Source organism: Natator depressus, chromosome 1, assembly GCF_965152275.1.
Source record: "Natator depressus isolate rNatDep1 chromosome 1, rNatDep2.hap1, whole genome shotgun sequence".
Lineage (NCBI taxonomy): Eukaryota > Metazoa > Chordata > Testudines > Cheloniidae > Natator > Natator depressus.
In genome coordinates, this window is record NC_134234.1 from 240,835,434 (window position 1) to 241,078,017 (window position 242,584).

The following is a 242,584-nucleotide window of genomic DNA, read 5'->3' on the forward strand; positions in this document are numbered from 1 at the left end:
GTGATAACATAAACCCCAAACTACACTAAACTATTTAACAGTTGTAACAGTGAACAGGGGGTTTATTAACATCTTGTCCGTGGTTGTACCAGAGACAACCCACACGTCAACACCACAGTGTGACACTGACACCTCCCCCACAGACTTGATGGAGTCAGAAAGTTGATTCAGTTTCCATCCTGGGCCATTTTCAGATTTCTAGTTCCTAATTGGGATGATTTAGTTGGGGATTGGTCCTGCTTTGAGCAGGGGGTTAGACTAGATGACCTCCTGAGGTCCCTTCCAACCCTGATATTCTAGGATTCTATGATTCTAATTCATTTCAGTCTGTGAGATTTACAACGCTGTTTCCTTATTTGAAAATCCCATCTTGTCACCCCTCTGGGTAACTGCAGATTAAAAATGCATTGCTTCGGCAGAGAGAGAGAGAATGCTAGAGCTGGCTTTGATTTGTGTTAAATAAATCAAGAGCAGGCATGGTTTGGATCTGGATCCCATCGTACCCAACCAACCCTTGGGAGAGTCTGGTAGTTAGTTCTACCAGGTCTACTCAGGACCTATTAGCTCAGGCTCTGAGTAAACTTTCCAGGCTATAGAAATACGGGCTGTATTTTATCTGCCCACGTCAGAACAATTATAGTTGCTAGACTAATAATCTCATGCCTTAAGCAACAGTGTATGTAGAAAGAAAATAATATATTGTGCAGGTGTGGTGAGTCAATTCTCTGTTTTGGATAATAGCTTCAGGGCAGCAACAAATAAGAGACCTAACTGCACAGTGCCCTGGGATTCAAATATTATCTGTCCACAGTTGTGCACAGTAAATCTAGAAATTAGTATAGGTTAGTCAGCATACAGGCACACGTGTAGCTCATTACCCAGAAATAACATGTGCCTCCCCGGCATTGGCTTACCCATCCTGGAAGCCTTTGGCTCCCCTAGTTTGTGTGCTGAGGCACCTTTACAAAGAGGAGTTGCAAAAACAGGGGGTTTTGAAATGCTCGTCTGTCTTACAATAAGTGTTTAAAGGACAAAGAAAATATACTCTACTCTAAATGGGCTGGATTCTGCTACCATTCTCACCCCTCCTGCTAAATAGTATCCTTGATTTCACTGGGGTACTTGCAGACTAAGGTACTACTTCAACATGAGTAAAGGGCGGGGCGGGGGGAGGAAGTGGGCTATTAGTTATGGCAGCAGTCACCAGGGAATGCTGTTATACATGCGTGCCTTAGCATGTGAGCAGTGTACAATTGTTGAGGAAATGTGTGAATTGTTAGTTTTGTCATGCAGTTTTTTCTTAGGTGGGCTATGGCAAGCAGCAAGGGAGTTTTGCTGTCTGCCTTAATCTCTAACTGGAGCCAATTTTGGGGAGAGAGTCCTTCTCTGGGAAGTGGGCATTCACATTTGGGCTGAGATTCTTGAAAGGAGAGTTTGTGTGCATACTGTCTGTGACCACCTATGTTCCAGGACCGATGTAGTTAGCATAAAATAAACTGCATTAAAAATATACCTAGACTCCGCGTCACTGATGTCTCCAACAGGAAGTCAAACTGCAAGGCCCCAACATCTGCTACCACTCAGCAGAGTAGGAATTATATATTTAGACTTGCACATGGAGCTTGAACATTCTGTGGAAAAATTCTCAGAAGTTACTCTTGTGGAGTTTTACCTGGAAGTGTCCCCTTTGGTGGGAGGAGTTAAGGGGGCTGTGGATTTTGGAGGCCATGTCCCTCAGCCCAGCAGATGTGTGTGAAGGGACAGGAGCAATCCTGACAAGATGGCTGTTGCTTTAGTGCTCCCCTGAAGCCCTTCCATCTGTGGTGGTATGACATCAGCAGAAGCAGCAACACCACTGGATGGGTTCATCAGTGGCTGTTCTGCAGTAGCCAAGAAGGGGGTACAAAGGGAAGTGAAACAGCTCTGTGCCCTGTTCAACATCCTCCCACTCTGGTTTTGTCATCTGCAGTCAATGGAGCCTCAGACCCCTGTCAGACAACAGAGGGAAGATGATCCTGTGCTAAAGGGGGAAAGCCACACATGGATCCACTTGGGAGGATCTGGACCATGTTTTATCAGAAGTTTAGTGCTGCACAGTGTGCCAGGAAGGTCTATAGGCACAATGTTGACCTCTTGAGTGGTTTCGCCAACAAGCTTCATTAATAAATATTTTGCCACCTAAGGACTGAAGAATGTTAAGGGGTACGTTCCAACTTCAGAATGCACATGCAAGTTCCCTAAAGGGGATTCACACACACAATGAGGGCAGAACACAGAATAGCTTGCGCACATGGCTTTAGATTTTCGGGCTGACTGGAAATAGGCTTTCAGCAAAGATGCCTATTATCACCTGTATTGTGATAGTGCCCAGAGGCGCTGGGGTCCCATAGTGCTAGGTGCTCTACAAACATATGCAATGGCATGGTCATTGCTCTGAAAAGCTGACAACCTCAGGCAAGAAGTTTAGATGAGATGAGATTCTATTTCCTGTTTTTCCCTCCTCCATCTCTTTTTCTTTCTATTCTGTAGCCCTAAGCCAATCGGATACATTTCCTCCAGGTATCTCCTAATACATATAACCTATCACTGTAGTAATGTGTTTATTAACAGATTAATTGTTGATGTTGCTTAAGTACATACCAGCTGTTGCCATTTTCCCACATGCAGCCTTTGATTGTTGTCCCATTTGCTATTTATTATGGACCAGATTCTGATACTTCGACTGAAGAGCACCCTCCTCTATAAGCAGTCCCATTGAAGTTAATAGCACTATTTGTGCTGTAAGGTGCTACTCAGCAGAGTGAGGGGGTAGAACGTGATCCTAAGTAAAAAAAATCCACTGGTGGTTTATCGAAGGACGTAGGCGAACCCCACACCTGATAGAACAAAACCAGACACAGTAATTTGTTTGCTCACTTTTATGTAAAATAGACATTTACATACATTTTCTTTTGGAAAGACTTCTCCGATCATAACTCCATTAGGCAAAAATGTATCCCACAGTGAAAAAGCAAAGGTTTTTCAAAATACTGTACTACTGACATACATCCAGCTGCTTAAAAGTGTGAATTTAATTTGTAAACATTTCTAATTAGTGGGCTTTTTAAAAATAAGATATGCATAACTGATACAAACATAGGAACAGAAATAAGAACAATATGAACAACAGTCAATGCAAATAACTCCCCCATGATAGAAGGAGAAAGCAGCATGGCAACCACTTCAGGCAAAGAGATTTCTATAGTAATACATTTGTAGAAGCTGTAACTTTCATAGAGGATGCTGCTGGGGCAAATTTCCCAGAAGAAAGAAGTTTTCAGCAAGTCGGTATAAACATGGCAAGGAAGTTTTCCACAAAGTTATAAAGATCACCTTATGCAGCTTTGCCACATTAAAACACTATTGTAGACCAAGCAATTTTTCTTTTTGCTGCTCCGTTTAAGTGTACATGAAAGAAAACTCCTACATTAGAAAGCTATTGCATGAGTCCCCATAAAGTAAAAATCCCTTAGGGCTAGATTTTCAAAAGGTTGTCATCTTCACATGTGAAAAGCAGGAATGGGGTGTTCAATAAAATGCACAGAAATTTCAAGCAGGTGCAAACACACATGTTGACTTCAACAGAATTTAAGCATGCACTATGTGTATATTGAGCATATACAAAACAGCTCGAAGTATGAGCTAGTAACTAAAACCTGTGTGTCTTAAATCACGAGAAAAATAGTTTACGCAATATTGGCCTGATTTTCAAAGGTGCTGAGCAGCTACAGTTCCTTTTCATTTTAGGTAGAGTTGTAGGTGCTCAATCTCTGAACGTTAGAATTTATATGCACGAGAGAGGGCACGACTTTGCGTGAGCATCTATGTGTTCCCTCGCTCTCTCATCTTTTATTTGTGGTCTATTTCAGTCTGAAATGAAGGCCATTTTCTCTGATGCACATACGTGTTGCTTGGCCAAAACGACTTGCCTGGACATTTTTATAAAAATCTAGCCCAAAATGTCCAAGTGAAGTATAAAAGTGTCCTTCCTAAATCCTTTCTTTTGAGAGATGGCAGTAGGGGAGGAGCAAAGAGTGTTGGATTTTAAATAAGCAGGATGTAATAAAAAAAAACCCCAAACTTCCAAAAGACTCATTAGTTTAGAACATTATTCTCGGTGAGAAAATACAACCAACCCCCCCCCCCAACAAAACAGAATGACAGCTTTTTAGTTTGCCATTTGAGATTGAAATGTATAGTTAGCACAAAAGTCCTGTCTTTCCAGCTCTGGGTTAATTCTCCACTTTGGATTAAGCTGATGTGCATCTGTAGACGTGTGTTTAGATAATGTCACTTCAAAAGGGAAAGAGCTAGCCACCACCTGTTAAGGTTTTCAGCAAAATATACATTCATAATTCGTACTAAGCATGCTGAATACTGCAGTAGGCAGAAACCAAAGTATTCATAGTTTATTTTATGAGCTACATAAAACCAAAGGGAGAGGATGTTTTCTACCATTACTTCGAATAAGATCCATTTAATCACAGGTTAGCTTGCTCTATTTGTCTTCACAGTAAAATTTCCTTTTGGCTGAGGTAACTTATTGCATATTACTGGGCCATTATTGTTCCTTATCTGCAGTAAGCCTTTCACAAGATAACTGCCTTGATCCAGCAAAGCACTTTACGGAAGTAGTCCCATTGAAGCCAACAGGATTACTCGTGAGCTTAGAGCTACGCACATGCTTAACTGCTTTGCAGCATCATGGCTTTAGTCAGTTCCCCAAGGACTCTGCCAGGATGCAGAATACACAGTTTCTACACTATTATTTGGCTGGGTTTGGGCCATAAAGTGCTGGTTAGGGAAAGAGGGATTATTTAAATGAGCTCCTCCTCTCCCAAAGATTGCCTTAAACCTGTTTCATGAGGGGCAATACACAGCCTTTCACAGCTGTGGAAAGGGTGGGATTAAACCGCTTTGCATATCAACATGTTGCCAGCCAAATTTACAAGAGCATTATTCTTGTGCCTTGGCAGGCAACTGAAACGTACAAGACCAAAGACAGGCAGAGATGACAATACAATGAGCACAAACATGCCCTCTAGCCAAACCAACCACACCTCATGCTGGGCTGGTTTCCCTGGGTTGCTCAACTGAGAAGCGAGCATTGGAACAGTACTGCGTGTCTCCTATTGGTCAGGGCCAATATCTTCTCCTGGATCTGGGAGGGACACGAGAAATCTATTCTACATTTGCACAAGTACAAGTTTTAACAGGATGGGATGGCCTTGATTGAATGCTATTGTGATAACCACACAGCCCTCCTATTAGGTCAGTCAGAAAGGACACACACAACTTTCAGTTAAACAAACTCCCTTCCCCTCTCAAAGTATTGTTTAAAAAAATACAACTTTTTTTTCATTTGAAAAATAATATAATTGGTCACATTTTAAAGCCATATGTGTGGGGCATGGAGAATATATCTTCTTTATTTCTGTCTTATTTTTCTGAGGTCCAGTGTCTACTTTATACAATTTTTAAAAACAAAAGATTCTCCCATCCACCCTGCCCCTAATACCTTCCCGCCTGCATTCTCAGCTGTCTTCGGCTAGATGTCAAAGTGCTATTGGGCTACAGGAAACTCATCTCAGAAAGCTTTGGCTCATGGGATAGCTTGTGGCATTGATACAAGCATCTTTATAAACAATAGCTCTGCCAACGTCCAGCACGTGATACTGTTCAATAGTATCCTTCTCACTCAGCATCCGAGCATGCCATGTGCAAAGGGCCCTTCCTGTGAGATGCTGAGCACCCACCTTAATCTCAGTGGAAGTTAATTTATGGCGCAAACACCTCACAAGATTGGGCACTAAGGCCCCAGTTCTACAAAGTTATCCACACAGCAACCCATTGCCCCCCATCCTGAGCCCCAGTGATCTCAATGAGTCTCTATGTGGGCATAAGAACAGCCATACTGGGTCAGACCAATGGTCCATCTAGCCCAGTATCCTGTCTTCTGACAGTGGCCAATGCCAGGTGCCCCAGAGGGAATGAACAGAACAGGTAATCATCAAGTGATCCATCCCCTGTCGCCTATTCACAGCTTCTGGCAAACAGAGGCAAAGGACACCATCCCTGTCCATCCTGGCAAATAGCCATAGATGGACCTATCCTCCATGAACTTATCTAGTTCTTTTTTGAACCCTGTTATAGTCTTGGCTTTAACAACATCCTCTGGCAAGGAGTTCTACAGGTTGACTATGCATTGTGTGAAAAAATACTTCCTTTTGTTTGTTCTAAACCTGCTATTACTTTCATTTGGTGACCCCTAGTTCTTGTGTTATGAGAAAGAGTAAATAACACTTCCTTATTTACTTTCCACACCAGTTGTGATTTTATAAACCTCTATCATTTCCCCCCTTAGCCGTTTGTTTTAAGGATCTGCCCTTTGCAGGATCAGGGTGTGATTGAGCTTAAAGGGGAGTTGAGTGGGTTAATCTCCATGCTCTGCTTTGACAAGTTACACTTCTAAGAGGAAACCTTGGTGCTGGTGCTAAGAAATTAGGTTCTGCAGGGCAAAAGGGAGAGAGCTTCACCTGTATGATGCCTCCTGTTCAACCCTTTCACATACTCCCACTATAATGGAGTCACTCCCTCCATGGTACATATTGATGGAAAACCTGTAGTTCTCACTATACGGTATTCTTCCAATGGTTTAAAGCGCTAGGGGCTTCTATGGATATATGCACATTGTTTGAGCTCTGAAACTTTGTTATGAACTAAAATTCTACTGTGGGAGAACTGGCAGGCCTCAAAAACCACTTTAGCACTCATTTTGCCCGCACAGCCTTCCATGGGCTTTGCCAGCCTGACTCCCAGGGAGGTCAATTCTGACTTGGTACCAAAAATTTTGGCTGCCCTATGGCAACTCTAAGACGGGGAGCCTGGCAATTCCTTCACTGTGTTAGGGAAAGGCCGACACTATGTAGCTACTTCATGCAAATAGCCTGCCTTGACATGAGTAACTGGACATGGGTGAGGCCTCATTTCTTGGGAAACAGGATTAGGGTGGTAAATGGATCAGCAGGATGGAAGCAGAATGTCCGTATTAGCTAAGATAAGGGGGAACACCCAGGGAACCATCTACAATGGGCAAAATAAGGCTGAAACATAAGATTAGTAAAGAGTCAGTCATGCATGGACAGTGCATGCAGAGTGCGTGGGCAGAGCTTGGTTGTACAGGGATTGGTTCCTACAAAGTGACCAAGCCAATCTCAAAATGTGTGATGCAATGTATAGTAAATGTATATAAAGAGGCTTACCGTGTAACTTATTGGATGTGTGCTATGTCCTATACCTACACCATCTGCTTGAGTCTGATCATCTCAGCATCGCTTTGCTGCCAAATAAAGAAACCTGAATGACGAGACTGGAGTCAGACTGAATTATTGGAGAACCGAGTGGAAGATGTCTCGGGGGAAACCCAGAAGTCACATGCTAAATGACCCAACAGCCATGACCAGGCTGGGGAGCAGAATCATCCAAGGATGAGTGACAAGAGAACTGCTGCTGATCTGTCCCTAAAAGACAAGTATGAGCAATAATGCAGGTAGGGGAGATAGAAGGGTAATAATATAATTTTGCCAGGTGTGAACGGGTCCCCAAATGCCAACCCAGACACACACTTGCAGTTTACTTGGCCCTGGTTTGAACTGTTCACTTTATAAAGTGAAGATGATCAGGAGGGAGAAGCACAGGAATGCGAAGTCTCCATTAGTCCCCATCCAGCTGTTAGAGGCATGCCCCTGGACATCTCCACAGTCCGATTGAGCTGGGGAAAAAATTCTTACTGACCTTCCGTAACTGTTGTTCTTTGAGATGTGTTACTCATGTCCATTCCACGTTAGCTGTGTGCGTGCACCACATGCACCGTTGCCAGCGATTTTTCCCTCAGTGCACTCTAGCACCATTTGGTGCTGGGGTAGGAGGGTGGTTTGTGGAATGGACGTGAGCAACACATCTTGAAGAACACCAGTTACAGAAGGTCAGTAGCTGTTTTTTCTTCTTCGAGTGCTTGCTCATGTCCATTCCACGTTAGATGACTCACAAGCAGTACCCAAGGAGGTGGGCTCAGAGTTCATGGACACGCATTCTGTAACATTGCTCTCCAGAACTTGATGTCATCTCGAGCCTGTTAGGTGATGGTATAGTGGAATCAAGCATCAGAGGGATAGCTGTGTTAGTCTGTATCCACAAAAACAGGGAGGAGTCTGGTGGCACCTTAAAGACTAACAGATTTATTTGGGCATAGGCTTTCGTGGGTAAAAAATCCACTTCTTCAGATGCATGGAAGAAGTGGGTTTTTTACCCATGAAAGCTTATGTCCAAATAAATCTTTTAGTCTTTAAGGTGCCACCAGACTCCTCGTTGTTGGCAGAGTGGGATGAAAAGGTATGCACTGACGACCAGGTTGCAACCCTGCAGATGTCTTGGATCGGAACCTGGGCCTGAAATGGGGTCTGAGCTCTCATGGAATGAGCTGTCAAAATGGCAAGCAATGGAACATTCGCCTGCTCGTAGCATGCCACAGGAGGATGAGATTCTCTGGGCTGAAACCGGTAGGCCTTTCATCCTCTCTGCTATTACCACACAGTTGTGTGGATCTATGAAACGGTTTAATCCTCTCGAAGTAGAAGGCGAGGGCATGCCTAACATCCAACGAGTGAAGCCATCATTCTTCTGAATTCTTGAGTGGCTTCGGGAAGACGACTAAGACTTGTTTGGTGTGGAACTGCGAGACCACCTTTGGCAGGAAGGCTGGTTGGGGGCGTAGTTGAACCATGTCCTTGAAGAACACAGTGTACGGTGGTTCTGACGTAAGGGCCCGGATTTCAGAGACCATTCTGGCTGAGATAATCGCTATCAGGAAGGCGACCTTCCAGGAGAGAAACAGCAGAGGACATGATGCTAGCGGCTCAAAGGGAGGGCCCGTGAGTTTTGATAGGACCAAGTTCAAATCCCATGGGGGAATCGGTTTGCGAACTTGAGGGTAAAGTCTCTCTAAACCCTTAAGAAAGTGGATTGTCATCTTGGGAGAGAAAAACGGCTTACTGCCCATTGGCGGGTGGTAGGCTGAAGTTGCTGTTAGGCGTACCTTGATAGATGCAAGGGCCAGAATTTGTTGTTTTAGGTGGAGCAAGTAGTCCAGAACAGACTGAAGGGAAGACTGAGTTAGAGAAAGGCCTCGTTATGATGACCATATTGAGAAACGCTTCTACTTGGTGAGGTAGGTAGCCCTAGTGGATGACTGTCGAACTTGTTCCAAACAGGCTTGCTCCTTTGGGTTCAGCCATGGAGCGTGTATGCAGCCAGGTGAAGGGACCTGAAGTTTGGGTGGAATCAATGGCTGTGGTCTTGCGAGATCAGGCCTGGGCGGAGTGGGAGCGATAGCAGGGGTGCTACTGATAAGTCTAGCAGCATGCCAAACAAGAGTTGGCATGGCCATGCCAGGGCTATAAGAGTAGCTCTCGCCTTGTCTCGCTTGATTTTTAGAAGGGTCTTGTGTACCAGAGGAACTGGAGGAAATGCATAGAATAGGAGCTCTGTCCATGGAGCAGGAAGGTGTGTGGGCTGTGCCGGCGCAGTGAGCAAAATTGATGGCATTTCCTGTTCTGCTTGGTCACGAACAAGTCTACCTGGGGAGATTCCCACCTTTGGAAGATGAACTGGTGACCTCTGGGTGAAGGGATCATTCGTGATGAGAGAAGAAAGATCTACGGAGGCGATCTGCCATGGTGTTCCACGCTCCTGGAAGATGGGAAGCCTTGAGGTGGATGTAGTGCTTCACGCAGAAGTCCCATAGATGGATGGCCTTCTGAGGGCTGGTCTACACTAACATTGTAAGTCGAATTAAGTTACGCTAGTTCAGTTACATAAGTTACAGAACTGAAGTTGACGTAACTTAGGTTGACTTACAGTGGTGTCTACACTGCGCTATGTTGATGGGAGATGCTCTCCCGTCGACATAGCTTCCACCTCTTGGGGAGGTGGAGTACAGATGTCAACAGGAGAACACTCTGCATCAACTTCGTATGTCTTCACCAGACCTGCTAAATTGACACCGCTGCATTGATTGCAGCGGTGTCCATTTAGCCGGGAGTGTAGACATGGCCTGACGTAGGGCAGAGGAGCCTGCTCCTCCCTGCTTGTTGATGTAGAACATGGCCGTGGTGTTGTCTGTCAGTACTTGAACTACCTTGCCTGTGATCTGGGGAAGAAACACTTGGTAAGCTAAGCAGACCACTCTGAGCTTCCTGACATTCATATGCAGGGAGAGCTCTTCCTGTAACCACAGGCCCCGTGTCCTGAGGGGATCGAGGTGGGCTCCCCAGCCTAGGTCTGACGCATCCAACACTAGGGACACTGATGGCTGGGAGAGCAACAAAGGGAACACCTGCCATTGCCAACCGGGGTCCTTCGACCAGTTGAGGACCCGGGTGGAACTGTAAGTACTGAGTCCAAGTGGCATCTTTTCAGTGAGTACACTGAAGCTAACCACGCCTGCAGGGGCCGGCGGCGCAGCCTTGCATGCCATACCACATAGGCGCTGACATTTTTCCCAGTGGGTGCTCCACCCCCACTCTGCCCCGAGGCCCCGCCCCACTTTGCCTCCTCCCTCAAGGCCCCACCCTCCCTCCACCTCTTTCTGTCCCTGCTCTGCCCCTTCCCTCAAGGTCTCATGCCAGCTGCCGAACAGCTGAATGGCAGCCCAGCTGAATGGCTGTGGTTGGTGGATGCTGATCATCCCAACTATTTTTTTCCATGGGTGCTTGGAGTCAGTGCCTCACTTGATTCTCTCCTCATTTGTAGCCGTGTAAATCAGGAGCGACCCCGATGAAAACAGCGGAGTTACACTGGTATAAAATTAATGAACTACAGGTGGTTCATCAGCCTGGGAAGCAGTCTTATGAGTGGTGCTGTGGTTCACCAGCAGGTGTAAACCCAATCTGACAAGCCAGAGAAGGCACGTCAGACTGGCAGTGCCAGTAAGAATCTGAAACGCACTTCTTGAATTGAAGAGGATACTAAGCAGGGGTGAGTCTAGCTGGCATAGCTATGCTGGCAAAGGCGCTGTAGTGTAAACAAGGCCTGCATTAACCACGTTTTTGGGCAGTTAATTTCCCTTGTTTCTTGAGGAAGAGGTGTTAGTGAGGGGGTATGATTGGAGGCCACCCGCGGGAGGGGAATGATCTGCCACTTTAGCTACCAGCTCTGCCCTCCTCCTGGTCCCACCATGCCCCCAGTAGGGCTGGAAGGGACATGGGAAGAAAGGAGGATGGTAACTGATGAGCTGTGAAGAGCACGTCTACCAGCTGGAGGCAGCAAGAAGAATAGCAGGGAGCCCCAGACTTTGTATCTACTTCAGGGAGCTAGTGTAAAGGAAGGGGCTCTGCAAAGCCCTCTGCAGTACAGGCATACTGTTCATGTGTGGAAGGGCCCATTCAGCTCAGTGGGGTATACTCAGATGAATTAGGATGCTCCAAAGAGATTAATAGTTTAACACAATGGCTCTGGGTGGTGTGAAATGACCCAGTCATCTCAATGGAAGTTCCCCTCTACCTCAGTTTCAGTTGTGGAATACCATTGTTCAAGGTAATCTCACTATGAACATCGGTTTTAGAGCAACTGGAATATTAAAATCTTCTTCTGGGGGGGGGGCAGGGGGAGAGAACAGTATCTGAGGAATGCCTGAACCAAATTACTCCGAACTTGCACCATTGCCCCTGTTGTGGTGTACCAATATCTTAGATAATCTCATTATGCATGTGGATTTTAGAGTACTATGAGAATTGAAAGAAGCTCATAATGCAGGGGAAGGACATATATTGGGAACCTCTTGATCAAATGGCCTAAATTTGTACCATAAATTCTACCCCAGTCCCTTAATAGCTTTTGAATCATTGCTTCCCCAAAAGGGAAATGGGTGGTGGAAATTATCCACAATTGATCCCAAGAGAATAATATCAACATCAGAGCCATACTTTGAGCCCCACGTATGTGTAAAAAAAAAAAAAGTTATAAGAAGTGTAAAATTTGGATGTTACATTATTTTTTTAGTGGGACTGTATCTCACTTAAACGACCTCAAAAATCTTGACTACTAAACCAACCCTGTGGCTATTTTCAAGACAAGGTTTTTTTGAGGTCCTCTTTCCCCAGTCAGCTTTCTCTTACCCTAACCTATTCTGTTGTGCTCCCAGCTCTCTGTTCTGTATGTACATGCAATGGTGGAAAGGGACAAATTTTCACACCCAGATCCAGTCTTTCAGCCCCATCAAGTCGGCAGTTACCCTGATTTGGAGAAATTAGGAATGTAAAGGATCATTTCATTTTTAAAGGTAATCTGTAAAGGGGCAATAACTGAGACTGTGCCTTTGTTTGATTTTCTTCTGATGTGTAAAGAAGGCATGACGATTTGGGGTCCTATGTGGGTTTTTTTTGTTTATATGTTTGTTTGTTTTGGGGAGGGAAGATACATTTATGTTGCCTCCTTTTATATTAAAAATCCAGGTCCTATCTAGCCTGGGGCTCATGCTTTGTCTAGACTAGAGCTGGTGGTCTTGTTATAATTGGAGCTAGTTGATCATAAATGCTAATTATGTTGATAACTGAGGCGCTCCACAAATGTTTGTTCTGGAGCGCACAGTTTTGTGGTTTGCCCGAGGCTGAGCCCCCATGTCCTGATACTCTGCAAATGTTCGTGTCTAGATTAGCATTGATAGTCAATTACTACAAGAGGACAAATGCTAGTCCAGACAAAGCCTACGATAACAGAACTAGTGAAATGATGACATCACAAGAGTCAAGAGACAGAAAACTGAGCAATGGAAAGGGGAAGAGATTTAAAATCACACTCGAAAAACTCTGTTTTGTCTGATTTTGTTAACACCTATTTAACTTCAGTGACAAATGAGTATTTTATATAAAGGATGCATGGGTGCAAGGGAGGGATGAGAGAGAGAAATTTTCCCCCAGATTTTTACTATCCTGGGGGGCCAGGACAGCTTCCCCTTCCCTGAAAGAACTGTATCAATGCACTTTAGTCCCCACCTGAACCACCCGCTATTAATTCCATGACCTGCGCTTCTCTTCAGCAAAGTTATGGCAATCAGGCTGAAACAAACTGTATGATGGTTTCCTGATGGGGGCTAAGATGAAAACAATAAACTTGTGAGATGAGCTCACATCACTACACTGCCCCAGCTAACCTTCTCAGCTACCTCTACTATTGACAACAGATCAAACGCTCATCTCAACTGAACTGGTGCAACCCTACAAATCAATGGTAATGAATGAATGAAAATTTGGTCCTACATCCAATTGCTTTAGAAATATCAGCAGGGAGAATTATTCAAACACAACCTTGTGGTGCTGTATTTTCTAACTTTATACAATAAAAGCAACAATCACAAGCCACATTGCCAGCTGTGAGGGATGTTGTCCAACTCTTATAAACAGAGTAAAATATATTAAACATTTTATTATAAGTTAAAAATAAATAACACTCAAAAATAAATGTCCATATTCTGAAGCAAACTTGCCTTTCCACTCAATATTTAAAAATATAGATTTGGGGGAGGTGGGGGACGGAGGGAGGTGGAGCCATTAAAGAATTCCATATTTCCATTGGACAGTTCCAATTTTTCATAGAAATTATAATTCTGATTGGGTGAAAAAAAGTCATGTGATTTCTGACAATTTTGTGATATCATGAATCTGAACAGTTACAAAAATGATTATCTTCAGAGTAAACCATTCAACTGAGGTTTTTCCTCAAAGGACTAGCAGCCCTAGTCATAGAATCACCACTTTCAGATACAGCCATGTCCAGACATCATTCTCCATTTCCTTGGGGTCATTTTCAAGTCATTGTTGGAGACCTAAAAATGGCCACCATTTCTCCCAGCTTTAACCCTGTAACGACCTTTGACGCTCTCTGCTGATCATTGTCACCATCGTCCTGGCTGAGGAGGACTTTATGGGGCATTCTTTAGAGACCATTAATAGTACTCCTTAAGCGGGCTAGATGGGTGAGTGTTGACTAACAAGAGGCACTGCTCCATCCCTTGCCACAGTGGATGAGAACTTTGCCTCTACAGCCCACCCAGCTTGGGAAGTGAGAGACCAGGACATCAAAGGTGCATCTCCCACTTACATCACTAATGGCAGTGATATGCATCCAACCCAAACATAAATCTTGATTAAAACAGGGTTTTCACTCATTTTTCAGCATACCCTATGGAAATGATGGGTCTCCAGCAACTTTGGTGATACACAAATGTGCACCCCAAATTTGCCCTCCTTAATTGTGAGTCACATCACAGCTCCTTCTGTGTCACTTCTGCCAATGGGCTTCCACTTCTCTTTCTTCTGCAAGGGGCACGACGGTCCTTCGACTAGCTACGTCTGATCTTTCTCCTGGACTTCCTGCAATCGTTTCTCTAAGCGATCCAGTTTAGCCAGATTCTCCTTCAGCAGCTTGCTGTTTGGAACCAGTTGTAAAGCTTTCTCGTAATAGCTACGTGCATTGACGTAGTCTCCCTATAAAAGGGGGAAAAAGTGTCATTCATATTCTCTGACATTGAAACATCATTGCCTGAGACCGGCAAGATCCATAATGGATGGAGAAAGCAATTTATAAAGTGTGTATGACATGTTTTGAAACAGCAACACTCCGCTCATTATTAAATTGGTCAACTGGTATTTCAGAATGACTCTCTCTGTGCCTAAATTAGGTCAATAGGGACATGGCAAGAAGCAGATTTAAACAATGCTATAATGTCCAAGTAGAAGATATGTATAATATGAGTTAAACTAATATCTTTAGGACATTCAGAATAATTATGCTACAGTAATCATAGAAGTATGAAATCACGTCTTGTCACGATATTTCCATCAACTGGTGTCAGTATTATGCATTAGACACTATCATCAAGACACTACTGCCTTCTTAGAACACTTTGAATCAGAGAGGTGAATGACTCCATGCTGGATATTGATTTGATTGGCTGCCATGATTATTGGATTATTTTATTTCTGTGGTTCTTCTCCTCCAACTATTATGCCCTCCTCCGTAGATGGAGAAATCACCTCCTAGGTTTAATTCATTTTACTCCAACTGACAACTATTTTTACACTGATTTTCTGTTTTTTCGGTATCACTTTCTGTTACAAGGCACACACTGTATAATCAATCAACTCCTCTGTAATTACATTGCAAAGACTATGTAAATACCTAATTATTTTCATGCAGATTACTTGATAATTACACTTCCAGTTACCAAGTAATTCAAGGAATAATTATCATGTAACTTACACTTTTTAGGTGATAGGATAAGGCTTTGTTTTAAAAGATATAGAGAAGCAGATAATTACTTTTGGGTTACATGGTACTTACATTGTCAACAGTCATGTATTTAGAGCATTATTACATGGTTATTTGTGCTTGGTAAAGGACAGTAGTCCCATAATTCTCAAATGTCTTTGCTCTTTTAAATAGGCATTAAATATTACTGATATTAATGCTTACACACACACACACTTTTAAATGTTAGATTCAAGACAATCTAGGTCTTTTATTAAAAAGTGTGCTGAGTGCTTTACAGGAGTCAGGGAAACAAATGGTTTCTGGAAAAGTTTTAAAATTTGAGATTTTTTTATGCAATTTTGTGTTGAGAATTTAAATTTGGACAAAAGGAATGGGATGAAATTTTCGTGAACATTTGGGTCCATTTTCTGCAAAGTTCTAATGGTTCCTGTCCCAAAGAGCTTAAAATGTATGATCCTGATACTGAAATCAGATCATATTGCAATGGTTTGAGCATTGGCCTGCTAAACCCTGGGTTGTGAGTTCAGTCCTTGAGGGGACCATTTAGGCATCTGGGGCAAAAATTGGGGATTGGTCCTGCTTTGAGCAGGGGGTTGGACTAGATGACCTTCTGAGGTCCCTTCCAACCATGATATTCTATGATTCTATGATCAAGTGGATTAGGTAAGGTGGAATTTAAAGGGCTGATTCTCAACTGCATAGACTGGAAATACTTATCCAACAGTTTAAAAAACACACATTGTAGATTATGGGCTAAGCACAGCTTTGCTAACGAAGGAGCACCCCTTTCAAAAGAAGGACTATGCTCCCAGCCTTTCCACCTCCGATATTTTCCTACCCACTTCTTGAATGATCAACCTTTCTCTGAAGGGAGACAGCCCTTCAGGGTTCCATATTGCTGCTATTTTCCCCTCTGATTTAGTGCTCAATCCAGGTGCCCTCCCCCACCATGTCATGCCAAGATCCACTGGATACCGGTGTGATGACAGCCATTTTGACCAACACACCAGGGACTGAACTAGGGCTTTCCAGAGCTAAAGGCACAAATCTCTACAACTTGAGTTAGAGCCAGTATCTCTAGCTGGTGCTGTAACAGACTCGCATCCTCTTTGGATCCAACTCAGCGGGGGACAAAAAAAGACACACTGAACATGCACTTCTTAGCTGCCTGAGGGCAAGTCCAGCAATGTATTCTGAAGAACAGAAATAGTCCCTTTGCTTGACAGCCAACAGAAAAGCAAGGGACTTTCCTACCTTGATATGCTCAATCCCTCCCATGTTCATCCATGCCTGAGCTTGATCTGGGTTCAGCTCCACAGCCACTTTATAGCTCTAAATAAATATGAAATGTCTTCAGGTTAAGATGCTTGTGTCCCTGACTAAAAGCCACATTAGGGGTGAAATAACTCCCCCCACCAATCTCTTTAAAATATGATTGTCTTCTTTCTTGATTTTTCTTACATACAAAATGTGCGTTGTTTCAGAGTCTTAAGTGGAGACAAATGAAGCGACCATTTCCCCAAAGGGCCTATCTGGGGGAATTTGCTTTGTCTGCAGAGTCCTGCAGGGAATCAAGGCAACTTCCAGGACAGTGCATTATCGTCTGCTGATCCTGACCTGCAGGGATGCTCTGCACTTTACAGCTACCTTCTGCACACGGTATTTACCTTATAAGAAAAGCATCTCCATAACTCTACATCAGCATGTATGTGTGCAGGGAGGGAGAGAACATTGGCAAGGTTTTAACATATGAATGGTTACAGCCTTTCTTACAACACAGATACCTGTGTGCAGATTTAATAAGGACCGTAGGTAGCTTCCCCCCTACCCCCTTATTTTGCTTCTACAAAGGTGGGGGGAAATCATTAAAAAAACTCTGGACTCTGATGATCACCTCTATTTTTGGGACATCATAACTGAGGAGGATTCAAAGAGCATCTGGACATTTATATGGATAACAAGTATACTCAGAGTTCTAATTAATTATAACAGAGAATTTGGACAGGGTGTTAAACCTTATGATTCAGGACTTAAATTTATGATCTCTAATAGCTAGAGAGCTATCCCTTGGCTTCACAAGTAATCTACCAAATTGGAGGGAGACTTTTTTTGTGTAGGAGTATTTCAAAAAGGAAAGGAGGCGGAGAGAACACTGTTGTAACTTTAACTATGGAATTGATACTACCCTTCCATAATCCCAGCTGTCCTATATGGTGACCAGATGAGCTATATAAGTGAATAAGCACCATGCATGCTCTCTGCTGAACATTAATTTCAGCTAGTGAGCTCAGTTCTTGAACTATAAACACGGCCATGTGCTTTAGAGTGGTTGCTTGTTATACCTCAAAAGCCTTGTCAAGAAGGTTTTGTTCTCTTAGCTGATTTCCTTTAGTAAAAAAGAGCTCCGATAGGACTTTTGGATCCTTTGGTTTTAGCTGCAGAGCTTTATCTATAGCTTCAAGGGCCTGCAGAAAGAGAGAGAGGACACAATATTCTATTCTATCCAGGTTCTTCTCCTGTGCCCATCACTATGGTATTGGAGCACATGAGCCACTGAGCAGTACACAGCATCATCACCCTGTGCCCCAGATTTCTGTTTATCTTGTGGACTGTTACCACATTCAGAAATTGAAACTCTAGTAGCTCACAGCCTGATTTTCCAAGGTGCTGACCAGTCCCCGTCAGCTGCAGTCAGTAGAAGCTGAGTACTCAACACCTCTGAAAAAAACTCAAGCTCTTGGCCTTCAATCCTATTTCTAGACCAGTGTTTCCCAACAACCAGTCCGTGGATTGGCGCCAGTCCCTGAGAGTTTCCTGACACAGTTCAGGAAGGCAGCAAGCTGGCCCCTTGTATCAAAAAGTTTGAGAAACACTGACCTAGGTGAACGGAAGCATCAGATAAAACATTCCAGCTTTACCCGCACAAAGTGTATCAGTCACTGATGTGGCTACACGCCCTTGCTATACACATCTCAGGACATGATCTAGCCTTTGGCTGTACAGAGATGAAAATTCATCCCAAGTCCTTTGATTGGGTGTATGGGGCAGCAGCACACGGAGTTCACTGTACCTTGCTGTAACGCTCCTGCTTGCTGTAGATGGCTGATAAAAGGCGGTAGCATTCTAGACACTTGGCCTCTTCTGTCACAATATGGTTAGTCATTTTTTCAGCTTCCTTTGTTTGTCCCATCATTGCTAAAACCTGTGCCTAGAGATCAATAGTAAACAAGAGTTTTCATCCCTTTTTATGACACTCCTCTTTTGTCACACACTGATGTCAAAAGAGCTGTGAAAACTTAGGCTAGCCTGCTTGGCTGGTAAGATCAGAGTCAATACAGTGGGCCCAGCTATCATGCACTGCTAAGCACGGGACCCAGAATCTAGTCCTGGCATCCTGCTTTCTGGCAAGGCAGAAGGTGGAAGTGTTAACAGGCAATGGTTCGGCACCACCTGGAGGACAGAAGGAATGACCGGGCTTTGCTCAATAATATGCCCTCAACAAGAAGCAGGCCTGGCTGGCTCTGGAGCAAGTCACTTCTGGTCCTCCTCAGCTAGAAGGGTGGTGGCTATAATATGGGACCTAACAGTGTGAGAAGACAAAAGAGTGGGAGGGCAATTTTCTGGGCTTCGACACAGATGAGGAAGACCCCTTCCTGCCTCAGGACAAAATTAAAACCAAGATTTGCTCAGTTGCCTGCTCTAGGGAAAGCTCACAGTAATTATCATCCATGTGGAAAGAGTGCCAGGCTGAGGCTGAACCCCCTCAAACCCCCACGCCTTAGATAATATTTCTAAATGCTAACGTAACCCTGTCACCAACTTTCTCGTCACACACTCACCAGTGCCAGTCGAATCTCCTTGTTTGAAGGCTGCAGTGCTGCGGCTTCCCTGTAAACCTGTAAAGCTTCTTCATACCGCCCCGTGTTGTAATAGAGAGCTCCCAGTGGCGACAGAATTTCTGCCTTCCGCGATACTTTCAACGCTCTACATGTTGGGAAGAACGAAATGTCTTCAGGTGATGCTGAGATCGGAGCGTAAGACAAGAGTGGGATTTGCTGTCGGATTTGCCTTGGAAAGGTTAGTGCTCTGCACTGCCAGATCGGAGCCCAAGGGTTGGTCCCATTCTGACCTTTTGCTCCAAGCCAGCCCAGAAGGGAAGAGCTGTAGAGGCAGCATTCATAGTCCCTGATGGGAGAAGGGAGTGCCCCCAACAGCAATCCAGCTGGCCTGCTAAGGAGCAGAAGGGACAGGTTCCGAAGGGAATGGAAATCTGCAGCTGTGGTGCTGGAACTAAGGGTGCTGCCAGAGCCCCTGGCTTGAAGTAGTGTTATCAACCCAAACACATGGTTTCCGCCTTCAGCACCCACACTGTAAAAATTGTTCCAGAACCACTGGCTGTGGGATGAGGGTGGCAACGCCGGTAAGAAAAGGGAGGTGTTCCAACCAGGAGGCAAAGGAAAGTCCATCCCCTCTTACCCATTGGGAGGAAAATCCCAAAGAAGCTGTTTGTTCAGCACACAGTGCAGTGCTGTATTGCAGAACAGAAGACTCCCTGAAGAGGGCCTGGGTTCTTGGAGGTGTAGGCCTTGGCTCAGGATTGCCTGGCAGTTACATACTCGAATACAGATGTGACAGTCCCTCCCTGGAATGCTTTTAGTCTCATGTGACCAGCATTAACAGTTTACTGATAACAAACCAGAAACCACTGAGCTCATGAACAGAACACCCCTGCAGCTGAGAGTGGCAGAGGATGTCCTGGGGCTGGGCTCAAGAGGACCATAGCAAGGCACTTACTGAACAGTCCAGGCCGGCTGATCGTCAACAGAATCACAGTGCTCTGTGCACCCTCAGAAACCAGCCAGACTCAGCAACAATGGTGAACATGTGTCACTCGGACGGACGGAGTGAATAAGAAACAACAATGCACTGAAAGATTAAAACGCTAACAAATCTTCGTAAGGTCTTGTAACAAAGACTGGATGTGGGTGGGGGCAAGTGAGGAGTCAGCCTCCCGTCCTGAATCACGGACTCAAAGGGTACATCTACACTGTGATAAAATACCCCTGGCACCAAGTCTCAGAGCCTGGGGTCAGCTGGCTCGGGCATGCGGGGTTTGGGCTGCGGGACTACAAATACAGTGTAGATGTTAGGGTTTGGGCTGGAGCCCAGGATCTGAGACCCTCCCCCTTCATGGCGTCTCAGAGCCCAGGCTCCAGCCTGATCTCAAACATCTACACTGCAATTTTATAGCTCTGCAGCCCAAGTCACTTGACTTGGGCCAGCTGCAGCCATGCTCCAGGTCTTTTATCACAGTGTAGATGTACCCATAGATTTTAAGGCCAGAAGGGGCCATTGTATTCATCTAGTCTGACCTCCTGCACATCACAGGCCACAGAACCTCACTCAGCCACTCCTGTACTAGGTAACTAACCTTTGGCTTAGTTACTGACAACCTCAAATCTTGATTTAAAGACTTCAAGATACAGAGAATCCACCATTTACTCTAGTTCAAACCAGAAAGTGACCCATGCCCCATGCTGCAGATGAAGGTGAAACCCCTGCAGGGTCTCTGCCAGTCTGACCTGGGGAAAATTCCTTCCTGACCCCAATTATGGTGATCAGTTAGAACCTAAGCATGTGGGTGAGACCCACCACCAGACACCAGGGAAAGAATTATCTGTAGTAACTCAGCCCTCCCACTCTAGTGTTCCATCTCCCATTGGAGACATTTGCTAATAGCTGTCATGGGTAAGTCATATGCCATTTTAGGCAACCTCATCATACCATCCCCTCCAATAACTTATCAAGCTCAGTCTTAAAACAAATTAGGTTTTTTGCCCCCACTGCTTCCCTTGGAAAGTTGCTCTAGAATTTCACTCCCCTGATGGTTAAAAACCTTCATCTAATTTTAAGCCTAAACTTATTGATGACCAATCTATACCCATTTGTACCTATGCCAACAATGGCCCTTAATTTAAAGAACTCCTCTCCCTTCCTAGTGTTTCCCCTTTGATGTTTATTTATAGAGAGCAGTCAGGTCTCCCCTCAGCCTTTGTTTGGTTAGGCTAAACAAGCCAAGCTCCTTAAGTCTCCTCTCATAAGGCAGGTTCTCCATTCCTCAGATCATCCTAGTAGCCCTTCTCTGCACCTGCTCCAGTTTGAACTCATCTTTTGTAAACATGGGAGACCAGAATTGCACACAGTATTCCAGAGGAGGTCTCCCCAGTGCCTTGTATTATGTCAATAACACTTCCCTGTCTCTACTGGAAATATCTCGCCTGATGCATCCTAGGACTGCATTAGCCTTTTTTTCATGGCCACATCACATTGGCAGCTCATAGTAATCCTGTGATCGCGCAGTACACCTAGGTCTTTCTCCTCCCCTGTTGCTTCCAACTGATACATCCCCAGCTTAGAGGGAAAATTCTTGTTGTTAGTCCCTAAGTGCACAACCACTTTGCACTATTAAGTTTCATCCTATTTCTATTACCTACCGTTTGTACCAAGCTTCAGCCTCTTTGTTCTGCCCCAGAGAGCGGTAGAGCCTGCCCAGGTTCACCATGGCCACATAATGGTTTGGGCTGAGCCAGATGGCCTGCTGGTAGTGGGACACTGCTCTCTCAGGAGCCCCTGCAAAGCAAAAGACTGTTAGGCTGGTGCCTTAAGGAAGTCTCAAAACGTTTCAGCACTAAATCAGGCTTCTGATTCTTTAGAATCATCATCATCAGTTGCAAAATACTCCTTTCATCAGCGTTCAGTGTACTTGGAAGGTGGGAACCATCATGAGAGAGAAATCCGGTCTCATCTCTTCTTGAAATTACACACAAAGGAAAATTGCCATTCAAATAAAAGAGTAAGGGGAAAATGAGATTTAGGAGCCTAACTTTAGGCGCAAATTTACCCAGCTGTAAAGGACAGAGGCTGAAAACAAATGTAGACAGGACAAACAGCTCCAGTTTTAAAATGATTTTGGCTACTGAGGGAAATAAGTTTTTTCTGATAGAAAGTGGGAGCAGCAAGTGGCTACTAGGTTACAAGCAGTAGTTGAAAGGACAGTTAGGCTCATAGAATGGGAACAGAGAGAAGTCGTCTCTCAAATCCAGGTAATCTGGAATAAGAAAAATAGTAACTAAAAACTAATTTGACAATAAATATAGTCAAAACTTAGAGAAAGGGTATTTCAATCCTACCCCTACAGTGTTATTGCTTCTTTCCACTCAGAATTACTGTTGTGAAGGCTACACGGGACAACCACACATTTTTAATATTTGGAAAAAAAGATTCAAATCCAGCAGCCATACACAAATAACAATAACCTACCCCGCAGTTTGCAACAATGGCAGGCTACTGATTCCCTTTTGGGTGGCTGAGGGCACACAGACTTTGCACTCAGGACTCAAAAGGCACCTGGGGCAGACTCCAACAGATCACTAATCCCCATGCTGGTGTAGTTATTTTCAGGGTTTAGAATGTATTGGTAGAAAATGCTTGTTTTGTAGAATATAATCAAGATGTCTATGCTTCACAGGAACCATTGGGTGGCACTGTGTCACTGCATTTTACCTATCTACACACAAAATAACAAATGCGATTCTGAAATCCACCAGATCAGACACAAATACAAAACAAAATATTGTGCAAGTTACTTGAAAAACTATAATCATTCTTCTGCACCTCACGTTTTAAAAAAATGCTGAAGTTCATTCTGTGCTGAAGAAAGGTGCCAGATTGCTAGTCCTGGGAGTGAATTTGTCTTTATAATAATTTTATGTACAGCATCTCATACTGAAGGATCTCACCATACTTTACGCATATACACACTGCATATTAACTACAAAATAAGCATAGGCATAGTTGCAATCACCAACATCCCAGCAATGCAAATATGAAAACTTCAGTAGATGTTAACTCAGCGATGTTGCATATCTTGGGCCAGTTTCTCAGCTGGTGTAAATCACCGTAGAGGGAACGGTCTATTTGCAGCTGCTGAAGATCTGTCCCTTCATATGTTTTATGACAAATCATTTCACAGCAAACAGCAATATATTAAACTACATTTTTAGCCAGAAAAAAAAAGTACACATGTGCAACAGGGCTAGAACCTAAACTTAGTCACAAAAAGGTAGGGAATACCTATCTGTACAACATAGAACATTACATTAACACTTTTTTCTATTCTATTTCCTTGAATTTTTAAAGGAAAGCAAGAGAGAAATCCATAATGAGAATCATAAGCACTTAAAATACCTCAAAGCCAGCAGAGGACATAACCCTTCAGGGTAGAATATTCAGTGATGGCCTAACACTGCCCCCATTGATGAGCAGATGAACAATGAATGCTTTAGAAGATCCCATCTTTGAAGTGCCTTAATATTTACAGTGGAGTAAGCACTTAACCCACAGCTAATGAGAGAACTTAAGTCTTTAAGGCCAACTAATGCCTACATATTAGGTGCACCTTTAATAGGTACACACTTATACAGGAGGGAGGAGTGCATCTCATTATCGGTGTGCCCACTGAGGGCTTCTCTTCACTACAGAGATAACATGAGTTTTAACTTTAGTGTTGTCCCTAACTTGAGCCCTATCTACACACAAAAAGCTGTAGCTTAAGGGCAGTGGTGCTTCTAATTTGAATTGGCTGGCCCGGGAAGGAGAATTCAAATTAGCGCATCTCATCAACTGCTAATCCAATCACGCTATGCAGCTTGCGTGTTATTTGAAGCATGGCCACTGTCACTCAAGGTAGGCTAACTGGAGAGGAGTAAACTTGAGGGTAGATTGCTCAAATTAACTGTCAGTGACTTAATATCTGTGACTTAACACAATTTTCCATTGCATAAGTGCAGTAGCCATTTTTCAAACATTCATAACTTTATTGTCCAGTTATCTTCAGACTTGGTCATATCCTCAAAAGGATTATTTACATTTCAAGTTTCAAAATTCAGCCTTTTTTTTTTTTTAAGTTATGTGTGGGGGAAACTGTATGGCAACAGAACAGGAACAAATTACCCTTTCCCTTTGCAGAATGAACAAGTGCAAAGAGAAATGGATTTGTGCTAAATTGAAATGGAACCTCAAGAATGGAATAGGGCATCTTGGCAGCTTCACACAACAGTTTAGGACTAGAAGGGAAGTTTGAACTTTGTCAAGACATAAGGGTAAAATCTCTACTTCTGCCCTTAACACACTGATTTCTTTCATGGCCCCACATACTCAGCGCTTTTGTTTTCTACTGGCAGCAGTACAGTGCCCACTAACATCAGACAAGAGTGAGGGATCTGAACCAACTCAGAAGGAAGAGTGCCACCTGCAGAATCACAAACACCACTTCTTCCTGATCCTGGCTTTCCGAGGACTCCCTTCCAAGTATTAACCGAGTCTGCCCCTCTTTAACTTTAGATGTGAAAACAGCATAGCCTGAAGCACAGAATGGGTATCGGCTATGTCTGCAGTACTTCATCAATGTCTCAACCCAGTTCTGCAGGGACCACCTCTAGTAGCGAGAGGGTAGTTTAGTTTCTGTGTCTGTCAAAACTTGGACTTGCTTCTAAAACTGCCAATAAAAGGTGCCAGTTGGGGTGGTGATTTTTATTATGTGGATGCCAGGAGCTGCCCGGGGCCATGGAAGCTGGATTTGAACCAATAGCATAGAAGTGAAAGGCTCTGTATCCCATTACCAATCCGCTGAGAAATCCATTCTCCCCACAAGAGTCGTAGGTTTTTGTTTTGCCAAATGATGGTAGTGTCAAAGCTTTGTTTATTTTAAAGCAGTGGCATTCAGCTTCTTTGTCACTGAGCAGAGTCACAAACAGCCACAAAAGTGACATGGGTGTGTCTGTCTGTCTCTCTGTGGCTTTGAGTGGTCATGCGTTCCTGGGGAAATTATCACACGATCGTCAGGCCACTGTGTGATGCATTGCTCATCCTTGAGAATATAGCTGCAGGCACTGGTATGGTGAGACAAATGTGGCAGGAAACACACTGAGAATCACTGCTGTACAGTGTTAGCATTTGTTACAAATCTCTTCAAACCTCAGGACTGTGGTCAGTCTCAAGAGAGCAGGGACAGTCTGTATTTATTAGGAGTTTTACAAGCTACAATGTAAGTGTGTCCATCCTCTGCTCTGGGAGCCCTTGACAATCTTTAAAAAATACACTACTAAATAAACCAGACCCACTCAAGACAGCAAATAAGCCAGCAACATAAATCTGCTAGCTGCATCTCACTTACCAGTATCAACTAAGAAAACACCATAGTTATTATGCAGATCAGAGCTCTCTGGACAATTCTCTATCCCAGCCTGATAAACCTCCTGGGCTTCTTTAAATTGTTCCTTAAACAAAGGAAGATTTGTTATTCGTGGTAACGCCAGCTTTGTTACTGCATACAAATATTTCATGGAAATGCCTTGTTATCATCACACACAACTTCAACAGTCCATGTCATTTCATCTCGGCATTCAGGGGCTGTGCACATAGGGTGAACTCTTGTTCCCTATTAAAATCAATGGAAGTTACTCCATTGACTTCAGTGGGGCTAGGATTTCACTCACAGAGTCAATGTTTGCCAATGTTACCTCACAGGGGTACTAGCAATGACCTCCACTTCCCCATACATTAACAACAGGAGATAGCTGTGGTAACTGTGTCACAGTTGCTGGTAAATGCTGCCAAACAGCAACTATTCACTCAGTTCCAGCCCTGAGTGGTTGTCCTGGTGTCAGGGACATGCACAAAGTGGGGGCGGGGCGGGGGGGAAGCAGGGGCACCACCCCTGTGTGTTCCTGCAGCCCCGGGGAGGGAGGAAGCAACAGGGCGTCTGGCTGCCAGCAGAGCTCCTCCTCCCCCGACAGCTGCAGCTTCTCCTTCCCTGCTGTTGGAGTCCCCAGTGTTGCCTCTGCCGCTAGCCCGACTCACCTCAGCAGACATCTGCAAAGCAGGCAGCAACACTGGGACTCCAGCAGCAGGGAAGGAGAAGCCGCAGGCTGCAGCTGTAGGGTTGTGGGGACGACCCTGCAGCCAGCCACCCTGTTGCTTCCTCCCTTCCCTGGGCTGCAGGGGGAGTGGCTGCCTCCTCGCAGCCAGAGGCCTCCAGAGAAATGGGGGTTGGGCATGTGAAACTTTCATTTGTGTGTGTTTAACATGCCCCTCCAAAAGTATTCTAATTTAAATTCCTGCACACGCCCTTGCAGTGCCTGGTGTGGACTGTTGAATAAAATGGGTTCCAAGGACTAAGGCAGCGATACTCAGACCCCAGTGGCTCGGGAGACAAATTAGCAATCAACATTACCCCAAAGAGCCACAATAGTGTGAATTCATTTACTACAGTACAATTCATATTTCAACAGCAGGGCAGGGGAAATATTTAGTTTTTATACATAGAATTCTCACAGCAAATAAGTGAATAATTTAGTGCAAGCTGATAACTTAATTGGTTAATAATATAGTAAAAGCACCCTGATTGGTTAATAACTTAGACCGGTTAATAATTAAATCACACAGTGTTTTAATATCATGTGCTGCAAAGAGCCACAGGAGACACATTAAAGAGCCACTTGTGGCTCGTGAGTAGAAGTCTGAGTATCACTGGTCTAAGGCATGGTCTATACCTAAAATGTAAGTCGCTCTAGCTACATTGCTCAGGGCTGTGAAACAATTCACACCCTGTGTGATGTAGTGAGGTTGACCTAACCCCCACTGTAGATGCAGCTAGATTGATGGAAGAATGTTTCCAATGACCTAGCTACTGCCTCGAGGAGAGTCAGACTACCTACATCAACTGAAAAACACCTTCCATCGACGCAGGGAGTGTCTGGACTATAGAGGCACAACTAGAGCACCGTAGCTGCGCGGCTGCAGCCTCTATTGTAGGTAGACACACCCTAAGGCTGCTCTAAGTTATTGTTGAATACATGCTGTTATTCTGTCTGCACACCCCTACACTACATTAACAGGATCAAATGAGCCCAAAGGAGCATTTGCAGCTCCCCATAGATTTCAATGGGATCTGTGGGTGTTCAGCACTTCCAGAAGATCAGGCTATAATTCTTTGTTTTGTAATGCACCTGGCGACACCCTGCGTACGAAAGGCACGCTGTTACCCACCTTCTAGCTAGTGTGAATTTCATGAGTATGCAGCCAGACACTATGAGGAGAATAAGGTCTTTAATTCTGATCGAATAGCAATTATAAGGTTTCCCACTTCCCACAGTCCAGCTGGTATGAGAAAACTACCTGCTTCCTCATACATAAGAGTGTTAAAGAATTACTGTTTTTTCTCTCCCCTCTCAGTTCATACATTTGCTGCGGGTGATATTATTTAATGCTTGTGAAAGGGAAGCATTTTAATGGTGAGAGCCAAACATGGCGCAGATAGATGTTGTGCAAATTTCTGCCACCCGCTCTGCTGCTGTTCCTGCACCTTAAAAATCTGGAACAACCCTGCAATGACGGACCAGGGCCTCTTCCTGAGACTCCCAAATGAGATCAGCTGTTTGATAATCTTGTGAGACCACCAAGAGGGATTTTCACAACCAGGATTTGAATCTAAGTTTAAAATAGCAAAAGGCTATTAACCCACTGCACCACTTTAGTCCCAATCAATTATATAATATATATTTGCAAATAACTGATTATGCTCTGTTACAAGGATCTTTAAACCAAGATACTCAAAAGTGACCAGCCTTTTTGGGTGCCCCAGTTGACACACTCCAAAAGGAGCCTGATGCTGGGTGCTCAGGACTTTTCAGAATGAGGCCGCTGTAGAGTGCCAAGTTGGGCACTGGAAAATGTTGGCTGTATTATCTTCTCACAGCGGAATTTCCTAATACCTGGAGTGGACCAGAATGTTTTTGCTTCTTGACACAGATTCAAATTCTCCTCTCAGTCGTTACACCAGTGAATCCCAGAGCTTATTCACTGGACTTACTCTGGATCTAGAGTGGTGTAACTGAGAGCAGAATATGGCCCACACGTTTTTTTTTAAATGCACCAGCTTGTCTCTTCATATTCATTTAAGAAATGGGAAGCTGAAATTAATGGCATTTGAAAAAATATGACTTGATGAAAGCAAATGGCTGTCATAGTTAAGTGCTTTCACATTTACCAGCAAAAAAGATAGGGTGTGATAACACACAGAAACACTCTTAAACATGTCCAGTTTGCATATCCCTATATGGAATTACCACCCCCTTGTATTCTACCAGGGAAAATAAGAAGTACAGTTAGCATCATGAATTCTTAACTAAAACAAAGGGCAGCTTTCGGAGAAAATCCTCTGTTAGGACTTGTCTACCCTTAAAATGCTACAGCAGCACAGCTGCACCGCTGCAGTGCTTCAGTATAGATACTCTGTACGCCGACGGATTGACAAATTCGTCAAGATTTTTATGAGATTTAAACAAAAAATTTCTGGGAGCTTTTAATTTGCCTTCTCAGCCTGTAGGGTGAGTTCAGGTCACATTTTCTGGCTTTTCTCTGCAACCACAAGGGCTAGAAATCTCCTTGTAAAAAAGAAAAAAGCGGAGATTCTCACAAAACAACTTGACTCCGGCAGCTGAAGTCTGAAGAAGAAACATCAAATATCATGAGTCGCAGGATAAAACCAGGAGAGTTGGCAATCCTGCGGAGACCGGAGTAAATCAGCACAAACTCCAGTGAAGGCAGTAGAGTTGCATCACTGTAAAACGGTGATATCACACTTTCTGAGATCACAACCGTTTCCATGGCAACATATTAGCATGGCACAAACAACCAGCTGCAACTGAGACCAAGCAGAGGGAGGAGTTGGGCTCTCAGTGAGAGAGGCATCTTTGCTTAATGGCGCAAATATCTTCATAAACAGCAAAGGGAACATAGGAAGCTTTGACCAAGTGAAACTGTGTGTTGTATAAGTGTTCTCCTGTTGAGTCTGCTCTGGTTTGAAAGTCACCTTGTAAGGGACTAGAAGACATTGAATTATGGCAGTCTGTACTAAATCCCTTGAGCATGAGACTTTCTTCTTAAGAGCATCTTTTACAACTCCAGGAGCAAAGTAACTTTCAGGCCTATTTCAAATTCACAGCTCTCAAATTACTGGGGAACATACTGTGTAGGACCAAGGCAATCAAGATGCCATCTCACTGTGTCACTCCCACCTGCTCTTGCCTTCTTTAGCCACCACGCACCACCTCAGAGACAGTAGTTTGTCAGAAGCATGGTCATTTCATGAGAGCTAATTAAGTGTGCAACTTCTAGTAACTCCAACCCCCTTTTCAGACATGTGCGAGATAAAATTCTTGTAATACTCCCTCCCCCACAGCTAGACACCGTTTTTTAAAAAAAAATTGTTACTGGGATAAGTTTTGCATATTGCGTGTTAAAAGTATCCAACAATGCAAAAATGTGTGTTCCAAACTATGCTCCAAATAGAAAGAACAAAGGCCATGAACTTAATTCCTTTTAAAAACTACAAATAATACATTTCTTTAAAAGGAAGAAATCAGACTGCAACTGAAAAATGAGATCTAATTTCTCCTTCCCAACACATATATCATCAGGCCAATGCTGGCAGAATTTCCTGTAATGTATTCCTCAAGGAGCTTTGCACGGTTAGGGTCTGACTCTGCAGCCCTTAATCATGTGGAATAGTACTTACTTGAATGAGCAGTCCCATGGAAGTCAACAGGTCTGTTTCTGTAAGTGGTACGCAGTACAAGGACTGCAGAGTCAACTATTAATCTTGTGTGGTTTGAAATGTGGAGGTGTTAAAAAGCTAAAGGAAGTTGTTACCATCTGGCGAAACAGTACAGACCATCTTTTTTTTCCTCCACTTAGTCAACAACCCACAAGAGGATGGACAAACTGTGTGTGGAGTAGATCCATTATTAGTGGACTTAGCATTTCTAAGTCAAGGGAACGACAGCTAAGGACATTTCCTTTGGACATACGGCCTTACAACACTATATTGTTTAACTGTCCTGACAATCTTATGACCAGTACTTCTAATTATTCGGCCTCCTTTTCTGTACGCATTATGGTACAGTCTTTAATTGCATGGTCACAAGCTACTTTTTCCACAGGACCCCTGCTTTATTCAGTGCACAGGATGGACCTGCCCTAGGGATGAATGAGGACTGTAGAGAGAAGGAAATTGTTGTCTGTTGGACCCTTGCCTTATTTGTTGCAGAAGTTGGAAGGTGTGTAGTGAATGAGGCAGGGGATTGTAGGAAGAGAAAGGACAGTCTCATGGTTAAGGCAGTTGAATGCTGCCTTGGGGATTATAGTCTAGTCCTGTCTCTGCCACAGAGTTCATATGTGATGCTAAAGTCACTGAAACCCAACTTTTCACAGGTGGACACTGATTGCGTGTTCTCATTTTCAGAGAGTCCAACTTAAGATCCTGGGATCTGATTTGCAGAACCGCTGAGCACTCTCAGTTGCAAGTGAAATCAATGAGAGCTGCATTTTGAACATATAAAGTGCTATGTGATGCTATGTTCTCTAAAAAATCAGGTCCTGAATGTCTCAAATTCGGCACCCAAAATTACTGGATACTTTTGACCTTAATCTCTTTGTGCCTCAGCTCCCCATCTGTAAAATGGGGATAAAACCCACTCATGTCACAGGAGTATTTTGAAAAAAAAAGTAAATATTTGTGAAACACTCAGATATTATAGTGATAAGCGCAGCAGAAAAGCCCAGGAGGAAATTAATAATTTCTGTCTTCAGAATGGGGTTTGAACAATGTGCAGTAAGCAGGCCTAGAACCACATATTGAGGAGAAAACAAAACACGGAACAACTGTGCATTAAGTGAAGACCATCCATCCTGCGCATTGAGTGAGGCAGTGGTCTTGTGTAAAAACAGTACGCGATCACATAATTAAAGACTGAATCATAATGCATATGAAGAAGGGGGACCGAATTAAGATTGCCCAAGCAAGCTTAATTCTGGCACTTCCTAATTTTTGAGTGCTTGACTATGCACCCTTAATAATGTTCTTTTAAACACTATGTTTTTTGTATGTAATGTATTGTATAGTTTGCCTATTATCACACTCTAGGTGCGCTATGTAATAGATCATGATTTCTCTATAGCTTCAATAACTTGAAAAGCTTTCTGATTACATTAAAAGAGTTCACATTGTACTAACATAACCTCAAATCAGCTCCATCAGATTACTATCTCAAAGTGGGTTTGCCATTCTGAAGCAATTTATTCTAGAATACACCAGCTGTCATACCCAGATATTCACAGAATTGCATTTTTAAAAATAGATATATGATAGGGATGGGACAGGTCAGGGATGCAACGCCATGCTTTGGATGTCCCTAAACCTTCAGCTGCCAGAATCTGGGACAGGATGACAGAGGATGGATCACTTGAAATTGCCCTGTTCTGTTCATTCCCTCTGAAGTATCTGGCATTGACCACAGTCAGAAGACAGGATGCTGGGCTGGATGGACCATCGGTCCGACCCAGAATGGCTGTTCTCATGTATTGGTGAGGGAGTTTTTATTGTATTCAGACAAAAATTAGGCATGTCAAAAGGTAACATCAATGCATCGTGCATAGAAGGAATGAGCTATCCACGTGTAAATGTTACTGGTTACCTGTTCAGCCAACAGGGAAGCAAGACTTGAGTAAGCATCGGCAAACTCTGGACCATATTTAATGGAATCTCTCAATAAGAACACAGCTTCCTCTTTCTTCCCTTGGGACCTGCAAGTCATAAAAGAAACAAAGTTCTTTTAACAACATGTTTAGGTCACCTATTGATTAAATACTTCAAAAAGACTTCAAAGTACCTGTCTTGTTCTTTTCAACAAAGACTAACTAATTAACTCTGGCCTTCTATCCACAGTCTAGGTAACCAGAATCTCCTGAGGCAGTATAAAATTCCATAGCCTTTCTGTCAGCGGGAGGAGGAAAAGTCAAGAACTGAAGTTATCGGATACATGGTAAGTTTGTACCTTGGCACCTGCAGATTCCTTGTATGGATTTCTAGAGCTTGCTGTGAAATATACAAGTTCAACACAAAGATTCTTCTCCGTCTACAGCACTTCTCTATATATATGGGGTGGGGGGAGGCAGGGGAGATGACCAATATGTGCCATTGGGGGGAGCAAGGGAAAGGGCAGAATGAGGGCAGTAACTTCACAAGACGTTACTGAGCATGCTCAGTCTGTGTGAGCAGCAAAAATGAAGGCACATGACCCCGCATGCCCTCCTCCCCTGCAACGCGTTGCCTATAGTGGGGCCTGTTTTCACAGTAATTGCTGACATCAACTGGACAAACCTACCAGGAAACTCTCAGAGTGATTTGAGAAGAGATAAGAGAATCCCTTTAAGAAATGTGGGGTCTCATCTCTGCAGCAGCCGTTCACTGGCAACTCTTGCAGCATTCCAGCTCTGGAGTTGGCAGGGAGGGGCATGAGAGCTGGCTGAGCTCCTCTGGTTATTCCTCATTTGACAGGTGTGGAGTAAACCAAAATACAGCATGATGCTTTGGTAATTTGTGCGGTTTCCCCTTCCATGTTATAAAGAGAGAAGGCGGTTTTAGGTGGAGTAGTCAGGGAAGGTTCTAGAACAAGCCATGATTGGGGAAGCCACGCGAAACACAACTTTGACTCTTCAGGAGTCAGCTCTATGAAGGCCAATAAGCCAATGAGGCCATGTGGTAGAGGAGAGGCAAGAGGCATCCACTCAAATATCCTTTACATCATGTGTATCTCTCAAGATCTTTAGGTTAAGGGAATCCAACCTCTGGTTTCTTCTGTGGGAGCAGAAAATCTGCCCACTACAGACAAAAATAATCATGGAACTTCTGAGAGTTTCAACTAAAAGCATGTCCTCTCCCTGATGCAGGTTATTCTCATATAAGGGAGTTTGGAGCCAACAGGATTTTCCTTAACGGATTAGACCTTTGGCTCCATTACTGTGATAGTCTGGCTACAGAGGTGGCCATTATCTGATGCTTCAGATGAAGGCAAAACAGATAAGTCGTAATGCATACAAGTGAACTCTGCAGTACTCTACATGGCATGAAAACATTTCACACTGTCTACATAGTAATCAGTACATGCCATATTCTCACCTTGCAAAAATACAAACATAATGGTTTATAAAATTATGGAACTCCAGCCACATTTGTCTTTAATTCTGGAGTCTATAAAGAGGACAAATCTATGAAACTCTGACTGGTCACGAGTTAGATATAAGTCAAAGGCAAGCTAATGAAAATTTCATCAGAGCACAATGCCCTACCCCTGACATGGAATTCTCCCACAGAAGCCATTAGGAAGTCACTTGCCTTATGGGAAGAAATGTCTAGGGTTTAGAACAGTGGGCTGCTAGTCAGGACGCTTGGGATCTATTCCCGTGTCTATCACTGACTCACCTGGAAAAGGTCACTTATGGGAAACCTCTCTCTGCTTCTGTTTCCCCCATCCACAAAATGGGGATAATAAAACTTACATACTCCATAAGGGCTTTACGAACCTTAAAGCTGTTTGTGCTTTGAGATCCTTTAGATAAAAATGTGTTATATAGGCATAGAATACATTTTAAGTGGAATATATTTTCATGTTTTTGACAGCCCAGTATCACTAACTCCATTCCCAAGCATCTTGACCATTGCTGGGCTGGGGAGAGTCCCTGACTCTGCTCCTAGGAAGGGCATGGCCAGAGATGGTTGTGGAAAGCCTAATGTGGTAAGCTCCCATTGCAGTGGAAGGGTTTAGTGTATTTCTCACCTTGGAAAAGGGAGCAGCTTCCCTGGGTGAGTGGCTATGGATGTTTATTTGGACTGAGCCAACAAGCTTTCTTTGTGTTGGGTGCACAAAGTAATATGAACATCGTAGCCTTTGAAAAGAAACAAAGGACTCTGAAGCATGGGATATATGTGAAAAGTTGCAGCTTTTGCCTTGGATTTCATCTGGGCGACAAGGCCAAGAAATCAGATCTTGTTTATAAGGTGAAAATTTCAGCTGATAGTATTTGTGGCTTTTCAGATTTTTTCTCCTTTCTAGTTATATAACTGAAAGAATATTTTCCCTGCGCTTTAAGTTAAGTAAAAACAGTTGGGCTAGTCTTTTCCTTCTTACAGTGGTACTCAATCTAAATTACCCAAATAAGCAAAAACAAATACAGAACCACTTTCCCCCTTACTAATTAAAGGCTAGGTAGTTTGTCAATTCAGAAAACTTTTGGATTCTTTGGCTGGAGTTTTGTGACACATTTATATAAACTGAAAACAGACGTCTGCTTTGTAAAGTTATCAACGGTTTGGCAGGAATGTAGGAAATGCCAGATACAGAAATAAAAGGATTAAGTGATCCACTCGACAGCAGTAAAAGTCCCCATTAACCGCAAGCATGCACTCTTAATGACTCTTTTTTTCTGAATAGCCGTTTTTGTTTGATCCCAGAACAATGTGTCTCCTTAAAGGGGAGGGGGAAAAGATTACGGAATCTTTTTGTTGTGACAGACCAAATTATATGAAAAGAACAGATACAACAACCTCTAACAGGGCTCAACCCTGCAAGATGCAGAGTACTTGGCCCCGATGTAGCCAAGCATTTACACATTCTTAACTTTAAGCACATGAGTAGAAAGTTAATGATGTGTTGAAATGCTTTTCTGGATCAGAGCCAAAGTGCTCAGCATCTTGCAGGATGGAGGCCGTATGGGTTTTTTTCATTTTAAAAACGATTTGTTTAATCTCACATTGTATGGTGCAAAGGGAGGATTTTTTGATATGCTTATTTTCTGTGCATTCGTTATCTATCATGGCAAAAGCCAGATGAATGGACACCTTCACTGCTATACAGAGAGGGTGAAATTCATCCGACACAGAGGCCGAGGTACCACTTAAACCCATAACATGGAGCTTAAGTGATTCATAGGGCCTTGTGAGGGGTCTCTGCAGTGGGATACATTTCACAGGCAGAGAAAAGAATAGCATAGGATTTGATTTTCTGTAGCATCTTTTACTTTCAAAATATCCCAAATGACTTCATAAAGTAAAGCATTAGATACTGGCAGAACAATGTCTGCACAAACACTGGGTCCACTGTGCACTCAGTAGTGGCTCACACACAACCCTAACAGAGTTTTCCTCAATAGAAAATATATCAGCCAAGCCACAGGAGTTATCCTCTTCTCACAAACAAAATGCCATGGAATCTTTTAACTTCTACTTGGATAGCTACCAAAAGCCAGGAGAAAAGATCTTGGTTTAGCATCATAAGCAAAAGACATCTACTGTCTCTAGCTACACTTATCTGTAAATAAACATTGAAACAAATTGGACGATGTGTGTTAAAATGAATACGGACAACTTACTCCTTTGGCATCCATCTACAATACAGAATCTTCCTGTTTCCAGTTTTAAAATAGCTACATTTTTCTGAAAGGGGTAAAACTATGTACGCAGTACTGTGGTCAACAAGTTATATATATGACTTGGTTCAAGAAGCATGCTTATACTGTCAGTACAATGTAGAGTTTCAAATCAAAGACTCTACCCAAACTCTGGACTGATGTCCCTAAGATGTAGCAGCATTCGGTTTGATCGTTCGGTGGGAAGGGGAAATGTTTTAATCTCCAAAAGCTATTAATCATGCAAAGTTTCTGATGAATTTAACTTATCCATGATACCCTCTGCCCCGTTCAGACAAACACACAAGGCTATTTCAGCACATTCACACCTATGGCCCACAGTCTGAATCTGAGAAGTTCAGAAGAGAGGGCAGACTGACCTCTCTCCCTCCTCAGGATAGGTGGTCTTGGCAAACCTGGGCTAAATCATTGCAATAACTGTACTAGACATCTTGTGTGCTCCTCTATGTACTGTGTAGTCTGACCTAGGAATAAGCTCTAGATTTCAGTTAACAGGCCTCGAGGCATTCAATCTTTTCTTTGAAAGTGTAGCCATAACATACTTACAGTGCACAGAGTATGGAAGTTTTTATTAGACAGAGGCGCCGTACTGCCTGTTATATATCCTTACATTTGAAGGGATACAGCAAAAAGGACATTCTCTCCTATTCTTCCTGCAGCAACAAACTCAAGGTTACATGTGCACATGTATGTGTGTTCATGCGTATTCACTTCTCCTATATATTTACAAACTGTTATCTTTTTTTAATGGAATTCTTCAAAAAATCTGTATGAGAAATTCTGGTATGAATACTCCATATTACTCTGTTTTTGCAAGTTAAATCTCACCAGTTCTGAATATATAGACACGAGTTAGATATCTCCATGATGCAGAGCTTTAAAAGAAATATTAAGCCCAAAGGGAGAGGCATTCTGAGCCATGACGATCATGGGCTACAAAAGGATAGGGATGTGATTTTTCATTGGAGGTGAGTCTATTAGTGATTGTTTTTTTACTGAGAAAGCTGTTTGCACGGTTTAGCTATCCTTTGTCTGATATTTATACAAGGCAAGAAAATGATGCCATTCAAGTTTCTTTTAGAGTATGTAAACAAAGCCATGGGTTCATTAACTCATTGTTATCATGTAGTGCTTCCTGTGAAAATTCATCTTCTGGCCCCTTGCTGTCAGTACTGTGGCCAAAACGGGAAATGGAAAGTTTTTTTAAAATGGGACTACTCTAAAAAACCAAAAGATTCCATCTTGTGGATTCCAAAACAAATTTACTCAAGCCCAGATCACTAGGAACAGCTGTCTGGATAGACAGGTTATTTCCAAAGGGGAAGGAGAGGCATATTCGTACATGTTAACAGCAAATTCATTTCTCCAAAATACTGAAGTTCCCTTTTCTCAAAACTCCAGCGGTAGTGCAATCTAATGAAGTGCACAGCAGGCTTCCTCCAAAATAAGTAGATATAAACATAAGAAATTCTGCAGAATTTGACTCTGACTTCCCCCAGAATAATTTTTCCAATGTCCTAGTGTAAATAATACTATTAACGGATATGTTTTAAATACTGCAGGCCTGGTTCTCCACTGATTTTCCCTGGTGTAGTCATTTATGCCTGTGCAAAGTGGGCAGAAAACGTTATCAAATCGGAGTTCTCCATTACACCAGTGGCAGAGTTTTGTACGCATTTTGCACAGGTTCAGAGGTCTATACTTCGTGCAAGGCAACAGAGAATCAGGCTGTGTATCTAAGTTCAGATACTTAAGTATACTTCAGATACTAAGTTCAGGCTGCAATATCTCTAAAGCTGTGGTCTTAGTAATAATTGTCTTTTTTTAGCGCTTCTTAACCTGAAGGATTCAAAAACACTTACAGAACTCACACAGCCACTGCTTTAAAGCAGCTGCCTTTGGGATGGAACACAGAACCTGTTTAACAGCCTCATTGTGCAATGGTTTTTAAGAGGGGACATGAACCACAACAGAAAGAATGTAATTACCCATGTTAGAACTTGGTCAGTATATAGGAGATAATGGGCTGACTTAGGGCATTTGAGGGTGGGGGGCAAATGTGGCTTTATGCACCCCCTTGATCTTAGAGGCTGATCTGCACTTCTCTATGTTAGGATGTTTCGGAATGGTCCCCACCAACTGGGGATCAGAGAAGTTCAGGAGCACTTCAGCCAACTGTAATGAATAATGCAAGAACTCTTTTTGCCTTTTGGATCAAATTTGTGTTTTCAATGGTTCTATACAATATTGACCTACTCTTTTATTTCTCAGGAATGACTTGTTCTCCACATATTAGTCCAAACCAGTAGTACTGACTGGTAAGGTCGGGGTGGCCAACCTGGGGCTCCGGAGCCACATGTGGCTCTTCAGAAGTTAATATGCGGCTCCTTGTATAGGCACCGACTCTGGGGCTGGAGCTACAGGCGCCAACTTTCCAATGTGCCGGGGGGTGCTCACTGCTCAACCCCTGGCTCTGATGCAGGCCCTGCCCCCACTCCACCCCTTCCCGCCCCCTCCCCTGAGCCTGCCGTGTCCTCGCTCCTCCCCTGCAAAGCTTCCTGCACGCCACAAAACAGCTGATCGGGAGGGGAAGGAAGGGAGGGGGAGGTGCTGATCAGCGGGACTGCCGGTGGGCAGGAGGCACTGAGACCTGGGCGCTGGGGGAGTGGATGCGGGGCTGCTGACGTATTACTGTGGCTCTTTGGCAATGTACATTGGTAAATTCTGGCTCCTTCTCAGACTCAGGTTGGCCCTCCCCCCTAGGGTAAGGTTATCATGGTGAATTCTCCGTTACCAATAATGTGTAGCCGGTACAAGGCAGAATTTAAGTACTGTAGCCTTTTGTTACCTTTGATACAGAGCCTTATTCGAAGCAACATTTAGAACAGTACAGCTAAAATACATTTTGGTAAGATAATGTTGTTTTGTAACCAACCCAATACTAAGCCCAGGTCTACACTAGAAAAGGGTTGCTGGCATAGCTATACAGGCAAACCCTCGTACTGCAGATGCAGCTTACGTGGGGGAAAAAACAATGCTTTATAATAGTTTATACTATTATACTAAATAATAGCTTATACCGGTTCCCCACATGCCACAAGCTATACTGACAAAAGCACTTTTCTACTAGCATAAACAACAGCTACACGAGAGCTTTTGCTGGCACAGAAATGCTGTTAGAAAGGAGTCGAACCATTAACTGATATTACTATATTAGCAAAAGATTTTTAGTGTTGTCCTCTTTGTTCCTAGCCTATGATCGAATGTAAAAAATAACAAGGGGCCAGACTCTGAGCTGAGGAGCATTTGGTGCAACTCAGCAGGTGGCCTTAAGCCAACTTCGCTCCCTTGATTTTGGATCCCCAGTTCCCTGGTGCAATTTAGAGCAGCCTAAGGGCTGTATTAAGTTGTACAAGCAGCTGATAGCCCTACTGAGCTGCCCCAGCAGCCGACGTCCTAACCATGCCCCTTCTCTCCAGTCATGAGCCCCACAACTTGCTGACCACAAGGATGGGAGTGGGGGGACTGAGTGACATACATATCACTACTGTCCCTCTGTGTCACCAGAGGATCCCTGCCTATGGATGGAGGCACTTGGTTTCGAGCACCTGTAGGCCAGCAGGCTGGTGGAAAGGCATCTTAATGGAGCTAAGGATCTGGCCTAATATTGCTAACTTTCTGTCTTTGGCTAGCTTCTTTGCAAGATTGTCTGAGCCAAAGTGGTGTGTCTTCCCAAAAAGTAAACTCACAGCTAGCAAAAAAGTAACAAATAGCACATCAGAACCAAAAAACAACCAGCACCTCTGCCCTAAAACCCAAAGAGGTCCTGGTGAGAACTTAACATCACTCTTCATTACCACTGAGTAGACAATCTGCTGCTGTAACAGGGCAGTAGGGCGAGGAGGGGGGAGTATTTTAATTTTATTGAAGCCGTTAGACCTCAATGTTAAACTTACTTGAGCAGATTTCCAAGATTGAAGAGAGCTCGATTATGCTGTGGGTTTAACTGAAGAGCTCTTCTGTAGTATTCCTTTGCTTCCACCAAGTCTTTGGTCAACGTGCCGAGGTTGTTCAGGGCACTCGCATGACGAGGATACAATCTGGGAAAGGGGACATTTCAAATCATAGTAATTCAGATACTGCCAAACAAAGCTATCAGCTTTAATACTCTCTCTTCCCAACACCAGACGAGGCTACTGCAGTTATTCTCCTTTCTGTGAGTGAAAATAAACCTCTGATCAATACTGATGTATTTCTCCTCCCCTGCAGCAGCTGAGAAAGAGTTGGGAGTCTTGGAGCAAAGACACCATGTGCAAGATAGTCGTTCTAAAGAAGGGATGGGGGGAAATGTGCTCAGCCTCCAGAGAAAAATGCAAATAAGACCTATTTTTACAGCTCTCCTGGCAGCTGGGGTGAAGGAGGATGTTTATTATATAGCTTGTCCTCCTAGCAAAAGACAGTGGTTATAGTTGGTCAAAATTTTTCATTTGCATTTTTTTTGACATTTTTTCCGTCAAAATGGAAATTTTCATGAGAAACATTCATTTCTGTTTTTTTTTTCCATTTGTTTCCACCGAAAACCAAAAAACCAAAAAAAACTCCTTTCTAACATTTTTCCATTTTCACCAATAAAAGCTGAAATAAAACTCAGGGACAATCTCAATTTCAAAACAAAACATTTCATTCAAGTCATTTCCCACTTACAAAATCAGCTGTAGAAGAACATTATCCAGATAAAACAAAATGATCAAACTTTGGAAATACACTTTTGCCTGTGAGTATGAATTCTCCTTAATGTCTAGTTAATATATAAATTGAATGGTAAAAAATTAGCAGTTCAAAATAGAGCCTTAACTGAGCCTTTCTGTGTTGCAATAACATTGCACAACATGCCAAATTCATCTGTTGTGAAATTTTACTGAATTCACAGCTTTTTGTGGTCCAACACCAATCTCAACTTTCAGTTGAAATTGGGCTCCTAAGTCAGTATTTTGGTTTGTTTCCCTAAAAAGTGAGAAATGAAATGCGGGTTCCTAGAGAGAGAAGATGGTGAAGGTGTACGTTTATTATTATTATTATGAAATAAACACATTACAGTAACACCCAGAGGCCCCAATCAACTTCAGGGCCCTATTGTGCTGGGCATGGTGCTCCCAGATAGTTTTTCCCCTCTCTCTTTAGCCTCTCATCTCTGACTGCTTTTTCTGCCTACCTCCTGTCAACTTCTTGCCTGAATTCATAAGAATCTGATTTGGGAGCTTTAATCCAGATAAACTGAAGTTTAGTTTAAACACTGCACAGCTGCTTCTCCAGCCCTGCTCTCTGTAGCTCTTTCAGAACTGATTTTGCTAGTGGGGTGTCTCTTATGAACCAGGGTTTTCATATTTCAAGTTCTGAAATAGAGAACGCTGCCAGAGGGAGGGTGAGTGGGAAAGGGGAAGGTACAGCAATACCATACCATGCCACCCTTACTTCTGCGCTGCTGCTGGCAGTGATGCTGCCTTCAGAGCTGTGTGGCCGGCCAGCAGACACGGCTCTCCAGCCCCCAGCTCAAAATCACGGACATTTGTTCATATTTCAAAAATCAGCCTGGATGGAGATCAGAGAACCAAAAAAGAGATCGTATCGGGGAAAACCCGGACATATGGTAACCCCGTTATGAACCCTAAGGAGGAAGGACGGTCCAATGGTGAGGATGCTGGTTTGGGACCCAGCTCAAATTCTAAGTTCCACCACAGACTTCCAACATGACCGTGGGCACTGTGGCTAGTCTCTTTGTGACTCAGTTCCCCATCTGTAAAATAGGGGTAATACTACTCTCCAACTTCACAGGAGTGCTGTGAAGATAAATACATTAAAGATGGAGGTGCTCAGATACCATAGTAATGGGGGCCATATAAATGTCTCCGTTAAACAGAACGCTAACTTAAAGTTTAAGACTCTATCTGGTAATTTCCCTATTTTTCACCCCATGTTTTCTCATGATGTCACGAATGACAGCCTGGGGATTTTCTTTTCTTAAGTACCAGGAAAATGTTTGTATTTTGTCACTGATTTTATATTCTAGTTTTACACCAGTCTCTTTCTGGATCTGTGGCATATGAACAATTCTGGCAAGAGGCCTGTTTGTGGGAGGACCTGGAAAGGTATGAGGGAACTCAGACAACTAGTGATGCAGTTCTGGTGGAAAACATAGGTAACTTTCTACAAATATGCATGATCAAATGTCTCAAAATCATTTTATTCCTCCACCACAATCCCTAAGGTACAGGTACTAATAGCTGTGTAACTGATCTCTAAGTATTTCCTGGATGCAACCATATACATTTTAAAAACATAGTCTGTTATTTAACTGCCACTGTACTACAACTGACGGCTAAATATTCTGTCAACATTCCTCATGTTCAGATCAGCATCTTGTGTTCATCCATGAGAGACTCTGGTTGCTGCAACTACTCAGTTTCGAAAGTTTACTTGACAGTTCGTGGATGTATAAGCCCTTATCTTGCACATCTAAATAGTCCATCGGCACCACCATTCACCAACTGTACAATTATTTACCTCTCATTCAGTGAGCTTTTTCCCTAATGGGTCTTCTAACATATAAACAATGAGTTACAAATGAAGGACCAAATTGTGGCTGACCCTAACATAGCTGCACTGGGGCACGGAAGCCCATCATCTCCCCGTACAACCAGCCTGGCGTCCCCCTTTAAGTGTGGGAGGAAGGGCAGGCTCCACCGAACTGCTACTACCATCCCATGAGCAGGTGGGCAGGGACTTGAGGCTGCGGGGGAAACGAGTGAAGCCCTGAGTCAATCCCCCAAATGCACTGGACAGCAGAACTGAATGGACACAAGATGGTACATGCTGTAGGAAACTCCTCATCCCAGGAACCATGGGGCAACAGGGATGAATCAAGTCTCAGCAGCTTTCTTGGGCTGCTTCAGGGATGGCACAGCTATGCTGCCACTCCATACATGGGGCTCTGGGATAAGGTTCAATGTAGCCACCAAACAGACAGACAGACAGACATCTTAGAGCTCAGTTTTGTTTCCATAGGTGTCCATGGGAATTTTGCCACTGATTTCATTGGAAAAAAGTTCAGGGACTTTCTAGGTCAATTTTTTTTTCTATTTCTGCTTCAAAACAAACCTGTGCATTACTTTATAGTCAGTGCTCACAAAGCAGGAGATGGTTTTAACACCTGACACCATGTTGTGTTTGAGTTATGAGTGGACCAAAGACTTAAGACACTTATTGGAAAAGTCTGAAATATATTAACATTTTACGGCCCTTTAACTAGTGTTTTTCCCTCAAACTTTCAGAAATAAATTCTCCTCTGGCCTAGGAGTGTTCACATGAAATTTTAGCCCCAAGGGAATTTTCTGGGCAAATTTAGAAGGGAATGAAAACTCAAGTTGAAAATACAGAGCTGGTTTCATCCTTCAACTGTGTAACTCCTACCAGCGGCTCCATAAATAAAGGACTTGAACTCGCATTAAAGCCTCTGCCATCAAATGAAGTAAATTACAGTATGCAGACACTTCTTCCAGCTGTACTAGGCTGTACTTCATGTGCTTTAGATTTACTTATGGTCATGTGGCCCTTTACAAAAAATAATATACCCTAAGGACCAGCTCCTGAGCCAGTGTGAATTGATTTAGCCCCATTAAAGTCAACGGAGCTTTACCAATTTATACCAGCTGAGGATTTGGTCCTAAATTTAGAGCACTTTTGTCGAAGCCATTTGTAATTTTACCAGCAATAGAAAACTAGAGCTGTCACACACACCACATCCAAACAAGCATTAGGAGAAGAGATAGCAGCAGAGAAAAACCAACGTGTAGTGAGATGACATGGTGTTCAATGGGTTCATGAGAAAGGGTCTGATCCTGTCACTCTTAGTTATGTTGAATACTGTATTCTGCAAGTAGTGCTATTGAAGTCAAGGAGTAAGATGCTACTCAATGCAATAAGGGGGCAGGAAGGGACACAATCCGGCCCTAAGGGGATCATGGTCTTATTCCATCTGCCTTCTGTGCACGAACTCCAATGTTTTCAGTATCAACGTCAGGGAGGTAAATGAGAGGTTAGAACATAGTCCTTGGCTAGACTGCGAGAACACCATAAGCTTGCACACAGGTTACACCTCATGGCTTAATCGATTCAAGGCCTCTAAAAACAGTCCCACAAAGTTTGTAGATCATTTGCATGTACAAAAGGGTTCTAGGTTTTTATTATTAATTATTATTATTATTATTAATTAAACTGAGACTCCTGCCAATTTTGCATATTTTTAAAAAGAAGATTTTCAAAATGTAGCCCAGTGTCCCCCTTTGTCTGTCTGTCTTGTTTAGAATGTAAAGTTCTTTATGGCAGGGGCTTTCTCATCCCATGTGTTTGTACAGCAATGGGGTCTCACTCTCAGTTGGGGCCTCTAAGCACTCCAGTAGTAGTAACAACAGTGCACAGAACACAGACTTTGTTTTATAAATAGCTGTGGCAGTTTGAGATGCAGAGAGTCAACTGTTCAAATTTACACGTTGTCCTATAGCTTCTTTTATGACACAGAGCTTTCCATCTGGATGGACCCCTCCACCTGCACGTACATCATCGGTAATGGTAACAGTCTGCAGGCAACATCCCTCTTGCTATGTATCTGATTAGGCAGAAATTCCTCTAGGCTTCACATAATCAAATGCAAGTGCTGCATTATTTATGAAAGAAAGCTGAATTTCATTAAACTTCTCCCTACAAAAAGCAGCTCATGTGAAAAATCAATTTTCCCCTTCTTCTAGAAATCCTAAGTATTTTCTTTAAGAATCTGCTTTCGTTGGCAATTACAGCAGAAGTCCTGACACAGCACAATTCACTTAAAACCTCCCCCATAAAAGTGTACTTTAAATAAGGTTGGGCATTGAGTTCTGAAGCAAAAACAAGTGGCATGTTTTCTTGTGGCAAAATGAATAATTCAGATAGCTCCTCCAGTGCTGCTGCTGCTGCTGCTGCAATTGTCAGAATAAATTTAAGCAGCCGTGTCTTTAACTATTACAGGTATACACTACATGAAACTCCTGTTAGTAATTATCCTCCAGTTCTTTTACGCTAGCAATATTCCCTCTAATACAGTCAAACAAAAGCCTCATTGACTGGCACAGACAAGAGATTTCTACTTTCACACAGAAGACACAGAGCATAAAACGCAAACAGATTTTCAGTCTTTAAATACCAATGACCTTTTACTTTTGATTTAATGTATTTATTACCTAGCATATTAGTAAAAACTGTTCAGTGGCTCACTTATTTCTGTGGTAAAAGACAGTTCTGAAAGGGAAGGGGGGAAAGGGAATTTCTTGTCATGGATACAATCTATAATCCACCAAGAATTTTAATTTAACTTTTAATTCGAATATTGGGAAACCACTTAAACAAATGACAAGTCCTGTTCATGGTACTGCATTTAAAGGGCTCTTGATCTGGCACCAAAGATATTACAGGGGGAAAGGGCATTATCTTGACAACTCCCTACCCGCTTCTACTGAGTTCTTTATATTTTTCCATGGCCATAAGCCTGAAAGTGCAGAAGGCAAAAGGGAATGTGACTATTCACACTTGCCCAAGGAAACAGACAATGAGTTTAGGGGAACAGTAAGGCGGAAGCACGAGGGTCTCAGGAATCTCACAGCTGCCAGTGGCCCCAGGTATGACAAAGGGACCTGTCATAGGAGATCAGAGTCTTAGGGCTTGTCTACATTACCCGCTGGAACGACGGGCAGCGATTGATCCAGCGATTGATCAATTTATCGCGTCTAGTCTAGGAGAGACTAGACTATCAACAGGAGAGCGTCAGCTGTCGAATTACCGCAGTGAAGACACCACAGTAAGTAGATGCAAGTACGTCGACTCAGCTACTTTATTCACGTAACTGAAGTTGCGTAACTTATATCAATCCCCCCCGGCCCCAGAGTAGACCAGGCCTAAGATAATTTCAGTCCCAAACAATGCCCTGGCCCTGCAAGGCTGTTGTAAGAAGGGACTGCTTTAGCACAGCTAAAAAAGAAAAAAAAAGAAAGTGCTGGCCGCCACTTCCCGCAACTCCAATTGGCTGGGAACGGCAAATCGCGACCACTGGGAGCTGCGGGTGGCCATGCCTGTGGACGGTCAATGTAAAGACTGTCTCGTGGCCTGCCAGTGGATTATCCTGACGGGCCACGTGCAGCCCACGGGCCGCAGGTTGCCCACCAGCGCTCTAGAACACTGGTGATTCTGTGAAGCCTGTTTGTGTTGTCACAAAAAAATATTTCAGTGGATTTCAGATTCAGCCATTTATCATGATAGCCAGTGGGAGAAATCAGTAACTAATTTCATTGGCTAATTCTAGGTTGCCCTGTTTTATATGCTCCTTTTGACTAAGGAACTTAGCAAAAACGTGAACTTTTCATCTTCAAAACAGCCATGATTAATGGATCACCACAACACTCTTGCGAGGTAACTAAGTATGATTACCCTTATTTTATGGATGGGGAAACTGAGGCAGAGTTTAAGGGACAGCCTGTGGCAGGTCATATCTTAGATTTGCAGGATGTCCCTTTGTATCTTCTCTCCCAGTTCACAGGACTGGGTTCTTCCAATCCACACATAACCTCCTTGAAGTCAACACTCAGCACAAGTAAGAATGAAGGGAGTACCACTGACTTCAACGTGCTTTAGTGTGGTAGAATCAGGCCCTGGTTAAATAAGCAAAAACTTTTGCTGGGAGGATGGCAAGTCTTTTTAGACATGCTTCCCGCACTCTCCCTATATGCACCTTAATATTTTATTGACATCATTGTGCCAACAAAAGTAAGAATGTTACATTAATATATCATTCAAGCCAAACATTTACATTACACATTTATATACACACCACTATATTATTTCAAACCAATTCTAATATTACATCACATTCACTTCCATGCACCTTATTAAAACTGTGTGACAGATTGATTTAAAACTATACTTAATAAAATCTGAGGAGCAAGGGTACTACATGGAACAATCCTGCTCTGGCAAGGAGACGCTCTATGACGAAGGCTAAGATTTTGTCACCGATATTTTTAGTAAAAGTCACGGACAGGTCATGGGTAAAAAAGAAAAATGAATGGAAGTCGTGACCTGTCCATCAGTTTTACTAAAAATATCTGTGACAAAATGGGGATTTGTGGGTCCCCACACAGCCTGCAGCAGGGCAGCTGCAGGGCGACTAGGAGCTCCAGGAGCCCCCACTGCAGGTTGGGTGTTGGAGCTCCAGGGTCCCCCACTGCCCACGGCTTGGAGCTGCGGGGGCCCCTGCTGCCCGAAGCTCTGGGAGTCTCCCACCAGCCGCAAGGGCTGGGAGCTGCTGGGTTCCCCCACGGTGCCTGGAAGCTGTGCGGTGCCCCCGCTGCCTGCAGGGGCCAGGAGCTGCGGGTCCACCAGAAGTGACGAGGGTACACGACAGCTCCCGACCTCTGCAGGCTGAAGTCACGGAGGTCACTGGAAGGCATGGATTCCATGACTTCCGTGACCTCCATGACTAAATCGTAGCCTTGTGTATGACCTAACACCAGTATGGTCTCGATCCAACAGACTGTGCCACATGGGCAAAGAGGTTTGCAACTCACAGGATCAGGGTCTTTTCCAAATTTGTCTCCTAGGAACATTTTAATATTTTTGTAAAGGACAAAGGCATATATTGAAATATTCAGAGGTATCTTCTGTCTCTTTAACCACAGTGCATTAATGGTTTTCCAAATTTAGTTCATTCCAGCCTTAAAAAAAATCACTGCAGACTGGTATTCTCAAAGGAGCCTAAGGGAGTTAGGCACACAAACCCCATTGATGATTATTGTTAGCTGGGTGTCTAACACACTTAGGCTCCTTTGGAAATTCCAGCCATAGTCCTTTTCAGTGGATGTATTAAATCTGTCAGATCCTTGGCTGCAGCCAAGCAGCACACAGCCCTGCCCAGCCCAGCAGCTGTGTGTGCAAAGGTGGCCTGTCTGTTCGCCTGATCCTAAGCCAGGCACTGGTCCATTCTCAGGTGTAAGTTACACCAGCCGATGGTAGTTGCAAGGGAAAATGGCTTTGTGGGTAAACTCAGGCACCGGAGATTTGTGTTCAATTGCCACAGATTTCCTGTGTGACCTTGGATAAGTCATTACTCTGTGCCTTGGCTCCTCATCTTTCTCCCACCTTTTCTCTATCTATGTAGAGTGCAAGCTCTTCAGGGCAGGGATTGTCTGTGTATTGTACAGTGTCCAATACAATGGGATTCTGATAGCAGTTGGGACTTCTATGTGCTATTGTGTTAAATTTAATAGAGTGCCAACATGGTAGCCAGGAGTCAGTGGGGTGTTGAATCATAGAATATCAGGGTTGGAAGGGACCTCAGGAGGTCATCTAGTCCAACCCCCTGCTCAAAGCAGGACCACTCCCCAATTTTTGCCCAAGATCCCTAAACTGCCCCCTCAAGGATTGAACTCACAACCCTGGGTTTAGCAGGCCAATGCTCAAACCACTGAGCTATCCCTCCCCCCTCAACCATCCTCTGCTATGCCAGCAGCAGGAAATGGGGGTGGTGTAGGAATCACTACACTGGTTCTATGCCACCAGAAAATTCTTCTTTTCCTGGCGTGATCCTTTCATGTCTGGCTATACCACATTTATTGGCAGAGCCTGCCAGCAGCCAGCACAGAACAGCCATACTGCATCCCAATATCCAGGGGAGTGTTTTCCCCAAAAGAAAGAAAAGAGAAGAAGAGAGAAGCAAAATATATCTAATCTAAAGTCGGCAGAAGCAGCATGATTCTTCAAGCTTGGCATCCATAAAAAGCATACCCAAGAGCATTAAATTACACAAACAAGTTTGTACTACACTAAACCCCATTTCACTTTATGAATTTTCATGACATTCTAAGAACCTGCTGGGGAAAAAGAACTTGCAGACTGAATACAGAGGAGATAAAAAAGAAGGATTTTATGTCAAACAGTACTGAGGCCAAAAATAAAAACTAATTTGCTAAACTCTACGTTCCCAGTGATGCAGAGCTATTAGGCACATGCTGTAATAAGAACAGTTCTTCAGGTCCTCTCCTTTGTAAATAAACGACAAGAATTCATACACATTACACTTTCCCACTGAAAATCCTCAGAGCATATCTAACTTTTTTCTAGCCCCTTTTTAAACAAAGTAATCCACTAGATGAATGAAAATGCATTTTTGATTGTTCCCAGCTCCTGAAGAATCCGTACAAAACTTCTAAAAAACTGAGCTCTAACAAAAGGCTATGCAGCCATGATATGCCTGACTAATACAAAGAGAGAACAGTTTAGATATCACTACATAATCCAAGAAAACTTTACAAGTATAACGAAGTGCAGGACATTATAGGCTCAGCTACACAGCCAAATTATTGGGGACTATATAACAAAACATAAGAATGGCCATACTGGGTCAGAACAATGGTCCATCTGGCCCAGTATCCTGTCTTCTGACAGTGGCCAATGCCAGGTGCCCCAGAGGGAATGAACAGAACAGGTAATCATCAAGTGATCCATCCCCTGTCGCCTATTCCCAGGTTCTGGCAAATAGAGGCTAGGGACACCATCCCTGCCCATCCTGGCTAATAGCCATTGGTGGACTTATCCTTCATGAATGTGTCTAGTTCTTTTCTGAACCCTGTTATAATCTTGGCCTTCACAACATCCTCTGGCAAAGAGTTTCACAGGTTGACTGTGTGTTGTGTGAAGAAATACTTCCTTTTGTTTGTTTTAAACCTGCTGCCTATTAATTTCATTGGGTGACCCCTAATTCTTGTGTTATGAGAAAGAGTAAATAACACTTCCTTATTTACTTTCTCCACACCCATCATGATTTTATAGACATCTATCATATCTTCTCTTAGTCATTTCTTTTCCAAGCTGAAAAGTCCTAGTCTTATTAATCTCTCCTCATATGGAAGCTGTTCCATACCCCTAATAATTTTTGTTGCCCTTCTCTGTACCTTTTCCCATTCCAACATACCTTTTTTGAGATGGGGCAACCACATCTGCACACAGTATTCAAGATGTGGGTGTATCATGGATTTATGTAGAGGCAATATGATATTTTCTGTCTTATTATCTCTTTCCTAATGATTCTCAACATTCTGTTCGCTTTTTTGATAGCTGCTGCACATTGAGTGGATGTTTTCAGAGAACTATTCACAATGACTCCAAGATCTCTTTCTTGAGTGGTAACAGCTAATGCATACCCGTTCATTTTGTATGTATAGTTGGGATTATGTTTTCCAATATGCATTTATCTACATTGAATTTCATCTGCCATTTTGTTGCCCAGTCACCTAGTTTTGTGAGATCCCTTTGTAACTCTTCGCAGTCTGCTTTGGACTTAACTATCTTGAGTAGTTTTGTATCATCTGCAACTTTTGCCACCTCACTTTTTTTCAGATCATTTATAAATATGTTGATTAGGACTGGTCTCAGTACAGACCCCTGGGGGACGCCACTATTTACCACCCTCCATTCTGAAAACTGACCATTTATTCCTACCCTTTGTTTCCTATCTTTTAACCAGTTACTGATCCATGAGAGGACCTTTCCTCTTATACCATCACAGCTTACTTTGCTTAAGAGCCTTTGGTGAGGGACCTTGTCAAAGGCTCTCTTAAAAACTAAGTACACTATACCCACTGGATCACCCTTATCCACATGCTTATTGACCCCCTCAAAGAATTCTAGTAGATTGGTGAGGCATGACTTCCCTTTGCAAAAATCATGTTAACTCTTCCCCAACAAATAATGTTCATCTATGTGTCTGACAATTCTGTTCTTTACTATATTTTCAACCAATTTGCCTGGTACTGAAGTTAGGTTTACCAGCCTGTAATGTCAGGATTGCCTCTGGAGCCTTTTTAAAAATTGGCTTTACATTAGCTATCCTCCAGTCATCTGGTAGAGAAGCTGATTTAAATGATAATTATACTAACTGTGGTATGTAACCTATCTTCTGTCTCTTTAATCACAGTGCATTAGTGGTTTTCCAAATCTAGCTCCTTGCATCTTGCCTGTGTAGACACAACCAAATCATGACTGTCATGTTATGAAATTCATGTGACTTCATGTGATGAAGTCCTGGGAAGACTTGGACTTTAGCAAAGTTTGGTAACTTTGGTTAGAACATAGTGTAGTCCCATCCACACTCCTATTCTGCCAGTTATTCTGCATCCACCTCTTCATCTCTGTGGCGTTAGTGTGGGCATCCAACCTATCCGGCACTGGTCCAGCTCTTACACCAAACAGACCCAATGGGGTAGGAATCCTATACACAGACAGAATCAGTTCAACTTGACAGACAAGAGGTCTGACAGTCAAGTGGTCCTGCCTATCTGTTCTGGCCAACCTACAGTCAGTGCTGGAACAGAAGAGGAAGAAAGAGGACAGAAAGGTAAGCCACTTATGCACCTTCCCATATTCTGGGGCTGACTGGGGTCCTCCCCAGCCTTTAGCATAATGCAGAATATGTTGGAGCAGCCGTGGGGATACTCTATGATACATACATCTCCATGAGACTGTAACCCTAACCTGGAAATAGCCAGGGTTCCTGATCGGGCCAAGTGTCCGCTCAATACTGCTAACAGTGTTCAGACAGTCCTAACCCCATGTCCTCACAAGACAAAAGCTGGACAGGAAGCAAGTCTTCCACTGTCCCTAGAGGAGCCTTGGCAAGATTGGAGAAAGCAAACATCTTCTATGATGATACAGTATGAAGCCATGGCCACCCAGTGACTCCTGAAGTGGTCCACTCAAAGACGTTACTAGGAGAGATCCAAAAAACTTCATAAGGTAAAGCACAGAAGTCTCATGGATTGTTGAGGAGAAAAATATGGTTGTGGGGAGCAGGGAAAACGCATGTGAACCCAAAATTACAAATGAACGTGAGTCTCTCCAAAATGATTGTTATCCATTGGCAATAATCTTCAGGAACTCATGGATAACAGGTGCAGTTTCAGAGGATTGGAGGAGGACAAGCAGGACCGGCTCTAGGCACCAGCAAAGCAAGCATGTGCTTGGGGTGGCACATTTCCAAGGGCGGCATTCCGGCCATCCTTTTTTTTCCCCCGGCCCTGCTCAGTCAACCAATGAGTCCCTGCCCTGGCCCCCCGCTGCCGGGGGAGCGGGGTAATGCGGCTCCTCTCCCCCTGCCCGCCCCTACCGCATGTGTCACAAATGGCAGAGGAGCTGGAGCTGAGCAGAGCAGAGCCTGAGATCGGGGCAGGACCCGCGGCCAGTAAGGGACCCGCTGCCCCAGGCAGCTCGGCGCTGGGCGTGTGCCCCTGACCCGCCCCCCTCCCCGCGGCTGACCCGCCCCCCAGCCACTCCGTCAGTTACTGTCCCTCTGCGGGGGTGGGGCCGGGTCTGAGATCGGGCTGGGGGCCCACAGGCGGGATATACAGCCCCGAACACCTCACTCCAAACACTGCTATAGCATTATGTATTCTTTTAACGTTACCAGTATCAGTGGCTTCTGGTGAGCGCAGTTTCTCAAAACTGAAATTATTAAAAAATTATTTGAGGTCCACCATGTCTCAAAATTGTTTGTCAGCACTTGCATTAATTTCAGCTGAAAGTACCAATGCAAAAAAATTAGATTTCACTGAATTATTAAAAGACTAGGCAAGTATAAAAGCCAGAAAAATTCAGTTCATATAAATTCTTTTAATTTATGAGAAACTGGGCGCATTGGAAGACATTAACGTTTTTCATTACAGTGTACAGTTGAACCCAAATTGTTTGTAATTGTGATTTTGTTAAAATTAAATGAGTACACTAGTAGGAAATTATATTTCACTAACTACAAATTCTCTGTTTTCATTTTTTTTATTTGAAACAGAGAAAAACAAACAAACAAAAAACCATTGCGAAGTGCAAACGTGTAAAAGCCAAAAAAGAGGGGAGGCGGCCGAAAAATATTTTGCTTGGGGCAGCAAAAAATCTAGAGCCAGCCCTGAGGACAAACATCCTACCTTTAAAAGAGGAACAAAGAGAATCCTGGGGATTATAAATCAGTCAGCCTAATTTCAATACATAGAAAGATACTGGAACAAATTATTAAACAATCCATCTCTAAGTACCTAGGGGATAATAGGGTGATAAGTAATAACCAACACAGATGTGTCAAAAACAAATCATGCCAAATCAACCTCATTTCTTTCTTTGACAGGGTTATTGGGCCTAGTGGATGGTGGGGAAGCTGTAAACATGATTTATCTTGATTTTAGTAAGGCTTTTGATATAGTCCCACATGACTCATAAGCAAACTAGGGAAATATGGTCCAGACGAAATTACTATATGTAATTCTGAAATAACTTACAACAGGTTAAAAGACTGTACTGAAATAGTAGTTATCAATGGTTTGTTGTCAAGATGGGAGGACATACCCAGCGGGGCCTGCAGGGGTCTATCTTGGGTCCAGCAGTATTTATCATTTTCATTAATGACTTGGATAATGGAGTGGAGAGTATGCTTACAAAAATCTGAACACCAACCTGGGAAGGGTTGCAAGCATTTTGGAGGACAGGATTAGAATTCAAAAGGACCTTAATACATTGGAGAATTGGTCTGAAATCAACAAGATGAAATTCAATAAAGACAAGTGCAAACTACTACATGTGGGAAGAAAAAAAAATCAAATGCACAAATACAAAATGGGTAATAACTGTCAAGGTGGTAGTACTGCTGAAAAGAATGTGGGGGCTACAGTGGATCAAAAATGGAATATGAGCCAACAACGTGATCCAGTTGCAAAAAAGGCTAATATCTTTCTAGGGTGCATTAACAGGAGTGTCTCATCTATGCCATGGGAGGTAACTGTCCCACTCTATTCAGCACTGATGAGGCCTCAGCTGGAGTACTTTCTCTAGTTCTGGGCACCACACTTTAAGAAAGATGTGGATAAATTGGAGACAGTCCGGAAGAGAGCAACAAAAACAATGAAAGGTTTAGAAAATCTGACCTATGAGGAAAGGTTAAAAAAACTGGACATTAGTCTTGAAAAACAATGACAGAAGGAGGACCCAATAACAGTCTTCTAATATGATAAGGGTTGTTATAAAGACAATGGGGTTCAATTGTTCTCTATAGCTAATTAGACAGGACAAGAAGCAATGGCTTAATCTGCAGAAAGGGAGATTTAGGAAAACACTTTCTAACCATAAGGACAGTTAAATACTGTAATAGGTTTCTAAGGGAGGTTGTGGAATCCACCATCACTGTCAGGGATGGTCTAGGTTTACTTGGTCATGCCTCACAGCATGGGGATGGACTAGATGACCTCTCTAGGTCCCTTTTAGCCCCACATTTCAATGATTCTCTTATTTCCCATTGCCTGCACCTCATATTTAAAATCAAATTATTGCACAGAGAGAGAGAGACTGTTTTATAATAAGATGCCAGGCGAATGGAATGGTCTTGAAGCACCGAGTGCTAATATGTAGAGATGTTTACTCCACTGAAAATAAAATCAATAGAGCAGTGACATTTTAGTTTTTATTGCACTGCCACAAGGCAACAGGCCATTCCTGTATCAGATGGGGCCTTGCCATAGCAGAGGTGTTTGGAATGCTACAGATCCTCTTACAGGACCCTGCAGAAGGATCTTTTGTATTGTTGTTCATGGTCCCATGTATATCCCTTTGTTTTGAATAAATAAAACTATGGCCTTGCTTGATACTTGGCCAGTATAAAGCAGAGCAAGAGTGTGGGGGTGGAATGTACTGTATTGCATGCTTTCCACAAAATAAATTTTAAAATAAACTCCCTTGGTTAAAGCAATGTGCCTAACACTCCATTGCACTTTATTGTGACAACTGTTAAGTCTATGGCTCAGGTTTTTACCAGGCATCCTTTTCAGCCAGCAAAGGTTATTATATCACTTAGCAATTATCTCAAGTTATCTACATTTACTAATGCAGTCTATTAGTTTATTCTTTCCAAATATGGCTTCATCAAACCCCAAACGACAGAGATCGCCGCAAATGCCCACTCTGGTGTCATAAGGACATTCAAAGCATCAGGAGTGAATGCAACCATGTCTATAACAGGGTAACAGCGCAAATTCTAACTCATTGTATAAACAGGCTAACAAATGGTGTTGGTATTGTAAATCTTTCCAGAAATAAAGCGCAGCTGGTGTTCCAGGCCACCTGCAGTTTGTGCTGAAAGGAGTTCTTCTATATACATATTATATATAAAATAAAAGGTCATGTGAACAAGATTTTGTTTTAATACACAGAGTGCGCAATTTACCACAGTTTAAACAACCCCAGATACTGTTGATTTAAAATACATAAAAAGTCAGTGGGTAAGTGTGTGGGAAAGCTTAGCAGAAAAACAGTCTCAGTAATATTCCCTAGGGTTTTATTTTTAAGTGGGGGAGGGAATAGAGTGGTGTGACTGGTTAATGTCCAACCCACCACAAATGATGTTATGGCACAGCTTTTTCTCAAAATGGGGCAGCAGGAAATATGGCTATGGCACATATACCTATGCCCCCTTCCTTTGAGCCTTTCTCCTGCAAGATCTCATGACATGTCATGGTACTGCAAGTCAGTATTTCCACTGAAATTTCCAGGTTCCATTATGTGAATGATGGACATAAGTGACTGCACTTGGGTTCTGCAAGGCCCAGATTCTTCCTCCCCTGCAATACTAGTATTTCCAACCAGTAAACCAGCCTGTTTGCCTCCTAGCTCTTCCTCCACCCGGAACTCTCCCCCCTGGGGCAGATGTTCTCCCTAAGGTCTATGGGACAACCACCTCAGGAGTCCTCTTTGCTGCCCGGATGTTCTCGAGGTGCTCCACTTGGTGGGAGGAGGTCAGAAAAGAAAGCCCAAAAGGGCTCTCTCTCTCTCTCTCTCTCACACACACAAAATACATATGCGTATGTCTGTATATTCCCCCTCATTTTACATTTATGTACACACACACACACACACACACACACACACACACACAGAACCTCAAAGATATGAACACCAGAGTTACAGACTCACCGGTCTACCAGACACCAAGAGAAACAGGAAGTAACCAATCAGACAGCAGCAGAGACCGCCAAAAAAGGCAAATACTGTACTGTGCCTGTACTGCACCTTAAAGGTAGGCACCTCTGGGCTGCCTCTCCCCAACCCCACCCTCACGCGCGGGGCAGCCACTTAAAGCAAGACGCTGGGGCTGCCAGCGCACGCACGCACACACACCCCTCTGCCGGGAGGGGGAAAAGCTTGCAGACTCATGCCAGGGCTGAGTAGGGAGCAGCTCAGCTGTTGCTGACACATGGCCTGGCATCTCAGCTGCTGGATCTGGAGTCCGAACTGTGCTTTATTCAGAGTTATGAACAACCTCCGTTCCCGAGGTGTCTGTAATTCTGCAGGTCTACTGTGTACATATTTGTTTTCAAATTAAGTTATAGACACAGGAGAGAGTTATCTCTGGATCAGAGATGATACAATGATCTGCAAATGGACAAAAAATATTATTTTATATACACACAATGTATATACATATGGATACTTTACATTGCAGGGGTGGCCAAACTGTGGCTCGCTAGCCACACGAGGCTCTTTTACCATTAAAATGCAGCTCGCGGAGTCCCCTCCGCCCCATTCTCCACCTATCAGACTGGAGTGGGAGGCTCAGGACCTCTGCCCTGCAGCAAGGTGGTGGGGTAAGGGCTTTTGCCTAGTGAAGAGGGGGGTTTCGGGGCTTCAGCAGGAGCTGGGCTAAAGCCCCAAGCCCTGTCAGGCACCTCCTGCGGGGCTGACGCTCTGAGCCCTGGCCCTTGGCAGGAATGCCCTGGCTCTCAAACTTCTGAAGATTGTCAGATGTGGCTTGGAGGGCTAGTAAGTTTGGTCACCCTTGTTATGTTGCATTATATAATATCAAATACCAAATATTTTATACACACACACACACACACATATATAAAATTAAAGTTCAGATTGGAAACAGGAACCAATTCACTTCTTTGTCCATGTTTCCCATGGGAGATAGCAGCACCTTGGAAAGTAGCTCTGGATTGCTTCAGGATGCCTAACTCCCTATGCCTGCTAATATCATCTCTGTCCCTCCCTCCCCTGCCTTCCCCATTTTCTTCCCCCATTTCATTTTTGTGAGTATTCACTCAGCAGCAAAGATCAGTTATAAATAATGTATTCAGTTATAAATAAATTATTTTTGTCCATTTCCAGATCATTTTATCATCTCTGACCCAAAGATAACTCTCTCCTGTGTCTATATCTTAATTTGAAAACAACAATATACTCTGCTAAAAAAGGGTAAGGACCAAATTCCAGAGACAGCCTCCAAATTTGAATGCCCAAAAATTTTGGGGTTCAATTTTGGGTGTCAAAATTTTTGCCTACCTCAAAACTTAGCTTGGGCTGCACAAAATGTAATTTGTGCAACCAAACTGAGCAAAGCCTCTAATTACATGACAATTCCTTAACACAAATGTGTTGATACACACAAACCGAAGATTCAGGGGAGGCAAAACTCAGCCAACAAAAACTTCATGTCTAAAAACGTGTGTCCACAATTTTAGCCCTGGAAATACAGAGGATGGGATGAGGCCACTTTGAAAACTTAGTTTTGAATTACCACAATTTTTCAAGTTTGCATTTTTTCCTTTGTTGCCAGAACACTTATTAAAGAGATAATACCACTTTCCTGGAATTGATTTTTAAAACTCTGCTATATTCACCCATGTGCATAAGCTTACATTCATTCCTGATGAATAATAAAAACGTCTCCTCAGCAACACAGAGTTTAGGAAGAACGGAAAAACACCAAAATTCAACAGCGATCAACAACAACAAGAAGTATTCATTAGCACATTGTAAATATTCATCACATCAGCATGAAATTGAGTGATCTGATATTCTCTCTCTCTCACGCAGGTGATCAGACAAGATTTATTTCATGTAAGACGAATATTTTTTTGATCTCTGTCAACAGGGGGTCTCAAGCAGAACTAGCAGAAGTAGAAAATCTGCAACAGCAGCAAGCCTTTAGACTAGCCTTAAGAGGTAATCTTCCTTACCCTATTACCATATCGAATTTTTATTACCTTAATTTTTTTTTATTTTGTGAAGCAACAAGTTTCTTCTGGGGCCACTACAGCATGATTGAGAAACTACCCAAGAGGTCGATTACAGTGATGTGCTTATTGTTCCATTGCAGGTTAGCTAAAAGGTTTATAACCCATTACTACAATTCCAGAATGCCAACTATTCATGAACTCTGGTTTATACACACGTTAGTTTGCATCCCCAAAGGGCTGTGCTTCCAGGTTAGATTTAATGTTCATTTCCGAACCTGACACAAAGGAGAGACTTTTGCACACTTATGCACATACAGAGTTAAGCTTTTCTTTAAAATGATCGTGTTCCTCTACATTTTTACATTTGGGCTCAGTTTTCATGTTCCCCAGCTACAGCACAGTATATAATTAGTATAGCACAGTATATAAATACACACTAATTCACAAAGCCAAGATAAACCAGAACATTTCATGATTGGGTCCTCCACTTTGAGTGTCTAATGAATTTTCTAAAGAGTGATCTGCCACCATTTTAAACAAACATTCATCTTAAGAGGTGGTCAATGGGACTTCTGTCCTTTAGAAATATATTGTCCTGCAGGTTTATCATCAGAAAATACATTCTTCTGGGTCATTGATTAGTTACATTGAAATCAATGGAGCAACACCAATTTATGCCAGCTGAGGATCTGGGAATAATAGGAATGTAAACAAATGGTTAAAACACTGAGAGTTAGGATTCCTGAGACCTAGTCCTGACTGCCATTGATTTACTGTGTGACCCAGGTGCCCTTCAATCTACTCATCTGTATAACAGTTATAATACTACTTACCTCACATGGGTGTTATGGTACTTAACTAAATGGTTGCACAGGAATTAAACATTGGCTGAAAGGTGTTGTAAGTGCCAAGTTTTATTATTATTAATAGTAATTTTGTGAGTAGTTAAGACATCCAAGTACTCTGTGACATCATGATAATTTTTGTTTAGCAAATTTTTATACTTAATCTCATATACATTAAAAATGCAACAAAAACTATGTCAATTGCAATTTGCCATAAAACTCTGAAAGCAAGCTAAAATGATCAAGGGGCCACCAACACTGCTCCTTACACAAAGGAGCTGCTGTACGGTGATGCAAGGCTCTCCTTTTCCCAACTCCAAGCAACTGCATACCTGACCTTTGCAGTGCTCCCCACCATCACTGACACAGGAGGAAGGGACCATGATTGCTGATCTCTCACTCTTTATATGGTAGCCTTCTGTGCTACCACTAGTTTCCTCTGTCATTTTGGGAGTGTCACTGAAGTCCTATGATAGCCTCTCTAATTCTCCCCCTTAAACCTCCTTCACCCCACTTTCACACACTCTGTGGTATAGCAATCTTTCCTCCTAGTGGAGGGTGGTGCAGTGAGGCTCCTTTCTGAACCCCTCAATGCTGCTCTTAAGGGAGATTATTTTAAAGTGGTGTAAATTACTCTCTCCTTCCCCAGGGCTGAGTACAGTGGTCCCACAGGGACCAAGATCAGTAGATAAATTTAGATCCATATGTGGCAGGACAGTGGATTACCACTAGACTGCCAAACATAACATTAATGGTCCAAATTCTCTGCCGATGTAAATTGTAACAAATTCATTGGCCTCCATGGGACTCCAATAACTTACACCAACAGAGAATTCGACCCAGTATCATTAGTATTATAGTCACATTGTGAGAAAGTGCTGGTGCAACAACTAGGATCAGCTTGGGTGCTGTTGCTGACATTCTCTACACTGGAACACTGGGGAGCAGGTTATACTCACTTCAGGAAGCCTGGCGCTGGAATTTGCTTGTATCTATGGCATGTATCTAGGATCCTATACTGCACCCATCATGATGTTATTTACTAACCTTTTCCATTGGTTCAACAGAGCTGGAATTTGCTGAATTTCAATGTATGATGCAAGACCTACCTACTGACTCAGGACTTTTCAAAACTGGGAGCAATTGTGCATAATTTATAGTACAGCATTCTTGGTGGAAGTCTATTTACAATTTTGTACCTACACTGCTTTATATTTTAGTATATAGGCCCCAACATTCTGTGACACACAGTCAGGGAGCGGGCGCAGGGGCAGAAAAGACAACATGGAAAAAAAAGAGAAAAAGAGACAGGAGAAGAGAGAAGATGGACAGAGAAGTGGAGTAGGAGTGGCACTACATAGATAAGTATTAATATCCCCATTCTACAGATGTGGAAAACTGAGGCATAGAGAGATTAAATGATTTGATCAAGGTAACACCTCTAGTCAATGGCAAAGTGAGAAGCAGAACCTATGAGAGACAACTCTTAGTTTAAGCTCCAAGCACTAGACAACATTTGTTTTCCTATGTATCTTATTTAACAGGATTAGAATGTTAACTCCTCAGGGTGCACACCTGCAGCTTGATTTTCTAAGGTGCCAAGCAACCCAGCTCCCACTGAAGTCAAAGGGAGCTGAAGCTACCGAGCTCCTTTGAAAATCCAGTCTTTTACATGACACAAGCACTGCAGATATCATCATCATGACAAGCTACATATCTAATAAAGTTGAATAAACATGGCCTGAAATCAATTCTATAATAGCCTCTTGTATAATTGAAATACTGCGGAGCAGAAGACAGCACCATAATTATGATAAATGGGTGCTGCTGAGCTAGAGGGACAGCTGAGCAAAATCTATTGTCAGCAAATACTATAAACTCTGAGTAACACACAAACAGATGCCTGCACGAGTGGCAGTGTCAACATGGGGAGGAGGGAGTGGCTAAGCAGCCATGGGTACTAGTAAGTTCACTTTCACAGATGGGTAGCATTTGCTAAAACTTTTTTAAAAAAAAAACCTGTGATGTCCTCAGTATCCCTGTCCAAAATTTTGTCCAATGCCTCTCACATCCATTTTCCAGACATGGTGGGTGGCAGCAAATACCATCCTTCCAGCTAATCATGACTGGGTGGGGCTCCGTTTCAGAGCCATCAATATTATTCCTCAGTTTGCCAGAGGGCATTAGCACAGACACAGTCTAATTGGACAGAGGTAATTTCTGTCCTTCCTCCACATTTAGGGACTAAGCAAGCTGCAGATCAATAAGAAAAGGTTCCCAGCCATTTTTCTGTCAGAACCCCTAGTTTGCAAGGGATGATACCCCTTATATGCACATGTTCCCTTGCACCAAGCTATGTCCTACATGCCTTTCTTCGGTCTCTTTTTTCTGCCCATCTTTTCTCTTCTTCTGTCTTTGTCTCTTTCCTCTCTGCTGTGATTTTTTTTTTTTGTATCTTTGGCTTTTGCTTTCTGTTTTTCTCTTGGTCTTTTATTGTTGTTCTTTTTCTTGTGTTTGCTCCTCTAGGAGGGGCTCCCCCTTCCCCATTTCCACAACTCAGAAGGAGGCTATATGCTGCAAGGGTGCCCGTTCATTGAGCTGTGGGGCCAGGCTGGACAAGGCAACAGAAGGAAATTATTTTTGGGAGTTCTGAAATGCAGGAACCCATTGATGAATTGACCCCCAAATTCGGATCATGAACACTGCCCCAGGCCTCCAGGGGGCACAACAAATTTCCAAGCAATCCAAGTAACCATTCAGATTTTAGCGCACTAACAATAGTCAAGCTTGACAAGCATGTAAAAACTGGTGGGAATGGAAGCCCTCTATCCATTTTTCTGGATTAGCGCACATGCACTGTAAAAACATACCTTTTCTTAAATACCATTCTTAGTTTGGGTCCCCAAAAGATTTAGCGGGCACCATGCACTATCTTTGGTAAAACTTGACAGATTGAGACTATTCTGGCCATCATCTTATCAATAGCCTGATCTCTAGTTCTGAGCACAAAAAAACCACACACACCTGAGAAACTTTTTGAAAATTGGCTATTTGGGGAAGGGGAGGCATATTTCCACAACCCCATGACCCCACATTTGGGTCAATAACCCTATCCTTCACCCTCCTGAGTGTCTTGACCCACAGGTCTCAAACCCAGGCCCATAGGGTTTATGGGAGCAGCCACCTGGCAACCTGCTGACTATAGCTTATCTGGGACCCACAAAGCCCAGCCCCAGTGTGAGGCTCCGCCCCCTGAGGTCCGATTGGTGAAATCCCAATTGGCCAGCTGCCCTTAATTAAGCCAACAGCAGGAACAGGAAGCTGTCTGAACAGCTGGGCTCCACTCTACTCTGTGTGCCTTCTGCTCCCTCCCCAAGTCCTGCTACCTGTTCCGGCTTCACCCCAGGCATCTGACTTGTTGTGGTCTCCAGTTTGTCTCCTACTTCTGACCTCCTGGTATCCTGACTCCCTGTCTCATGACTGCAGAGTCTGGTTCTGACTACTAGATCTGGACACCCATGACCCGGCCATGATGCTGAGGCACACCAAATTTCAAAGGAATCTGATCAAGCCTGCCAATTTTAGAGAGTTTAGAAAGATCAATCTTTAAACAGAACTCAGGATGCAACTTTAACTACAGTGGTGCTGCACTGCTGCACCCATACTGAGGGGCAGCGTGGTCTGTAGGAGTAAGTGTGGGATTGGGTATCATGAGGCCATGAGTTATAATCCTGGCTCTGGTACAAACTTACTATGTGGCTTTGGCCAAGTCAACTCATCTTGCTGTTTTAGTTTCTCCATCTGTAAAATGGAGATAATACTATTTACCCCCTACCAGGCTGGGATGTTCTGAGGATAAATTAATAGTCAGTGTTTATATGGTGCTTTGAAGATGTAAAGCTTTGTATAAGTGGTAAGTATTATCATTACTCTACCTTGCTGGTTACAGACTTGGTATTTTTCATACATGCCCCATTAATAATTTATTAATATAAATGGCCCGAGCACCTGCAAACAGCTATGGCAACTCCCTCCCATTTACCAGTGTACATTCAGCCAGGTAAATGACACCTCACTACTCAATGTGTAGCTATGGAAACTTTGGAATGCCACATAGTTAACTCTCTCTCACACGTGCACACACACAGTGGGAGAAAGCCAAAGAGCTTTCAAGTTAAGTCATAACTGCTACCAGGGAGGTGTCTATTGCTAGGAAAAGAGAAAACACAACACTTCATGTGCCACAAGAGGAAGTTTAAGTAAACAGTCTTAATAGTGGTTTCAAAGAACTTACTTGAGGGCGGTTTTGTAGTGATAGATGGCTTCGCTGTTACGACCCTGGTCTTTCAGAAAATTGGCATAGTTGTAGTGTACCTTGGCATTATGGGGCAGAGTCTGCACACCTGACCTACAAATGGGAACAAAAAATGGAAAGAGGTTAACTGTTAAGACAGGTGCCCACAGATTCAGAGCTTCAGGCTATACAAAACAGATACAGTTTTGTATAGACATCCATGTGTAGATGCAACATCCTCATCACAGGCTAGCACCAGGGATTAAGCATGGGGTTTCTAGCACCAAAGACCTCTGCCGCTGGAGCTGAAGGACTAACGCTTACATTTTCAAAAATGACTAGTGATTTTAGGTGCATCAATTTTTGGATGTCCAATTTATAGCATCTGAAGGGGCCTGATTTGTAGAGGGCAGGCACTTAGCAACTTTTGAAAATTGGGCCCTTTTAAGGCTTCTCAAGTTGGGCACCCAAAAACCGAGGCACCAAAATCACTAGTCACTTTTAAAAATCTTGACCTAAGTCCACTAGCTGGACGTGGCAGTAGGTAGCTAGTCTGTCTGAATCAGCCCCTAGAGGGGGATGCATGATGCACACTGCACAGTGGGTTAAACAGGTATTTATAAACAGCAGAAAAACTGAGCGGAGCGTACCTGGGGCTGAGAAGGAGCTGAACTATTGGCATTATCACTTAGAACACAGGAAGAAAAACACACACAAATGCCCACCCATTGCCAAATCAATAAAATGCATGACTCAGCAGCTGTTTGATGACTAGATTTACATAGGACTGCAAAACCGTGCGACTCTAAGGCTAGGTCTACACTACGGGATAAGGCAACCTAAGTTACGCAACTCTAGCTACGTGAATAATGTAGCTGGAGTCGACGTATCTTAGGTCGAGTTATGGCGGTGTCTACACCACACTGGGTCAACAGGAGAAACTCTCCTGTTGACTTACTTTATGCTTCTTGTTCCGTTGGAGTACTGGAGTCAACGGATGAGCGATTGGTGGTCGATTTAGCGGGTCTTTACTAGACCCGCTAAATTGATCCCTGGTGGATCAAACGCTGTGCGTCAATCCCCAGGTAAGTGGAGACATGCCCTAAGAGAAATGCTGTAATGATGCTGGACACTAAAAGAAATAACAGAAGACGCATCATAAATCATTTCTCCTACAAAGAGTTAGAAACTTAGGCACTCTCTTGTTGTTACATAAAGCAGAGAAATATAGCTTCCAGACATCCAGAGGATCTCTAAGGGTTATTAGGAATAGAGATGGGTGAATTGGTTCATGTCATAAAGAAAAAGAACTGGCTCAAACCTCAGCCCTATTCCTTTTCACACAATTTGGTTAAGGTACACTTGTTTTACTGCTGCTTCCTTCTTCCCATCCACCAGATCAGATCCTCCTAACTATAGTAAGCAATTGCAGAGATCAGCACATTTCCAGCCTTTTTTGCCAGGCTTTGGCTTGTTCCTCCTTTCCAATCTGAGAGTGCACTGACGTATTAGTTTCCAAAGAAGAAGCCAAGCCTTGGCCCACCTGAGAGACTAAAGAGCTACTTCTGAGACCCACACCACTGTAAAAGGTCATGGGATTAGGCCAGGATGGGACCGGGAGAGGAGCAGTTGTAGATGTCTCATAGGAGGCCTGGATAAGAAGGGGAAGAAAGCATATTGGACTTTGGTGGGAATGAGGATGGGGCAGTATGGCATCAGTGTGTGTGGAGATGAGAGAAGGAAAGGCAGACGAATAACTTAGTGTTCAGCACAACAGATCTATGCTTTGCCTATAAGAGTTAAAAATCACTACTTGTTTGGTTTCCTAACCATAAGGTGTTTCTAAATTATTTATCAGGAGGCACTAAGGCACAAGCCATTCTGTGACTAATTGTTGAAATAAATCGATGCTATTCTTAAGAGAATGATTCTCTATAGTTGTTTTTACAAAGATATTATACACCAGCAGCAAGTAACGTGTGAATGCTATGGCTGCATTAATTTCCATTGGCTTGGGAGCTATTAAGTACTCACAACATTCTGGGCATTACTGGAGTATTAATTCTTATATGGAAATTGTATCATTACATCAATGACTACGTTTTATGTGAAAACATAGGTAGTGGCTCAAAACTGTTACCATCTCAGAGCTATTCAGTGGCCTAACTCTAATGAGTGATTGAGCTCATTATAGTCCCGGCCCGAACACAGCAAAATGAATATGTGGTGAGAAGTACATTACGTATTTCAGTTCTAATGAACCACAGTTTTATTAGTGAGACAGGCATTTTTCAAATAGTATTTTTCTTTTGACAGTTTCTCTTTAAGTACAATTAATCAATCAGTATGGTTCCATTTATTAAGACCTCCCTAGATAAACATTCTCTCTCTGCCATATGTCTGCGTGTTAGATAGGAAGGAAGGATAATATTTGTATTGGTGCTCTTTTTTTGTTCTTTATTCCTCTGTGCTCAGCCAATAATTCTTGTTGACCTATTTATTCTTCTCATATACAAGCTGATGGGCTGACCCTGCAAATGCTTATGACACAGTATAAGCAGTTTCACTGAATGCCTCAAGAACAGACCCTACACCAGGTACATGTAGGATGAGTGCCTAGGTAAATAAATAACACTTCTGAAACGTGGTTCTTGATTAGAACAGGACACTGTTCTCTAACTGAAAGAGGAAACAATCATGTTCCTAACCAAAGCCAAGTGGGAAAGGGTGGAGTATAAACAACAAAGCAGCACACAATGTTTTTCCATTTCTGTTCCCAACAAGCCCTCCTCCCACCACTGCACACACATTTTTCCAATATGCATTTCCAATTTTTTCCCGTCTCAGAATTTATTGTAACCAAGCCAACTCCAGAAAGACACAGATCCGCTGAGCATGAAAGTCACTTCTCAGGAGGCTTTTCTTCCCTGCTGACTATCCTGCTACCTTTAACTGTCATAAATGAAAGATAAATGTATGCAAGCCATTTTGCACATATTTCCTCTCGGAGATAAAGCTACAAGTCATCCTCGTGGGATACAACACCCTGTTAACTACCAGTAGCACTCCCAACTTCAAATATCATCGTTAGCCAAATCCTACTTGGCCAATGCTTGGAAACAATCTTCTCTCAGTAGCCCCCATTCTGTCCTAAAACACAGGTTCTACTCTTACAAGTCAGTCTCTCTGGGGCACCATTTTAATGCTTTTCAGTGATGCCCACATGAATTGTGCTCAGTTTATAAGCAAAAAGATTTTCTATCATCAGTCCTGCACACCCAACCTGGCCTCTGGGAGGCAAGCTGCTTTGTGAATCATCGCCACTAATAAAGGATCTCCAGGCCAATTATTCCCTCAGTGACACATGCGCAGCCCTAGCCCGTTGATTTTCACAAGCGTAAAATGCTTGGAACTGAAAACATTCAGTTGATGATGCACAAATGGAATAGAAGCCAACTCACTCTTCGCAGAATTAACAGGAGTAAAAAGTAGGAATTACTTTGTCCTCTTCTTCTTTTTTACCTGACTAAAGTGATTTAAAGATTTAAATCAGTGATTCAGAAAACAGATTTGCTCGTAAACAAAAAGTACCATTTTTACATAAAGAAAAGGAGGACTTGTGGCACCTTAGAGACTAACAAATTTATTTGAGCATAAGCTTTTGTGAGCTACAACTCACTTCATCGGACATCTGATGAAGTGAGCTGTAGCTCACGAAAGCTCATGCTCAAATAAATTTGTTAGTCTGCATGCATCTGATGAAGTGAGCTGTAGCTCATGAAAGCTTATGCTCAAATAAATTGGTTAGTCTCTAAGGTGCCACAAGTCCTCCTTTTCTTTTTGTGGATACAGACTAACACGGCTGCTACTCTGAAACCATTTTTACATAGTTGCTTTTCAGAGCAGACCTGCAATTTAAAGCACTCTCCCAAGTTGGGGATGATGTGGAAACACTTTCTAGAGCAGGGGTTCTCAACCTTTTTCTCTCTGAGACCCCCCTCGACATGCTATAAAAACTCCAGGGGCCGCGGGGAGGGAGGGGAGAGAGAGACTTGGGTCAGAGGCCTTGGGTATAGGCATAGTTTGACTTCTATTTGTGGGGGGGTCTAGGGAGGGAGTGCCACCTCCACCCCATGACTCACCTCAACAGGCCACCCAGCCTGTCTGGGTTTCAGGGTGGGGGCACGCAACCAAAAATTATAACTCAAAGGTGGGGGGTTGGCTCAAAAAGTTTGAAAACAGCTTAGGATACAGGGAGGGGATAGCTAGGGGCTGTGTGCAGGCAGGGGAGTAGCTCACGGTGCAGATGGGGTAGCTAGGGGCTTTCTGCAGGCATGGGTGTAGCTCAGGGTGCCAGGAGGGGGGTAGCTAGGGGCTGTGTGCCAGGAGGGCTCTCCCTGTTCCCAGAGGGGTCTCCCCACCCAGGCAGCTCTTACCGGCTGCATAAGCAAAAGGGGCTGGAGCTGGGGAGCAGCTTCAACCCGGGGCACCAGCAGGAGACAAGGAAACGCTGTTGCTGCCCGCTCCATGGCACCAGCCAGATCAGCAGCTGTTCCACGCTGCCCAGCTCCAGCTTCCCACCTCTGACCTGGCTGGGGGGGTGAGGTGTGGAGCTGCCCCCAGACTGCCGTGCTCTTGTGCTGCAGTTTAGGGAGGGGCAATGCCTTCCATGTCTCCAACTCTGCCCATGGGCTCAGGGCTTCTGCCCCACAGGGACCACCAGAGCGTGGGGCTCCGGAATTCAGCCCCATGCCTCCCAGCTTCAGCCCCGTGGGGGGTGCCAGAAATCAGGGCTTCAGCCCCGCGCCTCCTGGCTTCAGCCTCCTGAGGGATGCTAGGGCTCAGGCTCTGGTTTTCAACTGCGGGGCCCCGCAGCCCCCTTGAAAGGGCTCGTAGACCCCGAGTTGAGAACTGCTGTTCTAAAGCTCAACAGAGTACTAGGTAGCTTGATTGAAGGGTAGTACAGCAAAGAGGAGCAGAGTCTAGACCCCTCTTGGCCCACTGAGCTCTGATGACCCTTATGGGGGTATCCATCAATCCTTGTTTTTTTGTGTGGAAGGCTGCAAACCACCAGGTTAATTAACGTCAGTGGTGACAGTGCATTTTTGTATGTGGCCACCACACCTTCAGATAGCATAGTGTCTCAGTTTCCTAACATTATAACATTGTGATTGAAGGAATGCTCTCAGTGGGTAAAATTAATCTGTGTGTAGAGACGGCCAGCACAAACGGTGCCTGAGCCTTGCATTGCTACATGCACCCGGGTGAATTTCACCCTGAGTATATGATAAAAATGAGTGTAATGTGATTAATTGGTACCATGTTTGTAACAGGCTGGCTTACACCCCTGGAGAATTGGGGCTAGGCAACCCTAATTACAGAATGAGCCACACCTGGAAGGGTATAAAGGTAGCAGCCAGTCAGGCAGTGGCACAGACAGCTGCAGCGGCACAGGAGCTAGCAAACAGAGCTGTAAACAGGGGAGTTTGTCTTGTGGTGCTTGTGTGGGGTTTGGTTTTGCTGTGGGGGGTGGTGTTTTGGTGTGGTTTGTGTTTCCCAGATTAACAGGATTTAGGTGGGAAGGCGATGACAGATACAGAGGTGGCAGTGGGAGTGACCCATGTAGCAGAAGACACAATGAAGATGACTGGATGTGGAAGCTGTGGTATGTACATGATCCTGGAGGGGGCACCTGGTAAGAGTTTTGTCTGCATGAAGTGCCGTCTGATAGAGCTGATGGAGGAAAAGATCCGAGGTTTGGAGATGCAGGTGGAAAGTTTGGTAGAGTTTAGGAAGGGGTTTGAGCAGATTATGGAGCAAAGACAAGAGGTATCTGAAGGGAAAAGCTCAGACTTGCAGATGGAAGCAGGACTGGGGAATTCTGAGGGGAGACTGGGTGAGGAAAGTGGTCAGTGGAAGCATGTGACTAAAAGAACTAGGCAGAGGAAAAGATGGGCTAGTGAGGGAGAAATAGAGCTTAGGAATAGGTTTGCAGAGTTGGAAAATGAAGAAGGGGCTCAGCAGGTAGTCACTGAAGGTGGAAGGGCAAGGAAGAAGAGAAGAGCGGCTAGTCCTATAGGAAAAGGGGAAGAGTTAATGGAGATTACACCAAATATGAGCCCCAGGAGGATACAGGATGGGTTGAAAAGGATTACAAGGGAGAATGGGAATGGAAAGAACTTGCAGCCAGAGGGAACAGGGGATAGACTGGAGAATAGCACCGTCACTAGGAAAAGGCAGGTCTATGTGATTGGGGACTCTTTACTGAGAAGAATAGACAGGCCTGTAACCAGAGCTGATCCAGAAAATAGGAGGGTGTGCTGTCTTCCAGGTGCTAAGATACGGGATGTAGACCTGAGGTTGAAAAGGATTCTAAAGGGAGCGGGAAAGAATCCCCTAATTATCCTTCATGTGGGAACAAATGATACGGCTAGATTCTCGCTGGAAAGTATTAAGGGAGACTATGCTAGGCTGGGGAGGACGCTTAAGGAAATTGAGGCTCAGGTGATCTTTAGTGGGATTCTGCCTGTTCCTAGAGAAGGGCAACAAAGGTGTGACAAGATTATGACTATCAATAGATGACTTAGGCAGTGGTGCTATAAGGAGGGCTTTGGGATGTATGGCCACTGGGAGGCGTTCATGGACAGAGGACAGTTCTCTCGGGATGGACTTCATCTGAGTAGGGAAGGAAATAGACTTCTAGGATGGAGGCTGGCACAACTGATTAAGAGAGCTTTAAACTAGGAATTTGGGGGAGATGGTTGGGAGATGTCCAGGTAATCTCCACGCCAGATTTTAGCATTGAGTGGAAAGAAAATGAAGTAAGAGAGGATACAGCCGTAGGTAGGAGGAAGGGCAGTGTAGATACAAGTCTAATAGGTTATACTGGTAGTAAAATAACCGTGCCTAATCGGGTACAGAATGTGAGTGAGGCCAAACAGCAAAAATTAAGATGTTTGTACACTAATGCGAGGAGCCTAGGTAACAAAATGGAGGAACTAGAGTTACTGGTGCAGGAAGTGAAACCAGATATTATAGGTATAACAGAAACCTGGTGGAATAGTAGTCATGACTGGGCTACAGGTATTGAAGGGTATGTGCTGTTTAGGAAAGACCGAAATAAAGGTAAAGGTGGTGGAGTAGCACTGTATATCGATGATGAGATAGAATGTAAAGAAATAAGAAGCGATGAAATGGATATGACTGAGTCCGTCTGGGCAAAAATTAAATTGGGGAAGAAAACTATTAGAGCCTCCCCTGGGATAGTGCTTGGGGTGTACTATAGACTGCCGGGATCTAATTTGGATATGGATAGAGCCCTTTTTAATGTTTTTAATAAAGTAAATACTAATGGAAACTGTGTGATCATGGGAGACTTTAACTTCCCAGATATAGACTGGAGGACGAGTACTAGTAATAATAATAGGGCTCAGATTTTCCTAGATGCGATAGCTGATGGATTCCTTCATCAAGTAGTTGCTGAACTGACTAGAGGGGATGCCATTTTAGATTTGGTCTTGGTGAGTAATGAGGACCTCACAGAAGAAATGGTTGTAGGGGATAATCTTGGCTCAAGTGATCATGAGCTAATTCAGTTCAAACTGAATGGAAGGATTAATAAAAATAAATCTGCAGCTAGGGTTTTTGATTTTAAAAGGGCTGACTTTCAAAAATTAAGAAAATTAGTTAGGGAAGTGGATTGGACTGAAGAATTTATGGATCTAAAGGTAGAGGAGGCCTGGGATTATTTTAAATCAAAGCTGCAGAAGCTATCGGAAGCCTGCATCCCAAGAAAGGGGAAAAAATTCATAGGCAGGAGTTGTAGACCAGGCTGGATGAGCAAGCATCTTAGAGAGGTAATTAAGAAAAAGCAGAAAGCATATAGGGAGTGGAAGAAGGGAGGATCAGCAAGGAAAGCTACCTTATTGAGGTCAGAACATGTAGGGATAAAGTGAGACAGGCTAAAAGTCAAGTAGAGTTGGACCTTGCAAAGGGGATTAAAACCAATAGTAAAAGGTTCTATAGTCATATAAATAGGAAGAAAACAAAGAAAGAAGAAGTGGGACCGCTAAAAACTGAGGATGGAGTGGAGGTCAAGGATAATCTAGGCATGGCCCAATATCTAAACAAATACTTTGCCTCAGTCTTTAATAAGACTAAAGAGGATCTTAGGGATAATGGTAGCATGACAAATGGGAATGAGGATATGGAGGTAGGCATTACCATATTTGAGGTAGAAGCGAAACTCAAACAGCTTAATGGGACTAAATCGGGGGGCCCAGATAATCTTCATCCAAGAATATTAAAAGAATTCGCACAAGAAATTGCAAGCCCATTAGCAAGAATTTTTAATGAATCTGTAAACTCAGGGGTTGTACCGTATGATTGGAGAATTGCTAACATAGTTCCTATTTTTAAGAAAGGGAAAAAAAGTGATCGACTAATTATAGGCCTGTTAGTTTGACATCTGTAGTATGCAAGGTCTTGGAAAAAATTTTGAAGGAGAAGGTAGTTAAGGACATTGAAGTCAATGCTAAATGGGACAAAATACAACATGGTTTTACAAAAGGTAGATCGTGCCAAACCAACCTGATCTCCTTCTTTGAGAAAGTAACAGATTTTTTAGACAAAGGAAACGCAGTGGATCTAATTTACCTAGATTTTAGTAAGGCGTTTGATACCGTGCCACATGGGGAATTATTAGTTAAATTGGATAAGATGGGCATCAATAGGAAAATTGAAAGATGGATAAGGAATTGGTTAAAGGGGAGACTACAACGGGTCCTACTGAAAGGTGAACTGTCAAGCTGGAGGGAGGTTACCAGTGGAGTTCCTCAAGGATCAGTTTTGGGACCAATCTTATTTAATCTTTTTATTACTGACCTGGGCACAAAAAGTGGGAGCGTGCTAATAAAGTTTGCGGATGATACAAAGCTGGGAAGTATTGCTAATTTAGAGAAGGATAGGGATACCCTACAGGAGGATCTGGATGACCTTGTAAACTGGAGTAATAGTAATAGGATGAAATTTAATAGTGAGAAGTGTAAGGTCATGCATTTAGGGATTAATAACAAGAATTTTAGTTATAAGCTGGGGACGCATCAATTAGAAGTAACGGAGGAGGAAAAGGACCTTGGAGTATTGGTTGATTATAGGATGACTATGAGCTGCCAATGTGATATGGCTGTGAAAAAAGCTAATGTGGTCTTGGGATGCATCAGGAGAGGTATTTCCAGTAGGGATAAGGAGGTTTTAGTACTGTTATACAAGGCACTGGTGAGACCTCACCTGGAATACCGTGTGCAGTTCTGGTCTCCCATGTTTCAGAAGGATGAATTCAAACCGGAACAGGTACAGAGAAGGGCTACTAGGATGATCCGAGGAATGGAAAACTTGTCTTATGAAAGGAGACTCAGGGAGCTTGGCTTGTTTAGCCTAACTAAAAGAAGGTTGAGGGGAGATATGATTGCTCTCTATAAATATATCGGAGGTATAAATACCAGAGAGGGAGAGGAATTATTTAAACTCGGTACCAATGTGGACACAAGAACAAATGGATATAAACTGGCCACTAGGAAATTTAGATTAGAAATTAGACGAAGGTTTCTAACAATCAGAGGAGTGAAGTTTTGGAATAGCCTTCCTAGGGAAGCAGTGGGGGCAAAAGATCTATCTGGCTTTAAGATTAAACTCGATAAGTTTATGGAGGAGATGGTATGATGGGATAACATGGTTTGGGTAATTAAATATTCATGGTAAATAGGCCCAATGGCCTGTGATGGGTTATTAGATGGGGTAAGATCCGAGTTACCCGGGAAAGAATTTTCTGTAATATCTGGCTGATGAATCTTGCCCATATGCTCAGGGTGTAGCCGATCGCCATATTTGGGGTCGGGAAGGAATTTTCCTCCAGGGCAGATTTGAAGGCCCTGGAGGTTTTTCGCCTTCCTCTGTAGCATGGGGCACGGGTCACTTGCTGGAGGATTCTCTGCTCCTTGAAGTCTTTAAACTACGATTTGAGGACTTCAATAGCACAGATATAGGTGAGAGGTTTTTTTTGTAGGAGTGGTGGGTGAAATTCTGTGGCCTGCGTTGTGCAGGAGGTCAGACTAGATGATCATAATGGTCCCTTCTGACCTAAATACCTATGAATCTATGGATCATGGTGATTGCCCTAGAAAGAGTCTACAGTGAAAAGTGGGAATGCTCATGTCTTAGAGACTGTTAGGAGTGAGCAGGCTCTAGCAGAGAGTCCTGGGAGTTAGGACTGAGACTCCAGCCAGGTAGGGCCCAGCTGTGGACTGCCAAAGCAGGAAGGGCCCCCAGGCAGGAAGGTGTGGAGGAAGAAAAACCTTTGTTTGTAAGGACTTTTGGATGTTTGTTATTTTAACAAAGCAGAACCTGAGAAAGGATGGGAATGGACAAAAGTTGCTTAAACAGTCCAAGAAGGGAAAGTGAAGCAGGCTGCCTGTAGCGTGACCCTATGCTATGAGGGGTGCATTGAAGGAGGCCAGCCCATTACAATGTTGTACATTCAAGTGCCTCTTGCCCAGGTTAGAGAAATCTGTATATAATAGAGGCAGTCTCACTCAATGGCCAAAACCACCAAAGAACCACAGTCCATTCAAGGATAAGACAGAGAGGAATTAAAAATAGATGTGACACACAAAATGAGACGACAAAAAGCAACAATTAATGAAAAGCTGAAATGGGAGACAGAAAGGAGAATGGAGAAAACAGGAATTATATGAAAGACTCTCCCCACAATGTGCAAGTGTGCCTATGCACAGAGACAAACACCATCTACCAAATCAGTTGATGTTTGTCTCTTTCCCACATGTAAGTTTGTATTGTGCTCGTCTCCTCCTCTCCTTGCTCCCCTTTTATTTTTCCTCTTTGCCCCTGTTGTTCCCCACTTTCTCCCCCTGCCTTCTCCCTCTTGGCTTATTGCTGTTCTCCCTGCATTCATCCTCTTTGCTTCCTTTCTCCCCTGTCTTCATTGACAGTCTCCCCTTCACCCACTCTAGTCAAAAGTCCTCTCCCCCACTTTCTCCTAGGACAGAATTTCCCTGTCAATGCACCTTTCTCACTTCCGTCCCAGCTCCTGCTCCCTAAAAGCCCAATCTGAACTCTTATCCCAGAGTTCTGTTCCCTATTAATGCTACTGCGTAGCCCTTCTCACCAAGCCTCAGCCCGAAGATCTCTCTCCAGCACCCTAGGACCAGGGAGCAGCTATCAAATACCTCCAGCCCCAGAGTAGCCCCCACATCCATAAGATGGCCACCCACAGCATGAAGTGAGATGACAGAGGAGTTCTGGCAAGCAGCAGGGAGGGAGCCTTTGTTGTCTCAAACCGGCTTGCTTAGGTCTCCTTGCTAGGTCCCTTCCAACCCTGATATTCTATGATTCATGCTGGCCTGCAGATTCAACAGGGAGGAAGAGGTACTGAGCCTGCTCCCTAGGCCGCTAAGAGCAAAGCAAAGAGGCAACATAAATCACAAGAGTTTAGGAGGCAGGAGACTTGATCTTCCACCATCTCAAACTACTAAAACAGCATTTTCTTTGAGAATAAAGTGGAAGGGGGCCAGGTCCCCATTATCTTAAGTTCTTGTGGTTTTCTTTGCCTCTTCCAAATGCTGCCAATGGTAGATCTGCTTTGGCAACCAAATCAAGGTTGGCAGTGTCTCTCCCGGCCCAGCCATCTCTGCACATATGGTCATACTCATGATCACAATGAAAGAAAAGCCAAAACTCGTGCTTGCATCTCTATTCAAAGGGGTGCAGATGCCAGGAGCATGTGGACCACCATCTACTCAGCAGATTAGAACAGTGCAGTTTTGAAGAGCCCACAAGTCATTGGGCTGCTGAAACCACAATGACAACATGGTTGCATGTGTTCTATGAGCAAATATTACAAATTGGAAGACTGTCAGGCAGGAATAGATGCCTCAATGCTAATGTAACCCCAATGAATTCAATCCAGTTAAACTAGGAACGAATTCAGCTTATTAATTCTGCACATGAAATAGTCCAGGAGTTCTTTGTTTCTCAGAAAGAGCAGGGAAAAACTGTCTATCCAGTCAACAATATCTCTTGAATCCATCTCAAGTGCAGTTGCTACCAGGTGATTTTATGACCACCAAACAAGCAATTACAGTCTCCTCCCCTTCAAAAGGAAGAGAGTCTGCCAAACTGCAAGGCCAGGGCTTTCTTTTGAATTGTTGGCATTAACCCTGGAAGGTTTGGACTGAAATCCAGTGCTTAAAATGAGTTGGCATCTGAGCCCAGGATCTCATCACCATGGTTTCCATTATTTAAGAGGTAAACGTGTTTTAGGAGATAGGCAATGAATTGTGTTATATGGAAGCAGCTCCTATTCCATATCTTTCAAAAATATCTCTCTAACAAAGCTCCATCTGCTTCTATAGCATGGCATATATAAAAAGGTTTAGCAGTAATGTCATCCCCATTAATAATGAGAAAATGAAACTTTGCTCTGGTGAATAGCTCTGAAAATCAAGTTAAACAATTGATATATAAATCACCTGCATTACCATGATGCCCTCACAACTAGACAATTGCTGAAAAAGCATCAGGAAGTAAATTTAATAAGTTTGCCAACAAAACTGAATACAAATATAAAGTGAGTGCTGTCTACTTTGTATACTGTGTTGTAATTGAAATCAATATATTTGAAAATGTAGAGAAAGATCCATAAATATTTAATAAATTTCAAATGGTATTCTATTGTTTAACAGTGCAATTAAAACTGTGATTAACCGCAATACATTTTTTTATCTTGATGAATTTTTTTGCATTAATTGCGTGAGTTAACTGCAATTAAACTGACAGCCCTACTTTCTACCATTATAAAAATGTTGCTAAAATACATTCTACATCTTTCCAGTGGTGTTACTACCATGTTTTGAACCATACCTACAGAAGATGACAGTATTTTTTAAATAAAGGCACAGCAATAATTATCACTGAGTCAAAGATTTTGCTGTTTTTTTTTTTAAACTAAAATGTCTAAAAAAATAGTCGTATTTGCAAAATCAAAGTTTGTTCATATGCAGATACAGTGTTGATATCAGTGTTTGCACAATGGTTTTAGATATTAGGTGAGAAAATTATTACCGGTAAGTCATTTTCTTCCTTTTATCCTTTATAAAACCTTTCAGTCTCCTAAGCAGTGTTCCATTTACTTTATTTGAGAAACAAAAACAAAACAATCCCACAAGGACATATTTCTTTCTCTGTGTTACTAATAAAAATGTAGCCTACTTAACCAGAAAGAATGTTAAAGGTCACATTTCCTTCTCAGTATTCCTTTTGATTACATTTTGCATTTCACTCAGCTTGAAGAGTTCATGTCACTTTTATTTCCAGGCAGTTTCACCTTCTGGTTCTCACACCATAGCACAGTGTTTCTCAATATCTTCTGGACTGCAACCTCATAACTGAAAAAAGTTTCAGGACACACACCTCCCAGACCTGGTTGAGACCCCTGCTTTAGCATAATCCAGTTTGGGGCATGGTGCTGCAGGGGAATGTTCAAATCTGCCCACAAAAACTGCTTTGACTTTTTTTGTTGGTAATAATTTCATTTTAAAATATTGCTCTTTATGTTAGTTTTATGTAAAATTCCTCTACCCACCCCTCTCTTTTAGAGCACATATTATTATATTTAAAATGTATAATCTGAACTACTAGATCCTCAGGGCAGGAACCCTGTCTTCCTTCTCTCTATTAAAAAACTTGCACTTTTTGGCACTATATAAAAATGGCAAGCCACAACATAATAATACAATAATAGTAGAATTATTCCTTTAACTTAATAAAAATGATTTGTTCCATGCAACAATAACATGCCATGTATTTCTTGATTCTTTACAAATAAATTTAAAGATAGAGAGATAGCAAATGTTTTCCTGTGGCTGATCATACCTGAAGAGGGATTCTCTTGACAACCAGATTTCATTCTGTTTCACAGTTTTCCAAGAGAACAGCAGCAGCAGCAGCAAAGCAGAGAGCGTCAGGGCAGTAGTTCCCCATCTATTTAACCAGGCACGGAGCTTTTTCAAACCATGGACAAAAAGGATACAGTACCCCATACTGGAAAAACAAACAGGAGGGGGGGAAGTTGCTATTTCCAGTATTATACTTCATGTACAAGATCTCAGCATTTTTATCTCTTGCCCAATAATAGTTTTTAAGCTAACTTCATTTTTCAGGGAAACAAATTCAAACTCTTCCCCCCCCCCCCCAAAATCAATTTACAACTTCTATGAATTGACAAGCTCTAAATTATACACCCATCAACTTATAAATACAGTAGTAAACATAGTACCACATAGCACAACAGTACTTATGTGTACATGGCACTATATGTGAAAGACAGGTTATTTTTCTTAACCAAAAATCTAAGAAAGCATAACACAATCCTTAGCAAGAATACAGAAGATTACAACTGAAAAGTGCTTCACAAACTAATGAATTCTCAAAACACCTCTGCCAGGTAGCTTTTCTCATGCCCATTTTACAGATGGGGAAATTGAACAAAAGAGAGTTTGAGTAATTTATCCAAGGCCACTGCAGGAGTCAGGAGTTCACGGTTTTTAGGTCCTGTGCACAGATTATTCTCTTACATGTAGGAATTTAAATGTAATTATTATTTTAGAAGCTTACATAAATTACAGACGTATAATGTGAGTGATACCGTAAGAGTGCTGTAACATTAATGATACCAGACTATGGTTGACATTGAGAACAATGACATATATAAAGCCCATTCTGCCACCTTCACTCTCACTAACCTCCACGCTACACTTACCCGGGATCGAGGCTGCTGCGATTGACGCAGCGGAGGTCGATTTAGCAGGTCTAGTGAAGACCCACTAAATTGACCGCAGAGCGCTCTCCAGTCGACTCCAGTATTCCACCGGAATTAGAAGAGTAAGGTAAATCAATGGGACAGCATCTCCCATCAAAGAAGCGTGGTGTAGACACTGCAGTAAATCTACCTAAGCTATGTCGACTCCAGCTATGTTATTCACGTAGCTGGAGTAGCGTAATTTAGGTCGACTTATCCCCGTAGTGTAGACAAGGCCTTAAATAGTATCTTACTCTGTAAGAATCAGACTAACTAAGGGCTAGTCTACACCGACAATGCTAAAGCTCTGCCCTGGCAGAACTTTAACATGCCTTGTGTGATCGCGGCGCAGCACTAGGAGAGACCTCTCCCAGCGCTCTAAAAAAACCCACCTCCACGAGGGGCGCGGCTCCCAGCGCTGGTGCACTGTCTACACTGGTGCTTTACAGCGCTGAAACTTGCTTCACTCGGGGTGTTTTTTCACACCCAAGTGAGGAAGCTGCAGCGCTGTTAATTGCCAGTGTAGACAAGCCCTAAGTAAGGTGCTATTCAACCTGAAGGTGGTAGAATCTGGAGGAAAAGACTGTCTCTTACTATGTGTTTGTATTGCACCTAGTACAATAGTGCCCCAGTCTTGACTGCAGCCTCTTCATGCTACCATAGCACAAATAATGATAATAACTGGGCCCATAATGTTTAGAATTGCTAAAAAAGAAGTGCTAATGGCAAAAGTAGAGATGTGAGATACTCTTCATCATGCATATATATTAACTACAGTGTGGTTACTCTGTATTTACAGTACAGTTCTTATTTGTTACATGTAATTACCACTAATATTTTTTAAAGAATCCTGGTACACAAACGCCATGGTAACACCAATGTAACAACTACGAGGATATACTTTTTGATACACATATTTACTATAAAATCCAAGACTCTGAAGTTTAATTACATAGTTTATACTATAATATATTTGAATTGCCTGACCTCTGCTATCGCATGGAATTTTCAGATTCACTTTCCTGTGTGCTTACATGGGTTTGTATACACAATGGTCAAACAGCTCCCATGTTTTCAAGTGAACCCTTATTCCTGTGTACTACCAAACTGATTCAAGTACTTAAGTATGCAATTAGACTCTATTATGCTATATATGTCTGAGCTGGGAATGGAGCATCTTTAATTGCTTTCTTAACATTCTGGTAATTACATGGAATTTTCAGGAAAACATTCCATTTCCTACATACATTCACGGACCTGCACATCTAATGACACATGAAAAGAAATAATTTAATAATGAAGACCTATACTCTGTCCAAGTCCATGTAGCTTCTCAGAAGAGAAAACAAAGTAGAGCATTCTGGAACTAAAGTTAGGGCTAGTCTACACTGGAAACGTTAAAGTGCTGCCATGGCAGGGCTTCAACGTAGCTTGTGTGGTTGCAGCAGAGCGCTGGGAGAGAGCTCTCCCTGCACTCTAAAGAAACCACCTCCATGAGGAGCACAGCTCCCAGTGCCGGTGCACTGCCTACACTTGTGCTTTACAGCGCTGAAACTTGCTGCACTCAGGGGGGTGTTGCAGTGCTGAACGTCGCAGCGCTGTGTAGTCTATCCATAAAGGAAAGTAAAGCTGTTCCCAGTAACTTCCACATCCTCATTCTCACCCATCACAATTAAGTATGTTTACCTGGAAACATAGGAAATCTACAGCTCTGAGAACTCTCCCCTTGTTTTCCAGCCAGCACAGAGAGCAAGTTCACATACCCACATGGATTGTGCCTAAAATGCCTAAGAGGAAAGGATCGTCCCTTTTAAACTGCTTTGTGGTGAGGGAAATCATGTAAAAAAAATTCTCCCCTTGTCATCCCAGTGGGAGAAATAGTATGGGAAACATCAATATATAAATCAGAATGGAACATGCAGGTTTCTGAGGAGTTCCTAATGTGTTTAATTTCAGATTTCTCAAGCTCTGCCCTCTTGAGATGCCAGGCACCATACACTGTGCAGATGTCCTAAATATGACTATGTGTGATCTGCTGAGCTCTGTGGACTTGGTTCCCTTTCTATGGGATTTAGATACATGTAAGAGCTCTGCTCTTTGACTTAGTTCCCTTTTAGTGACGCTTCAATGCCCAGGAGGCTGTGCTATCTGAATTCTGCTTTTTACAGGACATGTATGGCCCTCTCTGCTCTTCTCTGGGTTTTCTGGCATCTCCAGTGGGTGAAGCAAGTTTGCCTCATCAGCACTCAGAAGATACAAGTGTTTTCCTCTCTCCTGCTTCCCCCTGCCAATGTATCCCTGGATCATTGTTACGAAACAGTGCTGTGGGCTATGGGTACAATCGAAAAACCATCTGGAAACAGACACTCCTCACTATGCCAACTTACGCTGGTAGGGCTTTTAGTATAGATGTGCCCATATCATATGACTAACGCTTACTCATGTGAGTAGACCCATTAACATGACTGTGGGCTTGTCTATACTACACGCATAACTGTGGCAGGGGATGCAATAACGTGATTGTTCCAATTTACCTTAGTGCTACCAACACCTAGATACATGCTTAAACTGAAGTTTGGCTTCAGTGGGATTACTTCTATACTTAAAATTAAGCGTGTGTACACTGTCTGCAGAATTCAAGCCTTATTGCACAGATATGAACTTCCCACATTCCTGAATGGAGACTTTAGCATGGTTTGTAAACATGGTTAAGGTCCTTTCTATATAACAAACTGGAAAGATGCTTTACCTGTGTCTCAGGATGGACAAATGCACTGTAGCCAGATCTCCAGATACAATTTAACCTGTAGCATTGAGAGTCATAAAATCTTCAGGGTCAGATTGTTAGCAACTACAACCATCTTTTTTTCAAAAATTCACTTCTGAAATAAAACTACACAGAAGTCATCTAAAATAGCTTTCTAAATGTCAAACATTTCCTTAAAAAGTGAAAAACCCTGGAAAAGAACTTAGGAAACAGAATATTTAGCATTGAAATTCACACTGCTACTTTTTTCAGAAACGGGGTGGGGGAAGCACCTCCCAAAAGCACAAAATATAAGCACTGCAATAGCTCTGTGCAACCACTGCAAAACAAATAACAACAACAAAAAATACCAGCTGCAATATCAGCATTCAAGTATACCCTGGATACGATATTTTTGTAATACCTACCCTTTTCAGAGGTGGATTTGAATGCTTATTTTATGCTTCTAATTTGTTGCAATACATTACTGTTACTTTTCTTAGCTGCATTTTCCATAAACTTTTTGCACTATGTTTATTGAATTGACACTATTTCTGTTTGCATTAATTGCAAAAAGACATTTGCAGATACAAATTGAATATCTGGTGCTTCTATTGAGCTAAAACATCCAGTCCATATGGTGACTGAACTGCATTTTCAAGTCTCTGAAAAGTTAATCTCAATAATCAGGCCAAAAAGAAACTCCTCAAAAAACCTGCAGACGGTTTCCACTCTGATTGATATATTGTCTTTCAGCAGTTTAATCCTGCCCAGGGAATTACCTATTTAATGTGAACATTATTTAGTGGAATTTCTTTATCACAAAGTATCAAAAGGAAGATCCTTTCACCTTTGCAGTTTTAGGCACACACCTTCTCCAAACAGCCTACTGCACGTGCCCAGAGAACAAGTGGAAACATCTGGGAAATATTCAGACAGTTTCATTAGCTCATATTACAGGAGGGGAGAAGCAGGACGGACCCAGTTCCCAGCTACTGGGAATTGCTGATATACTCTTGTTCTCACCAGCAGTCTTCAGTATGCTTGTGCTGAATACAGATACAGCTGTATGACAGTTTATACAGCTGCTGGGAAGAGGCTTTTTTATATACTTTTGATTAAGCTTTGTGGTAGTTACATGGATATATGTGGTATTACACAGAAATAAGGGTTCATTTCAAAATACGGTGGGAACTATAAAGTGGGAACGATAAGGTGGGAACTATAGTTACATTATAACACCTCCTAGTAGTTCTTACGTAGTGCTTTTCATTCACAGATCTCAAAGTGCATTACAAGCGAGGTCAGCATCATTATTTTCATTTTACAGATGGGGAGACTGAGGCACTGGGAAAGGAAGTGACTTGCCCAAGGTCATCTAGCAGGCCAGTGGCAGAACTGGGACTAGAAACCAAGTCTCCTGAGTCCCAGCCAGGTGCCCTAATCACTACATAGAGAGTTCCAGAGACATACATTGAACTTGCATCAGGACTTTGAATTATCTACCCAAAAATTCCTTGTACCTCCATGAGAATGCAGTGGGAAGGTAATTCAAAGCTACACTATAAATCAAGTGCACCCATATAATTTAACTTCTGACTGTAGCTTTTTGTAACAAATACATACATCACAAAGTATAACTTCATAGTAATTACACTATAACAGCAATGTGGCTGTGTACCAGAGTTCTACAAAATAATACATGTATTAAGTATGAGACTAAAAGGGGAAATACTAAGTAATGTAGGCTTTAAATATAGCTTCCAGTTAAATGAATTAGTGGCAACTGTAACAAACTAGGACTGTTCTGTAATTACACTGTAATGAATGTATCTGTATTAGGAAGTGCATCCAAAACAAACAAAAAACAATTTGAAACAGAGCATTTGAGGCTTTTATATTTAAAAAAATTATAAGAGCTTGACATAAAACTACAGACAACAATGTTCTATCTCTGTTCACCAAACAACAACAAAAATGGCTGGAGAAAGATGAGCTCCCATTATCTTGTCACAGACTTTTCATTGGAGCGGTCTGCTACAGTCACATCTCATCACACAGCTTTTCTTAGTGGTTACTTCATACCCAGTATTGCTTATTTCAGGGGTTTGGATTTAAAGTTTCTAACTCCAGGTTCTTTTACAGAGCAAGCAGTATGAAATACCTTTGAACACTAACAAATCCACTGTTGCCATAAGCACTTATATGTTTTCTCCCATGCCACCCTTTATTTGTGGAACATTCCTTCCCACTAATCCTTAACCCCACTACCTTTAGCCTTTTGCACATCCCTCCTTAAGATTAATTTCCACCGTGATGCCTACAGCACCCTGCCAGAAGTTAATAGGGAAGCAGGTGGGTGGTTGAGACTACTATTAGTAATCTGGTTATTTGTATCCATTAAAAACAAACAAACTTCTACAAACTGTGCACACAGCTATCCTATCAAAAGCAATGCTTATACTACTGTTAACCATTCTCCTCCCCTGCCACCACATTTCTCACAAACACTTGTTTGTTCCACCAGTTATGTTTTATCTTAAATTAAACTGAAAGCTCCTGGTGCTGGGGTTTGTTTTCATATGTTTGTACAGCGCTAGCACAATGAATTCCCAACCGGGTAACTGTAATGGAAATATAGAAACAAGGTGAGTGAGGTAATAACTTCTGTTGGACCAACTTCTTGAAATGTGTCTTTCGCTAACAGCTTATAGAGAGCTCTTCTTCAGGCCACCTAAAATATATTACCTCACCCACCTTGCCTCTGTAATAGCCTGGGACCAACATGGCTACAATAACAGCATGCTGTAATGGAAATGAGCACTGATTGCTCATCACGAGATATCAAACCTTAAACCTGTTACTAGTCCTTGATTGAATATTCCCTGTCCTGTACTTCAGGACAGTGGAACCTGGGGAGGGTAGAGTGGGAATTTCACAGTTAGTGAGGACAGAAAGAAACATTTTTCAGATTTTTTTTTAAATGTATTGGAGTTTGACCGTGCTCAGAGTTTTGGAATGTTAGAAACTGTCCAGGCAGAGATGAATTGCTAAGCAGAGTACAGGTGAAGCAGCTTAAGGTTCCTGATGAATATAATTTATCAAGGGGCTCTGTAATTTATTATGAGGGTTGCACCACCATGAGCAGGTATGCTCCTACACCCACACAGACCCAAGCTCTGGAAAAATACTTCAAACTTAGGTGCACACAGAAAATCAATGAGACTTCGGCTCCTGTTTCACTTAAGTGCTTCTGAAAATTTTGCCCTTAAATCCAAAATTAGGCTCCTGATACTGCTTAAAAGAGATGCTGAGCATTCCCAGCTCACATTATCTTCAACTGGAGCTGAGAAAACATCAGGCTACTAATTCAGGCAACTGACTTTATACTTTCAAGTTGGAAAATTTTGCCCCTATGTGCAAGTCAGCATATATGGCTATAACTTGCAGCTGTGCCTTAAGCACTATGGAGGAGTTCTGCCCTAATTCTGGCATGGGGATGGGTGGTGAGGGGACAGTGAGAGGGTAAGTTAGTGGTTCCCTGTGCTCTTTCCCCCTCACATATACTAACTTGGCTACCAACTCTGGCAGAGGGGATAATTTTGCCCTTAACATTAAAGCGGGTTGGGAATTTTTTCCCCCCTCCCTCACAAAATATTTTGAGGGGAAAATGGACTTTTTGCAAAAAAAACTCTGTTTCATCAAAAAGCCATTTTCCAGCAAAAAAATTTTTGGCAGTATTTCTACTTCTGAAGAAAAAAAAATCTCTCTCTTGCTCTCTTGCCATGCACACACACAGATAGGATCCACCCCGCCACCATTCTAACGTTTTTTTGCCAGGTTTTGTCTTTATCTTAATGGATCTTTGTGCTGACCATAATCATTTGGATTGAACAGTGGTTTTCCAAAACAGTTATTTAAGAGAAAACCACCAGCTGTTTTTATTTTGAAGTTAATATCCCTTCTCCCACCCAGCCCTAGTTTCCAATCAGATTATTTAAAAACCAAACCAAAACAGATTTTGCTTTCTCTTTGGGGTAAGATACAGCCAACTGCAGTAATGAAACAGTGACCATTTCCAACTGTGAAAGCCCCACCACAATCCTGCACACAGACTCAGATCTGAAGCAGCTCTCTAAGTAGGAACACAATTTAATGTTTAATAGCTTTTCCACAGGTTCAGGATGAGAACACTCATTATGGGAGAACCAGCAGCTACACAAATTCCTCAACCCCTGCAGGGGGGTATACATAGGAGCTTCCTATTTGGCACATGCATCAACATGTTGACAGTTTCCTGACTCCTGGCATTGTGGTCTCTTGCTGTACAAAAGTGGTATCTTAGGAATGTCCTCAGTTATAACGAAGTCAGGGCTACACTTAGGAGGCAACCGTTGTGCACCATTCACATGTGCATTTTGGCAGAATTCACTCAGAGGGTTGTGGGATGAATGATTTTCTTCTATAATTTCTGCAATTTGTTAACAGCACTTCCCTTGTGAGCATGTGCACTGCAGCGAGGCACAAACAAGAGAGGAATGAGATGACAGGAATGCCACATTTCCCAGGGTGTAAAAGACAAATTGCAGGGTTTAAATAAGAGCCAGAGTGCAGATATGTAAGAGTTGCAGCCTACTCATTCAGTGTTCAGTAATTATATCTAATAACTCACAGTCTTTTCTTTAACCACTGTGTCTAATTTCAGAAGCCAGAGCTTTAAACATTTTCCCTCTATCTCTGGCATCACCCTGCACCAGTTTACATCAAACATTAGGAGTGGTTTTGTTGCACTTGTTTCTTGATTACGTTGCTTCCTTTGAGACAGGGTAGCTATTGCCGCACCCCAACGGTAGATTGTCATTACATTCTGTTATAGCAAGCTGCACATTTGCGAGTACCCTGTAAGAGTTACCTCCTTTGTAAAGCACGTTGAGGTCTACTGATCTAAAGAGCTAGGTATTTAATAAATAATAAGTTTTAATATACTTCTATTAGCCTTGGCACACTGGTCAAAGGTGGTTCCATTAATATTAGAACTATTTGGGCCACAAAATAAAAAATTTGGGGCAGGGGTAAGCAAGTCCCAGCCTCTAGCAGTGAGCAGACAACTTGTGTTGCTTTGCAGTGACCTTTCTGGACCATCTAGGAGAAGTACTGATATGTTTAACCAGTGGAGGCTGGGTTGTAAAACTTAGTGGAAGAAACTATCTGTGAAAGATGACCGCTCGCCCGCCAAAAAAAAAAAAAAAAATTAAAAGAATTTTCAGGATCTTAAAATCTTTGTGTTTCTTTTCCAGTGGATTCTAATCCAGATTATATAAGTGTAAATCTGGAGAAAATCCACTGATTTTCAATGGAGTTACTCCAGATGTAAACCAGTGGAACTGAGATAAGAATTTTGACCCCTACATATCAATTAGGAAAAGATCCATCTAAAAACAGTATGTCAGGACATGTGAGGGCTACTGGATCAGTATAGTGTCTATAAGCAGAACAAAAGGATTATTTTAAAAACATATGGAGAACAGAAACTGCAGTTAACTTTGACAATTCACCCAGGAGGATTTCTCTATGGCTACTAACCTTGTTGATTTTCAGCACTTACTTTAGATGACTCCATTTTGTTCTATTAAACCTTGCTTTGAAGCTACTCCAAATTAAGTTTAACCACTTTGTGCATCACACCAATTAACTACACATTTTTATTTTGCTACCCTTCAGAGAGTACTGAGAATAGCATTGTGAGAGGATGGAGTCTGAGGTCAGTACTGACTGATAACATGAACATGTGCAATTTTCTGCTTTTAAAAACTTATTACAAGTTTCCAAGTCTCAGCTGCACATATTCGTTGCTAGGCAACATATGTTTTCAGATTTCCTCATTGTTTGAGATTATTGCAGTTTTATTGGATTTTTATTAAGCACCTGTAACATGCATCCAGGTGCTGTACATATACATTATATTTTATTTTAAATACACAGGATGGACACATCAGTCCTCCAAAAAATCCCCCAAACCTCAAGCACTCACATGGCCTGCCCAGGCTACAGAATAAGGCCCAAAACCCAATAAAGCACTTTAGTGTGTGCTTAACCTAAAGCCTTTAGGATGCTTACACCGCAAAGAAAAAACGGTGACACAAAAATCACAGAACCCAGGCTGCAGGGCTAAAAAACAGCAGTGCAGATGTTCCTGCTCTGGCTGGAGCCTAGGCTCTCAAATCCAGCGAAGAAGGAGGATCATGGAGCACTGCTCATTTTAGACTGCAACCTCAGAACCTGAGTCAATTGACCCAGGCTCTGAGACTCGGTGCTGCAGGTTTGTCTTTGCAATGTAGATGTACCTGTTGAGTGGTGCCACTTAAATCAAGGAGACCAGTCAAAGACTTAAAGTGCTTTGCTGGACCAGGGCCTAACAGACTTAAGCATGGACAGCAATTCTACACTGAGCCACCAACCCCGCCCTTGAAAAAACCTCTTTGCTATTTCAAATACAACATAGACAAACTCCTCTCCTAGTTCTAGAGCCTGAACTGACACTCTATGTAACACACACTGACACGAAGAACCAAAATGATTTAAAACACACTGCTCACAGGCACAGCTGCTGTGTGTGTGTGGGAAGGGACCTTTAAAGTCACTTCATCCCTATTAACATAAATGGCTGTACTATCACTTTTCTAATGGAAAGCAACTGATTGTAGAAAGAGGGCTTGGCATGTCTTTTGAACTACTCCTCCTTCAGTAAGCACTACTTCAGACACAGAAGGTGGAAGAACTGGTAAACAGAAGCACATCAAGGCATGGTCTACACTAGGATTGTAGGTTTCAGAGTAACAGCTGTGTTAGTCTGTATCCGCAAAAAGAACAGGAGTACTTGTGGCACCTTAGAGACTAACAAATTTATCTGAGCATAAGCTTTTGTGGGCTACAGCTCACTTCATCGGATGCATAGAATGGAACATATAGTAAGAAGATATATATATACATACATACAGAGAACATGAAAAGGTGGAGTAAGAGGCTAGTTAATTAAGATGAGCTATTATCAGCAGGAGAAAAAAACTTTTGTAGTGATAATCACGATGGCCCATTTAGACAGTTGACAAGAAGGTGTGAGGATACTTAACATGGGGAAATAGAATCTATATCTATATATATCTTCTTACTATGTGTTCCATTCTATGCATCCGATGAAGTGGGCTGCAGCCCACGAAAGCTTATGCTCTAATAAATTTGTTAGTCTCTAAGGTGCCACAAGTACTCCTGTTCTTTTTACTAGGATTTTACATCGGTATAGCTAAAAATCCACAACCCTAGAAGGCACAGCTATACTGATCTAACCCCCAGTGCAGACACGACTAGGTGAATGGAGGAATTCTTCCGTCAACCTAGCTACCGCCTCTCGGGGAGGTGGATTACCTATGCCAACAGGAGAACCCCGCTCATCAGCATAGGTAGTGTCTACAGTGTAGCGCTACAGCGATGCAGCTGTCGCATTTTAAGTGTAGACGAGCCCTAAGAATGGATTCACTCTGCTAGAGAGGTTTTTGAAAACACCTGACTGGGAGCATGTCTGTACTGCAGGGGCTACAGCAGCATGCTGTGGCACTGTAGCTATGCAATTGTAACTCCATAGCGTAGACACATCTTAAGGTGATGGGAAGGGTTTTTCCACCACTGTAGGAACTCCACCTCCCTGAGCAGTGGTCGCTAGGTTGACAGAAGCATTCTTCCATCAACTTAGCTGCGTCTACATTGGGGTTAGTATGGCACAGCTAGGGCACTCTGGGGTCTGAAATTTCAACACCCTTGAGCAATGTAGTTATATCGATCTAAATGTTTAGTGTAGACCAGGCCTGGGTTGCTGAATTGTCCTGAGCAGAAGGGCCGGCTGGAAAAGCTTGAGTTCGATTTTGTGAAAAATATTGAGGTTTTAAAACTTGTTTTCATTTCACATCAGACCAAAACTTGACTTCTTGAATTTTTTCCACAAACAACGTGTGAGAAAGAGACCCACCCCAAAAGAGCCAATAGCTTGGTAGTTAGGGCACTCACCTGGGACGTAGAACAGCCAGGTTCAAGTCCCTGCTCTGAATCAGGCAGAGCAGGGACTTGAACTTGTGTCTCCTACATCCCAGCTTGTCCTAACCACTTGGCACGCGTACGTGCGTCACTCTCTCTCATGTTGACCAGAAATCCCATCCTGGATATGAGAATCCTTCCCGACTGATTAAACTTCAAAGCCAGTATGTTTCCACAAAGAGTTTTGCCTTTCAAGTCAACAGGAGCAGTCCCTGAGTAAGAACTGCAGGGAGTAGTACAAAGAGAATCCCAAACTCCAGCAGGACAGACCTAATTTGAAAAGGGACCTTCTGAGCAGATGATTGATGACATAATTGGTCTTTATTTCCAAATGAAAAGCTGGTTTCTTATTTCAGGCTACATTAAGGGCACTAGGTCAGGTTTTTGAGCTAAACCAATTTACATCAGCTAAGCATCTGGTTCTCTATTCACAATAAGAGACAACTAGATAAAATTTAATGAGCTCAAAAACTATTTTCTTTGACAGAAAATGTGTTAACTTTTAAATAAATTATTCAGCTAATCATTGAATGATTGGTTAACATTTGGGTCCATTTTCCTTCTCTCCCTTGCTGTCACCATAAAAAAATAATGTACTGTACAGATTCACTTCATTACACTTTTTGATTCCAAGACTTCATTTTGAGCAGACTCCTATCTGAAGTGTTTCCAGATAACATGGACTTTTGTATGCCTTTATTACAGCTATTTTGGAAAGGAAACAGTTATGTGTTTATTATTTAGCATTGTAAAGAAAAAACCCTATAGAATTTAATAGGGATTAAATCAGCAAGATTTCATAGAAATTACTCTAAAATATTACATAATTTGGCAGGTAATTATTATTTTCTATAGGGGTTTTTTTATAACCACTTCGTAGAATTCTATAGTAAGGATATAATTTTACATTAAATGTTATAAGGAGGTTTAAAAAGAAACAAAACGGAGATCATTCTATATTACATATGATATTCCTTTACAAATAAAAATTACAATTACAATCCATTTGACTGAGGTTATGTCTACACTACAGCCTATGTCACTTAGAGGTGTAAAGAAATCACCCCCAAAGCGAAATAAGTTACACCAACATACATGCTGGTGTGGACAGCGCTATATTGGTGAGAGAGCTTTTCCTGCTGATATAGCTACCGCCTCTCGCAGAGATGGTTTTATTACACCGCTTGGAGAGCTCTCTCGCATCGGCATAGAGCAGGGGTGGGAAAACTACAGCCCATGGGCCAAATCCGGCCCATGAACCATTTTAAGCTGGCCCGTGAGCCAAACCACATGGCTCGGCCCCACTCCGGCCGGGGGCCGGACCATGCAGCTCCCGGAAGCCGCGGCATGGTCCCCTCTGGCTCCTACGTGCTCCAATGGGAGCTGCAGGGGCGGTGCCTGCGGATGGGGCAGCATGCAGAGCACCTGGCCACGCCTCTGCATAGGAGCTGGAGAGGGGACATGTCATTGCTTCTGGGAGCCGCTTGAAGTAAGTGCTGCTCGGAACCTGCATCCCCATGCCCCGACCCCCTGCCCCAGCCCTGATCCCCCTTTCCCGCTCTCCATACCCCTCGATCCCAGCCCAGAGCACCCTCTTGCACCCCAAACCTCTCATTCGCAGCCCCATCCCAGAGCCCACATCCCCACCTGGAACCTGCACCCCTTCCCACACCCCTGCCCCAGCCCTGATCCCCCTCCCGCCCTCCAAACCCCTCGGTCCCAGCTCAGAGCATCCTTCTACACCCCAAACTCCTCATCCCCAGCTGCACTCTAACCCCAATTTTGTGAGCATTCATGGCCCGCCATACAATTTCTATTCCCCGGTGTGGCCCTTGGGCCAAAAAGTTTGCCCACCCCTGGCAAAGAGTGTCTTCACCAGAAGTGCTGCAGCAGCACTACAGGTGTAGACAAGCCCGAGTGGATTATTTCTATTAAATGACACTTTTTTTTTAATTTCTGATTTTTTTTCCACCTCAGCTAAGACTTCCATACATATTTTGGACCTCCAGATTATTTTATTTCATCTTTGATCACAAGAAATGTTTTTTTAAGATTTGTTTCTTTAACCTAATTTATCACAATAACAATAAAACAAAGCTTTTTAGCTTTCCCATTAAAGCTAACATGCAAGTGGTAGTAATCATAGTAAATTCAGCCTTTCCCTGAAACCATTTGTGTGTGGCCAAAGTGCAATGTATTTTTCAAAGGCATGTTTCATATTCAGTTAAAGCAGCTAAGACTAGTCTAGACCAAAAGCACCATGAGCTAATTTTTTTCATCTTTGCAGAATTACTTGGCTCTTATTCCTACATGTTTATTGGCTTTCACCAAAATATCTGGCACTAGCATCTCATCATTTCTTGCTTGTGTTATTTTTATTTCTCTTCAGCGTGTTTAATAGTAATGGGCAAAGCAACAAAAGTTAGAAGTCCATGTTTGGATACACATCTGAAAGGCTGAATACTTACAACGGTTATCATTTTATAGCACCTTATTCACCCAAAGCACTGTACAGACGTGAACTAATTAACTAGATGGATAAATATTATCGACATCTGACAGATGGGGCAAATGAGAAAGAAAGCTGGTGTGACTTGCCCACGGCTACATACAGAGTCACTGGCAGAATCAGGATTAGAATTCAAGACCACCAAAATCCCAACCCTGTGCTTATTCCTCCAGATCACAGCCTCCGCTGAAATCCTGGAGCGGTTAGCATTGCTCCATTAAAGTCAATGGAGATACACCAATTGAGACTAGTTTCAGAGTAGCAGCCATGTTGGTCTGTATTCGCAAAAAGAAAAGGAGTACTAGTGGCACCTTAGAGACTAACCAATAAATTGGTTAGTCTCTAAGGTGCCACTAGTACTCCTTTTCAATTGAGACTAGCTGAGGATCTGGCCCATTTTCAGATTACTTGCTGTCAGTGACACCTGTGCAATGCCACTGCCTTCACAGGGTATAGAGAGGTATATCTGAATGGCCCTTGTAATCATGCTGATTGATGACTCACAAGGAATAGAATCCCGCTCACTCCCTCTTAACTTTATCAGCTCTGTACAGCTAACAGGAGCATAAGAGCACTAAAAATGTTTTTTTTAGTAAGTAAATTAAACAGATACAGTTGGGAATACACACACAGACTCTGGCCAGGCCTACACTACTGCGGTAAATTGATCTAAGCTATGCTACTCCAGTTACATGAACAACATAGCTGAAGTCAGCATAGCTATATCCACTTACCGCAGTCTACACTGCCCTGTGTCGACGGGAGATGCTTTCCTGCTGACTTACCTTACGCTTCTCAGGGAGGTGGAGTACAGAAATCAACGGATGAGCGCTCTCCACATCTTCACCAGACCACCGCATCGACTGCAGAAGCACTGATTTAGCTCCATAGTGAAGACATGCCCTCTGACTCAGCAAAGCAGCCAGGCATTTGCTTCACTTCATGCACTGAAATGCTTAACTGCTTTGTTGAATAAGTTGGGTGAAATTCTTGCCCCACTGAAGTTAATGGGAATTTTGCCACTGATTTCATTGAGGCCAGGATTTGACTCTAATTGGGGTGGGGTGGGGGAGGATCTTCTATTAGCAGAAGTTATATCAACACTCAGTATCTGATCTAATATTAAAGGAATGCGAGACAAGTGGGAATTCAGATCCTCAAGCTTGACTGACATATGGGTTTTAAAAAAGTGAAAAAGTGTAGCAGGGGGAGTGAAAATGCATAACATTACATCCAGTGAAAAATGAATCAAGGAAGAGAATAATGCCAAAGGCAGGCATATTATAAAACCCTATCTTCAAATTATTGCTTTGCGGGGGAAGGTAAGTTCTCTTCAGAATCATTCAGGGTCACAATCTCATGAAAATTGCAAAATTGCACAGACTTCATTACCATAATATGGATCAGTTTCTAGTGTTTAATTAGTATATTGCAAATGTTAATGGATGGGATTATACCAGGGGTCGGCAACCTTTCAGAAGTGGTGTGCCGAGTCTTCATTTCTTCATTCTAATTTAAGGTTTTGTGGGCCAGTAATACATTTTAACATTTTTAGAAGGTCTCTTTCTATAAGTCTATAATATATAACTGAACTATTGTTGCATGTAAAGTAAATAAGATTTTTAAGATGTTTAAGAAGCTTCATTTAAAATTAAATTAAAATGCAGAGCCCCCCGGTCCGGTGGCCAGGACCCGGGCAGTGTGAGTACTGCTGAAAATCAGCTGGCGTGCCGCCTTTGGCACACATGCCATAGGCTGCCTATCCCTGGGTTATATTAAGTGAAGTGGACACATTAGCAAGGATAGGCAGCAATTTGCTATATTGTTGTTTAAAGTACAGCATGTAAAAACAAAAGCTTCACGGGGCACTTGGTCTTGTATGAATTTTTAAGAGGCTGATACAAAGAGATTGATCCTTTTGAGAAACCTAGACCATTTTGTCTAGATACTGACTTTCTGGTAAGGTGGCAGAGACATTTACAAGTATTGATCTTACAACTTACCATGGTGTACTTCTGATTCAGTAAATAAACATGGCTAAAAGGCATGCATAGACTCTGGCAGAACCATGCAACCTGCAAGGCAGAGAGTGCTCCTCTTTAACAGCTCCTGACTCTGTAAGTGCTCCTCAGTGGAACAATTGGACACACAAAGTGTGACGGTGAACACCTCTGATGCCTATTGATTCACCGCTGCAGGGATAACGGGATACAGTTTACTCTCAGCTGGGCCTAAGGTGGTAGTTGCAATGGACGAAGGGATGCTTAGAGGGATGCATAGTCAGATGGCAGAAATTCTGCCACTGTGCTGCTGGGGTTCAACCACTGGAGAGCAGCTTTTATTTTCATCTTGGGCTCCCTAGGACCCCAAAGCACAGGACTCCACTATCAAACGCTGCCTGAGAACGTACTGAATCAGTGATGTAATCAAAATCTGCAAGCAGGACACTTGTTATTGTAATTGATGCATCAGGTCACAGGACTTCTCCTTTTGATGTAAAAGGTCAGTTTCCTGTCCTATCATCTGCATTCCTCCTGACTGGCTATATAGTTTACTTCTAACAGAACTTTCATCACTTACATTTCTGCAAATATATGTCTGAAAGCAAAGCACATACACAGGAACTAGTGGTGACCTGACTGATCCTTAGTTGATCATATCACACTTTCTTCAATAAATATGTGCAACTTTCAACACTTTCATTTAATTTCATCTTTGTTTTTGTCATTCATGATTCAAAATCCATGGACTGCTAAACTGGGAAGGTTCTCATGGCTGGTAAAAATAGTCAGTGACATAACTATTAGCCAGGAAGAATAAGTGATTGCTTCTGGTGTTTAAACTTTGTAATATTTAGCACACAGGCACTTGATCTGGAAACTGTGCACACACTTAGCAGGCTCAGGTGGTTGGCTATTTTTAGCAGGGCAGTTTTCTAAAAATCTGGAAGCAAATTAGAAAACAAATGTGTTTGTAAATAAACAAACAAACAAACAAAAACCCACAGCCAGGAGCCACTGAAATGGGAGTTGTGCAAAAAGTTGAGCAAATCAGAGAAATTGCTCCTACAGTAAGGGTCCAGTCCTGAGAGGTCCAGAGAACCCACAACTCCCATTACAGTAAATGGGAGGTCAGAGTGTTTAGCATCACATCAGAGGTGTTCACCGTCACACTTTGTGTGTCCAATTGTTCCACTGAGGAGCACTTGCAGAGTCAGCGCTAAAGATCCAGGTTATGTTCAGTTAGATTCTTCATGACTAGGAACAATAAGATTAACTGTTCCTTTCATTTTAAATGCAATTGTGATGTTTTGCACTAAGTGGACCAGATTTTCAAAGTGACCAGCACTAGCAATTAGAGCCAGATTTCCAGAAGAGGTCAGCATTCAGTGTCCTAAATCTTCTGAGAATCTGGTCACTTATTTTGGTGCCTAAATGGGAACGGAACTTTTTTGAAAATCTGTCCTATGAATTCTATCCTGCCCCAATCTACACTAATGTTTACAGCTGGTTGGGAAACTATTATCCTGTGAAAACTTTTAACAAAAAATTTAAAAAATCTTTTTGATTTTTTTCAGGCTTTTGAAGATGTACACAAAGCCCTGGAAGGCAGGGTCAAGCTCTACAACTAGTGCATGATCAAAAGGTTGTACAATTCCCTGTTTTTCTAAGTCAAATTAAATTAATGTGGGGGTAAAAATCCTAAAACATTTCCTTTTTGGTTTACAAACCTTTTACCTAAATCCTCAGGTCTTTATTCACTACACTTGAAATTTTGCCCGTGTAAGGACTGAATAAAACTGCGTAAAGAGTTCAGGATGTGATCCATGGATTGCAATATGCACAACTGTGACACGCACGCAAATATTTATAAAAGGCTTTCATTTCAAAAGGGGGTGGAAGAGCACTTTTAAATATAACCAAGAATGATACAATCATCAATGTGTTTTCCACACACTGAGTCAGCTTTCTCGCCTCAAAAAAATCTTTCAAATGGGGTGAAATATTTCAATTTAGTAATTGATGTTAGAGCAAAAATAGAACAAAACTCAAGAAAAGTATATTGCATTTGGCAAAATGCAAGCAATGAAACAGTTGCTAAAGAATGTTTCAAATAAAGAACACCGCCCCTCTTTCTCTTATATCCTCAATATTATGTGCCAAGTTCCTCGGGGTGGGGGAGAGGGGGTAAATAAAGAGATGTCATTGTGGTTTCACAATAGTTTTGAATGCTCATGGAAGGCTAACACTCCCCCATCCAATCTGTTTATAGAGAGAGACAGAAAGAGTGCTCACTGGTATTCAATAACTTTGCAAGCAGTAAATTTAGTTCTCAACACCCTCGTGTATATAATTTTTTGAGCATCCTTCCTTCTCCTACAAAGAATCTGGTGACAGAGAGCGAGAGCTGTCCACACACTTTCTTTGAGGTGACAATTAACGGCCATGTTAGTTCTTCATTTTAAATTTCAGTTCAGTGGCCTGCCACCTGGGGTGAAAAAATGTTGTAAATGAGGAAATGAATGGTCTCTAGTGGTCTGAAAACAGAACAGGACCCAGGGACTCTGACACATACTCACTCTTAGTGTTTACCATTTAACCCCTCTGCCTCAGTATCTCCTCCTAAAAAAGGGAGTCACTTTAATTACCTACTTCACAGGTTGTATGTTTGTAAAACCCATAGAAGGATGAAAAACATTATATAAGCAGCATTCCTATGCACATATTAAATATGCTCATATTCCTTCCACAAAGTCCTCCTGGAGCATTGCCTATTTGTCCTCCTTCATTACCACAAACTTCAAAAGGCATGTTGTGATATCAATAATCTCATCTGGAGAAGAGCTAGATGCTGGCGTCTGCAGAACTTCAAGCCCTTGCTCTTTCCACAGCCAGAAAAGTGAGAGAACAACACGGCAGTGTGTTAGAAGCAAGCTGGTCTGCTTGTTTCTCAATATCTATTTTAACAGCTTTGATGTGTTTCTCCATTTAAAATAATGGACAGTAACAAGAATCACGAGTTGTGGTGATGATTCCCAGAATAACTCAGAGGGCCAAATCTCACTCACCTTACTCATGTGAACAGTCTCATCGAACTCAAGGGGGTTACTTCTGTGAATAAGGTAAACAGGATTTGGCCCATAAAACAAACTGATATAATAGGAGGCAGGAATACATCTCAGCTATGTAAAACTATAGACTCTGGCCCCAGTCTATCAAAGACCAGAGAGTAGGCCTACTGAAGTCCATGGGACTACTGATAGGCATAAAATTAAGTAGAAACACGAGCCTTTGCAGGATCAGGACTACAGAAAATATTTTTCCGGGTTTTCTGTTTTTATTTGCTTTTTCAGCAATCCAATTTTAAAAAGTAGGGGGAAATAAAGCAGTTATTTCAGCGTAAAGCAATCTGGGGTGAAGCTTAGGGCCATCAGCTCTGTAAGTTCAATCACCATGAAAGATAATGGAAACTGAGTATGCACCTGATGGTAAAACTGAGCTTTTAGAATGTAAACATATGGCTACAATGCTATGAAAATGTAATTCTATTTATGGCTGGATCAAGCAGGCAATCACCAGTTGCATCTTGGATGGCTGGCCTTTCCTACTGCTTCAGCCTTAGATCTGGATATGATGGAGATACAAGGAGTAATTCAAAACTATGCTGCTTGCAAGAGCAGCAAGAAGCACCAGAACCCCCTAGCAGCTAGTCAGTCTAGACTGTAAATGGTATCTAGGTGGAAACTAGGGTGAACTCAAATTTAGAGTTACAGTTGAGGAAGGTATGGGAGTCTTCCCCTACCCCCACCCACTAGACTATAAACTCTTTCATAGGCCTTGATCCTGCAATTGATAGTGCATGGGCAATGGGACTGTGTGGGTGAAACAGTCCACCTGCAGCAGCAGAGACTTAAATTACCAAACTTTTTAGGAGATGGACCTTGTCTTCCTTTGTGATTATACTGAATCTAGCACAATGAATCCCCTTGGCTATTAGTAATATATAAATAGTAATAATAATGGTTAACCCTATAAATACTGTGCTTACATTAGAGAACATGGACAATTTAAGTTGACAATATTGCTTAGGGAAACAGCACAATTCATGCAAACACAAAAGGACAACGTACAAGAAACAACATGCTGCTTCCCTTTATACAGATACTTTCAACCACATTCAAAAAAATTTGTAACAGTGGAATGGAAATAGCTTTGATTCTGCCAAGTAGCCTGCCTTGACAGGCTACATATTTCCTGTGTTGCTGCTCAAAAATTCAAATGTATATTGTGCTTGGACAAAAAATAAATAAAATATAATGTCTGAATCACAATAATAGGCAAAAAATAAAAAAAAACCTTACCTGCTTTTACAAAATGGGTGAGAGGGTCTCATTATAAAGGAATTCAATTGCAATAATTACCTTGGCATGTAAAGGACTCGCTCTGCCACCACAAACCCCACCCTGAAGAAGAGGTTGCTGGCTGGGATAAATGGGAAAACCAGGAACAACAAGCCAACTAAAACTTCTCTATGTTCCAGTTTCTGCAACAACACAATAGTGAAATGCATGTGAATGAAAAAGAAATCCAACTTCCAATCAACATTAAGTTGCCCCTCTTCCATTTTCAGATTCTTATTAATAAAATAAATTAATCAGATTAATGATTGATCAATGTACTGCATTGAAAACAGGAATTATTCCACACTGCAGTTCCTCTGCATTTACATATTGTTTGTGTATTGTACAGTTGACATACCCATAACACATGTTTACTGTTTGAATTACACAAACATCAGATACAACACAGTCTGTATTACTCTTGGCAACATTTCTGAGGTCAGTTTTACTGTACATCGATACTTAAGATTGTAACTTTCTGAGGTAATTTACAGGCAATGTGCAACTGAAGTATTATATATGAAAAATAGTGGGGGTGTACACATAGACACACATGTCTGTGTTCAGTCTCAAGTCTTTACAATTAAGAAGTGGCAGCTATATCTGTAATGTTCTGTATGAAGAAAATTAACCCAAAACTGCACATTAATATAGTCTTTTTATCCCTTTGGAGAAAATATCTAAAATTTTAATTATACTTTATCATACAAGATACTTATGTCCAATACAGTGTTCAACATTTGAGGCATTCTGTACATTAATATTAATGTCTTTGGTCCATACTGCTGTTTTTAATGTTTGCTTGCTATGAGTGGAGAAATGAAATTGTCACATGTGATTTTGTCAAAACTATTGTGATTTGCACAGCTGCTCCAAATACTTCCAGACTACAAAGGCCTCAGTCCTGATCTGGAGGGACCACAGCCTTTAGAGATGAAGGCTAATTCCATTTCTCTACTAGCTCCAGTCCATTTGGATGAATCAGTTTGTAATGTCTGCTGTTGCTCACTAAAGATCAAACTAAGGTAAACAAACTCACTATTTAAAAGCTGAGAATTTAGGTTTCTTTAGATGAAAGAACAGAATTTAGTTAGTTAAATCACCCAGTCTAGACATTTGTGCTTTCTTGTGCTGGCCAATAATACCCTAGTTTAATCAGTCGTTGTTGTACCATGCCTAAATGATGGGGAATTCATTCTGAGAGGTCTAGCTTTGTAACATTTAAAAGGCAGATGCAAATTGACTCACTTAGTCTTTTCAGCTTTTCTAATCATTTTGGTCTATTTCTCAGTGCTGGAGAGCCTATTTGCCTTACAAAGCTTTACATGAAGGGATCTAAAAATGGAAATATCAAACAAGGCCTATGTAGCAGTATGCAGCCCAGCAAAAGACCTAAGGCCAAATTCTGCTCTCACTTACACCAGTACAATCTGCTTTGGCACTGCACTGATGTAACAGACATTGACCCATGGCTTAACAATAATTGCTAGATTTCATCACATATGCACTGTAAGTATGTTTATTGAGTATATAACACTTGCAGTGCTACAAACAAATTGACTGCAACGGTTCCTTATGTTAAGTGCCTAAGCTCCCATATACAACAATATTAGCAAGTAGAAGTAAACACCACATCAAGCTCAATACTGATTACTCTTCCCACAGACTCTACTAGACTGACCAGACAGCAAGTGTCAAAACTGAGACAGGAAGTGGGGGGTAACAGGTGCCTATGTGAGAAAAAAGACCCAAAAATCGGGACTGCCCCTATAAAATCAGGACATCTGGTCACCCGAGACTCTACCTTTTACAAAAAATTTAGATTCATGAAATTTGCAGTTACCACACTTCGCAAAACTCGTGAGAAATCTCTGAAGAAAGAACCACCACAGCACTAGCATGAATTGTGCAATGCAGGAGGAAGACACTTTTTAATGGAGGGGGGAAAAAAACACTGTCTAAATAAGTAACCAAGAGGAAGATGAGGAGTCTGAATTATAGAATTTTCCTTGTCACAGATGCAAGAGAAAGCAGTACGATATCACTACATTTTTTTAAAAAAAGGATCAAGTTGTTTTGTAAAATTTTTCACATTAGAAAAAAGTCCATTTATCAACAATAAAACTTCGTCTGAAAATGCCAACCAGCACCAGTTGCCACAAGGATGTTGTACAATCACAAATGGGAGGGGAAGTGATCCGTGCAGCTGTCCACAGGATCGAAGGTGGTCCATGAGAACCTCTCCATCAAGATTTTTCAATTATGAAAAATGTTTGAGACCCACTGAACTAAGGTTCACAACTTCATTATAGGGAAGGGAAATCTTGTTATCCTCATTGAACAGATAGGGCACAGAGAGGTGAAGTGACTTGCCCAGGTTCAGAAAGGATGCCAAAGGCAAATTTCGGCATACAACTCATATCCCTGGCCTCAGCTGTAAAAATACTCTCTAAAAACTAAAATGCACACTCATCTTACCCTCTTTTTAATACACTTAAACAGACACCACCATCCTGCAAGAATTTTGCATAGGGCCCGCAATAAAACATTATGAATTTGCTTTGTAGCCACAGCAGCAAAGTTAGATACACTGTTCACAGAGCTGAGACTGAGATCAGTCCATTAAGTTGATGAACAAAGAGATGTATTGTAAGGACATGGAATTACAAGAACAATCAAATTCCATTCAAACCACAGGAAGTAGAAAACAAATAAATTAAACGTACGTTGAATGGAAAAGGGTAAGATACATATATCAGTTAGGCTGAAGTGGGCGATCTGATCTCCTCACTTCTCTGTATAAAGTATCGCAGCGCTATCCGGATGCCAGGGAGCCTTGGTTATTCAATCCCTCTGGCGGGGTTCACAAAGAGTGGCAGAACAAGCATCTACCATCACAGAGGGGCACAGCACATGTGCAAAAGAGCCCAGTGACACTATCATCAATATTGTGAAAACACCATGCTGCTAGTTACTTCTAAAATAAATAACATTACTTGACAGCTAACAGTGCCCTTTTTAAGGAAGTCAGCTCAGGCTGAAGAGTTCATTGAGAGGCTGGTTCCTGAAGGCCTTTAGGTCTGAAAGTATTAAAGTCAATGTTATTTGACTCCATGTGAACTCTCGCTTTACAAGGCAAAACTTAGGGTCAAAATTCTTTTAAACTCCTTTAAATTCTTCTACTCACTTGTTTTACCCTCGTGTTGTGGAATAACATCCCAAAGGCAGTAATGAATCAGTCTACTTTTCTGCAGAGGAACCGAAGAACATTTTTACCTCTCTGTCAGCATGGCAACAACAAGGAGCCTGGTGGCACCTTAAAGACTAACAGATTTATTTGGGCATAAGCTTTCATGGGTAAAACATCACTTCTTCAGATGCATGGAGTGAAAATTACAGATGCAGGCATTATATAATGACACATGAAGAGAAGGGAGTTACCTCACAAGTGGAGAACCAGTGTTGACAGGGCCAATTCGATCAGGGTGGATATAGTCCATTCCCAATAACATATGAGAAGGTGTCAATTCCAGGAGAGGCAAAGCTGCTTTTGTAATGAGCCAGCCACTCCCAATCCCTATTCAAGCCCAAATTAATGGTGTTAAATTTGCAAATGAATTTTAGTTCTGCTGTTTGAAGTCTGTTTCTGAAGTTTTTTTGTTCAAGTATAGCTACTTTCAAATCTGTTATAGAATGTCCAGGAAGACTGAAATGTTCTCCTACTGGCTTTTGTATGTTACCATTCCTGATGTCCAATTTGTGTCCATTTATTCTTTTATGTAGGGACTGTCCGGTTTGGCCAATGTACATGGCAGAGGGGCATGCAGGCACATGATGGCATATATAACATTAGTAGATGTGCAGGTGATTGAGCCTCTGATGGTTTTGCTAGAGTAGATATGGGGACAGAGCAGGCAACAAGCTTTGCTACAGGGATTGGTTCCTGGGTTAGTGTTTCTGTGGTGTGGTGTGAAGTTGCTGGTGAGTATTTGCTTCAGGTTCGGGGGGGAGGGAGGCTGTCTGTAAGCAAGGACTGGCCTACCACCCAAGGTCTGTGAGAGTGAGGGATCGTTTTCCAGAATAGGTTGCAGATCATTGATAATGTGCTGGAGAGGTTTTAACTGGGGGCTGTGCGTGATAACCAGTTGTGTTCTGTTATTTTCCTTGTGGGACCTGTCCTGTAGTAGGTAATTTCTGGGTACCCATCTCACTCTGTCAATCTGTTTCCTCACTTCCCCAGGTGGGTATTGTAGTTTTAAGAATGCTTGATAAAGATCTTGTAGGTGTTTGTCTCTATCTGAGGGATTGGAGCAAATTCAGTTGTATCTTAGGGCTTGGCTGTAGACAATGGATCATGTGACATGTCCTGGATGGAAGCTGGAGGCATGCAGGTAAGTATAGCAGTCAGTAGGTTTCCAGTATAGAATGGTGTTTATGTGATCATCACATATTTGCACTGTAGTGTCCAGAAAGTGGATCTCTTGGGAGGACTGGTCCACGCTGAGGTTGATGGTGGGGTGGAAATTGTTGAAATCGCGGTGGAATTCTTCAAGGGCCTCCTTCCCATGGGTCCGTATGATGAAGATGTCATCAATGTAGCGGAGTAGAGCAGAGGAGGGGCGCTAGGGGACGAGAGCTGATGAAGCATTGTTCTAAGTCAGCCATAAAAATGTTGGCATACTGTGGGGCCATGCGGGTACCCATAGCAGTGCCACTGACTTGAAGGTCGTACCCAAATCTGAAATGGTTGTGGGTGAGGACAAAGTCACAAAACTCAGCCAACAGGTGTGCCATGGCCTCATCAGGGATACTGTTCTTGAGAGCTTGTAGTCCATCCTCATGTGGAATACTGGTGCAAAGAGCTGCTACATCCATGATAGCCAGGATGGTGTTTTCAGGAACATCACCAATGAACTGTAGTTTCCTCAGAAAGTTGGAGGTGTCTCAAAGATAGCTAGGAGTTCTGGTAGCGTAGGGTCTAAGGAGAGAGTCCAAATAGCCAGATAATCTTGCTGTAAGAGTGCTGATGCCTGAGATAATGGGGCATCCAGGGTTTCCAGGTTTATGGATCTTGGGTAGCAGGTAGAATACCCCTGGTCGGGGCTCTGGGGGTGTGTTCATGTAGATTTGTTCCCGTGCTGTAGCAGGGAGTTTCTTGAGCAAATGCTGTAGTTTCTTTTGGTAACCATCAGTGGGATCAGAGGATAGGAGCCTGTAGAATGTAGTGTTGGAGAGTTGCCTGGCAGCCTCCTGTTCATAATCCAACCTGTTTATTATGACTACAGCACCTCCTTTCTAGCCTGGCACTAATTTAAAAAAAACAAACAAAAACCATATAAGAGGGATAAGTCACAGTGGACTTGAGCTGGTCTAATGGGTTACAGCACTGGCTTTTCACTTTTGGAAATTTTGGTTCAAATCCTGAATCAGGATCCAAAGTTTGATGTGATGGTCCTGTCTAGAACAGAGATTGCCAAATATTGGAATAGTTGGTGCGGCGGCAAGTCATTTGACAATCATTAGCTTTTTGTGGGCTAAGAACAGGACTAATTGCCTGGCTGTACTTGGTCTATCTTAAAGCAAACTCACTATTTAAAAGCTGAGAATTTAGGTTTCTTTAGATGACTTTAATGAGCACTAAAATTCTCTTACAGACTCAAGGAAAAATAAAAGAGGAAAGAGAGGGAACACAATAAATAGCTAAAGGACTTGAAAGGACCTTATGTACTATGGGTGATATTCTTGGCCCTAATGAAAATTGGAAAACTCTCACTGATTTCAACAGGGCCAGAATTTCAGCCTCTCTCTCTTTTCCAAGCAAGTTTATTTAGTATGCCCAACTGTTATCCTTTCTTCCTCAGGAGAGGCTGCCATATTTATTGGTGAATCAACAACTGAAGACAGAACTGATTCAGAAACCAACACTGCATATCTTTAGAAAGTGGGAAAAGCGGGACCTTATTTCAAGAACAGTTCTTAAGAAATTGCCCCCAAAACATAATGAATTGCAAAAGAACAAGGCATTTGTTACATTTCTGACATGGGATACTTCAGATATTTAGACCGTTTATTTAGCTGACGGTTTGTTTAGAAACACACAGTTTTTATTACTCTGGTGGAACGGGCCAATTTAGGGACAAGCTGGGCTGCAGAACATGGTAGAACCCCCAGCTTCACCCACATCCCTAGAGCACCATTTGAAGCTTCAGAAAGGACAGATATGTGATTCTATATTTTTTCTGTTTTCTTAAAATGCAAACTTTGGGCTGGACATTAGCAATCACTTCGTTCTAACAAGAGCCAGCTCTTTCTGCCTGGATAAAGACATTTCATCCTTTTGGAAATATAACGCTAAGGTCTTTATAGGCACTCCAAAATGACTTTCTCTGCATGGAAGAGACCTTTGAATTAACCTTAGAACTCCCTGGTTTGTTGACAACACGCCGGATTTCTTTGAATGAAAGTAATATCATTTATCCAATGTATTTTTTTTATTATTATTCATATGCCTGCCTATTATTGCTACTTGAAGGTTTAGTCTCCTTTACTCTAATCAAAAATCAATAAAGAAGGATTTTAAAAATCTGCAAAGCTTCACTCTCATATCAACGATTCAAAAGATATAAGCTCTTTTCGTATAAGCGAGACAAGAATTAGTCACACTATATCAAACAAAATTGAAGCGAATTCTCTGACTCATTCAGAGGCCAAAATATATGAAAGGAGAAATAAGTTTATTAAATTGCTAGTTTGGCAACTTAAAAAAAAAAAAAAGAGGGAGGGGCAGAAACTACTAGAGACTGAACTTCCAGAAGGACATTCTGTATCCTCAGATTCCTGAGCTATTAAATCACAATACTCTTCTCAAAGTGAGACCTCAGAGGAAAAAATGTAGGGCCTCTCTAAACTGAGCTTGACCCACCTGTCATAAGACACAGCATGATGAATCTGTGTCCTGGAGTAAGTATTGCACTTTGGAAGTCCACATCCCTTCACTGAGAAAGCTCTTTAGAACCCCTTTCTTGGCATGCATAGCTAGAGCTGGCAATAAGAGAGCGGCTGGTTAGCAACTGTGAGAGGTTTTCCTTCCTTTCTTTCTTTGAACATTTCCTGAGTGGTTTACCCATGTTTGCTTATTTGAAACTCAAGATTTGCCTGTGGCTATTAAATGAATGTCTCTTTCTCCCCTTTATTACAGGGACAAGACAAGAGCCATCTTGCCTCCTTTTGAACTATCTCAATAGATTAAGGGGTGCCTTCTTAACAAAGACCTGAATCATTCTGTCAGTGAGTCTTAGATGGCCCATGTTTCAAGCATCTGACTTCAGGCACAGAGAAGTTAATACCGCAAGGAGGATGGATGCATATGATTCTATAACAGCAATAAATGCTATTCATCTTCAAAGTGCTTACAATCCTAGGAGGTAAGTAAATAATCTATCTATGAGGAGAGTGAGGTACAGAGAGGTTAAGTGACCACAAAAGGAATCAGTCAAAGACATGACAGGATTACAACTCTACAGTTTATTCTTGGCACTCATGGATGTGTTTAGACCTCTAAACCCCATACAAACTCAGAAGGTAACTTCACATGTGCTTACAATACTGGTTGCTCATCACAATTCTCAACCATCTTTTAACTTCACTATTCAACAGGCCTATGCCAAGTCACTGTCAACATCATACTCCATCACATTGCATATTACAAGGGGGCAAGATTTGCAAATGTCTAACTGCACCTTCCATATGCAACAGTAAAGATAAGAGAGCTGGATTCTCCAGTTTGCTAAATTCTCTTTAAACTCACGCATAAGTGGTATAAAGCCAGCCAGAGATTTCTCCTGGAGATTCATCCCTATGCAGAGTAATGATCTCTTGTGCCAGCTGTTCCACTTCCTTTGGTCCAAGCAGAAGGTTGGGTCATGTCAGGACTGATCTCCTATTGCCATAAATTCCTTTATGTCAGCAAAAGAAGTTAGAGTAGGCCCTCTGGTGGGGCCCAGCAATCAGAGACATGGGAGCTGCAGATGCCTCTGTGCACTATATCCTGGTGAATCAGGGCCAAAATTCACACAATTTCAGATGCCAAGAGATGGGATGACAAACTCATCCCAAGGACATAGAGGAATCATTTTACCTGCCACTGAACTGCAGCCACTTCAAGGATGGATCATAGTGGGTATTTATTTACCAGCTTGCAACAACACTAAAGGTCAGGAAATAAAGGAAACAGTACAATCCAATTGAAACTGCAGGTGAAATTTTTGGTGAAAATGTAGTTACCCAAGTTAAGCTTGGTGTCCTGGCCAAGTTCGAACAGCCCTACGCTTAACAGAAAGCAGCATGAGTTCTTTAATCTCCTGTCAGGAACTCTGTTTTACTTTCCATCCAAAGAGCACAGTGACCCTTAAATACCAGGCCTGGGTTCAGCAAGTCACTAGCAACACCCTCCTTTAATAATTAGGTCTCTCTCTAGCTATCTCCCTTCTAAGCACTGAAAAAAACATCAATATTTTTTATTGACTAGAAGTGGGCAAATCTGACATGGAGTCACTGAGAAACAATATGTATGGAGCCACACAGTTGTCTTTTTACAGTCGCTATTCTGTGCACTTTAACTGCCTAGTAGTGTCTGTCCCTGTTGCTAGCATTCAGCAGCACCAAAAAACAACTTCCCTGTTCTTCAGCAGAACAGTACACACACAAGGCTGGAATTGATCCAGCGTCATTGGCTACCTGACCAGGGAGTGCCCCTCAGGAAATCTTTAGCACTGATCACAGCCACTGGGAACTAATCTATTGCTATTCACTTTCTGCTTTCAGAAAGGGGAATTAATATGCCATAATGGAAACTAGGGCCTGATTTTCAGAAGTGTTAAATAACTACAACTGCTACTGAAGTAAATGGGAGATGTGGATGCAGAGCACTTCTGAAAGTCAGGCTCTTTAATATGGAACAAAACAGTATGCAGAGCATTTACAATTCAATGACCCAACAAAGAGGCAGAAATTTAACTTACTGAGATTTCTTTTTATTTTAATATTGGATTTTTTCCCCCAATAGGCTATATCTATCAGCTTCCCTTTCATTTTTACACAGCCAAATGTGTTTTCTTACAGCTAACTATAAGGCACATTCAAACTCAGGGCAATCAATCACATCTGAGTCTTCATTATTAAGTCTTCCAATGGCTCTCTGAAGCAATGGGTTCATTTTATCTGCCTCAACCCCTATATCCTCTAGTTGCACACTTCATGGCCTTCTCTGAACAGGATGCAAGAGGGTGTGCATCCTTGAAATAGCCTGGCGCATTCTGAAAGGAAATAAAAAAGAATTTGGCTCCAGGATTTTTTTTAAAAAAATTGAACTTCATGAATTTATTTTTTAATTCAGACCTCAAGTTGCTACAGTACATGAAGAAAAAAGGAAGGCAAAACTTAGCCTAGACAGTGCTTGTTATATGTATACAGGTAATATGGTTTGGAGAACTGACTCTGTTCTCAATATAGGATGGAATGGTTTCCCCCCTAAACAAGTGAGAAGGGGATCCCAATAAAAATAATGGGACAGACCTTGAAACTTTACTGTATATTGCAAACCAACTCAAAACGGGAAACATTATCCCATTAGCCTGGACATTTCTTAATCATTAATCTGTCTACCTTATTCATTTCATTCACTGTCTGAGGCCCTGATCCAAGGCCCACAGAAGTCAAGAGTAGTCTTTCCAGTCACTTTAAATGGGCCTTGACAGTCTACATTTCTTTTCCTTCAGGTTAATAAACAAAGAGGAGACCCCTAAAACATAATTCTTCAGTGCAAAAAAGGGATGGAAATGCCAAAACTACTTATGTGCATGAAAAAATCCTGCAGGAGCTAAGGATTCTGTGCTGTGACATGCCGAGCATGCTCATATGTATGAAAATTAACAGAAATACTTCAGTTTGGGCTACATCTACCTTGTACATCTCAAGCCTGCTTTTCCTTTCAACTAAAACTACCACCATGAATAAAAGAACATGGACAGAAAGTATGTTTACAAGTTTGGCAGCTGCATATAGAGAGATTACAGTCACTTTCTTCTTTTGCTTGCATTTTCTGGTCGACATACCTATAACTGCAGGAAGGGTTCTATGGTATTTTCCATCAACAGCAAGGATACTTAGCCAATCAGCCTGCAGCTTTCCATACTCCTAGAAGTCAGCCAGCAAGACATGCAGAGTTCCTCCAAGTGCTTTTTTTCTTTCCCTTCCTTCAGTTTTAGCTAAGCAAGGTCTTTATGGCTTATTGCTCCCTCCCTGAAGCAAACGTTAACAACAGACAATGCACAGAAAACCTCACTGCTAAACATTAAGAACATCAGTACTGACCTTAGCTTGGTGTTAGGAATTCAGGAAAGTGGGCCCTCAGGAAAGTGAAAGCAGGATTTATTTTAAATGACCCTTTAATAAAAATGACTGTGGTTTCCAGCTAGTCAGATATACGCAGTCGATAAATAGCCTTGTTCACCTTGCAGTGTCTTTGAAGCACTTGGGAACAAAAGCATTGTTCTCGGTGGTTGAGGCAGAAGAATTTTGCTAAACATACTTTCAAAGACTGTGCTGTTAGCATTACAGGATATTTTAAAAGGTAATTGCTCTGAGAAAGGTCCACAGACAGTGATTTACTAATGAGATGCCAAACATGGGAAATCATGCAAAGGTCTCAAACATGTAGACTAAGATAAATAGCGCAACAGAATATACTCAACAAGTGCAGGTGAAAACCATAAAAAAATATATATATAAAATATGGTTATTAAACATTTAGAGCCAGGGAATGCACAGTTTGGAATCTTCCTTGCTTTTCTCCCTACATATAAACCACCGCATAAAGGGAAATATCATGCAATTTACTGGAAGAAATAAATAATTCTACATTAAGTATCTTGCTATAACTAAGGAACATACTTACAGAAATGTGACAACCAGCTCTATTTTAAGATTAGATGTGAAGTAAAAGCCAATGGACAACTATATATAATAAAATTGTTTGATAATAATACTTTGCCTTAATTGCATATAGTGTTTATAATCTGAAAAGCATCAAACCCTCCTGCATCGTATGTAGCTATATTACATATAGCAACAAGGCAAATACTCTACAAGCAACACATAGACCATGAGAGATGTTTAGGTTTTAAAAACATAAATAATGCTTCCTTCCCAGCCAGGAACAGAAAAGGGGAATACCCTTTAGCTAATATTCATAACACTTTATGCTTGTTTAAGGCAGAAACTGCCATAAGGTGCTTTGGCAATACTGGTCATAAGTACAAAGGCCAAGGAGAATTCAGTGGTAAGGCAGAGGGAATAAAGTCAGTGACAAGGGACATTAAATTCACCCTAAAATGACCTCCAACTCTTTCAGGTATGGTATCCTCAGTTTTATGATTCTGCTGTCCACATTGATTTTGTGAATGACACCCCACCCACACCTACCCAGTTCTTCCCCAACACCAACATAGCCTGAATAAAGTCTAGGATTGGGCCTAAGCACTCAGGAGTTTTGCCTGCATAAGGAGCATGGAATCTGACCCATTGTATGCTCTGTAAATTTTACAGCTACAAGTAGATGACAAGTTGCAATTTAATCATATTACTAATAAAGCAATGGCCTAAAAATGCCAAGGAGAGTGGCAGAGCAACCATTTAAAGGGTATTCCTTTCATGCTCCCTGAATAATTGTGATACACCAATGAAAAAGCTGTTGGCCTGACAGTATGCCAGGCATCCTTTCTCCCCATTGTCTCAGCAGGTACAGTTCCCTTCTGCATGGAAAGCCAGGAACTATAAGTAGTTGCTTTTACTACTGACCATTTCTAGCATCAGAGGGACAGTAGATGCTTTGACTTATTTAGTTGGTAGCCAGAATTTAAAACTGGATCTTTATCGTCAGTGACTGTCTTGTAATTCACCTACCCCTAAATCTAGAAAATATAGCAGCTCCTTTCTTCATCGCTAAGACTGGGTTTACAATGTTCTATTCCTGCCCCTGTCTCTTTTCACTAAGTTTTATATAAAATGTCGGGGTTAACAATAGGGTTTCTGCCTTTCTAGCCTTCCCCTCTGCCTCTCCCCCCCATACACACAGACCTCAATCAGTTTCAATACCTTTCTTAATTGATCTGGTTGTTTATGGAAAGTTCTTCTTTCTAACAGCCACTCAGGACACTTTCACATTGGCGACTGGAGTCTGAGTCCAAGACTTTCAATAGTGACTAGCAATTCGGGGTGTCCAGTTTGAGACACCTGAAAGGAGCCAGATTTTCAGAAAAATTTAACCACCTCCCTTCTGAAAACGAGGCCTCATTAAGCAGTCTCAAACTGGGCACTCCCAAACAGATGAACCCCAAATCACCGGTCACTACTGAAAACCTTGGCCTGCGATTGTAGTGGAGTCTTTCTTCACTCACAGTACAGGGGAATCCAGAAGTACTACAGGAGACAAGCCTATTAAACCCCGTCAGGCATTATTTGCTACAGTCATTGGCAGCTGAGTGTAATGGGACAGATTGTGGCAGCTGAAAAATGAGCCTGCAGATATAATGGGTATAAACAGAATGGCAAGTCTTACTCAGGTGGTGGTGCAGTTCTTTGTGTCCTTGGAGACCTAGACAGCATGTTTTCCAGAAAGAGGAACTAGGGTCAATGTGTCACAGAGGGTGACCTGTAACAAAGTCACCAGTAGGTTACAGATGCACAGAAAACAGGAGACCTTTTGTGAACCCATTTAATCAAGGCTCCTAAACAGATTATTAGGCAATAGAGTTTACTGATGCATTTTCTTGTTACACAAGAAGAGTAGCAAAGTTGAAACCAACAGGAGCAAAGGGAAAGAGAAAGAAGCAGTGACACTCATTCTACTAAACAATCGAAAACTGGACAGCTGCCTTTCCAATTCGTGCAGTTTTCAGTGTAAAACTCTCTCCAATGAAATATGTGGCTCTGTTCCAAGCATGGCATATGCAAAACTAGTGAGAAGAAACCTCAGAGCTATCAGTCTATGTTCTTTCTGGGGTATAAATATAGAGCATTCATAAAATTAAATGGAACAATCAACCTTCATGGCTTAGATGTCCTTTATCAGTACTGCACATACATTCCAACAATGTGATTACCCTAATCACAAGCGTAAACAACAAATTAGTCCTGTTTAAAATTTAGTGGCAACAAAGCCATCAATCCAACACATGCATTCTGTAATTACAGTCCATGTAATATATTCTATAATTCTCTGTGTGCGCATGCCACATGGGCATGCACCCCTTTCCCTCCCTGCCGGAAAACAATTCAACATTTACTGTGCTGATATCTTTGATTTTGCCACAGTCATTTGCACACAGGATCTCCTATTCTTAGTACCACAGAACAGAAAATGCTACTGGCAACCAGAGTGCATGTGTGTTTGCACATGTGATAGAGAATAGCAGCTTGCATCATTGTTGTAGCCATGTTGGTCCCAAGATATTAGAGAGACAACGAGGGTGAGGTACTATCTTTTATTGGACCAAATTCTGTTGGTGCAAAAGACAAGCTTCTGAGCATACACAGAGACCTGAAGAAGAGCTCTGTGTAAGCTTGAAAGCTTGTATTTTTCACCAACAGAGTTGATCTAATAAAACACATTACCTCACCCACCTTGTCTTTCCAGAGATTAATAGACATATATATAATCCTTGCCTTATTAATGTTGAACCCATTCCTTAGCAAAATTGTGAACTATCACTTCCAGGTTATACTGTGTTATTGGAAGAGGAGAAAGGTGAACAGATAATTAAAATGTGAATTCATGGAACTATTTCAAAAAGAAAGCAGAAGATTTGATTCAATGTGAAATAACTTGATACGCCTCATGCCAAATAGCATAAGCAAACTAGCCAAGACTGCCTGCCATTTGTCCGGTAGAACGATGGTCTTTGCCTGTACACGTGAGTTGCGTCATCTTAAAAAGTCACTGATTTCTCATTTAGAAATGCGATTTTTTTTAAGAGTCTAATAAAAAGAAATTTTGCCTGCATGTCATGTTCTCTGTACTCCTTTTCCCGCTCCCTGACTTTATAAATAGTTACATACACACGAAAACAGGATAATTTGTTTCTACAAAATTCATCTGCTCTTATTGTTTGTTCCCCACCTTAACTCTTACTGCTTGGGACATCATAATCCTCTCCACAGCAGGTAATGATGCAAATTATTGCAAAAGCTAGTAAAAAAAAAAATGGGAAAATTGTTTATCAAAAAATCCTTTTTTCTTACTGAAATTCAGAATATTTCAGCCCTCTCTAATTATGACTAAGCTGTCACAATAAAACAAATTCACATGTAGCACCCCTTAATCCAGGATTCGTTACTAACTCCAAGTTCAGAGCAGGTTTGCTATAAGGCTGGTAAACCTCGTTCCACGTCAAAACGCTGACATTTATGGTTTAACAGGGGTTGGACATGAAACCAGATAGTTTGGGATGCATTTTACTTTGTGTTTTGTTGTTCATTTGAACCAGGATCTCCAAGGAAAAATGGGGGTGCAGGCGGGGGGGAGGGGAACCAACTACACAAGGCTCAAAGTAGCAAACAAGCACATTCCTAGGAAATGAAATCCCTGCATTGCACACAACCCTAATTTTGACAACTGGTAAAAGATAAGAAGCTAGAGAAACATCAAGGAATAAAGGGTGTGATTTCAGAACTGCTCAGTGTTGAGCAAATGGGAAATTTTATTATTGCCTTCAGTTGGAGCAGAGTTAGATCAAAGCGGAGCCCTTTTGAAAATCCTCTCCAAAGATTCTGATTTTACATCAAAGTAGCTAGCAATAAAAAATAAAAGCATGACATATGACCTGTAGGCAGAACTACAGCATCCCTAAATAGACTGATTTCCCATGTTTTCCCTATGGCACCAGTTGACATTTTAAAGAATCCAAATTAAGGACTCAACGGTCCAAAAGTCTTTGTCATTTTTATCCTCCTATCAAGAGCACATATAGAACTCTGGGCATGCAAGCAGTATGAGCAGGACCTGCACTTTTTAGCATAATTCAAGAGCTGTCTGTTACCATATAATGGTTTTTCAGCGTAGTTATCTGTACACTTAAGGAAGGAACTCTTTTAAAAATGATCAACAAACCACTAGGTAATTATTTCTTCTCACTTTTATCACAAGAGATGACTTCACCAGTTGTAACTATCCCTTATTACTGAAGATGCCTCTTATTTTAGACATATATTTCATCTCTGTCCCACACAAATCCAGTATAATCTCATTTACACATCTGCAGTGCAACATGTATCTGCAATACTGATCTGTGAAAGTGGATTTAAATAACATTGTCCACAGTGTGGTTGTGGTCATGTTGTCCCAGGATATTAGAGAGACAGTGGTGAGATAATATCTTTTATTGGACCAGCTTGTATTTAAAGAACATGTCGTTTATGCTAAATAATGATTCCCAGGTCATTTTCAACTTATTACACTCAATTTTGTCCTCCTTATTGTGTCTCATATATATGTTTTATTTGGTTTAGAGGTATAGATAAAAATATCAACTTAATCCTCAAAAGCTAGTGACAGACACCTGAAGCCAATGGCAAAGCTCCCATTGACTAATGGCAATTGAATTGGGTCCTTGGGTCATGAGCAAAGCTCATGGAAATCAAGGAGAGTTTTTCAGTTGACTTCAGTGGGCTTTGGGTCATTAATAGTAATTTAATAAAGCACTTTTGGCTAAATTCTGGTCTCAGACCAAACAAATGGGAGCAGCATGCATACATTCAGTGGCAGAATTTAGCCTTTTGGATTTGCCTGTGAGAGTTATAGGGAAGTAGTTTTCCTCTTACTGTCTATTGTTTGGAAAAAAAAACAACCTCAATTGTTTTTATTGGTGATTTCCTCAACAATTAGGTAACAAAAATAACATAAACTATAAGATTTTAGTGTACTTTTAAAAATTACCTTGAATGCTGTTATGCAATGTAAGCTGAGTAATATCATCACCACCACCAGGAGAACTGTAGCTAAATTCCTCACATCCCATATCGACTCAATTAAAGGAATACTCCCGACCTGCCAGTCATAGCACAGAGTAATTGGTGCTAGCAGAAGCCAGGAATTGAACGCCAGGAGGTATGAATAAGTTAGAAATCTGAAAGATGAAATGGAAATACAATACGTAGAATGTTCTCGATTCCATGTAAGTTTTTTCTTATGTTGAGAGCAGAGTGAGTTCATGCTGATCCAGGATATAGTCAATTATTGTCCCTTATACTGGAGAAAAAATAAAAATATATGAAGACAGCAACATACCGTTCTATAAATATAAGTATTCAACATGTGTTATTTATAAACACCATACAACTTTAAACCAATTATCTCTATATGAGAAGTGTACATCAACTTTGAGTGGCTTGACTGTTCTGCATATATTATTGGAATGTTATATTTTTGAGGTGAATAATTATTTTTGTACCTGTTTTAATTCTATGTAATGTTTTACTCTTACAAAAGAGTAATTAAAAGTTAAAATTAGAGAGAGAGAAACCCACCCATCAGTCTCTTACAGCAGTATTGCTGGACTCCTGCGATGCAAAGCAGCCCTAATTCTAGCTTAACCAGCCATTTGAAGATTCCCTCTGTGCGGAGGAATTCATGTAGCTTAGAGCTGCTATACCAGCTTCTACATCAGACCCCCTGCCTGCTCTCTGGCACAGTCGGCAAGAAGCCCAGACCAAAGTTGGTGATTTCTGGCTCCCATCGTAGCCCTTGGGGGGCATGAGCAGTTGGCATAAGGGAGGCTGCAAAAGTAGAGGGGGAAAGAGACTTCTAACTTTGTAATTTGGTATTTGTAATGCAGAGGGGATTGGGAGGTGGGTGCATGGGAAACATGCTACCTTTTGGGACACGTGAAAGCGTCTGTGGACTGGAACAGGAGCAATATGAATGCATCCAAGTAAATAATTCGATCCTGAGTCATTTGGCAGCTACTTATCTGCAAACCTTAAAGTTGCTCCCTCAAACCACATTTACAGAAGAGTTTAAATACATTTCTTTGTGAACTGCTAAAATTGGTCGAGTGCTCACAAAGTCCACTGAGGAGAACTGTGAGATTCACAGACTATAAACTTTCATTGTTTTTTTTTAAAAAAGGCAAATATATAGAACCAGAAAGCGCACAGACTTGCATATAAATAATAAATTTATACAATATAGCACTTTTTCATCTGTCTGGCTTGGTTTTTGTATATTACACTCTGGTAGCTCAAAGATTTATTAAAGTGATCCCAAAGGACTCCCAAGACATGTACAAACATATATAAAAGATCATTTCATCCACCACTTACTGTGAAAACAGAGCAATTACTCAGCAGTATGGAGAACACTACACAGTATTTTAGGACAGGAGGTACAGGACACTGTGTCTAACAATGACTTTAGGCAGGCAGTATAGAATTACCCATATTGGAATTTGGCTAAAACATAGGGACTCACAACCCTAACTTTTTTTTTTGGGGGGGGGGGGGGAGAATTTTAATAACCACAAGTGGTTGGGATTTTCATTTTATTTCTCATCCCAAAGACACTATCTCCAGCAGCATATTGTCCCAACACCTGAGCTGATCAAAAAGTTGTAAGGATGTTTCACTGGAAAAATTTCCTTTTCAGGATAGTTTTTGCAAAGAACTTTTTCCAATTTTGATACAAAAATTGTAAATCCCACAATTTTTAGGTTCCCCTCCCCCATTGTTTTCCTCCTTTTTTCATTTTGCCATTGTAAAGGGAATGAAAAGGAAAGGAAAAGAGTGTAAGGAAGGGGTTTTTTCCCTCCCATAGGAGAAAAATATGAAAAAGTCAGTTTTTCATCTAAAAAAGTTTTGAATAAAAAATTTTGATCAGTTCTACCCCTCGTCACATTGGGCCATTGGCTCATTACTAATTACTCTAAATGAAGAATGCCATCTTCTAAGCCAGCAAAATCACTTCCTGCAGTACATGGGGGTTCCTCAGAGATTCACCAATTCAAAAAATGATGTAGCTCAGCCTTGATGGGATTATACAGCACAATGTCGTATGGCATGACTTGCCATCTTTATAGAATCGCAGAATCATAGAATCATTGAACACTAGAGTTGGAAGAGACCTCAGGAGGTCATCATCTTCCAAATGAAAGCCATTCACATCATTCAGTGAATAGTGCCAGGCTGTAATATTGTTATAAACGTGGCTAAGATTTTCAAAAGTGATGAGTAATTTTGGGTATCCAACTTGAAATGTCTTAAATTTTCAGCGGATGAGTTATCCGAGTTAATAAAAAGGCCCTTAGGGCAACTTGTGTACTGGTATGTTCAAAAAGCATCTCAACTGTCATCCCATATGGAAGATGCATCAAATTACCAGGCAATTCTGAAGCCTCATCACACTTCAACTATTTATCTTCAAGAGAGGGAGAGAGAAACAACTTAATACAGACGAGTGAAATACTGATGGGTTTAGATAACAGACAGGCTGGTCTTCAGCATCCACTCTCCAGGATATAAGAGATGATAAAACTTTATGCAGCATGTAACAAATATGTGGAATTTGTTGTTACAGCAAATTGAGTCAATTTAATGTGATTTAAAAAGGAATTCCAAATAGATATATAGGCAAGTGTAATATAAAGCTGTACACTCTGCTGGGAAGTTAGTTCAGGTTGATGATGAAAGGTTTTGTGAATGGATCTATTTCCCCCTTCACTGAAGTGTTTTTGCCTTCCCCATAAACTTCAAGCACAGTCCACTTCTGGAGGCAGGGTACCAAAGTAGGCAGACAATTATTCTGTTCAGTTATGGCAACACTCGGGTTCCTTAAATGCAATCTGCCAACAGCAGTGAACTATTTCAAAGCCTACAAAAGACATTACGTACCATGCACAGTTGGCTGATGCACATCGCCGTACATCAGAATAGAAAACCCTTGGCCATTTCTCCTGTTGTCAGTCCTGGGAGCTCTCACTTAACTTACTTGGTTTAGAATGCATGCACCATGTATCCCAGAATGGCAAAACTGAAAAAAATGATTTTCCAGCTGGCCTTTTCAAATTGCAAAAATTCTACCAGTGATGTTTCTTATCACCAACAATTTGGGCAGTCTTTCAATTTTGGTAATCTTGAATGTTCTGTCAGTTGTGTACCTAAAAATGTTGGTGGTTTTCAATTTTTATGTCAAAACTGGAAATTTACACACAGTTTTTGCAAAACTGCAGAATATCCATGAAATCCTGTATGAATATGCATGAAACCCTGCAGAATATCCAGGTCTAAAAGATTTGTTTTCCACAAATAGTGGATAACTGTTTTACCATCTATACTTCAATGTGATCTCTCAGACTGAGCTAAAGTGGTAAAAGTAAACGTTTCTGTAAAGAGCAATGCAGCATTCAAAACTTTTCTCCAATGCTTTCAGACAGACCAATGAGGTGAGAGAATTATCGAGATAGAAAGGAATGATGTAGGGTTCTCTGTTATGTGAAGTAAACTTTTACAATGTATGAACCTGCACCCCTGCACATTGTATTGGAAGGGAGGGACTAAATATGCTACAGGTTTTAGATAAAATATAAATTTCTTGAACTGACTGAATTTTCTTAGATTTTTTGCTTCCATTATTTAAATAGATGGGGGGGAGGAGCCACATTCAGGCACCCATGTGATTGCCTGTAAATCCAGCACTGCATCTCTTACCTAGCATGCTTGAATAAAGAAAAAAGTTCAGTGCAGGCATAACCTTTCAAAAACATTATTTTAAAACCTGACATAGGATAGAAATAATTTGCAATTTTAAACAGAAATGAAACCTCCTGGAATTATTCCAAGCGCTAGTTACATTTTAGGGGCCTAGCTATAGTCAGCAACTAAAGTATTTCCTTTTAATTAGTTGTCTGACAATAAATTACATTTTAAATTAATCATCGCCCCTGTATTACTACTCATTTCTGCTGGAATTTCAAGAGGGGGAAAAAGTACAGTGCTTAAAACATTTCTCTCTGTCAGGCCTGCTGCATTTCAGCCCAGATAACATAGGGTAACTTGTCATGGTGAGGAGACAACTGGAGGAATTAGCCTCCTAATTGGCATCACTTACTGTCAATTGACATGTCCCTCCCACCCTCACAAAGCCAGTTAACTGGGTTTGCATTGCAGTGGAGATCAATTTTTAATTGCACATTGAACATGGAAATACAAGTTTCAGCAGTTGTCAAATGTGGCTTTCCCAGCCCCCAAGTCTCTGAAATATTCAGAAGTTGCAAGCTTTCTTTAGCTCTTAGACGTCGTCATGGTGACCCATACTTTCAAATCCTCTAAGGCTAGATTTAATATCATGTGCTTTATTTGGCACATCATTTATTGCGTCTGTTGCAGAAAACAGGAGCATGATTCTGCTATCTGAACTGGTTGCCTTTAGTGCAGAGAGTGTTATGTTAGGCCACTGTTTAAACTCAAACAATATAGGGCACAAATACTTGAAGAATTGTCTGTTGCCCCAGGCAGTAACTGAGAATGATTTAGAATGGAAAAGTCACAGTCTCACTATTGCCAACCCCAACCATACAGAAATCACTGAGTCTGCTAAAAAAAATCATGTCTGGCTAGATGTGTATAATTTGCCTTTTGGACTGGTTTTTGAAACTCAAGGGTTCAAGTTTTCAGGCTTTTCTTTGCAACAATGACTTTCTTTTTTTCTTTTCTTTTTTTTTTTTTTTTTTTTTTTTAAGAGAAGGCTGATCTCCTTGCCTAGTCACATGTGCCAGGAGTGTGGCTTTAAGAAAAACACCAAATATTGTGAGAGATAATAGAATTGTGAGAGTTGGCAACACTAAATCCTGAGAAGGCCTTCTCTGCTAAGAGCCTGCTGCACTTGAATGCTCTTCTCTCCCCTACAGATACAGGAGGACACCCAACAACACCCACAGGGTTAGGCTAGGGTTGCCAACCCTCCCGGTTTCTCCAGAAGTCTCCCGGCATTGGGCTTTATTTCCCGGAGGCTACTGAAGCCAAACCGGGAGATTTTAGGCCGCTAAAAGCCCGACGGCGCAGCAGGGCTAAGGCAGGCTCCCTGCCCCGAGGTAAGTACTGCCCGGCCAGAGCCAGCACCCCAAACCCTCTGCCCCAGCCCTGAGCCCCCTCCCACAGCCAGCATCCCAAACCCCCTCCTGCACCCCAACCCCCTGCCCCAGCCCACAGCCCCCTCCTGCACCCAAACTCCTTCCCAGAGCCCACACCCCCTCCTTCATCCCAACCCCAGCCCAAAGCCCCCTCCTGCACCCAAACTCCCTCCCAGAGCCCGCACTTCTCACCCCCTCCACACCCCAATCCCCTACCCCAGCCCTGAGCCCCCTCCCGGAGCCTGCATCCCACCACTCTGCCCCAGCCCTGAGCCCTCTCCTGCATCCAAACTCCCTCCCAGAGCTCGCACCCCCTCCTGCACCCCAACCCCCTGTCCCAGCCCAGAGCCCCCTCCTGCACCCAAACTCCCTCCCAGAGCCCGCACTTCTCACCCCCTCCCCACCCCAATCCCTTCCTGCCCCAGCCCCCTCCAGGAGCCTGCACCCCCTCCTGCACCGCAACCCCCTGCCCCAGCCCAGTGAAAGTGAGTGAGGGTGGGGGAGAGCGAGTGACTGAGGGAGGAGGGATGGAGCGTGGCGGGGCCTCGGAGGAGGGGCGGGACGGGGCAGGGCAGGGCAAGAGTATTTGGGTCTGTGTGATTAGACAGTTGGCAGCCCTAGGCTAGGCTCAAGATTTGTTCGGTTTGTAAATTTTGTTGATTTCTCCCCCTCTGACTTGATTCCTCTGTGAAGTTCACTCAGGCTTGTTTCTGACTGTAGGTGTCTCCATCCCTACAGCCTCGCCCACTATTGCAGGCAGTGCATGAAGGCCAGGGACAATCTCCATGACTGCCGTTGGAAAGTGCAAGGACTGCTCCCTCCAGGCACCCCCCTGCAAAGGGTATGGGAATAAGGTAGAGCATGACCCCCCTTCTTTTTGTCACAAAGGATTATGCAGCCTATTCCCCCACTCCAGCCCCCAAAGGGATGGTGTAACAAACTGGAACATTGTTAAGTGGCACAATTTAATCCTCTGGGTTACTTTTGTTATGGCTGCCAGAAGATGTTGGGCCTGGAATAGAAGTACACTTTATACCTAAATTTTAGCAGAAGGGTTGGGGGAGAAACAGTCTCATAAAGAGCACCAAAAACGGGAAATGTCTGGAAGACTGGCAATAAATAATTGTTTATTTTTATATCATCTCAGATTAACCTGGGGTCGGGGAAAGAAAAAATAAGAAGGCTCTCAGGGAAGGGACAGCGTAGAAAACAGAAGCACAGAGGAGGGTTGCTGCCATTTCAGGGAACCCTGTAGCTCATCACTCCCTTGTTTAAATAACCCAGGCGCTTTACCTGGTACGCAAGGGGGTTTTAGTTCTTTCTAATGGTGACAAGAATTCATTTACGTCCTTTATTAGGAGAAGAGTTTCTCACTCAGATGTTAACAGCAGAACTCATTTCAGCTCTAGGCTCTTTCCACCATTTGCAAAGCTCTAAATCAAGTGTGGATGATGAGCCACTTCATGATACTGTTGTAAAACACATGCTGCTGCAATTATAACCTGGTGATGTTATTTAAGGGTATTGTATTTGAGTTATATTTATTTGCATATCCTCTAGGGCACATATCTCAAGCAGCTTATCAGTCCAGTCATATCTTCTGCAGGAATTTACTTGTATCTTGTCAGCCTATACCATTTTCTTACAATAATCATAAAATAATATGTTCTTTCTCTGCCCAGTACATTCTGTGTTCATAGAGTAAAATCACATTTGTTTAAATAAATAAAATGATAGATCGGTCTCACAAAGTCCGATTTCACATCATCAGTAGGAGACAAGATCCAAATGTCAGCATAAACATTAATGGAGGGGAAAAAGCCCTCTCAACTGCAAAAAATATAATGGCTCCATATAATCCCTTTCATCATCACAGAGCTGCGGCAACTAGAAGAAAAGCTGCCTATCAATACAGTGCTGGGTACACAGAGTACAGAAATACAGAGCTATACAAGCAGCTGCAGCTTGCTGAATAGTAAGATGTACCTTCTACTACAAGGTACAACTATGGAGGAGGATGCTGTATAAACTGTACTGATCTTTCTATTCATTAATCTAGTAGGTCTGTTTCTGAGTCGCCTCCTAAACTTTGCTGCTAACTAGTTGAAAATATCAGATTTTTAAGAATGAAGCACATTCAAATCAGACATTCAAACGAGACTGACCTTCCAATAAAACCTGAGCTCTTGGGGATCATCCTGATAATGTTGCAATATGCAAAACCCTGGGGCTGATCTTGTTCTCCCCAAACCTGTAAGTCCCTGAGAGTTTTGTGTTCAAATGTGATCCATTTTCCTAGCTAAAAAAATGGTAGCAATGGATTCCAAGGGGCACCCTAAGCCAATCTAACAGATTGATGGCTACACACCAGGGCTTCAACCAAGGTTTACAGTAGGGGGGAAATGGTGAGTCCCCTGGGCAATGACTGACATATGGATTACTACTCCCCAGGAAGTTAAAAACATAGATCTCTTGGAAATCAGTCGAGATAGACATTTTTAAATGGTCTAAAAAGGCCATGGGACCCCAGAGAAAACAGCCTTATCTTTACCTATCCAGTGCCAACAGAAAGTGGAATGAATACCAAAAAAAAAAAAAAAAAAAAAAAAGATACTGGCTATTTGCTTCAAGGGGTCAAGCTACTTTCTCCAGCCCTGTGTTGGCAATGGATTTTAAAAAAGGAACACATGGCTGAGAGGAATAAATGTCTGATGCTAATGTTTAAGCTGTGCCTCTTTTCCCAAAGCTATCTTTGGGTGTCCAGATATTTGCATTCACAGGATATTCTGTTTCACAAGCAGGGTTTGTAATTGGCTTCACAGCTCCACTATAAATGCCGGTTAACAACCAATATTTCAGGATAGCAACATTTATCAGGGTTTGCTCATTAAACCATATAAGTTTAAGTAAGAGACATGTTCAACTCTTTGGCCTGGAGTAGGCAGGTTCACACTTCAGGAGAGAGACTTGTGCTTTGTCATTTTACCATTAGGGTCCCACCCCCCCTTTTTTTTAAATGAAAATATATTTTAAAATTTAATATATGGACTGAGGGGGTCCCCATGTTAGTGAGCCAGGACTTCTTGCTGTCTCTGCATTTTCCTGCCTTACCCAAAAGCGAACACTGAAATAAAAAGTCTATTGTACATATTATACTGAAATGCAGATGAAATGAAACACACTGAGAAAGCAGCAAGAGCTCCTAAACTCAGAAAGTGTGGCCAAGAGTCAGAATGCTCTGGATGGCTAATTAATGGGCTGGTATATTGCAGAGGTTGGTTTTAATATTGCTTTACTAGCCTAGGGTCTAGTGCAAATCCCATAGGGGTTGTTGCATCTGACTTCCCTTGCCTTGCCAGACAGACCTAGCTGGCACAGCGATCTGCTTCCACAGCAGAGGTTTGCCCCTTGAGCTCAATAGCTCTATTCCCTTTGAAGCCTCAACAGTCATAATTAAATGCGTCACTTAGAAAACAAACATAAATCCAAATGAAGTGTAAAAGAAGTAAACTCTGGTGGATGAGTGTTTCTTCGGGTTTCTGAATTTCCACTGTGTTGAATTCTCACATATCTGACTGAAACACTTAACACACACACAAAAGCCAAACTACGGAAAAAAAAGTAGTTTGACCACATAAAAAATACTATCTACCAAAGCAGTCATATTGTAAAGCAAATTAAAAGACACAGTTAGGGCTCATTCACGGCTGCAATAGATGGATTTATGGCTGTCACACAGCCAATGCCTGCAATGGTTACTATACAGTTACACTTGGAGAGAAACTTATTTTTTTAAATATTTTTATTTGGAACTTACTGGTAAGGTTGCTGCTGTTATCTGTCTCTTACACTATCTGTGAGACATACTGTACATTGAATATTTTTCCTCAGTGTTAACAAGGTGTTCGTAATACAATATGTACTCATCATTATTCAGAGGACTCAAATATTTTCCCTCAAGAACAGCAGAATAAAGAAACGTTGTGCAGAATGTCTGAAGCATGCCAAGCCTACTGCTGAATGCCCAGCTAAGACTCTAACTGCACTTCAGTAAAACATTTACATCAAGCTTTGTATCGCTCAATCCCTTTATAACTATTACATCTTTCCTCCATTTCATCCTAACCCCATTAAGCATGTCACAGAGGCTTGGTTGAGGTTACATTGTGCTGCAGTTGCTTATCCATAGCATAACTTGTGACAGCAACTTGCAGCGACTTCAACTCAAGTTTATGAATTTTATAACCAGTGGTTCATTAGACCGGGGTTCCTTGTGTGGGATACAGGAGGTCCCATTTCCCATCTCTAGTGAGTCTTCAAGAAGAGTAGGATTTCCTGTACCTTTTATTTTCTGCCTTGGCTGAAAAATAGATTCAATCACATAACAGGCCTATTCTGCCATTCTAGCATTACCTCTACTGGAGGTCATTGTTAGAGGCACAGGCCATCATAATGGAGTATGCTGCAGATCTCACTGAAAGTTTAAATTCTTTTGGTGACACTGGAAGACAGTACTGTCCAGCAGGGTCTGTCCATTAAAGCATTCATAGGACTTGTCTACACGGCAAGTTACTAAGTGGCAAGCCAGGGTGAGAACCTACTACGTACCAGCTTTCTGTGCCGTAATGTCCCAAGTGGACAGTGATACAGTGCAGTGAAAGACCCAGAGTGTGGCTTAGAGTAACAGTGCTTCAAAGTGCAGTATGGTAAGCTGCATTCCGGGACTTTCCCTGCCCTGTAGCAGGCTCCACATGGCAAGTTAGTGAGCACCAAGCTGGGGCACTGTAGATTACCACATAGACATGCCCACACTCTGACCTTTGAACTACTCATTTGTACCCCTGCACATGCAACAGAATTGCAGAAACTTTATTAGGAGGTTGAACAAACAACTGATTCATTTTAAAAAGATTTCACATTGTCACAATTATAGAATACATCTACTTCCGACAGTTAAGAAATGTGGAAATATATAGTTTTACTGAGGTTAATGCACATGCTTGTGTTGTTGAAGACTGGGAAAGCCATACCAGTCACACAATAAATATTAGGCTCTGGTGAATTAGTTTATGGTCCATGTCCAGCTCACAGTGGATCACATTACAAAAATCTAGAGCTGAACAAAAATTTTCCATTGGAAAACGCTGATTCAAATATTGAAATGTTCCATAAGAATGTGTTGATTGCAACAAAACTTTAGGTGGAAATCAGGCAGGCAGGCAGGCAGGCAGGCTGGCTGGCTCTCTGGGCTCCTGACTGATAGGCTGTCCAGCTAGGCAGCCAGTTTGCCAATCCAGAAATTTTCAAGAAAATTCCATCTTGGTTCTTCCAAACTTTCAAAAATTTTCATCCCACAAAAAATTGTGTATTTCCAATTTGGAATTGGGGGGGGGGAGAAATCTGAAACACAAAATTTTCTGTGGGAATGAAATTCTGGTTCTTGCCCAGCTCTACAAACAAAACATGTTTACAGCTGGTACCCTTGTTGGCAGCTAATAGCATAGGCTAAGAACAGAATGGGCACTGGACAATGAACTCTTCTTTCCTTCTAAAGATAGTTACTTCAAGTCAGGGCTGACACGTATCAATGGGACAGCACAGGGAAGGTCGGCCTGCTCTCTGTACCACACCTGTCCTTCAGATAAAGAAGAGCTCAGTCTGCAGTGATATCAATTAGTTGCCTTTCAGAAGCATGCCACTAAAAAAAACCCTGTGCTATTATCAGGGAAATATTCACTCTTATACCAAATAATTTAGTTTTTCTTTTAAAAGCTACCCCAGTCATTGCAGAAAATGTAAAATGTTAATTGCAAATACAATAAAACATTTTCAGTTACAGAATAATAAATAACGAGTCATACTGGGTTGGTTTATATTATATAACCTTACTCTTAGGATAAACATGTTAAATAGAGGAACAAACAGCTAAGTCTTTTATACTATGATTTAAGAAATATGTTATTATTAGACACTTTAATGTAAATTCTAAACATGTATCATATGTAACAATTTAGAACTTTCCAAATTAGCTAGCATGTTCCCTGGAAGCAATTTTAGTATTGCTAGTAATAGGAAGCTGTTGGCACATTATTAGAGTAGTTTCTCAAATGAGATCCAGTTCAATTTTGCTCCAGATGTTGAACAACAGTGTCTTAATCTCAGTCTGCTAGTCTCAGCTGTGTTTGAGCTTTAGTCTTTAAAAACAACAAATCAGCATTCCAGGAAAATGGTATCAAACAGGACTGCTACTCCTTTCATTTGGAATCAACGGGGACACTGGAACAAAAACTTTTCAATTACTTTCACATCCTCTCTTCAAAACAACATCCCCACAACTATGATCCTTCTTGCATTATCAAGCCATGCATATTCTTTGTTTTATCAATTAAAGCAAAGCCCCTGAATATAAATCAGCTTCCCATCATCATCCTAAAATACTGGTTTGGTCTGACTCAGAGGGAAGAAGGTCATTTTCTGCATCATAACAATACTTCCGGAAGCTCCAGTGTGACCTCAAATCCAAGTACTGACTTAGCCCAACTTAGGTTGTGGAAAGTGACAACACCCCAGCCTTGGTTTGACTATGGGGGCAATGAAACATCATTGCTGCAATATCAGCTTCTTTATGCTATTTCACCAATGAATCTAATGATAAAAAAACAAAACCTTCTGCTAACATAAATTGCAAGTGTCAGACCATTACTTTTAATTAATCCCTGGCAGCCAAGCCCACCTAGAGATATATCTTTGTACGAGCAAAAAGAATACCCGAGACCCCTATCTTGCCTTATATCTTCAAAGTGCTAACTGCTCATTAGCACTCCAGAGGGATTTTTAGGTATCATTTTTTCCATTTTACAGAATCTGCACCTGAGACAAAAAGGTCAAGTAATTTTCCCCACATCACAGAAAAAGTTAGCATCAGAGCTGGGATACCTGGACTCCCACTGCTATGCTCAAACCACTAGGCTACAAACCTTACCCTTATAAAGATAAGCTTGTTGGTTTCAACAAAAAAGCATAAACAACAAGAATAAAAAATAACAGCATAATACCACAGGCATTGTTGCATGCTTCAGTGATTCAAATAATGCCAATTGTTTTCTAGTCTTGGGAGAGCAATAAGGAAATACAGTTATGTGTAGAAGTTAACCAACAAAACAAAGATCTGTTCATTCCCTGACTAAAACATTTTAGTTCAAGAAAACTACATGTAGTTAATAAGTTTGTGCAGTTATTGGTACTGTACCTTGTAAGTAAGTAAGGTGAGAATGAAGCTGGATTGTCCTGTTCTGAAAACATTGGCATGGAACCTCCCATTATCCAGAAACGGAAATATAAAACAAGAATCACCTTCAGAGAAGAACAACATCTATTGAAATGGTTACCTCCTTTTGAGCAATATTATACCATACATGGAAATCCAAATCTTTAAAGTGAAGACTCAAATTTTTTTTATTTATTTTTTTTTTAGATGGCTCTTTAAGATTTAGCAAACACTGCAGAGAAATCAACACAAACTAGGGCTTGATATCAAATCAATTTCCAGGGCAGTTATGGAATCAATTCCTATTAGCATCAGTGGCATAGCAGGGTGTTAATCCTTGAACATCCACTAAAAAACAAACCACGTTATGAATATGCATAAAAGGAATTTCACAAATATTTATCTGGATAATTTTCTACCCTTTTCTGTCATAGTGTCCCGCCACAGTGTAAGTGTGTACTACTGCCATGGACTGTATGGGATATCAACCCTTCTCAAAACAGACAATGTTTGAGTATGAATGTGTCAATACCTTTTCTCATGCTGAGTAATACCTCACTCTGCACGAGTTCCACAGATTTATTTTTGAGCTGGTTTCAAGGGGATTACTTGTGTCATTAGCTACTGTTCCAGGTAAGGGAAACAGAATCTGGCATGTAGGGGGCAACAGGGAAGTTATGCTTTAAAATTAGCAAGCTTTTGATTTCTCCTTACTGCCTGTCCTGCTAGCTGGAGCAGCATGGTCACCTTCTTTCTGGAGATGGGGTTCATTCTTTACACTTGCAGTGATTACCACTGAAAAGTCAGTATTTTCCAATTAACCCACAGTGGTATATTTTACACTGTAGATTTCCCCACTATTTAGAAAAGGATCAACTGTGGGATATTTGCAAATGTTGATTTTTAAATGACGACCTATGTAAACTAAAAGAGAATTTGAGGTGGAAAAAAGCAGCATTTTCATCTAACTGTCCAGCTGAAATTTTATTGGACTATCTTTCATGATTAACTGTTAGTTAACACCACCTAGTCAACCACTTAAAATAGAATTTCAGCTGCAATTTCAGCTTTCTAGTTTTGTTGGTGATACTATTCAGCAATGCTAATGTTAATATTATTTAGGTGTACAATACCACATTTTTAAAATCACTCATACTTACATAACTTATTACTAAAGCAGCCCTCTTCAAAAATGGCCTTGCAGTATACAAGAAATTCTGGTTGTTACTTGCAGTCAGGTAGCTGAAATGCAAATTAACAAATACTTGCTTAAATACTTAGTGGAAAGTAGCTTGTTTTTCACACTGAAAAATCACTGGCACAATGCTCTAACTGTCCTATGTCTATCAATGTGTTAACAATAAAGCTATAACGATAAGCACTTTATCATTTTGCATTTTCTAATTAGAATTAGTCAACATTTTATTTCTAAATTTTAACAAAATTTCAAATGAAAAAAATTGCAGAAATTATCACAATTGTTTCCCCAACGAGCTCTATTTACAACCATCAACTACTTAATGCTCACAAATCTCCATGTATGACTTGCCCAGCACGGAAGAAGTCACTATCAGGCCATGATTAAAACTCAGAAGCTCCTTAATCCAATTATGTGCTCAAAAACTAGAGAAGGAGGCATAGTCTGTAAGAACTGAGCTTCTTTAAAACATCTCTTTTTAAGTAGAGTTCACATACTCCACTTCTATTACAAGTCACTTGACTAGCTTGTTATGATTATTAATTGAAGTGAGTCAAATGCACAGGTGGTGAAGCACTAGAATGAGTTACCTGGAGAGGTGGTGGAATCTCCTTCCTTAGAGGTTTTTAAGGTCAGGCTTGACAAAGCCCTGGCTGGGATGATTTAGTTGGGGATTGGTCCTGCTTTGAACAGGGAGTTGGACTAGATGACCTCCTGAGGTCCCTTCCAACCCTGATATTCTAGGATTCTACAGGATGCCCTTTGTCTGTGGAAACCCTCCCTGCTCCACAGGCAGGTAAAATTAAAGGCTTGAGGTCAAGCCTTATAAAGCTCAAAAACTTGATCTCTCAAAATTATTCTAATACAGTAAAGTGTTCTCCAAATTCTGACATGCATTTTAAAATAATTAATGACAGTCACTATGGCACTAAAGTAACTAAATACTAAATATGCTTATATAGGACCCTACAAACTTTTCGTTTTTCTGAGGAAGAAAAACAAGTAAAACATCGGAGAAGACAGTTGAGGGGGATAAGTATTTAGGAGGTGAAGAATGTTTTTAACTTAGAGAAAATAGACGAAACATTATCTTTCAGCTTTTTGAAAAGTGTTAAAAATAAGGAATAAAAAAAAATCAGTTTATACAATCTACGAAGATTATGAAACAGGTTACAGAGCGTGTATTCAAGTGAGCACTCCATGCAAGGAAAGAGTCATGCTTTTTCCTGCAAACATCTAGTATAGAAATTTATTTTTGATTTCCTCTCGAAATCTCTCAATACACAGGATCGTCTAACTACCTTTAGCCCTTCAAGTCACAGCAAAAATGAGGTCACAACACTTCCTCAAGAAAGAGAGATTCTTAATTTGTGGCTTTTTGTTCAACTTTTCCATAGCAGGAAGTTAGTGATGCTAGGCACCTTTGAAATATGAAGAAAAGCTTTCACTGCTGACAAAAGCAGCAGAACCAAAACCTATATGAGAAGGAATTACAGTTTAACAACAAAAAGAAAAGAGAGTGCAGCTGGATACACTCTAAAAAATGCAATCTCTTTAAAAAACCTTCTGTAAGCATAGTTCCTAAAACATAGTAACCCAAACTATGTACTGTAGAGAAAGCTGGATAACCTCAGTCCCTTGTCGTCTACTTATTTATAAATGTTGACATTTAAGAGTAGGAGGTGACTTAAATGTCAGACTGGTCTTCAAGACCCCAATCCTGCAAGGTGAAAAGTTTTCTGAACTCCCACTGATTTTAATCAGGCCCCAACTTCCCAGAACAAGGAAGCTCAGACTAGTCTTCAGGTTTTATACTTCATGAAAGGTCAGACTGGCCTTCAAGTTTTCACTATGGCCCTGATTCAAGGCCCACTGAAGCCAAGGGAAAGACTCCAAGTGACTTCAACGGGGTTTGGATCAGGCCCTGGACTTTTGTGCCAGTTGGAATGTCTCATGAAATTCAAACCTCTTATGACTTTTAGTAAGCAACAGAAGTGGTTGGTTGTATTTTGTTTACATTATTATAGATGGGGCTTGTAGCGCAGCCTACTGTTAAGGTTGCCTACCACTTCCCATTATAATAGCCTGTTTACACTTGGTTAACATCTGTCAAATTTTCTTTTCATGCAGATTCCATTACGAAATATGTTTTTCTGACTTAAAAAGGGCTTGTGCTATGAAATCTACGAGGAAAACCATGAAAGATAATAACATCATACTCTGCTTGTTGATCCAGCTCTCCTGGCCATCCAAGCAAGAGAAGTGGCATATATGAAATACCAACCCATGGGTAACGATATGGGTAACTTAGCTCATCAAAATGCTGTTTTGCCAGAACCCTGGTGTATTCTGGATGTCTTATGGGTGGTATTACTGGTCTCAGAAAGACTAACTAGGAAGACATCTTACTTGTGGCCAATGTGAGCAAAGGACAATTCACTGTTCCTGTCACAAATTCCACAGAGCTGCAGATCAAGCAGGAAAAGTAAGTTTTCTAAATAGCAGTCATGCACAGCTTGCAACATACACAAGGTGAAATTGCAGCTTAGAGACACAACCTGGATCAGGTTTGTTTTTCTAGTGCAGCTTGGTTGTTTGGTTTGTAAGTTGCTAATGATTTTTATTTGGTAAGCTAACCAGGATATTTAAAGTAATAAATGTAATTGTTTTGCACTTTTGCAAGATTTCATTGTTTTGTACCTTTATAAAAACAACTGCCTTTTATACCGAGTCAGTCACAGATCAGAATTCTGTTCATTTGCAAGCCACACAGCCCTGTCAAACATCTAAGAGTATGTCTGTACTGCAGTTAGACACCCACGGCTAGCCTATGCCAGTTGACTTGGGCTTGTGAGGCTGGGGCTAAGAGGCTACTTAACTGGGGTGTAGATGTTCTGGCTCGGGCTGCAACCTGACCTGTGGGATTTGTCCACCTCACAAGGTCCAAGAGCCTGGGCTCCAGCCTGACCCTGAACAGCTACACCACAGTTAAACAGCTCCGCGAGCCCGAGACAGCGGGCACATGCCAGCTGTGGGTTTTTAACTGCAGTGTAGACATACCCTAAGACACCTCTCTGTTCAGAAGGATCACTCCCCATCATCAGCTCCATCCACATATGCACAAGAACACAGATTCCTAGTGCTCATGCACACCCCATACTGGAGTCAGGGTGGGACGCAGAGAAGAAGAAAACTGTGTATTACCAGTAGCTCTGTGCAACAAAAAGAATGATCTCACAAAATATTAGTGCCTCATCATAACAATAAGGTAAACATTTCAAGATGTGGATCTCACTGATTTTAATGAACAGAGCAAATTGGAGCAGGAAATCCAGATTGCCATTTCTGCTAACCAAGTGTGAAAAAAGAACATTTGGACAGAGGTTTCAACTTGCCTTCATGCCAACTCTCCCACAAAGCAAAATCCACTGTGTAACTGGCTACTTGCTGTCTTTTAAAAGCCTGAGAGGAATACTCCCTGAAGCAACACAAAGACACAATAAATCCAAAAATGCTTAATAACGCGAGGATTTCTCTTACCCACTTCGAACAGAGGCCAAGACAGATATTTGGCAGCTTTGATTTCCTGAAAAGTACAGCTCATCCTGAAATCAATTACATTATCACAGCATTCAGAGATTTTATAACTGAGGACAGCAGGGTAGGTAGCCTAGTAAAACTCAAAACCATGCAGTTTACAGCAACGTAAAAATTCCTGGTACCAGATGGACTGTGTGTTAATCAAAACAAAGTTCTCTAAGGAACAGACCTCTTTTTTCTTTTAACATTTGAGGCATCCCAAGTTGTCGTGACACTATGACAATTGACACCAGCTGAGGATCAGCCCCAATCTGTAAAGTAATTCTTTTCTGTATAAAACAGCAACTCCTTCTCTCCTCCTCTCCACCCTCCACCCAATCACCTTGGGCACTACAGAAATACAACAAACAGTTAAAACATTAAAAAAAAATACTGTAACATCAGGGATCCCAGAAGGAATGAGGTGAGATCACATTGCTAAATACACACACGCACCCCTTTAGTGTCTTATTCTTCTAGAGCTGGAGAGAGGAGACTCCATCTCCAGAAGAACACTGTTTTCCATTTCCATTCCCACAGCCTCTCTGTCAAACCAAGCCCCCTCTAGCCCAGTTGCGGGGGAGGCAAAACAATCACAACACTATGAAAACCCACATATACCAAAGAGCAAAATCAGAGCATTATTAGGAAATGGGTGGGAAGCTTATATCCAGTGACAAAGCCATCCTTTCAAAATGCAGTTCTCTTGTGGGGATGGTCAATATTCCTTCAGTAAAAAAAAATTGTCTCCTTTTCTACCTACTCACATCTTCATCATAATCTGCCCAGCCAACTGAATTTTGTATTCAAGTAGTATCTTTGCACCCTAGTCGTGCTTATTTTTCCTGTATGAAGAGAGCCATTGTGGGACAAGCTGTCAATGACATTCCAGTGAGAAAACAAGAACCAAACACAGACATAGGGTGAAGCTGAAAAATAAACAAATATATTCCAGATGCCTGCAGGTTTTCAACTCACTTAAAATACCTATCAGTGCCAGGAAATAAAATATCAATCACAGCCACAAACGTAATGAGGGGGAAAAGAAAGGTCTCCTGCTTTCCTCTTTAGACTTGACATTCCTTGCAGCACATGTGTTGTATCCCAACTCCCTTACCTCTCTGGAGACTGTTAAACCCCAATCATCACCACCACACACACAGAGGCAGGTACACAGAAAAGTCATTGCTGGCAATTTAAAGGGACATGGTCAGCTTTAAAAAAATTCACAATTATTTTTATGCCGTTGTCTTACTAACAGCTAGCACTCAATTTTCAGAAGTTAATAGTGATTCTGAGTGCCTTGGTTCTGGGGTCCTCAGGCTGAGACACCTTAAAGAGCCCTGATTTTTAGATGGTGGGTGCTCAGCACTTTCTGAAAATCAGGCCCTTTCAAGATTGCATCTTAGCTCAGCTTGCAAAATGAAACTTGTCCGTTACAATTTCTGTTTAACTTTTACTGCAGACTCATTCACTAATGCAATCTTTGGAATGTCAATATTGAAAGAGAACCTTTTAAAGTTTGAAAACTTATCATTGATTTGTTTTTCATTCTTGAAAATATTTCTATTAATATTAGATGTTGAGAGGCTTACTTGCAAAGTTAAAAAAAAAACAGGAAAACTAAACAAATCCTGATATAAAAAGATACTGAGCACATCTAATTCCTAATGGCATCTGAGAGATTTGGGGTTTTCAGAACCTCTGGAAATCGAGCCACCAGTGCCTAAATCACCTGGAAATGTCCTGACCAGTAGGCTGCTCTTCAGCACTGCACATACTCGCTCTCCTCCAGCTACTCACATAACACAGGTTCAAACTAGAGCTCAGCAGCTAAAACAAATAGAAGACACCCAAAACATCCCTCTCATGAGGACTGAAAACAAACTGCATTGCCACATGGCGACTTTCCCCCTCTATCCATGGCCATTCTATGATATTTTGTATAAATTTCATTTCTTGCAAAGGCCCTCAGGGTATGTATGGAAGAACGGGAAGAAAGGATATTTGAAGGGGGGGGGAGGGAGAGAGAGAGAGAGAGAGAGAGAGATAAGCCAAAGATGTGTGGAGAATGAATAAGACGTTCCCTTCATACCAGACATTTCATAGACATGATGAGTAGACAAGAAGGAGCATAGTTAAGAGGAAAAATAACCCCCCACCATGCAGACACTTATACTCCACTGAAGAGAGGAAATCTACTAGTATCCATTTAGAACTGGTGATCCCTTGTCACAGGACAATTAAGGGCTCTTAAAATGTGTGTTTTATAGGTGGCACAGGTAGTGATGCCTATAGTTACGGCTGTCTGACATTTTCCATAAGTAGTCCCGGTTTCCAGTTGCTTATAACTTTGTCAAACTTTGATCATTTGGGCTGAAATTTTTCCATGTTGGATGTCAGTCTCTAACTGAATTTTTATTTTAGATTTTTTTTAATGTTTCAGCTAAAACTATTAAGCCATTTCCAAGAACAGATTTGGGAAAAATACATTGGTTTGCCTATGCTAAAAATAATTCTTGGAACCATTTGGCCAAGCCCACTCCAGTATCTCCAGTTTTTGGAGCAGACTTGAAATTTGGCAGGGAGGTTGCACAGGCATCATGGATGTGCCTTTGAGTGTTCCCAAAAAAATTCACCTAACTTTGGTCAAGTTACAAGCCTCTGACAAAATCTCAGTTCACACATGCTCAGTAGAGACTTACAGTCTAGCAGATAAATCCTCCAGAATCCTTGTGCAGCGAGCATGCTCCAACTTGAGTCTGGAGCCAGAGGATGGGGCGGGGTGTTTTGGAACTAAAAAGAGGAGGGAGGGGTCAGGAGCTGGAGGAGCGAGTGGGAAGCAGGGTCCAGGGGGTGCGGTGTAGGAGAGGAGCAGCAGGGAGCCAGGAAGGGTGGGGTGGATAGGAGGAGGAGGGCAGGAACAGAGATGGACAGAGACAAGGGAAGAAGGGCCTATAACCACTGGAGCCCACTCCCCTCCAGCACCTGGAATTGAACTCAGGAGCCCCAAGTCTCTACATTCCTCTGCTGTCAGCAAATAGCTATGCTCAATCTGTGGAGGAAGCCAGAGATTCTTTTCTCTCATGGGGCTCCCTGATTTGGTAGGGCAGGAGACCTGCATGGCCTCATCTGCGCCCTGCGGTTTCTAGCAGCTCCTGATGTGCACGTGTGCACACACTCCCTCTCCTACCCATGAATTGGGTTATTAAGGAGCCTTCCTTTGCTAGACGTATTTATTGATGGAATGTGTTACTAGTCACTCAGTCCCTACTGAAAATGGTTCTGCATGCAAGAGAAGTGCTGCCCGCACAGCACCATTTATTTGTCCATAGAAATAATCAGACTGTTGAAATGTGACAGATTTTTTTCCCTCCCATTCTTTTGTGGCACTCAATTCATATCCTGGATGGTTAAGTGCTATTAGAGGTTTAATGTATTATTTCCTATTTATACCACGATATCTTTCCTCTCTTACACTGTGCACCGGGGGGCTAACTCTAAACACAATGAAGCCTTCACAGCCACTGATTTTGGTAGCTTTATTATGCCATTTCAGACTGTTGAGGGGGGATTCCCCCCATGCTGAAACAATCACAAGTTTCTCCATATGCTTTTTTTAAAAAAAGCTTTACCTGTTTGGATCTGAGATCGGGATAGCAAAAATACCAAAATCATTATTTACCAAATGCCGACTACTTACTTTTAAGTCCTTGGGCTTACCTGTGCATAAAATAGGGCAGAATATGATCCAGTGGCTTGATTCAGTCACAGTACTTTGTGGCCTTTATGAAAAGCAACAAAAAACAAATGCAGTAAGCCCAGACATTTTCAGTGCTATTTATCTTGTTTATAAATATTTAGTTGGAGAGTTGTCTCACAGTAGTGGCACCTACATAAATTCCATTCACAGTAATGGTAGCGCTGTGCGTGACCAGAAAATATACTCCCAAATGTTTACATAAAGGAGGAGACTAGGCTAGCTGTTCGTAAATAGACTATTTTTAAATGCCTAACCACAATGGTTATTCTACAAGCTCCCCCCATTAAGTCCTTTCCATCAGTGTGCTTTAATCCTGACCTGCAAACTCTGCATATTTCAGTCCACACATTGGACCCCTGTATGAAGCTCATCTCTGGCACAGAGAATTTCAACCCATTGCCTTGCCACTGAGTCTGAATCTCGTATGTGGCTGGGCAGGGTGGAGAGAGGAGCAGGTAGGTTGGGTTTCCCCGGCAAACAGTAAGAGGGAGGTGTCTGTAAAGTGAACTTCACAAGGCTTAATAGGCAAGAGTTAAAGTTTACTTAACAATTCAAAGTCGGCAACAGGTATCATTAAAAAACCAAAAACCAGGCAGGAATTGAAAACAAGTAACAATAAAATAGCAGCCACAAACAAACCAACAAGCAACGGTTAACTAGAGAGGTAGATGAGCATTAATTTGTCTATTGTATCCCCTTCCCTCCTCCTCTGTCCTTGTAGATGGTAAGCACTGCAGGGCAGGACTATGTCTTTCTATATTATTATTATGGCTATTAGTATTACAGTAACAGTCGTGGGCCCCAGCCAAGATTGAGGCCCCATTGTGCTAGGCACTGTACAAATACATCTGTACAGTAGCCAGTGCATTTCATAGAATCATAGAAATGCAGGACAGGAAGGAACCTCAATACGTCATCTAGTCCAGTTCCCTGCACTGAGGCAGGACTAAGTACCATCTAGACCATCCCTGAAAAGTGTTTGTCTAACCTGTTCTTAAAAGCCTTCAGTGACAGATTCCACAACCTCCCCTGGTAATTCCTTTCAATGCTTACCTACTCTTACAGTCAGGAAGTTTTTCCTAAGGTCTAACCTAAATCTCCTTGCTGCAATTTAAGCCCATTGCTTCTTGTCCTGTTCTTGTCTCAGTGGTTAAGGAGAACAATTTATCACCCTCCTCTTTATAACAACCTTTTATGTACTTGAAGACTGTTATGTCGTGATATCATGTTGTCTCTTTTCCAGACTAAACAAACCCATTTTTTTTCAATCTTTCCTCATAGGTCATGTTTTCTGGACCTTTAATCATTTTTGTTCCTCTTCTCTGGACTTTCTCCAATTTGTCCACATCTTTCCCCAACTGGGGAGCCCAGAACTGGACACAGTAATCCAACGGATGCCATAGCCGTGTCCACTCAGCACTGATAAAATAGTAATTTATTTTTAAAAAAATCCAATGTGAAAAGCAGAAAAGTTTGTGTGAATTCTCCTGAACAATGTTTCAGTCAATTGAAACACTACCTCATCAAAGGAGGTCATCAGATTTACATGCAGGGGAGCGAGGGTGAAATCAGATTGTTTGGCTCCAGATATGATTGCCAAAAATGACCAACAAAAGTAGTAGTGGCCCCACATTCACTTGTATTGTTTAAAATGGAGGGCCTGCCTGTTTTCCACAAGCATTTCCTTTATCAAAATAATACCCACCTACAAGTCATTTCAAAAGTAGTTAAATGAATGCCAGTAATGTTAAACCCATCAGGAAAAGTTATTTCCTCTCTGGAAAAAATCCTAATCTGACATTCTAATCTAATGTGTGCCTAGATCCCCTGTTTCTATTAGGTTAAATAAAGCAGCCCATGGACACTCCACAGCAATATCTAAATACAAAAATAAATAGTAACAAGTTTCCTCTCTCTTTTCGTGTTTGGAAGTACTGTGCTATTTTTAATGGAGTCTCAGTAATGGCTTATTCTCTTCCCAGATTGCCAACAGAATTGTAACAATTATTCTTTCTTGGTAAAGAGATCATATCTTTTCACTGCAGCTTTTCTATATTTATAATAAAATACAGCCCTGCACTAATGTTACACTGAAACAAAACAATCCAAACATTGGCCTTTTATCAGCAGCACTTTGAGTCAATTCTACTTGTGCTGTTAGTTTTGGCACGAAGAACCAAACAATACATTTCCAACAACTGTTTATCTCTTTCACTCTCTCTCTCACACACACAAATCCCCAAGTTCTCAGATTTAAAAGTGTACCAGTTCTTTCATCACAGTTAATCACAGTTTCACTATGACAGGGTAACTTTTAAAAATTATAAACTAGAATCTGCAATGACAGGTAAAAGATTAGAACTCGCTTTAGTTGATTTTATTTACAAAGCCATCCTCTATATAAATCACCTAAATAGATAATATATGGTAAAGACAATAGCTACATCAAAAAAGAATAATTAAAAAACTGGGTTACATTTAAAAAACCCTAAAAATAATTACACTTAATCCTGTTTTGACCACAGTTCAGTCTCATCTATTGTCAGAGAAGCAAAGCCACAAATCATCCAATATTGTCTAAAGTGAGCAAGATCTTTTTGAAATCTTCCTTTACATCATTTTGAATCTGCATATTATTTCACAGATGGGTGAATAAAATAATTATTGTTCATGATCTCAGACTGATTCTTGGACTATACTAGAGGGAGAAAAGCCAATGGATCATCAAGGTAGTTTTGCACCTTAGCGAATCTGAGTTTGAATTCTGACATTTAAAAGCACGACAGACACGAAGGAGCCTGCATATCTAGCCCCACAAAAGCTTACCACTCAATTTTGAAATCATACAAATCAAAAAGTATATTTTCTGGTTTGCGGATTTAGTAACAGTCTATAGGGCAGGGGGAATTCAATAGGCAGCCCACGGGTCAAATTTGGCCTGCCAGATGCTTTTGGTCAGACCCCGAAATCTTTTTATTTTGTTATTAGCATCATTATTGTTATTGTGGTATGAAAAATATTTCTCTGGAGTCTGGACGTTGACTATACCTTGACCAAGAAATTTGGACCTTGACAAAAAATACCTTCTGCAGGGCATTCTCTGAGGACACCGAACCATTTACGGGAAGATCACAGATAGAGGAGCTTGGATTCATTTTCGCAAACATTTTTCCACATGAACACACAGCTTTGTATAACTGGCAGCCTCTTTTCTGCAGAGACCAAGCATTAGAAAGAATGTTGCCTATCTGGCATGAGACAGATTGGCAGAGATATGTGGTTGAAGTTCGCAAAATGCTTGTCCTCATTATACTCCACTCCAGCCAGTACTATTTGTCCCGCAGTTTCATAGCAATTCAATCCAGTCCGGTTTTAAAAAAATAAATTGCACTTGTTTCTACCAAATTTAGTTGTAAAGGTATCCCTGCATGCACACATGGGTTCTACACTGTGCCCACTGTAATAGGCTAAAAAGTGAGATCCAAAGGCATTGCACATATTCCTATTAAATTTTACACAAAAGATAAACCAATTTAAAAAAAAGATGGATGATCTAAATATTTGTACTTTGCAATTTTTGACGATTAGTATTAAATAAATGGGCTGACAAGACCTTGTTAACTACAAAGTACATTTGTGCATATTATTGTATTGAGTTTCTAAGCAGCCTTATTTTATGGGCCCTTGCAGGCTAAATAATGAAAGTCAACCACAGTAGATTACATGTCCAGCTAGGACTGGAAACAGACAACTGTTGAGTTACTGATGAAGTGTTATATCTGTGAAGTAGTGATCTGAGTTGCTATTCCATTAACATTCTTGGAGAAATAAAGCCTTGCTTAGTCCACGTGCCAGTCATATATCCTGTAGTGGTTTAAATGCAATTAAACAAGAAAAGCATCCAATATACCCACAAGCCAAACAAAAATAAATTATAGCAACCTGAACTGTGGGGAGAAAGTAGAAACAATATTTCAAAATATAATTAGACATGAAAGTGTCCGTATGGGCTGCTTATTTGTAAAGCTGGCCAACATTTTTTGAATGAATATTTGCTTATAGAAAAGGCCTTTTTTTTCAAAATCAGAAATGTTTGTGAAATCTTTTCATTTTCCCCAAAATGTGCTGATTTTGATTCCAACACCCCCTGCCCCCCTCAAACATTTGGTTCTTGGTTTTCTCTGTTTCAGTGGCAAAATGGAAAAAGGAGATGTTGGTGGGTGGAGGAAAATTTTTGAACAAAAAAAATAATTTTCTGTTCAAAAACTGTGGAATGAAAATTGTTGTGAAAAATGTAGAGATTAAGAAAAATTTCAATCATTTCTACTTGTTGAGTAGTCCAACAAGAATGGTCACCAGAAATGACAGTACAGTAGAACCTCAGTTAGTAATACCTTGGGAACGTTCATAACTCTGAACAAAACGTTACTGTGGGTCTTTCAAATATTTACAACTGAACAGTGACTAATACAGCTTTGAAACTTTATTACGCAGAAGAAAAATGCTTCTTTTAACCATCTTAATTTAAATGAAACGAGCACAGAAACAGTTTCCTGACCTTGTCAAATCTCTCTTTTTAAATTTCCCCTTTTTTTTTTTAGTAGTTTACGTTTAATACAGTACTGTACACTTTTTTTTTGGTCTCTGCTGCTGATTGCATACTTGTGGCTCCAAATGAGGTGTATGGTTGACCGGTCAGTTTGTAACTTTGGTGTTCGTAACTGAGGTTCTACAGTACCAGCAAAAGCAGTGACTACTGCATGCTCACCAGGAAATGCCAGCATTTCTGAGAATGTCCAACTTTTGGTAGAAGCAACAGCAATACCAACTGGAACAACGTGGGACTTTTGGAAGGTAATGGTATGTAAGAGAGTGGACCCTACATACAATGGTGGGTCTGGACACCACAATCAGGCAATGTAGCATGTCCTACACCATGTACAGCAAGTCTCACCCATTAAAGAATGGAAGCCTCCATTTTGGAAAAGGACCCACCATACACCTTCATATACAAACTGGGGTTTCAATTAAGTTTAAATTATTAATCCCTGTGGCTTTAAATGAGGAATGACTTAAAAAACAATAACTTCTGTTATATTCAGGTTGTCCCCTTCCTTCTGGGGTTTTTAGGGTAAAGACAGTTACTAAATGAAGCTGTTTTAGAAGCTGCTCTTGTTCAGCACTGGCAGCTTCTAAAACAAAGTTACACAGTTTGCTGATAAAGTGCCCTCAGTGCAGGGGCTAATACAACGATACTTTCTGAAGAACAGTGAAAAGAAGATAGAGTGAAAATCCACATAAGTGGCTGCTGCTCAGACAGAAGCTTCCTACAGAGAGACTGAGCTTGTGCAGGTGCAATTTACTAAGCAAGTCTACTTCCCTCTGGCATTCTCGACTCTTATTCCTTTTGCTTTTAAACTGATCACTCGGGGATATAACGGAGAGGGCAGTTTTCAGGAAGTGCACAGAAAACCCACAGACCCAGAAAGCATGTTTTGAATAGTTGCCATGCACCAAAAGAAAAATGATGGTGAACATGCTGTGCCTCAGGGAACATTAACACACTGCAAATCCTCTACACAAGCTTAAAACCCTTAATGAACCATACATGCTACATTACCCTTCCAGGCTGTATGCCTCAGGTAAAAAGAATCTGCCAAATTGAATGGCACCTGTCATAGTCTAGTAATCCACAATTTTTCCACCTCTAATGAGCTTATTTTAATAACATGATCAGACACAGAAGTTTCCATTTCTTGAGAGCCCTTTAAAAACAGTTCCCTGACAGCATGCCAGAGAGAGTGTCTCCAAAATAAGGATGGAGGCTTTGAAACATGCTGAGGCAAACTCATCCAATCCATCTCTGGGAGTTGGGAAGCATATGGTCCTTGGAGACCTTTTTTTTTTTCTTTTCTTTTTTTTTTTCATTCTGCAATGAAAGGGGCTGGAAGAAAACTGGAGAGAACCAGTTTTACAAGTCTGGAGGTAAGCAATTAGAGAACTGTAGCAGTTGGAGGATCTTGCAGTCATTTTAAACGCTTTGGCTTTCTTACCAGCACTACCGGGGTGGGAGAAGGAGGAGGGGGGATTCTGAAGAACTGGCCATGAATGCTACAATGTATTAAGTAGAAATCCCAGTTTATTCCCAAACACATTACTTTTGGAGGGGGTATTTTATTGCATCTGTAATTAAACACTGATTAAAAGTGTGAATACAAAGCCTTTTCTGGCTATTATTTTAAGTGTCATATAACTTGTACACTGTGAAGGTGTAATTTGATCATTTAGGCCCCAATTCAGGGAACCATTCTCATTCATGAAAGCACTTCAGCATATGCTGAAATGCTTTCCTGAATCAGGGCTTTAGGTTATATAACACACTTCCCAAACCCTCTATCATTTAAATCAGCTTCTGTATATCAGCTAATGGGATGCCAATTTTTAATAAAGGCTCCAGAGGCAATCCCGGCAATTATAGGCTGGTAAGCTTAACTTCAGTATCAAGATGGAGGGCTTGTTGAAACTATAGTAATGAACAGAATTATCAGACACGTAAATGAACACGATTTTGGGGGGGGAAAGGACAACACAGCTTTTGAAAAAAGGGAAATCATGCCTCACCAACCTATTAGAATTATTTGAGGGTGTCAACAAGCAAGTGGACAAGGGTGATCCAAGGGATATAGTGTACTTGGACTTTCAGAAAGCCATTGACAAGATTCCTCACCAAAGGCTCTTAAGCAAACTAAGCTGTCATGGGATAAGAGGGATCCTCTCATGGATCAGTAACTGGTTAAAAGACAGGAAACAAAGGCTAGAAATAAATGCTTGGTTTTCAGCATGGAGAGACATAAATAGTGGTGTCCCCCAAGGATTTGTATTGGGACCAGTGCTGTTCAACATATTTGTAAATTATCTGGAAAAGGTGACAAAGTTTGCAGAGGAGACAAAATTACTCAAGTTAGTTAAATGCAAATCAGAATGCCAGTAGTTACAAAGGGATCTCACAAAACTGGATGATTGGGCAACAGAATGGTAGATGAAATTCAATATGGATAAATGCAAAATAATGCATATTAGAAAACATTATCCCAAATATACATACAAAAAATGATGGGGTTTACATTAGCAGTTACCACTCAAGAAAGAGATCTTGGAGTCATTGTTGATAGTTCTCTGAAAACATCTGTTCTATATGCATCACCAGTCAAAAAAGCTAACAATGTTAGCAGCTATTAGGAAAGGGATACATAATAAGACAGTAACAGTCATAATGCCACTATATAAATCTATGGTGTGCCCACACCTTGAATACCATGTGCTATTCTGGTTGCCCAATCTCAAAAGATATATTAGAAATGGAAAAAGTACAGAGAAAGGCAACAACAAAAAAGATTAAGGGTATGAAACAGCTTTCATATGAGGAAAGATTAAAAAGACTGGGATTGTTCATCTTGGAAAAGAGACGACTAAGGCATGATAGAGATGATCGAGATCTATAGAATCATGAATGGTGTGGCAAAAGTGAATACACAACACAAGAAGCAGGATTCACAAAATGAAATGAATAGGCAGCAGACTTAAAACAAACATAAGGAAGTACTTCTCCACACAATGCACAAACCATGGAACTCACTGCCAGGGCATACTTTGAATGCCAAAACTATAACTGTGTTCAAAAAAGAACTAGATCAGTTCATGGAGGATAGCTCTATCAATGGCTATTAGCTAAGATGGTCAGGGATGCAATGCCATCCTCTGGGTGTCCCTAACCCTCTGACTGCCAGATGTTAGAACTGGATGACAGTGGATGGATCACTTGACAATTGCCCTATTCTGTTCATTCCCTCTGAAGCACCTGTTGCTGGCCACTGTCGGCAGACAGGATACTGGGCTAGTCTGACCCAGTAGGGCCATTCTTAGTTTCGTAATTTTTGTGGTCTTGGAATAGAATTGTGCTTTTCTTCATTTGTCACAGCTCTGGCTCTGCCCTTTCTCCTCTGAGGAAGATGGGGAGTTTCAGAAGCTTCGTTAAAAAAGAAAAAATAAATTTCTGTTTCACCATCTAGGGCTGGATTGTAGCCCTAGGATCCAGCCCCAGGAAGGGCAGCACATAGCTGCACAGCCTCAGGAGCAGAGCAGGAAGCAGACAGCAATTCTGAACATTACAATCTGGTCCTTGTTCCCCTTTGTTCTGGGATCAGAGGGAAGTAATCTGCACTAGTTCTTCGGCTGCCACAGATTACTTCCTCGTTAGCCAGATCTCATGTGCTAGTTGGCACACTGAAGGGGCACAGAACTAAGCCTCCAACCACTGTCTGGTGATCAGCGCAAGAACAAGATTAGCAGCCTGCAGAAGCAGCAACTATTGCTACAACAGTGTCGGTAGCAAGGGAGCTTCTCTGCATGGGCATACAGCAAGACTCATGACGGAGTCCATAGTTTCCATCAGATAACGTGCATGTGCATGCAAACATGCATGACTGATTGGGGTTCTGTAGGTGTACCTCTGTCAATGTGTAGCACGAGGACAACTGTATTACCCTCAAATAATCACAGCCGGAAAGAGAACAGATGTACACAAAGACACTTTGGAACTCTAGAGTGGCAGGTGTCCATTCTCTACTTGTTTCAACTGCCTTCTTGAAACTCCCTCTTCATATCAAGTAAGTTCACATCAATAAAAAAAATAACTCGGGACATATTTTGTTCTACACCGCCTTTACTCTTTGCATACATGTTTATCACATGTATAATGAATATCTGTAAATCTGACAGATTCTCTTTCCACTTTATTAAAATAAAGAACTTGAAACCACTAGTGTACTAAAGTCGGAATGACAAACAACTAGAAATAAGTGGGAGGAGAGTATTTCCATAGCTCCTGTCCTTAACAACTACAGCATAGGGATAAGCTTCACTGGCTATTACAGAAAACACTGCTGGTAGCATGAAGTGCACTTCCTTCTATGTCCAGTATTTACTGGGCAGAAGGGTCTAGCAAGTACAGGACACTGTCATCCAAAAACAATCCTGATCTTCAGTATAAAGTAGTCGATGTTAGCTTTGATTGAAGTGAGTCTTGGATGGGCTCAGGAAAGAAAAGGGCTTAGCCCTTTCATTTGTTGCCCATAGGTCAAGGTGGATCCAAACTCTTCAATATAATGGATTCTGTAGTCTTACCATTGCTGTATGTGGACAGCTTGTCTCGGTCAGAAAAAGGGCACTACCAATAACGTTGCTACAGTAATACTGGTTTAAGGCCACCGAGGAGAAAGCCATGATAGAGTTAATTCAGAGACTGAATTGCCAGTTGACTTAGGGCACTTAGAGAAAGGCACTCAGTGGGAAAACAAGGTAGGGACATCTGCTTTGTGACTGTCCATATGCCTCACTCACGCGAAGCCCTGCATCAATCATCTACTCTAGCAGGAGCCCAAATACCAAGAGTTACTGTGAAGTTGAATTCAGACAGATACAGCTCATGAGGCATTCTTACATTGAGCAACTTAGGCATGAGAAGAGAGGTCCCAGCTATGGAATTTCATTAGGAGACTCATTTCTATATAAATCACTACTGAACAAAGGCTTTTTCTTGAAGACAAAAGTTTTGAGATCAGTATTTATCAGTATCCCCTAATGTATAGTCAAGCCTTGTGCCCTACAGCAAAAGGTAATCATCAGATGGATGGATCTCTGTGGACTCACACCATGATCATACCCTTCATCAGAGGTGTCAACAACCTGGCCTCTGGACAGATTTAATCCACTCTACCAATGAATTCATAGTAACGCATCTATCTGCCCAACACATAATAATTTCACAGTGGCATCAATGCTGGGAGTGGGGAGGAAATATCTACAATGCAAACTTCCGCACACTTCTTTGCTGGTGATTAGGTTTGGTACAGTGAACCTTTTCCAACATACATTAACATTTTATTTAACTACAATATAAAGCCTTCTGTCCCAAGTGGCTTCCCCCATTTTCAAAAACCTTACACTTCACTAGACGAGTCACGGACACAAGAATATCTCTGCTGCTTCACAGCCAGTTTTTGCAGCAAATATACATCTGGGGGCAGAGCCCAATTTAGTGTCAATGGGCTATGCCAAATGACACTTGTTGAGAATCTGACCCCTAATATTTGACTCCCCTAATGATTTTGCTTTCTTGCATGAGTATATTTTGTAGGCTGCAGCTCTGCCCCTAAAAATTGATTCAAGTCAAAAAAATTCAGGTAGTGAACGTAACTTCACTAGGTAAATGAAAAGCTTCTGAAAAAAACTGCACCACAACAGATGACATTTCTCCAATATCTATCTGTCTGTACATTCATTTGCATAGAATTTTTAAGATTATTAATATTACAGAATCCTGCAACAATAGATAACTATTCACTTTTCCACCCTACTGTAGTGACATTGCTTCATCGTCCTGCACTCTCACATTTCCAAGGTTATTTTTTGACTGTGGGATTGCAGCAGCCTCTGCTTTCTGAAATTCCAGGACATTCCAATCACTCACTGGCTGTGCAATTTAAACCTTTTTGTAAAGCTGGATTGTTTAATCACAAAACTGGTGGTGATTTCTGGTTTTGATACAACAATTGACTACACTCACCACAGTGGTGGAATCTTTGAAGGGAAGGACTGTTTACAAAACAGTAGCACATTCATGAGGGAAAAAAGATAAGGGGCCTACTCTGGATGTCTAGCCCCGTACTCTCACATGATAGTTGGGTCAATTTTTGCATCTTTTTCCCTCTTGGATTGACAGTGCTTCAGAGGCATCATGCTAGCCTGTGGAGAGAGTGCCTTTGATTACTTAAGAAAGATGACTTCTGGCCAACTAAGGAACATGACTGACAAGCTTCAAAGAAGACTCTTTTCCAGCCCTCATCCATAAAACTGAAAGGCACATTGTGGGTATGTCTACACTGCAATTAAAAACCTATGCCAGCCGACACAGGCACATGGGGCTCGGGCTGCGGGGCTGTTTAATTCTGGTGTAGACATTCCAGCTTGCATTGCAGCCCAAGCTCTGGGACCCTCTCACCTCATAGGGTCCTAGAATCTGGACTCCAGTCTGAGCCCGAATGTCTACACCACAGGCCAGCTGTGGGTGTCCAACTGCAGTGCAGACATATCCTGTGAGGCGACCAGGTCTGGGGTTGGGTGGGAGCAAAAGCCGTTCTAAAATGAGGATGGTTCTCAGGATTGCAGTAGGGATTTGGATGATTCCCAACTTTGGGGAAAAACACCCCATTTATTTAAGCGATACAGTTATGTATCTAGAGCCTCAGAGTACAGGTTTCACAGAAATTTTTTTTTGTTGACGGGAAAAAAACCCTCTTGCCCTGTTAAATACTTTTATGTCAAACCTATTATGCTCTGATGCTTGTAGACTCTATAGGGTGTCAGCCTTTCCCCTAGGAGATTGGATCGCTGTAATAAATAATAATAAAGTTTGCACTTTTATAGTGCCCTGCCTCCCAGAATCTTAACATGTTACAAAAACATTAAACAAACCTCACAACACCAAGGAGAGATAGGCAAGTGCTTATCCCCATTTTACAGCTAAGGAACCAAAAGACAAAAGGAGGTTCAGTAACTTGCCCCAAATCAGTAGCAGAGTCAGGAACAAAACCCAGTAATACCAACTCCCATTCTGTGCTATAACTACCAACACAACACACCCAATGTGCAACGCTTTTCAGGATTAGACTATCAACTCCTTAAAGCAGGGAATTAAAAGCCAGTTCTCCCAGTTCTGGGCCTACCCCAGCACATCTACATTAGCACCACATCAAAGTGACTAAGACACATACCACCAACTTCACTCTAAACAAAGCTGTTACTAATTGCTGTAGCTTGTTATCAGGGTGTTTCATTTGTACTTCTATTTATGCTAGAATAATTATTTCCACTGGTTTCCCAGCACGGTGGGAAAGTGAAGGCAATAGTTATGGAGCTCTTAAAATGCTATTTCTAATACAGCGTATATGTGTCTACACTTACACGTGGACAGCGGCACAGCTGTACCGATATGCCTGTAAGAGCACTTGTGTAGCTGTGGTATGCCAACAGGAGAGAGCTCTCCCATGGACATTGGATAAAACCAGCTCAACGAGCGGCGGTAGCTACGTTGGTGGGATAGTGTCTCCCCCTCGACATAGTGCTTGCACATGAGTGCTTATGCCAGCAAAACTTATATCGCACAGCGGTGTAGTTTTTTTCACACTCCTGAGAGAAAAAAGTTTTGCCGACATACTTGGTAGTGTAGACATCCATTTTTTACAATCCTCTGAGGACATTTCCTTACTTTGGGCATATCATCCACAAACATACATCCTTTTTTTTATTGGGTTTAGGAACCAGAACAGGGAACTGCATCACCAATTTAATTTCTGCTAAGTAGCAACATAAAAAGCATATCCTATCCAGGTGAACTTTTGAGACAAATCAAGTGGCAAGGCTAAAGAGTAAAGATGAGGCACTAAAATTCAGAGAGGACATGCTTACTCTTTTTAGGTACAGTTACATCCATTACAAATGCCAGCAACAAAACCCAACAAAAGCGTCAATCGATCAAGATTTTAGAAATGGAAAAAAAATCTGAAAAGCTCTGGCTTCAGTACTAGGAGGACACTACTTTACCGGCAGGGAGAAGAGAGAGTGACAGTATTTCAACCCATTCAACAGGGAGGCTCTTATCTTTACAAGAAGTTTTCTTTACAAAGGTGACAAATGATTTGAGGAAAGTTCATTCTGATCTGAACAGTCTGGAGTAATACAACTGAAAGAAAGAAAGAAAGAAAGAAAGAAAGAAAGAAAGAAAGAAAGAAAGAAAGAAAGAAAGAAAGAAAGAAAGAAAGAAAGAAAAAGAGCTCAGAGTAGAGAAGGAAGCATAAATCCATTGCTTGCCTTAACCCACGTAAGCCCTCATCTGTCCTTCTTTCTTACCATAATGGAAAATTGTATAATACTTCCATGGAACTGGGAAAGTAGAAAGCTAAAGAGAACAGCCTGAAACCATTCACTCACGTGTTTCCAGCTTGGCTGAATCCTGACACATGAACTGGCAGTGTATTTTACCAGTAACCGCTATTCAGGACAAAATGGATCCCACCTTGAGTTACTGCACAATACACATGGAGCCTCTTATCAACTAATGCCACAGGCACACACGGTTCTACCATATCACCTATTTTTGTTATGAAAAAGAACATTTCAAAACTCATTTTAAAGATCTAATTTACTTTCTAAAAGAGAAGTTCCTTTTACAAAAGGTTGCCAAGGAGGGAGGGGAAGGGAACGATTCAACTTCATGCCAGTCTGTCTTTGCCATGCTGTTTCATGCCATGAGGGGAGGGGAAGAAGATCACCTAATAGGCCTTTTCCACCTGTAATTTCTATAATCTACCTACAAAGCAAATCACTTTCACACCTATATCAAGTCTTTAAGGCAATGGATAAAAAGCATTCCATGAATAAGCAAAGCCAAGCCCACGGCACTCTCATTAAAAGAAGAATTGTAATCTCTGAAAGGTTTGGCACTGTGGTGAATAAATACCTCTGGGGATTAGAGGTAGAAAGGGAATAAAAGCAAGTAAGTGTCTTGACTTGAAAACACAAAATAGTTGAGGAAAATCTTAGAATTCTGGAGTGAGGGTTAGAGGCCTGATTCTGGTCTCTCACTGTTTTTTGCACTGATGAGACAGAGCAGAATCCAGCCCTACAGTCTTAAATAGCTTTACTTCAGTAGAGAAATCTAGATCTTCCCATTGATAGAACTTAAAAACATTGAACTGGGTCATTTTTAACTGCTATATAATTAAGACTGCGGCTATTTTAGATTCCAGTCTTCACTACTTTCTATAAAGGCTCTGGGTCAGAAGGCAAAGCATAGAAGTTATTGGAGATGCTGTAATTCTTGTGGTATTATTTGGCAAAAAAAGCAAAAATTCTTCAAGCAATACCCTTCCTGCTGGTAAACTGCAAAGAACCTTCTCTTGAGAGGCTCCGCCCTTCTTAAATGAGATGCAGTCTGGCCTTTAATAAAATGGTAACAAGAAGAAGATTAGAAAATTGCCATTACCAGTCACTGAATTATTTATTTTTACAATACGTATGTGAGAAAATATCACAAAGACTTACTGCTAGATTCTGATGCTTTAACATAAGTTTTACATCTGGCTTGATTCTTTTACCAAGAGTATGTTTATTTACACACACCCATACACACAGACACACACACCCCCGAAAGAAAAGAATGAGACAGAGATGCACATGCTCGGCCATGGGGACAGAAACACTACTTTTAAAAGTCACCACTGTAGCTTATTTTCCAAATATATTATATTATAATTTGGACACTATAAATCTGCTCTTGTACAGGCACATAAACTCTCATTGCATGAGCTGAGGAAGAGGATATACCTCAAATGCACTGAAAAACAATGTTTACATCAATGTTTAATAATATAAAAATCAAAACAACAATTAAAAAAAGTTAAATAAAAAATTACATTGTTGTCAGCCTTTACCTGCTGAATACCCCCAACCAGACTAAGCGTGGGGGGATCCAGATGATGAATAATTAAAACTTTTAGTATTATCCTTCCTTTTCCCATAAGTTTGCAAGTGACTGTCTCATGGAGGTAGATCCTTACAGCTGCATTGATTTCAATGGAACTATGACAATTCACACCAGCTGAGGATCTGATCCCTGCTCTGTTGCAATGCATCATGATGATGTGTCCCTGTTACTATGGAACTCTGCTAGAGCCGGATCATGATCATCAGGTTAGCCCTGCTCCAAGGTCATTAAAAAATTAGCCTCTAATGTTCAGAAGAATCCATTATTTTGGGGCACTTGGATTTTTAGGTGCCCAAGTTAAGATATACAGGGCCTGGTTTTCAGAGGTGCTGAGCACCCACAACTCCACACAGCTTTAATGGGCGGTGCTGGCACTCAGCACCTCTGAACATCAACCACTTGGTTGAGCATAAAAACTAAAACCAAAAACCTGAGTCACCCCAAATCATTGGACTTTTTTGGCACTATTCTAAAGTAACTGGGGGGTGGGGGGGAGAGAGAGAATACAATAAACTAAAAACCCTGGACTTACTGAACTGGACTTCCTGGATTTCCCTGAAGCCTGCTCCATACCCTAAGCAAGACTACCTGACAGTTGATGACATAACAATGGTATAATGAGAGCAGGTGCTAATGACACCCCACATTGACTGGTGATGGCGATGACAAGTTTTTTGTGGTTTATGGTGCTGAATAACTATCTCAGATTTGAAAAACACACCAATCACCTTTAAGACTTAATTTTGTTTTCTTGCCCTACATTTTTAAACAAGGCACTAGCAGTAAGATTCGCCATCTATTAAATATAAATTTAAAGTCACATGTACTTCTTTTGCAGTTATTCTGAGATTCTCACTGCACTTTATCATATTTGGATTTATAATTCTGTCCACAAACATGTACACTTCATTAGTTGGTAATGGAACAACAATTGCTCTCCTCAGTTTTGCAAATTGCACCTCAAATTTTATGAGGGGTTTATGAGGAGGTAATGATATAAAAAGAAATGTAATTAAGTGAAACCTGTTACATGAAATATTACGCTGCTGACAAAGTAGTCTGCTAATTGGGCCAGATCCCTAGCTGATGTAAATCAGCTTCATTTGAGTTATGCCAATTTACACCAGCTGAGGATCTGGCCCAGGATCCACCAGCTGAGGATCTGGCCCTCAAAAACCATACTAAAAAAAAAAAGCTTAATTAAAGCTGTAACTGAAGTTACAGACATACTTCCTTGTGCTATGATCCAGTAAGAGCTCACACAACTAAGCAAGGCTGAGTTAAGGATGAGAGACTCTCAAGGACCGTTTAGATATTCTAGTGAGTGCTGCTGGTGATTCAGGACAAGACTTTCTTTCCTCTGAGACAGTACTTCCTAATAAGGAGATATATTGCAGTGTGAAAATATAAGCTACAAAGCCACATCCATCACTGTTTTTAAAACTCGGCTGATGACAACCTAGAAAATGTACCATGGGAAACAATCCTATATTGGAAAGGAAATGGACTAGACGATCGAGCAGAACTTTTCCATCCCTATCTTCTCAGGCTCTATTTTAGTGAACGAGGGTCAACTAACATGTTAGGAAGCACTGTGCAGGCGAAGGTGCAGTCTTTCAGATGAAAAATCAAATGGAGGCTCTGAACACTTGCAGTCATTAAAGATTCCATGACAGTGTTCAGAGGAATAGGGATAGTGTTCTATCCAAACACTATCTTTGAAAGCTAGATTCTGCCTTCTCAAATTTCCCCTCATATTTGACTCTATTATTTCTAATCAGGACATACACCTTGAAGAACCATCGTTACTACACAAGGTGAATAACTTCCTCTTCTTCGAGTAGTGTCTCTATGGGTGGCTCCACTGTAGGCGTCTCCCGACTTCGGAGTGGAGTCTGTTACTACAGCGAGTACTGTGGAATCAAAGAGAACGTTGGGGGCCAAATCTTCAGTGATTGCATAATATTCTTCAAAAATATGGGCTGAGGCCCAAGTTGTTGCTCTACAGGTTCCTTAAAGATATCCCAATCTCAGTAATGTGACCAAGGTAGAAATTGACCTCATGAAGTGCTTATGGACTCTGGATGGAAGCAGGTTGCGCCCTTTATAACAGTGATTATGCAACCAGAGACCCATTTGGATAGTCTTTGAGCACATACCACAGAGCTTTTGGATCTTTCTGTGGATGAAAGGAAGAGTTTAGGGGATTTCCTAAAGTCCTTATTCCTGTCCGAGTAGAATGCTAGTGTCCTTCTAAACATCTAGCATATGCAGAATCATCTCCCTGTGGTTTTGGGAAAAAACAGGAAGATGGATCTGTTGATTCACATGGAAAGTGAAGAGAAAGTAGGGAAAAACTTGGGATATGGCTTTAGAGTTACTTTGTCTTTTAAAAAAAAAGGGGGGGGAACTGCGAATGGTGGGTGTGCCATCAGGGCCGCTATTTCTCCTATGTGCTGAGGTGATGGCAATTAGAAACGCTGTCTTCATGGTGTAAGAGAGAGCAAGATGCCATGGACTCAAGAGGAGGTCTAGTCAAAGCCCTGAGAACTAGATTAAGGTCTCAGGCTGGAGCAGGTGGTGTCACATGTGGGAAGAGATTCCCGATGCCCTTAAGGCATCTATGCATCAGCGGGTGAGCAAACACCGAGTATCTGTCTACCTGGCAGTGGAAAGCAGTTTTCACCGTGAGATGTACCTTAAGGGAGCCGAGTGAGAGTTTAGACCTCTTGCGGTCTGAAACTGTTCCTTTTGGCTCTCGAGTAAAAGTTCTAAAAAATGCACAGAGTTTCCCCATAATTAATAAAATTTTATTTGTTGCTTGCTTTGTGCATTAACCACATTCACTATGATGGAGTTGGGTTGCAGATGTTGAAACAAAGTCTGCCTCTTTGGAAGGGATGTCGTATTTTTATTTATTTTTATTTTTGGCTCTGTTGCTCGTTGGTGTGATGAAGGCTGGTGTCTGCCAGATGACTTTGGTAGGATCTAAAATTGCCTCATTAATTGGGAGGGCAATTCTGGATGAGGAGGAGGTGTGCAGAATACCCACCAACTTATGATGTGTATCTGCCACCTCCTGTAGGGGAATCTGCAGCTCATCTGCCACCTTCTTGGTAAGATCCAGAACGTTCTTAAAATCATCACCTAGTGATGGGGGGATAACAGCTTGCTCCGTTCGAGGCCAAAGGCGGTAGAGAAGGAAGTGAGGGGGGTTCGCCTGCACAGTGCTAGATAGCCTCAAGGCAGACCACGAGGGAGGGAGAGCACATGCGCAGGCTCAACGGACACTGCTACCAAAAATCTCCAATTAGAGGCGCAGGAGCGCACATACACCTACAGTGGAGCACCCATAGGGACACTACTCCAAAAAGAAACTTTAAAATGTGGTCATTTTTAATTTAAGGTTGAATATTGTCATGTAACAATGGCAGAGAGCAGAAGGACTATTAGGCAATAATCTTGTTTATGGATCAGCAAGCTCAGAAAACTGCCATATTCTGTACTCATACCTCATCACTGACTACCATACAGAGACAGGATGATGCAGTATTAAATTTTTCTTTATTATTAGAAAGCTGTTCATGTGGTCCTGAGTGGCTGAGGGTTCTTATTGGAGTCTGGCATTTTACAGCCATCAGAATTGTAATAAAATGGATTTCCAAAGGGGCAAGAAAGGTACAGAGTATCTCTGGACTATTTTAAAAGTAAAATTTTCAAGAAAAATATCTCCTCTTTCAAATGCTAGAGGGCTACATGGGAATTTTTTTTAAAGGGTACCTAAATGTGCAGTTAAAGGAAGAACACACTGTTCTTTTAACTAATTCACATTGAAAAGCTGTTTTTTCCCCTGGAGTGAAGAGATCAAGTCAGATCACAGTCAATAATGTAACCAGCTATCATGTGAAAGACCTGGGATAAAGAAGGAGCTAAAGATTATCATGGCTTGGGTTGTCTGTGGGGAAATGCTCAGCTTCCAGGGCAAGATACAGCATGCACTGGGTTTCTGCATTTCTAGCAGCTGTTTAGGGAGGAATGTTGCAGTCAGTGCCTCTTCTGAGATCCTAAGGAAGGATGGTCCAGTGGTTAAGCACACTAGCTAGGGCTTGGAAATCTGAGTTCAAGTCCCTGCTCCATGACAGACTTCCTGTATTACCTTGGGTAAATCCCTTGGTCTCTCTATGCTTCTTCAGTTCTTTGTCTGTAAATGGGGATAATAGCACTTCCCTATCTCACAGACACGTTCTGAGGATAAATAGAATCATAGACTTTAAGGTCAGAAGGGACCATTATCATCGTCTAGTCTGACCTCCTGCACAACGCAGGCCACAGAATCTCACCCACCCACTCCTGTAACAACCTAACCTATGTCTGAGCTACTGAAGTCCTCAAACCATGGTTTAAAGACTTCAAGGTGCAGAGAATCCTCCAGCAAGTGACCCATGCCCCATATACATTCACAACTGTTTGATACTATGGTAATGGGGTCATATAAGTATAATGGAGAGAGCACAAGGTGACCACAGCAATCATAGCTGCTTTTAGAGAATAGGTCCATCAATGGCTATTAGCCAGGATGGGCAGGGATGGTGTCCCTAGCCTCTGTTTGCGAGAAGCTGGGAATGGGCAACAGGGGATGGATCACTTGATGATTACCTGTTCTGTTCATTCCCTCTGGGGCACCTGGCATTTGCCACTGTTGGAAGACAGGATACTGGGCTAGATGGACCTTTGGTCTGACCCAGTATGGCCGTTCTTATGTTAACGAAGAAGGTGGCATTTTGCCGGGGAAGAAGAGCAACCTAACAAAACAGTGAGCAAAAGCCTCTGGACTCCATCCTTACTGGTCAGGGTCTTGCATTAAGCTAACAGACTGCCTCAGCATAGGCACACTTACCACCAATCTGGCTATTTTAAGAAGGGTGTAGAATCCTTCTCCATGTATTTGTTTAAAGGCCCACAGGCACCAGGTACAATATCAGCTCAATGATTCTCTTTGGCTCTACTAATATCAGCCTTGCAGTGCACATTTCAAGGTAGGTCAGCCTCCCTGAAGCTGAGGCCCAAGAGACTAGCCAGCCCAAATGGCATTCTTCAGCCAAAGCCAGCACCCACATGCCAAAGAAACAAATAAACCCCCATGACCACCACCTTCCATCCAGTTTTTACTGTCTCTCTCCTTTCTACATGTTCAGAGCATACTTGCATTCAGGACCAAAAAAGAAAAAAAAATGCAGGGGCAAATTCTCAAGTGGTGTAAAACTGGCATAGCTCCATGGAAAATTAAATGAAAGATCACTGATAATGGAACTATGCCAACACATACCAGTTAACAATCTGGCCTGTTATATTTGTGTGAAAATATTTAATGGCCAAATCTTATTGCAAAGAAAAAAGATGAAGCATGAATTAAAATGGATTATCCAAAACGCCCATTCAATGATCACGTGACTAAAAAATTTTTGGAAGAGCCCTTTATACTGCAGTAGTGGCATGCAAAAATTCCTGCGTTCGGGCATGCCACTAGACCACATGCCTGAGCAAATGCAAATTTGAGTGTGCAATTACCTGATCTGCCTAAGCAAATGCAGGGGTTTATATGTGCAGTGGATATGGCCTTCAGTGTTCCACATAGCCATGAAGGAGACACAATTTATGTCCCTTGAAGGGGACTGGTAGGAAATCTGCAGGAAGTCATCAGGGCCCAAGGACGAAAAAACTGTTAATCTATAATTGACTAGAAAGACTTCAGAGGGGTAGCCATGTTAGTCTGTATCAGCAAAAACAACGGAGGAGTCCTTGTAGCACCTTAGAGACTAACAAATTTATTTGGGCATAAGCTTTTGTGGGCTATAACCTACTGCATCAGATGCGTGGGTTATAGCCCACAAAAGCTTATTTGTTAGCCTTTAAGGTGTCACAAGGACTCCTTGTTTTGACTAGAAAGACTGGCACTGAAAGCCATTTAAGAAATCACAGGCCAGATAAAAAGCTTTCTAAAAGATGAAAATCCCTTCTCCTCCTATCAAATAAAATTTGCTCTTTACACCGATTTATCTTGTAGAAGAATCTACATGACTTGTAATTAGCACTGAAAAGGGGATTGGTGTGGAAAGGAGACAACAATATTGAACTGAACTTGTTAACAAAATACAGAAGAAACAACTCAACTTCACAACATTCCGAATGTATCACTGGGCACAGCAGAGATGTGCTGCCATGCACAGATTAGGCAGCAATTAGTGTTAAATGCAATTAAATCAAACAGTGTCAAAATATGGTAAGGGAACCATAGGACATAACTTAACAGCAACTCTGTCTTTGCAGAAATTCCTTGCATAGTTTACCAAGTACAATATATGTAGTGGTGTTGCCTGATCAAAGCAATACTGAATGGGAAAAAAAATGCCAACATTTTGTTCCCCACTGACGAGTAATTATTCTCTCCCTGCATTTTATGTTCCTGTTTTAAAAAAAGAAAGAAAAAGAAAAAGAAAATAGACAGATCTGCTCCTTATGTTCTCTTTCCAAAGCCAGCGGCTGAGAGGTTTGTTGGCATCTTTTAAAGAATAGAGGGAATTGTTTTTTTCATATATTTTGTACTAGGGCAATTAATGGACAATCCCATTTCATTAGAGAATACAGTCAAGGTTTAATATGCCCTTACTCCACAGCTGGTTTGCAAAGACAGGGAATTAACAGCTCATAAAAGGAGAGATTTTAGTAGATTTTAGCATACAGCCACAGAATGGAAGCTCTATAGCAAACATCATAAAATGACCTTATAGTGGAAGCTGTATACAGAGGGAACTCTGTATTGTTCAGATAGTAAGTGATGCTGCTTTTCTGAAACTGTTTAACCTAGCATAAAAGAGGAGGTTAAAAATTAATTACAATGTATCTTAATACTCGCCTTTTTTTAAGCTGTCTGGTGAACAGTTGTGACAGGTAATGAGAATTCATAAGGCAAAGCAAAGTGTTGCCAGATGCTAGGAGACCTGTCAGACTTGGAGAGCAAACAATTGATAGTAGTGTTCCAACAGCATGAGCCCAAATGTCATCTTTCAAGGCTCACTTGGGTCATTATCTGAATTTCCATGCAGATGTTTGGGAATGTGGAATGCATTTACCAGATTACCTTCTTCACTCCAGCCTTCTGGACATTCACAGTCTCAAAAGCTTCATTTCAAGTGTCTGCTATTGAGAGTTAAATTTTGTCTTCCAACATTTTCAAAGACCACATAAGATTAAGGCTTTTAATGTATTAGCTGGAAGAGGATATTGGGGCAACTGAATTAGCAATCTGAAATTAGCTTCCTTTACTGTTCTTCCTCCTTAAATCAAGATGCAAATTAAATGTCTAGCCAAAGGCAGAATCTATGTACCTTGTAAAAACCATACATAAAAGATGGGAGAGGCATTAGGCACACTAATAGATTTTGCCTTTGTAAAATAAATTTGAAGTCTCAGGCCATGTCTACACTTACCGGGGATCAACGCTGCTGTGATAAATGCAGCAGAGATAAATTTAGCAGGTCTAGTGAATACCTACTAAATCGATTGAAGAGCGCTCTCCGGTCGACTGCGGTACTCCACCAGAGTGAGAAGAGTAAAGTAAGTCGATGGGAGAGCGGCTCCCATCGACGCGGCATGGTGTAGCCACCGCAGTAAGTCGACCTAAGCTATGTCGACTCCAGCTATATTATTCATGGTAGTGTAGACAAGGCCTCAGTTGCTGCATTACAGTAAAACCCTAAATTTTTCATGTAATGTGACTCCAGCCGTCTGTCTAAAGACATGGTTGATGAGATTGATGCCCTTCTGGTTTTGGGGGGGGGGGGGGAAATTACTTAAATCATCCAGAAGAAACCCAAACCTATGCTGCTTAGCCCTCAGAGTCCATCATTCTCCACCCGAAACAACCCTATGGCTGTTAGGCACACAACGGATTTATTAAACAGTTTCCAGAACAACAGCCATCAATGAAGTCGGAAGCTATACCTGGATTCTTCCACTAGTGAGCGCAGTACCAATGTTTTTGCCTGGTGTCCCAAAGCTTTAACAAAAAGGTAGCTAAAAAAGTGTGGAAAGGTAAAGTTGGACAACTTGAAATAGAAACAGATGTAGCCCATAATAATTTGGGTGCCACTTATCACTGTTGGGTCTTTATTTTCTGAGAGATGGGGACAGTGCTCTCCAATCCTTACTTTAACCCAGAGGTGGGCAAACTACGGCCTGCGGGACCGTCCTGCCCGGCCCTTGAGCTCCTGGCCAGGAAGACTCGCCCCCGGCCCCTCCCCTGCTGTCCCCCTTCCCTCGCAGCCTCAGCGCGCTGCACCGCCAGCGCGGGAGGGGGCTGCACTGTGGGGGCAGGGGAGAGCAGGAAGGGAGGCTCACCTGCAGCCTCAGGGGAGCAGGCGGGCAGTGCAGGTGGTGGGAGCGCAGCGAACACGGGCAGAGGACTCAGGAGGAGCACCAGGCGGCCGCGCAGCCGGACGGAGAGAAGCGGCGCTTTGAAGGGGAAACTGCAGCTTCTCTCCGGCTGCGCAGCTGCCCCTGCTTCTCCTGAGTCCTTCGCCCATGTTCACAGGGCCGCATTCTGAAAGGGGCTTTAGGGGGGGTTGGATGGGGGTGGGGTCCCGGGGGGGGGGGCGGTTAGGGGCAGAGGGTCCCAGGAGGGGGCAGTCAGGGGAGAAGAAGTGGGGGGGGGTTGGATGGGTTGTTGTTTCCACTGGGGACAGTTAGGGGGTGAGAAGTGGGACGGGGCGGACAGGGTTAGAGTTTGGGAAAGCACAGCGTTCCCTACCCAACCCTCCACACAGTTTTGGAACCCAGATGTGGCTCTTAGGCCAAAAAGTTTGCCCACCCTGCTTTAACCCCTACACAAAACTGGCCCGGTTCACTCAAAAAATAACTCCTCTGTCCATGCTATTCAAGCATTTATATTTCTCAGACACCATTCATTCCGTGACACTGAATTTAAGTACTTCTAAGGAAGCCCAATGACAATGGACATTGAATCTATTTCCATATCAGTTTAATGAGGCTGTCATGTACAGTGAAAAGGCAGGCAGTGCTGTGAAGTGGATGGAATACATACAGCCTCCCACAAATCAACACTGGAACACACAGACTGCACTTACAAGTTAGAGATTTTCATTTAGTAACATTGTACGGTAAATGCCTGCAACTCAAGATTTTAAGTGGGACTTCAGTGGCATACAGGACTTGCATTCATCCTCTGGATGGAGTTAAAGGACGTTGATCACCTAGGGTAAAATTGTGAGAAAAAATTCCCTACACTTGACTACCTTTGCCTCCTCATGCCATTCTGTTCAATGTGAGGCTTTTCCCTAGATTTTGTTTCTTTGACTGTATTGATATTTTAAAAAAGTTAGCTAATGAACCATGAACAGGTAGGTAAACTAATACCAGTCCCAGTGCTGCCCTGCTATCCTGGCATATACACTTGTGCGAGGCCTAACTGATTAGTTCACTTGCTGCTAAATGGAAAAAAAACAGGGCCTCTGGACCCTGTCACACACGGCTGACCAATGAGTATGTTATTTACTTTCCATCTCTTCCTGAAAAAAAATAAAAATGTTTTAATCTCTGCAAATAAAGATAAAATAATTATCCTAAAAGCCAATGCAAATTACCTAGTACTAGAGGGGCACCTTTTCACTGAATTTCTTATGCTGGAACATTTGCATGCACAAGTTCTTGGGTTTGTGCATGCAAATAGGCCAGTGGTATTCGCAATGCAAATCCAAATGTGCAATTACTGTAAACTGCCTGAGCAAATGCCTGGCCAAGAGGAGCAGAAGTAGAAGAGATAATTCCATCAGCAACAGATTTTGGCTGTTGATGTTAATATTATTATAGCTGTCATGCTTAGGGCAGGATTTACCTGCTCTGTTTCTAATTAAAATAAACTGCCAGTATTAAAAATAGCCAATAAAACAGTGAAATAAAACTGCAGTTATGTTGGTCTCTTTTAAAACTGTTATATTGATATAGCTCCCATTCCTTAAGGGCACAGAAAAACTCTGGCCCTGATTCTCTACTGTTAAACAAGTTTTTATACCCTACTGATGTTACATCAACATAAAAACAGTGTAAGAGAGTGAAGAATCAAGCCTCAGATTGTAAGATCTTTACTAAGGCCCTGATTCAGTCAGAGACTTAGCACATGCCCTTTTCCCTACAATTGTATCTCCGGGCTGCTGTGCGCCAGGCTGGGGACAAGCATCAGAACTGAAAGCAAAGCGTCTGTCTGTCCTGGGCTCTCAATAAACACCCCTCCCCCATACCCAGGCAGCTTGGAGGAGGAAGCTGCCTGATTCAAACGCAGAAGGGACAAGAGACTGGCCTGGGGGAACAGATTGGGACAAAGAGCCTGGGGAAAGCAGGGGAGTGGGAATCTAAGAATGGGGCTGGCTGTGCAAAGAGATTAGAACTAGGAGTGAAACCAGGGTGGGGACAGAGAGATCAGATGAAGAACAAGGGGAGAGACTGGGAATGGCTGGGACCAGAAACCGGGGGGGGGGGGGGGGGGAGAAGGAAGACAGATCTGATGATGAGCCAAGTGCAAGAGAAGAATTGGGACTGGCTTGGCAAAGAGCCAGAGACAAAAGAGGCAGGGGGCACACATAAATTGTAGTAAAAGAAGCTCAGAGAGAGAGACTGGGACTGACAGCCAGTGGGGATGGGGAACATGTCTGAGGCATAGAAACGACTGGAGAGTAGAAGCGTGAAGAGAGACAAATCAGAGGAGGAGCTGGGCTGTCTGGGCAAGGAGACTGAGACTGGGGGAGTCGGGGGAACGAACAAATGGGTGGGAAGTCTGGAGGGATAAGACGAGGACTTGCTCGGCAGGGCAGTTAAGACTGAAATGAAAAATCTTGAGAAGTGGAGAATAAGATTGGCTAAGTGAGGAGAATGGGAGTGGGATGGGGATTCTGGCATGAGGAATAGACAAGTGTAGGCCAGGGCAGAACAGCCTGTGTCCATAAGAGAACACGCCCCTCCTGAGCCTGGAATGGAAACCAAGGCTCCTAAGTCTCACTATTCCCCTGCTTAATACCTGTGAAACCTACTAGCAAACTGTGTCTCATCCCCCCTAGTGCTGGTCCCCCTAGAGAATGTTGTTGTCAGTAGCTACCGGTGTGGTGCTCTGCTCTTGTTCAATGATGATAACAGTTGGCTGCATGTGTTCCCTCTGTGCGCTGCCCCAGCTCTGCGCAGACTCCGCAGCAGACTCCAAGAGAACCCCCAGAAACCACAGACTCTTGTAAGGTACGAAGGAACCCGGGTCAGGTTTACTGTCAAACAAAGCACAGTAATAGTTCCCTATAGACTCTACAGGGCATCCTACAAATTTGTGCTCCCTGGAAATGGACACAGCTCAGTCAGTGGTGGGACACTCCACTGCCCCCTAGGCTGGACAAAGATGTGCACTCCCGGACCTACTTTTATACAGTTGCAGGACAGATTACTCATCATAGTTCAAACGAATCTATTCGTCATGTTGTCCTTTTGACCCTGTCTTTAAGATGCACTTGCCTGTTCCTTGTTATGTCTGTGGAGTGTTCTGATGCCATCTTGGTGCAAGTTCCTCTCCTTAGCACTTACGTGTGTGTGTGCACGTGCTTCTAACAACCTTTTCTTGCCAACTTCTGTGAGTGGGACCTGCCTCTGGCTCACAGCCCAGCTTTGCTTAACACTGCCTGGAAGTACTTCGGTTCAGGCTTCAGGCCTCAGACTGGGCCTCTGATACAAGAATTTATGTTTCAGGGCCTCCTCTTACTACAAATGTCAACACTAGAAGTGAAATTCAATCTCTATAAAATGCCTCTCACTGAGGGAGGTTGAACCTGACTCAGAGCCTGATTAAGTGCATGGCAAGCCAGGGTATAAATCACCAATGCACTAAGTCACCGTGTGGACTCTGTTATTACACACTAAAAGTTCTGCAGTGCTCTTTCGCCTACTGCTATTTCAAACAGTAGTAGGTCAAAGCACAGAACGTTTAGTGAGTGGTAGCGGGGTCCGCACAGCCAGTTAGCGTGCAGAAAGCTAGTGCACTATAGATTTACACCCCAGTTAGCCGTGCACTATATCTCCATGTAGGCAAGCCCTCAGCAGTCACTAAAATGGAAAGAAGAGCAGTGCTACTGCAACCTAGCTACTGTGAGAGGATTACATAACACAACAGGGAAAACATGTCATGATTTCAAGGCTAACTGCACTTCTAACCTCTCCTGATCTCTGAGGGCATCTCCCCTCTGGTCTTAGCTCTCAAGCCATCACCTCTCCTGGGCTGGAATCATGCGATTCTCCCACTCTCAGACAGGATCCAGGTCTGCAGTCCCCTATGATCAAATGTGATCACCTAAGCAGGCCTGACATACCTTCAGTGCCTGCAGTTCTGCTCCACCTCGGAGCAATAACAGTGGTGAACAGTAACCAAACAGCTTTGTTAAGCAAAGTATTATTTATTTAGAACCAGACCATCCAGGAGAAAACAGATCTCAAAATACTAAGCCAGTGTATATGTATGGTTGCCTCTCCCTAAGGTTTACCATTCCCTGGGTCCAGCAAAGGGAGACAAACTCTCTCTCTCTCTGCAGAGCCTCTCTCTGAGTCAAACTGTCCCACCTGGACAGCTCCTGACAGCTGACTCCCCTTTTTCTCCGTAGTTGTGGCTTTTTAAGTGTTGAATGTTCTTTTGATCGCTTGGCTCCTAGCCTGGCAAAACAGCTGTGTCACTTTGGGCTGGGGCCTGGAAATAAGGCATTGTTCTCGGAATTGACCCCTCCCCCCAACTCTCCCAAGTGTTTGCTCAGATGTGTTTTATCTAGATCCATCATGTTGCCTTTCTTCTCGTTTTTCATGCAGCCCCCTATTAAACTGGAGCAGTATATTTCATACAGTAACTTCACCTCACTGACCAGTTCATATACAGTATTCATAAAGTTATCTCATTACCCTTAGATGATTACATAGCAGCTCCATGTCCATCACAATGCATAAACTTGTTGAAGCCAAGTATAGGGCAGAGGCACAATTTACTTTTATACAGCTGTCCCTGAGCCCCACATAACTTTACAGACAGTGGGCTAAAAAGAACAGCAGCCATTGTACACTATGACCCTGCTCCTGCAAAGCATTTAACACGTGCAAAACTTGGCTCACATGAATAATCCAATTGACTTCAGTTGGGCTATTGACGGGAGCGAAGTTATGAGTGTTCATAAGTGTCTGGCAGGTTCAGTACCTATGTTGTTTTTTCAGATTTATTTTCTTATATAAAACGTCCTGTATTAGGACATAAATCAGTTACTGAGATAGACCTCACTCCCAGAATTTGATCCACACGGACTAGGAAAACAGCTGTCATCTGGGCCTATAAGAAGTTAAAATTTGCACCCAACAACCTTGACAGGGTCTCTTTAAACTGTCTAGGTATTTTTGTAGTTAAACATCCACAAAAATATCATATAACCTAGTGCCCTTGCTACAGTTATCATGAATAACATTCTGGCAACACCTCTCCCAAATGTATTCACTTAAGAGCGAGGACCTTTCCTTCATACAAGGTTGTTATTATTCCCATAACTTAAAAAGTTATGGCAGATAGGCATTTCACAAGAAATGCTGAATCTTGAAGCCTCAATTATAGAAAAATATGCAGCTGTATAACTATTTACGTACATGCAGTTACATACTTTCCATATCATTTTCAATTCCCTCCTCTGCTATTTTGTTGTTGCATGGGCATGGGCAAAGACCCAAAATGCTTCGGAGGGCAGAGTCACACATTTGAGTTTTTCTTTTTAGTTGTATGCTGGGCACTAAAAACAATGAACATTTTAAATAAAAAAGCACAGTGTATAGTGCATCTCATCATGTAAACTAAAATAACCAAATCCCATTTGCTCCCATTGAACTCAATGGAATCTGGGGGCGGGGAGAAGAGAACTATAAAACAGATATAATGTTATATAAAAGGGAGCCTAGCAGTAATTATATTCCAAGCACTTTCATAATCACTATTCATTGATCAATATGGGCTATTTTATAAAACATGACAGTCAGACATTCTAATCCAAACCTGGCTATAAAATTGCTTTCTGACATACAAAAGGAATTTCATTTTTAAGGAAATTTAAAAAATTACAAGAGCAGTTTCCTGTCTCCAGGTTAAAAAAATGCCTGGAAATAAAAAATTTCATTTTGTTCAGTCTGAAACAAAATTTTCCCAACTTTTTCAATTCATGAAAAATTCAGAAAAGTCTTGGTTTTGGTTCAGTCTGAATCATCCCCTCCCCCCAAATTTTTGGAATGGTCAGCAAACTGAAAAATCACTTATTCTCACAGCTCTAATTGCAACACTGCTTTTCAATGCAAGTAATAAAATACTGAACAGTAAGTAGGTTTCTATTTTTCAAAATGAACATAAGCAAGAATTTTATGTTTAAGTAGAAACATGTTATAGAGTCTACCACACAAATGCATCCTGTAATGCTTTCAGCTACTAGGCTGGCTGTACCATGAGCAGCAGACAACTGGCCATCCTTAGTGGTCAAAACTGTGCGTCAGCTCCTGAGAGCTTTACGTGCAGCCAGCTAAAAAGGGAAGCTGGCAAGGGTCATGCAATCATAGCTGTTTTTCCATTAAAAATGGTTATGTACGTATAGCTTGATTCATTATGCACAGAAAAACTTTAAACACTCAAAAGGGCAGCTGAGGGAAACTGATGCTAAACAGCATACTGGACAGATTCCCTTGGCATCCATTCTCGGTGTAGAGCACCGCCGCTTGACTTTTGCAGCTACCCCTGCAAAGAAAGAGAAAAATGGAGGCTTCCCCCATGTGGAAAGGGGAAATGTTCCAAAAAGGATGTTTTGTGGGAGGGGAGAGGTAGCTGGAGTTCAAGAAAGGTTGAAGCAAAAGAGAAAGACAGAACACAGGGAATAAAGAAATTAGGAAAGAGAGCAAAACAGAGGAGAGAGAGAGAGAGAGAGGAAATAAATCTGGTTGCTTATACTGGTGGGTTTCACCATAGTATTTGACAGAGAAAGGATGAAATACAGACAAACACAGATGAAGAACACAGACCAAAAAAAAAAAAAAAGAAAGAAAGGAGAAAACAGAGGACAAAGAGTGGAGGTCTCAAGACAAGATATCGGACTGTGTATTTGGGCAGCCCATCAGCCTGCCATGTCATAAGACATTATGACCACCTGTGCTTACTAGTTGTTCAAGACCTTCTGGGATGCAGCAAAAAACCTACATTTATAAGCCAATTTTGTAGGCAGTTTCCCACCACTACCACTCTCTACCCCTTAAAGCACCTGGCACTTGGCCAACTTTTACCCTCATCTTTACCAAAAATCCTGGAGTCTTCCTCATAGTTCTATTTTCCTGCAACTCCTCTGCTCTAGTGATGGCCAGATCAGAAATAGCAGAGACTGGCCAACTACACTAATTTATTTTGTGGTTTTGTCACATGAAAGATCAATGCTAAGCGAAACGGGGATTCAGTGCATTTCCACTTGAGACAAGGAAGAAATTAACTAGTTTCCATAAATGCAAGATTACCAAACCCTCACCCCCTTTAAAGCAAAACACAACCACAGGCAAATTCACATTGTCAAGGTAGACCACGAGGACTCTGTATCAACTTGAATCCTACAAGCTCTCTAGTATCTGGGACCATTTACCCTATTGATTCGTGACACAGAGGACTATCATGTTAATGATTTGCATATAATAGCCTGTATTTACAGTGGATATTGACACAACACTCAAGAAAAAAAAGTCAATGCTGCTTAATGAACTGGCTAATAAGAGATGCCCAACGAGAGGCACCATGAACAGTATCCTCTCTTACAGGCTTCAGAAACCTCTGTATGGAATCAGTTCTGCCCTAAACACAGACCGCTTGCCAGTGGCAGCAAACTGTTTAGTGACTGAAGGGCTGGGGGAGAGAATTTCTAGCTTGTTTAGGGCGGCAAAACATATAAAAGCCAGCAGTGACTCCAAAAAACTCTCCCCAACAAATGGTTCGCATAGGACTTCCATCCCAACCCATCATCACTTCTAGTTGGCAGGGTTTCACATTCCTGGTGTATCACACAGGGATACTTGTTGCAAGACTCCTTTAATAATTCATCTTCATTCTGCTCTTGTCCTTCACAAAACACTATCAATTATTTAATTTCAGGTACACAAGCTTTCTCCTGCAAGTGAATCAGTCAAGTGGCTGAATGTATGTGTTGGGTCATGATTCTTCACATGTAGTTAGGGGCTAAATTCAAAGGGTCAGATCCTCAGCCAGGGAAAAATCAGCATCGCGTCATTGACTTCAGTGGAGCTAACTCAATTTATCCCAGTTGACGATAATCTGGATCATCGTAGGGTACAAATTAAAGTGACCTGTAATTTTGTTAATGTGGACAAAATATATTTGTATTGAATTCTCCAAGCAGGAAAGGATTAAAGGGGCATCCCATACAAAAATTATTTTAAAATGTATCCTCCTCCCCAAAAGGCCAGATATGTGAGTTGTGGCTCTATCGTAATACCTCTGAGTGTAAACTAGGGAGCCTGGACATTTTGGGCAACCTGGGGGCAAATGGAGCAGAAAGGTACATTTCAAAATAACGTATTTGTTGAATGCACCTTTAGTTCTTTCCATCTGTAGCATCAAGCAAATGGAAAAATACATTAATTAATGTTATCCATGAATTAAAATCACATATACATTAATTAAAAATTAATTAATTGTAGGCTCTTTGCAGCACAGATTGTATCTTACTAAGTGTTTACCTCATCGGGATTCCTGATTCTGACTGGGGTCTCTAGGCACTATTACACCAGAAATATATATAATACCAAAAAAAGACACACATTTACAGATCATCTTGAAACAATAAAACACTCTAGTAATCCAGCCAGAATATTTTGGGGCAATTATAGCTGGCCATAAATGGGATTATAGGGCACAAGATCAAAGGCAAAGACTGGTCACCTGACCTGACAATACTTCCCCCACCCTGCTTATGGTCACATACCCTGGAGTCTCTTTTTGCTATTAAGAAACGGAATTTTCAAATAAATAGAAACAACATAGTTGTGGACTATACAATTAATGAGCACTGATATGATTATCATGCTGCTGACAGCCAAACACAAACCTCCGTTAAAGTGTCCTGTTTTCTGGAGCGATTTCATAATTATGAAATATGGCTTGCACACAAGCTGCCGAAAGGACTTAGGTGGCATATGATCTGACGTAGGGACTGTCTGCTGGAAGAGTCTGGCTGGCCCTTGCTGGCCTAAGTACTACCAAAAAGTCTTATCTGTGTCTCAAGCCTTTGGGTACTATTTCAAAAACAGCCTAACTCCCATTGACTTCGGATGGCACTCAGGTCGCTAGGTCACCGAGTCTCTTTTGAAAATTTTATCCTTCGTTTAAACAGCATAAATTGCTAATTATTTTTCCTCTTATTTTAAAACCCAGAGAATATTTTGCAATTAAAAGCAAGAATCACAACATACTGCTTCTAAAAGCAGCTGCTTTTTATAGCAGACTTTTTTTAAAAGTCATTCTGCCTTAGAAGATTGCAATTAAAAGGTACTGCAGAAGTCGTCATCTGTTCAGGTTTTGGGTTTTTTTGTTTGTTTTTTTTTTTTGATTGGGGGGGGGGGGACCCACACTTCAAACAACTGTATTCAGGAAAAAACTCCTTTAAAAAGTAAACCACTGCCTGGCTCTCTAATTATTCAGATTTTCAGCTTTGGAGTTTCATGTGCCTGAAAATAAACACTACCACATTACCTAATCTGCATTATTCTTAAAACCAGTGATGCAGCATGTAAAAACATCAGAAAAAACTATGGGTAAGCAGTATCAGTATCCTACTAAGGAGGAAAAGCCATGAAACAAGCTTCTAGATGCTATTAGAGACTGGGACATTTAGAAAATGACACATTTAAGTATTTAAGAGAGGACGTTGAGATGCACCTTGCTATACCCTCTTACTGACTAACTGCCATTCAAAGGATGTCAGACTCTGGCCCTAGTTCAGAGTGTGGTTCAGCCTTAAAGGGTGCTGCTTGGCTTGCAGAAGAGTTCCATGGGGAGTGCACTGACCACCTCACTTAGTGCTGGATATAAAATTGTTCCATCATCCATCACCCCAGCTTTCTCCATGTATCATTAGGCTTGGAAGGATTAGATTTTTAATTGTTAAATGTCTGTAAAGGTTGATTTCACCATACACAGACACAAACCAATGAAAAAATATTTCAGTTGGTAATGATCAAAATTTACAGACAGGCTAAGTAAGAAAAATGCTGCTTGAGAACTTATTAGTCTTTGATTTAAGGATATTTTGTACATTATGACATGTAACGTTGACAATTTGTGTTTTAATAGTTATAAAGCTTTAACTATTTGAATCTCAACATCTACTGGGCATTACATAATTATTGTCTGACTCCCATCCCCATAATTTCCCCAAACTGTGAAAATTTAAGTAGATAATTTTTTTAATTCTTATAAATAAAACTGATACTATTTTTTTGAAATTATAAAAAATAAAAATAGAATTCTGCCAAGCCTATATATAATCAAATTCTTGGGCACAAGGCAGGGCAAAAATTAGCAGTTAACATTTAGATTGTTTCTATATGGCAGCTCTGCTCCAAACTATGCACCAGTGCTCACTACCAGGTTTTAGAGGTAAAAGGATCTGTGCCTCCCCTCTCAAACCAACATCATATCCCCATCTTCTTCCTCTGGAAGAGGAAGGGGAGGATAAGAAACACAAGGAAGCACTCCATCCCACCAGATAAGATGGTGGGGGGACAAAGCCCTCTCTCTAATGTCTCGTCTTCTCTAAAAATACCTGTTCTTCTCAGCTGTCAAGTGACATCAGTCCTTTCTTCTTCTCAAGCAGCAGAAATGTACTCATTTACTCCTCCCCATCCCTTCCCCCCACCCCTGTTTTTTCTCACTCAACAATTATAATTATGGGGTTTTTTTTATAAAATAGTTATAAAAGTGAAAGAAAGTAAAGTGATTCTTGTCATTAAAAATATACAAAGACATAAAACAACCTGTTGAGAAAAAAAGAAAAAAAAATCAGAACCACTTGTGGTTGTATAGTACCTAAGAATAGCCCACATGGCTTTGTTTGAGACAGAAAGGCTGCTGCTCCGTTGCTCTTCAGGTGATGCAGGGTGGCATGAGTTCCAGGTCCCTTTGTGAGCAAACCGGTGCTTCCCATTCTCCCTGCTGGATGGAGGAATCTGCAGCGAAGCAGATGGAGAAGACGCAGGCTGCCGTGCGAACCTCTGATGCACCCCTCCATTTCTCCTAATTACTCATTGAATTGAGAAGCACAAAAAGGGGGGGGTAGGAAGGGGGAAAGAGGCCTTTTAAGAGATGGTTCTTTTGTTTCATGTTTACTTCATTAAAAGAGGGAGTATTGGAAAGTTATCCCAAACGACTATCTTAATACAATACATGACATTTCCTTCAGGTCTATATGCAAAGATCTGGCATTTACTTCATTGCTACTGGGCATGATGGAGGGCAGGATAACTGGATTCTCAGCTATTGTACAAACTTCTACAAACTACAATATTAAAAAAATGTAAAAGAACCTTGCAGTATATTATCAGTCTAACCTTTCTTAAAGACCTCAGAGAGCTTACAGAGGTGAGTGTGATGGGGAGTGAGGAGGGAGAAACTGCACAGTATATTTCATTAGACAATTATCCTTTGTGGCAGCTCACTTGTTAAAAAAAAGAAAGCAGGCCTGGTTCAAACAAACGGGGGGTGCGGGAAGGAGTCTCAGCAACATTTGGCTACAGGTTCTCTCCTACCCCTTAAAATCAAGGAAACACACAGACAAAATTCTGAGCACCATAAACTGCTACACTAGTGCACAATAAATTAGAATGAATATTAAAATGCATCACATCTGGGCCACAGAGCCTCTCATTCTTGTAAGATCTCTGGCCCTGGCATGACCGTTATTTAATGTCACAGAAGCAAGGAAACAGAATGTTCAGAGACCACTGGAACATGACCCCAAGGAAAAGAGGGATATAAAATAAGTGCATGGGTTTTCCCCTGAATAATTAAAGATTTCTGCCATTCTTAGCCACAGAGTTCCTGCAACTCCACACAATCCATTGTAAACGTACGCACTACAAGCATTCTGACTGCCAACCCCAAAGAAGTCCATAACTTGCCACTGGCAGACCATTTGTGAAGTTATGTATTAGAATCAAGACAGAAGAAATACTCTAGTGATGTATCATAGCTTACCACTGATTAGTACTACTTGTGGGGGTGTGAGGGATCTTGTCATAGGGCCATATCTAAGTCCAGTTAAAGTCAATGGAAAGAGATAAAACATGAGAGAGGGGACAAGGATGTAGAAAGTTTAAAAACACTGAATGTTTGGGGGAGAGATGGACACAACAGGCTCTACATCAAAAAGAGAAGAACTTAACACTATAAGTAAGGAGCCATACAGTTACTGGCAGAACTAAGACTGTGATAAGTCACCTTGAATGGATTTGAATTTTCTTAACTAAGTGTTGATAACTGCTTAATTCTCCAGCTGTGGAATTCTTGAGCCACCCAAAAACAGATGAAAAAAAATATTTCCATATTTAACAAACTGAGATTTACAGAGGGGGGAAAAAAGAAAATATTTAAAGATATTGCTTGAGGGCTCATAAGAGTTCCGATTTAAGCATCATTCATGTTACAAAAAAAATATTAAGAAATTAATGAACAAATCTGATTTTATTACTAAATCTGATATCAAACTTAACTTCACGTTATCACATTTTGAACAAAAAGTTACAGGGTTTTAATTTGTTGCTACTGCAGAAATTAAGCCAAGAAATTTTAAAAACTTTTGATACTACCAGTCAAAATTCACACAAAAATAAAAAAATCAAACCCTTTCAAAGTTAGCTATAACTGAGTTGTGTGTTTCTGTAGATCATTTCTTCACCCTTTGCTAGCTACCCATCCAGCAACAGTACTATACCAAGCAAAACATAAAATAAAATATAGGATGAAATCCTAGCTCTGCTGGCGTCGACGGGAGATTCCCATTAACTTCAATGGGGACAGAATTTCATCTATCGTACTGTATATAATCATATATTTATATATATTATGCACATAAAAGGTGTCAAGGTTTGAAGAATATATTAAGTTACTTACAGTCTAAGTCTATTGTAGGACAGGAAAAGCAAGTCATAAACCAAGCACACACCAAACACAGTGACTCCAGTTTCTTTCACCAGCATTGCACAGGTCCCAAGAAATAAACTAAGCAGCAAGAAGAATGGAGAGGCAGTGGGAGGGAAATGTTCCCCAACATAAAAATGATCCACACTCCTGCAAAACAGATTTGATATAGATATTTTAATTTGTTATTTTCATATTTATTAATTAGTTCATTAAACATTTTCCAAGTGCATTTCCATAATTTTTAAAACACTAAAATATTCTCAGTAACCATGAACCCAATGCTGCGAACAAATACTTGCGTGAGCACTCCCATTAACTTCAGTTAAATTATTGAGAGTAAGGGTCTGCAGCAACTGGCTACATATATTTATTAATATCACTGCAAGTTGGGTGCATGACTGAAAGAAGGGTCCAAAAGCACTTTTACATGCACAGTGACTTAAAAAACAGCATGGGTTGACAGGACTTGCTTTGTCAATTTTAAATAAAATACAATAGTTAGGATTTTATATGGATTCCTCCCCCCGCAAAAAAAAGCCTCACGTCTCACAACATCTCATAATATTTAATATTAAAGATCCATACCTATTATAGGAGAGAAAAGCCAACAGAAACAGTAGACAGGCTAAGACATCTGCTCTGCCTACAATACCTGTTACCTAAGAGGAGAAAAAAAGAAAGACAGGAAAGTTATACTTTAAAAAAAACCTTTAGAGACTGTTTCAATGAGCCATACCAATTGCCTTTGCTTTATGGGTTTTTTCCCCCTCCTTTCTTTCTGTCTCTCTCTTCTTTCCTACATCCTGGCACCCTAATCAGTAGGAATTTTGGTATTTTTTTTTATTATATAGAGTAATTAAGCTATTTTGTGTAACAACAACAATATACAGACGGACTAAAATGAAGTTAAATTCTTTTAAAGAGCATTTATAGAAATGACTCAGAAAATAAGAACATAATTGTGGTTGGGATTATTATGAAATAATTAAAATGGGGATAAAAAAAACAGAAATGTATGCCTGATTCACTAAACTGTGATGTTTCATCATATTCTTTAATACTGTGAGAACTGATTAGATCAAAATCCTCCCCAAAGACTAACAGTCACTCCTACATAATAAGAAAGCTTATTACTCAAATGTTAGTTAATAATCAGTTCAAACAGACAATAAATTGCAACTGCTAACTTGGTACATTAGGAGAGTTTTTCAAACTCTAATTGGCAAGTTTCTTTATAATTATTCAAATTACAAAATATTTCAGCATTCCACTTCATAAAGATTCAGAAACTGCACATAAAGGAAATTAAAGGCCCTTTGAAGCTTTTGCTGTTTTAAGGTCACTTAATTATGTAATCTTCAATGCTTTGGCATTTGCTTTAAACTCCCCAAATTCTGATCTAGACAAGAGTAAATTCAAAGCTGGCCTCATCTAAAACCTCGCTTATATTATAAAGCAGCATTATCTAAAGGAGCCTGGCTGATTAGCTCATAGAGACAACACAAGAGGTAACTGTAAAGCTCATGGCTCTTTTGTTATTAAGGCACTCTCTCCTCAAAAGTTCTCAGCACTGGCAGTCATTTCACTCTCGCTAGTTTACAATAGCTCATAACAACAAAATATGATCCTGACAATATCTTAACTAGACATACACTTGTCTACCTGGAAACAGAAGAAACTGCATCCCCATTTGAAAGAAAAGACCCAACCATTTTATCTACATGGAAATTAAAATAGCGGTCATTTTAAAACAAGGTATCTGTATATTTTGATATCTTGCATTTTTCTGTGATTAGTAGAAAAGCAACATAAGCTTATATACTGCAACTTTGCCATGAAGTTTACTCAAAGAAGCTGTTTTCCTAAGATTAAAAAAAAAAAATCCATACTTTCTAATTAAGAGTTGTGTGAGAAAATTCATGGGTCAATATAGACCTACGACCTGTATCAGCATTTTCCTATTATCTTGTTCAGAACACACACGAAGTTACATTATGAATACAGGGGCCCTTTTCTGTTTAGAAATTGAAGACTCTGGAAAAAAGATTTAAGGAACAGAACAATGTCTCAGCAGGACAGATGCCTCACAAAGTTTTCTGGTTTTGAGAGATGGTGGGGATCCATATTTTCTCACAACTGCAACACTGTGTATTTATTTTTAGCATTGCTGGTTAGGATGGTTAATTGGAATTGCAGCTCGTATTAAGTGGAAAGACAGCAAGTATGAAGTTTATTCCTAATGTATGTTATTGATTATTTTGAATGCAACAGGTTTGGGGTTTTGTTTGTTTGTTTTGGGGGGGAAAAAGGGGTTGGGGTTTTTTTGGGGTTTGTTTGTTTTTTTTTTGTTTGTTTGTTTTTTTAACTGTTTACCCTTCAAAGCAAGTACCACACTCAGTCACAGTAAACGGTATGTTTTGTATTAAAGGTTTGTTTTTTTAGAAAGTTATAAACATGTATTTCTTTTAGGTACTATCTCAGTTTTACATATATACTTACAGCCTCACTGTGAATAGGATGCACAGCAAAGAAGAGAGCCGTGACAAAAGCCAGTCGACTGTCCTTGAATACAGCTTTGTCACAAGTATACATCAGGACAAGAGTCACTAGACAGTGTAAAGTTACATTTACTGCATGGAAATAGAATGGGTTCATACCAGCCAACAATATGTTTAGCCTGTAAGAAAACAAAACAGAACCATAATAAATATAATTAGGCCATGGAATCCTTGCAATGGCAGAACATCATTCACACACATTAAAACCAGACGGAATACGTAATTTAGAGTACAGGCTGTTAAATTAATTAGGATAAAATTGCTCAGAACATCTGGTTAATCTCGATAAAAAGAAACCACTCCCTGCTGCAGCCTCCTCCCCCCACTGCCTTTTAAAACGTGTGGTTGAATTTGGCTAGTTTCACTGCAAATGATGTAAGAGGCTAACAACACAGATTTGAGCTAAGCATCTCATAGATAGGTGCTTTACATACTTACCCCAGGATAAATCATGCACTTCAACATGAAAGCTGTAACATTTGTGCCCTTTCAACACTGGCACTTTCCACAGAAATCTAAGCTATGTGGTAGTTTTATGATCTGGATCCATTAAGATTGATTTTTTTGAAAAACTGATTGATATCTTCACATGTGACCAATTAAAGCCATGATTCAGCAGTTTCCTGTTTCACTTTAGATCATGTGAGTAATATCACTGAAGTCAAACAGGAATACCAGTGTTTAACTTTAAGCCTGAGTTTATGAGCTTTGCTGAATCAGGGTCTACACCAGGAATCCAGATGCAACAGGAACCCCTCTACCATCAGAAATTGTTTTTGCAGAATGTTCAGTGACAGGACACATTAGTTGCTATGCCATCAGGTTCTCTCCTGATGAGAGAACAGCACTACTCATTATTTGTGGCTGCCACAAAAGGAAAGAGTGACTAACTGCTAAGAATTTATTTTCACAAGATATTCATAAACTTGTCTCCTCATTGCACTTACTGCCAACTTATTTAACAGTCGTTAACAGGGTTGTTTTACATACAGTTGAAAATAGAATCAAAATGATTAATTCTAATTAAATTTGTCCATTTGGTTATGTCTTCTAGATCAGTGTTTCAACGACTGGTTCATGGACCGGCGCCTGTCCCTGAGATCTCCCTGACACAGTTTAGGAAGACAGCAAGCCAGTCCCTGGTATCCAAAAGGTTAAGAAACACTGACCTAGACACCACATACAAACAAGAAAGAGTCGGAATTAAAAAGACAACAAAAGAAATGACACCCAATAAAATCAGTTCAAATATTTTGCATGTAGACTAAACCACACATTAAGGGGCAACAATCCCTATATTTGCTTTTACTAAGGGTCAGACTGCAGTTCCCCATGGTTTACATGGCTTGAGAGCAATGCCCTTGACTTGTTATTACTATGTAAACACGTTGGGTTTTCTAAATCGGCTGAGAATTGGCATGTTTGTAAAGCCCAGACAACATATGTTTTTTATAAATATTTTCTATATGCACAGCTTACAACTGATAGAACTTGATCTACCCTAGGCTGCATTTTGACCAGTCAATCTAACTTTAAGAGGGAAGGAGTCTTACTTGCGTATTTCATTTTTGTTCCCTCGGGAACACTTTGGAGGTAATCACTGAGCTAAAGGAGTTTGGGAAAAATACAACTTTGGCATAACCTAACCCTGGACTTTGAAGTAATGCTTTATGCAGCTATATTTTGACAGGACTTCAATTTACGTGAATGATCTAGAACTCTTGAATAAAGCCTTTTTTCCCCCTCCTCTGTGAGATATGTCAGCCCTGAGCTTCGCCTGTGGTACAAGCTGCCCTCCCACCCCCAGTCCCACCATCACAAAATGAGAAAAAAAGTAAACAATACATTCAAACCAAATTTCAGTCTAAAATATACAGCAGCATCATGCTCCCGCAGGGCTAAATGATACTCGTCTTGCACAGAGCAGAGCGAGGGGGCAGTCCTGCCCTGCCCCAAGAGAGCATTCTATTGTCGAGTGGCAGTCTTCTTGAAATCCCCAAGCCTGCTTTGCGTGCCTTCATGGGGAGGTATTTGTCTCCCACCGCCATCTGTCATTCCCACTCAATGAGACAGTGCTGGTGGTGGGAGCCATGTGCCCCCAAGGGAGTAGGTAATGTAGTCTTTGCACTCTCTTCAGTGAAGGATGGTACACCAGCACCTGACCCTTAGGCAGAGCACACAGTGGGGAGGGAATGCTCCTTGTATCCATTCCACTGAATGCCCAGCAAAGGGCCAAGCATCACTGGCCTACAATAGGAGAGATTTACCTCATGTTGTTTCCTTAGAGTAGCTGCTAGGTATGAAAAAGCAGTAACCTAATAGTTTTCAGAGTAGCAGCCATGTTAGTCTGTATTCGCAAAAAGAAAAGGAGTACTTGTGGCACCTTAGAGACTAACAAATTTATTTGAGCATAAGCTTTCGTGAGCTACAGCTCACTTCATCGGATGCATTCAATGAAGTGAGCTGTAGCTCACGAAAGCTTATGCTCAAATAAATTTGTTAGTCTCTAAGGTGCCACAAGTACTCCTTTTCTTTTAACCTAATAGTCTAGCTTTTCCTTTTTAAAAAAAAAGGAAAACACAACAAGGATAAGCCTTCCATTAAACTGTAAAATTTGAGTAGGAGTGTGTGTGTGTGTGTGTGTGTGTGTGTGTGTGTGTGTGCACGTATTATCTATAATTTGCCGTCTTTGGTGGTCCATGAACATTAAATGTGAAAATGTGCAGGTGCTGTTTCATTCCTGCCAAGGTTATTATTTGTCATAACAAATTGGGCCAAATGGTGAAGGAAACATTCTTTTGTCCTGAAACAATCTCACAAGAAAGCTTTTGAAATGTTGATAGTGGTTGTGATTGTTATACACAGTATGTGTGCACAAATATAGCACTTCAATCAGCTAAAAATCCATCCATGGCCTCCCAAGCCATGCAAGCTTCACAAGGCTACACAGTAGGGTCACCTACTGTCCACAGGTAAGGGCAACCTCCTACGTAAAGCCAAAAAACTCCACAGCAGAGTGCTGCAGAGTAGGAATGGGGAAATTGACAAAAGTGCCTCCCCTCACAACCCACCAGACCCTAGCCTCTGTCCAGTCCTCTCTTCACTTTTGGCATTGGGCATTACTATACTATTAAGTATCCACTGTGCATAGCTCAACAAGTGGGAGAGAAAAGTGAGGGAGGGTTAAAACAAAAGACAGATCCTTGGAGTCCTTTGAAATTAACTTCCAGTTGAAATTAAGGGCTCTCCAACCCCAGCTTAATGGAAAGAAGCATCTGGAAACCCCCAATCAACAGCAGCATACAGGTGTGTGAGGGTTTCTCTCTGACTTAGCCAATTGTAGACTGGCCTTCAACTGAGAAACCTTTGATTTCATGTCATACTTCCATAAATTTTTTTTAAGCTAGGAAAGAACATTAGGGTCTAAGAGTCTGACCATCCTGCACATCACAAGCCAGAGAACCTGACTCAGCAGAATTCCTACATCAAGACTATAACTTCTATGGTTGAGCTAAAGCACATATTTTAGAAAGATAGCTCCCCAACACTGTCTTCTCCTTGGCTGAGCTCTGTAAGGGGACTCCAATAAGGAAGCTGTGTCTTTGGGCCAACCAGATCCTCTCCATTTTTCCTCATCAGCCAAGGAAGGTGTCCCCTAATGGCATTCCAATGATGATAAGCTGCATGGAGTAAGTGACCCCACCCCCAGGAAAGGGAACACGCATTATACAACCACCACCAAAGGAAAATAGCCCTTTTCAGATTAGGCTATTTAGCTGTATAGAACCTATAGGTAAATTTAAGATGATAAAAAACAAGGGTCCCCCAGGCTGGTGCCACATGCTGAAGGGAGCACATCTGGAGAGAGGATACACAGAAAGAGTACCACAACCATGGTATCATCCCTCCCACCCTGCAGAAGACCCTGTATAGGATCTCTGTGATCACCTGTCCCTGGGGCTCTGGAGTAGAGCAGCTCATCTGGCAAAGCTCTGACTAATTCTTCTCCCCTCTTGAAGAAATACATAGGAGAACTCACTGGAAGTTACTGACAATGTAGGGCTTGATCCTTCACCACTGAAGTCAATGGGTGCTTTGCCAGTCTACTAAATGGAAGCAGAAATCACAGCTAAAGACTGCAATAGTTTACATGGCTACCCATTCTGCAATTCGAAGGAGGTTCAAAGGTGACTGTCAGGTGGGGGATTATGCCATCCAGGTACTGGTGAACAGCAGTTCAAGAACAAAGGGCCTCCAGGAGATTGGGGTGGGGGGGCAATCCACAAGTATGAGGAGGTGTAACTGCTAGAATCTTCTATGGGGGAAATGGCCAACCACCCCATCCCTAATGAGAGAACTCACTGGAAAATTCATGAGTAGGAACTCTCCAGTGTGGGTATTCCCTCACCAAGGAGAGCTGAGCTCCAAGATAATTCCATGCTGAAGCAGAGACTCTGGCCTCAACTCATCCCTTTGTGTCTAAGTATTGCATCATATATAGTTCATAGCGTCACACACTGCTCAGAAACCCTGGCCAAACCCATGTACAGAAGGAAAAGAAAAAAGCATTTAATTTTGAAATTCCTTGATTTGTTAGTGTAATAAGATCTGTTCAAGAACATCATTAGAGAGGGTGTATCCCTTTGGTTTGGAGACAGTTTCAAAAGGATCCCTTATCATGTAAGTGAGCCTTGTAAGTTACAGCTCACCATGTTACTGTGTGGTGTAGGATGGACCTTTGTCCTTATGGCCCTGTCGAGCTGAATAGGTAAGAGCACAGTCTAGCCCTCAGGAAAAGGTATTCTTTCCCATGCAGAATGATGAAGGCACATGAATCCTACTGTTCATCTCCTTCCTTCATGGGGAAAAACAGAAAAATCTGCATAGCCCTCTACTTGCTCATAACTTTTGACCTCAGTGTTCAGCCTTGATCGCCATGAAACACTGCAAAGTTAAATAAAAAAAGCTAATCTGCTGAATTCTGACACTGAACTAATAGGACTAATCATGCCATGAGAGTGACTTAAAAATTGAATTTATGTGAGAAAACTCAAAGTTAGTTATGTCATATATAAGCACTAACACCACTTGGCACTTACATAGTGCTTTTTATCCATTTAGACACACAAATACCCACTCCACTTTTTCTTTTTTTTAAAACTCTCATGATTTAAAGATATTGTAAACCATAATTGGAGAGTGTGTGTTTTTATGGACCTTGTTATTTTCCCTGGACAGCTTGTGTTTAATCTGTTTTATTATTTTCAACAGACTGACAAAAATACAACACTGTATGAAGTAGAAATGCATAACAGAATGAGGATCATTTGTTACAGCAAATAATTCCTAATGAAAATTCTCAGTTATAGGATCCCAAAATTCATTACAAATCTTGGAGAGACGGAGATTTAGATGCAGGCTTTTATATATTTGTACAAATTAATGTAACGGGATGCCAACTGAGCAATTAAGCTTTTTCTGGTTTTCCATTTTCTTTACATTTTCACATAAATCATGAAATTATATCTGAAAATGCCAACAAGGCATACTACTGCAAGATTTCACTATACTATAAAGCGAAACCTGTTGAGTGAACTCTATGAATGCATCTACCATAAACTAAAAAAAAAGTGTGCACCTGTATGCCAACAGTGGTCCAGCTGCACCAATGCTAATAACTGTTAAAAAAAAGTGTTCACTAGACAGGGTTCAAATATTTTCCTCCAGCATGCCATGAAAACCCACAGTAACCAAAAAATGCCCAAGCCCTACTAGCATATACACTATGGCCAGCACTGATGCAGTTGCACTATTGTTGGAAGATAGATATCATTCTTCTAGTGTAGAACACTCTGTACTAGTAATTCCTTAGTGCTACTCTACTTTGAGTGGAGTGAAGTGTAAGCCCCAACGGGCTTCTTCACCACCACATTTTCAGTCTTTTATAACTGGAGGCCGCCACTGATCCTCTTCGAATGTAACACCTACCATATACCAGACAGGTACTGAAATTTGTACTCCAATGGAAACAACACTTTCCCCTTCACCTCTGCTCTGTTTTAGGGAAGAAGAACAGAAGTTTCTACTAAGCTATGGAGGTATGGTTCATCAGGAGTGACAAATATGAATGTGCAAATATTTCTGGGTCTTCACAGACAAAAACAACAGAAACTTTGGACGGTTTTTGACATTCACCAAACTAATGCAACCAACATTCACATGGTTTCAAGTCTTGACTCCACATAGTGGCCTAGCAATTAAAAAAATTGACCCACTGTGGCAATGTACAAATTGACAATACAGTAGAACACTTTATAGAAGTGTTGAACTATGAAGAAGGCGGCAACAACACACATCATCAGAAGCTACCTCTAAAATTTTTCTTAAATAAGATCAAAACCACAACAAATGGCAGTGGACATTTATGTATAGCAAAGCTGTTAACCAAAAGGCTCTCTACCTTTCAGGACGTATCACTGCACTGGTAGAGAGATTTCCAAAAGTAGATGCTTTCCAGCCCCATCAGGCTACTTGTCTACTCACTTGAAAGAAGATCAGGATCAAAACATGTTCAAAGGACACAATCACAGTGATCAGTCATCAGCAAACAGCACTAGTGAAGATTACACTGGACTTATTCTGCATGATCAGTGGTAGATTTCAAACCAGATGGATGTTAGAATTTTTAACTGAATTTGAAATAACTTATTACATAATCTTTCAGCTCTGACGTCCAGTCTCAGCTTGGTGGTGAGAGTGTAACAAGTGAGAGCCAAACAAACTAAAAGGGGGGAAAAGAAGCCTTGGCATAACAGTCCAAAACACAGGAGGCCGAATGCAAAGAAATCCTATTAGACAATCACGCCACCAATCATAATTCATTTTAATGTTCTCAGAAAGCATTGACAGGGCTCCTCCAGCTGGGAGGAAAGATTGGTCCAAAGCTGAGCCTCCTGAGGAAAGGAAGGAACAAGGAAATAAATGAAGACAGCACCAAATATCTGCTACTAAATATTAAACACTCCACTCTGGTTCACTTTCCTCTCATAACACAAGAGCTAGGGGTCACCAACTTAGTTCCCTGTAAGCTGTGTGGTCATGCAGCAGCCTGAACCCACCCAGACGGGACCTGCTGTGGCTGGGGAAGGGGCGACCCTTCCACATCCCCAACTCAGCCCCGGACCTGCCACAGCCAGGGGAGGGGCGCCTATCCCACGGCCCCAACCCCAGAGCTGCCACAGCGGGGAAAGGCACCTCTCCCCGCCAGCCCAGGTGCTGCTGCGAGGAGAGAAATCTGGGGGGAATCCTCTTTCCCCACCGTAGCCCCAGAGCACCCTCCTGCACCTCAAACCCCTCATCCTCAGCCCTGCCCCAGAGCCTGTACCCCCAGCCAGAGCCCTCACCCCCCACACACACACTCCGAACCCCTTAGCCCCACCCCCACCACATGAATTTTGTTATGTGCACTGACATGAAGGTGATGTGTCACACATCACCTCCATATTGGTGCACATAACAAAATTCATTCCGCACATGGGTGGGAAAAATTAGAGGGAACACTGGTCACCAAATCAGATTAAAAGGCAGCAGGTTTAAAACAAACAAAGGGAAGTATTTCTTCACACAATGCACAGTCAATCTGTGGAACTCTTTAACAAAGGATTTTATGAAGGCCAAGATTATTACAAAGTTCAAAAAAGAACTAGATAAATAATGGAGGATAGGTCCATCAATGGCTATTAGCCAGGATGGGCAGGGATGGTGTCCCTAGCCTCTGTTTGCCAGAAGCTGTGAATGAGCGACAGGGGATGGATCACTTGATGATTACCTGTTCTGTTCACTCCCTCTGGGATCCTGGCATCAGCCATGATCGGAAGACAGGATACTGGGCTAGATGGACCTTTGGGCTGACTCAGAATGGACGTTCTTAAATATATATGTATTTGGTGAACAACAGTTTAAAATGTGCATCCGTTTCAGGTCTTGTATAATAAGTTTCAGTACAGAAACTGATTTTTATGGTCAAATTAAAAACATCCGAAATAGGATGTGTAAAGAGAACACAGACATAATCCTAAGTGTAGTAGCACTGCTATGAAATGATTGTACAGCAAGACATCATATCTGGGAGCCTGAGTATTTAGCATTATAAATTACAGCTCACTGTGTGGTGTCAAACTGTAACACAATAATACATTGTTACAAAGGTAAAACAAAATCAAATCAAATCTGGGGACTCCATTTTTATTTTGACAGGTTTCAGAGTAACAGCCGTGTTAGTCTGTATTCGTAAAAAGAAAAAAGAAAAGGAGTACTTGTGGCACCTTAGAGACTAACCAGTTTATTTGAGCATGAGCTTTCGTGAGCTACAGCTCACTTCATCGGATGCATAGCATATCGTGGAAACTGCAGATCTTCTGCAGTTTCCACGATATGCTATGCATCCGATGAAGTGAGCTGTAGCTCACGAAAGCTCATGCTCATTTTTATTTTATTTTTAACTCCCTAACCTTAAAGTCCACCCCACTGCCATTGTCCCCACCTATCCACCTGGAAAACAGAAGGGTTTACTTGTAGATGACTGGACAGTGGAAGGGGCTGATAATGGATTATTGAACATCTTACCTCTTGGCTGTTGTTTAAATCTAACCCAGAGGTTCATAGTTGCTAAAGGTCTGATCCAAAGGAAATTTTAGTCAATGGGAATCTTTCCATTGACTTCAGTAGGCCTTGGATCACACCTTCCTCGCTGTTGCTGACAGCAAATACACTTCTCTTTGTGAAAAGAGATGATGTTCTCAGTCTTAACTCCCAAGTGTCCATGTCCCAAAAGCCACCACTACTAGCCTTTTTGTTGGTGCACCTCAGCAGAAAGACCAGTGAATGAATGAGCAAAGATTTAACTGCTCTTCTAAGGAAGTGATTACACTAAGTCAGGGTAAAGGAACATTGGTGTGAAGGAAGCATGCACTACTGCCTTCTTCTACACCAGTTCTGTGGGAAGAAAATGTCAGTCTCCAAGGCTGTCCATCTCCTCATCCATGGATCCAGAAAGTCCCATGACTTCCTTGTCCATCTCCTCCTTGGCATTAGCCAAGATGGCCAGGAAGAAGAAGCAGGACAGGGGGCTGTCTGCAATTGCAGGGCCCTTTCTGTTCCCTTCATGCATCTAAGAAGAGTTCCGCTAACTCCTAAGAGAAATGGGTGTTTTGAGGTTTCTCTGCTGGGTGTCCCCCTCTGGAACCTTTTTTTTTTTTGACCCTGTGAATGTACCTCCAATCTCTTTTTTTCCCCCCCATCTTTTGTCCCAAATAATCTGTTGATTTCTGTGTCCCTCTCCATCTTGTGAAAGGGTGAGCCTTTCGTTGGTTTAATGGGATTTCAAATGGACTTTAGGGGCATGCCTTTCATTTTCCTTACAGGCTGTGTTCACCAAACCAAAGTTAAAACAGGATGGCATCTGTTTAATGTCCTTTGAAACTTGTTTTTTTATCTCTTGAATTTAGAAGAGACTTCTTTCCAAGCCTGTTAGTGCTGCTCCTTAAAGAGCAGTTCTACTCTGACAACTATATAAAAGTGTTACCTTATTACTCCACAGATTTGCTGTCTCAGTCATAAGCCATTTGAGTGACAAAAGCAAGTTTTAACTGGGTTTTTTTGGTTACTGGCCTTGCAGAACAAACAGTTAAGAGAGAGTGAGCTGAGGATTTTATTTTGTCTTTTACATCCGACAGTATTGTTTACGAAGTTCCAAATCAGCAACATTGTGCAAATACATGAGAAGCAAGGGTGTAACCTAAGTGTCACTGAGGTCATAACTGGTCTACAGAACCTCTGTTACCAGTGACAAGGCATAACATATTTAAGCTGGGTGCTTTCTAAGAGCCCAGGATGAATTGAAGGATTGGCTGTTAGGAAATTATACACACCCACACACACTTATTTGAACACATTATACTGTTTTGGTTGTTTATTTGTTTTTAAGGCAGGAAAGAGAGGGAGAGAATGAACTGTAGAAGATGAAATATACTAAGTAACCTCTTTTAAAAAAAAAAAAAAGCCAAGAACTTACATTCAGGATGGGGTGGGCGGCGGGCGGGCCTGGTTGTTGGTTTTTTTTTTTTTTTGTGGGGGTTGTGGGTTTTTTGGCTTGCTCATGTCCAGACACACAAAAAAATGCACCCAGAGTGTGAATATTTTACTTTTAGCTCAAGGTTCTAGTAACCTAGGCCATTCAACTTTCCTCTCATTGTTCATATTGAGAGCACACACAAAATAAATTATATCCATATGTATTTATTAATCTGTAACTTAACTATATTCTGAAATTAAAGATTTTTATTTTAAAATCTTTTATTTTAGTCTTTCTGAACTTGTTTGACATTTTTAACTGCTTGGTTTTGTGTTAAGGACTGTCCTTTTAAAATTCTTCTAATGGATGGGGGGGGTGTTTTTCAAGAAAAATCATTTTCAGAACATGGTAGTCGCTGTCATAGACTTCGTTCCAGTGTCAATTCAAAGTCTATAGGGCATCCTGAATTGTTCCCTTTGATTTCATAGCTACAAAAAGGCATGGCTATTAAAGGATGAAAAAGAGAGAATAAAATGTCCTTGGTATATTATGATGAGAGTTGCAGATATAATCCCAAAAAATTTCTTCTGAATCTTGCTATAACATAATCCAAAATCCATAGGGTCTCTGAATTGTGTGCACAGAACAAATAGAACAAATTCCATGGTTGGAAATATAACTTTATTCCAGAGGAGAATAACGAATGGTGCCTCACACAGGATCTGGCTACTGTTAAAACCCTTTGATCTTCACTTAGACAACATAGTGTGGCTGAATAGGTAGCTCAGCCATTACATTCCAACTTCAATCTAATCTGCAAATACACACAATGCACCATTTTCTTAAGCATCCTAAGTGCTCTCATCTCTGGAAAGCATATTAGGATGCTGTTTTCATTTCAATATTGCTAAAAAGGTCCATTTCTATTAAGCATTTTATTGCCAGTAGGGCAAATCCACCCCTTGCTCCAGAGGGAAAGTGTGCTTCTACACAGTGGAACCAGTGATGTTCTGCAGAGCAAGGGGGAGACTGGATGTTTATGCAGGGAGCATGCATTCCACACTTGGAGTGGAGTACCACTTGGTGAGAGCCCCCTATGCACAGTTTTCAGGAAGTGGGGCCAGATGACCCACTTCTGCTCAGATCCCATCAACCTCCTCCTCCCCTACTGCTGGCAATGGTGGGGGGGGGGGAGTGGGACCACAAAGGTCCCACAGAGGCTACTTAGGCCTTTGAGCTGAATTAGTCTTCACTCTGCAGTCAGGTATCAAAGAAGTAAAATGATTCCTTCCCAATCCAACAACCAGCCCAGGTACCGATCAAATTAAAAACTATATAGTAAACACTTTGAAATGAATATACTTCAGTATCAAATCCTGCAAACAAAACTAGTCCAACTAACTGCCAAAAGAACTACCTGCATAGCTAAATCAAGCATGATTTCATCCTAAATATGTTTTAAATTAAACAGTATAAGCAAATGCTGGTTCAGATTCAAAGAAAAAAATGCATACTGAAACATTTCATTTCAGGTACTTTGTTAAAGTTCAAAAGCACTTCACTAATTATCTCATATAATTTAGGCCCTATGCTGCCATCAGATCCTTGTATGCTGATCCTGCCACCAAAGAAGTCAATGGGGATTCATGTAGAAATGGTTTTGCCTATGCAAAGCCAGTGCGCCTCTTCAAGGCAGGGTTCTTATCTTCAGACCTGCCTGTAAAACACCAAGAACACTCCCAGCTTTTTATAAATAAAAATAAGAAATTTTTAATTCATTAATGGGTCTCACTTTATATTAAGGTTCCATTTTCAGCTAGTTCATGCAGATTTTTTATAAATGATTATTTGATGATGTAATTATTTGTTAGAGTCCAACAGGTCAACAAATTGATTATAACCATGTATAATACCTTCCACTTATGTGCTTATAGCCATCGATAGCACATACTGCTTATGTCTGTAACATGCTTATAAATCATTTATAAACAAAACCTTAAAGTGTGACCCATAAGTCTTCTCATAACAATACTGAAAGTTCATGACCCTCAATTTTAAAATGCGTTTTATTTATTACAATATATCAAATATTTTATATTATCAAGGGTTTCATCAAAACACAGTAAAAAAAGGAGTAAGATAACCAGAAGGACATGAATTACATGCACTATACTAACTCCATCTGCTACCCTTTTTAAAAAGTGGGGCAGCTTTCCCTTCCAGATTAGTGGGGCACAACTGTCAGTTACTTTCCAGCTGCTGCCCAACTTGTCTTCTTTCTTTTGTAACAGAAAACGTTCCCTGCCTATTCTGCATGTCATGCATAAGGGCCATCTAATGCGGAATAGCTGTCTGAGTCTGATGTCAGTGACTGAGGTGAGAGTTGCAGCTGTCAGACAGTAAGAAATGTAGTAGTATATTTAAGGCAGACCCTAGAAGTATGGTTCTTTTAAAAAGTGTTGCTAATATATTTCTCTCAGAAGTGTAGCTGAAAGTGATCAGTAGACAAATGTTAAGTCCCTGTTCTTACTGCAGAAAAGGAGATTTCAAAAAGGCACTAGAGTTGGCTTGGTTTCTTTAAAGGGAGGGTTGAACAGGAATTAGAACATTTAAATGACAGGTTTCAGAGTAGCAGCCGTGTTAGTCCGTATTCGCAAAAAGGAAAGGAATACTTGTGTCACCTTTGAGAGTAACAAATTTGTGCCACAAGTACTCCTTTTCTTTTAACATTTAAATGATCATTTCAGAGACAAAGCACTTTCTAAGCGTTTTTATTCTATTCTTCTTGAATGAACACAATGCCAACCAACAAGGAATAACCGGTGGGGGTTTGCAGATGCTGTGGACCCAACAAGCCACATAGCTTTTGCAGGAACTTCAGGATTTCTTGGCAGGTGCACGAGACAGCTGTTCCCCTAGGGCTGCCTGCCTTTCGGAGAGAACGAGTGCCCTCCCCACAAGCAGATTCTGATGCCAACCCAGCGTTTCCCCCTCTCAGCGCTCCCCAGTCGGATTGGAGAAGCCAGAGCCCCGGGCACAACCTGAGGCAGCGGCCCCGGTGCTGACTGGAAGGCAGCCCGCTAGGCTCCTCTCTCCCCACCCCACCGGGGTCTGCACTGCTCGCGCTTTCCCTTCAGAAACGCTGACTCACGAAGCTCGCCTCCCAGCCCCAAACATGCCCGGGCCAGGGCGGGCAGCTCTGGTGCCCCAGAACCCCGCCTCGCCCTCTGCCCCACGGGGCACGGCGGGCTTCGACCGTCCCGCGCCCTCGGGCCAGCCAGCGCCGTGGGGAGCACTGCACCCAGGAGGGGCAGGCACAGTCCGCGGCTCGCTCGCTGGGGTGCAAGCCCCGAAAAGCCCTTCGCTTCCTCCTCCACCACCCAGTGCGGACCCACAGGCGCCCCCGCGCTGCCCCACCCGCCAAGTAACCTCCCCCTTTATACCCCCCCTCCCCACACCCACACCCGGGGAAACCCGCCAGCTGGGTGCAGCCACCAGCCCTCCCTCCACTCGGGGCGCCCTGGCGGCTGCACCCCGCGAGTCGCCGGGGGATGCGCGGCTAACCCGCCTGCTCCCAGCCCGCTGGCGCCGCCAGGGCTAAGGCCGCCGCACTCCGCATTCTCAAAGCCGCCAGGGTTAACCCCGGGCGCGCCTCTGCCCACCCCCTAGCCCGGGGCTGGCCGGGAGCGGGGCCACGGCTCCACAGGGCTCCCTCGCGCGCCCCGGGAGCCAGCAGGAGGCGCCAGGCTGCAGCTGGGCACGGGCGCGCCGGGAGGGCGCAGTGGGCGCCCGGCCGGGCCGGGGCACTTACTTGAAGGTGAGGACGCAGAGGGGGCGGTAGGACTTGTGGCTGGTGTTCTCGGCCATGCCCTTGCCCCAGAAGTCGTTGGCGAAGACGCCCGCCCAGGGGGCCGCCGCCCGCACGTCCGGGTTGTTGACGATCGCCCACACGTCGTCGTGCACGAACTCGCCCCGCAGAGAGCTGCCGTAGCACAGGGCGCACAGCCCGGCCAGCAGCAGCGCCGCGGCCAGGGAGCTGCCGGAGCCGGGCCGGGCCGGAGCAGCAGCAGCGGCGGCAGCAGCAGCAGCCGCCCAGGCTGCGGGGACAGGAGAAGGAGGCGGGGACGGCGGCTGCAGCGGCGCTCGGTCCCGGCTCCTGCCGCTGGCGGAGGCTGTCACCATCCTGCTGGGCTGGCTCCTCGCGGGCGCGGGGCATCCTCCTCCTGCCGGGCGCGGGCGGGCAGCGCCGCTAGCATGGTGCCGCCGGGGCAGGCAGGAGCCCGAGCCGCTGCTGGCTGCTCGCGCTCTGCCGCGGCTCCGCCTGCCCCGCTGCAAATAAACAGCCGCCGCCTCCCCCGTCCCAGCACGCATGCTCCTTGCTGCGCTCCCCCCAGCCCGCCACCTGAGTTCTCCGGGGAGCGGCTGCCGGGGAGGGGCCCCGGCCTCAGCTGCCCGCTGGATGCCCCCCTCTCCGGGGCGGGGGGAAAGGAGCGGCAGCCTGCCAAGGAAAAGCAGCCGCCGCCTCAGCCCGCCTGCCCTGCGTGGGGAGGGAGACAACGTTTGAGCTTCCCAAACAGTGCTCTGTACAGCACCTTCCTATCCTTACCCCCATTTTATTGATGGGGAAACGGAGACACGGCCCGGGGCAGGCACCATGGTCACGCAGCAAATCAGCAGAACTGGGCCTAGAACCTGCCTCAGATACGTCCCGGTCCCATCCCCTAACCTTTAGATATACTGCCCCCTTCTTGATCTTTTTACCACTTTACCCAGCTCTATAAGGACCTTCTCCCGTGCCCCTCCCTGGGCAGAGCACAGCACTGTCCGGATATCAGCTTCCGCAGCTGGCCTGTTCCTGTCTCCCTTAAACCAAACAGCTGGAAGATACGTGAGAGGGTGGAGGTATCAAAAGGCAAGGCATGCTTCAGTTATCTAACCTTTTCAGCACCTGGGACAAGAACAGAGCCCAAGAGATTGAAACCTGAAAGGTAACATGTCAAATGTGAGATCCCACCATTCTCCCTCCCTATTGGCTATCATAAAATATTAGGTTCTTCTGTATAATTACACAAGGCAGCTCAACAGCACAGTAACCAGTACAATGAGATAGGGCCAATGAGTTTTGTGTTTCAACATCCATCACTTTTAAAGGCCCACTTACATTGCGGCATACTTGAATTCACACTTTTCAATATCAGGAGCCTCTTCCTCCTGTGCTGCTGAGGTCCTTTCTTTATGTCATGACTATGCCATGTTGTATCCGAGCCTGGGATAAGCCTCATTTTCTGTGAATTGGATTTCTTCTAATTTCTCCTGACTAAAGAATAACAACATACAAAAGCTCCTCCTAGACAGGTATTTGCATTGTGACATCATCTGCCTTTTAAGGAATTCCACCATAGTTTCTTGTGGGCAGATGGATGATCTGTTGTGATGGCTTCTAGCATATGGAACTTACTTTCACTGGACATCTGCTTCAGCCCATCACTCTGAACATAAGAATGGTCATACTGGGTCAGACCAGTGGTCCATGGAGCCCAGTATCCTGTCTTCTGACAGTGGCCAGTACCAGATGGTTCAGAGGGAATGAACAAAACAGAACAATTACTGAGTGATCCATCCCCTGTTGTTCAGTCCCAACTTCTGCAGTTGTAGGTTTAGAGACATCCAGAGCATAGGGTTGCATCCCTGACCATCCCAGCTCATAGCCATTGATGGATTTATCCTTCATGAACTTAGCTAATTCTTTGTCAAACCCAGTTACACTTTTGGCCTTCACAACATCCCATGGCAACAATTCCACAGATTGAATGTGTGTTGTGTGAAAAAGTACTTCCTTATGTGTGTTTTAATTCTGATGCCTATTAATTTCATTGTGACCCCGGTTCTCGTGGTACGTAACGGGATGAATCATACTTCCTTATTCATTTCCTCTACACCATTCATGATTTTATAGACTTCTATATCCTTCCCCCCTCCCCGACTTAGTCATATCTTTCTAAGATGAACAGTCCCAGCCTTCTTAACCTCTCCTCCTATGGAAGTTGTTCCATACCTTTAATCATTGTTGTTACCCTTCTCTGTGCTTTTGTCAGTTCTAATATATCTTTCTTTGAGATAGCGTGACTAGCGCTGCATTCAAATTGTAGATATACCCTGAATTTATATAGTGGCATTATGATATTTTCTGTCTTATCTATCCCTTTCTAAAGGTCCTAAGATTGTTAGCTTCTTTGACTGTTGGTGCACATTGATGTTTTCAGAGAACTATCCACACTGACTCCAAGATCTCTTTGTGTGGTAACAGCTAAATTAGACCACATCATTCTGTATGTATAGTTGGGATTATGTTTTCCCACATGTATTGCTTTGCTCTTATCAACATTGAATTTCATTTACCATTTGTTGCCCAGTCACCCACTTTTGTAACTCTTTGCAGTCAGCTTTGTACTTAGAATATCAGGGTTGGAAGGGACCTCAGGAGGTCATCTAGTCCAACCTCCTGCTCAAAGCAGGACCAATCCCCAACTAAATCATCCCAGCCAGGGCTGTCAAGCCTAACCTTAAAAAACTTCTAAGGAAGAAAAATTATCTTGAGTAATTTTCTATCTGCAGATTTTGCCATCTCACTCTTAACCCCCTTTTCCAGATCATTTATGAATACATTATACAGATCCTTAGGGACCCCACTATTTACTTCTCTCCACTGTAAACTGACCATTTATTCCTACTCTTTGTTGCCTATCTTTTAACCAGTTACTGATCCCACGACTGCTTACTTTCGTTAAGAGCCTTTGATGTGGGACCTTGTGAAAGACTTTGTGAAAGTCTATGTACATGCTATCAACTGGATCACCCTTGTCCATATGCTTGTTGATACCCCCAAATAATTCTAGTAGATTGGTGAGGCATACATTCCCTTTACAAAAGCCATGTTGATTCTTCCCCAACTTATTGTGTTTATCTAGGTCTCTGATAATTCTGTTATTTACTGCCATTTTTGCCAATTTGCCTGGGACTGAAGTTAGGCTTATGGGCCTGTGATTGGCAGAATGGCCTCTGGACTCTCTTAAAAAAATCAGCATTATATTAGCTATCCTCCAGGCATCCGGTACAGAGGCTGATTTAAGCAACACGTTGCAGAATTATTAACTGTGGTATGTCATTTCATATTTGAGTTCCTTCAGAACACTTGGGTGAATGCCACCTGGTCACAGTGACATATTACTATTTATCAGTTTGTTCCAAAGCCACCTCTCTTGACAAAATCTCATCTATTTCAAAAATCATCTAAAAACACTCCTGCCATATTTTTTTAATTGTCATCCTATAGAACATATGCACTCTTTCAATAGACCAGTGATATGCTGACAATATTTTAAGATGGGGTCCTATTAAAATTCTCCCACTTAGCCTCAGAGACAGACACACACAAGGCAAAAGACTAAGTAATACATTAATTTGTTTTCTGATTTAACCAAAAGCACCTTTCCTATCGCCAAACAATCAGGGAATACCAGGTGGCAAAACAAAGTTAAATATGTCCATTGCATGCATTTAATTTAAGTTTTGGTTATTGAAAAACATACGACTATAGCACAGCATTCAATCTGTATTATTTGAAATGTGTGTGGACGAGGAATGAAGAGATTTTGTTGAGCCATCCAGAACTACCCTCCTGCAGGATTCATTTATTTATTTTTGCACTAATACTTGACATTTGGTGCTATCTGGTTGTAACAGGGTGCTCCCTACATTTCCGCCATCCTCTGTATACACAGACTACTTATGGACTCTACTCATAAACACCACATGTGGTTTATTTACAGTGTTCCCCCAATCACCTTTACACCACTGTGCAGCACCTTAGGTACAATAAATGCAAGTCTTCAACCCCTTGGAGCAGTGATAGATGAGGGAGAAGATCTCTCACTCCCAGATTTCTCTTGCCTCTGGCTCTCAAACTCTGCCCTCCCCCCCATATTCTCTTCTACTTGCTGCTACACATTTGCTTGCTCTTGTTTAAAGTCGTGCAGACGCTTCGGCTACTCCGCCTGCCCGCCGAGTGATGCCTGCCTCTCCAGATGGTGTGACTGCTGGAAGCTATAGGTCTTCTCCATCTCCTTTTATTGTTCCAACAACCATTGCAGGGTCTCTACCATCTGCAAAGTTCTCCCTCTGCATGGATCAAGGCAAGACCCCAGACAGGAACCTAAGTGAACTTGGCACCCCCTCTGCTCCAACTATCTTCTGTGCACGCAGTCTGCTTGGAGACTCTCTGCTTGTATGGTTTATTTACAGTGTGTCTCCCCCTGCCACCCCTCATCTTTACACCATCATACAGCACCTTAGCTATAACATAGAATTCCTCAGCCACTTAGACCAATGAGAGGAGAGGTAGGAGAGCTTTCCCTCCAAGTTCTGTCTTGGCTCTAACTCTCAAAGCCTGCCTCATCCTCTCTCTCCCCCCATCTTCCACTTCCTTCCTGTATGGTCTTCTACTCCCTGAGCTACTGTGCTAATTAGCACTTGAACTCTCCCCAGACCATTCCAGTCTGTCAATTAGGGAGAGATTTGCCTGTCAGGTTTACACTGGGGCAATTTAATTGGTGATACACTGATCAGATACTGGTACAGCTGCTGTTGCCCAGCACTCTGTCTCACTGGTGCATTCCAAATGCAAAAAAGTATTTTTATGGGCCTGAGGAACAATAGTCCACTCTAACCAGTGATGAGCTGCCAAAATCTTAACAACCCGTTCCCTCCTCACTCCACGAGGGTGTTGTGGCCCACCCCCGGCCCCCAGGACTCCTGCCCCATCCAACCCCCCATGTTCCTTGACCACCCCCCCCAGGACCCCTGCCCCATCCATCCCTGTCCTCTGTCCCCTGACTGCCCTCAGAACCAGACAGGAGGGTCTCATGGGCCACCGTAGTGGGTGCCCACCCCGCCCCACCCCTAAGAGCCAGAGGAACCGGCCAGGGGGCGAGGTGGGGAGTCCCAGCAGTGCTTACCTGGGGCAGCTCCCAGGAAGCATCCGGCAGGTCCCTTTGGCTCCTAGGGGCGGGGTAGCATAGCTGGAGGGAGCAGGGGGAGCAGCTGCTCCCCCACTGATCACATGAAAAGTGGCGCCTTAGACACCAACTCCATGGGTGCTCCAGGGCTGGAGCCTCCACGGGGAAAATTTGGTGGGTACACAGCCACCACCGGCAGCTCCCTTCGGCCCCAGCTCATCTCCGCTCCGCTTTCTCCCCTGAACGCGCCGCCCCGCTTTGCTTCTCCGCCCCCCCCCCACCCCGGCTTCCTGCAAATCAGCTGTTCGCACGGGAAGCCTGGGCAGGCTGAGAAGCAGGCGGTGGCTTCGTGCTCAGGCCCAGGGAGGCGGAGGCAAGCTGGGGCGGGCAGCGGTTCCCCTGCGCGCCCCCTCCTGGGTTACCTGCTGCGGCGTGGACGGCCCTCCTCGCGCCCAGCCCCAGCTCATCTCTGCTCCGCCTCCGCGGGCCTGAGCGCAAAGCCGCCGCCTGCTTCTCAGCCCGCCCAGGCTTCCCGCGTGAACAGCTGATTCACAGGAAGCCGCGGGGGGAGGGGCAGAGAAGCAGGGCAGAGTGGCCGTTCTAAAAGGGCTGCTAAATTTAACAACCGGTTCCCACGAACCGGCTCCAGCTCACCACTGACTCTAACTCCATGCAGCACAGAGGAAAACACCATCAGAAAGAGGGGCATCGTCCAAACCTTCCCTTCAATTTGGTGATGGAATTTTAACAAACGGCTCCCTGGAGCTCCTGGCAGCACCTCAGCCTGTTTATCTGTTATGGCTTATTGGTATTTATTATGCTCAAAACTATTGAGACTGGGTACCTACGCTTAGGCTCCTAAATCCATATATTAGCATCTAAGTAGAAATGGTCAAATTGTCAGAAAGTGCAGAACTATTTAAATCAATGGGTGCTCAGCATCTCAGGAAACTATTTATTGAGATGCCTAAAAATGAATTTAGGACCTTTTACACCAGAGTTAATAGAGTTACATTTTTGACACTTATTAAGAAACAAATAGGAAGATTCACAAAGATATTGCTTAAAAAAGAATTAAGACTGAAAGTGTGTTCCAGTGGAGTCCAGCTTAACACTAAAATACCCTAACTTTAAAAAGTTAAAGTCCAGTCTTCTCACTCACTGTCTCCATGCCACTCACCCAGAGGCTAGTCAGGGAACCCGGGCCTGCCCTCTTCTTCAGGTTCCAGCCCAAGGCCCCTCAGAGTAGTAATCTGGGCCCTCTCTCTCTGGCCTCATTTCTCTGTTCCTGGGCTGCTTCCTACAACTGGTTTCCCTTGTCTTCCTGGACCTACCACTTCCCAAAGCCTCTTCCCAGGGGGTGGCTACAGCCTCCACTTACTCCTCTCTTTCTCCTGAGAATATTTGCCTTTTCCCAGCAACCTCTTCTGCTTTTAGCTCCTGGGCTTTTTAGGCTCCACCTATTTCTGCCCAGCTGGACCTCCTTAATTAGCTGCCTATCTGGACTGCATTAAACACTGCAGGGTCAGTGTGGGGTAGACTCCCCATCACACCTGCATATGACATGAAAATTGGGACCTTCCAAAGGGGAACCACTTCTTCTACCACCTTGGATACCCTCTGTCCTGTTTTTTGATTGGATTCTCAAATTTGGATTCAACAAAGGATGCCTTCTACGTTGTCTCCTATAAAAGAACCTTGTCAAATCATAGTAAGCATCACTCCTCAGCTCTGAATAAAAGTGCCTATCTGGCCTTAAAACCTGCACTTTCTTTTCTTAAATAACCCCTGGAGAGATCGAGTAACTAAAGTCAGCCACAAATGAAGCCCTCTTGTGGGTAACACCAAGACCTGTGGAAAAATAGTCACATCCTTCAGCACTCTCTGTCTCTCTCTCTCTTTCAGTCCATGGGGAGAGAAAACCACTTGCATTACAACACATCTATAGCCTTCATGACATCTTGAACTGAAGAGTCTGTCAATTTCTCAAAATCCCAAATGTCTGTCAACAAACCAGGAGATTTCATAGAGTTAAGGAATGTTCATCTGTGACATACCAGGGTACAATCCAGAACAGTGAGCTGCTGTGTCACCCCAGTCCTGTAACCTGGAGTGCCTTGCTTCTGTAGCCTCTGTCAGACAGCCACTAACATCCCAGTCACACCCAGATGCTTGTGTGTGTACTGCAGCCTGCCAACCACACCTTGGCTCTCCCCAGTTTTGATTACTACTACAGGGTGACCCCAACACACTCCCAAACACAGACTTTCCCCAGAAATGTATGTTCTGCACTGTTCAGCCCTCTCAGAGACAGTCCAGAAATATTAAGTTTGTTATTCCACTGAGGGAATAATATACCCCAGCTCATCGTGATAAATGAAGTTACCCAGACACTTTAAACACACTGGATTAGATGAAACAATAAAACAAGTTTATTAACTTTAAAGAGAGAGGTTTTAAGTGAGTACAAGTAATGGGGCATAAAAGTCAGAAATGGTTACAAGAAAAACAAGGTAAGACGCTTTCTAGTGCCTAACTTAACAAACTATATTCGATTTAAAGCAAAGTTTCTCACCACCTAGTTCCAACTGCATTACTGACCAAACTCTTTAGGTTAAGACCTCTTCCCCCAAAGTCCAGCAGCTGTTTTCCTTTGTCTTCTTAGGTGTGATGCCAGAGACAGGGAGAGAGAGCGGTGTCTTGGAGTATTTACCCCTTCTTTTTATAGTTTTTAGTTCCTCTTTGAAAATTCTCCAGCTGAGAATGAGGAGATAGGCAGTCTGCTGGAGGAAGGAGACTCCATGCTGTTTCTTTCCTAAGATACAGATCTCTTTGGCCATACTCCCCTTTTTTGCCAAAGAATGGCCACTTGGTAGATAATGGCCCATCAGTTTTGTTTACACCTGGCTGAGGCATCAGCTTGCCCTTTGTCTTTGAGAAACTAGTTTAACCACTCCCCAGACTTATCTGGGAAACATACTTCAGTCATGATTTCAGCTTATGTTCATAACTTTACATATAATATTGCTATGTGTACTTTACCACAATCAGCAAGTTATGGGGTCAAATGATACCTCACAAGGCATACCTTGAGCAAAGATTATTACAATAGTCTGTACGGTGTAAACACAGGGGTGTATTCTGTCACACCATCTAACACCAGTCTTAAACTGGTTGAGTATGAAAACTTTTATAGATGTATTTTATATAGTTATCCCTGCAATGATCTGTGAAATTTAAAGCTAAATTATTTCTCAAAAAATGTACCTGAGTTACAGAATCATGTATGTAGCTTAAGCACTAAGGGAGAGGCATAGCTCAGTGGTTTGAGCATTGGCCTGCTAAACCCAGGGTTGTGAGTTCAATCCTTGCGGAGGCCATTTAGGGATCTGGGGCAAAAATTGGGGATTGGTCCTGCTTTGAGCAGGGGGTTGGATTAGATGACCTCTTGAGGTCCCTTCCAACCCTGATAGTCTGTGACTGTCTGTTTACCTGTGTTTGAACAAGTTTCATCCAGCTACATTATACATAGTGTTAAATCAGTAAGTGAATGTTAAGAGTTCACATGTCAATTTGACTATGGGCTCTCTGTGTCTAGAAAAATATTTTTGCATTGAATTGACATTTAAATAAACTACTGATTCACCTTGTTTCTGTTCCAGTTTAAGTCATTGGGTGTTTTGCAATTCATTTCAATGGCATCAGGCCCTATATGTCTCACATGTGTAATCTTTTGATTAACAGATCATGCAGCACTTTAGCTGCATAACAGTTGAGGTATCAAACAACAGCCAGCTACCGAACTCCCTTGGCTATTAAAGAATAGGAGGAGGAAGGTTGTAAAACCTAGATCTGAATTTTAAGGTTTTGTCTTTACCCAGGGTGCTCCTGTGAACTTTTTTTCTACATTGGAAGATACACGGAAAGACACTGAGTGTACTATGTGTTCTCCAGCTCAACTAAGTAGATCAGGGCCAATTTCATGAATCTAGCGGAGCAGGACTTAGACTGTGGAGTTAACAAGAGTCCTGAATAAGGGAAAAAGAAAAGGAGTACTTGTGGCACCTTAGAGACTAACTAGCTCACGAAAGCTTATGCTCAAATAAATGTGTTAGTCTCTAAGGTGCCACAAGTACTCCTGTTCTTTTTGCGGATACAGAATAGCACGGCTGCTACTCTGGAACCCGAATAAGGGACAGAACATAGCTGTCTTTCTCCATTCAACATTTCACTGGACAAGGCTAAAGAAATCCTAGTCACGATCTGTTTTTTGCCATCAGCCAGGATTGTGTCTAGGTCTGTTTTAAGCCACAGAAGGTTTCTCTTTGTCAAAGTCTAATTCAAGCTGTGTGAAAGTTCATATTTTCTTGGTTTTTCTTTCAGTTGTTGCCAAGTTACCAGCAAAATTACAAGAGGAGAAAACAACTTCTCAGCATCATTAACCTTGTGACTGTTTCTCTAATCCTGTAATCCTTAGGAAACATCACTCCTATAGAAAAATGAAAAGCACAAATGGTAGTTAGGTGCTTAATTCTTACTGCAAGTGAATGAGAGATAGGCTTCTCACTGCATTTTGTGCTTTTGAAAATATGCCCCTTATATGTTTGCCCAAGAACAAATTTAGTTGCTATAGAGCTCTAAAGTCAAACCTTGGACTGTGAAGGACATTTTGTCGAAAGCACAGTAAAAAACAGATATGGTTGAGGTAGAGCATGTCCACATCATCTAATGGGTTGTTGGAATTCTCTGTTTGGAGAACATCAGCAATTAGATTCTCAAGAATAATGTGATTTTTTTAGACAAAGGGAGACTTTTTTCAGCTGAGACTGGTTCTGGATCTGTTTAACTTTCCTTGATATTTAAGCTTCAGAGCAGGCTATACTTTCCCCAACACAGCATCCGCTTGTAAATGTGTCCCTTGAATTAAGTAGGGAGGCAAAAACCCTGATCTTATCTACTTGGACTTAGTTGGTTTTGTTGTGCAGGCATCTTTGACCTGGAACTTGGTAACAGTTTTCTCTTCAGAAGTTGTTTTGAATTAGGCAGAAGATCTTGCATCATCCATAGCAGCTATTGAACTGAAGCCTACAGAGATGGTGTACATTTATTCTCTGGTTATCAAGGAAGCACAATGTTATCACAGTAAAATATATCACTCAATCAACTATCAATGATGCAAGTTTCAACAAAATATATATTTGTATGTCATAAAGTTATTAATGAACAAATCAGCACCAAATGCAGTCAGGTCTTTCTGCCATACACTTCTCAATGTAATAAAGTTATTCACATCTCTGTGATTAAGAAGAGCTGGAGTAAATTTTAGTAAAAATACTACAACTCACAGTGCAGAATAAGCTATATAGAATCATTGCAATATGAGTAAAACTTTCCATACAAGCTACTGAGCAAGGAACTTGGTATATTTCTTTTCATATTCCTTTTTGTTTTGTTTTGTTTAGCTTTTATTTTTGCAAGCATACATGGTCTTCCTTTACAACTCTCAGTCTCCACTGTTTATGTTGCACAAACGTCCCAGGTACACCAGATCAGCCAGCCTCCCTGCTTCACCATATGATCCTTGCTGCAAGTCCTCTGACACCAACATGCACGGACCGAATCAATCATAGCCAAAACAAAGATTTTTTAAAAGTTTTCAGGCACAGTTACAACAGCTGAACCCAATTCCAATGCTACATTAGTTGGAGAGCTGTTACTTGTGTCTGCTTTCCCTCTGCAAACATTACCATGTGCTGCTATTTGTTTTCACTAAGTATTTGAGAGATTTGCTGGAAGCCAACAGATCAGTTAAAATTAAAGCAATAAAGTTTTTCACACAGCATCTAAAGTAAACAAACTATAATGTATCAAAACTGCAACCCAGCCACTGTATGCAGTTGTGCATGTAATTTATCTGGGCAGTTGCACATTGGGCCAAAATGAAAGTAGCAACATATAAGCAATCAATTTTATTCAGCACAACGTGTTCCAGTTCAGTGGATTAGGGAGTGTAGGAGCAGAAGGAAGAAGTTGGATGTCTTCTGAGAGCCCTACAATTTTCTCTCTACCTGGGCCCCACAGGCCATACATCATAGTGACCCTCTTTCTGGCTGAGCCAAGATAAGTGGGGCCAGGGCCAGCACGTTTGTAGAAATTTTGGTGCGCAGAACACCCAGAACCCCCCCGCAAACTCCCCCCCGCCCCAGACCTGCCTAAGGCTCTGGGAAGGAGTTTGGGTGGGGGAGGGGGTCTGGAGTGGAGGAGGTGGTGAGGGGTGCAGGCTCTGGGAGGGAGTTTGGGGGGTGGGGGTGCAGGAGGAAATTTGGGGGCCAGAGGGGGTGTGTGGGGAGGGGGTGTGGGTGCAGGCTCTGGAAGTGGATGGGGGGGGGTCGATGCTTACCTGAGGCACCCCCTCCAGCAGCGGCTCCTAGGCGTGGCAGGCCAGTGGTCTCCACACGCTGCTGTCCCCAGGCACCGCCCCTGCAGCTTCCCATTGGCTGCAGGGGCAGGGACAGCCTGCAGGGCTGGGGGTGGGCAGGTGGGAAACTTTACTGTAGCCGGACCCCCAAGCCAGGAATATTCCTGGTCCCTGGGCACCACGGGCCCATAGAACTCGCCACCCATGAGTGGGGCTCCCTCCACAGTTCAGTGATGCTGGTCCTTCAAGGCTTATCCATACTCCCATAGGGTTTACGTTGACCAGAAAACTATATTATAATACAATTTGCTCTGTGGGTATACTAGAGCTAGAAATAGCCTTGACTAACACTGTCTTATAACCTTTTATCCTCATACGGACAAGCACTCATTTGGCCTGAGAGGGTACTTCTACACAGCAAAAAAAAAATACCAAACACCCTGCAGCAGCAAGTCTCAGAGCCTTGGTCAACTGACTTGGGCTCAAACTGCCAAGCAAAAGAGAGAGGTGTAGACTTTTAGGCTTAGCCTGGATCACAGGATCTGAAACCTGGTAAGAAGGGAGGATCTTGGAGCCCAGGCTCCAGCCTAAGCCCAAACGTCTACACTGCTCTTTGGAGCCCCACAGCTCGAGCCCACGTCAGTTCACCAGGGCTCTAAGACTTGCTGCCACGGTTTTGTTTTTGTTGTTCCAGTGTAAACGTACCCAGAGATACATAAGGTCTTTCACAAGTTTTTTCTCCAGGACTGAGTACATGCTTAGGAGTTCAGCATTTTGACTCTCCCTGCTAATAGGGACTGAGTGACCAAGATTGGTTCTGGTCTTGGAGATACAATCACTAGACAAGTTGGTCAGTCTCCCACATCTACTCTGTCTGACCCTCCTCCATTCAGGTATCTCACCCCACTTCATTTCCTGTCTGTTTCCAAACCAATTTTCCCCAGATTCCGTCTGTAAGACTTCACACCCTCTGAATTTCATCCTGAGTTCAAACAAATTAAACCTCAAAATTACTAAGATTTGTCTGGTTTCAGACCCATAAAACTTCATACACCTTGTGCCCCAAACCAAAAATCAGCCAAGGTTCACCTGAAATATCCTCAGGGCACACACAGGTCATTAGGGTAGGGACCCGGAAGATCTCTGGAGAACTAAAGAACATAAGTGGTCAGTTCAGTCCATAGTTTAGCAGTGCTCCACGGTTCCTCGTGGACACTAAGCTCTCATGTAGCAGCATCTATGAATAATACTTTCTACCATCTCTGGTTGGTTAGGAGACACCATCCCATCCTGGTAGATGACGACCTGGTCTTGATTATACGCATTACCTCGCTTTTGGACTGTGGCAATGCACTATACCTGGGCATGAAGTCATCAGTGCTTAGGAAACTCCAACTAGTACAGAACACTGCAGCACATTTCCTCCACAACATGGGCTACAAAGCAGATCAGACCCATCTTCTGCTCTCTACACTGGCTTCCCATAAAAATGTCAAATCAAGGGCAAGGTCTTGGTCCTTATCTTCAAGGTTCTCAAAGGCCTGGGCCCAGGATACCTAAAAGGCCATCTAAAGCTCCAGGATAAGGACCATGGTCGACAACTCCACTCCTCAAGCACAACAGAACTTTCTACCACAAGGGTAAAGCTCATCTGTGTGCATGAGACAGAGCTTTCTTGGGAGCATCCAGACTGAGGAACGAATTCCAACACAAACAAAGGACCAAAACAAACCTCACCACCTTCCATCCCAAGTGCAAGGTGCACCTCTTTGACCTGCCATCTTTAATAGAAACACAGTACAACATGTACACAGAAAAATAAAATAACTCTTCCAAACCAAGACACACCACTGAACGCAATTCTCCCCCAGGGGAGAGAATGAGAGAAAGAATGAACCACATGTGAGAGATGTTATTAACCCACTTAATGCGCTATTGGAAGGTGTTTGGATACAACAGTGATGAGCACAGTATAAGAGCCTTTACAGAATAACATAGGGTCTCTCTCAAATTATTGCATATGTGTTAGTGCTAGAGATGGGTTTAACAAAAAACAGTTCAAACACCCTCAATCTTTAGGGAAGTTCAGATCCAGATCTGTGCTTTGCAGGATGGATCCATCTCTCATTAACTCCATATTTAGGAAGTCTAACCATTACTAGGAACATGAAATCGTAAAGACTGGGTTAGTCTTCATGGCATGAGGCTGGTGTCTGCCATGGGAAATTAATCCATTCTCAGTTGTAGTAAACTGAACTGCCGTGTTTGTATTCATGTCACTGAGACTGTTTATGTTCACTACCAGTCCATAAACTGTTATTAGTCAGACTTGACAGTGGATTATGTCTTGGGAAAAGAATAGTCCATCGATCAACACCCATTAGATACAGATAAATAAAAGAGAGATTAAATGAGACATTTTTTGTAAAGTCACATCCCAATATATTTTGGGGAAATAAATAAAGCAATAGCAGGGGGGTTTGGAGAAGGGCGGGTCAGAAGAGTCCATGGCACTGTCTCACTGAAATAACTACATCTGTCAGCTAAATTGGCAGTGTTATTATATTTATATATGTAGTTTCCAGAGAGTTATTCAGTTGTGAAGGCCTTGGATACTTTCCAAATGATTTACTCTCTGGACAGATGAACTGAAATGTAGTTAGCAAGGGAACCAAAAACACCCTAGTGCATTGCCATAGCTAGCATTTTAATTCTTCAGTGTGTCACATGGTCTCAAATGCTGTGGCAAAAAGAATGGCTTATGGAAAGTGACCTGACAGGAGTTGTGTTTTAATTTCCTCTGTAAAATCTTGTGATCCACATTTCTCCCGCATTGCCTTTCTGCGGGCCTCGAACCATTCCCTTCAACAGGCATTCTGAGAACTGACTTAGAGAATTCTGTTAAAATTTTCAATGTGTTTAAATTGCTTTTAATGTCTCAGACGGTTATCATGCTGTAAAACTAACTGATGGATGGATGACAATATGTTTCCAGATTTGTCCTGGGGTAATATGAACCTCCAGTGGCTAGAAACAATAAAATGGAAATTTTCCAAGAGCTTGCTGCTAGGAAAAGCCAAGGTTTTATAAGATACATGTTAGCCCTGTCTCTAGCATATTTTGTAATTTTGTTAGCTTTGTGAATGCCATAGTTTAGCAAATTAACACTGAATTCTGTTGCTGTTTCTATCATTAAGAGAATCCCCATGTGCAAGTAGAAGAGATAGCATAAGATCAATTAGGAAGAATGTGGATGACTGCCACTCAGCTGACTTGCTGTGTGTGTGAATGCACATAGGCTGCATATGGGCACAGTGAAGGCTCAGACAGGGACTCTTATGGCATATAAAAAGCAGCTATTTCAGATTAATCAAAAGAGGCTTCCCCCCTTAAATAATCCAGCTGGAGCAGCACTGAGCTTTTCCCTGCTGGAAGTTGTTCTGTATCTTCAAGCAATATGTTCTCAAAGCACTGTGGGTTGAAGAAAACAAAGTAAGCCTGCCATTATTGTCGGGCTTTCTGCTATTATTGTCCCATTTGGAAACTAACTAAAGAGGAGGTAATGTCATCATATTTCATCTCGCTGTCATTCATTGTATCCAGACTGCCCTGAAAGAAGGCTTCTTCAAAACTCAAAATGTTATTTCTCTGGCTTTCCAGGTAAAACTGACCCAGATCATGGCTCCTTACAAAACCATCATCCTGCAGATCCACATCTAAATACTTTCAGACTGATGTGCTTTCTCAAGAGGATTCATAGTAGCAACCTGAGATTTTTGTCACATCGAAATTCATGAAGAACAGATCCATCCAGCAGAAAATGAGATACTGGAATATCAGTATAAATGAATCATTGTCAACCTTTTCTGGCAACTATGCCAGTTCACCAGACTAAGACCTCAGCTGTACCAACCAGTCCTGTTGCCTCCTTTTCAACGGTGCACGTGCTAAGTTACAATGGAACTTGGGGTGCACCAGGCCCCAATCTTATCCTTATTAATTATATTCCTGAAGCACGTAGAGGCCCGCACTGATATTAGAGTCCCATTGTGCTAGACATTATAGCTACACATAGCAAGACAGAATCCCTTGCCCCCAAAAGCTTAGTCTAAATGGACACCACAGACAAAGGGTGGGAGAAAGGAAGGATTATTATCTCCATTTTACTGATGGGGACCTGAGCCACAGAGATATTAAGTGACTTGCCACGGGAAATCTGTGGGACAGCCAGAAATTGAAACGAGATTTCCTGAGTCCTTTTCCTGAACCACAAGGCCATCCTTCCTCAGAGCATACACAGCTGGGCTGGTGAGGGGCAGCACTGTGCACACCACAAAAGTTATCCATTATGAATTCCTTTGTGGCTTTTAAGTCACAGTCCACACTGGGGAAGGTGGGGGGTGCACGTGCCTACAGGTGTGCAGCCCTGGTGACGGTCTCTGGAGGCAATGTGCCAGGGGTAGGCACAGTGCTTGTGGGAGTGCATTCAGCAGCAGCCACTGCTACACCCTTTAACTGGAGGCAGCACACTTCTCTACAGTGATTGAGCTTCACTAGGTGGTGCCGGAGGAGAGCGGGCCCATGACTTTCCCCCATCAATTTGGGGTTTCTAGCAATGCTAGACTCTCCCAGTCTTTGTGGCTAATCTCGGTGCAGGGGCACAAGAAGGAAGGGGTGGGAATAATCTTTATAACCTTTCCTCCCTCTATGGAGCACAAGATAGGACTGTCCCCAGACAAGCCCTAAAATAAGATCCCTAAATGAGAAGACTAGACGGTTAAAACACTAAAGCATCTTGCAACACAACTGGTGCTGCACATACCAGTGTTTGAGAAGCAGATATTAATGCCCTTATGGTGACAGCATGACGACAGGTTTCAGAGTAGCAGCCGTGTTAGTCTGTATTCACAAAAAGAAAAGGAGTACTTGTGGCACCTTAGAGACTAACCAATTTATTTGAGCATGTAGCTCACGAAAGCTCATGCTCAAATAAATTGGTTAGTCTCTAAGGTGCCACAAGTCCTCCTTTTCTTTTTGGTGACAGCATAGGAGATCTTGTTTGGTTTTTATATAAATGATTGATCATCTAAAAGCAGCTGGAGGAATTATTAGTGCAAACCCAGCTACTGAAAAACACAGGCCCAGTATTCATCTTGTTTTATCAGTTGCTAATAGAGTAATGTTTAGCAATAGCTTATGTGTTGTAAGGCATAAGGTTATCAGCAAAGTGACTGCAGAGAAGCTATTTAGAATTCTTCCTGCATCTGTAGCTATAACCTGACAATTTAAACACATTGGGAGTACAAGATTATATGTGACTCCATATATGTGTATAAACATACAATAATAACAAACCACAGTGTGTGTGTGTGTGTGTGTATAATAAAACCTAATTATAATTTCCAGACGGGCAGCCACAGTACATTTGATTTCCTCAGTGCTCTCTCTCAAATTATCTAATGAATTCTCAGATTATGACTCTTGTAAAACTGCAGTTTTCTTACAACTGCAACTATTCATCTGACCATAAAAATGTGGCTTCCCCCAGAATATTAATTTTTCTTATATAAAAATAATAAAAAAGTAAAGCCATTTTGGCTGTTTAAGTGAAAGAGGAATGCGTGAACTGCACATCTCAAGGATTCTGTCCACGCACTGGTGACATGTCTTTGATACAAGGAGCTCTCTAGTGTCCAGTTTTAATATTGCACTTCAGGAATAAGGTACCACATATGTACAACTCATCAAGATAAATATTTATATTTATATTTACCAACAGAAGAACCAGGTTGCATCCTGTATTAACCCACTTTTAATGTGGAATGTGCAAAGGGTTAATTATACATTAAATCCTAAACCAACACTGTACTCACAGGTTTTAAAAGAATGGAGTGGGGTTCCATTCATTTCCACTTATCTTTCTGAATATGCTTTTTAAAATGACTCTCTCTGCATTTATAAAGTGGCTCCTGCTTTGCACACATGATACGATATCTGCACTTTGCCACTAAAATCCTTGGGAAAAAATGAGAACTAACAATTACACTGAATACAGCTCCAAGGAGAATCACAACATCTGGGTCATCCTGAAACAACCCAACCCAGCCATGCAATATTTGGTCAAATGAACAGCAAGTTACAGCTGCTACTATTTTACCCATGTACCTTCTTTTTCTTCCCCTTATCCCATCACAAAAAATGGGGCAAAAAATGGGGATTGGTCCTGCTTTGAGCAGGGGGTTGGACTAGATGACCTCCTGAGGTCCCTTCCAACCCTTGATATTCTATGATTCTATGATCACCTTGGGTTGGGTTATCGTGTAACCATCACCCATCTCTGTCTGTCAAGGGCAGTACTAAGGTCCATCTGTTTACTGTCTTCTTGGATGCAATCCATCCATCACTTCCTTGGCTTTCCTTGGGATCCCTTTCCTACCACCTTCTCCTACCATGCTGTCTTCACCAGGTCCTCTTAGTTCCTCCTCTGTATGTGTCCAAACCAATGAAACTGGGCTTCCTGGATTTTGCCAGCAACATCACAAACTTCGTGAAATGAAAAGCATTAGACGGAAAGTCAATCTGTCCCTTTGGGATGGATGGATTTTTATTGCATGAAGACATCTCATTTCAAACACCTGTAGATGTTGAACCTGCTATTTCTTCTCAAACTATCTCATGCCAGACAAAATAAGCCCCTGCTCAGTAATGCTAAAGAACAGATAATTCATAAATACATACATACAAAGTGAGTGATATACAAAGGCAGACAGAACTCCTTTCTTCTAAAATGGGGACCAAAACATTTTAATTAACAGTTATTATGTAGCTTTGATTGTGGCCCTGGAATACTACTACATTATTTTTACATAGCTTTGTACTGGTGATTTATTTTTTCAACGTTAGTAATGAGTTCACTAAGGTTAGTGCAAACAAATTAAAGATTCTGCTCAGTTCTCGTTGGATGTCATAGATGGAAAACGATGATTTAACAAATGGGAAACTGAGATTACATGAAAATATTACAAGAGACCATTAGGAATCCTTATAAAATGCACCGTAGTCTGTAATGGTGTTTTGCTATTACGGTATATCCCTTGTGGACATTGAGCTTTAACATTGCAAGTAATGCAAACAATGCCATGGTTGAAACCTAACCACCACAAAGCTCTTCATTTTCCAGGCTGGCTTCCTGCAGAGTCATTGTACTAGCAGAAAATTAATGAAGATGGAATAATTATCTGAATGTGTTTTAAAAGGCAAGGGATCCCACACCAGGGAAGGCTGCCCACCTTTAATGATGGCAGGTTTTTGGTGTTGAACTTCTTGCAAAAGTTAACAAGGCCAAGGTTTAAATATGTTGCTTTTAGGTGTAACCTCAGCAGATTTTTCTCCTCCTACTACTGTCCTTCATCCTGTGGACGCCAACTGTTGGGATGCCATGTTTTTAGTAACTGGCAATAATTACAAGAAGAGAAGGACGTAAGCCGCAAGCAACAGGAATACTGTTTCAATTAGCAAAAAGAACCGGAGTACTTGTGGCACTTTAGAGACTAACAATTTATTTGAGCATAAGCTGAGCTGTAGCTCACGAAAGCTTATGCTCAAATAAATTTGTTAGTCTCTAAGGTGCCACAAGTCCTCCTGTTCTTTTTGCAGATACAGACTAACACGGCTGCTACTCTGAAACCTGTTTCAATTAGGTCAATCATGAAGAAATTAATTGGTCTTTTATTTTATATTATAGTAGCATTTCAGCTGAAAAATAAAGCAATCATTCTTGGTAAAAGCAAAAATATCAGGCATGTAATTATTGCCTACACAGTTTGGGCTACATTTATAGAAATATCAGCTATTTTTCAATAAAAAAATACAACATTTTCTCCCCCTTTTCCCTTTATTTTTGCTATTGAAACAAATTGGTGGCAATGGATTCATAATTGGTCATTTTTTCCAACATAACATAAAATTCAGGATCTGTATGTTGGTTATCTAGGAACAAGAACCTAAAGCAGAAGTGTTGTTTCTTTGCACACTCATGAGCCTCTTTAAAACAAGTAATTCCACTTCTTGATCTGAAATACTTAGCTAGCTATGTATCTGGGCTTTTCATAGGTGCATAGATTTTAGGTCATTATGATCATCTAGCCTGACTTCCTGCATAACCCAGGCCTCAGCATTTCACCAAGTGATTCCTACATCAAGCCCATAACTAACTTGTTCTCATCATTATTATACCAGATCACTACCCTTTGTACAGGTACAATCCAACTTTACCGAAATCAGTGGAAAGCCTCCCATAGATTTCAGTGGGAACTAGATCAGGCACTTACAGAAGAAGAGCAGTTCCTGGTATTCCCTTCTTATGTTTCTGGGAGAAACTGCCAATACAAGATGTCTACTACTCTTGACAAAACAATACAAGAGGCCCCATCAAAATAAAGCTGTGTTGACTACTAATTACAAACCCCAGTATGTATGGCAAGCACCTGGTTTCAGGTGCCACTACAAATTTTAAACATAAACAAGGCTCACGGAAATGTTTGCTAAACTTTTGAGTGAACTTGGGCCAGTTTGTGATTGATTACATATCAAAACCAGGTCAAATTTATAACATGAAATCTGGTAAAACTCAACAGCTTTGATTCAGTTTCACTTTAAACCCAAAACTCTAAGCCAGGCTTGGGGCATTGAGAGAAAGAGGCAAACCCTCATTCAGATTAAAACTGGGGGCAGGGAGGGAAGCTTTCACAACCCCCTGCAAAATGAGACTGCTGAGTATCTCATAGCTCTGGTTAAGAAAATACAGCAAATCCATCCATTCCTCTTTTTTGCTTTTCATTTCCATTTTTTCTCTCCACATTTATGGAAATATAAATCCATTCTGGTAGAATATTGAACTAAAGGGAATTAGATTGCTTAGGATATTACCGGTACTGTAGAGAACCTGTTAGTGGTTTGAATCTAGCTAGGTAAGTATTTATTATCTGAAGAACCTGCCACCACTGTATCGTCTCACTGTACGTGGATTACAGAAACATCAATCATCATCAAACGTGTAGTCTACTAAAGACCATTGCACCAGCCAGAGTGATCACAGTTGATGGCATCACAGCAGATGTGTAGTGAAGTTCCCAGATCTTGCTCACTCCTGTGAATCCACCACTCTCTGGGGTGGCCCCACAGGTGGCACCAGATAGGTGTGCACCCCTTTGTGTATCAATAGAGAGTTTGAAAGCATGGTGTGCTGTGGTATTTTTGTCCATCTTAGCAACATGGCCAGAGAACATTCAATGCTGCTTTTGAATATAAAACATTGAGAACTGTCAATTCTTTCTCCTGCTCTTGGCTTAATCATAGGTTTTACCTCTGAGTGTAGTGCAATGTCTACTTCTGGGCTGGTTATCTGGTGAATGCTCTGTTGAAAAGATAAGTCCTACAGTTCCACCTGAGTGTGGTATGAATGGAACTCTTACTGATTTGCAATAGTGATCAGGGATCACCAATGTCTGATGACCGTGTGTTAGTCTGTGTGAGATGAGTTGGTGGTCTCAACGCAGTTGTTCATAAATAGATGCCCACCTCACAAAATCCACCACCATCACTGTCACCCTTGTTGGCAATCAGCAGAAAGGCTAAGGACTGAATAGGAGCCTAACCTAATGCCAGTTACTCCAAATCAATACACATATGCAATGACAAGGTAGTGCAGAGGAAACTGGCACTGCTTCTTTCTTGGCCAGTGGTGGTGAACAGAAGACTCAAGGACCTGGAGTAAAACACCAAAGTGATGTAAGAGCCTAAATCCCTTTTTCAAAAGGACCTAAATCACTTAAACCCTAAATCTCATTGAAGGGGCCTGTGTGTCTTAGGTCCTTTTGAAAATAGGATTTCAGCACTTCTCATTTGCACTAAGGCCTCTTTATCTCATTCTGGCAATAAAAACAGGCCTTAAAGTAGGGTACATGTAATGTAATTTATACCAATTACAAGGCCACTTTATGGAGCCAGAACAGCATAAAGGGGCCTTCGTGTAAATGACAATCAGTCTTGTCAAGCTAGCATCTTGCAAAAACATTACATTCACATAACTTTGGAGTGTTTCCACCTCCAAGGAACCAGACATACCAGTATGCTATTCACAGCAATGCTCTGTTTTCAACAGATGCCATTACCCTGCAAGCATGCAAACCCTGAGAAGTGTCCCATAGACTTTAAGACCAGAAGAGACCATCGTGATCATCTAGTCTGACCTCCTGCACATTGCAGGCCACAGAACCTCACCTACCCATTCCTGTAATAGACCCATAACCTCTGCCTGAGTTACTGAAGTCCTCAAATCATGGTTTAAAGATTTCAAGTTAAGAGAATTCACCATTTACGCTAGTTTAAATCTGCAACTGACCCGTGCCCCATGCTACAAAGGAAGGCAACCCCCCCTACCTCCAGGTCTCTACAATGTGACCCAAGGGAAAATTCCTTCCCAACCCCAAATATGGAGATCAGTTAGACCCTGAGCACGTGGGCAAGACCCACCAGCCAGACACCTGGGAAAGAATTCTCTGTAGTAACTCGGAGCCCTCCACATCTAGTGTCCCATCACCAGCCATTGGGGATATTTGCTAATAGCAGTCAGAAATCTGCCACATGCCATTGTAGGCAGTCCCATCATACCATCCCCTCCACCAACTTATCAAGCTCAGTCTTGAAGCCAGTTAGGTTTTTTTGCCCCCACTGCTCCCCTTGGAAGGCTGTTCCAGAACTTCACTCCTCTGATAGTTAGAAACCTTCACCTAAGTTGAGCCTAAACTTGCTGATAGCCAGTTTATAGTATTTGGTCTTGTGTCTACATTGGTGCTTAACTTAAGTAACTCCTCTCTCTCCATGATAATGATCTCTCTGATCTATTTACAGAGAGCAATCATATCTCCCCTCAGCCTTCTTTTGGTTGGGCTAAACAAGCCAAGACAAGGTGTCTAGAGCTTCTTCTGCTCCTGTTTTGAGGTGATAAGTTTGGTCACAGCATCTCATCTGAATCCCTCCAGCCATCGGCATTCCTGCCACCTCCCCCCAGGCTAAGTACAGAATTAGGCACTTCAGTGGCAGTGCAGATTTCCTGCATTAGCATCAAGTGTGACTCCAAGTGGCAAAGGAGCTGGCTTTGCTGCCAATATGAGTGTTGACTCCAAGCCATGCAGTGGCCTCTGTTTACGGGAATTTGTTTTCTCTCCAGTCCTTATGAATACTGATGAAGTTCCCAGCACAATAAGGCATTAAAGCAGGACAGCTGTTCAAGGAGCTAACATTTCATTCTTGGACTCTTTGTAAATCAAATAACAGAGAAAACCAGGTGGAGGGGTTGTTATGAGCCAAGGCAGTTTCCTCCCTCATTTGCCAATATTTTATTTACACATATACATAAACACACACACACAGTTCACCCCCAAGTGGCTGCCAGTACCCACATACTGTATGTCCTCAAATCTCTCTTTACTAATTGGACAGGCAATATGTGAGCTGCCTCATTTATAAAAAGCTACTCAGAACTGGGATTCTGCCCAGATCCTGTAAATAAATCATGCCTGGAATGAAATTATTTTGCTACACATTTCTGCAATAAAGTCTGCATCATTCCATTAGTAGCCTTCTTCACTGGGTAGCCATTGTTTTATTTAGCTGTTAAAATAATCTTCCTTGTCTGTCAGCCTGATCATATTCCCCCCATTTTGAATCCCTCTTTTAGCTCCCCATTTTTAAGCTTGTCAAGGTCTCCTTTCTTGTCCCCACCTTCAAATCCCTTAATAACTCTGCCCATTCCTACTTATTTACTCTTGCCTCATTATGTATCCCTCAGCTTGCTAGTGCTGCCAGCCTCAATCAGCTTTTTTTGTCTTCTCAGCAAATGTCTCTGCACCATCTTCAATCTCGCCCCTTCCCTCATGTGACTAGTAAGGTCACCACCCTCTCTTCCTTCATATCCCTCCTCAAGATTCAGTTGTACCATGATGCTGGCAATAAGTTAGCTCATTGGCTCAGTAGAGGTCCCCCTGGCAATAGCTGATATTTATTTAAATGCCTCCTTGATGTAGTGTTTTAGTCTTTTCCCTTCCTTCATCACTTGTCTCTTCCAGCTGTGAGCTCTTTGGGACCGGGTCTGTATCTCTTTCTATGTTATGGCAGTGCCAAGCACATTGGAGGTCCTGTCACAAAACACAACAACCTAGTCCATGGGCACAAAACCCTCTTTTCCCTAAACTCAGAGCCAACTCAGGCTAAACTGTAGCTTTGCCAGAAGCCCTGAGCAAGGTGCAGCATGTAGTTGTGTTGCCCCAGGAACTACCAGGCTATTCAAGGGGACAATATTTCATTCATAGATTCATAGATTTTTAGGTCTGAAGGGACCATTATGATCATCTAGTCTGACCTCCTGCACAATGCAGGCCACACAATCTCACCCACCCACTCCTGCGAAAAACGTCTCACCTATGTCTGAGCTATTGAAGTCCTCAAATCGTGGTTTAAAGACTTCAAGGAGCAGAGAATCCTCCAGCAAGTGACCCGTGCCCCATGCTACAAAGGAAGGCAAAAAACCTGCAGGGCCTCTTCCAATCTGCCCTGGAGGAAAATTCCTTCCCAACCCCAAATATGGCGATCAGCTACACCCTGAGCATATGGGCAAGATTCACCAGCCAGATACTACAGAAAATTCTTTCCTTGGTAACTCAGATCCCACCCCATCTAATATCCCATCACAGGCCATTGCGCCTATTTACCATGAATATTTAATTACCAATACCATGTTATCTCATCATACCATCTCCTCCATAAACTTATCAAGTTTAATCTTAAAGCCAGATAGATCTTTTGCCCCCACTGCTTCCCTAGGAAGGCTATTCCAAAACTTCACTCCTCTGATGGTTAGAAACCTTCATCTAATTTCAAGTCTAAACTTCCGGGTGGCCAGTTTATATCCATTTGTTCTTGTGTCCACATTGGTACTGAGCTTAAATAATTCCTCTCCCTCTCCAGTATTTATCCCTCTGATATATTTATAGAGAGCAATCATATCTCCCCTCAACCTTCTTTTAGTTAGACTAAACAAGCCAAGCTCCTTGAGTCTCCTTTCATAAGACAAGTTTTCCATTCCTCAGATCATCCTAGTAGCCCTTCTCTGTACCTGTTCCAGTTTGAAGTCATCCTTCTTAAACATGGGAGACTAGAACTGCACACAGTATTCCAGGTGAGGTCTCACCAGTGCCTTGTATAACAGTACTAAAACCTCCTTATCCCTACTGGAAATACCTCTCCTGATGCATCCCAAGACCATATTAGCTTTTTTTACGGCCATATCACATTGGCGGCTCATAGTCATCCTATGATCAACCAATACTCCAAGGTCCTTCTCCTCCTCCGTTACTTCTAACTGATGCGTCCCCAGCTTATAACTAAAATTCTTGTTATTAATCCCTAAATGCATGACCTTACACTTCTCACTATTAAATTTCATCCTATTACTATTACTCCAGTTTACAAGGTCATCCAGATCCTCCTGTAGGATATCCCTGTCCTTCTCTAAATTGGCAATACCTCCCAGTTTTGTATCATCTGCAAACTTTATTAGCACACTCCCACTTTTTGTGCCCAGGTCAGTAATAAAAAGATTAAATAAGATTGGTCCCAAAACTGTTCCTTGAGGAACTCCACTGGTAACCTCCCTCCAGCCTGACAGCTCACCTTTCAGTAGGACCCGTTGTAGTCTCCCCTTTAATCAATTCCTTATCCATCTTTCAATTTTCCTATTGATCCCCATCTTTTCCAATTTAACTAATAATTCCCCATGTGGCACGGTATCAAACACCTTACTGAAATCTAGGTAAATTAGATCCACTGCATTTCCTTTGTCTAAAAAAATCTGTTACTTTCTCAAAGAAGGAGATCAGGTTGGTTTGGCATGATCTACCTTTTGTAAAACCATGTTGTATTTTGTCCCATTTACCATTGACTTCAATGTCCTTAACTACCTTCTCCTTCAAAATTTTTTCCAAGACCTTGCATACTACAGATGTCAAACTAACAGGCCTATAGTTACCCGGATCACCTTTTTTCCCCCTTTCTTAAAAATAGGAACTATGTTAGCAATTCTCCAATCATACGGTACAACCCCTGAGTTTACAGATTCATTAAAAATTCTTGCTAATGGGCTTGCAATTTCATGTGCCAATTCCTTTAATATTCTTGGATGAAGATTATCTGGGCCCCCTGATTTAGTCCCATTAAGCTGTTTGAGTTTCGCTTCTACCTCAGATATGGTAATATCTACGTCCATATCCTCATTCCCATTTGTCTTGCTACCATTATCCCTAAGATCCTCTTTAGTCTTATTAAAGACTAGGCAAAGTATTTGTTTAGATATTGGGCCATGCCTAGATTATCCTTGACCTCCACTCCATCCTCAGTGTTTAGCCGTCCCACTTCTTTCTTTATTTTCTTCTTATTTATATGGCTATAGAACCTTTTACTATTGGTTTTAATTCCCTTTGCAAGGTCCAACTCTACTTGACTTTTAGCCTGTCTCACGTTATCCCTACATGTTCTGACCTCAATAAGGTAGCTTTCCTTGCTGATCCCTCCCTTCTTCCACTCCCTGTATGCTTTCTGCTTTTCCTTAATCACCTCTCTGAGATGCTCGCTCATCCAACTTGGTCTACAACTCCTGCCTATGATTTTTTTCCCCTTTCTTGGATGCAGGCTTCCGATAGCTTCTGCAGCTTTGATTTAAAATAATCCCAGGCCTCCTCTACCTTTAGATCCATAAATTCTTCAGTCCAATCCACTTCCCTAATTTCCTTAATTTTTGAAAGTCAGCCCTTTTGAAATCAAAAACCCTAGTTGCAGATTTATTTTTGTTAATCTTTCCGTTCAGTTTGAACTGAATTAGCTCATGATCACTTGAGCCAAGATTATCCCCTACAACCATTTCTTCTATGAGGTCCTCACTACTCACCAAAACCAAATCTAAAATGGCATCCCCTCTAGTCGGCTCAGCAGCTACTTGATGAAGGAATCCATCAGCTATCACATCTAGGAAAATCTGAGCCCTATTAGTATTACTAGCACTCGTCCTCCAGTCTATATCTGGGAAGTTAAAGTCTCCCATGATCACACAGTTTCCATTAGTATTTACTTTATTAAAAACATTAAAAAGGGCTCTATCCATATCCAAATTAGATCCCAGCAGTCTATAGCACACCCCAAGCACTATCCCAGGGGAGGCTCTAATAGTTTTCTTCCCCAATGTAATTTTTGCCCAGATTGACCCTGTCTTAGCCATTCCATCGCTTCTTATTTCTTTACATTCTACCTCATCATTTATATACAATGCTACTCCACCACCTTTACCTTGATTTCGGTCTTTCCTAAACAGCACATACCCTTCAATACCTGTAGTCCAGTCATGACTACTATTCTACCATGTTTCTGTTATCCCTATAATATCTGGTTTCACTTCCTGCACCAGTAGCTCTAGTTCCTCCATTTTGTTACCTAGACGCCTCGCACTGGTGTACAAACATCTTAATTTTTGCTGTTTGGCTTCACTCACATTCTGTACCCTATTAGGCACGGTCATTCTACAGCCAGTATAACCTATTAGACTGGTATCTACACTGCCCTTCCTCCTTATGTACCTTCTCCTACCCATGGCTGTATCCTCTCTTACTTCATTTTCTTCCCTCTCAATGCTAAAATCCGGCGTGGAGATTACCTGGACATCTCCCAACCATCTCCCACAAATTCCTAGTTTAAAGCTCTCTTAATCAGTTGTGCCAGCCTCCATCCTAGAAGTCTATTTCCTTCCCTGCTCAGATGAAGTCCATCCCGAGAGAACTGTCCTCTGTCCATGAATGCCTCCCAGTGGCCATACATCCCAAAGCCCTCCTTATAGCACCACTGCCTGAGCCACCCGTTGATAGTCATAATCTTGTCACACCTTTGTTGCCCTTCTCTAGGAACAGGCAGAATCCCACTAAAGATCACCTGAGTGTCGATTTCCTTAAGCGTCTTCCCCAGCCTAGCATAGTCTCCCTTAATACTTTCTAGCGAGAATCTAGCCGTATCATTTGTTCCCACATGAAGGATAATTAGGGGATTCTTTCCTGCTCCCTTTAGGATCCTTTTCAACCTCAGGTCTACATCCCATATCTTAGCACCTGGAAGACAGCACACCCTCCTATTCTCTGGATCAGCTCTGGTTACAGGCCTGTCTATTCTTCTCAGTAAAGAGTCCCCGACCACATAGACCTGCCTTTTCCTAGTGACGGTGCTATTCTCCAGTCTATCCCCTGTTCCCTCTGGCTGCAAGTTCTTTCCATTCCTATTCTCCCTTGTAATCCTCTTCAACCCATCCTGTATCCTCCTGGGGCTCATATTTGGTGTAGTCTCCATTAACTCTTCCCCTTTTCCTATAGGACTAGCCGCTCTTCTCTTCTTCCTTGCCCTTCCATCTTCAGTGATTACCTGCTGAGCCCCTTCTTCATTTTCCAACTCTGCAAATCTATTCTTGAGCTCTGTTTCTCCTTCACTAGCCCGTCTTTTCCTCTGCCTGGTTCTTTTAGTCACATGCTTCCACTGACCATTTTCCTCACCCAGTCTCCCCTCAGAATTCCCCAGTCGTGCTTCCATCTGCAAGTCTGAGCTTTTCCCTTCAGATGCCTCATGTCTTTGCTCCATCATCTGCTCAAACCCCTTCCTAAACTCAACCAGACTTTCCACCTGCATCTCCAAACCTCGGATCTTTTCCTCCATCAGCTCTATCAGACGGCATTTCATGCAGACAAAACTCTTACCCCTCCAGGATCATGTACATACCGCAGCTTCCACATCCAGTCATCTTCATTGTGTCTTCCGCTACGAGTCACTCCCACTGCTGCCTCTGCATCTGTCATCGCCTTCCCACCTAAACCCTGTTAATCTGGGAAACACAAACCACACCCAAACACCACCCCCCACAGCAAAAACAAACCCCAAACAAGCACCACAAGACAAACTCCCCTTTCAAACTCCCCTGTTTACAGCTCGGTTTGCTGGCTTCTGTGCCGCGGCAGCTGTCTGGACCATCCATAAATCAAACAGAGAAAAACCAGGTGGAGGGGTTGTTATGAGCCATGGCAGTTTCCTCCCTCATTTGCCAATATTTTATTTACGCATATACATAAACACACACACAGTTCACCTCCAAGTGGCTGCCAGTACCCACATATCAAATTTTTCTTTACTAATTGGACAGAAAATATGTGAGCTGCCTTATTTATAAAAAGCTTCTCAGAACTGGGACTCCACCCAGATTCTTTGAGTCCTGTAGAGGACGGCGCTTGGAGGGGCTCAGAGCCTGGACTTTTCCAAAGCCCAGCCCCTGTAAGTCCATCCTGGCTGCTACTGCTCTGACTTACAGGCAGAGGGAGGGGGGCAGGCTGTTGGATCAGATCCCCTAGGCAGGTCCCTCTGGGTTCAGGGGGAGAGGCGGGGGTCAATGGCTGGGGGCTAGAAGGCCTCAACTCACTACTTGCACTCTTGGCTGGAGCTGCCTCAAAGTATTTAACTAGGCCTCAACTGATGTGGGTCAAAAAAATTTCTGTCAATTGTTCTTCAATGAAAAACTGGCATTTTGACTAAACTAATTTGTTTTCCAACGTTCCTGCATTTGACAAATTATTTCAACTTTTGGTGAAAAACTGAACACCTGGAAACTGAAAAGTCTTCAGCCATCTGCCAAAAAACAAAAATTGTTGATTTTCAAATGCCACCACAGATCCTCATGGGAGATATAGTTTGGCTGCCTGATATGCGCAGCTGGGTCCTCATTGGACTACATCTCCCATGATGCACTGTGACAGCTCAGCAAGGGGGAGAACATGGTGCAACATGGGAGATGCAGTCCAGCGAGGGAGTCCAGCCCATAGAGGAAAACAGTGACTCAAGGCAACTGAACTACAGCTACCCTGAGGCACCACAGTAGCATTTCCAAATATATTTTTTTCAGTTTTCAGCCAACAGCTTTTGGCCAAAAGATGTTGGGGTTTGGCTGAATTTTTTCAGACTTTTTTTTTTACAAAGTCAAAACTTTCTGCAAGAAATAAAAAAAAATTCTAACCAATTCTACTCACAGACATGAGGCACATTTTATGCCCATTTGATATCTGAGTAAACTGGGGCACAGATGGGTTAAGTGACTTGGCTGATAGCCATATAGGAAATAGCTGACACAACCAGGAACAGAACCCCAGGAGTCCTCACTCCCAGTTTTAACCACTGGAGTTTAATTTTGTATTGTATCGCTTAGCCTAGTTACATTAAATAAAATCCCAGTAAATCTTAATGTTTTGAAATCATGGGATTGCCCCAAGGAATATAGTATCAAACAAAATGCCAAGGGGAAAATGAAAGAGTAGACAAATTGGACAGCGGTGCAGGGGTTGAGAAAGTGGAACAAACCTTATATCTTTAAGAACAGGCCATTTCAGCTTTCTCATCTGAAGAAGGGTCCCACGCCGTGAGTGGCTCTAAGAAGCTCTTCTTTAAAAAGGGAAGAGGACTCTTCCTCTTCACTTCAAAAGCATCAGATGGTAATGGGAAGGGCAATCTTTAAATTGACCTCCAATATTGGCCTCCGATTCAAAATGAATTGAGACGTGGACCTATTTTGCATTGCTCTGTGCGCTCATCTTTAGACATGCAAGTGGAAAAATTAACATGAAAATTAATCTTTAAACTGAAATTACTTGAAAGATATAGTACATACAGTACAGCATTCAAATGGCTTGCACTCCGGGATCCAGACTACAGTTAAAATATACAGATTAATAATATTGCTAGTTAGCTGTCCACATTTATGAGACTGGGGGCGGAGGAGGGTTAAGGGCACTATACACTGGTGCCCTATACTTTACCTTTCATTTTATTAAAACATTCCCTCAACTAAACAAATAGGTATCTTGAATCCATGTTTCATTTCCCTGAAGCTATGAAGTGCCAGTGTACCTCTCGCTTAGAATTATGTGGGGGCCAAGAAAAATAGATGAGATTTAGAGGAGTGTCAGTGTGTCCAGGTATCATGTTACTCTTAGGCATCAAAGACACTTCTATGCAACAGCTGCTCAGCAGAAGGATAAAATTATGATTTAGCATATCAAGTTAAATATAAAAGTGCCATAGTATTTCATTCATATCATGCAATTACAGCTTTGTCACAAATGTCTTCAGTTAAAGTAATATCTAAATTACAAGAATACCAAAGAATTAGAAGTCTATTTTTTAATGTTCTCAATTTACTGGAAAATGCTTTCTTTAAATACTTCATCTCAATACTCAATGAAAGGAGACTCAAGGAGCTTGGCTTGTTTAGCCTAACTAAAAGAAGGTTGAGGGGAGATATGATTGCTCTCTATAAATATATCAGAGGGATAAATACTGGAGAGGGAAAGGAATTATTTAAGCTCAGTGCCAATGTGGATAGAAGAATAAGTGGATATAAACTGGTCATTGGGAAGTTTAGACTTGAAATTAGATGAAGGTTTCTAACCATCAGAGGAGTGAAGTTTTGGAATAGCCTTCCAAGGGAAGCAGTGGGGACAAAAGATCTATCTGGCTTTAAGATTAAAGTCGATAAGTTTATGGAGGAGATGGTATGATGGGATAACATGATTTTGGTAATTAATTGATCTTTAAATATTCATGGTAAATAGGCCCAATGGCCTGTGATGGGACGTTAGATGGGGTGGGATCTGAGTTACCCAGGAAAGAATTTTCTGTAGTATCTGGCTGGTGAATCTTGCCCGTATGCTCAGGGTTTAGCTGATTGCCATATATGGGGTCGGGAAGGAATTTTCCTCCAGGGCAGATTGGAAGAGGCCCTGGAGGTTTTTCGCCTTCCTCTGCAGCATGGGGCATGGGTCATTTGCTGGAGGATTCTCTGCTCCCTGAAGTCTTTAAACCATGATTTGAGGACTTCAATAGCTCAGACATAGGTGAGAGGTTTTTCGCAGGAGTGGGTGGGTGAGATTCTGTGGCCTGCGTTGTGCAGGAGGTCAGACTAGATGATTGTAATGGTCCCTTCTGACCTCAGTATCTATGAATCTATGAATACTCGGAGCTAGTAGAAAATTCATGTGCAGTGTGAGTATAAAATCTGTGTCTTTTTTCTGCAAATGAGCAGCAGAGCAGGTACAATTAGTATGACAGATTATTCCTAACTTCACCCTATGTCTTTCTTTCTCAAAGGCATTAAAAGACATCAAAGTTGGTCCTGTCCACTCTTCAGTGACTTCATTCAACCCTATAAAGGAAAGAAAAAGTAGCGGAGTCCATACACTTCCTATTCCTTATTCTGTTCCTTTGCTTCCCACTGAAGAACCTTGTTATTTGTAAGGTAAGGACCAGGACTGAGGGAAACCTCAAGCAACACCCACCATGGACCATCAATTAGGACAGCACAGGGAATATCAGCATCAAACATACCAAGCATCTACTACTGCTACCAGCTAATGGAGTTACTCCGTTAGTTCTATGTCCACTAGCTGCTATAGAGGGACACAAAAAACTAAGCAAAAACTCTCTCTCTCTCTCTCTCTCTCTGGTAGTGTGCCTCATTGGCTACGCTTCCATTTGTTTCTCTCTTATTTGTTTGGTTTGTTAGCCCAAAGAAAGCCGATGAAGTTGTCTCCAGCATGCCCATTCACATATTGCACCCCGCTGAACTGCCGCTGACAAAAGCGGCCTGATGTTCTACTGCATCATTGCGCCTGCTATTCTGGTGGCACCATGAGGACAAATGCTAGCATTCCGAACAGCTCGTGGTGTTGCTTATTTTCAGCTGCCTGCACTGGATTTTCTTTCACTTTCAGGGAAATGGGCTTTTGGTGAAGCCCTTTTTTAAAAAATTGCTTTTGTAAAGTTTTGTAGGTGATGGATTTATCCGATATGGACCATGTACTGAGCACTGGCTAGAGCAGCAAGATAGAGTGTCGCTCTCAAGGCCCTTACATACGTACATACCTAACTTTTATACACGGTAGGTAGTCCCCACTGAAATAAATGGAACTACTCAAGGGATGAAATCCTGACTGCCAAAGTCAATGGCAGTTTTGCCACTGACTGAAGTGGGGTCAGGATTGCACCTACAGTGTTTAAGTGAAGCGCGTGCTTAAGTGTTTGGAGGATGAAGGCCTACACTGAGACTGCAAATGTTTTGGGTCAGGAATATTGCTGTGTGCCATGCACACCCACACTGCTATATAAATAATAATGGTAAATTATTAAAGAGACAGAAATATGATGGGCAAGTGAAGACCTTAGAAATGAAGATCACAGAAGAAAGCAATTGAAACCAACATTATAAAAGATGTAAGTATTAAGCCAAGTTCTGTTTAGAATATCTAGAAGAACATATTAGGGCTGAATATCCATGTGGTAAGCATCCCTGATGATACAGTGTACCCCAACTTGCCATCCTTCATGGAGTAGTCAGTAATCTTATTTATGAAGCTGAATATGAAGGATGATCTTGCATAATGCAGACATAGCTTACAGAATTCCTATAAGAAGAATTAGCAAGGACTATTAGAGTGAAGGTACTTTTTTCCCCCCTTCAAAGTTCTCCTTCCCTGATGCCTGAGATCAAGATGGAACATTACAAGCAGCCCAGAACATTAGACATATCTAGGTTTGGGGAAAAGGATGGACTTTCCCATGACCTTAGCCCAGCCTCAGAGGTCAAGACAATGCGGGGAGGTAGGGGGGCAATGAAGGGGCATCTTAAAATAAAATCCAGGAATAAAAGGCCTGAGCCTCCATTGCTCTCCTCCCAGGCCTAAGTAAAATCCCAGACTGGTCTCAGCTTAGATGATCAGCTTTGGCAGTGCTAATAGAGTCTGTCTGCCAGGATTGGTTGTAAACGATTGTAAACACAACCAACATCTGATTATAATAAAAAATAAAAAGTAAATGTTACCGTGCCCCATGCCCAGGGGGATTTCTCATTTTTGCTTAGGCTTCAGAATGATGAGGCTGTTTAGATCAACAGCTTCATTCCAGCCAGTGTTTCTGACAAACTTGTCATCATGTTTCTCTCCAGTAACTATTATACACCATATAGAAGTCATTTTTACATGACGCACAAGCAGCTTGTTTTTCTCAGTTCACGACTAGTCTTATTTACACACACACACACACACACACACACAGGGCCCGACTCTCCACCATGTTCCATCAGATTTATACTGTTGTAATTCCATTTACTCCAGAGAGTTATATCAGAATAAACTGGGGTAATGAAGAGAGGATACATTATAAACACACACACACACACACACACACCTGGTAATAACAACTATAATTAAGGATACCTAACACTTTCCATCGTAAGCAGGCTTGGAAGGATTCGATTTTTATTAGGCCTGCCAAGCGATTAAAAAAATGAATCGTAATTAATAGCACCGTTAAACAATAATAGAATACCATTTATTTAAATAGTTTTGGATGTTTTCTACATTTTCAAATATATTGATTTCAATTACAACACAGAATTTAAAGTGTACAGTGCTCACTTTATATTTATTTTTTAGTACAAATATTTTTTATTACAATCCAAAGCAGTGCAGATCGACGCATGTTCATTTTCATTATCTGAGTCAGATGCCACCAGCAGAAGGTTGATTTTCTTCTTTGGTGATTCGGGTTCTGTGGTTTCTGCATCGGAGTGTTTCTCCTTTAAGACATCTGAAATCATGCTCCACACCTCGTCCCTCTCAGATTTTGGATGGCACTTCAGATTCTTAAACCTTGGGTCAAGTGCTGTAGCTATCTCTAGAAATCTCACCTTCTTTGTGTTTTGTGAAATCGGCAGCAAAAGTGTTCTTAAAATGAACAACATGTGCTGGGTCATCATCCGAGACTGCTATAACATGAAATATATGGCAGAATGCAGGTAAAACAGAAGAGGGCAGCATTATCTCCTGTAATTGTAATCAAACTTGTTTGTCTTAGCCACTGGCTGAACAAGAAATAGGACTGAGGCTCTGAAGTTTTATATTGTTTTGGTTTTGAGTGCAGTTATGTAACAAAAAAAAAATTCTACATTTGTAAGTTGCACTTTCAAGACAGAGATTGCACTACAGTACTTGTATGAGGTAAACTGAAAAATACTATTTCTTTTGTTTATCATTTTTACAGTGCAAATATTTGTAATAATAAATAATACACTTTGATTTCAATTACAACACAGAATATATATGAAATGTAGAAAAACATCCAAAATATTTAATAAATTTTAATTGGTATTCTATTGTTTATAACAGTGCAATTAAAACTGATTAATAGCAATGAATTATTTTAATCACTATTACATTTTTCGAGTTAATCGCATGAGTTAGCTGTGATTAATCGACCGCCCTAATTTTTATTGGTAAATGTAGATAAACACTGAACATCACTGTACCCACATAAACTGACGAAAAATATATTTCCATTAATAATAACTGAAACTAACAGATAGGCAAAGTAAGACAAATGCTGCTTGAGAACTTAGAGTTTGATTTAAGGATATTTACTCTGTATATTTTGACATGTGATGTTGACAGTTTGTTTTAACGGTTATAAAGCTTTAGTTTTTTGAAGCTGCCTACTGTCATTAAACGATTACTAACTAATGCACCCACCATTTTGTACAACTGTGAAAATGTAACTTGAAAAAAAATTTAAAAGTTTCAAAATAAATATCAATATTATGTGGCAAAATTATAAAAAAATAAAGATTGAATTCAGCCAAGCCTAATTATAAGACTTTGTTTTCAGTTGCTTATAACTTTTCCAATTGAACTGTCTGGGCTGAAATTTTCCATGCCAAGTGTCTGCCTCAGGCTAAATATTTTGGGAACATTTTTTTGGTTGGTTCTTTTGGCTGAAAAAGTCCAGGCACTTTTCAAGAACGAGATTATGGATCAAACAATGTATTTTTCCTGTTAACAACGGTTTCATTGACACGCTCTAGTGCTTCCATGCTTTGGAGCAAGAATCTGAAATTTTGCAAGATGGTTACCCTGGTACTACGAATGTACTCTTTGCTGTCTCCATGAAAATCTGTCCAAATGTAGCTAATTTACATGAAATTTATTATTTATAAAAATTGCCTTTCATACATGCTCAGCAGAGGTTTGTTCGAGCTGGCATCATTATTCCCTGAAGATTCCATCTGCACGGAGCATGCTGTCTCCCCACACAGCTGCTAAGTGCCGACGTGCAGGTGCCATCCCCATAGAGCAACCAATCATACTCTGGATGAGGGCTCCAGGGGCTGAGCATCAGTTTTCTTGCAACTGCCCCTCTTCAACACTGGGGGTCACTATGTTGCTGTGCACCAGACCTGAGAGTGGGGAGACTGTGCTCTCAATGTTCCCCCTTTGGCATCCAGACAGAGTGGAGAGTGTGACTGGTTTCCCCCTGGGGTGCCACCTGGAACTGGGGTACCACTGAGCCCACCTGACCCACCAGCCTGGGCTCCCTTTCCACTGTACTGCTGTGACAGGCTCTCAAGGCCCCTCCAGCACACATACAGGTAGAGACACACCCAGCTGCAGTTACATACAGATGCTGTGATCAGCTCTGCATGGGAAGGCTTCAGCTAAGGAACTTTCCAGCTGCTGAGGCATGCACTCCCCCAGAGTGTAAACCCAGAATTAGACAGTCTTGCACTGCACAGAGAACTGTACAGCGTAAACTCATGAAATTCGCCCTCTCCCTCAATGTGGAGAGGAATATACACAGCTTTCTGCCCCACTTATGACTCACACACATACACTGGTTTTAGATAAAGCAAAAACAAGTTTATTAACTACAAAAGATAGATTTTAAGTGATTATAATGGATAGCAAACAGATCAAAGCAGATTAGCTAGCAAACAAACAAAAACATGCAAACTAAGCTTAATATACTACATAGATGGGATATGAATAGCAAATTCTCACCCTAAATGATAATACCAGCAGGCTGCAAGTTCTTAAGGGGCAAGCTGCACAGGCTTACAGCTTAGAAACTGCAGGTGTTCCAGTCACAGGCTAAAAATCCCTTTAGCCTGGGTCCAGCACTTCCCCCCATTCAGTCTTTGTTCCTCAGGTGTTTCCAGGTCTCCCCTTTGGGTGGGGAGTCAGTGAAGAACCACGATGATGTTACTCCCCTGCCTTAAATAGCTTTTGCATATGGCGGGAACCCTTTGTTTCAAAGCTTGGTTCCCACGTCAGTAAATGGAAAAACACTGGTATCCCAAGATGGAGACTAGTGCCATGTGACCTGATCACATGTCCCTGTAGTGTCATAGCAGCCATGAGTCAGAGACTGTTTGTAGCATCCTCAGGAAGTCCCCTCTTTCCCCTCCCCACCCCCCCGCCGCAGGTGGGCAAGAAGCTTCTTCTAAAGCCTATTGTTTTCCCTAATGGTGCATTAACTTGAATGGGCCCTTCCCAGCCAGCTACCTAGACTGGGAACCTTTTGTCTAGTGGGCGTTCTCCATGTATAAATACCTTTGTAATACAGATACATAGTCAATATTCCTAACTTCAGATACAAAAATGATACATGTATATAAATAGGATAATCATATTCAGTAACTCATAACCGTTCCAATGACATCTCACATGACCTATCCTGCATAAAATATATTATCATTATGTTATCATCATATAATCATCATATCTCTATGAAGAATATGGGGTGCAGTTCCCAGCATGCAACTTTCTCCATCTCTGATGTGGTGGGGGTACCCTGTCCAGTTCAGGGTAAATGCACCCCACCCCCCACTTTGGGACAAGAGGGTTGTTGCAGGCTTGTGGCTAGTCCTCTTTACTGCCCTTGAGTTCAGGACAGTCTGGCCTAGTGGCCAGGGTCAGCAGGGTTGCCCTTGCTCTCAGGGCTGTAAGGCCTGGTGGTCAGAGTCAGGAACACAGGCTGCCACCTAGGGGTGGGTGGCAGCCAGGTGTAGGGGGACCCAGGCCCTCCCTACTCCACCAGGTCCCAGCCCAGGGCCCTGTCAGTGGCGAGGGTCTCTGCACCTGAGTCAATGGCAGGGATCCTGACCGCAACAGGCTGACTGTCGTTAGCCATGTGGCTGCTGCCTCGCCCCCCACGGCTACTTCCTACCGTATCCCTTGTAGTTGTGCTCCGGGGTCTCCATTCTCTTAGGTGTGGATGGCTCCTGGTGACCCTGGCTTCTCCCAGGCCTCCGCCGGCATCTGAGTCTCCGCCTGGGTCAGCATCCCTGGTTTCTGTTGTCAGAGCCTCTGGCACCTCCTGGGCTAGAGCCTGCAGCGAGCATCCTTCTTCCTCGGCTGTCAGCCCAGACGGAGTTGAGCTGCTCCCGTTTATACTACTGCCCAGTAGGTATGAGGGGGCAGGGCTTCCTCAGCCCACAATGTGGAGATAACCCTTCCCATCCAGTGCAGGATGAATCCACCGCACCACCCCATCCCATATCATCCATACCCCTTACTTTTCATGCCTTTTCTTAAAAGTCCCAGGAACCAGCACAGCCCTTTTTATGGTCCTGTCAGAAACATCTCTGTCAGAAGGATGGACCCTGCACAGTTCTGCACTATTGACGTGAGTGTTGCAAGCACAGGATGAATGATCCACTGGTATTTGCAGTGCCCCAAGAATGACTGCATCTGCAAGGAACATGTCAATTTTGTGGAGAACAGATTGCTGTGCGATATTGTAAAAAAACAATTCAAGGGTGTTGGTAGCAGGAGCAGCTACAGAAGGGGGAGTGCTGCTTCTGCGACCACGAAACAAGCACTGACTGGAGGGCTCGCATCGTAATAAAGGTTTGGGACAAAGAGCAGCGACTGTAGAATTTTTGGATGTGACAGGCCACAATCCTGTATTTGCCAAGCTCACACCAGCCATCCAGAATAGGGGACACCAGAATGAGAGCTGCACTGACAGTAGAGAAGCAAGTGGTGATCAAACTGTGGAAACTTGCAATGCCAGATTGCTACCCGTCAATGGGAAAACATTTCAGAGTTGGCAAATCCACTGGAGGGTTGGGGGGGGCATTGTCATGCAAGTGTGCAGAGCCATTAATCATCTCTTGCTACACAGGACTGACTCCTGGCCACATGCAGGACATAGTGGATGGATTTGCAGCAACGGGATTTCTGATCTGCAGTGAAGTGATAGACAGCACGAATACCCTATATTGATTGGCATCAGCCCATGTTGCCCTGGAGTATATCAACGGAAAGGGCTACTTTTCTATGGTTATGCAAGTGTTGGTGGATTACTGGTGATGCTTCACCAACAGCGTTGGTTGGTCAGGGAAGGTGCAGGACACCTGTAATCTTTAAGAACACAGCAGTGTTCTCAAAGCTGCAAGCGGGGACTTGCTTTCCCGACCGGCAGATTACTATTGGCAATGTTGAAATGCCAACAGTGACCCTGGGGGACCCCTCCTATCCCTTTCCCCCCGGCTCACAAAGCTGCACACCAGCCACCTTGACAGCACCAAAGAAAGATTCAACTACCAGCTCAGCAGGTGCAGAATGACAGTTGAATGTGGTTTTGATCGATTGAAGGGGTGATGGTACTATTTACTCACGCTCCTCTTTTCCTGCTGGGATTCCTGGATCTGTCTCCTATCGGCTCTTTTCTTCTACCCAGTCTGAAATATCAACACTCCAGATCCTCTGCTCACACTCCGATGCAGCACTGGCTTACAGGATCTCACTGAATATGTAATCCCAAGTCCTCTTCTTTCTCCTCCTTATCTGTCTTAGATGTTCCACTGATGTGGAGAAGGAACCGCCAGAGTGGCAGATACTGAGAAAACACAGATACACCGCTGTCAGTATAGCCACACAAGAAAGCAAAAGTTACGGTTCATAGAATCATAGAATATCAGGGTTGGAAGGGACCTCAGGAGGTCATCTAGTCCAACCCCCTGCTCAAAGCAGGACCGATCCCCGATCACAACTCTCTTCCTTGCTCCCCTAAAGTTTTAAGCAAGACATGCGTATTGACACTTCTGCTTCAGAGTGCTTGTGTACGGCACCACTCACAGCTCCAGCCATGGTGAATAACACCCACCAGGGATACGGGAAATGAGAAGGGAATTGCTCAGTTACATTAAGCTATGAGTACAGGGCACTGGCACTAAACACTGGCACCATTTTCCACAGGCAGTGGTTTTAGCTGATATCTTACTCCTGAGGGTAACAAAGGCACAGAGCACAGCTGCTGACATCGTGAAACTGCCCAGGCCCATATGCCACTAGCCTATGTACTGCAAATGGTGCTTGCCAAAGTTATCGCTGACTGGCATGGGAAAGTGTCCTACTCCAGAGGAAGAAATAAAGCTGCCATCCCTAGAAACCTTTGGCAGGGGACTGCAGATACCTCCATGAAAGTTCCATCGAGATCTCTCAGGAGAATTCAAGAGACATCCCTGGGTACATAAACAAACTGCTCTGCATGCCTCTCCCCTTCCCCCAACTCTACAGAGGAATGAAAAGTTAACTCTACCTCTCTTTGTTGTACCGCTACTTCTTCTAGTATGTGTAATTTAATGAAAAGTCGATAGCAGTGTCCGGCTAAGTTAGGAGTGCCATCAGTACATTGTTTTAATGGGAAATACATTATAGACTCAGACTTTAAAGCCTGAAGGGACCTTCATGATCATGTAGTCTGACCTCCTGCACATTGCAGGCCACAGAACCTCACCCACCCACCATAATCACTGGCTGAGTTACTGAAGTCCTCAAATCACGATGTAAAGACTTCAAGCTACAGAGAATCCACCACTTACAGTAATTTATACCAGCAAGTGACCCAGGCCCCATGCTGCAGAGGAAGACAAAATGCCTCTAGGGTCTCTGCCAATCTGACCTGGGGGAAAATTCCTTCCCAACCCCAAATATGGAGATCAGTTAGACCCTGAGAATGTGGGCAATACCCACCAGCCAGACACTCCGTAGTAACTCAGAACCCTCCCCATCTAGTGTCCCATCACCAACCATTGGGGATATTTGCTACTAGCAGACGCAGATACTACATGCCATCATCATTCCAGCCCCTCCATAAACTTATCAAGCTCAGTCTTGAAGCCAGTTGGGTTTTTTTGCCCCATTGCTCCCCTTGGAAGGCTCTTCCAGAACTTCACTCCTCTGGGAGTTCGAAACCTTCATCTAATATCAAGCCTAAACTTGTTGATGGCCAGTTTATATCCATTTGTTCTTGTGTCAACACTGGCACTCAACTTAAATACCACCTCTCCCTCCCTGGTGTTTAGCCCTCTGATGTATTTATGAAGAGCAGTCATATCTCCCCTCTGTCTTCATTTAGTTCTGCTAAACAAGCCAAGCTCTTTGAGTCTCCTCTCATAAGGTAGGTTTTCCATTCCTCTGATCTTAGTAGCCCTTTTCTGCATCTGTTCCAGTTTGAATTCATCTTTCTTAAACATGGGAGACCAGAATTGCACACAGTATTCCAGATGAGGTCTCACCAGTGCCTTGTAGAATGGTACTAATACTTCCCTGTCTCTACTGGAAATACCTCGCCTGATGCATCCTAGGACTACATTAGCCTTTTTCACAGCCGCATCACATTCACGGCTCAGTCATCCTGTGGGCAGATCTATACTAACTGCTTAAGTTGATAGTTAGAGAAAGACACCCTCCTGAGCAACACATGTTACAGCAACCTAAGCATTGGTCGGCGTCAGCATATAATGTCTTCACCAGATGTGCTACATTGACACAGCTGCATTGGTGCAGCTGCACCGATGTAGCTCTTCTAGTGTAGACCTTCCACCCGGGTCTCTCTCTTCTTCTGTCTCTTCCTCTGTTACTTCCAACTGATAAGTCCCCGGCTTACAGCAAAAATTCTTGTTGTTAGTCCATAAGTGCATGACTTTGCAGCTTGCACTATTAAATTTCATCCCATTTCTATTACTCAAGTTTTCAAGGTCATCCAGATCTTCTTGTATGATATTCTGGTCCTCCTCCATGTTGGCAATACCTTCCAACTTTGTGTCATCCACAAATTTTATTAGCATACTCCCACTTTTTGTGCAAGGTCATTAATTAAAATGTTAAATAAGACTGGTCCCAAGACCAATCCCTAAGGAACTCCACTAGTAAGCTCCCTCCAGCCAGCTTGAGAGTTCATCTTTCAGCATGACCCACTGTAGTCTCCCCTTCAACCAGTTCCTTATCCACCTTTCAGTTCTCATAGTAATCCCCATCTTCTCCAATTTAACTAATAATTTCCCATGTGGAACTGTATCAGGAAAGATAATGAAGCAAATAATCAAGCAATCAATTTGCAAACTTCTACATGCATAGAATCAGAGAAGGGACCGCAAGGGTCATCTAGTCTGATACCCAGCCTCCTTTTGAAAGTCTCCAGTGAAGGAGCTTCCACAACCTCCCTAGGCAGCCTGTTCCATTGTCCTACATTTGTTACACTTAGGAAGTTTTTCCTGACATTTAATATAAATCTGTTTTGTTGTAGTTTGAACCCATTGCCTCTTGTCCTGCCCTCTGTGGCAAGAGAACAACTTTTCTCCATCTTTTTTAAGGCAGCCTTTCAAGTATTTGAAGACCGCTATCTTATCCCTCTTAATCTCCTCTTTTTCAAACTAAAAATACCCAGTTCCTTCAGTCTTTGCTCATGTGGCTTGCATTCCATCCCTTTGATCATTTTTGTGGCTCACCTCTGGATCCTTTCCAGTTTCTCCACATCTTTTCTGTACATTGGTGACTAAAACTGGACACAGTACTCCAGCTGAGGCCTACCCAGCACTGAGTACAGTGGTACTATCACCACCTGTGGCTTGCATGCTATGCCTCTGCTGATGCAACTAAAATTGCATGTTTTTTTTGTAACAGCATTGCATTGCTGATTCATGTTGAAATTGTAATCCACAACTCCCAGATCCTTCTTCAGTGGTGCTGCCGCTGCCAAGCCAGTTTTCCCCTATTTCTGTATTTGTGCATTTGGTTTTTCTTCCCTAAGTGTAGCACCTTATATTTGTCCTTGTTGAATTTCATTTTGTTGACTGTAGCCCAGTTCTCCAATTTAATCAAGATTCCTCTGAATTTTAGCTGTATCCTCCAAAGTGTTGGCAATCCCTCTTAGCTTTGTATCATCTGCAAATTTGATCAGTGTACTCTCAATTCCTACATCCAGGTTATTAATAAAGATGCGAAACAACAACAGGCCCAGAACAGATCCCTGTGGAACCCCACTTGAAACCTCTCTCCAATCTGACATTCCATTAATAGCTACTCTTTGTCTGTGGTTGTTTAACTACTTATGTATCCACTTAGTGGTAGTTCCGCTGAGCCCACAGTTTTCCAACTTACTTATGAAAATGTCACAGTGGGACTGTGCCAAAAGCCTTGCTGAAGTCCAGGTATATTATGTCCACTGTATTCCCCCATCCACCAAACCATTAGCCTGTTAAAAACACAAATGTATCAAAATGCATTAATACAAAGACCCCATTCAGTGTTTATATACTGAATAACGCAAATCATATCCCAGTTCATTATCCCTAAATTAACTGCTCAATTTTTCAACATAGAAAATGAATATGGCTAGATATTATCTATAGCATTACACAAAGGTGTTCACTGCTAATCTGGACAACACTGGTGTTACAGAAACCAGTCATTCACTGTCAACAAGTGGTTCTTTCATCTCCCCCAACAAACCGGACCCTTACACATTTTTTCCCACCTGTTGATCCTATTACCAGTCCAATTTTTTTTACAAGAGAAGCAAAGATGTCTGAAAGACGACAGTCACAATTCCAGAAAGTAATTTAATTAAAAGAAATAATCCTAACCGGAGGTAAAATTACTGCATTAAGAACTTTAAGTTTCAGTCAATGGTGAGAACTGTTTTAAAACAAAGTTTGCAATTGATCACATAAGCTATGGGGGAAAAAAATGTAGAAAGAATCTGATGTGTGCCAAAGTGACTCTTTTGGCTTTCTGCCAAAGACAATTCATGTCAAACCATGAGTAAATTCACATTTTTCTAATTCAGTTTTAAGACTATTTCAGCTAATAGGGCGGGTTGCGGGCTTCCCCCCCTTGAGCAGGACAACATAGAGTTTCCCCCCTACGTTGGCTCCTTATGTGCTTGTGAGGGTTGAATTTCCCTGGGGGGGATGCCCCCTGGGTTGAAGTAGCGGGGATTTCCCTGGCTCCCTTGACTGCAGGGAGCTCCCCATCCCAGTGCCCCCCCTTTACCATCGACATTCTCCCAGTTGCTGAGGTGCTGCAGGTTGCAGCCCATGTCCTCGCAAATTAAATGTTTTATACATTGCTCCAGTAGCTTCCTATGTATCGAAGTCAGGCTGACTGGTCTATAGTTCCCAGGTTCCTCCTTTTTAAAGATGGGCCTTAACCTCTTAACCTCTCTCCTGTCATCCATGAGTTGTAAATATTATTGCCAGTGGCTCTGAGATTTCCAATCCTAATTCCTTTAGAACCCTGGGGTGAACAGCGTCAAGCCCCACTGATCTGAATTCATTCACATTGGTCAGAAGATCTCTGAGCTGTTCTTTACTTATTCCGACCTACATCCCTACCCCTTTGGTCCATGGTAACTTCGCTCGTCGTCAAGCCACATGTTATTTTTTGTGAGAAAACTGAAGCAAAGTAGGCACAGAGCAGCTCTGCCTTCCTATCACCTTCCATTCCAGCTCACCTTCTCCATTGAGCAGTGGAACCACACCGTCTCTGGTCTTTGTCTGACATATCTGAAGAAGCCCTTGTTGTCTCTAACATTCCTTGCCAGCTGTAACTCCTTCTTTGCCTTGGCTTTCCTGATTTTGTCCCTACGCGCTCAAGCTATTCCCTTGTATACTTCCTTAGTGACATACAAGGGATGGAAGGAGGCATGTATCCCTTCTGGTTTTTAGGTAGCTAAAAAGCTCTTTGTGCAGCCACATTGGCCTTCTGTGGCTCTTATCTTTCCTCTGCATCGGAATAGCTTGAGGTTGAGCCTCCGGTATCACATCTTTTAGGAACTGCCAAGCCCCTTTGATTCCTTTTCTTCCTAATTGGTCTTTCCATTGGACCTTGCCTACTATTTCTCGAAGTTGGTTGAAGTCCACCTTCCTGAAATCCAGTGTCTTTGTTTTGCTGCTGTCATGTTCCCCTTTCCATGAGTTTGCCTGAGAGGCAAAAACCCTTTGGACTCTCTCCCAGGCAAACTCCCTCTGTTTGCTTCTCTTCTGGTTGCTGCTCATTTGGTTGGTTGATTGATGTGTGAACCAGGTGAGGCTTTTTAGAAGGCTGCTGGCTTGAAGCAGTTGCCCCAGCTCAAAGCCTCACCAGGTTCATACTTCAATCAACTACTCAAGGCCCAGCTGGAACAAAGCTCTCCCAATTCACACTTTTCAAACAAACACATACACAAGAACAGTCCCTGCAATGAGCACCAGTCCAACAGTAGTCAAACAATGGTCTCAGAGACAGACACTCAGATAATCACCCCGCCAGCTCACAACACAGCCCCACTAATGCAGAATGAAAGAGAATGGCTTGGAGACAAAAGAACATACGAGAGAATATAAGGAACCGAGCAGACAGATTCAAAAGGCAGATTAGACAAGATAAGAGCAAATATATAAAGGCAAAATGTATGGAACTTGAGAGTTCTAAAGACTAATAATATAAAACACAACGGTCAGACTTCTTACAAAAAGGTTTTCCCCACGATCAAACATAATAAAAGAATGAAATGGGCTGACTTAAATGCAAAAGCATGAGGAGCACAGGAGACAGGAGCTGGTGGGGATTGGAAAGCAGGGAGGCACAGAGACTGGCTGTGGTGACAGGAGCAGAAGGGTCTATAACCACAAGAGCAGCACGCTTCTCTACAGAACCTGGAACTGAGCTTTGGATTCCTGAGTCTCCATAGTCACTGGGTGTCTAGCAAATAGCGGTGAATTCCATTACAAAGTATATGGCGTATCCTTCTCTACTGGCTGGTTCACATAGAGGAGAACCCAAGCTACTACCACGACTGTTAGTTCAGTGGTAGAGGACTCTGCTGTGGATCAAAAGCTCTCAACCCTGCTGATGACCTATGTGGAACCATATCGACTCCCACATGATGGAAAAATCTGGTTTTTTTTCCCCCTTCTGTTTGCTTTTTACAACAAGAAGTAGGAAGTTACACACAAAAGTCTGCACTACAAGAAGATTAAGATTTCACAGTCATAGATTAAAAGGTTAGGGAATGCCAGAATTAAGGTTGCCTATGCACTCTTATTTGTTCCCCTTGTGATACAGGCTTTAGTTACATGATCACCTTTTTTTCCCCACAGGACCCTGGCCTCATTCTGTGCACTGGACTGATGATGCCCAAGGAATAACTTATTCACTGCATAACCCTGACTTATCTGCAAGCCCCCTGCCTCATTTGTTGAGGAAGTTGGAAGATGTGTAGTGAATGAGGCAGGGGACTGCAGGAAGAGAAAGGACAGTCTCATGGTTAAGCAGTGGAATGCTGCCCTGGATAACTGGATTCTATCCCTGCCTCTGCCACAGAGATCCTGTGTGATGCTGGGCAAGTCACTTAACCCCACCCCCACCCCAAACTTGCCACCCGTGGTTACAGTATGTTCTAACTACCCAATTTAAGACACGTGGGGCCCAATTTAATGAATCGCATTAATGAAACTGAAGTTAATTGAAGCTCTGCTTTGAACATACAATGTGCTATAAAAATGCTAACAACTTTAATAATCAAGCACTAGATATCTCCAGCTGGGCACCCAAAATTAGTGGATATTATTGATGATTTTATCCTTAATCTTTCTCTGCCTAACTTCAACATCTCCAAAATGGGGATATTGAGACCACCTCCCCATCAGGTAAATTGTAAAAATAAATGTAATAATGTTTGTGAAACAATCAGTTGCTACAATGAGAAGTGCCATAAAAAGCTCCTGAGAAAAAGCCCATGTGTTCGGTGCATGGTTTGGCCGGTGTGCAGTAAATAATGCATGACGCACATTTAAAATGAGGATACCTAATCAATGGAGCGCCATCGATCCAGCACACTGAACGAGGAAAGGGTCCTGTAGAAAGAAATAGTATGCAATCATATAATTATAGACTGTACCACAATGCATATGCACAAGGGGCCCAAACTCAGGTTGCTTGGGTGTGTGTGTGTGTATTTATATATGTGTGTGTATATATATATATATACACACACACACTCACCCACATTGTATATGCTGTACATTAAAGTGTCCACATATCAGCAAAACAAGTAATCCAAAATACTATGTGTTTGTATTTAATGTGAATGAGTTAAATTTCTTAAGTAACACTCGTTCTTATTACCTGAAATTTTTAAAAATTTAAAATTAAATAATAGTTAAACAATAATAAAATTTAAAATTAACTGGCTTTTGCAATTCATTGCCTTAAAAGGAAATAAAAGAAAAAGGGAAATGTACAAAGCAGAACTGTACCACTCCATACCTCAGCACTGAGGGATCAACTAGATGACCTCGGGGTCCCTCCCAGCCCTATATTTCTAGGATACTATGAACTGCAGGACTCAAAACACCCAGTCTTTGGGACTCTTGGGTCACACTATTTCGATTTGTGCACAATGCTATAGGTTTTGAAGTTCACACTGTAGGGGAGAAAAAAAACAAAAGACTTCATTTCACAACTAGCGCCGCTGGCAATAATCCAGCTAAAAACAATGGTGATGAAGCATTTTAACTGCTCATGCATAAAAGCCAAATTTTATTTATTTTGTAAACACCAACATTACCAAATGACTGCTCCTCAGTGAGGACTAGACACACATGAACTTTTAGAGTAGGATTTTAATATAAAATATTCACCCGTTTTTTCATGTGTGCAATTTTAATCCCCTAGCCATTAAAGTCGAGCAGTTTGAGTGATGTGCACAAGAAGGCATAAATTATTTTTATAGACCATGCTAGGCAAGTACAAACAAAAGGTTTCTGTCTCAAGGAGCTTGCAATCTAAATAAATAGAAATATTTTGCCCTTCCTGGCTTAACTTTTACATATCTTAATTTTGAATTTTATTCCAAATTGCAGAAAAGATTAATCTCTGTGCTGGAGAAGTATTACAAATTTTGGCTGGAAATGAGATTTTTTTTGGAGATGGTTATGAATAATTGAACAGTGTTATACTGTAAATTGGAATATTAGCTTTCGTGTTTGCCACCTTACTGCACTATATTATAAAATTCTGACTTTATTTTTTTCTTCAGAGGAATCATTCAAATTTATCCCTGATGTAATTCCACTGAAGTTACTGAAGATACACTCAACAAAATGTGGGTACCTGATTTTTCCCCAAGCTTCCTTGACACCAATGACATTTTATAATCACAATCTACCATTGACTCACTGCAGATAGGCACACTTGTAATTTATGGTACAGGACAAGCATCTTTTATAAAACTATAGGCGTGCACTCTGCCCCCAGAAGGGAAACCTCACGCACATCAAGTGATATCTATCTGCTGGCTGACTGGGCACAGTAAATCAACTCCAAAGGGAGCTTTGCTAAGTTCTCCTGTTCTGAGGCTGGCAATACTCCTGGTGATTTGAGGCCTGAGTAGGGAAAGGTTGGAGGTCATACAGGAGGAGATGATGGTCTCCATATAGGTTCAGAAGACATCAAATCCTAGCCTACAGGAGACTGTCACTGAGAGGCTTTGGCAGATGGTAGCTTTGTATGTGCTGGAGAGACCAAGAATTAGAGATTGGAGGCATAAACAAGAAGGAAAAATGATAATACTTCCCCTGTCCCCAACGAAAGTGCACTAACATGGTGTTCTAGACTCATTTCCCCCAAAGTGTTCTAATTGCATAGCAGTTTCACTCTCTTACACAAGAGAGGGTTGGATTTGGGCCTTTGCAGCAGGTCAGTGTCCTGCTACAGGAGGGCGTGTGAAGTGGAACAAGACTCAGAGTTCTGAAGATGTCCGTGCAAGCAGATCATGTTGCCAAGTGGCTCCTGTAGCTTTCTGGGGCTCTCAGCCTTGTCCCCCCAACAGACCCATTCAACCTTTAGTGTCTGATCATCAAGGGGAGACTATTGCAGCATAGACTGCAAAAGCCTAGGATTTTGGGACTGAATGAGAGTATTGCTCCCAGCTTGAGGCAGAGGGCATAAACGAGGGGAAGGAGATCATAATTAAAAGGGCAATTCTGAAACTAAGCGACCTCACTTCATTATTTCTACGTGTGAAGCCCTGTATTTCATTCATATCGCTATATTTTTAAATTAGTATTTTTATTGGACCCTAAGACCTGCAGACATCAGTGGAGGCAAGATGATAGCTCTGGCGTGAGGCCAGTGCAGTAGAAAGGCCCTTGTTGGGAAGCCAAAGTAATACTGACAAGCAGAGAGCTAGAATTTATGAGGTCCTGATTGCTAAAAGCATATGTTTGGGATATAAAAAAAAGTAACAATTATGCCACCCACACTGTTTATTCTTTTCTTATGTGTGGAGCTCGGAGCTTGTGTGTTCAAACATAAAACCATCAGAACTATTTTTAGTTGGATTTATAGCATCTCTGGATTGACATTTAGTAGCATAGTTTGCAGTGGAGCTTGTCCATTATCCAGCAAGCCCCTGACCCCCATTTGATCTCAGACATGGTTATTTATAATTCAAAAGGTCTCTTAGTTACTGTACGTTCACAGGGAGGTTTCTATGTGCATAGCTGTGAAAGAGTCAATCGGTTTAATTTTTTTTAGTGTGATTTAATCTCTTTGGAGACACCAGTGAAGAGCTGAGAGTCTGTGTTCTGGGGAAGATGAGAGAAATGTTTCAGAGAGCCAGCCTTGAGGTTTGCAGTTAGCTCCTTGCCTCTGAACATCTCAGAGAAGCCCAATTTAAAGTTAATGGTAGCTAAAGGCCTAGGTGGCAGAATGCTTAGACCTTCGCATCTGGAGACCTGGCAAGGAAATCTTATCCCCGTTCTTGCCCCTTGATATCAGGTAAAACGTCTGGAACAGCATAAAGGATCTCAAAGCCCCATATTCGGCAGGAAGAGTATTCCCTTGGTGAAGGCTCTATGGAAGACAGTCCTTCGGGGGGTGAGGCGGAGGGTGGGAGGGGTATGTCAGGACAGGGATGTGTGCGTGCAGCACTGTGGAGATTCCAGGAAGCTCAGCATCCCATAGGGCTGTCCAGGGAGGGTGCTGTAACTTAGACAGACCCTCTCCAGGACTGCAAGTTCTGTGTAGGTTATGGCTACACCGGAGCGGGAGGTGTAATTTCCAGCTCAAGGAGATATGCCCTTGCTTGCTCTGATTGAGCGAAGACATTAAAAGTGGAGTGTAGCAGTGGCAGCCCAAGCAGCAGGAGGAATAGTTGTCCCAGTATGTAACTATGGTCCCAGACAGAACCATACTCAGGACAGCTAACAGCTCCCACCGCTTTGGGCCACCGTGGCTACACTTCTATTGTTAGCATGCTAACTCAATCAGTGCAGGGACGGATTAAAAATTCTCCGGGTCCTGAGCACCGAATATCCAGAAACAACCCACCCACCACCGCCAGCTAAAAGAAATACTTAAAACTTTCCCAATATGATTAAAAACCATGCCATTTAAATAATTAACTGAATAAGGGAACACCTCGCGCATACGCGCGCACACACACGATAGCCAGACATTAAGAATTAGGTTTAGCTAGCAATTAATATTTACAACTAATAGGGTTCACAGAAACACTGCCCACTCGATACAGTGTGTCTGCTTAGGCACTAGATACCTTAGTAATTCCAAGCAAGCACTGATAAAGGGGGGGGAATGAATATGTTACAGCGGAGCAGAAAAAGAGTTACCTTTTTTTCGTAACTGGTGTTCTTCAAGATGTGTTGCTCCTGTCCATTCCATTGTAGGTGTGTGTGCTCGACACATGCACCAGTGCTGGAAGTTTTTCCCTCATTGGTATCTGCAGGGGACTGGCTCTGGCACCCTCTGGAGTGATGGGTGTATACCACGGTACAAGGGGCGCTGCCGGCTCCCCCCACCCTCAGTTCCTTCTTGCTGGAAATTCCGACAGTGGGGAAGGAGGGCGGGTCATGGAATGGACGCGGGCAACACATCTCGAAGAACACCAGTTACAAAAAAAGGTAACTGTCTTTTCTTCTTTGAGTGCTTGCTCATGTCCATTCCATTGTAGGTGACTCCCAAGCTGTACCATCTGAGGCGGGTAGGAGTTTGTGGACGTGTCGATTGCAACACAGCTCTGCCAAACACAGCGTCATCTCTTGCTTGCTGGGTGATGGCGTAGCGCGTCGTGAATGTGTGTACTGAAGACCACGTCGCGGCCCTGCAGATGTCCTAGATAGGGACATGTGCCAAGAATGCCACCGAGGATTCTTGAGGCCTAGTCAAGTGGGCCTTCACTATAGGTGGCAGCTCGGCCTGAGCCAGCTCATAGCAGGTCCGGATGCAGATGATGATCCGCCTTGATGGGGACCGTTGAAAGGGTCCCAAGGCAGGTTTTCCCCTAGAGTGAGGCACCTGCATGGCCGGTATGAGCAGCACTGGTAGGGACAGAAGTCCTTTGCTGCCTGAAAGGCCTCTGGTGTGGACGGCACTGCTAGGTGCCGAATGCCTCTGCCACTTTCCAGGGTAGCAGGCAGGTCCTGGAGTGGGCTAGCCTGCTCAGCAGGAGCTGGGGCCCGACCTCCGTCTGGAGGTGAAGAGCTGCCCCCCATGGGTCTTTGTTCTCCTCCAGCCCTCTCCTTCCCTTTATGGGACGCAGGAGAATGGCCCCTCCCAGCCTTTCTTTGATTTCTAACTGGTACAGAGAAGGGGGTTTGACACTGGTCCATCTCAGCAAATAAATAGACACATAGATCATAGAATATCAAGGTTGGAAGGGACCTCAGGAGGTCATCTAGTCCAACCCCCTGCTCAAAGCCAGGAATTACATTTTTCACAAATCCCCAATTTTTGCCCCAGATCCTAAACGGCCCCCTCAAGGATTGAACTCATAACCCTGGGTTCAGCAGGCCAATGCTCAAACCACTGAGCTATCCCTCCCCCCCATTGCTACAATCAGTGTGAAAGAAAGTATTAACTCTGAATTTGTGAAAAATGTAATTCCTGGCTATTTTTGCAAGTAGATTTTTTTAAAGCAATATGAAAAGAGACTACAAATGAGATTAGGTTCCCTGGCTTGTGGCATGTGCCACAAGAGGGGAAAAAAAAAACCCTAACCAATAACATTAATATTGAAAATGATTTAGGAGTTTAAAAGTATACAGTACCACATTCCACATGTTTGGAAAAGCTTCTGCTTGTAATTTCTACGAATACATAGAACTGTTCCTTGGTTATATATCTAGCAGAGCTAACCAAAATTAAGAACTGTGTATATGATCTAAAACATAATGAGAAATTGATCTCATTATTTCAAATGGACACTTTCTTAATGCCCATATCACCACATATTTAAATTCCATGGGGGATTTTCTGAATTGCTGTTCCCAAAATCCGGTCAGGTAATGGCTGGTCAGTTGGCTGCAATCCTTGGAACACTAAATAGGGTTAAAAGAAAAGGAGTACTTGTGTCTCTAAGGTGCCACAAGTACTTCTTTTCTTTTTGCGAATACAGACTAACACGGCTGTTACTCTGAAATCTGTCATTAAATAGGGTTAAGGACCCCTACTGCAGACACCCACAGACAATCTTGAAGAAAGGATACAATAGGATTGAATACCCTTTGCAAACACTAGTGCTAATAGTTCAGCTACAGTCTAGAGTAACTTTGTTAAATGTTTTTGAGGAAAGAGTCACATCTATTACCTAGTAGACAGTGTGTGACCGGGAGGAGTGGGGGGAAAGGGGAACCCAATTAGGGGGCTGAGTCAAGAAGAGGCTGGAGCAGTTCCTGGAGTGACAGAGGGGCTCCAGAGAGAGAGATGGAGCACAAAGGCAGGAAGGGGAATCAACCATGCAGAGCTAATAGCCAAAACAACCAGGAGGAGGCGACATCTCTGGTAAGTAGAGCCCTCTCTCACTCCAGGAGCTGCTCCAGCCTCTTCTTGACTCAGCCCTCTAATTGGGTTCCCCTTCGCCAGTGGCTTCTGTCTTTTCTGTCCACATGTCACCAGGCAGTCCACATGCCCACTGCCCTGATCCTGGCACTCCAACAAGTAACTCAGGAAGTCTGCCCCTCAAACAGTACCACTCTGCAGTGGTTGGTAGGGGAACCCAGGCCCACCCTCTACTCTGGGTTCCAGTCTAGGGCCCTTTAGTGAACAGGTAAGGTGTGCATCTCCACAACCTTATTGCTCTCCCCCATGACTCCTTCCTACCAGGCTTCTTCTCCCTTGCCTCATGGAGGGGGACTGCAGGCTTCCTTCCTGCTGCCTTCATACTGTTGCCAGCCTCCTGGCTTTGTAGAAGCACCATCTGTTCCCTCACAGGACAGCCCCCTTCTAATTATATTCCTCCAGCTTAAGTCTCCCCCTTTGCAGCCTAATTGGTTGATTGGGCCCAATTCAGCCCTCTCAGAGTCAGCTTGGAGAGTACACCCCAACACAGACAGCCAAATTTTGACTTGCTCTCTCACTTGTCAGGCTGTCAAATTCAGTCTCCAGAGCGAGACTGCACATTGACTCAGGTGATCCTGTCTTAAAAGGCAAATGAGTATGTCTGCAGACAGCATCCCAGTTAGATGCATGGACCAGGGATGTCTCTGCCAGTCCAAAGCAAAAGATTTATTTAGATTTACCTTCCTTTATAAACTATTTTGTTTTCACCAGTAATGGCATTAGAGGATACATCCATTATATTAAGCAGGCAACTTGCCCACATGCTCAAGGTTTAGCTGATTGCCATATTTGGGGTTGGGAAGGAATTTTCCCCCAGGGCAGATTGGCAGAGGCCCTGGGGTTTTTTCGCCTTCCTCTGCAGAGTGGGGCACGGGTCACTTGCTCGAAGATTCTCTGCACCTTGAAGTCTTTAAACCACGATTTGAGGACTTCAATAGCTCAGACATAGGTTAGGGGTTTGTTACAGGAGTTGGTGGGTGAGATTCCGTGGCCTGTGTTGTGCAGGAGGTCAGACTAGACTATCATAATGGTCCCTTCTGACTTTAAAGTCTATGATTCTAACTGAACCAGTCTATATATTCTCTCTATATCTAAGGCTTTCTGATCTTTTCCTAGAATAGGGTCTCCGGACCTTTGCCGTTTTTGTAAATGACTACATCCCACTTGCTTCGATCACATGTAACGTTTCAAGGAGAGAGTGTTGTCTACACCTGTATAAAGTGCTTTTCTGCTCAATCCAGCAGCTGTTAAGGTACCTGCATTATGTGCTTTGCTGGAATTGGGGAAATATGATTCTCTGCCCACCTGAAGAGCAACAAAGCCTCCTGGACTGAGAACAATTGAAGAAGCAGAGACATGGGGAGTTGCCCACAGTACTGGCTGACATTAACAAGAGATGGCACAGAACTTTAACTAGAAGATGTAACTTTTTCCTTCTTTCTGATGAAGATCAAGTTCTATGCACCGACCATTCATCTATGTTAGCACCACATTTGGCGAGACTGGCCTCTTCCACAATCAGGACTCTGCGTATTCTGACCTACCTGTGTCATGGATAGCACCCTACCAAATTCATGGTCCATTTTTATAAATGTCATGGTCATAGCATTTTTAAAATCTTGAATTTCATGGTTTCAAATATTTAAATTTTCAATTTCTTAGTGTTGTAACGAAGTATGAATATTTGACAAAATGACCGATGTTGGAACGGTGGGTCCCGCACTTCTCTTGGTGGGGGGGCTAGGATGCAACTCCCTTGCCCCTGCTCTTGGGGAGCCGAGGGCCCTGTTAGTGGTAAAGGAGGGAAGCGGGGAAGGGGTCTGGGTTTGCTCCTCACTCTGAGCCCCAGCCCCTCTCATCCCCTGCGGGTTTCTTACCCTCTTCCCTCTTGGGTAGGGTTACCCTCGGTCCTTGATGCTCAGGGAGGGAGTCTCCCTGACCTGCTGGGACAGGTTCTCCCTTTCTCTGGTCTTTCAATTCTCAGCAACACACTTCCAAACTCCAGTCCTCTCTCCACCCTGTCTGCCTAAAGCGGGGTTGTTGTTTTTTATATGGTTCCTGACAGGACCTTAATTGGCTACAGGTGATCCAATTAACCTGTAGTAACCTTCCCTAGTCTACAGGAAATCACGCCTTAATTAGCCTAGGGCTTATATATCTCCCCTTGGCCACTCTCCCACTGCTCCTTGGCCTGCTCTATCACAATATGTATTTTAAAATGGCAAAATATAAACGTGAAAAGTCCTTAAATCAGAGTTTATCAAACCGGGGGTTCTAACACAAAAGGGGGTCATCAAGCTATTGTCTGCACTGCCTACAGAGCTGGGTGGCCAGAGAGCAGCAGCAGCTAGCCGGCTGTCCAGCTCTGAAGGCAGCCATGAAGAAATCAGGCTGGCATGATATAGTGTTGCCTGATGGGCTCCAAAATCCTACAGTTCCGATGGCTGCTCTTGTCTACTAACGTGTGATGTAATCTAACACTCAGTAGAGACTAAATTTCTCCACCTGGACAAATGGCAGATTCTGAAGTAGTAAATCACTTATTTCCATACCTCCTCTCTCACAACCCCCATCCCCAAAACACCCTCTTCCCACTGAAGCAAAGAATCTTACTAGGACACTCTACAGAACATGGTTTACATATTTTGACCCAGACTCTGCCAAAGCATGTCAATTGTAATCACTGCACGTTTTCTTCAGTTTGGTATCCTGCTTTCTTCCTGGAGCTAGTCATTTTGGTTGTAGAGTTTGCTTTGTTGCAAAAACAGACTGTACTCTTCCCCCTTCAAAAAAAGACTCCGCCAAAGCAAAAAGAGGAAACCAAAAGAATAATAAGAGTCACCAGAAGTTTAAGAATGACAAAACAGCATTTGAAATT

The 242,584-nt window shown here is 42.3% G+C and overlaps 1 protein-coding gene and 1 long non-coding RNA gene across 3 annotated transcripts; both read right to left on the bottom strand.

Moving 5' to 3' along the window:
• Positions 1 to 10,691: 10,691 nt before the first annotated feature.
• Positions 10,692 to 187,186, bottom strand: TMTC1 (transmembrane O-mannosyltransferase targeting cadherins 1). 2 transcript variants are annotated; one of them, XM_074939267.1, is made up of 20 exons: positions 186,945 to 187,186; positions 173,003 to 173,180; positions 171,089 to 171,162; positions 170,474 to 170,650; positions 168,392 to 168,598; positions 127,227 to 127,308; positions 126,049 to 126,152; positions 113,615 to 113,804; positions 97,645 to 97,766; positions 76,959 to 77,126; positions 63,012 to 63,125; positions 39,708 to 39,851; positions 31,962 to 32,070; positions 25,601 to 25,703; positions 21,861 to 21,996; positions 19,206 to 19,350; positions 18,437 to 18,574; positions 17,709 to 17,831; positions 16,621 to 16,698; positions 10,692 to 14,579 (listed from the first exon to the last, which is right to left on the bottom strand). In XM_074939267.1, exons 1-20 carry the CDS (start codon positions 186,998 to 187,000, stop codon positions 14,439 to 14,441), a joined length of 2,589 nt encoding a protein of 862 aa, XP_074795368.1. In that variant the 5' UTR covers positions 187,001 to 187,186; the 3' UTR covers positions 10,692 to 14,438. The 2 variants fall into 2 exon arrangements, with proteins under 2 accessions (XP_074795368.1, XP_074795377.1); XM_074939276.1 differs by lacking the exons at positions 126,049 to 126,152; positions 127,227 to 127,308 and having other exon boundaries at positions 186,945 to 187,185.
• Positions 187,187 to 226,220: 39,034 nt separating this feature from the next.
• On the bottom strand, positions 226,221 to 234,254 carry LOC141985421 (uncharacterized). Its single transcript, XR_012638937.1, has 3 exons — positions 234,115 to 234,254; positions 229,966 to 230,059; positions 226,221 to 226,420 (listed from the first exon to the last, which is right to left on the bottom strand). It is a non-coding gene; the product is annotated as an uncharacterized LOC141985421 (long non-coding RNA).
• Positions 234,255 to 242,584: the final 8,330 nt, after the last annotated feature.

Coding starts and splice junctions, on each gene's coding strand:
- TMTC1 (XM_074939267.1), bottom strand. CDS start 187,000: ATGGCCGAGAACACCAGCCACAAGTCCTACCGCCCCCTCTGCGTCCTC. Junction 173,181..186,944: donor CTCTGCGTCCTCACCTTCAA/GTAAGTGCCCCG, acceptor GTTTTCTTACAG/GCTAAACATATTGTTGGCTG. Junction 113,805..126,048: donor TCACCTTACTTACTTACAAG/GTACAGTACCAA, acceptor TTCATCTTTCAG/ATTTCTAACTTATTCATACC.